Below are 288,358 nucleotides of genomic sequence, written 5' to 3'. Positions count from 1 at the left end.
TCATGGGGTTATGAAAATGGACTGTTAATAGCAGAGTTGACCAACTGGAAAGACATTTACACAAAGCCATTAGAGACTGTACCAAGTGCCCAAAATCTAAACACTGGAGAAATTTTTAGAGGAGAAGGGCCACAACAGAACTGGCAAATCAACTTCACTGGGCCTCTTCCTACAGCAGCAAGAGTCATTAAATATGCCTTAACAATGATAAATACCCACACAGACCTTCTATTGGCTTACTTGTGTAAGGCACCAGTCTTTCCTAATATTACTGAGAGGTTAACAAAACAGCTTTTACAGCCTTTGGGAGTGTTATGCACTCAGATCAAAGCTCCTACCTCACTGCAAAACATATGCAACAATGGGCATTACAAAATAAAATTGCTTGCCTGTTTCACCTACCCTATCATCCTACACCAGCAGATACCATAGAAAGACATAACGGGCTTTTAAAATAATTAGAAATGAAAAAGGAGAAGTAACAACTGACACTGCTGAAATACAAAAGATCATGAGAGATTACTACAAGCAACTCTATGCCAATAAAATGGACAACTTGGAAGAAATGAACAAATTCTTAGAAATGCACAACCTGCCAAGACTGAATCAGGAAGAAATACAAAATATGAACCGAACAATAACAAGCACTGAATTTGAAACTGTGATTAAAAATCTTCCAACAAACAAAAGCCCAGGACCAGATGGCTTCACAGGCGAATTCTATCAAACATTTAGAGAAGAGCTAACACCTATCCTTCTCAAACTCTTCCAAAATATAGCAGAGGGAGGAACACTCCCAAACTCATTCTATGAGGCCACCATCACCCTGATACCAAAAACAGACAAGGATGACACAAAGAAAGAAAATTACAGGCCAGTATCACTGATAAACATAGATGCAAAAATCCTCAACAAAATACTAGCAAACAGAATCCAACAGCACATTAAGAGGATCATACATCATGATCAGGTGGGGTTTATTCCAGGAATGCAAGGATTCTTCAATATACGCAAATCAATCAATGTGATATACCATATTAACAAACTGAAGGAGAAAAACCATATGGTCATTGCAATAGATGCATAGAAAGCTTTTGACAAAATTCAACACCCTTTTATGATAAAAAAACCTCCAGAAAGTAGGCATAGAGGGAACTTTCCTCAACATAATAAAGGGCATATATGACAAACCCACAGCCAACATCATCCTTAATGGTGAAAAACTGAGAGCATTTCCACTGAGATCAGGAACAAGACAAGGCTGCCCACTCTCACCACTCTTATTCAACATAGTTTTGGAAGTTTTAGACACAGCAATCAGAGAAGAAAAGGAAATAAAAGGAATCCAAATTGGAAAAGAATAAGTAAAGCTGTCAATGTTTGCAGATGACATGATACTATACATAGAGAATCCTAAAGATGCCACCAGAAAACTACTAGAACTAATCAATGAATTTGGTAAAATAGCAGGATACAAAATTAATGCACAGAAATCTCTGGCATTCCTATACACTAATGATGAAAAATCTGAAAATGAAATCAAGAAAACACTCCCATTTACCATTGCAACAAAAAGAATAAAATATCTAGGAATAAACCTACCTAAGGAGACAAAAGACCTGTATGCAGAAAATTATAAGACACTGATGAAAGAAATTAAAGATGATACAAATAGATGGAGAGATATACCATGTTCTTGGATAGGAAGAATCAACATTGTGACAATGATTCAACTACCCAAAGCAATCTACAGATTCAATGCAATCCCTATCAAACTACCACTGGCATTTTTCACAGAACTAGAACAAAAAATTTCACAATTTGTATGGAAACACAAAAGACCCCGAATAGACAAAGCAATCTTGAGAACGAAAAACAGAGCTGGAGGAATCAGGCTCCCTGACTTCAGACTATACTACAAAGCTACAGTAATCAAGACAGTATGGTACTGGCACAAAAACAGAAAGATAGATCAATGGAACAGGATAGAAAGCCCAGAGATAAACCCATGCACATATGGTCACCTTATCTTTGATAAAGGAGGTAGGAATGTACAGTGGAGAAAGGACAGCCCCTTCAGTAAGTGGTGCTGGGAAAACTGGACAGGTACATGTAAAGGTATGAGATTAGATCACTCCCTAACACCACACACAAAAATAAGCTCAAAATAAATTAAAGACCTAAATGTAAGGCCAGAAACTATCAAACTCTTAGAGGAAAACATAGGCAGAACACTCTATGACATAAATCACAGCAAGATCCTTTTTGACCCACCTCATAGAGAAATGGAAATAAAATCAAAAATAAAAAAATGCGACCTAATGAAACATCAAAACTTTTGCACAGCAAAGGAAACCATAAACAAGACCAAAAGACAACCCTGAGAATGGGAAAAAATATTTGAAAATGAGGCAACTGACAAAGGATTAACCTCCAAAATTTACAAGCTGCTCATGCAGCCCAGTAACAACAACAACAACAAAAAACCCAATCTAATCCAAACATGGGCAGAAGACCTAAACAGACATTTCTCCTAAGAAGATATACAGACTGCCGACAAACACATGAAAGAATGTTCAACATCATTAATCATTAGAGAAATGCAAATCAAAACTACGATGAGATATCATCTCACACCAGTCAGAATGGCCATCATCAAAAAATCTAGAAACAATAAATGCTGGGGAGGGTGTATAGAAAAGGGAACACTCTTGCACTGCTGGTGTGAATGTGAATTGGTATAGCCACTTTGGAGAACTGTATGGAGGTTCCTTAAAAAATTACAAATAGAACTACCATATGACCCAGCAAACCCACTACTGGGCATATACCCTGAGAAAACCATAATTCAAAAAGAGTCATGTACCAAAATGTTCATTGCTGCTCTATTTACAATAGCCCGGAGATGGAAACAACCTAAGTGTCCATCATCGGATGAATGGATAAAGAAGATGTGGCACATATATACAATGGAATATTACTCAGCCATAAAAAGAAACGAAATTGAGTTATTTGTAGTGAGGTGGATGGACCTAGAGTCTGTCATACAGAGTGAAGTAAGTCAGAAAGAGAAAGACAAATACCGTATGCTAACACATATATATGGAATCTAAGAAAAAAGAAATGTCATGAAGAACCTAGGGGTAAGACAGAAATAAAGACACAGACCTACTAGAGAATGGACTTGGGGCTATGGGGAGGGGGAAGGGTAAGCTGTGACAAAGTGAGAGAGTGGCATGGACATATATACGCTACCAAACATAAAATAGATAGCTAGTGGGAAGCAGCCACATAGCACAGGGAGATCAATTCGGTGGTTTGTGACCACCTAGAGGGGTGGTATAGGGAGGGTGGGAGGGAGGGAGATGCAAGAGGGAAGCGATATGGGAACATATGTATATGTATAACTGATTCACTTTGTTATAAAGCAGAAACTAATAATAAATAAATAAATATATATATATATATATATATATCTCTTAAAAAAAAAGAGTCATGTACTGAAATGTTCATCGCAGCTCTATTTACAATAGCTCGGAGATGGAAACAACCTAAGTGTCCATCATCAGATGAATGGATAAAGAAGATGTGGCATATATATACAATAGAATATTACTCAGCCATAAAAAGAAACGAAATTGAGTTATTTGTAGTGAGGTGGATGCACCTACAGTCTGTCATACAGAGTGAAGTAAGTCAGAAAGAGAAAGACAAATACTGTATGCTAACACATATATATGGAATCTAAGAAAAAAGAAATGTCATGAAGAACCTAGGGGTAAGACAGGAATAAAGACACAGACCTACTAGAGAATGGACTTGGGGATATGGGGAGGGGGAAGGGTAAGCTGTGACAAAGTGAGAGAGTGGCTTGGACATATCTACAGTATCAAACGTAAGGTAGATAGATAGTGGGAAGCACCCGCATAGCACAGGGAGATCAACTCGGTGGTTTGTGACCACCTAGAGGGGTGGGATGGGGGGTGGGAGGGAGGGAGACGCAAGAGGGAAGAGATATGGGAACTTATGTATATGTATAACTGATTCACTTTGTTATAAAACAGAAACTAACACAATTGTAAAGCAATTATAGTCCAATAAAGATGTAAAAAAACAAAAATCAGAAAACAAAAAACAAGGACTATCGAGAGAATTTGGAAGACAGTGGTCCCCCAAGTGTTTGATACTGTCGATAGTCCCAATTACATTAAATTCACACTGCCTCCCCTACCATGGCATAACTACGCCACATTTAAATCCACAGAACATAAGGAGACCACCAACAGAGATGTTGCAACCACTGCTGTTGTATATACCCACACTGGATACAACACAATTATCAGTTTTCACGAACATGGTAACGCTGACATTATTGCTCACAGCAGAGGAATAACCACCTGATACTTTAACTTTTCCTTTCTCCCTCATAGAAAATCTAGATCCTAGCTATTTCCTCCTCAATCCTGATGAGGACCTGATGTGGACTATTGGCTCTGGAACGATCCTCAGCCTGTGTCTGTTCATCTTCCAGCATAAGCAGAGCAAACCACTCACCACTATCTTGAGAGAGAGGCATCCATATGCCATCACATACTTTGCTCTACTAAAGGCACTGTGGAACAAATCTGGATCAGATTCTGGCACCCAAGAGGTGGAATTAATTGTCCCTGAGAGATATACAGTGGACAGTTAGATCCACTACTCCTGGCTGCAGATGACCTCTGAGTTTAACCCCTACTCTATTGCTGTGGCCTTTCCTTACTTGAAAAGTTCCTACATTCACCAGTGTAGACTACGTGCTCATTGGTGGATCACCTTAGAATCCCACATTCATATCACACTGGTCAGATTGAGGACAATGGGAATCACTTTGTTGGTTATTCAGATTGGTCAATCCTACTAACATGACCGCAGGCATCAACACTGAGACTAGTACTCTTCCTCCTATCTCTACTACTACTAGCAACACCCCTCCTTGCTAAGTCAGACTCCATAATACTGTTGGTGACTCCAGGTGCCTTCTAAGCCCTATGGGCCAATTTTTACCTCAAACGAAATGAAATCCACTATTATTAACTAATGCCATCAAGTAAGTAGAGCAATAGGCAACTATCTATCAAGTCTTATTTAAAGAATGCACAGAGACAGTATGTACCCAATATTACAACTAGGATGCTGATGACTGTACAATTAAGTTAAAGATGTTGTAATCAAGAACCAACACTAACACACTCTATGCGATTATAGAGATAAAATTATAGCTTCTAGTAATCTCTGGGATAATGATAAGTATAAACTCTGCTTACAATGTATACTCTTGCAGCTATTGGTCTCTTTTCCTTTTAATTATAATGATCTCTTTCCTCCTCTAATATAAGCCCCACTTATTGAGGTGGAAAGAAATTGGCGCCTTACCATGAGCCTTCTCTGTGATGGTTAATTTTATGTGTCAACTTGACTGAGCCACAGCACCCAGATATTTTCTCAAACATTTTAGGTGTTTCTGTGAAGGTGTATTTTGGGGGATGACATTGACATTTAACAGTGAACTTCAAGTAAAGTAGATTACCCTCTATAATGTGAGTCACATCCAATCGGTTGAAGACCTTAACAAAACAAAGACATCTTTCTTCCCTTGGGCAAGGAAGAATTCTGCCAGCAGACTGTCTGGAGTAGAGCTGTAACTCTTCCCTGAGTCTCCAGCCTTCCATCCTACTCCATTAGGTTTGGGATTTGCCAGGCCTCCATAATTAAGTGAGCCAATACCTTAAAATAATTTTCTCTCTCTCTCTCTCTCTCTCTCTCTCTCTCTCTCTCTCTCTTCTGTATCTCTATCTATCTCTTGTTGGTTCTGTTTCTCTGGAGAACTCTGGCTAATACATCCTCCCTGGCCACCAATATATATAAGGAAAGCAATGTATACTACATGATGCTTCCTTTGCCAAGACATGTCTAAATCTCAGAGACTGCAACCAGTTTGCAAGTTCTTCCCTAACCTAACCTCTCACAATACCAACTACAAGCTTTATATAATATTCAGTGGAAGTGGGCTCTACAACAGTTACAACACTGGTTGCTCACAATAAACAGTCATAGCTCTTGAGTGTTAAAGCAAAGACAGTTCATATAAAAAACACATTTGATCTTATGGAGAAATCTAACCTCTTTTTGCATGGGACTTTCTCCACCCAAATTGACAACTACTTGCTTATAGCTATTACACAATTTGCCAGACCCACAAAGACCACCATTAGTAAGGACTTAGGAGAGAAATTTGAGAGAAATTGCCATGCAGTGCTACTTCTCTGACCACTCCTTTAAAAAGGTAAGCACCTACTCTCGCAGCACATAGAGACAATAATGAGAAGTCTCATAGTGAAGCTAACCTGGGAAGTTATCAAGGAAAAATACTCCTAACTATAGTAGTCCTCATTTCTGTAACTGGTCACATGGTCATAGCTGGTATTTATAACTAACTTCTTCTACTACCCATTCCACAGTTCCTTTTTCCTCTGTTGATTATAATTCTTTGCCTGGTGGGATGTCCCAAACATTCACTCATGGAGGGTTTGGGCCTGAATTGGGTGGTCGTAGTTTTCCATAAACTTTATTTTTAACAATTTAAAAAAATTATGAAAAGTTTTTATTGAAGTATAGTTGCTGTATACTATTATATGTTACAGGTGTACAGTAAAACAATTCATAATTTTTAAAGGTTGTACTCCATTTATAGTTATTATATAATATTGGCTATATTCTGTGTGTTGTACAATATATCCTTATAGCTTATTTTATACCAGTAGTCTGTACCTCTTAATCTCCTACCCCTATCTTGCCCCTCCCCCTTCCCTCTCCCCACTGGTAACCACTAGTTTATTCTCTATATCTGTGAGTTTGCTTCTTTTACGTTATATTTACTAATTTGTTGTATTTTTTAGATTCCACATATAAGTGATATCATATAGTATTTGCCTTTCTCTGCTTGACTTAATTCACTTAGCATAATGCCCTCCAATTCCATCCATGTTGCTGCAAATGGCATTATTTCATTCTTTTTAATTTCATTCTTTGTAATGGCTGAGTAACATTCCATTGTATATACCACATCTTCTTTATCCATTCTTCTATTGATGTGCACTTAGTTTGCTTCCATGTCTTTGCTATTGTAAATAATGCTGCTATGAACATTGGGGTACATGTGTCCTCCTTTCAAATTAGTGTTTCCATTTTTTTCAGATATATACTCAGGAGTGGAATTTCTGGGTCATATGGTAGTTCTGTTTTTAGTTTTTTGAGAAACCTCCCTACTGTTTTCCACACTGGCTGCATCAATTTATATTCCCACCCACAGTGTACAAGGGTTCCCTTTTCTCCACATCCTTGGAACATTTAATCCCAGGACATGGTAATACTAAGAAACACTCTATGAGATATCCACAAAAAGGGCCATTCTATCCACTTGATTATTAAAATCATTCTCTGTTGAGGTCATGCTTTGATGAGAATTAGATGGGATATAGATACCTTTACATTCTTTACCCATTCAGAGACATCTATCCATATAACAGTTCTGCAGAACTCCTTGTCACCAATTTTCCAGTCATGTTTCTTCTAAGTTCCCTACCATCTAGCTAAATCATTGGTCATAGTCCACAAATATATAGATTTGTGGCATTTGGGCCACTTCCTCATGTAACTTTCTTAGGCTTTCAGAGTATGGTCAAGCCCAATCTTGTATCTACCACTTCCTTTTGATAATAGAGTGCTGCTGAACATGGCAGAATTTATGGCTTCATGGTACAGATAACACCCAGTTCACAATGGGCAGCTCAGGTTGCATGGTAACTTGGTGACCCATGGTAAAGTATTCAGTCTCTACTAAGGCCCAGTAGGAAACCAAAAGCTGTGTCTCAAAATGAAAGTAGTTATCCACAGAGGAAGGCAGGGTATTGATCCCAAACCCTAAGTGACTGCACTGCAATTCACCTCCAAGGGCCTGCCAAGGCTCCAAATAGCATCTCTACTTGCCACTGCCACTTCAAACACTATCAGATTAGATGAATCATATCGCCCAAGTAACAAAGCAGCTTGCATGGCAGCCTGTCTGTTGTAGAGCCTTCTCTTGTTCTAAGCCCCACTCAAAACTAGCAACATTTTAGGTTACTTAATAAGTGGGTCAGAGTAGTACACTCAAATGAGAAATATGTTGCCATACGTTGTTCACTCAAACTAGGACTCTCTCAGTTACACAGATCAACTAAGAATTTAGTAGATTGCCCATCTATTTCCTTTCTAGGGACATGCTGATCAACTAGGCAACTCCAAAGGTCTCTGCAAGTTAGACTATTCTGATTACTACTTTGACTTCATTGTCAGTTATGGCAACAAAACCCATCTTGTCTTTGGTGATTAAGTTTCACCATTTGGCCCCTGCAACCATAGGCTCCAATTATCCTCATTGTATTTAAAGATTCCAGTTCAGTGGCAGCAGTTTCCACTGTAGTTTCTGGGCTACGGAGAAGAGTGACCATAGAGTTCTTCAAGGATGCTGGAATTTCCCTCACAAATTTATTTCTCACAGTCATGGTGAAAGGTGTGTCCTCCAGGGTGGGTGAGTAGATCTTAAATGATAAATCCACTTTAACATTCCAGTCTCTCTAAGCCTTTGAATCCCTTCCTTTATAGTACGCCAAGGCAGTTCTGGCGTTTCAACTTCATTTAGTGTAGCTAACTTTTTGATCCATTTTCAGCCAACCAACCAAATTGTTACAGCCATTTCTAACACCTTGAGTTAAACACTGAATCCATAATTTCTGCTTACGGAGTTCATATCAATAAATTTGGCCTGATTCAACTTCATTTTCCTTCCATCATTATCCCACCCTCTTAATATCCATCCCCACACATATTCTCTAGATTTCTGTCTGTGTAAATTGGAAAAAATAATGCACTTGCTTTGGTGCGTAGCACACATTTTAGTGGGTCACCCTTCAAGGGCTTGTGGGACTTGAGTCCAGGTGTATGTCTAAAAGCAAAAGGTGGTTGTGAAGTAGGTGCTGAGGAGAGTCAGAAGTGCCTTGCAAAGAAACTACCCTAAGGGAGGCCATTAGAGATTTTTTGGACAAAGCAGAGTTAACTTTCACAGGCAGAGGTGGAGAGGCTGGTAAAGAAGACTCAGTAGAAGTTAGGGATATGACATTTCCAGCTTCACTGGAATCTTCCCATTGGTCCCCACTCCCATTTCCAGGATTTTATTCTTTCCCAATCAATGCCCTCATTTGAACAGAACTTCATCTTACTCCCCATTCCTCATCCTGCACATTTTTTACCCATGCCTTTTTCCTGGGTCCTGATTTGAAGAGGTACTACCCCATTCATGATTTTTCCATAAACATTTGCTCTACTGACAGAATGGAATCTTGGGTTGTAAAGTGGAATATGAGGATACAATGTTCATTTCCAATCTCTGTCTCTGAGTACAACTGAGGAATTTCACTACCACTTGCCAAGTGCTCAGAGGATTGGTGTCCATGGCCAAATCTTTTCCTGTCCTGTCTATGATATACTTCCTTTTTTTTTTTTTTTTTTTTTTTAAATTTTGCATATATGTAAATACCATTTGTTTTATTTATTTATTTATTTTGCAGCACATGGGCCTCTCACTGTTGTGGCCTCTCCCGTTCCGGAGCACAGGCTCCGGACGCGCAGGCCCAGCGGCCATGGCTCACGGGCCCAGTCGCTCCGCGGCATGTGGGATCTTCCCGCACCGGGGCACAAACCCGTGTCCCCTGCATCGGCAGGCGGACTCTCAACCACTGCGCCACCAGGGAAGCCCATACTTCCTTTTTAGTAGCTTGTCCAAAACACACACTCTCAGTAAGCTGGTGGGGGACAAAAGCCATTTTCTCAACCTGTAGACTATCGTTAGTACAGTGAAATTGCTTTTTATGCTGAGGCCAGATTCTAAAGGGGATTAAACTTTTAAGGGAGAATAACCTATAGTCAAAATAATCCTTGATGGGCTTCCCTGATGGTGCAGTGGTTGAGAGTCTGCCTGCCAATGCAGGGGATACAGGTTCATGCCCCGGTCTGGGAAGATCCCACATGCTGCGGAGTGGCTGGGCCCGTGAGCCATGGCCGCTGAGCCTGCGCGTCCGGAGCCTATGCTCCTCAACGGGAGAGGCCACATCAGTGAGAGGCCCGCGTAATGCAAAAACAAAACAAAACAAACAAACAAACAAAACCCCAAAAATAATCCTTGAAAATCACTTGTGAAAGATGTACACAATGTCTATCAATAGGGCCAGCATTGGAACAGATCCCTGTTTCTTCAATTGAACACCAGATTAAGTAGGTGGCTTGGGTTTGGGGTCCCTGTTGCATGAAATCTATGTATGTTTAAACACTAGAAACACACTAAAGGTGGTGACATACTTACACTATGAGAAGCACACAGGACCTGAGATCGCCTAAGTGAAGGACAGATTCAAGTCTCCCAACCCTCACTCTAAGGCATAGACTTACCAAGTGGAATGGTAGGTGGATTCATCCCCATTATTTATATTCTTATTTCTCATATGTGTGTACAATGTGACTCCCCTATCCGGAGGAATTCACGCATTCCCAAAAGGGTACATTTGGAGACAAAGTCAGAAAATTCCTCTCAAACTGAAATTATTAAGAATCAGTAGGAATGGGAGATTAACAAAATTTAGCCAACCTGGAGAGATAGTATATGCTTATAATATTGTTATTTGAGTGTTTCCCACATTTCAATAAAGTACACTACATGTTTTCTAAACATAATCAAGGATACCAGGAGCCTTCCAAGTTCAATCAGGCTGATTCTGAAGTAGAAGTGACTGCAATGGAATTCATTGAGGGGAGTTGTCTTGGGTTCAACTGTAAGAAAGATGAGGTAATTGTTGTGTTGTCATAACAAAAGAGAAGTTTGCACAGAATCTTGAAAAAGTAACACCTAAACCCAAGAATTTGTCAGTGTTGATCAGCTCTGTGCAAGGAAGAGAGAGTTGTATGTGGCAGACCTAAATCTTGGTTCTTATGGAGGTATATCCTACTAAGGAGTGGAAACATTTCCCAGGTTCCTTTGCGTTCTGCAGGAACTATCTGTAAAGATTAGCCAATTCCTTTTGCTCAGAGTCCAACTATACCCAGGCTCTTTTGATTTCCATAATAATAGCTAACTTATTTTTTGAGTGCTTATTATGTGACAGGCTTAGTTACATTTTGGTTTGACCCAACACACTAAAGAGGCTACTAGTCACTTTATTTCACTACTTTATCTTTCTTTTGTGTTTAAATCTTTGTCTTCTTCACTTTTTCACTGTTAAGGGATTGAAAGGAAGCAGAGGCCTTTAGGGCTTGTTCTCATACGTATGCACTTTGGTACTGAAAGAAAACTGCTTGGCCACAGTGATGAATCCCTTTTGGAGCATCTGTGCACTTCACATGGTTCCTTAAATTATCCCCCATTTTCCACGCTCTTCCTTATAGGGATGATATCATGGCAGTGAATATGGTTTATAACTGTTGCTCCAATCCTAGGCCTAAGTTGATTGGCCTAAGGATGAGCACTTGATTATTTAGCTGTTTCCAGAAGATTGAAATTACAGAGCGGGGAGAGAGAGAGAGAGATTTTTTTCTGTGGCTGGACCTTAGAAAGTAAACAATAATGCCATGGCCCTGAAGGGAAGCTATAGTTCCCCATGCTTTCTGAGGAGCAGAGGAGCTGCTCATCAGAGAGAGTGAAGCAAAAGGAAACATTATAAAAAGAAGGATAGGAACTTCCCAGGTGGTGTGGTGGTTAAGAATCTGCCTGCCAATGCAGGGGACATGGGTTCGAGCCCTGGTCCAGGAGGATCCCACATGCCACAGAGCAACTAAGCCTGTGTGCCACAACTACCGAGCCCGCGTGCTGCAACTACTGAAGTCCACGTGCCTAGAGCCCATGCTCCACAACAAGAGAAGCCACCACAATGAGAAGCACACGCACTGCAACAAAGAGTAGCCCCCACTCGCCGCAACTAGAGAAAGCCCACGCTTAGCAACGAAGACCCAACACAGCCAAAAATAAATACATAAAATAAATTTTAAAAAATGATATTGTCTACTGTGATTTTCTGAAGACTTTGTAGTTGCCTGTTCTAGTCCATTCCTGAGATCCAGTAACGTTCTTACCTTGGGTTTTGTGAGACACCCTTAAGTCCTTATAATAAATGTATCTATTTTTTCCTGAAGTAGTTTCATTGTTTTCTGTTACTTGTAACTGAAGAATCTTAGCATAGACACCTAAAGTATCATCATACCTAAGTCCCTGGACCAATTTCCTTTAATTTGTTTATTAGCACCTGTCGAAGCAATGTCCAAGAATGCCCTCTACCCTCTCTGCTTCAGTCCATTCTTCAGGCCCTTTCTTTCCACTGGCTAACATGCTGCAGTTCAGTTAGTTACTCTTTTTTTTTTTTTTTAATTAGCCTGCCCATCCATTCCCTGGTGAGCCTTTTAAAAAAATTTATTTATTTTTGGCTGTGTTGGGTCTTCATTGCTGCGTGTGGGCTTTCTCTAGTTGCAGTGAGTGGTGGCTACTCTTCGTTGCAGTGTGAGGACTTCTCTCATTGCAGTGGCTTCTCTTGTTGCAGAGCAGGGGCTCTAGGTGCGCAGGCTTCAGTAGTTGTGGCATATGGGCTCTAGAGCTCAGGCTTAGTAGTTGTGGCACACAGGCTTCATTGCTCCATAGCATGTGGGATCTTCCCAGACCGGGGATCGAACCCATGTCCCCTGCACTGGTAGGCGGATTCTTAATCACTGTGCCACCAGGGAAGTCTCCAGTTAGTTACTCTTGTCAGTACCCAAGTAGTTGAGCCAGAGCTAAGCCACAGATCAATGCCAGCAAAGTAGTTGCATTTATTTCCAGCCTATAGTAGTAGATGACTTATATATGAATTTAAAATGGGTTGGGAGGTTGTTGTGGAGGAAGTTGAAGAATGGAGAGTTCCAGAGTGAACATAGACACCAAATTGGTAGAGGAATAAAACAAATTTATCCGACAATCTGTAGGATCTCGACCAGGGATCTCAGAAAGGATAGAGCAGAGAACTCTTGGTCAATTCTCCAAAAATCAAGTTGTCATATAAGGAAACTGCTATATGATGCATAGGTTTGCTTCTGAGGCAGGGAGGGCAGAAATGTAACAAAGAGCTAAAGAGTAAGCAACCAGACAAGACAGGAAGCCCAAGGCAGGGAAAAGGGAGGGGCAAATTTGAAGGGATATGGTAACAGGATGGAAGAAAAATGAGGTAGAATACCCTAGAGACAAACCAGAACATTCTAAAAGCATCAAGTTAAGAACCTGTTGACTCATCTGGAGGTAAGCCAAACCAGACAGGGTAGCCCATGTTGTGTTGATATAGCTAGCAGAGCCAAGAGCTTTGAGGGCAGTGACTTGGGCTTTCCTGATTATTTTTGCAAGACCACACTTCCACCCCTATACTTATATCAACATGATTTGAATGAGCTCCTTTCTAATTGTCACTGCAACCCTTACACCTATATCAAATGATCACGCATTTTATCAGAAAACTCAATTTCTTTCCACTCTGGTTTCCAGTCAGAATATTTACAGAGACATCACAATTGTGCTTGCAACTAATATGTATCATTATTTGGTGCAAGTTTAGTGTAAAGGAAATCCATATTTATATTTGGTAATTTTATCCAGGGTAAAATGTCCCATTATAATCCATGAGAAATTAAAGAAAGAATAGATGGTTTACTCAGGCTCAGTTGGTTACAAGAAACCCACTCAAGTTAACTCATGTAAAGTTAAGTTTATTCTAAGGTTATAAGTAAAGTAATGGTGTAGAAGTAGTACAGAAATCCAAGAATAAACACTGTAACAGGAATGGACCTCACCAAGATTAGGTTGGGGTATAGCTTTGGCTTCAAGGTAACACTAAAGAATTTCAGTAAGAGCTTAGAGTCTTCATTCTAGTCACTAAGTGACTGCTTCTTTCCATCCCACTGCAACTTGACTGCCTCTAATTATTTATTATTACTCATAAATCTCCCTGTACATGGCCTATCATGGCTTCTCCAGACCCAACTATACCTCATAATCTTTTAGCTGTAATAATTTAGTTTTTTTATTATTGTTGTTTTGTTTCATATTTTATATTTAAGAGATAAAGTATCTGATTAGCTCAGCTAATTTTTTCAAGCCAGTCTATACAAGCCAACTTATGCCCTTGTAAAAGGTCTTTCTCCCTCCCTTGCCAAAAAAATTTAACTGTGGCATGGGGAAGAAGAGCAGGTGGAGTCATATGCTAGAAAATGTGGCTACTTGGCCAATACCAGCTGTGGGCAAGGCTATTTCACTGAGACTAAGGTGTGGGTAATGCTAGTACCTTAATTAACATACCTTAATTAACATATCCATGGAGGAAAATTATAATGATCCACAAGAGCATAAGAGAGTGGAATATGCCATAACGTGGGAGGAAGGAAAATGGCTGAGGCACTGATTAATTTCTCAATCTAAGTTTGACAAAGGGCCTTAGACCCAAAGAGTAGAAAAGTTGTGATGGGACACCCTTATAGGGACATTTCTTTAACAACTACTTTGGGCAAAGTGGTTTATATTCATTAACTCATTTTTCTGGTCTCATATTATCCCTGAAGAATAGGTATTATTAACCTAATTGTACAGATGAAGAAACTGAAGCCCAAAGAGTAACTACCTAAATTTATGAACAAATAAATGACAGAGAAAGGATATAAGCCTAGGAATCCCAGGATCTATTCCACATATTCTTTGATTTATTCAGTGACCCATTGGTTGTTTAATAGCATATTGTTTAGCTTCCATGTATTTGTGTTTTTTTGGAGTTTTTTTCTTATTGTTGATTTCTAGTCTCATACCACTGTAGTTGCAAAAGGCGCTTGATATGCGTTCAGTCTTCTTAAATTTATTGAGGCTTATTTTGTGCCCTATCTTGTGATCTATCCTGGAGAATGTTCCATGTGCACTTGAAAAGAATGTATTCTGCTGCTTTTGGTTGGAATGTTCTATATATATTTATTAAGCTCCTCTCATCTAGTGCATCATTTAAGGCCAGTGTTTCCTTATTGATTTTCTGTCTGGATGATCTGTCCATTGATGTAAGTATGGTGTTAAAAGTCCTCCAACTATTATTGTGTTACTGGCAATTTCTACTTTTATGTTTGTTAATATTTGCTTTATGTATTAGGTGCTCCTATGTTGGTTGCATATATATATATTTACAATTGTTATATCTTCTTGTTAGATCAATCCCTTTATCATTATGTAATGTCCTTCTTTGTGTCTTGTTACAGTCTTTGTTTTAAAGTCTATTTTGTCTGATACAAGTATTGCTATCCCAGCTTTTTTTTCATTTCCATTTGCATAGAATATCTTTCCCCATCCCCTCACTTTCAGTCTATGTGTGCCTTTAGATCTAAGGTGAGTTTCTTGTAGGCAGAATATATATGGAGCTTGTTTTATTATCCATCCTGACATTCTATGACTTTTGATTAGCACAATTAATCTATTTACATTTAAAGTAAATATTGATAGGTAGGTACTTATTGTCATTTTGTTAATTATTTTAGGGCTATTTTTGTAGTTTCTTTTGCTATCTTCCCTTGTGATTTGACGACTATCTTTAGTGTTTTGTTTGGTTTCCTTTCTCTTTTTTGTATGTGTATCTATTGCAGATTTTTTGGTTTGTGGTTACCATGAGGTTTACATATAGCAGCCTATATATATATATGCATGTGATTATTTTGAGTTGATGATCTCTTAGGTTCAAATGCATCCCAATAACCCTGCATTTTTCCTCCCTTCCCCACGTTTAATGTTTTAGACATCATATTCTATATTTTTTGTTTTGTGTATCCCTTAATACTTATTGTGGCCATAGATGATTGTACTACTTTTGTCTTTCCACCTTCCTACTAGCTTTATAAATGGTTGATCTACCTTTACTGTATATTTGCCTTTACCGATGAGATTTTTCCTTCTGTTATTTTCATATTTCTAGTTGTGTTTTTTTTTTTCCACTTAGAAAAGTCCCTTTAACATTCTTTATAGAGCCAGATTAGTGGTGCTGAACTCTTTTAGCTTTTGCTGGTCTATAAAACTATCCTCTCCTTCAAATATGAATGACAGCCTTGTTGGGTAGAGTTTTCTTGCTTTTAGGCTTTTATCCTTTCAGCATTTTAAGTATATCCTGTCACTCCCTTCTGGTCTGCAAAGTTTCTGCTGAAAAGTCAGCTGACAGTCTTATGGGAGTTCCCTTGTATGTAACTAGTTGCTTTTCCTTTGTTGTTTTTAATAGCCTCTCTTTATCCTTAATTTTTGCCATTTTAATTAAAATGTGTCTTCATGTGGACCTTTTTGCATTGATCTTATTTGGGATTCTCTGTGCTTCCTGGACCTGGATGTCTGTATTATTTAATGAAAATAGAAATATGTGAAAAGTGTGGGTGTTATCTCCCCCACCTCTGCTTTTTATGTAAAACAATAACCAAAAGCATCCCCAATATATGTGTATATATCTATATATGATTTTAAGAATATAGAGAAAATTTGGAAGGATATGCAAATATTAAAAATGTTACCTATGGTAAGGTGGGGGTCATGCTGACATAGGAGAGAGAGGGTAAGAAAAAAGTGGAAAGGAAAAAAACGTTTAAAAGGCATATATATATATGACCACATTTACGAATTTACATTAAAAGGATGTAGACTCGGGACTTCCCTGGTGGTCCAGTTCAGGGGACGTGGGTTCGATCTTTGGTCAGGAAACTAAGGTCCCACATGCCGTGGGGCAACTAAGCCTGCACACCACAACTACTGAGCTCGTGAGCCTCAACTAGAGATCCTGCATGCTGCAAAATACAGAGCCCACACACTCTGGAGCTTGTGTGCCACAGCTGCAGAGTCTACGTGCCCTGGAGTCCATGAGCCACAACTAGAGAGAGAAACCCTCATGCCACAACTAGAGAGAAGCCCGCACACCACAATGAAGAGCCCGTGCTTCAACAAAAAATCCTGCATGCTGCAACGACAATCCTGTGTGCTGCAACTAAGACCAGACACAGCCAAAAAAAGAAAAAAAAAGATGTAAACTCATTGTAGGAAATGAAAACAATATATCAATGTATAAGAATTAAGTTAAAAATTTCCCCAAATCTCAAGTCCCAGCAGTAACCTCTAATAACATTTGATGTGTGTTTTTCCAAATAGACACACTATTCTACATCCTGCACTTGCATTTTATTAAGGAAATAATTTTTGAAGTATATCATACATACAGAGGAACACACAAATCATAAATGTATAGCTCAATGATGTTTTATTAAGTCACCCCTATACCCAGTATCCAGATCACACATGACATTACTTGTACACCAGCAGTCCCCTGTGGATCCTTCTAGTCATATGCCACCCTTTAAGGGTAACCACTACTGTGATTTCTAATAACACAGGTTAGTTCTGCTTTTTATAAACTGAATCATAAGTATGTATAATTGTTTGTCTATATTCTTTTGCTTGAGGTTACATTTTTTTAAGTTCATTCGTGTCATATAGCAATAGTTCTTTTTTTTCCTCATTGCCATATAAAATTCCATTATATATTATAGTTTATTATATATATTGCAGTTTATTCATCCACTCTACTATTGATGACATTTGGGTTGTTTCTTATTTTTGGTTATTATGAATGAAGCTTCCATAAACATTCTTGTACCTAATTACACATTTTTGTTTGATGTATACCTAGGAATGGATATGCTAGGTTTTTTGTTTGTTTGTTTGGTTGGTTGGTTGGTTGGTTTTTGGGGGGTTTTTTGGCTGCACTGCACGGCTTGTGGGATTTTAGTTCCCCGACCAGGGAATTGAACATGGGCTCTCAGCAGTGAGAGTGCAGTCTTAACCAGTGGATCACCAGGGAATTCCCAAATGCTGGGTTTTATGGTATTCTTTTACTTCCAGCTTTAATAGCTATTGCCAGTTTTCCAAACTGGTTATACCAGTTTACATCACTATGAGAAATGAGTGCATTTTCCAGTTGCTCCAGGTTCTTGATAATACTTGATATTTTGAGTTTAAAAAAATCCATTCTTATGGGGGTGTACTGGTATCTCCCTTTGGTTTTAATTTATATTTCCCTGGTGATTTATGAAGTCAAACACTTTTCTGTATGTACACTGGCCATTTGGATATCATTTTTTTAACCATGCCATATGGCTTGTAGGATCTTAGTTCCCTGACCAGGGATTGAACCCAGGCTCATGGCAGTGAAAGCACAGAGTCCTAACCACTGGACCACCAGGGAAGTCCCTGGATATCATCTTTGTTTTTAAAAAAATTTTTTTTGGTGTATAGCTGATTTACAACGTTGTGTTGGTTTCTCCTGTACAGCAAAGTGAATCAGTTATACATATATATATATATATATATATATATATATATATATATATATATATATATATATATATATATAAACTCTTTTTTAAGATTCTTTCCCCATATAGGATATTACAGAGTATTGAGTAGAGTTTCCTGTGCTATACAGTAGGTCCTTATTAGTTATCTATTTTATATATAGAAGTCTGTATATGTCAATCCCAATGGATTTTTATGAAATGCATTTTCAATTCTTTTGCCCATTTTTCTATTGTGCTGTCTATCTTTTTCATAAAGATTTGTAAGGGTTCTTTTTATATTCTGGATATTAATCCGGTGTCAAGTATATTTATTGTGAATATCTTCTCTGAATCAGTGGGTTGCCTTTTTACAGTCTTAATCACTCCTTTTGAATAAACAGATGCTTGTGAGTTTAATGTAGTCCTATTGATCAATCTTTTCCTTTATGTGACCAGCTTTTATATGAGAGTGCCTGATTATTCCCTCATCAAAAGCAGAAACTATCAAAACTTTTTTCTTTGCCAATTGGAAAATGATGTTTAATTGTTGCTTTAATTTGCATTTATTTACCTACAAGTGAAGTTGAATGTTTCATATTTTTTTGAGTCTCTACAACATTTTATTGGATTATTAGTACTATCAATTGCTAGAGAATGTTTCCTATATGTTAATTGACCATTTAGACTTTTTTCTATGAATGGCCTGTCAAGCATTTTCTCCAATTTTTTGCTGGGTTCTTTGTCTTTTTCTTATTGATTTTTAAGAACTTGCTATATATTAATAGCATATGTGCCCTATTGCTGCCCACATTACTTGATGGGTATTTATTTCTAATTTTTTACTTATTTAAATAATGTAGTGGTAAATATCCTTGAACATACTCATAAGTGAATATTCTTGAATATTTACATACATTCATCTATTTCCAGGAAGAAGAACTGATGGGGGGAAAATGTATGTATTTTTGAATTGATTTATTAAATATTGAGTAGATAAAGAATAGTCATAAAATATATACAACACACAAGACATATGTCCTTGTTGAGGTTCAGCGAACATACAATTAACTGCACATATTTAAAGAGTATAATGTAAGTTTTGACATATGATATACCCACAAAACTATCACCACAATCAAGATAATAAACATATTCATCACCCTCAAAATTTTTTCCTGCTGCTTTGTAATCATTAAATTTTTTTCATTAAAAAATTTATATTGAAATTACTTTGCCATGAAGAAAACCCCAGGCTCGGATAATTCATTCATTTATTGTTTTACACATACACTTGAGAAATAAATATCATTAAGTGTAATAATTTTTTTTTTTTTTTTTTTTTTTTTTAATATTTATTTATTCATTTATTTATGGCTGTGTTGGCTCTTTGTTTCTGTGTGAGGGCTTTCTCTAGTTGCGGCAAGTGGGGGCCACTCCTCATCGCGGTGCGCGGGCCTCTCACTATCGCGGCCTCTCGTTGCGGAGCACAGGCAGGCTCCAGACGCGCAGGCTCAGTATTTGTGGCTCACGGGGCTAGGTGCTCTGCGGCATGTGGGATCTTCCCAGACCAGGGCTTGAACCCGTGTCCCCTGCATTGGCAGGCAGATTCTCAACCACTGCGCCACCAGGGAAGCCCTGTAATAATTTTTTATTGTTGAGTAGTATTCCATAGTTTTGTTATCCACTCACTTGGTGGTGGACATGTGTGTTGCTTCAAGTTTGAGCTATTAAAAACTTTGCTATGAACACTTACGTACAAATGTTTATATGGATATATACTTTCAGTTTTCTTGGGTAAATATCTGAGTAGAATGATTTGATCACATAGTAGATGTACGTTGTACTTAAAAGTAACTACCAAACTGTTTTCCAAAGTGGGTCCCCAAGATCACCCCACATTTGGAGATTCACTAGAAGGGTGCATAGGACACAGCATATAGTTTTGCTCATGACAAAGATTTATTACAGTGATGTAGTAGGGATATATAGCATGATCATAGGGCAAAAAATAGACTTTTCTAGAGGCTTCCTTATACTCTCTCCCTCTCATTAGTGGTTACACAGAGAGCACTGTTCCCTTAACAACAAAATGCACCAACATATGCACAGTGTTTCTGCCAAGGAAAGCCCATTGGAGACTCAATGCTCAAGGGTTTCATTTGGAGCTGGTCACATAGGTACCCTCTGTCTAGCACATACCAAAATCCCAGACTCCTAGAAGGGAAGCAAGTATTCAACATAAACTTTATCTTAATCATTTGTACAAACAGTCTAGGGACAGTGAACCATCTTTATTAGTTTTGGGAAGGGCAAGTAAGGAAGCTCAGTATTTCATTACCACCCTGATGGTGTCACTTGAGACCATGTAGAAAGCCTGGGCTTCCATTCCCACCTGGCAATAATGAGGTTTCCTTCCCACTCTCCTCTGGAGTGGTATCAGAAGAGGCCTAGGAAAGAGTTAGGATTTCACCATAATCCAACAGTAACAAGAACACCCCCACTATGTTGTCAGTGGAAAAGACATGAGGAGCCAGAACATTCATCACCACCTATCAGTAATGAGAATATTCCCCCACCCTCTGTCAGTGGAATCCAAGTAGGGCAGTGGGAATTCTATTTACATACACCTAGAACTAATAAGGCAGTACCTCTCCCCCTGCAAGAGTGATGTCAGAGAAAGCCAGCTACAATAGAGGGTTTTAAATAACATCCAGAGTCTCATAACATAATATGAAAATGTCCAGGTTTCAACTGAAAATCACTCATCAAACCAAGAAATAGAAGATCTCAAAGTTAATGAAAAAAGACAGGCAATAGATGGCAATATCTAGATGACAAAAATGTTAGATATATCTGACCAAAATTTTAAAGCGGCCATGATAAAAATTCTTCAATGAGAAATGACAAACACACCTGAAACATCTGAAAGAAAAGTCCCAACAAAGAAATTTAAGACATATAGAAGAACAAAATGGAAAATTTACAAGGAAAAAAACCCCCACAGTAATTGAAATAAAAAACTCAGACTCAACAACAGAACAGAGGAGACAGAGAAAAGAATCAGTGAACTAGAAGATAGAACAACAGAAATTATCCAATCTGAACAACAGAATGAAAAAATACTGAAAAAAAATGAAAAGAGCCTCAGGGACATGGGGGACTATGAAAAAAAGCTAACATTTGGGTCATCAGAGTCCCAAAAGGAGAGGAGAAAGAGGGTGAGGCTGAATACATACTCAAAAGAATTGTGGCTGAAAAGCTCAAATTTAGAGAGAGACATAAACCTACAGATTCAAGAATCAGAACAAACTCCAAACAGAAAAATCCCAAAGTTATCCACACAAAGACACATGCTAAGTAATCTTCTGAAAACTACAAAGAAAAAAAATCTTGAAAGCAGACAAATAAAAACAGCTCCTTATCTATGGTGGAAAAATAATTTGAGTGACAGTGGATTTCTCTTCTGAATCCATGGTGGTGAGAAGGAAGTAACACACTATTTGCAGGTGCTTAAAGAACTGTCAACCCAGAATCCTATACTCGCTGAAAATATCCTTTTGGAATAAAGGAGAAATCAAGACTTTCTCAGAAGGAAAATTAAGATAATTTGTCAGTGACAGGTCTGTCCTGAAGAAAGTCTAAGGGAAATTCTCTAAACAGAAAGGAAACAATAAGAGGGAAACTTGGGACATCAGGAAGGTAGAAAGAATCTGGTAAGCAAAAATATGAGTAAATACAATAGGCTATTTTTTCCCTCCTCCTGAGTTTTCTAAATTATGTTTAATTGTTGAAACAAAAAAAAATATAGCACTGCCTGCTGTTGTTCTAAATGTATGTAGAGGAAATATTTAAGCAAATATATTATAAACAGGGGTGAGTAAAGGGACATTAAAGAAGGTATGATTTGTATACTTCACTCAAGCTGGTAAAATGATGATACCAGTAGACTGTGATAAGCTATACATATGAAATGTAATACCTAGAGCAACCACAAATAAAGCTATACAGAGAAATGCACTTTAAAAGACTATAAATATAAATGCAATTCTAAAAACTTTTCAAGGTACCCACATGGAGGCAAGAAAAAGAACACAGAAAGGATAATGAAAGAGATAAACATAAAACAAAAAGTAAAATGACATACTTATGTGCTAAGATAACAATAATTATAAGAAATACAAATGGTCTAAATATGCCAATTAAAAGATAGAGATTGTTTGAGTGGATTAAAAAATATTACCCAACTATATGCTATCTAAAAGAAACTCACTTCAAATATAAACATATAGTCATGTTGAAAAAGATGGAAAAATATATAATACAAACTATAATCAAAGGAAGGCAGGAGTGGCTACATTATCAGATAAAGTAGATTTCAGAGCAAAAAAACTTACCAAGATAGGGACATTATATAATGATAAAAATGTCAGTCCATCTGGAAGACATAACAATCCTAAATGTTATGTACCCCAAAACAGAGCTGCAAAACATGTGAAGTAAAAACTAATAGATAAAAGTAGAAATATAAAAATCCACAATTATGCTTTGGGACTTCAAACTTCCTGTCTAAACAATTGATAACATAACATTTTCTAGACAGAAAATCAGTAAGAATATAAAAGAACTCAGAATACTATCAACCAACATAATCTAATTGACATTTATAGAAAAATCCACTCAAAAAGAGCAGAATACACATTCATTTCAAGTACTCATGGAAATATATACCAAGATAGAACATATCCTGGGCCTTAAGACAAACCTCAATAAATTTAAAGAACTAAAATCATACAGACTGTGTTCTCAGAGCACAGTGGAATCAAACTGAAAATTAGTAAGAGAAAAAAGAATAACATATCCAAACACTTGGAAACTAAACAACACAATTCTAAATAATCCACGGATCAAAGAGGAAGTCTCAAGGGAAGTAAAAAATACATAGAACTGAATGAAAATGAAAACACAACACATCAAAGTTTGTAGAACACAGCTAAAGGAATGCTGAGAAAGAAATTTATGTCACTAAATGCATACATTGGTAAAGAGGAAAAGTCTTAACTTAATAATCTAAGCTCTCACATCAAGAACCTAGGAAAATAAGACCAAAATAAGCCCAAAAGGAAGAAATCAATGAAATTGAAAGTAGGAAAACAATGGAAAAAAATAAATGAAACAAAAAATTGGTTTTCTGAACAGTTTAATAAAATTGACAAACCTCTAGAAAGACTGACAAAGAAAAAAGAAGACACAAAATACCAAAATCAGGAATAAATGGGATATCACTACATTTACTCCAGACATCAAAAGGATAATAAAGGGTTACTATGAACAACTCTAGAGACATAGATTTGATGATTTAGACAAAATGCATCAATTTCTCAAACAACCCAAGCTGTTACAACTCACACAATATGAAATAGATCATTTGAATAGCCCTATACTTATTAAGGAAATTGAATTCATAATTTTAAAACTCCTGAAAAAAGGAACCTCCAGCTCAGATGGTTTTATGGGAGAATTCTACCAAATATTTAAAGAAGAATTACCACAAATTCTACACAATCTTCCAGAAAAAGAGAAGAAAGAACATGTCCCAATTCATTTTATAGAACTAGTGTTACCCAGATACCAAAACTAGACAAAGACAGTACAATGAAAATGATGGAACAATATCCCACATGAATATCCTTAACAAAATATTAGCTAATAGAATTCAGTAATGTATAAAAAGAATTATACAGTACAACTGAGTGGGGTTTATTCCAGGGATGTAAGGAAGGTTCAACGTTTGAAAATCAATCAGTGCAATCCATCACATTGAAAGACAAAAGAAAAATCACAAGATCCTATCAGTGGATGAAGAAAAGGCATTTGACAAAATTCACCTCCTATACATGATAAAAACTCCCAGGAAAATAAGAATAGAGCACAACTTCCTCAACTTGACAAAGATTATTTATAAAAACCCTGAAGCTAACACTTTATTTAATGGAGAAATACTGAATGTGCACCCCCTAAAACTGGGAACAAGACAAGGATGTCTGCTCTCACACTCTTATTGAACATAGTTTGGAAAGTTCTAGCCAGTGCAATAAAGCAAGAAAAGGGAATAGAAGGCATTTAGATCAGAAAGGAAGAAATAAAACTTTGCCTATATGCAGGTGACATGATTATATATGTAGAAATCCCAAAGAATATACAAAAAACATCTAGAATTAAAAAGTGAGGGCTTCCCTGGTGGCGTAGTGGCTGAGAGTCCGCCTGCCGATGCAGGGGACACGGGTTCGTGCCCCGGTCCGGGAAGATCCCACGTGCCGCGGAGCGGCTGGGCCCGTGAGCCATGGCCGCTGAGCCTGCACGTCCGGAGCCTGTGCTCCGCAAAGGGAGAGGCCACAACAGTGAGAGGCCCACGTACCGAAAAAAAAAAAAAAAAAAAAGTGAGTTCACCTAGCAACCATTTCTCTGGGATTCTGTGTACATCATGAGGAGAAATACCAGATCTTACTCTAGCCTGATTACCAAGAATTATCATTCCAGAATTCCCCAGTACCTACCCAATAGACAGTATGCTCTCAAACATGATATCTTTGAGTTTATTTCTAATGTTTTTATTTTTACCAACCATACTTAATCTGTCACTAAATCTTGTTGACTATTCTGTTGCATAACAGTTGTTATTTTAGCTCTGTTCCTACGAGCATCACCCAAATTAAATCTTTATCACCATTACCTGACCATAGTTGTCTCTTGGCTAGCTTTCCAGTTTCTCATCTCTTTTGCCAGATTTGTCTTCTTAGAAACACATTTTTCAGCACTCCAATCCCATTTTTAATGCATTTCAGTGACTACTTACTAACAGATTATGGTGAATCTTCTCAAAATAACATTTTATTATTATTTTTTTGTTTGTTTGGCCATGCTGTGTTGCTTGTGGGATCCTAGTTCCCCTACCAGGGATTGAACCTGGGCCCTCAGCAGTGAAAGCATGGAGTCCTAACCACTGGACTGCCAGGGAATTCCCTCAAAATAAGATTTTAATAAAATCCTCAGTCAATAAGCCTTAGCTACTTTATAAGGCATCAGTTCTTACAATTTCCCATTATAGTTGCCTCCACTTAAGTCAATTTCCATTCTTCTTTAAACAGAAAACTACATACATAAATATAAAGTTAAATCAACTACAGGATGAACATCCTTGGAACCACCATGTGGATCAGGAGACAGAATTGTGTCAGCCACTGAGGAAGCCCTCCATGTACTCCATTTCAATCACAGCATGCTTCAACCCATTCCATTCCCGTACCCCAACCAAGGGAAACCACTATCCTGACTTTTACAGCAATCATTTCCTTACTTTTATTTACTGTTTTATCACTGAAGTATACATACATAAATGCTATGGTTAAATTTTACCCTTTTTTAATCTATAGGTTACCACACCACCTCTTTTTTTCTTGTAATTTGTTTGATTCATTGGGTTGTCATATAGTTTCCCACAGACTGGTTTTTGCTGATTACATTCCCATAGTGTAGTTTGACTTTTTTTTTTTTGTCTTCTGTATTTCCTGTACATCAGTAGTGGGATGTAGACAGCTTCATCAGATTCAGGTTTGATTTTTTTTTGGCAAGATTATTTCATAGATGGTGGTGTACTCATAATACATATATTATTTTCTTTCTCTTTGTGTTATCAGCTACTAATACTCAATGTCAAAATCTACTAAAAACATAAATAATTGTGAAATGGTGATACTCCAAAAATGAGTTCAGCAAGTTTTTAGGATATAAGTAAACAAAAATCTATTGAATTTATATATATTAACAATGAACATGTGGATACCAAAGTTAAAAATACAGTGCCACTCACAATCACTAAAAAAATGAAATGCTTAAGTGTAAATCTAGCAAAATATGTATATTAATGGTATGTTGAAAACTACAGAACACTCATGAAATAAGTCAAAATCTAAATAAGTGGAAATAAAGACTGATATTCTGTTCATGAATTGGAAGACAATATAGTAAAAATTTCAGTTCTCTGCAAATTGATATACAGGTTTAATGCAATTCATTATCAAAATTCCAGCAAGATTTTCTTTTTCTTTCTTTCTTTCTTTCTTTCTTTCTTTCTTTCTTTCTTTCTTTCTTTCTTTCTTTCTTTCTTTTTCTTTCTTTCTTTCTTTCTTTCTCCCTTCCTTCCTTCCTTTTTTTCTTTCTTTCTTTCTTTCTTTCTTTCTTTCTTTCTTTCTTTCTTTCTTCCTTCCTTCCTTCCTTCCTTCCTTCCTTCCTTTCTTTTTCTTTCTTTCTTTCTTTTTCTTTTCTTCCTAGCAAGATTTTCTTCAGGGATAGACAATTCTAAAATTTGTGTGGTAAGCCAAAAGATCTAGAATAGAAAAGATTTTGAAAAAGAAGAATGAAGTGGGAAGGATCAGTCTACTCAATTTCAAGACTTATTATTTAGCTACAATGATTAAGAGTGTGTGGTATCAGTGAAGAGATAGGTAGAAACATAGATGAATGGAACAGAACAGAAAACTCAAAAATAGACCCACGCTAAAAACCCAACTGAGTTTTGAGAAAGTTGCAAAAGCAATTCAGTGGCGGAATGGTAGGCTTTCCAACAAATGGGGCTGGAGGAATTACACATCAATAGGCAAAAATTGAACCTTAACTTAAGTCTCACTTATGTAAAATGTAAAACTATAAAACTTTTAGAAAAAATAAGGGAAAATCTTTTGGATCTAGGTAAAATGCTCTAAGACAACTCCAAAAGCAATAGTCAAAAAGGAAATATTGATAAATTAAACATCATCAAAATTAAATACATTTGCTCTGTGGAAAATCTTACTAAGAGTATTAAAATATGAGGTACAGAATGGTAGAAAATATTTGCAAACCATAACCCAACAAAGTACTAGAATAGAATCTAGATTACATAAAGAACTCTCAAAACTCAAAAGTAAAAAGCAAACAAAGACCAAAAAGTTCAATTAGAAAATGGGCAAGAGACCTAAAGAGACATTTCATTGAAGAGGCTATACAGATGGCAAATAAGCACATGAAAACAAGTTCAAAATAATTAGCTATCACAACTGATCATAACACTGTACTTTGTATGTTAATTAATTTATAATCTTGAAACTAAAGATGAACTAACTTTAATGTATTTGAAATATTACATCTTAAGAAGCTTTCCCAGTGCCTTTTAAGTTAAAGGTGCACAATATATGTTTTTTATATAAATGAATGAATGAAGTCAAACAACATGACCAATCTCAGTGAACTCTGTAACTCAACAGTTATGTAACTATTACAGTTATTTCTTTGTGGCCTAAAAGCTCAACTTTCTTAACATGTAACTCTGAATGGGAGTCATGAATGTTGGTTCTGCTGCTGAATTTATGCTTGACCTTGAGCAAGGTCCTATGTATCTCTGGACATATATTTCTTCAATCATAGAGTGTGGGAGTTGGTCTATATATAATTTAAGCTTCCACCATTCCATCTGGTGTCTGTGAATAACGCATTTATGCTTGCACACTCCCATAAATATTGATAGTTAGCTTGTTAATTACTGATGATGCCTGATCCATCTCTGGATAATTCTAAATGCCAGTAAAGTCTTTCTTATACTGAACTAAAAAGAAAATAATTAGGGCTTCCCTGGTGGTGCAGTGGTTGAGAATCTGCCTGCCAATGCAGGGGACATGGGTTCGAGCCCTGGTCTTGGAAGATCCCACATGCTGCGGAGCAACTAAGCCCGTGCCCCACAGCTACTGAGCCTGCGCATCTGGAGCCTGTGCTCCACAACAAGAGAAGGCCGCGACAGTGAGAGGCCTGCACACCGCGATGAAGAGTGGCCCCCGCTTGCCACAACTAGAGAAAGCCCTCGCATAGAAATGAAGACCCAACACAGCCAAAAATAAATAAATAAATTTATTTTTTAAAATAATAATAATTAGCCATCAGAGAAATGCATATTAAGACCATAATGAGATAGCACTATACACCCGTCAGAATGGCTAAAATAAAAAAGAGTGGTAGCATCAAATACTGGTAAGGATACAGAGAAACTGTATCACTCATATATTGCTGGTGGGAATGTAAGATGGGGTGGTGAACTGTTTGGCAGTTTCTAAAAACAAAACAAAACAAAAAAATAACTAAACATTCAATTACCATATGACTCAGCAGTTGCACTCCTTGGAATTTATCCCAGAAAAATAAAGACTTATATTCACACAAAAACCTGTACCTGAATGTTTATAGCAGTTCTTTAAGGTTTTTTTTGGGGGGGCTGGGGCCAAGCGGCATGTGGGATCTTGGTTCCCCAACCAGGGATTGAACCTGCTCCCCCTTCACTGGAAGTGCAGAGTCTTAACCACTGGACCGCCAGGGAAGCTCCAGTTCTATAAGTGTTAACACACTTTTTTTTGTAAAGATCACCATAATTATTTCCATGACTCCCTAAATCTCCTTCATGCTATCCTTTTAATTTTTAAAATTTATTTATTTATTTATTTATTTAAAGTGAGGGTTTTTTTAAAATTTATTTATTTATTTATTTTTGGCTGTGTTGGGTCTTTGTTTCTGTGTGAGGGCTTTCTCTAGTTGCGGTGAGCGGGGGCCACGCTTCATCACGGTGCATGGGCCTCTCACTCTCGCGGCCTCTCTTGTTGCAGAGCATAGGCTCCAGACGCGCAGGCTCAGTAGTTGTGGCTCACGGGCCCAGTTGCTCCGCGGCATGTGGGGTCCTCCCAGACCAGGTCTCGAACCCGTGTCCCCTGCATTGGCAGGCAGACTCTCAACCACTGCGCCACCAGGGAAGCCCCCATGCTATCCTTTTAGAGTCACATCCTACCTCCCACTACAATCCCTGGAAACCATTGATTGGTTCTCCACCACTATAGTTTTGTTTTTTTCAAGAATGTCATATAAATGAAATAATACACTGTGTAACTATGAAGAGTGGAAGATTTAAATTTTAATGGTGTAGTTTATCAATTTGTTTTTTTATGGGTTGTACTTTTAGTGTGATTGTTTTTTCTTTTTTTTTTTTTGTGGTACGCGGGCCTCTCACCGCCACGGCCCCTCCTGCCGCAGAGCACAGGCTCTGGACGTGCAGGACCAGCAGCCATGGCTCACGGGCCCAGCCGCTCCGCGGCATGCGGGATCCTCCCGGATCGGAGCACGAACCCGCGTCCCCCGCATCGGCAGGCGGACCCCCAACCACTGTGCCACCAGGGATGCCCTTTTGGTGTGATATTTAAGAAATCTTTGCCAAATACCAGGTCACACAGATTTTTCGCCCTATTTTTTCTTCTAGAAATTTTATAGATTTAGATTTAACATTTAGGTCTATGGTCCATTTTGTGTTGATTTTTATTTATGTGGTACAAGCTATGATTGAAATTTATTTTCTGCATATGGATATTCAATTGCTCTGGCACAATTTATTGAAAGGACTCTCCTTTCTCCACTGAATTGATTTTGCAACCTTGTCACATGTCAGTTGTCCATATATGTGTGGGTCTGTTTCTGGACTCTCTATTTGGTTCCATTGATCTATTTGTCTACCTTTATACCAATACCACACTGTCTTGATTAATGTAGTTTTTTTTTTAACGTGCCTATTTTATTTATTTTTATTTTACTTTTTGGCAGCATTGGGTCTTCATTGCTTCTGGTGCACGTTCTCTAGTTGTGGAGAGCGGGACCTACTCCCCGTTGCAGTGTGGGCTTCTCACTGCAGTGACCTCTCCTGTTGCAGAGCATGGGCTCTAGGCACATGGGCTTCAGCAGTTGCAGCACGCGGGTTCAGCAGTTGTGGCTCGTGGACTCTAGAGCACAGGCTCAGCTGCTGTGGCGCACGGGCCTTGTTGCTCCACAGCATGTGGGATCTTCCCCGACCACGCTCAAACCCATGTCCCCTGCATTGGCAGGAGGATTCTTAAACACTACGCCACCAGGGAAGGCCCCAGATTAATGTAGTTTTATAATAAATCTTGAAATCAGTTAGTGTTTTCTACTGCAACTTTTTTCTCTTTCAAATTTGTTTTGGTCATTCTAGGTTCTTTTTATTTTTACATAAATTTTGGAATCAGCCTGTCAATTTACACAAAAAATATCTTGCTGGAATTCTGATTGCTTATTTCGTTGAACCTGTAGATCATTTTGAAAAGAGTTAACATCTAGCGTTACTGATTCATCCAAACCATGAATGCAGTATATCTGTCAATTTATTTAGGTCTTCCTTAATTTCTTTCAGCAATGTTTTAGTTTTCAATGTACAGGTATTTCATGCCTTTTGTCAGATTTGTCTCTGGTTATTCAAAATTTTTGATGGTATTGAAAACGGCATTGATTTTTTTTAATTTTAAACTTCTAATTGTTTGTTATTATATAGAAAAACAATTGATTATTGCATCTTGCAAGCTTGCTAAACTTATTTGTTCTGGTAGCTTTTTTCTAGATTTCATCAGATTTTCTATATAGATAATCTTGTGAATAAATGCAGTTTTACTTTTTCCTCTCCAATCTGGGAGCCTTTTTTCCCCCTTTCCTTGCCTGATTTCACTGGTAAAATGTCCAGCACAATAATGAATAGAAGTAGTGAAAGCAGACATTCTTGCTTTATTCCTGTCTTAGGGGAAACACATTCAGTCTTTCACCATTAAGCATGTTTGCTGTAGGCTTTTTGTAGATGCCTTTTATCAGGTTGAGGAAATTCCCTTCAATTATTACTTTGTTGAGAATTTTTATCTGGAACGGATGTTGGCCTTCACAAATGATTTTTCTGTGTCTGTTGAGATGGCATATAGTTTTTCATTTTTAGTCTGCCAATATGGTGACTTTCTATGATGGATTTCCAAATGTTAAAACAACCTTGCATTCCTGGGATATACACCACTTGGTCATAATGTATTATCCTTTTTATATGTTGTTGAATTTGACTTGCTAAAGTTTTTTTTAAAGATTTTGTCATCAAGTTCCTGATATTGGTTTGTTGTGTTCTTTGACATCATTGTTTTGTTTTGTTTTGTTTTTTTGTAAATCTGTCATCATAGAATGAGTTGGGGAATATTTCCTCACTTTAATGTTTGTTTGTTTTAAAGATTTTAGTTTCCAGAGAAGTTTCAGGCTTATGGAAAAATTGAGCAGAAAGTACAGAGATCCCATATACCCCTCTTCTCCCCTCCCCTGCACAGTTTCCCTTTTCATTAACATCTTGCATTAATGTGGTGCATATATTATAATTAGATTAGCCAATATTGATACATTATTATTAATTAAAGTCCATAGTTTATATTGGGGTTAAATAAAGCTTCATTTAATGTTAATTTTGTGTCAACCTGACTGGGCCATGGGATGCCCAGATTAAATATTTCTGGGTGTGTCTGTGATGGTGTTTCTGGTTAAGACTGGTATTTGAATTGATTGGTGGACTCAGTAGCTTGCCCTCTCCAATGTGGGTGACCATCATCCAATCAGTTAAGGGCTTGAATAGAATGAAAGAAGGGAGGTTTAGCTGACTGCAGAGCTGAGACATTGGTCTTCTGCCCTTGGACTGGGATTTGCACCATTGGCTCCCCTGATTCTCAGGCTTCCAGACTCGAACTTAATTATATCATCAACTTTCCTGGGTCTCCACTTGTAGACTGCAGATCATGGGACTTTTCAGCCTCCATAATTGCATGAGCCAATTCCTCATAGTAGGTGTTGTTTTATATGCATTTATATATATATATCTTATATATATATTTCCTATTGGCTCTGTTTCTCTGGAAAGCCCTAATATGTCAAGTATGGTTAATGTACTGTTTCAGGAGTTTGAAAGGTTTGAAACATTCAGACACTAAATCTGTAATGGCAATTTAAGTTGTTTGAGGCAATTTAATTAAATAAAATTCACAATAAATGTTTAAATGCTCAAAACAATTTCCTGACAATTGTGTAGGATTGTTATCATTATTTTCTTAAATTAGTGGTAGAATTCTCCAATGAGGCCATCTAGGTCCGGAATTTTCTTTGTGGGAATGTTATTAGCTACAAGTTCAAATTTAAAAATTGGATATAAAGATATTCAGTTTATCTATTTCTTCCTGATTGTGGTAGGGAGAATTCTAAGCTAGTCCCCAAGATTCTTCTCCCTGGTACACATTCTTTGTATAGTCCCCTTCCTTCAAGTGTGGGTGAGACTTGTAAATATAATGTGACAACTACCACCATGATTAAATTGTATTATATGGCAAAAGTGATGGGACAGTCACTCTTGTGACAATATACTGTCTTAGCAGACTTGAGAGAGATGTTCTGCTGGTTTTAAAGAAATAAGGTGCCATGTTGTGAGAGGGCAATATGGCTGGGATGTGAGGTTAGCCTCTAGTTGCTGACAGTGACCTACAGACAATAGCCAGCAAGAAAATGGGAACCTCAGTCTTACAACTGTGAAGAAATAAATTCTGCCAAAAAGTAGTGAGATTGGAAGAGGCCCCCAAGCTCCAGATGAGAGCAGGGTAAAACAATTAACTTTGATGGTGTCTTTCAAGGAATTTGTCTATATCACTAAATTGTTGAATTTATTGTCATAAAGTTGTTCATAATCCCTTTTTATCCTTTTAATACTTTTAAAATATCACCACCCTCATTCCTGATGTTAGTGATTTGTGTCTTTTCTCATTTTTCTGATCAAATTTTATTAATTATATTCATGTTCTCAAAAAAACCCTCCAGGTTTGCTTTCACTTTCACGGATTTTCTCAATTGTTTCCCTGTTTTCTGTTTCACTGATTTTTCATTCAATCATTATTATTTCCTTTCTTTCACTTACTTTGGGTTTAATTTGCTCTTTCTTTCTAGTTTATTAAGGTGGAAACTGAGGTTATTGAATAAACCTTTCTTATTTTCTAATATAGACCTTTAATGCTATAAAATTTTACCCAGGAAATACTGCTTTAGTGGCATGCCACAAATTTTTATATGTTGTATTTTTATTTTCATTCAGTATAAAATACATTCTAATTTCCCTTTTAACTTCTTCTTTGATCTTTGGGTTACTTAGAAGTGTATTATTTAGTTGCCAAATATTTGGGGATTTTCCAAGTATCTTTTGTTATTGATTTCTAGTTTAATTCCATTGAGGTCAGAGGATATACTTTGTATGGTTTAAATCTTTTTAAATTTATTGAGACCTGTTTTACTCATTCTGATACACGTGTGGTGATATTTCATTGTAGTCTTAATTTGCATTCTCCTGGTGGCTAGTAACATTGAATATATTTTGTGTACTTATTTGCTATCTATATATCTTCTTTGATGAAATATCTCTTGCCCACTTACTAGTAGTGTTGTTTGCTTTATTACTGTTCAGTTTTAAGTGTTCTTCATGTAGTCTAGATATAGTTCTTTGTTGGATTTGTAGTTTGCGAATATTTTCTCCCAATCCACAGCTTGTCTTTTTATAGTCTCAACAGGACCTTGCATAGAGCAAAAGTTTTTATTTGGATGAAGTATAATTTATTTTTTCTTTTATAAATCATGTTTTTTGTGTATAAGTCTGTGAAGTTTTTTTCCAGCTTTATTGAGATATAATTGACATATAATGTTGTATAAGTTTAAGGTGTACAATGTGATGATCTGATACACTTATATATTGTGAAATGATTACCACAGTAGGGTTAGTTAACAACTCCATCACCTCACATAATTACCATTTCTTTTTTGTAGTGAGAACTTTTAAGATCTCTCCTAGCAACTTTCAAGTTGCTAAAAATATCATAACATAATATGAACATGTCTAGGTTTTAATAAAAAAATCATTCCTTATACAGTGTCTTCAATAAATGGTACTAGAAAAAGTGAATATGCAAAAAAATGAAGTTGGACCCTTACCTAATAACATACAAAAATTAACTCAAGATTCTGCTTTTATTTTTTTTTTTATTTTGGATATATACCCAGAAGTGGGATTGCTGGATCTTGTGACAACTCTATTTTTTTCCACAGCAGCTACACCATTTTACATTCTCACAAACAATGCACAGGGTTACGATTCCTCCCCTTCCAAAACTTGTTTTTCTCTTTTTCTTTCTTTCCTTTTTCTTCCTTCCTTCCTTCTTTCCTTCTTTCCTTCCTTCCTCCCTCCCTCCCTCGCTCCCTCCCTTTCTTTCTCTCTCTCTTTCTTTCTTTCTATCTTTCTATAGTAATAATCCTAATGAGAGTGAGACAGTATCTCACTGTGGTTTTGATTTGTATTTCCCTAATAATTAGTGATGTTGAGTACCTTTTCATGTACATATTGTTCATTTGTATGTTTTCTTTGGAAAAATGTCTATTTAATTCTTCTGCCCATTTTAAAATCAGGTTGTTTGTGTTTTTGCTATTGAGTTAAAGGAGTTATTTATATATTCTGGATATTAATCCCTTTTAAGATATATGATTTGCAAATATTTTCTCCCTTTCTATAGGTTGACTTTTCATTTTATTGATTGTTTCCTTTGCTGTGCAGAAGCTTTTAAGTTTGATGTAGTCCCACTTATTTATTTTTGCTTTTGTTTCTTGTGTTTTTGGTGCCATATCCAGGAAATTGCTGCCAAGACCAATGTTGAGGAGATTTTCCCCTAAGTTTTCTTCTAGGAACTTTTAAGTTTCAGCTCTTATATCTAAGTCTTTGATCCATTTTGAGTTAATTTCTGTGAGTAGTGTAAGATAAGGATGTAATTTCATTCTTCTGCATCCATTTATTGAAGAGACTATCCTCTCCCCACCTTGAGTATTCTTGGCTTCCTTGTCAAATATAAGTTGACTGGGCTTCCCTGGTGGCGCAGTGGTTGAAAGTCCGCCTGCCGATGCAGGGGACATGGGTTCGTGCCCCGGTCCGGGAAGACCCCACATGCCGCAGAGTGGCTGGGCCCGTGAGCCATGGCTGCTGAGCCTGCGCGTCTGGAGCCTGTGCTCTGCAACAGGAGAGGCCACAACAGTGAGAGGCCCAAGTACCGCAAAAAAAAAAAATATATATATATATATATATAAGTTGACTGAATATATGAGGGTTTATTTCTGGGCTCTCAATTCTGTTTCATTGGTCTACGTGTCTATGTTTATGCTTGTACCATACCATTTCGATTACTGTGGCTTTGTAGTATAGTTTGAAATCAGAAAGTGTGATGCCTCTAGCTTTGTTCTTCTTTCTCAAGATTACATTGGCTATTTGAAGTCTTCTGTGGCTCCATACAAATGTTAGGATTGTTTTTTCTATTACTATGAAAAATGCCATTGGAATTTTGATAGGGATTTCACTGAATCTATAGATGACTTTAAGTAGTATGGATATTCTAACAATATTAATTCTGATCCATGAACACTGGATGTCTTTTTAAAAATAATATTTATTTATTTATTTATTTTGGCTGTGTTGGGTCTTCGTTGCTGCGTGCAGGCTTTCTCTAGTTGTGGTGAGTGGGGGCTACTCTTCATTGTGGTGTGCAGGTTTCTCACTGCAGTGGCTTCTCTTATTGTGGAGCACGGGCTCTAGGCGTGTGGGCCTCAGTAGTTGCAGCATGTGGGTTCAATAGTTGTGGCTCATGGGCTCTAAAGCACAGCTCAGTAGTTCTGGTGCACGGGCTTAGTTGCTCTGCAGCATGTGGGATCTTCCTGGACAAATGATTGAACCCGTGTCCCCTGCATTGGCAGGCGGATTCTTAACCACTGCACCACCAGGGAAATCCCTGTTTGTGTCTTCTTCAATTTCTTTCATTAGAGTCTTCAATGTACTGATCTTTCACCTCCCTGATAAATTTATTCCTAAGTATTTTATTGTTTTGGATCCTACTGTGAATGGAATAGTTTTCTTTATTTTTCAGATGTTTCATTAGTATATGAAAACACAACTGATTACTGTATGCTGATTTTGTATCCTACAACTTTACTGAATTTGTTGATTCAGAGTTTTCTTTTATTTAGAAAGTTTAGGATTTTCTATATATAAGATAATACCATCTGTAAACAAAAAAATATTTTACTTCTACCTTTCCTGTTTGGGTGGCTTTTATTTCTTTTTCTCGGCTGATTGCTCTAGCTAGGACTTCCAGTAATATTGGGTGAGAATGGTGAGTGTGGGCACCTTTATCTTGTTCCTGATCTTAGAAGAAAAGCTTTCAACCCTTCACCATTGAATATAATGTTGGCTGTGGGTTTGTCATATATGGCCTTCATTATGTTGAAGTCTACTCCTTCAATTCCCAATTAGTTGAGGATTTTTATTATAAAGGGATGTTAAATTTTGTCATGTTTCTGTATCTATTGAGATGATCACATGATTTTTATCTATTAATGTGATGCATCACATTCATTTATTTGTATAAGTTAAAACATCCTGCATCCCAGGGGTAAACCCCACTTGATCATGGTGTATGATATTACTAATGTGCTATTGAATTCAGGTTGTTAGTATTTTGTTGAGAACTTTTGCATCCATATTCATCAGGGATACTGGTGTGTAATTTCCTTTTCTTGTAGTGTCCTTACCTGAGTTTGATGTTGTGGAATCTGTCTTCCACTTTCTGTATAGGGAAAAACCCAGTTCTTCCCTGATTTCTTGTGAGTCTGTCTTTCTTTCCCTTGAGTCTCCTTTACTACTCACACAAAACACTTCACTTCTGTTCACCAAATGTGTGAGGTTCTCCTCCACACCACTAAGCAATTCTTGGACACCAGTGGGGTGTCCAAGAATTCAACTCAGTTCTGACACTATCTACCTGGAAATAACGTCGGATTCCACAAGTTAAGGGTTCAGTCCTATAAGACTGCCCCACCTTCACCTTAAGATGCCAGTTGCAAGTCCAGATTATCACCTATATTTCTGACCCACCTGCTATAGATTGGGGATTCTGATAACCCACTCCTTGGGCTCAATGGATTTTCTTTTTTTTTTTTTTTTTTGCAAGTTACCAAGAGTAGATTTTTTTTATTTATTTTTATTTTTAATTAATTCTTATTGGAGTAGAGTTGATTTACAGTGTTGTGTTAGTTTCTGCGGTACAGCAAAGTGAATCAGTTATCCATATAAATATGTTCACTCTTTTTTAGATTCTTTTCCCATATACGAGTAGAGTTCCCTGTGCTATAGAGTAGGTTCTTATTAGTTATCTGTTATATATATATTAGTGTGTATATGTCAATCCCAATCTCCCAATTCATCCCATCACTTTCTCCCTTGGTAACCATAAGTTTGTTTTCTACATCTGTGACTCTATTTCTGTTTTGTAAATAAGTTCATTTGTACCATTTATTTTTAGATTCCACATATAAGCGATATCATATGATACTTGTCTTTGTCTGACTTACTTCACTCAGTATGACAATCTCTAAATTCCTCCATGTCACTGCAAATGGCATTATTTCATTCTTTTTTATGGCTGAGTAGTATTCCATTGTATATATGTACCACATCTTATTTACCCATTTATGCATCAATGGACATTTAAGTTGTTTCTGTGTCCTGGCTATTGTAAACCACGCTGCAATGAACATTGGGGTGCATGTACCTTTTCAAATTATGGTTTTCTCCAGATATATGCCCAGGAATGGGATTACAGGATCATATGGTAGCTCTATTTTTTGTTTCTTAAGGAAACACCATACTGTTTTTCATAGTGGCTGTACCAATTTACATTCCCACCAACAGTGTAAGAGGGTTCCCTTTTCACCACACCCTCCCCAGCACTTATTGTTTGTAGATTTTTTGATGATGGCCATTCTGACAGGTGTAAGGTGATACCTCATTGTAGTTTTGATTTGCATTTCTCTAATAATTCTTGATGTTGAGCATCTTTTTATGTACTTTTCGGCCATCTGTATGTCTTCTTTGGAGAAATGTCTATTTAGATCATCCATCCATTTTTTGATTGGATTGTTTGTTTTTTTTGATATTGAGCTGTATGTGTTGTTTGTATATTTTGGAGACTAATCCCTTGTCAGTTGCATCATTTGCAAATATTTTCTCTCATTCTATGGGTTGACTTTTCATTTTGTTTATGGTTTCCTTTGCTGTGCAGAAGTTGTTAAGTTTAATTTGGTTCCATTTCTAAATTTTTGTTTTTATTTTCATTACTCTAGGAGGTGGATCACAAAAATATCTTCTGTGATTTATGTCAGAGAGTGTTCTGCATATGCTTTCCTCTAAGAGCTTTATAGTATCCAGTCTTATATTTTGGTCTTTAATCCATTGTGAGTTTGTTTTTGTGTATGGTGTTAGGCAGTGTTCTAATTTCATTCTTTTACATGTAGCTGTCCAGTTTCCCCAGCACCATTTATTGAAGAGACTGTCTTTTTTCCATTGTATACTGTTGCCTCCTTTGTCATAGATTAGGTGGCCATAGGTGTGTGGGTTTATCTCTGTGTTTTCTATCCTGTTCCATTGATCTATATTTCTCTCTTTGTGCCAGTACCATACTGTTTTGATGACTGTAGCTGTACAGTACAGTCTGAAGTCAGGAAGCCTGATTCCTCCAGCTCTGTTTTTCTTTCTCAAGATTGCTGTGGCTATTCATGGTCTTTTGTGTTTTCATACATATTTTAATTTTTTGGTTCTAAATTCTGTGCAAAATGCTATTGGTAATTTGATAGGGGTTGCATTGAATCTGTAGATTACTTTGGATGGTATAATCATTTTCACAATATTGAGTTTTTCCAATCCAAGAACATGGTATATCTCTCCTTCTGTTTGTGTCATCTATGATTTGTTTCATCAGTATCTTATCGTTTTCTGAGTACAGGTCTTTTGCCTCCTTAGGTAGGTTTATTCCTAGGTATTTTATTCTTTTTGATGCAGTGGTAAATGGGAATGTTTCCTTAATTTCCTTTTTTGATCTTTCATTGTTAGTGTATAGGAATGCAAGAGATTTCTGTGCATTAATTTTGTATCCTGCTACTTTACCAAATTCATTGATTAGCTCTAGTAGTTTCCTGGTAACACCTTTAGTATTTTCTATGCATAGTATCATGTCATCTGCAAAACAGTGACAGTTTTACTTCTTCTTTGCCAATCTGGATTCCTTTTGTTTCTGTTTTTCTCTGGTTGACATGGCTGGGACTTCCAAAACTATGTTGAATAAAAGTGGTGAGAGTGGACATCCTTGTCTTGTTCTTGATCTTAGAGGAAATGCTTTCAGTTTTTCACTGCTGAGAATGAATGTTTGCTGTGAGTTTGCTGTATATGGCCTTTATTATGTTGAGGTATGTTCCCTCTGTGCCCACTCAATTAATTTTCTACAGTGCCTCACAGAACTCAGAGAAACATTTTACTTACTAGATCAATGGCTTTTTAAAAGTTTTAAAAAAAATTTTATTGGAGTATAGTTGCTTTACAATGTTGTGTTAGTTTCTACTGTATGGCAAAGTGAATCAGCTATACATATACATATATCCCATCTGTTTTTGGATTTCCTTCCCATTTAGGTCACCAAAGAGCAATGAGTAGAGTTCTCTGTGCTATACAGTAGGTTCTCATTAGTTATCTATTTTATACACAGTATCAATAGTGTATATATGTCAATCCCAATCTCCCAATTCATCCCACACCCCCTTTTTTTCCTTAGTATCCATATGTTTGTTCTTTATGTCTGTGTCTCCATTTCTGCTTTGTAGATTAGATTGTCTATACCAATTTTTTCAGATTCCACATATATGTGTTAATATACGATATTTGTTTTCCTCTTCCTGGCTTACTTCACTCTGTATGACAATCTCTAGGTCTACTTACATCTCTACAAATGACCCAATTTCGTTCCCTTTTATGGCTGAGTAGTATTCCATTGGATATATGTACCACATCTTCTTTATCCATTGTTCTGTTGATGGACATTTAGGTTGCTTCCATGTCCTGGCTAATGTAAATAGCACTGCAGTGAACATTAGGGTGTAAGTGTTTTTTGAATTATGGTTTTCTCTGGTTATATGCCCAGTAGTGGGATTGCTGGGTCATATGGTAGTTCTATTTTTAGTTTTTTAAGGAACATCCACACTGTTCTCCATAGTGGCTGTATCAATTTACATTCCCACCAAAAATGGAAGAGGGTTCCCTTTTCTCCAAACCCTCTGCAGCATTTAATGTTTGTAAATTTTGTGATGATGGCCATTCTGTTTGGTGTGAGGTGATATCTCATTGTAATTTTGATTTGCATTTCTCTAATAATTAGTGATGTTGAGCAATTTTTCTTGTGTTTTTTGGCAATCTGTATGTCTTCTGTGGAGAAATGTCTATTTAGGTCTTCTGTCCACTTTTTGATTGGGATTTTTTTTTTGATATTGAATTGCATGAGCTCTTTGTATATTTTGGAGATTAATCATTTGTCAGGTTCTTCATTAGTAAATATTTTCTCTCCTTCTGAGGGTTGTCTTTTTGTGTTATTTATGGTTTCCTTTGCTGTGCAAAAGCTTTTAAGTTTAATTAGAAGTAAAATTTAAAAGCTGTTTGCAGAAGACATTACACTATATGTAGAAAATACTAAAGAAGCTACCAGAAAAGTCCTAGAGCTCATCAATGAATTTAGTAAAGTTGCAGGATACAAAATTAATACACAGAAATCTCTTGCATTCCTATACACTAAGAATGAAATATCAGAAAGGGAAATTAAGGAAACAATCCCATTTACCATTGCAACAAAAACGATAAAATATCTAGGAATAAACTTACCTGAGGAGACAAAAGACCTGTACATATTTGCTTATTTTTGTTTTTATTTCCACTACTCTATGAGGTGGATCAAAAAAGATCTTGCTGTGATTTATGGCAAAGAGTGTTCTTCCTATGTTTTCCTCTAAGAGTTGTTTTACAGTGTCCAGACTTACATGCAGGTCTCTAATCCACTTTGAGTGTATTTTTGTGTATGGTGTTAGGGAGTGTTCTAATTTCATTCTTTTACATGTAGCTGTCCAGTTTTTCCAGCACCACTTATTGAAAAGATTGTCTTTTCTCCATTGTATATCCTTGCCTCCTTTGTCATAGATTATTGACCATAGGTGTGTGGATTTAGCTCTGGGCTTTCTATCCTGTTCCATTGATCTATATTTCTGTTTTTGTGCCAGTACCATATTGTCTTGATTACTGTAGCTTTGTAGTATAGTCTGAAGTCAGGGAGTCTGATTCCTTCAGCTCCAATTTTTCCCCTCAAGACTGCTTTGGCTATTTGGGTTCTTTTGTGTCTCCATAGAAGCTTTAAGATTTTTTTTATTATAGTTCTGTAAAAAATGCCACTGCTAATTTGATAGGGATTGCACTGAATCTGTAGATTGCTTTGGGTGGTATAGTCATTTTCACAATATTGATTCTTCCAATCCAAGAACATGGTATATCTCTCCATCAAATGGGACCTAATGAAACTTAAAAGCTTTTGAAAAGCAAAGGAAACTACAAACAAGATGAAAAGACAACCCTCAGAATGGGAGAAAATATTTGCAAACAAATCAACAGACAAAGGATTAATCTCCAAAATATATAAACAGCTCATGCAGCTCAATATTAAAAAAACAAACAACCCAATCTAAAAATGGGCAGAAGACCTAACTAGACATTTCTCCTAAGAAGACATACAGATGGCCAGGAAGCACATGAAAAGCTGCTCAACATCACTAATTATTAGAGAAATGCAAATCAAAACTTCAATGTGGTATCACCTCACTCTGGTCAGAATGGCCATCATCAAAAAATCTACAAACAATAAATGCTGCAGAGGGTGTGGAGAAAAGGGAACCCTCTTGCACTGTTGGTGGGAATGTAAATTGATACAGCCACTATGGAGAACAGTATGGAGATTCCTTAAAAAACTAAAAATAGAATTACCATATGACCCAGCAATCCCACTACTGGGCATATACCCTGAGAAAACCATAATTCAAAAAGAGGCATGTACCACAATGTTCATTGCAGCACTATTTACAATGGCCAGGACATGGAAACAACCTAAGTGTCCATCGACAGTTGAATGGATAAAGATGTGGCACATATATACAGTGGAATATCACTCAGCCATAAAAAGAAATGAAACTGAGTTATTTGTAATGAGGTGGATGGATCTAGAGTCTGTCATACAGAGTGAAGTAATTCAGAAAGAGAAAAACAAATATCCTATATTAACGCATATATGTGGAACCTAGAAAAATGGTACAGATGAACCAGTTTGCAGGGCAGAAATTGAGACACAGATGTAGAGAACAAACATTTGGACACCAAGGGGGGAAAGTAGTGGTGGTGGGGGGTGGTGTGATGAACTGGGAGATTGGGATTGACATATATACACTAATATGTATAAAATGGATAACTGATAAGAACCTGCTGTATAAAAAAATAAATTAAATAAATTTCAGGAAAAAAAGACCTGTAGACAGAAAACTATAAGATAATGATGAAACAAATCAAAGATGACACAAACAGATGGGGAGACATACCATGTTCTTGGATTGGAAAAATCAGTATTGTGAAAATGACTATACTACCCAAAGCAATCTATAGATTCAATGCAATCCCTATCAAATTACCAATAGCTTTTTTCACAGAATTAGAACCAAAAAATTAAAATTTGTATGGAGACACAAAAGACCACAAATAGCCACAGCAATCCTGAGAAAAAAAACAGAGCTGGAGGAATCAGGCTTCCTGACTTCAGACTGTGCTGTACAGCTACAGTCATCAGAACAGTATGGTACTGGCACAAAGAGAGAAATATAGATCAATGGAACAGGATAGAAAACACAGAGATAAACCCACGCACCTACGGCCACCTAATCTATGACAAAGGAGTCAAGAATATATAATGGAACAAAGACAGCCTCTTCAATAAGTGGTGCTGGGGAAACTGGACAGCTGCATGTAAAAGAATGAAATTAGAACACTGCCTAACACCATACACAAAAATAAACTGAAAATGGATTAAAGGCCTAAATGTATGGCCAGACACTATAAAACTGTTAGAGGAAAACATACGCAGAACACTCTTTGATATAAATCGCAACAAGTTCTTTTTTGACCCACCTCCTAGAGTAATGAGAATAAAAACAAAAATAAACAAATGGGATCACTGGCTTTTTATGAAAGACTAACTCAGGAACAGCCAGATGGAAAAGATGCTTAGGGCAAGGTGTGGGGAAAGAGTGTGGAGCTTCCATGCCTTCTCCTGGTGTGCCACTCTCCTAGCACCTCCATGTGTCCACCAACCTGGAAGCTCTCTGAACCCTTTACCTTTGGGATTTTATGGAGGCTTCTTCACATAGACATAATCAGTCATTAACTCCATTTTCATCCCTTCTCCCTTCTCAGGGTGGGGAAATTGTAAGCTGCTAGTCATGGTCTGGTCTTTATCATGACCATCCCTCATCTAAGAGCCATCCAGGAGCTTACTCAGAGTTGCCTCATTAGAACAAAAGGCATTCCTATCACCCAGAAAATTACAAAGGTTTCAGGAAGCCCTGTGTCAGAAACCAGGGTCAAAAACCAAATATTAAAACAAAAGATGTTCCTAGTGCTCTTATCACTTAGGAAATTAAAAGGGCTTCAGGAGCTCTGTGCCAGGAAACAGGGGCAGATATATATATATATATATATATATACACACACATATATATGTATATATATATATATGTATATGTATATATATATATATATACACACATATATATGTATATATATATATATATGTATATATATATATATTTTTCTGTTATCTTACAGGTGTCAAGGTAATGGTGGCCTTGTAAAATGAGTTTGGGAGTTTTCCTTCCACTTCAATTTTTGGGAAGAGTTTAAGAGATTGGCATTAATTTTTCTTTAAATATTTGGTAGAATTCACCAGTGAAACCATCTAGTCCTGGGCTTTTCTGGGAGGTTTTTTTTTTTTGCGGTACGTGGGCCTGTCACTGTTGTGGCCTCTCCTGTTGCGGAGCACAGGCTCCGGACGCGCAAGCTCAGAGGCCATGGCTCACAGGCCCAGCCACTCCGCGTCATGTGGGATCTTACCAGATGGGGGCACGAACCCATGTCCCCTGCACTGGCAGGCGGACTCTCAACCACTGCGCCACTAGGGAAGCCCACTCTGGCGGGTTTTTGTTTAGTAATTCAATCTCCTTACTTGTTGCTGGTCTATTTTGTCTGATATAAGTTTAGCTGCCCCTCATTTCTTTGTTTCCCCCTTACATGGAATATCTTTTGCCATCCTTTCACCTTGAACTTATGTATGTCCTTAAAGTTGAAGGGAATCTCTTGTAGGCAGCATATAATTTGGATCTTGTCTTTTAAAATCCATCTGGCCATTCTACGCCTTTTGATTGGAGGATTCAACCCATTTACATTTAGAGTTATTATTGATATGTAAGGAATTACTAATGCCATCTTATTGTTTTCTGGCTGTTTTGTAGTTCTTTTGTTACTTTTTTCCCCTCTTGCTGTCTTTTTTTGTGTGTGTGTGTGAATTGATTATTCAGGCACTTGGGCTGGAGATGTGTGATGTTCTTCAGCTCAGGCTGTCAGAGTCCACACCACTAACAATTATGTGGTCCTTGGCAAGTATTGTGGGGGGCCCACAGTGGCTTCAAGGCCTGTTGGAGTCTTTAGCATTGCCTCTAGACCCAGTGGCTAGGGAACAGAGCAGATGTCAGTGGGGTCAGAGCTGGTCGTGTGCACAAACTTGGCTGCAGGGACCAGTTTCAGGTACCTATGTAGTGACAGAATCCTGTTGCAGACACTCATATTGTCATGGGGATCAGCACAGGCAGCCTGAGCTGGGGCCAACTACACTCTCACTGTTAGCTGCAGGGGCCCTAGCTGTCATTGTGCTCTCATGTGGTGGCACACTCTTTGCCTGGGACAGTGCACAGCAGTGTGGTTTGATGACAGGCATTAGGCTGACAGCATCCATGTGCACAGCTGGAGGTGGTAGCTACAGGTGAATGTGGTGCTGCAGGCCAGTGACAGAAGATAGGACCTAATCTGGTCTCCCAATTAGCTGTGGAGACACTTACTGTCAATGTGCTCTCCTGTGGCTGCTCATTCTCCCCCCCAGGCATGTACACTGTGGTGGAGGTTGATGACAGGCATCAGGCTGGGGGCATGTAAGTGCACAATTGGAGTGGCTAGCCCTGAGCCCTGGGTGGCTCTAGGCTGGCATTTTGCACTCATGTAGCCACAGAGCCCTGAGCTGGCTGCCAGTGCTGTTCTCAGTCTCTGCCCAGGGTGGGTGGAGGGAGCAGGGAGGGACTTAGGTGTCTGGTGTCACAAGTGTGAATATTTTGGGGACAAGAACAGATGAAATATGAAGGGAATCCATGGCTTCTGTGCTGGCCATTGGTTTTGTCAGTGTCAAAATTTGCTGAGCTTGTCTGCATAGCTGGTCTCTCTGATCTGCCATCATTCTTGGTGTGTGGCTGTTATTAATAGCCCCACTTTTCTTCCTTGTTCCTAGCCATCTCTACATGTCTCAGTTTTGCCAGCCTAGGTGGGATGAAACCAAAGTAGGACCTTCTGTTGGTGTCCTGAAAGGCTGGACAAGCTGGTTGCTCACCCTGCTCTTCCTTTCCTAGTGTGGGGAACTCTTTCTAGCTGGGAAGTTCCCTCTTGGCACTGAACAATGCAGTTTGGGGGACAGGATGATGCAGACAAAATGAAGTTGTTTTCCTTCTCTTCTTATGCAATTATCTCAACTTTTTTCCCCACTGTGTTGCTAAAATTTCTTAAGTGGACTCTAGTACTCTCCCAGAACTGTTTTTGTTTGTGGGTAGCTGTCTAATTGTTGATCTTTTTGGGGGGACAGAGAGGCTGGTGTCTCCTCTATCACAATTTTGGTCTGTTCTATACCTTATTGAAAGTGGGGGTATTGAAGGCTCCTATTCTACACAATACTATTTTGTTGCTATCTATTTCTCCCTTCAGTTCTGTCAGAGTTTGCTTTATATATTGAGGAGTTTTCTTGTACTGTCTTTGCCTTGTTTTGGTATTAGGTTAGTGCTGGCACCACAGAATGAGTTAGGAACTATTCCTTCTGCCTTTATCTTCTGGAAGATATTATAGAGAATTGGTGTCATTTCTTTTTTAATTGTTTGGTAGAATTCACCAGTAAATCTTTTTGAGCCTGGTGCTTTCTGTTTCAGATAGCTATCAATTATTGATTCAACTTCTTTAGTAGATACATGCCTATTCACTTTGTGTATTTATTCTTGTTTGAGTCTTGGCAGATAGTGTCTTTCAAGAAACTGGTCCATTTCATCTAGGTTATTAACTTTGTGGCATAGATTCATTCATAATATTCCTTAATTATCATTTCAATTTCCATGGGATCTGTAGTGATTTCCTCTCTTTCACCTCTGACATTAGTAATTTGTGTCTTCTCTCTTGTTTTCTTAGTTAACTTGGCTAGAGGCTTATCAATTTTATGAATCCTTTCAGATAACCAGCTTTTGATTTTGTTGATTTTCTCAGTTGACTTCCTCTTTCCAATTTCATTGATATTTGCTCTAATTTTTTTTTTATTATTTCTATTTTTCTGCTTATTTTGGACTTAATTCTCTCTTCTTTTTTGAGTTTCCTAAGGTGAACATTTAGATTATTGAGTTTAGATATATTTTTCTTTTCTAGATATGTTTTCAATGTTATTAATTTCCTTCTCAGCATTGCCTTCGCTGTATCTGACAACTTTTGATAAATTGTATTATTATTTTCATTTAGTTTAAAATATTTTAAAATTCCTCTTGAGATTTCTCCTTTGACTCATGTTATTTAGACGTTCGTTTTTATTGAAGTATAACTTCATTTACAATATTGCATTAATTTCAGGTATACAGCGTAGTGATTCAGTTTTTTATTTTTTTGCAGATTATATTCCATTAGGTTATTACAAGATATTAGGTATAATATTCTATGCTATGTAGTAAATCCTTGATGCTTACCTATTTTATGTATAGTAGTTTGTATCTGTTAATCCCATACTCCTAATTTGTCCCTTCCCCCTCCCTCTCCCCTTTGGTAACCATATGCTTGTTTTCTATGTCTGTGAGTCTGTTTCTATTTTGTATACAGATTAATTTGTATTTTTTTTAGATTCCACATATAAGTGATATATGATCATATAATCTTTGTCCTTCTCTCTCTGACTTACTTCACTAAGCATAATATTCTCTAGGTCCATTCATGTTGCTGCAAATGGCAATACTTCATTCTTTTTTATGGTTAAGTAATATTCCATTGTGTGTGTGTACATATATATATATAGATAGATAGATAGAAAGATAGATAGATAGATATAGATATCACATCTTCTTAAGGCAATCATCTGCTGATGGGCACTTAGGTTGTTTCCATGTGCTACTGTGAATAGTGCTGATATGAACATTAGGGTGCATGTATCTTTTCAAATTAGAGTTTCTGTTTTTTCTGGGTACATACCCAGGAGTGGGATTTCTGAATCATATGGTAGCTCCATTTTTAGTTTTTAAAGGATCCTCCATACTGTTTTCCATAGTGGCCACACCAATTTACATTCCCACCAACAACGTAGAAGGGTTCCCTTTTCTCCACACCCTCTCCAGCATTTATTATTTCTAGACTTTTTGTTGATAGCCATTCTGACTGGTATGAGGTGATACCTCATTGTGGTTTTGATTTGCATTTCTCTAGTTAGCAATATTGAGCATCTTTTCATGTTCCTGTTGGTTATCTGTATGTCTTATTTTGAAAAATGTCTATTTAGGTAGATGTGTGTTCTTAAGTCTCTGAATGTTTTGGAATTTTTTGGCTATTTTTCTGTTACTGAATTCTAGTTTAATTCCATTGTGGTCTGGGAGCAGACATTATATAATTTCTATTCTTTTAACTTTGTTAAGGTGTGTTTTATGGTCTACAATGTGGTCTACCTTAGTGAATGTTCCACGTGAGCTTGAGAAGAATGCTTATTCTGCTACTGTTGTATGAAGTAATCTATAGATGTCAATTAGATCCATTTGACAGGTGTTATGGTTGAATTCAACTATGCCCTTACAGATTTTCTGCCTGCTGATAAAAGGTGTTAATGTTTCCAAATATAATAGTGGATTCATCTATTTAGTTTTGTGGTTCTATGTTTTTGCCTCATGCCTCATGTATTTTGAAGTTCTGTTGTTAGACACACACACATTAAGGATTCTTAATATCTTCTTGGAGAATTGATTCCTTTATCATTATGTAATGCCCCCCTTTCTCCCTAATAATGTTCCTTAATCTGAAGTTTGCATTGTCTGAAATTGAATAGCTACAGTTTTTTTTCTTTTTCTGAGTGTCAGAATGGCATGTGTTTAATTTAGATACATTAATATTTAAATTTATCCATGCCTTTATGTTTTAAATAGGTTTCGTTTAGACAACATATAGTTGGGTATATATATATATATATAATTTTTTTTGTTCCCATATCTCTTCTCTCTTGCATCTCCCTCCCTCCCACCCTCCTTATCCCACCCCTCCAGTCGGTCACAAAGCACCGAGCTGATCTCCCTGTGCTAAGAGGCTGCTTCCCACTAGGTATCTACCTTACGTTTGGTAGTGTGTATATGTCCTTGCCTCTCTCTCGCATTGTCATAGCTTACACTTCCCCCTCCCCATATCCTCAAAGACACTCTCTAATAGGTCAGTTTCTTTATTCCTGTCTTACCCCTAAGTTCTTCATGATATTTTTTATTCTTAAATTCCATATATATGTGTTAGCATACGGTATTTGTTTTTCTCTTTCTGACTTACTTCACTCTGTATGACAGACACTAGGTCTATACACCTCATTACACATAGCTCAATTTCGTTTCTTTTTACGGCTGAGTAATATTCCATAGTATATATGTGCCACATTTCTTTATCCATTCATCCGATGATGGACATTGGGTTGCTATCATCTCTGGACTACTGTAAATAGAGCTGCAATGAACATTTTGGTACATGACTCTTTTTGAATTATGGTTTTCTCAGGGTATATGCCCAGTAGTGAGATTGCTGGGTCATATCGTAGTTCTATTTGTAGTTTTTTAAGGAATCTCCATAGTGTTCTCCATAGTGGCTGTACCAATTCACATTCCCACCAGCAGTGCAAGAGTGTTCCTTTTTCTCCACACCCTCTCCAGCATTTATTGTTTCTAGATTTCTTGATGATGGCCATTCTGACTGGTGTGAGATGATATCTCATTGTACTTTTGATTTGCATTTCTCTGATGATTAATGATGTTGAGCATTCTTTCATGTGTTTGTTGGCAGACTGTATGTCTTCCTTGGAGAAATGTCTATTTTAGTCTTCTGCCCATGTTTGGATTGGGTTGTTGGTTTTTGTGTTATTGAGCTGCATGAGCTACTTATAAGAGATCTCCATAATCTTATGGAGATTAATCCTTTTTCAGTTGCTTCATTTGCAAATATTTTCTCCCATTCTGAGGGTTGTCTTTTGGTCTTTTTTATGGTTTCCTTTGCTGTGCAAAAGCTTTGAAGTTTCATTAGGTCCCATTTGTTTATTTTTGTTTTTATTTCCATTTCTCTAGGAGGTGGGTCAAAAAGGATCTTGCTGTGATTTATGTCATAGAGTGTTCTGCCTATGTTTTCCTCTAAGAGTTTGATAGTTTCTGTCCTTACATTTAGGTCTTTAATCCATTTTAAGCTTATTTTTGTGTATGGTGTTAGGGAGTGATCTAATCTCATACTTTTACATGTACCTGTCCAGTTTTCCCAGCACCACTTATTGAAGAGGCTGTCCTTTCTCCACTGTACATTCCTGCCTCTTTTATCAAAGATAAGGTGACCATATGTGCGTGGGTTTATCTCTGGGCTTTCTATCCTGATCCACTGATCTATCTTTCTGTTTTTGTGCCAGTACAATACTATCTTGATTACTGTAGCTTTACAGAATAGTATGAAGTCAGAGAGCCCGATTTCCTCCAGCTCCGTTCTTTGTTCTCAAGATTGCTTTGGCTATTCAGGGTCTTTTGTGTTTCCATACAAATTGTGAAATTTTTTGTTCTAGTTCTGTGAAGAATGCCATTGGTAGTTTGATAGGGATTGCATTGAATCTGTAGATTGCTTTGGGTGGTAGAGTCATTTTCACAGTGTTGATTCTTCCAATCCAAGAACATGGTATATCTCTCCATCTCTCTGTATCATCTTTAATTTCTTTCATCAGTGTCTTATAATTTTCTGCACACAGGTCTTTTGTCTCCTTAGGAAGGTTTATTCCTAGATATTTTATTCTTTTGGTTGCAGTGGTAAATGGGAGTGTTTTCTTGATTTCACTTTCAGATTTTTCATCATTAGTGTATAGGAATTGAAGAGATTTCTGTGCATTAATTTTGTATCCTGCTATTTTACCAAATTCATTGATTAGCTCTAGTAGTTTTCTGGTGGCATCTTTAGGATTCTCTATGTATAGTATCATGTCATCTGCAAACAGTGATAGCTTTACTTCTTCTTTTCCGATTTGGATTCCTTTTATTTCCTTTTCTTCTCTAATTGCTGTGGCTAAAACTTCCAAAACTATGTTGAATAAGAGTGGTGAGAGTGGGCAACCTTGTCTTGTTCCTGATCTTAGTGGAAATGCTTTCAGTTTTTCAACATTGAGGATGATGTTGGCAGTGGGTCTGTCATATATGGCCTTTATTATGTTGAGGAAAGTTCCCTCTATGCCTCCCCACACTGAGGAGGGTATTGAATTTGTCAAAAGCTTTCTCTGCATCTATTGAGATGATCATATGGTTTTTCTCCTTCAATTTGTTAATATGGTGTATCACGTTGATTGAGTTGCATATATTGAAGAATCCTTGCATTCCTGGAATAAACCCCACTTGATCATGGTGTATGATCCTTTTAATGTGCTCTTGGCTTCTGTTTGCTAGTATTTTGTTGAGGATTTTTGCATCTATGTTCATCAGTGATATTGGCCTGTAGTTTTCTTTGTGACATGCTTGTCTGGTTTTGGTATCAAGGTGGTGGTGGCCTCGTAGAACGAGTTTGGGAGTGTTCCTCCCTCTGCTATATTTTGGAAGAGTTTGAGAAGGATAGGTGTTAGCTCTTCTCTAAATGTTTGATAGAATTCGCCTGTGAAGCCATCTGGTCCTGGGCTTTTGTTTGTTGGAAGATTTTTAATCACAGTTTCAATTTCAGTGCTTGTGATTGGTCTGTTCATATTTTCTATTTCTTCCTGACTCAGTCTTGGCAGGTTGCGCATTTCTAAGAATTTGTCCTTTTCTTCTAGGTTGTCCATTTTATTGGCATAGAGTTTCTTGTAGTAATCTCTCATGATCTTTTGTATTTCTGCAGTGTCAGTTGTTACTTCTCCTTTTTCATCTCTAATTCTACTGATTTGAGTCTTCTCCCTTTTTTTTCTTGATGAGTCTGGCTACTGTGTTATCAATTTTGTTTATCTTCTCAAAGAACCATCTTTTAATTTTATTGATCTTTGCTATCGTTTCCTTCATTTCTTTTTCATTTTTTTCTGATCTGATTTTTATGCTTTCTTTCCTTCTGCTAACTTTGGGTGTTTTTTTTGTTGTTGTTCTTCTTTCACTAATTGCTTTAGGTGCACGTTTAGGTTGTTTATTCGAGATGTTTGCTGTTTCTTAACTTAGGGTTGTATTGCAATAAACTTCCCTCTTAGAACTGTCTTTGCTGCATCCCATAGTTTTTGGGTCGTCGTGTCTCCATTGTCATTTGTTTCTAGGTATTTTTTAATTTCCTCTTTGATTTCTTCAGTGTTCACTTAGTTATTAAGTAATGTATTGTTTAGCCTCTATGTGTTGGTATTTTTACAGATCTTTTCCTGTAATTGATATCTAGTATCATAGCGTTATGGTCAGAAAAGACACTTGATACAAATTCAATTTTCTTAAATTTACCAAGGCTTGATTTGTGACCCAAGATATGATCTATCCTGGAGAATGTTCCATGAGCACTTGAGAAAAATGTGTATTCTCTTGTTTTTGGATGGAATGTCCTATAAATATCAATTAAGTCCATCTTGTTTAATGTACCATTTAAAGCTTGTGTTTCCTTATTTATTTTCATTTTGGATGATCTGTCCATTGGTGAAAGTGGGGTGTTAAAGTCCCCTACTATGCATGTGTTACTGTTGATTTCCCCTTTTATGGCTGTTAATATTTGCCTTATGTATTGAGGTGTTCCTATGTTGGGTGCATAAATATTTACAATTTTTATATCTTCTTCTTGGATCAATACCTTGATCATTATGTAGTGTCCTTCTTTGTCTCTTCTAATAGTTTTTATCTTAAAGTCTATTTTGTCTGATATGAGAAGTGATACTCCAGCTATCTTTTGGTTTCCATTTTCATGGAATATCTTTTTCCATCACCATACTTTCAGTCTGTATGTGTCTCTAGGTTTGAAATGGATCTCTTGTAAATAGCATATATATGGATCTTGTTTTTGTATCCATTCAGCCAATCTGTGTCTTTTGGTGGGAGCATTTAGTCCATTTACATTTAAGGTAATTATCAATATGTATGTTCCTATTCACATTTTCTTAATTGTTTTGGGTTCATTATTATAGGTCTGTTCCTTCTGTTGTGTTTCTTTCTTAGAGAAGTTCCTTTAGCATTTGTTGTAAAGCTGGTTTGGTGGTGCTGAACTCTCTCAGCTTTTGCTTGTCTGTAAACATTTTAATTTCTCCATCAAATCTGAATGAGATCCTTGCTGGGTAGAGTAATCTTGGTTGCAGGTTTTTCTCCTTCATCACTTTAAATATGTCCTGCCAGTCCTTTCTGGCTTGCATAGTTTCTGATGAAAGATCAGCTCTTAACCTTATGGTGATTCCCTTGTGTGTTATTTGTTGTTTTTCCCTTGCTGCTTTTAATACGTTTTCTTTGTATTATTTTTTGACAGTTTGATTAATATATGTCTTGGCGTATTTCTCCTTGGATTTATCCTGTATGGGACTCTCTGTGCCTCCTGGACTTGATTAACTATTTCCTTTCCCATATTAGTGAAGTTTTCAACTCTAATCTCTTCAAATATTTTCTCAGTCCCTTTCTTTTTCTCTTCTTCTTCTGGAACCCCTATAATTCGAATGTTGTTGCATTTAATGTTGTCCCAGAAGTCTCTGAGACTGTCCTCAGTTCTTTTCATTCTTTTTTATTTATTCTACTCTGCAGTAGTTATTTCGACTATTTTACCTTCCCGGTCACTTATCTGTTCTTCTGCCTCAGTTATTCTGCTATTGATCCCATCTAGAGTATTTTTAATTTCATTTATTGTGTTGTTCATCATTGCTTGTTTCATGTTTAGTTCTTCTAGGTCCTTGTTAAATGTTTCTTGCATTTTGTCTATTCTATTTCCAAGATTTTGGATCCTCTTTACTATCATTATTCTGAATTCTTTTTCAGGTAGACTGACTATTTCCTCTTCACTTCTTAGGTCTGGTGGGCTTTTATCTTGCTCCTTCATCTGCTGTGTGTCCTTCTGTCTTCTCATTTTGCTTATCTTACTGTGTTTGGTGTCTCCTTTTTGCAGGCTGCAGGTTCTTAGTTCCTGTTGTTTTTGGTGTCTGTCCCCAGTGGCTAATCTTGGTTTAGTGGGTTGTGTAGTCTTCCTGGTGGAGGGGACTAGTGACTGTGTTCTGGTGGATGAGGCTGGATCTTGTCTTTCTGGTGGGTTGGTCCACGTCTGTTGGTGTGTTTTGGGGTGTCTGTGAACTTATTATCATTTTAGGCAGCCTCTCTGCTAATGGGTGGGGTTGTGTTCCTGTCTTGCTAGTTGTTTGGCATAGGGTGTCCAGCACTGTAGCTTGCTGGTCGTTGAGTGAAGCTGGGTGCTGGTGGTGAGATGGAGATCTCTGGGAGATTTTCGCCATTTGATATTATGTGGAGCTGGGAGGTCTCTTGTGGACCAGTGTCCTGAAGTTGGCTCTCCCATCTCAGAGGCATAGCACTGACTCCTGGCTGCAGCAGCAAGAGCCTTTCATCCACACGGCTCAGAATAAAAGCGAGAAAAAGTAGAAGGAAATAATTAGTAGAAGTAGAAAAAAGAAAGGAAGAAAGAAAGAAAGAAAGAAGGAAAGAAAGAAGGGAGGGAGGGGCAGAGGGAGGGAGGGAGAGAGGAAGGAAGGAAGGATGGAAAAAAAAGAAAGAAAGAAGACAAAGTAAAATAAAATAAAGTTAGATAAAATAAAATAAAGTTATTAAAATAAAAAAATTAAAAACAAACAAACAAAACAAACAAACCAATAAAAACTGACGGATGGAACCCTAGGACAAATGGTGGAAGCAAAGCTATACAGAGAAAATCTCACACAGAAGCATACACATACACACTCAGAAAAAGAGGAAAAGGGGAAAAATCATAAATCTTGCTCTCAAAGTCCTCCTCCTCAATTTGGGATGATTCGTTGTCTATTCATGTATTCCACAGATCAGGGTACATCAAGTTGATTGTGGAGCTTTAATCCGTTGCTTCTGAGGCTGTTGGGAGAGATTTCCTTTTCTCTTCTTTGTTCTCTCAGCTCCTGGGGCTCAGCTTTGGATTTGGCCCCGCCTCTGCATGTAGGTCGCCGGAGGGCGTCTGTTCTTCGCTCAGACAGGACAGGGTTAAAGGAGCAGCTGCTTCGGGGGCTCTGGCTCAGTCAGTCCGGGGGGATGGAGGAGTACGGAGTGCAGGGTGAGCCTGCGGCAGCAGAGGCCAGGATGACGTTGCACCAGCTTGAGGAGCACCATGCGTTCTCCCGGGGAAGTTGTCCCTGGATCCCAGGACCCTGGCAGTGGTAGGCTGCACAGGCTCCCAGGAGGGGAGGTGTGGATAGTGATCTGTGCTCGCACACAGGCTTCTTGGTGGTGGCAGCAGCAGCCTTAGCATCTTATGCCCGTCTCTGGGGTCCGCAATTTTAACGGCGGCTCGCGCCCGTCTCTGGAGCTCTTTTAAGCAGTGCTCCCAATACCCTCTCCTCGCACACCAAGAAACAAAGAGGGAAGAAAAAGTCTCTTGCCTCTTCGGCAGGTCCAGACTTTTCCCCGGACTTCCTCCCGGCTAGCCGTGGTGCACTAATCCCCTGCAGGCTGTGTTCACGCCACCAGCCCCATTCCTCTCCATGGGCTCCTACCAAAGCACGAGCCTCAGCTCCCAGCCCCGCCCGCCCCAGCCGGCGAGCAGACAAGCCTCTCGGGCTGCTGAGTGCTGGTCAGCACCGATCCTCTGTGCGAAAATCTCCCCGCTTTGCCCTCCGCGCCCCTGTTGCTGTGCTCTCCTCCGCGACTCTGAAGCTTTCCCCCTCTGCCACCTGCAGTCTCCGCCCGCGAAGGGGCTTCCTAGTGTGTGGAAACCTTTCCTCCTTCACGGCTCCCTCCCACTGGTGCATGTCCCGTCCCTATCCTTTTGTCTCTGTTTATTCTTTTTTCTTTTGCCCTACCCAGGTACTTGGGGAATTTCTTGCCTTTTGGGAGGTCTGAGGTCTCCTGTCAGCTTTCAGTAGGTGTTCTGTATGAGCTGTTCCACGTGTAGATGTATTTCTGGTGTATCTGTGGGGAGGAAGGTGATCTCTGCATCTTACTCTTCTGCCATCTTCCCCTCATCTCCTATATATATTTTTTTTTAACAAGTTTTTTCTTTTCTTTTTGTTTTTTAATTAAATTAATTAATTAATTAATTTTTGGCTGTGTTGGGTCTTTGTTTCTGTGCGAGGGCTTTCTCTAGTTGAGGCGAGCGGGGTCACTCTTCATCGCAGTGCGTGGGCCTCTTACTGTCGCGGCCTCTCTTGTTGCGGAGCACAAGCTCCAGATGTGCAGGCTCAGTAGTTGTGGCTCACGGGCCTAGTTGCTCCTCGGCATGTGGGACCTTCCCAGGCCAGGGCTCCAACCCGTGTCCTCTGTATTGGCAGGAAGGTTTTCAACTACTGAGCCACCAGGGAGGCCCGGGTATATTTTTTGATCCAGTCCAGCAGTTTGTCTTTTAATTGTTATATTTAGACCACTAATATGATGATTGAAGTGATTATTGATATAGTTGTATAATATTTACCATATTAGTTACAGTTTAATTGTTGCTTTTGTTATTTGTTTTTATTTTTGCTTTATACTCTTTTCACTATTTTTCTGCCTTCAATGGGATTATTTTTGTTGTTGTTTTTGTTTTGTTTTGTTTTTTGAGGTTTTCATTTTTTGTTTTATTTTTATTTTTCAATTTAAAAAAGTTTATTAAGGTATGACTGATATACAAACGTTGTACATATTTTTTGTAACCAGCTTGATGAGTTGGGAGATAAGTATACATCAGTGAAACCATAAATACAATCTATGCCATAAACATATCCATTATCTCCAGAAGTTTCCTCAAAATTTTTTTATTGAAGTATAGTTGATTTATAATGTTGTACCAATATCTTGGTGTTTTTCTCTTTTCTTTTCTTTTTTTATTTTAGTATTACCTTATTTATTTATTTTTATTTTTTTATACAGCAGATTCTTATTAGTTATCTATTTTATGCATTTTACTGTGTATATGTCAATCCCAATCTCCCAATTTATCCTACTACCCACACCCCCCGCTTTCCCCCTTGGTGTCCACACGTTTGTTCTCTACTTCTGTGTCTCTATTTCTGCCTTGCAAACTGTTTCATCTGTACCATTTTTCTAGATTCTACATATATGCCTTAATATACGATATTTGTTTTTCTCTTTCTGACTTACTTCACTCTGTATGACACTCTCTAGGTTCATCTCTACAAATGAACCACTTTTGTTCCTTTTTATGGCTGAGTAATATTCCATGGTATATATATATCTTCTTTATCCATTTGTCTGTCAATGGGCATTTAGGTTGCTTCCATGACCTGACTACTGTAAGTAGTGCTGCAATGAACATTAGGGTCATTCTGCCTTTTTGAATTATGGTTTTCTCTAGGTATATGCCCAGTAGTGGGATTGCTGTGTCATATGGTAATTCTATTTTTAGTTTTTTAAGGAACCTCCATATTGTTCTCCATAGTGGCTGTATTAATTTACATTCCCACAAACAGGGCAAGAGGGCTCCCTTTTCTCCACACCCTCTACAGCATTAAATGTTTGTAAATTTTGTGATGATGGCCATTCGGTCTGGTGTGAGGTGATATCTCATTGTAGTTTTGATTTGCATTTCTCTAATAATTAGTGATGTTGAGCAGCTTTTCATGTGCCTCTTGGCCATCTGTATGTCTCCTTTGGAGAAACGTCTATTTAGGTCTTCTACCCAATTTTTGATCAGGTTTTTGTTTTTTTAATATTGAGCTGCATGAGCTGTTTGTATAGTTTGGAGATTAATCCTTTGTCCGTTGATTCATTTGCAAATATTTTCTCACATTCTGAGGGTTGTCTTTTCGTCTTGTTTATAGTTTCCTTTGCTGTGCAAAAGCTTTTACGTTTCATTAGGTCCCATTTGGTTATTTTTGGTTTTATTTCCATTACTCTAGGAGGTGGGTCAGAAAAGATCTTGCTGTGATTTATGTCAGAGTGTTCTTCCTATGTTTTCCTCTAAGAGTGTTATACTGTCCAGTCTTACATTTAGATCTTTAATCCATTTTGAGTTTATTTTTGTGTATGGTGTTTAGGAGTGTTCTAATTTCATTCTTTTACATGTAGCTGTGCAGTTTTCCCAGCACCACTTATTGAAGAGACTGTCTTTTCTCCATTGTATATTATGGCCTCCTCTGTCATAGATTAGGTGACCATATGTGCATGGGTCTATCTCTGGGCTTTCTATCCTATTTGATTGATTGATATTTCTGTTCTTGTGCCAGTACAATATTGTCTTGATTACTGTATTTGTAGTGTAGCCTGAAGGTAGGGAGTCTGATTCCTCCAGCTCTGTTTTTTTCCCTCAGGATTGCTTTGGGTATTTGGGGTCTTTTGTGTCTCCATACAAATTTTAAGAATTTTGTTCTAGTTCTGTGAAAAATGCCATTGGTAATTTGATAGGGAATACATTTAATCTGTAGATTGCTTTGGGTAGTATGGTCATTTTCACAATATTGATTCTTCCAATCCAAGAACGTGGTATATCTCTCCATCTGTTTGTCACCTTTGATTTCTTTCATCAGTGTCTTATAGTTTTCTGAGTACAGGTATTTTACCTCCATAGGTAGGTTTATTCCTAGGTATTTTATTCTTTTTGTTGCAATGGTGAATGGGATTGTTTCCATCATTTCTCTCTATATTATTTCATTGTTAGTGTATAGGAATGCAAGAAATTTCTGTGCCTTAATCTTGTATCCTTCAACATTACCCAATTTATTGATTAGCTCTAGTAGTTTTCTGGTGGCCTCTTTACAATTTTCTATGTATAGTATCATGTCATCTGCAAACAGTGACAGTTTTATTTCTTCTTTTCCAATTTGTATTCCTTTTATTTCTTTTTCTTCTGATTGCCGTGGTAAAGACTTCTAAAACTTTTTTGAATAATAGTGGTGAGAGTGGACATCCTTGTCCTTTTCCTGATCTTAGAGGAAATGGTTTTAGTTTTTCACCATTGAGAATGATGTTTGCTGCGGGTTTGTCATATGTGGCCTTACTATGTTGAGGTAGGTTCCCTCTATGCCCACTTTCTGAGAGTTTTTATTATAAAATGGTGTTGAATTTTGTCAAAAGCTTTTTCTGCATCTATTGAGATGATCATATGGTTTTTATCCTTCAGTTTGTTAATATGGTGTATCACATTGATTGATTTGTGTATGTTGAAGAATCCTTGCATCCCTGCAATAAATCCCACTTGATCATGGTGTATGATGCTTTTAATGAGTTGTTGGATTCTGTTTGCTAGTATTTTGTTGAGGAGTTTTGCATCTATATTCCCCAGTGTTATTGGCCTGTAATTTTCTTTTTTGTAGTATCTTTGTCTGGTTTTGGTATCAGGGTGATGGTGGCCTCGTAGAATGAGTTTGCAAGTGTTCCTTCCTCTGCAATATTTTGGAAGAGTTTGAGAAGGATGTGTGTTAGCTCTTCTGTAAATGTTTCATAGAATTCAGCTGTGAAGCAATCTGTTCCTGGACTTTTGTTTGTTGGAAAATTTTTAATCACAGTTTCAATTTCATTACTTGTCATTGATCTGTTCATATTTTCTGTTTCTTCCTGGTTCAGCCTTGGAAGCTTATAACATTTTAAGAATTTGTTCATTTCTTCCAGGTTGTCCATTTTATTGGCATAGAGTTGCTTGTAGTAGTTTCTTAGGTTGCTTTGTATTTCTGCAGTGTCTGTTGTAACTTCTCCTTTTTCATTTCTAATTTTATTGATTTGAGTCCTCTCCCTCTTTTTCTTGATGAGTCTGGCTAAAGGTTTATCAATTTTGTTTATCTTCTCAAAGAACCAGCTTTTAGTTTTATTGATCTTTGCTATTGTTTTCTTTGTTTCTAATTCATTTATTTCTGTTCTGATCTTTATGACTTCTTTCCTTCTACTAACTTTGGGCCTTGTTTGTTCTTCTTTCTTTCTTTCCTTTAGGTGTAAGGTTAGATTGTTTATTTGAGGTTTTTCTTGTTTCTTGAGGTAGGATTGTATTGCTATAAACTTCCCTCTTCAGACTGCTTTTGCTGCATCCCTTAGGGTTTGGATCATCGTGTTTTCATTTTGATTTTTCTCTAGGTATTTTCTGATTTCTGCTTTGATTTTTTCAGTGATCTCCTGGTATTTAGTAATGTATTATTTAGCCTCCATGTGCATTTTTTTTACTTTTTTTTTTTTGTTTGTGTGTGTGTTACGCAGGCCTCTCACTGTTGTGGCCTCTCCTGTTGTGGAGCACAGGCTCTGGACACGCAGGCTCAACAGCCATGGCTCATGGGCCCAGCCACTCCATGGCATTTGGGATCTTCCTGGACCGAGGCACAAACCCGTGTCCCCTGCATCGGTAGGTGGACTCTCAACCACTGTGTCTCCAGGGAAGCCCCAGTTTTTAACTTTTTTTCCCCCTGTCATTTATTTCTAATCTCATAGCGTTGTGGTTGGAAAAGATGGCTGATATGATTTCAATTTTCTGAAATTTACTGAGGCTTGATTTGTGACCCAAGATGTGAGCTATCCTGGAGAATGTTCCATGTGCACTTGAGGAGAAAGTGTAATCTGCTGTTTTTGGATGGAATGTCCTTTAAATATCAATTAAATCTCTCTGGTCTATTGTGTCATTTAAAGCTTGTGTTTCCTTATTAATTTTCTGTCTGGTTGATCTGTCCATTGGTGTAAGTGAGGTGTTAAAGTCTCTCACTATTATTGTGTTATTGTCGATTTCCTCTTTTATAGCTGTTAGCATTTGCCTTATGTATTGAGGTACTCCTACGTGGGGTGCATATATATTTATAATTGCTATATCTTCTTGGCCTGATCCCTTGATCATTATGTAGTGTCCTTCCCTATCTCTTGTAACATTCTATATTTTAAAGTCTGTTTTATCTGATATGAGTATTTCTACTCCAGCTTTCTTTTGATTTTCATTTGCATGAGATCTCTTTTTTCATCCCCTCACTTTCAGTCTGTATGTGTCCCTAGGTCTGAAGCGGGTCTCTTGTAGACCACATATATATGGGTCTTGTTTTTCTATCCATTCAGCGAGCCTGTGTCTTTTGCTTGGAGCAATTAATCCATTCACATTTAAGGTAATTATCAATATGTATGTTCCTATTACCATTTTCTTGTTTTGGGTTTGTTTCTGTTGGTCTTTTTCTACTCTTGTGTTTTCCACTTAGAGAAGTTCCTTTAGCATTTGTTGTAGAGCTGGTTTGGTGGCACTGAATTCTCTTAGCTTTCGCTTGTCTGTGACACTTGTGATTTCTCTGTTGAATCTGAATGAGATCTTTGCCAGGTAGTATAATCTTGGTTGTAGGTTCTTCCCTGTCACCACTTTAAATATATTGTGCCACTCCCTTCTGGCTTGTAGAGTTTCTGCTGAGAAATCAGCTGTTACCCTTATGGGAGTTCCCTTGTATGGTATTTGTCATTTTCCCCTTGTTGCTTTTAATAATTTTTCTTTGTCTTTATTTTTTGTCAATTTGATTTTATGTGTCTTGGTGTGTTTCTTCCTGGGTTTATCCTCCCTGAGACTCCCTGTGCTTCCTGGACTTCGGTGGCTATTTCCTTTCCCATGTTAGGGAAGTTTTTGACTATAATCTCTTCAAATATTTTCTCTGGTCCTTTCTCTCTCTCTTCTCCTTCTGGGACCTCTATAATGTAAATGTTGTTGTGTTTAATGTTGTTCCAGAGGTCTCTTAGGCTGTCTTCATTTCCTTTCATTCTTTTTTCTTCTGTTTTGTGGCAGTGAATTCCACCATTCTGTCTTCCAGGTCACTTAACCATTCTTCTGCCTCAGTTATTCTGCTATTGATTCCTTCTAGTGTATTTTTCATTTCAGTTATTGTATTGTTCATCTCTGTTTGTTTGTTCTTTAATTCTTCTAGATGTCTGATTTTTAATTCTTCTAGGTCTTTGTCAACCATTTCTTGCATCTTCTTGAAATTTGCCTCCATTCTTTTTCTGAGGTCCTGGATCATCTTCACTATCATCATTCTGAATTATTTTTCTAGAAGGTTGCCTATCTCTACTTCATTTAGTTGTTTTTCTGGGATTTTATCTTGTTCCTTCATCTTGTACGTAGTCCTCTGCTTTTTCATTTTGTCTATCTGTGAATGTGGTTTTCATTCCACAGGCTGCAGGATTGTCCTTCTTCTTGCTTCTGTTGTCTGTCCTCTGGTGGATGAGGCTATCTAAGAGGCTTGTGCAAGCTTCCTGATGGGAGGGACTGGTTGTGGGTAGAGCTGGGTGTTTCTCTGGCAGAGCTCAGTAAAACTTTGATCCACTTGTCTGTTGATGGGTCGGCTGAGTTCCCTCCCTTTTGGTTATTTGGCCTGTGGCAACCCAGGACTGGCTCTTTGTTGGGGCTAATGGCAGGCTCTGGGAGGGTTCATGCCAAGGAGTACTTCCCAGAACTTCTGTTGCCAGTGTCCTTGTCCCCATAGTGAGCCACAGCTGCCCCTTGCCTCCTCAGGTTACCCTCCAACACTAGCAGGTAGGTCTGGTTCAGTCTTTTATGGGGTCACTACTCCTTCCCCCTGGGTCCTGATGCACACACTACTTTCCATGTTCCCTCCAGGAGTAGAGTCTCTGTTTCCCTCAGTCCTGTCCAAGTCTTGCAATCAAATCCCACTAACTTTCAACGTCTGATTCTCTGGGAATTCCTCCTCCTTTGCCAGACCCCCAGGTTGGGAAGCCTGGCGTGGGGCTCAGAGCCTTCACTCCAGTGGTTGGACTTCTGTGATATAATTGGTCTCCAGTTTGTGTCACCTACCCAGAAGTTATGGGATTTGATTTTTTTGTGATTCCGCCCCTCGTACTGTCTCATTGTGGCTTCTCCTTTGTCTTTGGATGTGGGGTATCATTTTGGTGAGTTCCAGTGTCTTCCTGTCAATGATTGTTCAGCAGTTAGTTAGTTGTGATTCTGGTGCTCTCACAAGACGGAGTGAGCACACGTCCTTCTCTGAGTGGTTTTAAATGAGCACTTTATGTGATTCTGTTTTCTCTATTTTCTTAGCATGTCAATTATTCTTTTAAAAAATTTTTTAGTGGTTTTTATTTTTGTCTTTTCCTTTGTTTTCTTTTTTTTTTTTTGCAGTATGTGGGCCTCTCACTGTTGTGGCCTCTCCCGTTGCGGAGCACAGGCTCCGGACGCACAGGCCCAGCGGCCATGGCTCACGGGCCCAGCTGCTCCGCGGCATGTGGGATCTTCCCAGACAGGGGCACGAACCCGTGTCCCCTGCATCGGCAGGCGGACTCTCAACCACTGCGCCACCAGGGAAGCCCCTTTTCCTTTGTTTTTTAATTGAAGTATAGTTGACATATAATATTGTATTAGTTTCAGGTACAAAACATAATGATTCAACATTTATATACATTGTGAATTGATCACCATGATAAGTCTAGTGACCATCTGTCACCTTACAAAGATATTGCAACATTATTGACAATGTTCTCTGTGTTGTACATTACATCCCAGTGAACTAACTTATTTTGTAACTGAAAGTTTGTACCTCTTAATCTACTTCACACAACCCACCGGTCCCCTCCCCTTTGGTTTCTTCTTTGTATCTATGAGTCTGTTTCTATTTGGTTTTGTTTTTTATATTCCACATACAAGTGAAATCATATGGCATTTGTCTTTCTCTCTGACTTATTCCACTTAGTATTATACTCTCTAGGTCCACCAATGTTGCTGCAAATAGTAAGATTTCATTATTTTTTATGCCTGTGTAATATTCCATTGTGTATATATACCACATCTTTTTTTTTTCTTTTTTCTATTTTTTTGTGGTACGTGGGCCTCTCACTGTTGTGGCCTCTCCCGTTGTGGAGCACAGGCTCCAGATGCTCAGGCTCAGCGGCCATGGCTCACGGGCCCAGCCGCTCTGCAGCATGTGGGATCTTCCCGGACCGGGGCACGAACCCGTGTCCCCTCTATCAGCAGGCGGACCCTCAACCACTGCGCCACCAGGGAAGCCCACCACATCTTTTTTTATCCATTAATCTACCAATGGCTTTAGATCCAAAATGAGTCTTTGTAGCAGCATGTATATGGGTCTTGTTTTTTTATTTAATCCATTTAGCCACCCTATGTTTTTTGATTAAAGCATCTAGTCTATTTACATTTAAAGTAATTATTGATAGATATGTTGACTTATTGACATTTTGTTAATTGTTTTTTTGGGTGTTTTTGTAGTTCTTCTCTGTTCTTTTCTTCTCTTGTTCTCTGCCCTTGTGATTTGATGACTTTAGTGTTATGTTTGTGGTCCTTTCTCTTTATTGTTTGTGTATCTATTATAGGTTTTTGGTTTGTGGTTACTGTGAGATACATATATGAAAATCGATGTATATAGCAGTCTATTTTAAGTTGATGGTTGCTTAAGTTCAAGTGCATTCTAAAAGCATTACATTTTTACTCCCCCTTCCCCACGTTTTATGTTTTTGATCTCATATCTTATATCTTTTTATTTTGCATATCTCAAATACTTATTGTAGTTAGAGTTGAGTGTACTACTTTTGTCTTTTAACTTTCATTCTAGCTTTTTAAGTGGCTGAGCCACTGCCTTTACTATATATTTGCCTTTACAAATGAGATTTTTTTCTTTCACATATTTTCTTATTTCTAGTTGTGACCATTTTTTTTCTGCTTAAAGATGACTCTAACATTTCTTGTAAGGCCACTCCATTAGTTTTTGCTTGTCTGGGATACTATCTGTCCTTCAATTCTGAATGATATCCTTGTAGTATAGAGTATTCTAGGTTATAAGAAGTTTTTTCCTTTCAGCATTTTAAATATATCCCACCACACTCTTATGGCTCGTAAAGTTTCTGCTGGGAAATCAGCTAATAGTCTTATGGGGTTTCCCTTATATATGATTAGTTCTTTTTCTCTTACCTTTAAGATTTTCCCTTTATCTTTAACTTTTGCCATTTTAATTATAACATGTCTTGGTGTGGATGTCTTTTGGATCATCTTTTTTGGGAGTCTGTGCTTACTGTAGCTGGACTCTGTTTTCTCTTTCAGGTAAGGGAAGTTTTCAGCCATTATTTCTTCAGATAGGTTTTCTGTCCCTTTCGCTCTTCTCCTTCTGAGATCCTTATAATGTGAATGTTAGTATGCTTGATGTTGTCCAAAAAATCCATTAAACTATTTTCATTTTGAAAATTCTTTTTCTTTTTGCTGTTTTGGTTGGGTAATTTCCACTACCTTGTCTTCCAGGTTGCTAATCCATTCTGCAACCTTTAATCTGCTGTTGATTCCCTCTAGTGGTGCAATCCCCTCTGGTCACCAGAGCCTGGTGCTCCAGGGATATCCCCTGTGTGGGCTGCATGAACCCTCTTGTTGTGGTTGGCCTGCGATTGCTGCATGTACATTGGTGGGCAGGGCTGCACCCCTAGAGTGGGAGACACTTTAGAGAAGCACCAGTACTGGCTTGGGCTGCCTGCTGGATGGGGTGAGGCAGGAGATTCTTTGTATGGGTACTGGTGCTGGCTGAGGCTACCCACCAGTTGGCGTGGGCCAGGAGACACTTTGGAGGAGCTGGCTGGGGCTAGCAGTTTGAACAAGGCTGGTCCCCAGGGGAATTCCAGGGCAAGGCACACAATGTTAGCTAGGTTGATGGAGAGTGACTAAAATGGCACCTTCCAGTGCTGGAACAGCTAGGTGGAAGGAGAGTAAAAAAAACCGTAGTGCCCAATAGCACTTCTATCGTTGGAGAAAGTTTCATAAGATCCCTGCCCACTTTGGCACAGGCCCTAAAATTAGTCAGTGACTCTCCTTTTTGCATGACCCACATACTTTTCAAGCTGCTGTCTCTGTGCTGGAAGTTGGAGCAAATGAATTTGTGTGTGAGCCCTTCTGGAGTGGAGTCTTGGTTTCCCACAGCCCCTTTGGGCTCTCCAATATGTAAGCCCCACTGTTTTCAAAACCAGATGTTATTGGGGGGTGTCTTCCTAGTGCAGGTCCTCTGAACTGGGGAGCCCAACATGTGGCTTGAGTAAGTTGCTCCTCAAGGGGGACCTCTGCACTTGTGATATTCCTCTCGCTTGTGGGTCACTGCATCAGGGGTGTGGGTTCTGACTAGATTGCATCTCTGCCCTTCCTACCTATCTCAATGTGACCTTTTCTTTATATCCTTAGTTGTAGAGAATCTGTTCTGCTAGTCTTCAGGTCATCCTCAGAGATAGTTGTTTTATATGTAGTTGTAGTTTTGGTGTGTCCATGGGAGAAGGTGAGTTCCAGATCTTCCTATTCTGCCATCTTGATCTCTCTCCTTTATTTTACAGTATACATTTACAGCTAATCTAAGTTCACATTCAAATAATGCTATACCACTTTTTGAGTAAGGCAAGTATCTTATAACAAAGTAGTCCTAGTTCCTCCTCCCTTCCCTTGTGTCATTGTTTTCATTTATTTCACTTATGCATAAGGTATAATCATTGAATGCATTGTTGCTATTATTATTTTGAACAAACTTTTATGTATTCTGTCAATTAAGAACAAGAAAAATACAAGTTTTTATAATAAAAAAAAAACTTAAAAAAACTTGTCATAAGGCTAGGGGCCTCCTATTTTATCCCCAGATTTGACTCAGGACTTTTTTTTTCTTCTTTCTCTCAGGACTCTTAATTATACTGTTATCTTGCTGGTGCATTTACTGAAGGAAGGGGTGGGGTGGGATTTGGGGAATACAATGGGTTCACCGCCAGCTTTAAAACTATATGACCTTCATTAGCTTTTTTAAAAAAATTAATTAATTTTATTTATTTATTTTTGGCTGCATTGGGTCTTTGTTGCTGGGCGCGGGCTTTCTCTAGTTGTGGCAAGCAGGGGCTACTCCTTGTTGCAGTGCGCAGGCTTCTCATTGTGGTGGCTTTTCTTATTGCAGAGCATGGGCTCTAGGCGCGTGGGCTCAGTAGTTGTGGCTCGCGGGCTCCAGAGCGCAGGCTCAGTAGTTGTGGTGCATGGGCTTAGTTTCTCCATGGCATGTGGGATCTTCTTGGACCAGAGCTTGAACCTGTGTACTGTGCATTGGCAGGTGGATTCTTAACCACTGTGCCACCAAGGAAGTCCCCCCCTTTTTTTTTTGCTGCAAAAAGCAAAAAATACCATCACTTATTCCCTCTCTAACACTCTTCCTTTGCTTTTGCAGGTCCAGGTTTTTGTCCTATATCATTTTCCTTCTTTCTGAAGAAATCCTTTTAACATTTATTCCACAAATGGCCTACTGGCAACGAATTCCTTCAAGTTTTGTTTGTCTGAGAAAGTCTTTCTTTCTCTTTCACTTTTGAGGGACAATTTCACTGGATACAGATTTCTGGGCTCATGCTTTTTCCCTTTCTCTCTGTCAATACTTCAAATATTTCACCACACTCTCTTCTTGTTTGCATAGTTTCTGAAGAGAAGTCTGATGTAATTCTTATCCTTACCCCTCTATAGGTAATTTTCTTTTCCTTTGGCTTCTTTCAAGATTTTTTCTTTATCTTTTATTTTGTGCAGTCTCAAAGTGATGTGTCTAGGTGTGGATTTTTTGGCATTTATCTTGCTTGCTGTTCCCTGAGATTTCTGGATTTTTGGTTTGATGTCTAACATTAATTTCATGAAATTTTCAGTCATCATTGCTTCAGATATTTTTTCTGTTCCTTTCTCTCTTCTCTTGATATTTCCATTATGCATATGTTACACCTTTCATAGCTGCTGCTGAACAGTTTGGGGATATCTGTTCTTTCTTTTTAATTTTGTTTTCAGTTTTAGAAATTTCTATTGACATATCCTCATACTCACTGATTATTTCCTCAGCCATGTCCAGTCTACTACTGAGCTCATCAAATATATTGTTTTTTTCTTTTAAGTAGGAAGCAGCTGCATAGCACAGGGAGATCAGCTCGGTGCTTTGTGACCATCTAGGGGGTGGGATAGGGAGGGTGGGAAGGAGGGAGACACAAGGGGGAAGAGATATGGGGATATATGTATATGTATAACTGATTCACTTTGTTATAAAGCAGAAACTAACACACCATTGTAAAGCAATTATACTCCAGTAAAGATGTTAAAAAAAGAAGAAAAAAACCCCAGTTTTATTGAGATATAACTGATATACAGAAAACTGCACATATATTATGTATTCAATTTTATGGATTTGGACATATTCACACATCCATGAAACCATCACCATAATCAAGTAATAGACATATTCATCATCTCCAAACATTTCTTATGCCTCTTTGTTTTGTTTTGTGGTAAGAACATTTAACATGAGATTTATCCCCTTAAATTTTTAAATGCACAATACAGTACTGATAACTCTAGTTGCACAGCAGATCTCTAAAACTTATTTATCTTGTGTAACTGAAACTTGATATCCATTTAACAACAGCTCTCTATTTACATCTCCTCAGCCCCTAGAAACCACTATTCTATTATCTGTTTCTATGAGTTTGACTATTTTACATACCTCATATAAGTGGAATCATGTGGTATTTGTATTTCTGACTGGCTTATTTCACTTAGCATATTGTCCTCCAAGTTCATTTATGTTATTGCAAATGGCAGGATTTCCTTCTTTTTAAAAGCTGAATAATAGTCCATTGTGGTTGTGTGCATGTGCGTGCATGTGTGTGTATAATGTTTCTTTATCCATTCACTTGTTTATGGACATTTGGATTGTTTTCTCAAATGCTTTCTTCTTTTCCATTACAGTGTTTTTTTTTTTATTTCAAGCACTTCTTTTGATTCTTTCTTAGATTTTCCATCTCTTTGCTTAAATTACCCATCTGTTCTTTCATGCTGTCTACTGTATCCATTAGTGCCTTTAGCATATTTTATTTTAAATTCCTGGTGTGATAATTCCAACATCCTTGCCATATGAGTCTGGTTCTGATGTTTTCTTTGTCTGGCTTCTTTTCAAACTGTGTTTTTTACCTTTTAGTATGCCTTGTAATTTGTTGTTGAAAACCATACATGATGTACTGGGTAAAAGGAACTGGTGTAAAGTGGCTTTTATCAATGTGGTGGTAAGGTGTGGGAGAGAAGCATTCTGCAGACCTACGATTAGGTCTCAGTCTTTTAGTGAGCTTGTGCTCTTGGGTAGTGACTTTCACAAGGGCTTCTCAGTTTTTTCTTCCCCTTATGTGTGTCAGGAAGGTCAGAGTGTGCTAGAGTTGGGTATTTCCCTTTCCCCAGGTTGGGCAGGCTCTGATAAAAGCCCAGTAGGTTACACCCTGATAAAATAGTTTGGAAGGCAGGGCTTCACTGTGAAGAACAGAATGCTCTGGGCATATTTCCAAATGGCTCCTTTTCCCATTCTTTGATTAGAAGCAGAAGGATATTTTTCTCTGATCTTCATTGTGGGAACCTGGTAGGGCTCCTGGAGGTAAAAATCACAAAAGTGTCAGGGCACCTCTATGACTAGACCCTCTGGAATTTTTAATTCTCAAACTTGTCCACACTGAACTGCCAGCAATTCATCAGTTATAGTTTAGGTTTTCCTACCCCAGTACTGGTTCCCATGGATGTCTCCACTTTGGGTTTCTGTTCTGGTAAATGTAATTCTCTGTATCTGCCTGTCTGTCTCTCCACTTTGGGGCACATCAGTTTATCCTGCATCCTCAATTCTCTGACGGGTCCATGAAGAGTTGTTAATTTTTAACTTGTTCAGTTTTTTAGTTGTTTTTAGGATGGAGTGATGATTTCCATGCTCCATACATGTTGTACTGCAAAGTGGATACCTTTCTTTCATTTTAGAAGGTTGTTTTTTCTGGATATAGAATTCTTGCTTGATTCTTTCCCCAGCACTTTAAATATGTCATCTCACTGCCTTCTGGCTTCCATGGTTTCTGGTAAGAAATTAGCTGTTAATCTTATTGGGGATTCCTTGCACATGTTCAGTCACTTCTCTCTTGATGCCTTTTTTTTTGTTTGCCTTTGATCACTTTGAATATAATGTGTTTCAGTGTGGATCTCTTTAATTCTACACTTCTTGGAGTTGATTGAGCTTGGATGTATAGAGTCATGTCTTTTCTCAAATTTTGGAAGTTCATGGTCATTATTTTTTCAAATGTGCTTTCTGTCCTTTCTCTCTCTTCTCCCCTTCTGGGAATCCCATTATGCACATAGTACTTTTGATGTTATCCCACAGGCCTCTTAGGCTCTACTCTTTTTTCTTCATTCTTTTCTCTTTCTACTCCCAAGACTAGATAATCTCAGTTGACTATAATCACATTCACTGATTCTTTCTTCTAACTGCTTAAATCTGCTGTTGAACTCCTCTCAATGATTGTACTTCTGAGCTCTGGAATTTCTATTTGGTTCCTTTTTATAATTTCTCCCTCTTCATTGGTATTCCTTATTTGGTTAGATATCACTCTCCTGGTTTCCTTTAGTTCTTTGTTCATGGTTTCCTTTATTTCTTTGAGCATATTAAATCCATACATTTAAAGTCTTTGTATAGTAAGTTGAATGCCTGAGTTTCTTTATGGACAATTTCTACTCATTTCTTTCATTCCTGTGAATGGACCATATTTTCCTGTTTCTTTGCATGTCTCTAATTTTTTGTTGAAAACTGGACATTTTGAATATTATAATGTGACAACTCTGGAAACCAGATTCTGCCTCCTCTTCAGGGTTTGTTTCTGCTGACTATAGTGGGTTGTCATTTGCTTGTATTGTGACTTTTCTAAACTATCTGTATGAAGTATATATCCTTTGTTGTGTGTGCCCACTGAAGTCTGTGTTCTGTTAGCTTAATGGTCAGCTGTTGTTTTGACAGAGTTAGCCTAAATGCCTGGAGCCAAGAAATGCAAAAAAGAAGAAGAAAAAGGATAAAAATACTCCCCCAACCTTTGCCTATTGGTTCAGTGCTGGGGCACTCCTTCAATGGTTAGCTGGGTCACTTACGACTCTGCCTTAGCTTCCACTTCCTACATGTGTCAAGCCTGAAGACCAGCCAGAGATGAAAACTTAGGGTCTTCTCAGGCCTTTTCAAGCATGTGTCCTGCCCTTGTTATGTATATGGGTTTTTGATTCCCCACTATACATAAAAGCTTTTGATAGTCATTCTCACATATCTCCTGCCCATTCTCTTCCTTCCCAGGCTTCTAGATCTGTCTATTGCTTGTCTCAAGTGTTGTCCTTTGCCTCAGGCTGCTGTGGCCAATACCTATATATTTAAATGTTCTTGGCAATAGCCTCCCTGGAAGCCACCTGACTCTGGTGGATACTTTGAGTCAAGCAAAATAAAAAGAAACCTTTGTACCAGTTCTTGAGGGAGGCTCCAGGCAGGTTGAGACCCATAACACAATTCTTTAAGAGTAAGGTCCATATTGCTCCTTTTGGCACTGGCAACTTGCACCAGTTGTGCCTGCTACTGTCCTCACAGCTGCTGCTGATCTGGAGTGTGGGGGATGGTAAGTGAATGATTTAAAACACCAAAGCACTCTCTTACCACAAAGCAACATTTTCTTTCGTTACTAAATCTTGGTGTTATAAGTACCCTTGTTGTAAGTTGTTGACTAGATTCCAGAGTTTTTCCATAGCTAATTCTGACAGTTTTTCTAGCTCATTAGCTGCTTTTCTGGAGGGTTGTATACCTGGAGTTCCCTATTCTGTAATATTCAGTGACTGATCTATCCTAATTCTTAAAACACTATGCTCTGCTAGTCATGAGTGCTACATGCAGTCCAAAGGCTGAAGTGGCTCTAGAATTACCAACAGGCAGTTTTTAAGGGTGGCAGAGGGAACTGGTTAGAGAAGCAGACTAGAGAACTAGAGAAATTTTCTTAGGCTGTGTTTGCAAAGCACATTGCATAAATTTGAGAAAACACCAGTTGTTAATATCATGGATGCATGAGAACTGATGGAAATTATGGGGCAAAGTATTAAATCCTTCCCAGGCCTCTCTTGGCGCTGTGGAAGTAGCAAGCGGTTCTTTGATAGGGAAGCTGCTTCTGAGATTACATGTCAGGATGGGAAGATGAGCCTGGTCAACCACCAATAGTCCCTTCTTGAGATGGACTTGAGAGTCAAGCAAACTGGTCTGAATGTTGGGTTAGGTCCAGGGTTTAGTGAGCCTTTTTCTATCATTCTGCTCTTGGGCTGAAGAAGGTATATAGCTAATTCAGGTGTAGTGGCCAGAGCTATAAAGACTTCTCAGGTTCATTCTTACTCCACTCCCACCCCTACTCCACCATCCTCCGCAGTCTCTGAGGCTTATTGAAAATCACTGTGCTCTGGAACTATCTGCTCTAAATGGATGCCAATCCAGGCCAAAAGGAACTCTTTATCCATACACATTGATGCTTATCCTATGGCCACCAGGGGGCAGCTGGGTTTTGGAGACTATTACCACCACCACCATGCCCCACCCCCCAAAGCTAATTTTGAATGGCAGCTTCCAACTTTCTTCCCATAACTTTGCCCTGGAGCCTGAAGTGCACTGCAGGAAAGTAGGCAGCTTTTCAAATCACGTGATTCAGACATAGTCATCAAGTTACTCCTCGGGCCAGGAGAATGTCCAAATGTGGCTGTTGTGATTTAGAGTGTTAGAATGTCAGCACTGGGGGACCCTTGGGGATTACCTAGGCCAGGGTTTGGGGGTTTGGAGATTTGTTTTTTCTTCAACTTGAAGATGCAACTCTTTTGGTTAAAGGGTAGTGGTGATGGTTGACAGTGGGAGGCCCTGGGCTCAACCATGGCCTGAAGAGATACCTCAGAATTCTAGGGCAGCGTGGTCCAACTTTCTGTCCTACTCAGAGCACCTATATAATTTTACCTTATCTACCAGCCAGTGTGATAATATTTATTTAATGTTTCTTTAAATTGACTCACTTTTTTTCTTAAATAAATTCAGCCTTGTCCTATGTAATATCATAAATTTAATGTCCTAAGCATATTTTTTTCTAATTCATATTAAAATACATCCATGACTATTGAAATTTAAGATTTATTTCTGGTAGCACTTAAAATTGTCTCATGTCCTTGTATTACACTTCAGGAAATGACCTTATGGCACCAAAGAGCACAGTTGGGAAAGTACTTATCCTAGTTTATTCTATTGTCAGGTAAAGACAGTAAAAGACCCAGAAAGGGCAAGGGACTTATCCAAGGTCACTCAGTGACAGTGACAGAGTTGGGACTTAAACCCAAGTCTACTGACTCCCAGGCCTTTGTTCCTTTCACTGTACCATATTCCAAGGGTATTAGGAAGCCCTTCCACTATCCAGACTCTCCCATAGGAAGGAAGGGAAGAAGGATGGAAAGGAAGGAGAAGAAATACTATTTGCATACTGAATTGGGACTGGTACAGAATCTGTGACTCAGGAGGGCCAAGGCAGGTGTGGGGTACAATGATTTCCCATATCTCTCTGGGTCAAGTACCTGTGAGGCCCCATCTTCCAAAGCCTGGTCTCATTTGCTCATACACACAACATGAAATTATAGAACACCTATCATGTGCCTGAGAATACAAAAAGCTTATATTCCAGTGGGTGAAACATCTCAGTAAGCAGCTGATTAGACTGCTGGATCAGGGAGCACGGGTGCTGCAAGAGCACAGAGAAAGGCTTGATGAAAGTGGGGAGGGGGAGGAGAGTGGGCACAAGCCCTGTCCTACCCAAGTTCAGCAGCCCTAGTCCAAAGGTTTGATTTTCTCTTCTCTCAACCATGGGGACTGATAGGTATTAAATACCCTTCAAAGTATGGAGTTGCAAGGCCATGGCCATACAGTCTTTTGCTTTTTTTTTTTTAAACCACTGACATTTGTCACCAATGTCCCTTCTTTTTGCCTACTCCTTCATAGCATTTGCAAACACAGAACCCACCCTCCAAACGGGAATGAACAAATTGAATGTGACCAGAAAACTCAACTCCAAAAGTACTGAGTGTTGGGCTGTGGCTCCTCCCAATCTCTTCCCCTGCCCAGACTTGTTAATGGAGCACTTCAAAAAGGAAGTGTTGGAAATAGGTCTGTAACTGATTAGTAGTATCTGATTCTGGTACCTCTATTTGGTTTCTGTAGTTGGATGAGAAGCTGGGGACCCACTCCCACCCCCTTCACACATGCGCTGCTTCCCCAGAAACCTGGACATAGGGATTTTGTTGCTGATTGGCTGGCAGGGCCTTGAGGGCCACTTTTACCATCATCTCTGCTCCCCCAAATACCTCCAAAAGCTCCAAACCCCTAAAGTGAAATCTTCTAATAGGAAGAGGGTGCAAAATACTGTTTCTTTCATAACTACCCCCTGGATTGGATTCCTCACAGCCAGGAAAGTGTTCACCTTGAGGGAACTCTACTGATATAGGTACCAGGCTTAGCCACCCTGCTAAAACTGGGGCTCCTGAGGCAATGCGTAGGGAGAGGACAGACCAGCCATAGCACCAGACTCATCTTCAACTGTCTCTCCCCGCTTCTCCCTTCAGGATCCTTGTCTCTGTTTGTAGTTTTCTCCCTGGCTCCTTCTCACTCCATACACATCCCCAGGGATCTCAAGTACCCCAGTTTTCACCAATCCAATAAATTCATTTGTGGTGGGAAAATTTCTGGATGGAGATAAGAAAACATGGGTTCAAGTCTTGGCTTTTTCACTTACTAGTTGTGTTACTTGGAACAAAATAATTTCACCTCTCTGAGCCTCAGTTTCCTCTTTGCAAAACAGGCATGATAATCCCTGACCCGCTTACTTCTCAGAAAATTACTGTACAGATCAAAGGGGATACTGAACATCAAGTTGCTTTGTGAACAGTCAATCACAATGTACAAGTGAAAGGTTGAATGAGTCATCTCTCTTTGGGGATTGGTATTTTGAAAGAGCATAACTTGAAGGAAGCTGCCACTAATACAGTATTTTAAACATCAGGGCAGGATGGGATAGAGGGTGGAGGTTCAGGCCACTTTGTTGACTTTATTATTCACGTGACAACCAATTATTAAACATCTACTATGTCTAGACGTTCTTCTAGATACTGGAGATAAAAGTCCCTGCTCCCAAGGAACTGACATTCTAGGAGCATGGCAGGGATCTAAGAAAAATAGCACTTGTCCCTCTGGCCTAGGAAACTGAATCCAAGGTTTAGTTCTGAGCCTCAGGGCTATGGAAGAGCTTTCAATCACTAGATTTAATGTTTTCCATATAAAATCTATTTTAGCATTAACTCAACAATATCAGCCATTTGTTGAGGCCCTGTGTAGATCCAAAGTAATGTGTCATATATTCAATAACATGCATTTAATTCAACAAATGTTTATTGAGTACCTACTATGTGCTTGTCACTCTGTAAGTGTGGGGACAGTGAATGGAAGAGGGTGTACAGAATTAAACAAGGTGGAGTTTCTGTCCTTGAAGAGCTCCTAGCCTAGTAAAGGAGGTAATTACAAAAAGATAGGCCCATGATACAAATCTGGAGTTGCCCCAGTTTAACCTAGTAAAGGGCGAAAATAGACACCCAATAAACATGAAATATTATAATTGAGGGCAAAATGCTATGAGAACTCTGAGGGAACATTTATAAGGCCTATAATATGGGGAAAGCTTCATCAAAAAGGTGACATTTGAGCTGGATCTTAAAGGTAGAATATATTCTTAGTAAGTATAAAGGGAAGTAAATCACCCACCAGAATGGTCACAAGTAAAAAGATGACAATTCCAAGAGGACAAATAAATGTTTGATACATGTATTAAAAGGTACTCATTTAATCAGGGAAATAAAATAAAAACCACAATGTCATTTACACCAGAATAAATAAAATGAAAAAGATTAACAATACCAAGTGTTGTCAAGGATGTGGAGCAACTACTAGTGAGAATATATATAGAAATAATCACTTCAGAAACTGTTTGGCAGCATCTACTAAAATGTAAAGATATGCATGCCTTATGAGCTAGTAGTTCCACTTCCTAAGTATACATCTAATGGAATTTCATACATATGTGCAACACCATTCATTATAGTCAAACACTGGAAACAACCCAAATGTCCCTGTCCATGTCCATGTAGTATATTCATTCAATAAAATAATATGCAGCAATGAAAATGAATGAACTATTGCTATACACAAAATGGATGACTCTCAGAAGCATAAAGTTAAGGGAAAGAAGCCAGACACAAAAGAGCACACAATTCCATTTATATAAAGTATAAAAAATAGGCAAAATTAATCTATGCTATTAGACATCAGGATAGTGGTTACCACCACAGCAGAAGGAGAGGTTTTAACTCTAAGTAGGCACAAAGGGGGCATCTGGGATGCTGGTAATGATAAGATTGCTGGGATATGGGGGTTGGTTTAATGGGAGTGTCCCATTTGTGAAAATCCAATGATATGCACACATTCACTTTTCTAGATAGAAGAGCTAACAATAAAAAGAGAAAAAAACCAAAGCTATCCAATGGAGGAAATGGAAGTCTTTTCAAATGGCATAAGAATAATAGTATATCCATATGAAAAGTACAAACCTCAACTCTTACTTTACACCACACACAAAAATTACTTTGATATGGATTATAAGTCTAAATGTAATATCTGAAATCATAAAATTTTTAGAGGAAAACATAGGAGAATATGACTTGGGGGTAGGCACAGATTTCTTAAGTCACAGAAAGCAATACCCAAACAAGAAAAAAAGAGACTAAATTAGACTTTATTGAAATTAAAATTTTAATTAATTTTGCAAATTAAAAATTTGCAAAATGTATATCTGACAAAGGACTGGTATTCAGGATATGTAAAGAGATCCTACAACTCAATAATAAAAAACGAACAACCTAATTTAAAAATGCACAGGGAATTCCCTGGCAGTCCAGGGGTTAGGACTTGGCGCTTTCACTGCAGTGGCCCAGGTTCAATCTCTGGTCGGGGAACTAAGATTCCGCAAGCCACGCGGTGCGGCCAATAAAAAAAATAATTATGATAATAAATAAATAAATAAACTTGGCATTAAAAAATGCACAAAATATTTGAAAGACACTTCACAAAAGAAGATAAGGCCTATAAGAACATGAAAAAATATATACTCAACGTCATTAGTCATCGGGGAACTGCAAGTTAAAACCACTACACATCCATTAGAATGACTAAAGTAAAAAAATTTAAATGAAAATACCAAATATTGGTGAGGATGTGGAGTAACTGGAACTCTTATATACTGCTGGCAGCAGTGTAAAATGGAACAACTTATTCTGACACAGTTCTGGCAGTATCTTATATAGTTGAACATACACGTTACCCTATTACCTGACATTTCCACTTCTAGGTATCTACCCAAAAGAAATTAAAATATGTCCATGAAAAGACTTGTATACAAATATTCATAGCAGCCTTATTCATAACAGCCCCAAGCTAGAAACAACCCAGATGCCCATCAACTGGTGAATACAATATAAATACAATACAAATACCATGGAATACTACCCAGCACAACACAGCTGAATCTCAAAAGCATTATGCTGCGAAAGATGCCATGCTCAAAAGGCTACAAATTGTATTATTCCTTTTATATGAATCTCTAGAAAAGACACAACTAATCCATGGTGGTTCTCTTGAGGATGAGGTAGGGATGGGTTTGACTGGGAAGGGGCATGAGGGAAATCTGTGGGGTGATGGTAATGTTCTATATTTTGATAGGGATTTGGGTTAGCATTTGTCAAAACTCAGCAAATATTTCCTTAAAATTTATGTATTTCACTATATGTAAGTTTTACCTCAAAAGGAAAAAAACTGCAAGAAAATTGAACTCTAATTAATAATATACATGCAGAAATATTGAGGGAAAGATGTATACTAATGTCTTCAACTTACTTCAACTTACTTTGAAATGTATTAAAAATAACATGGATTGATAGATCAACAGAGAGTTGAATAGATGGACAGATATGTGATAAAGCAAATATAGTAAATTATTAATTGTAGAATCCAGTGGTGAGTATACAGGTGTTCATGGTAAAATTATTTCCAATTTGGTGGGGGTGAGTTGAGAAAAAGGAAACTAGGGCATTTGGGGGAAAGGAAAGAGCTCTGTGCTGCTTGGACTTAAATGTCATTGTGGGAAGTGGTCCAGGAACCAATCAGAGAGTTGAACAGAGCCCAGATAAGAAGGGGCCCCATGTGGCAGCTCAGGAGTCTGGACTTTACCTTTTAGGCAGTGAGGAATCATCTCAGATTTTTAAGGAGTTGAATGACATGATAAGAGGTAGTGTGGCATGGAAAAATGTTCTGTGATTAGGAGTTAAGACAGAAGGGTTCTGGTCCCACTTACAGCATGACCTTGGGCAAGTGGATCAGTACCTCCAGGTCTCAGAAAGTTTCAACAAAATATACTCCTCCTTCTTTGACCCCTCTTCCACCCAAAAAGAGGCCCTCAGAAAACTGAGTTTAATCAGGCACAGAAGAAACTGTGTATACATGTACTGAAGGAGAAAAATAAACTGCTTCTTCTTTGTCCTTCCCTTCCAGCCAACTCCCTTGCCCCTGCCCCTTGCACTCTTGCCCCTGCTCCATCTGAATGATTTTTTTCCTCCTCTTTAACTGGCTTTCTTTATCTGCAGGGTCAGCAAGTTAGACTTGAAACTTGGCCCCTGGACCAGAGCATACCAGTCACTCTCCTCTAACTCAGCTGCTGATACCTGTTTCTGGCCTTAAGACTCACCACTGTTTCATCCTTCTGTCTCTTGCTCTCTAGAAATGTCCTGTGTAAGGGACTTGGGGTTCCTAAAGGCCTTAGGTCTGTGGCTATCTTGGAGTCTGAGAAGTCACATCAAAGAGGTGGACCAGGAAATGTCTGAGGATGCAGACACACTATGTCTACTCCCAGCCTTCCTACTGCTAACCTGAACCGCACCCCATCCCACCCCCAGGTCTCCCTCACTTGGCTCACCTATACTCTCTTCAGCAGTTAGTGTCTCTACCACTGACCTGGTGCTAGGGGAGTTATCTTTCTGCATGTATCAACATATGAAAGAAGCCTCTGATTATTCTCCTTTAACAGTCTGACCCAAGCCTGGCCCAGAACTTTATGCCCCACAGAACAGATGAGACTAAGCTGAAATGTTCAACAAGACACTAGGAAAAGGAAAGAAATAAAAACCAACAGCCCTACAGAGCTAGATAATCTGGTTTCAAAGATATGGCCTGCTCTTAAGGCTAGCAATTCCTTATTGTATAATAGTTGCTCAATAAATATTTGTGAATGAATACCTATCCACAGTGGAAGTCAGACAATGTTCTTATCCCCAAGGAGCTTAGCTTCTAGTGAGGAGACATGTTAAATGGGTAATTTTAATATAATTTCATAAGTGCTGTGATAGAGAAGTGTTAGTGGTTAAAAATCACAGACCCTGGAGCCAGACTGCCACAGTGTGAATCATTGGTCCTTGAGTAAATGATTTATCCTTTCCCTGTGTTGATTGTAAAATGATACCCCTATCTTATATGTATGTATGTCATATTGCTGTTCACAAGTATTTGAGGTAATTAGAAGGAAAAGCTTAGATAATTTAGATATCACCTTAAGTAAGTCCTATTCCCTCTTTAGACTTCAGTGTTCCCATCTGTTTAATGAGATTGGATTTTGTGGAAGGTCCCTTCCACCTATGCTCTAGATTTTGGAATTGAACCAATGCCAAAGAACATACTAGGTTGTTTTCTTTTTCCAGTGAAAGCAATCTGCAAACCATCTTGTTAACATTTATTGAGAATTTACTACATGCTAACATTTATTGAGTACCTACTACATGCCAGGTGCTATGCCAGGTGCTTTCCATATTTTGTTTCCCATCCTCACAACAAATCTGAATGATGAGCCTTTTCTCTATTGTTTATGGGCTTTGTTGCACTAAGTGGTTAAATTTATTTATTTATTTATAGTACCTTCGTTGTATCAGGCATTGTGTTAAATGCTAAGGATATAAAAATAAATAATGCTGACCCTATGCTCAAGGAGGTCACAGTCTAGGAGAAGAAACCAAGCTATAAAGGGCAAAGCTCATCCTTACACTGCATTGTAACATACACCTGAGACACCTCTGTTCCAGTCCTACAAGGGTGTCACTTCTCAGGACAGGAAACTTTTTTTGTGTGTGTGTGGTATGCGGGCCTCTCACTGCTGTGGCCTCTCCCGCTGCGGAGCACAGGCTCCGGACGCGCAGGCTCAGCGGCCATGGCTCACCGGCCCAGCCGCTCCGTGGCATGCGGGATCCTCCTGGACCGGGGCACGAACCCGCGTCCCCTGCATCGGCAGGCAGACTCTCAACCACTGCGCCACCAGGGAAGCCCCGGGATAGGAAACTTTTAGCCAAGGTTTAGCACATGGTAGGCTCTCAATAAATATCTCTTGAATAAATTAAAAAATTAATTAATTAATAAAAGGCTTTAAAAAATCCATTCTATTTCTCCATTGGATATGATCAGGAAACCAATCCATTTCACCCTTTCTCTCACTTCAAGCTTTGCTGTTCTGTACTAGCCCTCAGAGGGTTAAGTCCTATCTCATTTTTTCTATAAAGCTCCTGTTGCTTCTGTCATATTTTCTCCTCTATGCCTGCTCTAATAATAGACCAATGATTGAGCAGAATTGCTTCTTTGGCATTCAGGAAGCAGGCTCCATGCATATGGCCAATTGATTTGTTTTTAATGCACCTGGTTCAAACTGAAATCAGGTTACATCCAATATCTTTTCCCTTCTATGACTCCACTTTGGCTACCTGGAGGTGTCAACATTCAAATTCCTTTCCCCAAATCAGTACTCTTTCCTGATTATGGACAATAAAACCTAAGTCTTCTTTGCCTTTGGACTTCTTTTGCCATCACTATTTCTTTTGCCACTACAAGCATCCTGGCTCCTTTTCACAATCAATCCCACTTGGCTCTCACAATCAATCTAAGGTGTTGCTGTGTCATCATAACTCCTTAGTTACCCTCATAGACATTAATAAAGAAAAGTGAGCAAATGAGGGAAAGATTATGTACTCACCTTCTTGAGAAAGTTCTCAATATGTCATCCATTCTCAAGTAGTTAGGATGATTTAGGCACAGGACAGGGGGATGATGAGAATGACCTATTAAGTTCCACTCTAGCCTGAGACTTCTATTGAAAAATAGGAGAGGCCCAAAGCAAGGAAGTACATTTGGCCTAAATAGAGAACATCAGGGATAAAAGGCTTTCAGAGGTCATCTGGACCAGTGAATCCCAAGCACTAACCTGCAGACCCGTGGCAGTCTGTGACATTTTCATCAGAGAAATGTTGAGAAAAATTGTTGCCAACTGACCTTTCTTGAGAAAGACTTTCCTCAGTAAAAGACTATGTCCTTTCTACATTTCCTATATTTCAGTGTTAAAACATCATTTCATTAATGATATAATAGTGATGATGCATGCCCTTATATGGCAACATTAAAAGTTGACATCCTTATGTTGGTTCCCAAAGTTTGGGGAGAAATTTTAGAGAAGTTGTATGAGTCTTTGAGATCCAAATTTTCAGTTATTATTATTTTGGTCTGGTGGTTTCAGAACCTGGCAGTGCATCAATATTACTGGGAGCCTTGTTAAAACTATGTATTTCTGGCTCCCACCCCCAGATATTTTGATTCAGCAAGTGTGGAGTGGGACCCAGGAGGCAGAACTTGTACAAAAGTCTCTAGGTGATTCTAATGTGTAACCAGGTTAAGGAACCACTGCTCTGCTTCACCACTTGTATGATTAATCAAGAACATAAGCAATTAGAATGATTCCATTGTGGGCTTATTCTGTTTGGGACAGAAATAAAGCACATTCTTTCACTTGCAGTGTAAACCAGAGACCTCCACTGGGGTTTTCTAAGATCCACAGTCAGACAAGTCAAATAATTTAAAGAGTTTACAGGGGCCACACATCACTCACTTGCTGTGAGCATGAGCCAAACTGAATGAGTCTACACATACTAGATGCTCTCTAATGATTTGTTACTACTGTGATGTTTGTCAACTAAGTCTGATTTAGAAATTTGTAGAGAAAACTTCATTCATCTCAAGACCCTAGCCCTACTTCTATCACCTCACTCTCAATCTTGTTTCATCCTTTACATCCTTCTCTTCCTTTTTCCTCAATCTCAAAATGTCTTCACCCAGTCTAGTGGAGTCAAACTCAACAAATGGTAGTTATAATTATTAATATTTTCCACTAGAATGTAAACTCCATGAGGACAAGGACCATTGTATGTTCCCAGCGCTTGACATGGTGACTGGCACACAGTAGTTGCTCAATAACTATTTGTGAAATGAATGACTGAATGGTATGACAAAGGCAAGAGGCATATCTCCCCAGTTCAAGACTAACCCTCCTATATGCTTTGTTGAACCCACTCTGGAGATTCAGGAAACACATTAGAATCTCAACTGGAAGACAGTGAGGAAAATGGGTGGTGAGGGATGAGAGAACAGCAGGTGTCCTTACGTCATGGAATGGTGGATAATCCAGTATGTTTGGAGCCTGGCATGAATGGGAGAAAGGGGAAAGGAGAAAATGTCAAAGAGTGGAGCTAGACAGGTTGAATATGAGTGCCTCAGAGACAGGTACCAGGTCTTTTTGTGTCCTTGGTATTTAGTACAGAGTCTGGCACATAAAGGTTCGTAGTAAATGAGGCTGGTCCCAAACCATAAAGGACCTTTTATGCCTGGTTGTGGAATTTAAACCTAACAGTCAAATGGAGAATCACTGAAAGTTTTTAAAGCAGAGAAGTGTCATGATTAAAACTGTATTTTAAAGTTGTAATGGGCTTCCCTGGTGGCGCAGTGGTTGAGAGTCCACCTGCTGATGCAGGGGACACGGGTTCGTGCCCCAGTCCAGGAAGATCCCACATGCCACGGAGCGGATGGCCCGTGAGCCATGGCCGCTGAGCCTGCACGTCCGGAGCCTGTGCTCCACAACGGGAGAGGCCACAGCAGTGAGAGGCCCGCATACCAGAAAAAAAAAGTTGTAATTGACAGGATTGTTTGGAAGGAGAAGAGACAGAAAGCCACCGGCACCTTCAGACCTGATTTGGCTCCTAATTCCCGATCCTCACTAACACTACGACCATCCTTTCCTTCACTTGAGCAAGAGATGTCAGCATCATCTTTGCTTCTTCTTTTTCTCTCACTACCCAGATCTGTTCTGTCAGCTCTACCATAACAATGGTTCATAGAGCTGACCCTTTTTCTTCATCCCCAGTCAGTGCCCTATTCCAGATCATGAAATTTTTTTTTACCCGGTTCATTGTTTGGTTTCTTTACCTCTTATCTTTCCAAGCCACAGTATACTGTCGCCACAGTTTTTTTTTTTTTTTCTAAAGTGCAGATCTGATATTAGTTAGCTACTCGAAAATATTCAGTGGCTCTCTTGTATTTCCAAAATAAAGCCTATACTTCTCAGTATGCTATTTAATAACTGTGAAGTGGGTATTAACTCCATCTTGCAGATAAAGAAACTGAACCTCAGAAAGGGTAAACAACTTTCTTAGGATCACCCAGGTATGCAATGGTAGAACCATGATTAGAATCCAGGTCTCTTGATGCCAGTGCTCTAGCCATTATAAAATGCCTTTTAAAAAGGGAATAAATGGTAGGTACTGCATGTGTTTCTAGAATGGCGGGATGGTAATTATGTAATCTTGCTTCCTGGATGGAGCATATAATTTGAAGCTCACACAAATGAGCAAAGATTCCTGTTCTGCCTCTTGATGGCTTTGTAGACTTAAACAACTGAGTTAACCTTTCAGAGCCTCTGTTTCCTCACTTATAAGACAGGGACAAATCATCCCAATCTTATAGGATTGTTATGAAGATTATATGAGATCATGTTTGTAAAAGGCTAGCATAGTGCTAGGCTCACAAGAGTTTCTCAGTGAGTGTCACCACCCCCCACTCCAGCGCTCTAAAAAAGACATTCAAACTAGAACAGAATTTAGACAGTAGGAGTCCGAGATGGCCTGCAAGACTTCAGGGTCTATTCCTGGTTCTGGGGTTGGAAATAACCCTTTTCAGGGTCTTAATCAGGTTCCCTGAAAATGGAAGCCAAGGCTAGTGCTCCCCTAGGGCAACAGTTGGTCCTGTGAAACCGCTGACTAAAAAGCAAATCTTAAGCCCCAGTGCCCATACTGTCCATGATTTGTCACTCCTCATGACTGAAGCATTGTGGATTTTTATTAAAATGCAAACGTTTCCTGGGAGAGGCAGCATACATATTAACTTTTTGGCCTGATTAGCTTTCACTTACCTCTTTCTATGAGTAGAGTCCTTCCATGCCTCTTTGTTTTGTCCTTCTTAGGTAGGGACACCCAACCTCCACCCCCAGCCTGTTAAAATCCTTCTCAAGATTCAAGGCCCATCTAGGCCACTATGTGCTCCGGAAGCCTACTGTGATAACTCAGCCACATCCTGCCTTTCCTTCCTCTGTCCCTCTTCCGGGGAGCACCAAGCCCCAGCCGCCTGTGGTGAAGTTCAGGGAGCTCGAGGCTTTGCCTTGAATTCCACCTTGTACTTGACTTTTCCCAGGACCTTCGGCTAATAAACGCCTTGATTTCGTTGAGCCTCTGCCTTCCTGCTTGGAAAAAGCAGGTGATAAAAATACTCACCTCCGGGCAATAAGGGAATGCTCTATTCCTCTAGCAATGCCTGCTTTGCTGACTGGCATGGCCCCCGTGATTTGTGAATTATGGCCGATTCCTTTCACGGCATGGCAAGCTACTTGGGACACCTCTACCCTCCCGCTCAGCTCAGCCCGCGTTCAGGTTCTTAATGACTGTGTTCCTGGGCATCTGTCACAGCCCTGAGCTGCATTTTCACCTGCCATGCAGTCTTTTCACCCAGCAAGAAGGTTAATGAGATGCTGGGTAGAAAGGGCTTGGCGCTTGCCCTCCCGCTGGTGGGGAGCGAAGTAGCTTGGTAACCACACCACGAACTCATGATTAGTGCATTAGACGCGCGGGCCCTTAGGGGAGGCAGAGCTTCCCGGGATCGCTGGGGCCGGCCCCGAGGGCTGAGGCTGGAAACAGCCGTGCACTGCGGCAGGGAGCCCAGCCGCCCGCAGGGCACATCACCCCTCCCGCCTCCCGGGAGCCGCGCACTCCGTAGGGAGCAAACTCTCCCATACCCTCGCGGGGCTAGGGCCTTAGTCTGGGACATTCACCGGGATTCTGGTGTCTCTATGCCCGAGGTGGGCGGAAGGGCGCGGTGGGTGCTGGGAAGACATCCCTCGGCTAGCGCCTCGGCCGAGTTCCCGAGCGCCCGAAAAGCCGCGGCGGAGGCCCGGGGGACCAGCCCAGCTGGGATGTTGGGGGCTGAGCGGCCCTTGCCCGAACTGGCGGCTGGACATGGCCCTGACTCCCAGTTCCCCAATGCGGGACAGAGAGCCGGGAGGAGCCTGAGCTGAGCTCTGGCTCCCGCCCCGCCCGGGCCCGGCTCCCTCCGGTGCCACTGCACCTCCCTCCCTACCTGGCCCGGCCCCCGGCCCAGACCCGGCCCTCTACGGCTCCTCTGGGCTCCAGGTTGGCGCAAACAAAGCCCTGATTGACTGCCCGGAGAGGCGGGCCTCGCTGCCGGGCCGCCTCCTCCCATCCGTGACCCGCCAGGGATTTGCCGGGAAGGGCGGGGGTGGAGGGGGAGAGACGGGGATGGGGGGGGGCGTTGCGCAGGACTGTGGGGGGCTGAGCCCCCGGGCTCGAGAAGACTGTGCCCACCCTCTGTCCAAGCTTGGGTGTCCCTTCCAAGTCCCCCTCAAACCCAAGGCGGGGCATAGGCACTACTGAGGGCGGGGTGGGGTCTCTCAAGGGCCACCTCTCGTCCTGGGGTCCCTGGGGCCACCCCAGTTCCAGGCTATTTGTGAGAAAGGAGAGAGTGGGAGCAAAGAACAGGCGGGGTCTTCCCTGGGGGTTCTGGGTTGATCAGTGCTCGTTTGGAGCCTGCAGGGAGGAGGGGGCAGAGGAACAGGATAGTTTATGCTCTCGTTTTTCCATTTTAACTATCCCTCTACTGGGCTTCTGGACAAGGAGAACAGAATTCAGTAGTTTGGAAAGGGAGTTGAGGGAGACAGCTGCGGATTGAGTAGGTAGGCAAGTATGAGGAGGAGGAGGAAGGGCTGGGGAGAAGAGAGAGGCTGTAGCGGCTGTCTGTTGAGGGAGGAAGAGGTTGGGGGGAAGGGAGAGGAGGAGGAGGGGGAGGAGAGAGATGACATGGGGAGAGGAGGAGGGGGGATGGGGGAGGAGGAGGAGAGGGCTCGAGGGACCGTCTGTCTCGGGACAGGCTGGCCAGCTGGGGCGCGGAGCCGGGAGGAGGAGGCAGCAGTAGCAGCGCTTGGAGCAGCAGCAGCAGAAACAAGTACCAGCCACACAGCGGCTCCTCCGGCCCGAGCAGCCACAGTCCCCCGGCCGCGATGGCGCTGCAAAGCCCGGCGAGCGAGGAAGCTAAGGGGCCCTGGCGGGAGGCAGACCAGGAACAGCAGGAGCGGGTGGGTAGCCCCGAGCCAGAGCCGGAGCCGGAGCCCGAGCCCGAGCCCGTGCCAGTACCCCCACCCGAGCCCCAGCCAGAGCCCCAGCCGGAGCCCCAGCCCTTACCGGACCCTGCACCACTGCCGGAGCTGGAGTTTGAGCCTGAGCCGGTGCACGAACCCGAGCCCACGCCCTCCGTGGAGACCCGCGGCACCGCGCGCGGCTTCCAGCCCCCCGAAGGTGGCTTCGGCTGGATGGTGGTCTTCGCTGCCACCTGGTGCAACGGCTCCATCTTTGGCATCCAGAACTCCTTCGGGATTCTCTACTCCATGTTGCTGCAGGAGGAAAGAGAGAAAAATCGCCAAGTGGAGTTCCAAGCAGGTGAGCAGCTCCGCGCGCCCCACCTGGCATTCTAGGCAAGGGTGTCCGCTCCGGCTGCCGCCGATCCTATACCTCCTGGTCCGAGGCACCCCTCTAGCGCGCCGCTTGGACTCCTCCCCCTTGCCCCTTGCCCGTGGCGCTGCTAGAGCGCCGGTTGCCGGGCTCTGGGCAGCCTCGGCTGTGGAGACTAGGCGCAAGGAGTCCCGGGGGTGGGACCGGGGACCTTCATTGATCATATGCAAGGAATGAACTTTTTTGCTCTGAGACATATCCAGACGCACCTTTCGGGTTTGTTTAAAGTACTCTGAGCGTGTGTACTGGGGGAAAATATTTTCAGAATGTTGTGGATTTTTTGTTTTTTGTTTTTTTGGGGGGCGGGTGTGGAGTGCGTAGACATGGAGAGAGGAGAGAGTTTGGAGGTTGGGAGGACTTTGAGAGAAACACTGTACCGCAGATCTCCACAGCGGCCCCTGTTCCTGTACGGGGCGCGGAGGTGTTTTCTGTCAAAAACACTTTAGGAATCCTGGTGGCTGAGCGAAGACTCTAACACATGGCAGGCGTGTGTATCTGCAGGAGAGAGAGGAAGGGAGGGAAGGAGTGCGAGTGGGGGGTGTGCGCGCGTCTATTTGCCCGAGGTGGTTACGGCCCAACCGGGCCCGGCCGTCCTCTGCCACTCTGAGGGAGCGAGCGGATCTCTGTGCCCTCTGAGCTGAACCCCAAAGCAGGCAGGGAGGCAGTCTCCGCGGTCCTGCCAGAGAGGCGTGAGGCGGCTGGCAGACTGGGCCCTGAGGCTCACTTCGCACCGCCCCCAATCTCAGCCTTGCCCTGCCTGGCGCCCCGCGCCTCTCCGCTATCCGCTGGGTGACTCGTTAGTCTTTAGCCGGAATGCCGGCCTCCACCCCTCCTGCCTTCGTGTGGTGCTGACTTGGTCTTCTTCCCTAAGACAAGCAGGGCTGGGGGCATAGCTCTCGCTCTTCAGGCCCGCGGCCACAGGACCACAGGCTTGTGTGCTCCTCCCGTTGAGCCTGACTGTGGACTCGGAGAAGTCAAAGTAGCCATCCCGCTTTCTCAGCAAGCCGCCGGCGAAGCCCCTCAGCCGTTCTCATGAGGAGTCTCGGGAGCGAGCCGAGGGGCTTGGGATGCCGTCTTCCTCAAGGCTCACTCCCTCTTGTGGTTCCTCAGGACAGCTCCACTGGAGACCCGCCGCAAGTTTGCAGCTTAGAATACGTGGCTTTTTAAAACGCAGCTCAGAATAAGTGTTGCCCTGGAACTGAAGGGTTCCCTCCTCTCGCCACCCCCAAACACGTACTTCTGCTGCTCTTTGAGGGAGCCTGGGGATCATTTAGTGAATAGAAACCTTGAATTCTGGGGGCATCCACCTGTGGATTCCCTGGGCCCTTGGAGAGCCTCTCCTACGGCTCTCAACCAAGGACTCTTTCTTTTCTTTTTTTTTTTCTTTTTTTCTTTTTTTTAGTTTGCTAGGCTGCCCTTTAAGAGGTTTTGGGACTCTTGGTGCCTCTGACCTTGTGATCCATTGGCGTTCTAGTGTGCGGGCCCCACTTGAAAGTTCAATTGTGCGGCAATGGCTGTCCAAGGCAATCTCGGGACTGCCCAGGCTGCGTTGACGCCTGAGTGGAGGGGGTCCCTGACTGTATGGAACAACATTTGGGCGGAAGGTCACTGTCACACTCACCCCTGGGACTACATTTTCCCTGCTTTGATGCAGTTCAGGGGCTCTTGGGAAGGAAGCCAGTGTAGGGCCTCTGGCTGTTGCCTAGGTTACCTTGGAGGGCACCTGCTGAGCATTGCCCTGTGGTTAAAGGCAGGCTGTTGGCCTTCGGGGTTAGTGGCAAAGCCTGGGTAAAACTTCATGCGAGGTAATGGGGGATGGGCTGAAGCTAGGCCCTGGCATTCATGTGATGTGAGCAGGCCTAGAGCTGGGGCCTTAGGAGTGTGTAATAAAACTTGGAAAAACCACTATTTTACCAGGAAGAGGTTCACTGCTGGGGAACAAACTTCAAAGTAGGTGATCATAGGGGACTCAGGGGGAGGGCTGGCTGAGGCTTTCCGGTCAAGACATCACAGTGCAGCTGGGAAGGGGGGGTAGCAGTGAGCTGTGCAGAGGTGTGGCTGGTGTGTGTTCTGACACAGACTAGGTCCATTGAGGGGCTGGGGTTACCAGTTTAAATTATGGTGAGTATAGGTCAGGGAAGAACAGAGAGGAATTTGGTATGTCCCCAGGGTCACAGACTACTTTGGCTTGGGTCCTTGCTGTATGTGTCTCGAATTCATGAAAGTTATCTGATACTAGAGGCTCTGGGAAACACCTCAATTTTTATTTTAAAAAAGTCAGGAACACCCCACTACACTCCTGAGTTCCTAGAAAATCTCATCCTCACCACTACCTTTCTTGAGCCCCTCAGCTTTCCCAAGCAACCATTCAGGTCCTGAGATTCCAAGTGTGCCTCTGTCTCCACACACTTTCTTCAGTTTACTCAAAATTTCTCAGCTACCTATGCCACAACACTGGTGTCTCAAAGCGATAGAATAAGCCAGTAGAAGCTTGCTAAGATGTTTGTCAGCCAGTGTATGCCCAATAGCCATTCTGAGGAACACAGAATATACACTCCCACAGTCAAGGATGTTGGTGCATTGTCCATTTCTATTAATGTCTGACATGACTTACATCTCTAGAAATCTATGAATTTAATATTTCAAGGCACCCCACAACCCAAATTCTCTTTGGCTAGGCCTAATATCTTCACAGTCCTAAAGCTGTGCTGATTGGCTTAATGGGTCTAAGGCTCTGCAGATGACTGGGACTATTGTGAGGGTGCCCCAGAGAAAGGTTGTTTTGATGTCTGGAGGCTAACTCCACATCAGAGGGGTCTCTGGTCATGTGAAAAAGCCATGAAGAGTAGAAGGGAAGTGGAATGCAGGCCATTCTAGAGCATGCAATGTCCAGTCTTTGTGAACTCTGTGGTGCATACAATTCTATGGTGGCAGTGTATCTTGTCCTTTCTCTTCACCCATTTTGAAAAGGAAACCAACTTTCCCTGGGCCTTAGGCCTGGGGTGACTGGCAGACAAAAGGTTCTTGAGATGGAGGCAAGTGACCAAGGTCCGATTTAGGGGAAAAATGGAAAAAAGTCAAGAGAGAAATGAGCCTATATTTTTGTAGAGCTTGTGGGAAATTTGGGAGTTCCCCCAACCCAGACCAAGCAGCAGACAGGACATGGGCAACCCAACAATTTGGTGAAAAGTATATCATGGCTTCCTGGCATGAGAGGGGAACATTTTGGAGGAAAGAAAGAGCAAGGTAGCATTGATTGCAGGCCTCAGATCATTACTGGAACCCTAAATGAGTTGGAGCTGGGGCAAGGTTAGGGTTGGGGGTCCAGAAGACAAAGCAGAACAAGTCAGAGTTTTTAACATTGTCTCCAAGCTTAGGTCTTTTTGAACATGCTCCAGAGTAAACCCAGTACCCTGCACTTTCCACCTTGACTGCCAGTCTAGCACTGAGCCATAAAATATGATGGGAGACATCTTTTCCTGGGCAGTTTATAAGCATGACCCTTGTAGGCTCCCAGGTGAGGAGGGTGGGGCTATGTCTCTCACCACCTGGGGAAAGGGGTAATAATGGTCAGGAAGGTTAATTATTGGGCACAAGATAGTTCAGGCTCATGGGCCACTCTGATGGAGACAGAATTTTCTAGGCATGGGATAAATGATACAATCTACCTTTGGGCAAATAGTCCCAAAGATAGATGGGGCCAGGGACAGTTTAAGCTATCTTTCTCTTCCCCATTTTAAGGGCTTTCATTGCTTAGTTCAGTGTCTCACTGGTCTGACCACTAAATTGCTGACTTTGAGAGCCAGGTATCTTTTGAGCAAATCTGCCAATGTCTTGACTTTGGCTAAAGGCTTTTGTCCAGAGAAGGTTGGCTCAGAGCCTGCTATGGTGCTTTGGGTCACAGGGCCATTGGCCAGGCATCTTTGAAGTCACTCCTCTGACTCCTCTCCAACCAAGCTGGGTCCCAAACTGAGACCTTGACTCATACCAGAGGGGGTGAGGAGGAGAGGTTAGGGTACTTGGAAGCCAACCAGGGGGATGCTTGTTTGAGCTGGAGTAGCCAATTGAAGTTGGATCCCTGGCTCACTGTCCAGTAGCCTCGAGTGCTCATTCTAAGTCTAAATCTGGATCCCAGTGGGCTGGTGATCTCAGTAATACCAACTAGGCAGTGACTAGGAGCTAGACAACTTGTGCCCCTGACTTACTCTGTGACTATGAGCAGGCACTTTACCTCTCTGTACCTCAGTTTATCTATCTGTAAAGTGAAAGGGTTTGACTAGATAAACTTAGCTCTGCTGTTCTATCCTTCTAAAATTATGTGACATTTTATTCTTTACTATTCACTTGGCATACATTTTGACTCATTCAGACAAATGGAAACATGTTAATCTGCCTGAATAAGGGTGTGGATGGGTTGGGAGGAGATTGGGAAAGCAATGAAAAACCATGTAGACATCATTTCTCCATGTGTATTAAAAGACTATGGAGCTAACTCATATGTACTGATGTGGTTGAAAAGACCCACTTTTTTTAAACCCAGTATGTAAAGGCAACTTCAGATCCACAGTGCTTCTTCCAGAATGTCCTGCTTAGCATAGAATTGGGCCTCCAAGAGAATTCCCTCAACTTGGCCTGCTGCTGGCTAGCAGAGTAGTTCTGTATGCTGCTGTTTCCCAGCATTTGAGCCTGTTTCTAAAAAGCATTAAACTGCAAGCATTCCCTTAAGCCTCAGTTTGGACCCCTCTCCTGAAACTTAATTTTCCACAGCTCATTCTCATTTCTCAGAAAAGCTGTGACAAAGTGAGAGAGTGGCATGGACATATATACACTACCAAACGTAAAATAGATAGCTAGTGGGAAGCAGCCGCATAGCACAGGGAGATCAGCTCGGTGCATTGTGACCACCTAGAGGGGTGGGATAGGGAGGATGGGAGGGGGGGAGACACAAGAGGGAAGAGATATGGGAACATATGTATATGTATAACTGATTCACTTTGTTATAAAGCAGAAACTAACACACCACTGTAAAGCAATTATACTCCAATAAAGATGTAAAAAAAGAAAAAGAAATGCATTGTTAGTATGATCTTGGTTTGCTGTTACTTCAGGATAGAAGAGTAAACCAATATTCCTAAGTGCAATACGGTGTTTTCCTTCAGGGGGCTTCAGACAGGGCATCTTTATAGCTGGCTAAGGCCTGCTGCCTTGTAGTGGGTATGAGAGGGCTGCTGCTTGCCATCCTAGAGAAGGCCATATTGAGTATTCACAATTTCTGGGCAACTTCAGCTTCACTCAGGGCTTAGCTGAGAGTGTGGCTACTGAAGTAGCAGGCACAGAGCTCTCTCTCCTTTCCCCTGAATTTATACTTGCTTTGGAAATATTTCCTGCAGTGCCATGAAGAGTAAACAAACAGATGGAGTATCAACATTTACAGAAATATATAAAGGATGTCATCTGGACCTTTTGAGCAGACCAGTTTCCCAGGAGGGTATGCTGCTTTTCCCATCAACATCTTTTTGTTTTATTGCATTTTGAAAAGAAAGAATCATTTATTCTTTTCAGATTGTGTGAAAGATGGAGTGGGATATCCTGTTTTGAAAGGAATTATTTCACCTGGGATTGAATGAGTAAACCTTAGAGAAAAAGCTTTATTCATAAAACACACACACACACACACACACACACATACACACTCTACACCTCAAGCCATGGATTATGAGTATTCTATCTGAAAAAAGTCTTTTCTCATCTGTTTACAGAATTAGGTTTAATGTAACAGAAGCTTCTGTAGGGGTTGTGGGGGACTAGTGCAAAGGGCCCAGATTGGGAAACTTGCTAGGTAAGAGTGATGGAGAGAATATGGCCAGCCTGGATTGTACCTCTTGGCATGGACTCTTTGCAACTCCCCAACAGTGGGGCTTGGAAACATTTATTGTAAGTTTCTTTCTGCTTCCATCCTCTCCTTATCCTGCATCCCTCTTGGTATTGAAAGGTTATTGGGAAGAGGGTTTAGAATACTCCAGCCCTCTCCCGTTTTAAGGGTGACAGAGGACTAAGCCTAGGGATGTCTAATAATTTGCCTTGAAGTCAAGGTACTATGATTACTAGTGTGAAATCACTTGGCGCTTATTTTGTGGGTAGGGAATGTGGCCTGCTTAAGTGGCTTGAGGAAGTACATGTTCTTCACCCTGGGAGTCTTGTCTTTCTCTGTTCTCTTGTTTGCTTGTTTCTGGGGTTGGTAGAAGAAGGGCTAAAACTGGCTGTCCCAACCACACATTTTCTTGGCTCCTCCTATTTTCACAGTGCATTTGTAATACCTCTGCTCATACGCCATCCCTTTGCTCCCAGTATTGTTCTCTCTTCTTTCCCTCACTCAATTAGAGGAACAACTGGGGTTTGGATGTTGTACAGGCCTCACTCCAGACTGGATCTCAGGCCCATTCCCACACATCCTGTGGAAGTATCTTTTCCCTTTTCCCCTTTCTCCTCTCTTATTCTCCACTTTCTTGGGGAAGGGTGACTTCCTGTGAAGCACTCAAGAGTGTAGAAGCTATCACCTCTGGATTTTTGCAGTAAGATAGCTGCTATGAAACACTTTTCATCATTTCCACACCTCCTTTTTTCACAGCCCCAGGACCCCAGTCAAAGAGATAGCATTGTAGCAGGTCTTACTCAATAGTATTCAACAAATGTCCTGGTCAGTTGCACCATTCCTCTTCAAATCCTCACTATTGTTGTCCTTCAATTCCTAGACAACTGAACTTCCAGAGACTTCAGATTGGTTTTCAGTAGCTTCAGGGGTTCTCGATAGAATAGAACTCTTCATTCTAGTTTGAGCCCCTATCATCTCTTTTCTTGCCAAAAGATACTGCAGAATCGATTGTAGAGGAGTCGAAGGGGGGAGGAGACAGACACCCATGTCCTATCTAGAGTCAAAAGTGAGGATGGAGAGGGAGGAAGTGAAACTCCCAAGTTAGTTGCTTCCCTGCTTCCATGCAGCTGAAGGGAAAAAAGGAAAGGAAAGGTCACTAAACTAGCAGTCCCCACACAGTCTCCTTGTCTAAGTTATCCTGTGGATCTGTCCACCCACCTTCTAACCCAGGCTGGAAGGGTATGTGCATGCACCCATGTGTCCAGACCTGTGTGTACGTGTGTATAGCTGGGTGTGTGATGTCTGTCTGGGCCAATTAGCACAGTTGCTTAGAACATAGTGCTGGTGAGACTCAGGTCACAAGTTCAGTCACTTGTTTGGGTAACTGAGCTTCTCACAAAGAAAAGAACTCTTCTTCTGTTCATCACCCATGCCCCTCATGTGGGGTTGCCACTGATCCCAAGAGGACTGGGTAGAAGTATGGAGATGGCTCCCTATAAGCTTTCCCTATTATGGGGGAAAAGACACGGAGCATACAACCTAGTGATAGCTGCTCTTCCACAGTGTTGTTTCTTTGACATTTAGCTTCTTACTTCCATCAAGCACCCTAATAGTAGTAATAATAATAGTAATAATAACAATAGAAATTGCTAACATTTATTTAGCATTTAGCAATTAATTCTGTGCTAGGCATTATGTTAAGCACTTTACATGTACCAACCCATTTAAATTCTGAACAACTCTATGAGGTAGGTACTATTATTTCCTCCATTTCACAGATAAAGAGAAAGATGCACAGGAGTTAAGTAGCTTGCTTAGCTCATATAGCAAATAATAGCAGAGCCAAGATTTGAACCCAGAGTATGAGACCAGAACTCCTGCCTTTAGATATCACCTAATACATACTAAAGATGGGAGGAGCACAGCTACCAAGGAAGACTGCTGCAGAGTATTCAATTCCTGTAGCCTCAGGGCATCCTTATGACTAAGGGATAAAAAGAGATGACCAAGAAAGGGTTTAGTAAACAAAAGTCTCACAGTCTTGTGATACATGACATACTCTTCTAACCACCCATCTTACTCTACCCAGAGTCATGGTCTTTGGGTCCAAAACAGGGCCAGAGAAACTGTCTCTTTTTAGTTGGTTAGCCTGAATAAGTCACATAACCTTTCAAGGCTTCAGTGTTCTCATCTTTATAGTGAGATTGACAGCATTTACTTTTATAGGACTATGAAGGGTCACATGAGATTCTGTATGTGAAAGACATTTGTAAATTGTGAAGGGGTTGGTATTATTATTATCGCCATCATCATCCAGTAACCTTTTCCAACTCCTAGAAAGTGAGTTGCTATACCTTTCTCTAAATATTTCTGGAAGAGGAATCAACCCCTCCTCTCCACCTTCCACCTCCCCACGCCATCTCTTCCCCATCTCTCCTCTGTATTCTTCTGCAGTTTTACCCGGGTATCCTGTAGCTAAGGACTGGCAATGTTTTCTTTGTTCCTCAATTCTCTAGGAGCCCAGGGAGAGGAGGGGTCAGATCCCAGGTCATATACATTCAAGGAAACAAGGCATGTTGAAATATTTACAGCTCTTGGCAGGAGCTCACAAACCTCCTTTGAGTCAAGGACTGAGTTTTTAAATAGGAATTGCTGCGCATTGGGGGCAGATGGTGGGTGGAGTTAGGGTGTCACTTCCTCCCGAGGGTCTCTCACAGAGCCTCTGTTCTCCTGCAGGTAGTGAGAAGAAGGAAAGGGATATTTAGGGTCAGAAGGTCTGGGCCAGGGGACATTAAGCAAAGAAGGGGCCTTGCTCCTTTGTATTCAGTTTCGGAGTGGGCCAATTTCCTTATGTTCTAAACAGGATAGCCCCAGAGAACAGAGGCCACAGAAAGCCAGAGATCTGGAGGAGGACTGCAACAGCAGGTTTTTAAAAAATTTTTATTGGAGTATAGTTGCTTTAAAACTGTTAGTTTCTGCTGTACAGCAAAGTGAATCAGCTATAAGTATACATACATCCCCTCTTTTTTGGATTTCCTTCCCATTTAGATCAGCAGAGAGCACTAGATAGAGTTCCCTGTGCTATACACTAGGTTATCATTTGTTATCTATTTTATACATAGTATCAATAGTATATAAGTGTCAATCGCAATCTCCCAATTCACCCCCCCCACTTTGTATCTATTTCTGCTTTGTAAATAAGATTGTCTATACCAATTTTTTCAGATTCCACATATATGCATTAATATATGGTATTTGTTTTCCTCTTTCTGACTTACTTCACTCTATATGACAGTCTCTAGGTCCATCCATGTCTCTACAGGTGACCTAATTTCATTCCTTTTTATGGCTGAGTAATATTCCATTGTATATATGTATACCACATCTTCTTTCTCCATTTCTCTGTTGATGGACATTTAGGTTTCTCCCATGTCCCGGTTATTGTAAATAGTGCTGCAATGAACACTGGGTGCATGTATCTTCTTGAATTATAGTTTTCTAAGGGTATATGCCCAGTAGTGGGATTGCTGGGTCACATGGTAGTTCTATTTTTAGCTTTTTAAGGAACCTCCATACTGCTTTCCATAGTAGCTGTATCAATTTACATTCCCACCAACAGTGCAAGAGGGTTCCCTTTTCTGCACACCCTCTCCAGCATTTGTTGTTTGTAGATTTTGTGTTGATGGCCATTCTGACTGGGGTGGGGTGATATCTCATTGTAGTTTTGATTTGCATTTCTCTAATAATTAGTGATGTTGAGCATTTCTTCATCTGTTTGTTGGCCATCTGTATGTCTTCCATAGAGAAATGTCTATTTAGGTCTTCCACCCATTCTTGGATTGGGTTGTTTGTATTTTTGATATTGAGCTGCATGAGCTGTTTGTATATTTGGGAGATTGATCCTTTGTCAGTTGCTTCATTTGCAAATATTTTCTCCCATCCTAAGGGTTGTCATTTCGTCTTGTTTATGGTTTCCTTTGCTGTGCAAAAGCTTTAAGTTTAATTAGGTCCCATTTCTTTATTTTTGTTTTTATTCTCATTACTCTAGGATGTGGGTCAAAAAAATCTTGCTGCGATTAATATCAGAGTGTTCTGCCTATGTTTTCCTCTAAGAGTTTTATAGTGTCTGGCCTTACATTTATGGCTTTAATCCATTTTGAGTTTATTTTTGTGTATGGTATTAGGGAGTGTTCTAATTTAATTCTTTTCCATGTAGCTGTCCAGTTTTCCCAGCACCACTTATTGAAGGGGCTGTCTTTGCTCCATTATATATTCTTGCCTCCCGTGTCATAGATTAGGTGACCATAGGTGCGTGGGTTTATCTCTGGACTTTCTATCCTCTTGCATTGATCTGTATTTCTGTTTTTGTGTCAGTACCATAGTGTTTTGATTACTATAGTTCTGTAGTATAGTCTGAAGTCAGGGAACCTGATTCCTCCAGCTCTTTTTCTTTTTATTCTCAAGATTGCTTTTGCTATACGAGGTCTTTTGTGTTTCCATACAAATTGTAAAATTTTTGTTCTAGTTCTGTGAAAAATGCCATTGGTAATTTCATAGGGATTGCATTGAATCTGTAGATTGCTTTGGGTAGTGTAGTCATTTTCACAATATTGATTTTTCCAATCCAAGAACATGGTCTAACTTTCCATCTGTTTGTGTCGTCTTTGATTTCTTTCATCAGTATCTTATAGTTTTCTGCATATAGGCCTTTTGCCTCCTTAGGTAAGTTTATTCCTAGGCATTTTATTCTTTTCATTGCAATGGTAAATGGGATTGTTTCCTTAATTTGTTTCTGATCTTTTGTTGTTAGTGTATAGGATTGCAAGAGATTTCTGTGTATTAATTTTGTATCCTGCAACTTTACCAGATTCATTAATGAGCTTTAGTAATTTTCTGGTGTCATCTTTAGGATTTTTTATGTATAGTATCATGTCATCTCCAAACAGTGACAGTTGTACTTGTTCTTTGCCAATTTGGATTCTTTTTATTTCTTTTTCTTCTCTAATTACCATGTCTAGGACTTCCAAAACTATGTTGAAGAATAGTGGAAAAGTAGGGACCCTTGTCTTGTTCCTGATTTTAGAGGAAATGCTTCCAGTTTTTCACCATTGAGAATAATGTTTGCTGTGGGTTTGTCATATATAGCCTTTATTATGTTGAGGTAGGTTCCCTGTATGCCCACTTTCTGGAGAGTTTTTATCATAAACGGGTGTTGAATTTTGTCAAAAGCTTTTTCTGAATCTATTGAGATGATCATATGGTTTTTGTTCTTCAGTTTGTTAATATGGTGTATCACACTGAATTATTTGCAAATATTAAAAATTCCTTGCATCCCTGGGATAAATGCCACTTGATAATGGTGTATGATCCTTTTTTTTTTTTTTTTTTTTTTTTCTTTTTGCGGTATGCGGGCCTCTCACTGTTGTGGCCTCTCCCGTTGCGGAGCACAGGCTCCGGACGCGCAGGCCCAGAGGCCATGGCTCACGGGCCCAGCTGCTCCGCGGCATATGGGATCCTCCCAGACCGGGGCACGAACCCGTATCCCCTGCATCGGCAGGCGGACTCTCAACCACTGCGCCACCAGGGAGGCCCTATATGATCCTTTTAATGTGTTGTTGGATTCTCCTTGCTAGTGTTATGTTGAGGATTTTTGCATCTATGTTCATCAGTGAAATTGGCCTGCAATTTTCTTTTTTGGGGATATCTTTGTCTGGTTCTAGTAGCAGGGTGATGGTGGCCTTGTAGAATGAGTTTGGGTATGTTCCTCCCTCTGCAATTTTTTGGAAGAGCTTGAGAAGGATAGGTGTTAGCTCTTCTCTAAACGTTTGATAAAATTCGCTGGTGAAGCCATCTGGTCCTGGACTTTTGTTTGTTGGAAGGTTTCTAATCAAAGTTTCAATTTCATTACTTGTGATTGGTCTGTTCATATTTTCTATTTCTTCCTGGTTCAGTATTGGAAGTTTGTACATTTCTAAGAATTTGTCCATTTCTCCCAGGTTGTCCATTTTATTGGCATATAGTCACCCGTAAGAGTCTCTTATGATCCTTTGTATTTCTGTGGTGTCAGTTGTAACTTCTTTTTTGTTTCTAATTTCGTTTAGTTTCGTTTCTAATTTTATTGAGATTAAAATCTCCCTTTTTATCTTGATGAGTCTAGCTAAAGGTTTATCAATTTTGTGTATCTTCTCAAAGACCCAGCTTTTAGTTTTATTGATCTTTGCTTCTATTTCATTTATTTCTGCTATGATCTTTATGATTTCTTTCCTTCTAATAACTTTGGGTTTTGTTTGGTGTTCTTTCTCTAGTTGCTTTAGGTTTAAGATTAGGTTACTTATTTCAGATTTTTCTTGTTTCTTGAGGTAGGATTGTATTGGTTTAAACTTCCTTCTTAGGACTGCTTTTGCTGCATCCTATGGGTTTCGGGTTGTTGTGTTTTCATTGTCATTTGTTTCTAGGTACTTTTTGATTTCCTTTTTGATAGCTTCAGTGAGCTCTTCGTTATTTAGTAATGTATTGTTTAGCCTCCATGTGTTTGTGTTTTCTATAGTTTTTTTTTCCTGTAATTGATTTCTAGTCTCATAACATTGTGGTTGGAAAAGATGCTTGATATGATTTCAATTTTCTTAAATTACTGATGCTTGCTTTGAGACCCAAGATGTGATCTACCCTGTAGAATGTTCCATGCACACTTGAGAAGAAACTATTCTGCTGCTTTGGGATGGAATGTCCCAGAAATATCAATTAAGTCTATCTGGTCTAATGTGTCATTTAAGGCTTGTGTTTCCTTATTAATTTTCTGTCTGCATGATCTATCCATTGGTGTAACTGGAGAGTCAAAGTCCCCCACTATTATTGTGGTACTATCAATTTCCCCTTTTATGGCTATTAGCATTTGCCTTATGTATTGAGGTGCTCCTCTGTTGGGTGCATAAATATTTACAATTTTTATATCTTCTTCCTGGATTGATCCCTTGTTCATTATGTAGTGTCCTTCCTTGTCTCTTGTGACAGTCTTTATTTTGAAGTCTATTTTGTCTGATATGAGTATTGTTACTCCAACTCTCTTTTGATTTCCACTTGCATGGAATATCTTTTTCCATCCCCTCACTTTCAGTGTGTATACGTTCCCAGGTCTGAAGTGGGTCTCTTATAGACAACATATATACAGGTCTTGTTTCTGTATCCACTAAGCCAGTCTGTGCCTTTTGGTTGGAGCCTTTAATCCATTTACATTTAAGGTAATTATTGATATGTTTGTTCCTAATACCATTTTCTTAATTGTTTTGGTTTTCTTTTTGTAGGTCTTTTTCTTTGCTTGTGTTTCCTTACTAGAGAAGTTCTTTTAGCATTTGTTGCAAAGCTGGTCTCGTGGTGCTGTATTCTCTTAGCTTTTGCTTGTCTGTAAAACTTTTGATTTCTCCCTTGAATATGAATGAGAGCCTTGCTGGGTAGAGTAATCTTGGTTGTAGATTCTTCCTTTTCATCACTTTAAATATATCCTGCCACTCCTCTGGCCTGTAGAGTTTCTGCTGAAATATCAGCTGATAACCTTCTGGGTGTTCCTTTGTATGTTATATGTTGGTTTCCCTTGCTTCTTTTAATATTTTTTCTTTGTATTTAATTTTTGATAGTTTGATTAATATGTGTCTCAGCATGTTTCTTCTTGGGTTTATCCTGTATGGGACTCTCTGCACTTCCTGGACTTGACTTACTATTTCCTTTCCCATGTTAGGGAAGTTTTCAAGTATAATCTCTTCAAGTATTTTCTCAGACCCTTTCTATTTCTCTATTTTTTCTGGAACCCCTATAATTTGAATGTTGGTGTGTTTAATATTCTCCCAGAGGTCTCTGGGACTGGTCTCAATCCTTTTCATTCAGTTTTTTTTATTCTGGTCTGTGGCAGTGATTTCCACCATTCTATCTTCCAACTCACTTATCTGTTCTTCTGCCTCAGTTATTCTGCTATTGATTCCTTCTAGTGTAGTTTTTAAAGAAATTTATTGGAGTTTAATTGCTTTCCAATGTTTCATTAGTTTCTGCTGTATAACAAAGTGTAGCACCTACATGTATACATATATCCTCATATACCCTCCCTCTTGCATTTCCCTCCCATCCTCCCTATCCCATCCCTCTAGGTTGTCATAAGGCACCGAGCTGATCTCCCTTGTGCTATGCAGCTGCTTCCCACTAGTTACCTATTTTACATTTGGTAGTGTATATATGTCAATGTTACTCTCTCACTTTGTCCCAGCTTACCCTTCCCCCTCCCTGTGTCCTCAAGTCCATGCTCTAGTAGGTCTGAGTCTTTATTCCTGTCCTGCCGCTAGGTTCTTCAGAACCATTTTTTTTTTTAGATTCCAAATATATGTGTTAGCATATGATATTTGTTTTTCCCTTTCTGACTTACTTCACTCTGTATGACAGTCTCTATGTCCATCCAACTCACTACAAATATCTCAATTTTGTTTCTTTTTATGGCTGAGTAATATTCCGTTGTATATATGTTCCACATCTTCTTTATCCATTCATCTGTCAGTGGACACTTAGGTTGCTTCCATGTCCTGAGTATTGTAAATAGAGCTGCAATGAACATTTTGGTGGTACATGACTCTTTCTGAATTATGGTTTTCTCAGGGTATTTGCCCAGGACTGGGATTGCAGGTCATATGGTGGTTCTTTTTTTATTTTTTAAATTTTTATTTATTTATTTATTTTTATTAGTTTCTGCTTTATAACAAAGTGAATCAGTTCTACATATACATATGTTCCCATATCTCTTCCCTCTTGCATCTCCCTCCCTCCCACCCTCCCTATCCCACCCCTCTAGGTGGTCACAAAGCACCGAGCTGATCTCCCTGTGCTATGCGGCTGCTTCCCACTAGCTATCTACCTTACGTCTGGTAGTGTATATATGTCCATGCCTCTCTCTCGCTTTGTCACAGCTTCCCCTTCCCCCTCCCCATATCCTCAAGTCCATTCTCAAGTAGGTCTGTGTCTTTATTCCTGTTTTACCCCTAGGTTCTTCATGACATATTTTTTTTTCTTAAATTCCATATATATGTGTTAGCATACAGTATTTGTCTTCCTCTTTCTGACTTACTTCACTCTGTATGACAGACACTAGGTCTATCCACCTCATTACAAATAGCTCAATTTCGTTTCTTTTTATGGCTGAGTAATATTCCATTGTATATATGTGCCACATCTTCTTTATCCATTCATCCGATGATGGACACTTAGGTTGTTTCCACCTCTGGGCTATTGTAAATAGAGTGGCAATGAACATTTTGGTACATGTCTCTTTTTGAATTATGGTTTTCTCAGGGTATATGCCCAGTAGTGGGATTGCTGGGTCATATGGTAGTTCTATTTGTAGTTTTTTAAGGAAGCTCCATACTGTTCTCCATAGTGGCTGTATCAATTTACATTCCCACCACCAGTGCAAGAGAGTTGCCAATTCTGCACACCCTCTCCAGCATTTATTGTTTCTAGATTTTTTGATGATGGCCATTCTGACCAGTGTGAGGTGATACCTCATTATAGTTTTGACTTGCATTTCTGTAATGATTAGTGATGTTGAGCATCCTTTCATGTGTTTGTTGGCAATCTGTATATCTTCTTTGGAGAAATGTCTGTTTAGGTCTTCTGCCCATTTTTGGATTGGGTTGCTTGTTTTTTTGATATTGAGCTGCATGAGCTGCTTGTATATTTTGGAGATTAATCCTTTGCCAGTTGCTTCATTTGCAAATATCTTGGGTCACAAATGAAGCCGTGGTAAATTTAAGGAAATTGAAATCATATCAAGTACCTTTTCCGACCTCAACACTATGAGAATAGATATCAATTGCAAGAAAAAACTAAAAAATACAAACACATGGAGGCTAAACATTATGCTACTAAATAACCAAGAGATCACTGAAGAAATCAAAACGGAAATAAAAAAATACCTAGAAACAAATGACAAGGAAAACACCACGACCCAAAACCTATGGATGCAACAAAAGCAGTCCTAAGAGGGAAGTCTATAACAATACAATCCTACCTCAAGAAACAAGCAAAATCTCAAATAAACAACCTAACCTTACACCTAAAGCAATTAGAGATAGAAAAAGAAGCAACCAAACAAAAAACCAAAGTTAGCAGAAGGAAAGAAATCATAAAGATCAGATCAGAAATAAATGAAAAACAATTGAAACAATAACAAAGATCAATAAAACTAAAAGCTGGTTCTTTGAGAGGATAAAGAAAATTGATAAACCATTATCCAGACTCATCAAGAAAAAAAGAGAGAAGACTCAGGTCAACAGAATTAGAAATGAAAAAGGAGAAGTAACAGCTGACACTGCAGAAGTACAAAGGATCGTGAGAGATTACTGCAAGCAACTATATGCCAATATAATGGACAACATGGAAGAAACAGACAAATTCTTAGAAAAGCACAACCTTCCAAGACTGAACCAGAAAGAAATAGAAAATATGAACAGACCAATCACAAGTACTGATATTGAATCTGTGATTAAACATCTTCCAACAAACAAAAGCCCAGGACCAGATGGCTTCACAGGTAAATTCTATCAAACGTTTAGAGATGAGCTAACACCTATCCTTCTCAAACTCTTCCAAAATATAGCAGAGGGAGGAACACTCCCAAACTCATTCTACGAGACCACCATCACCCTGATACCAAAACCAGACAAAGATGTCACAAAAAAGAAAACTACAGGCCAATATCACTGATGAACATAGATGCGAATAACCTCAACAAAATATTACCAAACAGAATCCAACAGCACATTAAAAGGATCATACGCCATGATCAAGTAGGGTTTATCCCAGGAATGTAAGGATTCTTCAATATACACAAATCAATCAATGTGATACGCCATATTAACAGATTGAAGGAGAAAAACCGTATGATCATCTCAATAAACGCAGAAAAAGCTTTTGACAAAATTCAACACCCATTTATGATAAAAACTCTCCAGAAAGTGGGCATAGAGGGAACCTACCTCAACATAATAAAGGCCATATATGACAGACCCACAGCCAACATCGTTCTCAATGGTGAAAAACTGAAACCATTTCCTCTAAGATCAGGAACAAGACAAGGTTGCCCACTCTCACCACTCTTACTCAGTTTTGGAAGTTTTAGCCACAGCAATCAGAGAAGAAAAGGAAATAAGAGAAATCTATAGCAGAAAAGAAGAAATAAAACTGTCACTGTTTGCAGATGACATGATTCTATACATAGAGAATCCTAAACATGCTACCAGAAAACTACTAGAGCTAATCAATGACTTTGGTAGAGTAGCAGGATACAAAATTAGTGCACAGAAATCTCTTGCAGTCCTGTACACTAAGGATGAAAAGTCTGAAAGAGAAATTAAGGAAACACTCCCATTTACATTTGCAACAAAAAGAATAAAATACCAAGGAATAAACCTACCTAAGGAGACAAAAGACCTGTATGCAGAAAACTGTAAGAAACTGATGAAAGAAATTAAAGATGATACAAACAGATGGAGATTAAAGATGATACAAACAGATGGAGAGACATACCATGTTCTTGGATTGGAAGAATCAACATTGTGGAAATGACTATACTACTCAAAGAAATCTACAGACTCAGTGCAATCACAGTCAAACTACCAATGTCATTTTTCACAGAACTAGAACAAAAAATTTCACAATTTGTATGGAAACACAAAAGACCCCAAAGAGCCAAAGGAATCTTGAGAAAGAAAAACGGAGCTGGAGCAATCAGGCTCCCTGAGTTCAGACTATACTACAAAGCTACAGTAATCAAGACAGTATGGTACTGGCACAAGAAAGAAATATAGATCAGTGGAATAGGATAGAAACCCAGAGATAAATCCATGCACATATGGTCACCTTATCTTTTATAAAGGAGGCAACAATATACAATGGAGAAAAGATAGTTTGTTCAACAAGTGGTGCTGGGAAAACTGGACAGCTACATGTAAAAGAATGAAATTAGAGCACTCCCTAACACCATACACAAAAATAAACTCAAAATGGATTAAAGACCTAAATGTAATGCCAGAGACTATAAAACTCTTAGAGTAAAACATAGGTAGAAAACTCTATGACATAAATCACAGCAAGATCCTTTTTGACCCACCTCCTAGAGAAATGGAAATAAAAACAAAAATAAACAAATGGGACCTAATGAAACTTAAAAGGTTTTGCACAGCAAAGGAAACCTTAAACAAGACCAAAAGACAGCCCTTTAGGTGTTGTTTTTTTTTTAATTTTATTTATTTATTTTTGGCTGTGTTGGGTCTTCGTTGCTGCACGTGTGCTTTCTCTAGTTGTGGCGAGTGGGGGCTACTCTTCTTTGCATTGCGTGGGCTTCTCATTTCAGTGGCTTCCCTCATTGTGGAGAACGGGCTCTAGGTGCGTGGGCTTCAGTAGTTGTGAGACACGGGCTCGGAAGTTGTGGCTCACGGGCTGTAGAGCACAGGCTCAGTACTTGTGGCACACGAGCTTAGTTGCTCCATGGCATGTGGGATCTTCCCGGCCCAGGGATCGAACCCGTGTTCCCTGCATTGGCAGGCAGATTCTCAAACACTGCGCCGCCGGGGAAGCCCTTTGTTGTATTTTTAATTTCATTTATTGTGTTGTTCATCACAGTTTGTTCTATAGTTCTTCTAGGTCCTTATTAAACGTTTCTTCTGTTTTCTCCATTCTATTTCCAAGATTTTGGATCATCTGTTCTGTCATTACTCTGAATTCTTTTTTAGGTAGACTGCATATTTCCTCTTTATTTATTTCTTCTTATGGGCTTTTACCTTGCTCCTTCGTTTGCAACATATTTCTCTGTCTTCTCATTTTGTTTAACTTTCTGTGTTTGAGGTCTCCTCTCTGCCGGCTGTAGGGTCATAATTCCTCTTGCTTCTGGTGTCTTTCCCCATTGGATGAGGTTGTTCCAGTGGCTTGTGTAGGCTTCCTGGTGGGAGGGACTGGTGCCTGCAGTTTGGTGTGTGGCACTTGACCTTTGGCCTCTTATGGGCAGAGCTGCATCAGGTTTTGTGTCTTAGGGTGTCTGTGGGCTTAATATGACTTTAGGCAGCCTGTCTGCTGATTGTTGGGTTTGTGTTCTTGTCTTGCTTGTTATTTGGCGTGTGTCATTCAGCACTGAAGCCTGCAGGCAGTTGAGTGGAACTGGTTCTTGGAGTTGAGATGGAGACCTCTGGGAGAGTTCTCACTGACTAACATTCCCTGGGGTCAGGAATTCTCTGGTGTTCCAGCATCCTGGACTTGGCACTCCTACCCCAGAGGCTCAAGCCCAACCCTGGCCTGGGAACCAAAACCCCACAAGCCACACAGCTTGGCAGAAACAGCAAAAAATGAAATGGAAAAAAAGGGCATGATGTAAAACAGACATACAAAACCCAAGACAATAACAAAGACAAAATCTAGCAAACAATGACAACAACAATTAAAAATAGACAATCAAATGAACAGACAAACAGAACCCTAGACAAAGGTAAAAGCAAAACCGAAAAAACAGAAACAGACAAACAAAAAAACAAACACACACAAGATAAGAAACAAAAACAGAGAAAACAATAAACAAGAGAATAACTAGACAAACAAAAGAATCCCAAAATGAAATCAAATTATTAAAAACAAAACTAACAAAAACAAAAATATAAAACAAAACAAAAGCACAATGGCAACTGAAGGAAACGGCAAAGAAAACAGTACAAACACACAAAAAATATTTTTAAAAAGATTAAAAAAAGGTAAGAACAAATAGAACAAAGGGGAAAAAAGGTAAAAACAAAATAGAACAAAGGAACTTAAAAAAAACAGGAAAAAACACAGAACAACAAAAGAAGCAACATAGGCATAGAAATATAAAAAAATTAAAAGTATATAAAAAATTTAAAAAACTAAATGAAACTTTAAAAAGTAATAAAAAACAACAACAGAACAAGACAACACATAAAAAGAAATAGTAATAATTATATTTTCCTGGGGTTTCAGCTGTCAGTGTCCTTGCCCCCACCGTGAGTCACAGTCAACCTCCACCTCCCCAGGAAGCCCTCCAAAGCCTCTAGGTAGGTCTCTGGTCCCTTTGTGGGCACTGTGGGGGCAGCTCAGACTCTGACCTGGCATAACTCCTGCATGTACTAGTCCCCAAAGTCCATAGCTGCTAGAGCTAGAGTGGTTTCAGTTTTGCGACCACCTGTTGTCCATTCAGATATTCCATAGATGCAAGATATTACCAAGCCCACTGTGGGGATTTAATCTGCAGCTTGTGCTACTGCATGGAAAAATTTTTGTTCCTCTTCCTAGTCGCCCCGCCCTGGGGCTCAGCTATGACCCCACCTCTGCGTGTGGGCCACCCACAGGACTCTGCTCCTGAGGCTGTCCTGGAGCACTCGGATCTGCCCTGGTGAGGACAGGGCACGGAGGTGGCATGAAATGCCTGGGTCCAGGGGCCCTGGCAGCAACAGGTGTGTGGGGAAGCCGGTGACCATGGGCATGAGAGATCTGGCCTTAATGGGAGCCTTTCCTAGTGCCTGACATCAGGTGTGAGAAGGTCAGCCCTGGTGGGGGCTTTTCCCAGTGCCTGGTGGCAGGCACGAGAAAGTTAGCCCTGGTGGGGGCTTTTCCTAGGGCCTGGCAGGGCTGGGGGCTGGCGTGTGGGGAGAGAGAGATTGCAATGGCAGCTCCACCCCCTGCGTATCACTCAACAGTGGCGTCTTGCTTCTGTGGCAGTCTGGGTTTCCTACACAAGCATTCCTAGTTATGGATTTCCTCCCTCTGGTCCCCTCAGGCTGTCTCCTCACAGCCAACTGCAGTCCTCCCCCCGGGTTTGCTCTCCAATTCCCACGTTCCAGCTCTCAGCCTCTGTGTGCACTGGTGGACACACGTTCCGGTCTGGGGTGCACAGGGCTGTGGCACAGACTGTCTGTGCAGGTCTCACTCTGTCCTTTCTGCCACAGACTGGCCATTTCATCCTCCTCTTACAGCCTCAGATGCTCTCCTTCTGTCCCGACCGATTTCCCCATTGGTGAGGGGGCTTCCCCAGATGTGGGACCCTCTCCTCTGTTTCAGCTGCCCCCTAGGGGTGCAGATCCCTTACTGCTTCCTCTCTTCTTCTTTCTTCCTTCTTTCTTTTGTCCTACCTGGTTATGCGAGGATCTTTATTGTCCTTTCCATTGTCCAATGTCTTCTGCTAATGTTCAGCCGGTGTTCTGTGAGAATTGTTCCATCTGTAGATGTATTCTTGATGCATTTGTGTTAAGATGACCTCCATGTCCTCCTCCTCCATCTCCATCTTGGTTTCTCTGCAATAGCAGTTTTGAGCAGCATTTCAGTGAACACTTATGGAGCTTCCATTAATACCATTTAGTAGACAAATGTTTATACCATTTCACAATGAAAATGTTTTTCTTTCTTGTTGTAAACAACAAAACAAAATCCCCAAGTCCTTCTTTGAGACTAATATTTCAAGTATACTAGGACATACCATCTTGACTTTCAGTTATTTAAATGTGTGAACTGGAAGGCATTTTAGACTACCTATTCCTAACCATTTGGTTTCCATTTTACAGGGAGAGAACTGAGATCTGGAAAGATGTAACCTCAATCAGTATTATAGGTAGATGATTGTAGTGAAGGTTGGTTTATAAGAGGAGTTGGGGAATGGGTGTAAGGGGTGGGCTGTCTGCCACCTTGGGGGTTCCCCAGCTCAATAACTGGCATCCTGCCCCCTTCACCTTTCCCTGAACTTTTCTAAAGTTAATCCCCAGGCACTACTTTGTGGAAAGAGATTGTATTGTGTTGTAATAAATGTAATTTTATTTATTTAATCTGAGACAGAATTCAAGAGGTATGATGCTAAAAAGTGTCTCTCCTACACTGTCTTGTGCCTACCTTCTTCCCCTCCCTAGAGGCCACCAGTGTTTTCTGGGGTGTCCTTCCAGAGATATTCTGTATATTTACAAGCAGTTGTGTATGTGTGTATACATCCTATTTTAAAAACACAATGGTAGCCTTTAATTCACATATCCTCCACCTTGCCTTCTATACTTCAAAATATATCTTGGGGCTTCCCTGGTGGCGCAGTGGTTGAGAGTCCGCCTGCCGATTCAGGGGACACGGGTTCGTGCCCCGGTCCAGGAAGATCCCGCATCCCGTGGGGTGGCTGGGCTCGTGAGCCATGGCTGCTGAGCCTGTGCATCCGGAGCCTGTGCTCCGCAGTGGGAGAGGCCACAGCAGTGAGAGGCCCACGTACCACACACACACACACACACAAAATATATATATATATATATATCTTGGATATTATTACACATTAAGTGCATAAAATCCTCACTTTTTAAATAACTGCACAGTATTCCATTATATGGGTATGTCATAATTTATTTATTCAGCACTTTGCTAATAAGCATTCAAGCTGTAATCAATCTTTGAATATAGGCTTTGGAATCAAACAGCACTAGATTCAAATACTCACCATATGGCTGGCGTTGACAAAGGTTTTAACTTCTTGAAGTCTGAGTTTTCTCATTTGTAAAATAGGGATAATAATCACATCTGTCATTATTGGTGTGGAGAGTAAATGAGAGGAGGCATATAAAGCATCTAGCATACAGCCTAACACATAATAAGTGTTCAGTAAATAGTTCACTCCTTGCTCACAAGCCTTCCCCATACTCTCCATCTTCAATTCAATTGATGTTGGTTCAATTCAAGTCAATAGGTGTTTATTATGTGTTAGGAGGCTGGACCTTGGATGAACAAGAGAAGGACAGGTGTTCCTCAAGAAGTTTATAATTTCTTTGAGAAGACATACCATACCAAACAACCACAGATCACTGCTAAGTAGCAAAATATATGTATATATAAAATTGAATGCAATTTTGCTGTGGTGATGTGGAAAAGGAGAGATGAATGTGAGGGCCAGAGGAATCAATGAAGTTTTGCTGGTAGAGTTGTAACTTGAAAAGGGACTTAGCTAAGTGGAGAGGAGCCTATGAATTGGGCAGTGGTTGGCTGAAGGTTGTGAATTGGACAGTTTGGTTGTTACTCAATGTCTGGGTCTTTGCCCTCTGGAAGTCCCTGACCCAGCAGGTGGAGTGGAGTGGAAGGGAAGGAGGAGAGGAAAATACTGAGGACATTTAGAGAAAAGGGTATGGGACAGGGGGATGTCTGGACATTGGGCGACAGAATGAGGTGCCTACAAAGTGGCTTGTGGCATAGCCCACCCAGCCTACACCACCTGCTCTTCCATGTCAGCAGCCAGGTACTTTTCCTAAGAGGTCCAAGAAGAGGGATAAAGGGCCTGAGAGCAGAAGTGGCAGCAGCTCTCAGCCTCTCACCCTGAGTCCCAAACAGCTCTGATGCTATGAGCCCCAGAAGAGGGAGAGACAACTGAGTGATAATAATCCCTTCTGTGTGTGGTACATTTGTAGTTTACATCTTAATTGATGTTTATCCTTGCAACAGAGACAGTTATGAAATAAAATACTCAGTTGAATCTCATTATGTGCCAACTTCTTTGATCACAACAAGTGGTGCGTTAAGGGGTTCTGGCAAATGAAAATTCAATGTGGTTTGTGTTAGTTAAGGAAAAGTTCATGGCAGGGAAGGGCTGTGTAGAGAACCATAGTCCCATTTTACAGTTGCAGAAAATGGAGAGCAGACTGAGGGCAAGTGAGTGGCCCAACGTCTCATATACTTAATATTTAGCAGAGCTGAGACTAGAAACCAGGTCTCCCAATTCCATGTTCCATGGGGGCAGAGATGTAGGAGCTCCCTGAAACTTGGAACAGTTTTCCCTAAACTTGATAGCAGCCTGAAACAAATTGGGAGTCAAAAAGCTAAGGGGGACAGAAATAAGTGTCATGGAAGGAGGGATCTGGGCCATAGCTAAGGCCTGCTGGCTGGGATCAAGAAAGAGCACTGGACTGGGAGTCAGGAGAGCCAATTTCTGCTTCTGGCTCTGCTACTGTCTTTGTGACCTTGACAAGTCCCTTTCCCTTTCTGGGCCTTGATTTCTCCACTTAAACAATGAAAAAGCTGGACGTCCTAGAAACGTAGTGGTGCTTAGAACCAACGGTTTCTATAAACCAAAGAGGTCTTGGGTGCTTCCTGGCAAGGGGTCAGAGGTTATAAGGAATGGTGAGACAGTGAGTGTAAGAGAACAACTTCTCTGATGAAAATTGAAAACTGATCCTCCCTGATTTGAGAAAAGGTGAGTTTTGGAAATGATAGCTATCCCATGGTCTCTATCTTATCTCCTTGAAGAATTCCACCCAAGAGAGGCAAAGAGAGAGCATGTGTGCACAAGTGAGCAAGTACCTCAATGTGAAACTGAGATTTGGTGGGACAGATTATGATATGCTGAATCAACATGCCTGGACATCTTTCCTGAACATTCTCTGCTTTAATATCACTTTTATACGATCTTAGCTTTATTTTTTTTTAAAGGGAGTTCGTGTCTTATGGGAAAAGTACCACTGAGAGTCCTCCTTTCTTGGAGCCCTCTTGAGTGAGCACTGACTGACCCTGGAGCCAAACTGCCTGGGTAAGTCCTGGCTCCACCATTTACCAGCTGTGTGTCCTTAGGCAAGGCACTTAACCTCTCTGTGCCACTAGTTCGTCATGCGTAAGGGAGGATAACAAGAGTACTTACCAGTAGGGTTGTTAAGTGAGTTATATATACCTCAGAACAGTGTCTGGCACATAGTAAGTGCTTTTACTGGCACATATAAGCATTTGCTGTTCTTGTTATCTGTCTAGTAAGCTAATGTAACCCCAAGTGAGCCCAAGGGAGTTTAGCATTACTCATTCAGGAATTTTGGAGGTAAAGGTGCCTTCTCAAGATACCAGGCTTCTCTGATGTTGGTCATTCCCAGGGCCAGATTAATACTTTTAGAGGCTTGCAGCACTGTTTTTCCAACTGCTGAATTCTGAAACAATTCATTAAATTTATAACTTTTTCATTTTGGGGTGCTCTTGCTTCATTGATGCCCTAAACTCATACTTAGTCCACCTGTTGGGTAATCCTGCACTGGCCACATCAGCCTATAAGCTCCTCCTTAAATTCTGGAGGGAACCAATGACTGTGAGTGGTCTACACATACACATACAACAATTTTGAATCCAAACAGCTCTATCTACAACATCGTGCTCTGTGTCCTGCCTCCTAAGAGCTTATCCTGCCAAGCCCCTTGACCTCCTTGCCCATTGGGACCTCCCATCCTGTTACTTGGAAGGAGGGTTCATCTTTTGGGGTGGGGGAGGGGAGGACAAATACCAGCAAGTCCCAGTAAGGGCCCCCTATGGGAGGCTCTAAATATTAGCAAGTTAAAATTCTGGTGACCAGTTGGGATGACTGAGTACAGTCATAGTAGAGATGGGGAATGGTGAGGATCTCCTGCCTGCAGATGACTAGGAGACCATCCCCCCTTCCCTGAGCCCTGACTTCTCCAAGGATTTCAAATTAGTGATCCTGAAGATTTGGAATTACTATCATTATCTCTGTTACTCTTGACCAGGTTCTAATCATCCAAATGGTGAACAACAGGAAAGTTGTGTGTATTCCAAGAGCCACAGTGGTTTTTTTGCTTTGACCTAGATTTTGCCTATGGAAAGACTAGCCAAAAGCAAGTTTTCCTTAAATCTTTGGGTCAACCAGCTGGAGGGACCTGGTGGCCAGGGTAAAGGAAGTTAGCAGGACCCCAAACAGGTTCATTTGCTGCTTTGCCCTGGGATGGCACCACTCACATTCAGGCTTAGCCAAGCCTGTGCACCCTGCCCTCCTCACAGTATATCTCAAACATGGAAGGCTCAGTGGAACCGGTCAGACCAGATGCTGAGAGCCTGCGGCTCTTAGGAAGAGAAAGACAGACAGCCAGAGGAGAGAATGGGGAAGGAACAAACCTATTGTCCTGACTCCTAACCCCTGGAAGCCTCCTCTTGGGCTCCAGGGTGTCACCAGTGAACACCTGCTCAAGGGGACCATGGCTTATCTGTGTCCCATGAAAGGATTTGGCCACATCTCCAGGCAGGACCAGCAACTTGCAGGCCATTCTCCAGACCATGGCTCAACAGAGAATAGCACAGGTCCTGGAACCCTCCTCCTTTTCATGGAATTTGTTTCAGCACTAACAGAAAAGATTTCTTTGGAATGGGAGGTCATAAAGAAGACCCTGAAGTTCAAGTCCCTTTTGCGTCATTTCTCCTTGTGCTGTGTGGTATAGGGTAAGGAACAGGATCTGACATCAGATAGACCAACATTAGAGTCCTGACTTTGCCATTTACCTAATCTGTAACCCATGGCCAAGTCATTTGGCCTCTCTGAGCCTCACTTTACCTATCTGTAAAATGGCGGGTGGGGGGGAGAGTAATAATCTCTCAGTCTTGCGATGAGGTTCAAATGAGAGGATGGATGTGACAGTCCTCTGAATACTGATTTGAGCCTTACATATGAATTATCATCATGGCTGCCAGGTACATAAGTTTATCTGTAGATTTGCACATGTACTCATGCATGTAGAGCTGGATTGAGGCATCACCAAAGACGCACATATGTATAAGCAACCACTTGTGTGTACAAAACTATACACATAATCATGACATAGGCAACTAAAAGCACATACCCATAGGCACACAGATACACATTTATCTATATTGATAGGCTCTTTCTCTTTCTCTCACATATATATACACACACACAGGCAGATGTATATGTATCTATGTATGTTTTTACATGCATATGTACATATATGTACAGCCCCATAGCTCTACAGGTGAGCATACCATACCCTTCAGCTTCCCCCCAGACCATTCAGTTATCTAAGGGTCTGAGAAAGGTCCTGTTTGTTAATCCCCCCATTTCATACTGATAATGTCCCTTTTGCCCTTGCTGGGGCCCCTTCCTTGCTTCCATTTTGTTTGCAGATGAGCACAGCTACTGCCACAATTCAAGCTGTAGTATGTGGTATCCAGAGTATGCTCTGTGAATAGCACTCTATTCTGCGCAATATATTGATATCCATGTTTGACAGTTTTTTCATATTTATTTCAAAACACAGCTAATCTAGCCATGAAAATAGTCACTGGCTCACATGCCCTGAAGCTAAAAGAAATTAGCAACAAGCCTAATGAAACTTAGTCACAGAGCCTAAATGAGGTTGAATCAATCAGTCTCCCCTCTCCTGTCCTCTCCTTTCCCCTCCTCCTCTTCTTCCCCTTCCCCTCCTCCTCCTTCGCTCTCTCTCTCCCTTCCCCGGGTCCTTCTCTCTCTCTCTCTCTCTCTCTCTCTCTGTCTCCGTAGTGGGGTAGAGGATGGTGTTTGCATGGAGTGTATTGGATTCAGAGAGATCCTGGGTTCATCAGGCTCTCCTCTTTGGGAGGAAGGAAGAGAAAGGAAAGGAGAAAAAAAGTTAGGGTTTTGGGGATTATAAGCAGGAAGAACATAGCTGCGGAATTAAATGGGGTGACACCAAAAGGAGATGGATTCATGCCCACTTTGAGGCCAACTAGAAAGGCAAAGCACCTCAGCCTCCCCTTAATCACCTAGATGTGATCTAGTAAACTGTTTTGTTTGTGTGCAGGGTGGGAACACCAAGAAGTATCCCTAGTGAGAGAACTGAAAACTTAAGCTTGGTTAAAGAGCAAGATGGGTTCCCGGGAAGAGAGCAGGCCCAGGCCAGATGTGATGGGCCTCATTCCAGGTGGCCTAGCCATGGCCCAGGGTGAGGAGAGCTTTACGCAGGGCTATCAGATCATTTATTTTCCAAACTGGGATACTTTTAAGAATGAAAGCGGACACCATTAATAATATTAATTATTATGAATAATAATAGTTCCCACTTCAATAGCCTGGTGGGACAACAGGCATAAACTAGGATTGTCCCAGGCAGACCAAAATGTATTTTCATTCTTAGTTTAGGCCATATTGCTCTAGTTTTCCAGGAAAGGGCAAACTGTAAGGGCTCCTCACAAGTATGACTTGAATAATGTGTGTGAGGGGGGCGGTTGGGTAGTGGGGAGCAAGGCAGGGAGATTCATCCTTGAGACTAAGGATTGTTTATTCTGAACATGAATTCCTTTTCTTGCTGTCGTCCATAAATATATAATGGAACTCTTTCCCAAGTATGTTATTTCCTGGTCAGCTTCAGAAGAGGAGAAATTGTATGTTTGTGTGTGTGTGTGCAATTCTGTGTACTGTGTGTATGTATTTGTATCAAAGTTTTTAAAGTATGTACGAGTGGGAGTGGGAATATGAGTATATGTAATTGTGTGTAACTATGGGCACGTACATGTGTATGGAGGTGTGAGTGTATGAACATGGATGTGGTGAGGATAAATGAGGGTGTGTGTGCATGTGTGTGTGTGTGTGTGTGCACATGAGCACCAGACCTGACCCCCTGATTCATTAAGTTGTGAACTTTTTAACTTCCAGAGAGCAATCACATAGACCACCACCTCATTTTACACATGAGGAAACTGAGGCATGTGTAATGAGACTTACTATTTTCTTGTCAGTGGTTGGGGGTAGATTAGCGACAGTCACAAAATCCTGATTGGGAGCCAACTGCCAATCCATGCATTGGAGTAAAAGCCTAGCTATTTCTTTAAGGTTTCTGAAAACAACAGGCGTTTGGCAAGTGTGGGAAGAAGCAGCTTGAGAGTAAGCGTGAGGTGCCTGTAAGGCTAGATTTGAATGCAAGGGGAAGATTTGACAGATGGCCAGTTCTCTAAGCCTGCCTCCCTGAAGGAACTTTTCAAGTAATAGAAACTTTCCAGTGTTTTGAGCATCACACAAAGCCTCCCAGTTCCAAACATACAACCTACAGATGAGGTTTGCCTTGGAGACAAACCTGGATAGTAAAGACCCACTAGAGGCCTTCACAGGATGTGGGCCAGACATAGGCTGAAAGTATCCCCAGACCGAGCAATAAGACAGGAAAGCCTTTCCCCTTCTAATCTCTGACCTTTCAGCTCCTGCCCTCATCACTTTGGGCTCTGGGCAAAGGAAATGGCTGGAGAGGCCCCAGGAGTGTTAGGGTCGGCTGTTGAAATGGGGATTTGTGCCCCCAGGAGAAGGATGGGTGACTCTCTCATGAGCTCTAGCATGTTCTGTCTGTGGCTGAGGAGTTACCTGTGCAAGTTAGCAAGTGCAAGCTGTGCGTTAGCCCAGTGCTGATGAAGCCAAACCCCAAACCGTGATTCAGTCCTCACCTGGACAAAGCCAGCTTTCTTGAACCTCTGTTCAGGCTGCATACATTTGCCTGACCAGTCAAACAAAGGATGAAGCAAAAGAGTATGGGGCGCTGCAGCACAACTGAGAAAACAACCCAGGTCTCATGTTGTGATATGCCAGTTCAGACTCAGTCAATATTTATTGAGCATTTACTATACGCCTAGTACGATGCTGAACTTTTACATGTATCAATTATCTCCTTGAACCTTCACAAGAGCCCTGTGAAGTAGGATTCATCTCAGTAAGAAACTCCAAGAGGTAAAGTAGCTTGCTTAAAGTAAAACAGCTAGTAATAGGGGAATCAGAATTCAAACACAACTCTGCTTGACTAATGGTATGAAATCCATTTACATTTAAAATAAATTATTGAGAACCCACTGCACACCAGGCACTATGCTAATATTTTTTCCATGCGTTATCTCACTTAATTCTCAAAATAGCCCTATGGGGAGGATACTCCTCCCTTTTTTTACAGATAAGGGTATTGAGGAATAGAAATGCTAGGTCATCCAAGGTCTAGTGCTAGTACAGCACTAGTATAGCCTCTTGACTCCCAAGCCTAGGGTGTTTTCCCTGATCCACTGTGGATATCAGATTCCCCATCTACACGATTCCTAAAGCTCCGTCCAACTTTGACATTCTAGTGGTCAGCAACTCTATGGTAACCCTTCCCCACAAACTCAAGCAGCCTTGAGTCACTTTGCTGTGTTCCCCTGTCATGATCCCCTTCCCTCTAGGGAAGAGTGAGCAAGTGGCCCCCAATCAGCTTAGTCTGTTGGCCTGGAGTTCTAACTTAGCTACTGCACTGCTGACCCCAAGTACCAAGTGAGGTGCTTTCTGTATCAACCTCTAGAAGCTGCTCTGGGCTCTAAGCCTGGGCCCTGTAATTCTTTCCCTCTGTGAGAAACAGGAAATATCTTCTTAAATTGGCAAATGAGAAAATCCTGCAAAATGGGCCCAGAGAAGCTCCCTCCATGCCTTACGTGACTATGTCCGTGTCTGTGTGCCCATTTCTCTGGGTTTATGGTACAGTTAAGAGTTGCAGACAGAGGTCAACCTTTTAAAAAAACTTTTTTTAGTGACACATAGTTGATGTATAATATTATATAAGTTTCAGGTGTACAACATAGTGACTCAATTTTTAAAGGCTATACTACGTTTACAGTTATTATAAAATATTGGCTATATTCCCTGTGTTGTACAATACATCCCTGTAGCTTATTTTTACTTATTTATTTACTTATTTTTATACATAGTCGTTTTTACCTCTTAATTCCTTACCCCTCTCTTGCCCCTCCCGCTTCCTTCCATCCACTGGTGACCACTAGTTCGTTCTCTACATCTGTGAGTTTCTTTTTTGTTATATTCACTAGTTCGTTGTATGTTTTAGATTCCACATATAAGTGATATCATACAGTACTTGTCTTTCTCTATCTGACTTAATTTCACTAAACATAATACCCTCTAAGTCCATCCACGTTGTTGCAAATGGCAAAATTTCATACTTTTTTATGGCTGAGTAGTATTCCATTGTGTGTGCATGCGTGTGTGTGTGTGTGTATGTATACCACATCTTTTTCCATTCATTTGTTGATGGACACTTAGCTTGCTTCTATATCTTGGCTATTGTAAATAATGCTGCAGTGAACATTGAGGTGCATGTATCTTTTCAATTTAGTGTTTTCATTTTCTTCAGATATATATCCAGGAGTGGAATGCTGGATCACATAGTAGTTCTATTTTAGTTTTTTGAGAAACCTCCATACTGTTTTCCACAGTGGCTGTACCAATTTACATTCCCACCAACAGTGTACAAGGGTTCCTTTTTCTCCACGTCCTCACCAACATTTGTTATTTGGGTTCTTTTTGATGATAGCCATTCTGACAGGTGTGAGGTTATGTCTCATTGTGGTGTTTTTGTTTGTTTGTTTGTTTGTTTGCGGTATGCAGGCCTCTCACCGCTGTGGCCTCTCCCATTGCGGAGCACAGGCTCCGGACGCGCAGGCTCAGCGGCCATGGCTCACGGGCCCAGCCGCTCCGCGGCATGTGGGGTCTTCCCAGACTGGGGCACAAACCCGTGTCCCCTGCATCGGCAGGCAGACTTTCAACCACTGTGCCACCAGGGAAGCCCTCATTGTGGTTTTAATTTGAATTTCTCTCATGATTAATGATGTTGAGCATCTTTTCGTGTGCCTGTTGGCCATCTGTATATCTTCTTGGAAAAATGTCCATTCAGGTCTTCTGCCCATCTTTTAATCAGATTGTTTTTTTGATGTTTAGTTATATGAACTGTTTTTATATTTTGGATATTAACCCACACAGATCAACCTTGATTCTGCATTGTCCACAGCCCTTGGTAGGCTGAGATGAATATTTCCTTCCCCACTACTCCATCAGACCTTTTCCTCTCGGAAGCTGATGATGAATTTTCCATCCTTTTCTCAACCCTTGAGCAGAAGAAGGCAGTTTGGCTCACAGAGTGATATTAGTCAAGGTCTGGTGGAGGTGGTACTGATCTACACAATCAGAGACTACCTGGATGTGCCTGGTGGCCAGGGTCTGGCATGAGCCAAGTTGACTGTGGAGGCAACATCTGGGGAGGGGAGTTTCCCTAGGAGGGCCCTGAGCAGCACTTGGGAAATTACTATGGGTGGAGGGGCTGTGGTTCAGATACCTTCCCATTCCCCTTCTTTCATCTTGATGCTCTCTCTCTTCCTTCTCTATACTACCTCCTTCTTGAAACCTTGCTTTCCTGACACCATATCCTGCCCCTCACTCCTTCACCCTTGTTATTTGTTACAGGGAAAGGAGCACTCTGAAAGGAATCAGAAAACATGGGTTCTACTACTATCTGCAAATTTCACCACTATCTCCCTGTTGACTTTGAACAATGTACTTTATTGCCCTGAACCTCCGTTCTGTCATTTGTAGAACAGGAAAAAAACAAACTGTTTTTCAAGGTTTGACTCAGGATTTAAATGAAAAATATGTATGCAAAAACATCTAGGACATTTCTGTTGCTTATTTTGAGGATAGAATGAGAGAATAAACTGGAAATATTTGGAGAGCTCTAAAGTGCTATTTGCACAGGAGGAGTTGTTATTGTTAATACCCTCTATTCCCTGACTGCCTTGCCATACACATACATTCAAAGTTACCCAGCTTGGCTAATGTCCTGTCCCCCTCCGATGTTTGCTCTGAAGACTAGGTAGTCATCTGTTCCTGTAATCTCTATGTCTTTGGCAGAGAATCACAATGTTCGCACAGGGTCCTCTTTCTTCTCCCAGGGACAAACTTAGCTGGACTTTTCTGCACCGAAATGCTTTCTCATCTCACCCGTAAGAGTAGTGGCAATCTCAAGTCAATGCAAACCAGTAGGAGAAATCTACCTGGGAAGATGCAGCTTGTCTCAGGATGTTATTGTTAGCCAGTTATTGCAGATGAGGAAACTGAAGCTCAGAGGAGTGAAGTAAAGGGCACGTAGATGATAATTGTCAAGTTTTAAGTTGTGTGTGTGTGTGTGTGTGTGTGTGTGTGTGTGTGTGTTGAGGTGGGTAGGAAGTTCATCTGGAAGCATATGAGAGGTGAGAAGTCTGGATTAGCTATTAAGATAACCATCAGTCTCCAGGAATCAAATAAAACCAGGCAGCAATCCTAAAAAAGGTTAAGCAGTGCACCAAAAAGATACTGACTGTGCACTGCCTTTTCGTCTCTTTCTCTATTTGGCTTGGGTTCTTACAACAAGACTTACTTTATTTCACTATATATATCACATTTGCTAGGTGCTATGATCAGAGGGTCAAGGGGAGCTAGAGAACGAAGTCTCATGTTTCATGTCTGTATGAACAGACATACAATTGAGTACAGTGATTTATAAAGAATGATGTAGTGATCCCGGCACCTAACACAATGCACTATATATAGTAAGTGTGTGATAAATGTGTATTGAAAGAAATGAGGGCCAAAGGTAGGAGACCATGGGCATGTTTGGGGGAAAGGTTAATGCATTGTGGGCATGTTTCATGCCTGTCACTTCAGTATCCACCGCTGACGTCTCAGGCCTTATTTGCAAGGCTACTTTAAAGGTGTGATGTATTTGGATTTGTTTTCCAAATCATTGTTCTTAACAGCCACGGTCGTTGGAGTTTTCGGCTCTTCCTTTGACTGCTGACCATGCCCCCCTGCCTAAGAAATCCCACAGGAAACCCCTGAGCTTCACTTTGCTCTTGGACAGCTGGCAAATGTCTCTCCCATTTCCTTGCCCTATCTATGGCCTCTGATTTTAGTTGTGGAGGCCAAGATTCTACACACACCCTGCCTTCTTCCCCTGGGACCAATCAGGTTTCTCAATTCCAGAGTAGAGGTACACTCTCACCCATCCTCTGGCCGGCCTAGTCTGGAATTCCCAAAGATGGTTTACCTTGTCTGCACTCCAGGGGCAGCTGGACGGGGTAAATTTCCTAGGCATCTTCCCTGTCCTTCCTTGGGCAGCCTGGCCTCCCCACCCCCAGTTTCCAGACTCAACCTAAGTCAGTTCTCTGCTTTCTTTCCCCTTTGTGAGAAAAGTTGACAGGGGGGACAGGATTCTCTCTTGTCAGCTCAGTGACACCTTTGGATGGAGCAAGCAGATTGCATCCCAGGTTCAAGTGGATTCTGACATATAATTATCTAGGGATTGGTATTTTAAGCTTGCCTACCTCTCATACAAAGACCAGATTACTGGTGAGGTAAACCTGCAGCAGAAAAAATTAATCTAGAAGAAAGAACCTCTCAACTTTGAGAATTCTAAGACATTGTTACAGGTACAGTTCTCCCTAATGCCTTGGATTCAGCCTCCTGCCTCCAGTCATGACAGAGAAATGAAGGTCTCTGTCTATTTTCTTAGTGTCTGAAGTTCAGATTTTGGCCTGGGGCCCGGATGAAGATGAGGATGACAGAATGACAGAGTTACCTAACTGCAATAGAGAATGCATTCCTCCCCACCCGGTCCTGCCCCAACATGTAATTGAATACCTCTCCCTTTGCCACCCCTCAATAAGCTTTTGCCCTTCTCATCCTAAATAAGGTTATTAAGTTATTGACTTAGTTATTCAAATAAAAGTTTCAATGTTCAAGAGACCATAGGTATGTCCCTTAGGTCTGAACACGTGGTCAATTTCAGTCTTTGTGAGTTTTCAGAGAGGCCCACAAACTCCCCATGTGAAATGCCCAGACCTGAGTCATGTGAAGGTAGTTGCATGATAAAGGCTTTTTGGATGGTGACACTGATAATCATGATAAAGTACTTGGTCCAAACTTGACTTATATTCATAGAAGGTCGGGGCTAGAAGATCCACAGCAGTCATCTAGTCCAGTGGTTCCTAACTCCGGCTGACCATCAAAATTATCTAGGGAATGTGTTAAAAATACAGCTTCTCTGGGGCCCATGATAAATCTACTGAATCAGAGTTTCTGAGGTGGGGCCCCAAAGCCTGTATTGTATTTTAAATAATCTCAGCAGGTGATTCTGATAATAGGCCAGGTTTGGGAATTGCTTGGTTGAATCCTTTGATTTTTGTTTTTAGATGCTGAATTGAGGCTCAGAGGGTCAGTGGCTTACAGCAAAGTGGCCAGACAGGAAAATAAGGACAGAGCCCCTCTGCCTTGGTTCTTACCATCCCCTCTTTGCATAGAACACACATATTACTCTTCTGCATCCTGCCATTACTTATCTTTCTGTGTCTCTGGAATTATGCATACTTTGACTCTGGGGCCAAGTGAGATCCATCTCTGAAGCTCCAAGTCCTTGAGTTTTATGCTTGAAGCCAGACTCTCAAATTGCTGCACATTCTTAGTCTCTGCACCTTCATTTTTCCAGGGATAAAAGGTTGGTGCAGGAGCCACAGTGACCCCTTCCTTCAGAAAGCAGGGACGGCTGCAAAGTTTCAAGTGTGTGTGCTGCCAGAAATCTGTCCAGAGCTGTGTGGGAGCTGGGAGCCCAGTTCTTGTGCTGAGGGAGCCGGAATGTCTAGTGGCAGCAGGTTACCTAAAGCTCGGGCTGGAGCTAAGTGTCTGTTTATCTCGGGGAATTTTGGCCTTATTCCCAACACACTATCGCCGGCAGCAGCCTTAAGTGCAAGGGTAATGACATGCTTTGAAAAATGCCTCAAATGTCAATTACCCAGCATTGAGGCAAACCCTGGGAGGTGTTCCTTCATGTCCACATCTTAAGCTGTGCTTATCACTCTCACAGCACTGTTTCACCCTTTCTAAGTCTGCAGGGCTGCCCACATCTTTGGCCTGCTGTTCTTCAGGGCCAGGGTAAGAAGTTGAATGGAAAGATGGCTGGTGGAGGGCAAGGCAGGGCTGACTTGTAGTTCTCATTTTTGTTCACTGAGATGAGCTCAGTGTCAGGCTAGGTAGGGGAGTATGGTAGAAGGAGCACTGACTGTCATTAGACCTGGGTTCTAGCCTCACCACTGCTATGTTCACTTGATATGACTGGGGAGTAGGCCCTCACCCCTCTAAGCCTCAGTTTCCCCAACCACACAATAAGGAGTTTGGACTCAGAGCCTTTCACTTTTGATTGAATGCTGCTAACTTAAGAGCCAAGCTGTAGGGTCAAGGGAGAGGGCACCTAATGGGTGATGCTCATTCCCTGACCCCATGGTACCCTATTCATCTCACATCTTGAGTTCATTCTTGGAGAAGATGTGTTATTACCCCAGGTTCAAGATCTAACCTCCAGAGCAATTTGCATAACATGTTCATGCCCTACTGTGCTGGCTTCATTGGGCCTCAGCTGGGTGATATCTCAGTGCAGCCTGGCTCCACTGCACTCTGAATGTTTCAGCTTCTTGAAGGCAGCCAGGTGCAACAGAAAACTGCTTTTCCCACTGGATGTGAGAGCCTGAGGACATAGCTAACTTCGCTTTTCAGGATCCCCTCCCTGGCTCTCTTTTGCATAATCTACATTTATGGGACTTTTTTAGCACATTGACTCCCTTAGCCGTACACCCCTCTCACTAGGTCACCTGCTGGCACCAGCTCAGTGCCAGCAGCTTGTGGTTTCTCTGACTGGAAAGGACTTGATCATCTTGTTGTGGGGAACTCTTCTTTTTGGCAGTTTTACTCTGGGGATTTCTCCTCTGCCTAACCTTTCTCCTCCCAATAACCCTCCCTCCCTCCTCCTCCTCCCCACCCTCCACCTTAATCCTCAAGGGATAATAGGATGGTCTTTGTCTTGGAACAGGGCACTATGGTCTACCAGGAAGGCCCACACTTCCTTTACCACCAGTTACAGTAACAAGGGCTACCTTGGGAAACTTTAGCATCTCCCAAAGCCATAATTAATAAATCGATAATCTAAGTAAAACTCATGCACTTGCTATGCAAGCAAGCATCAAAACAAGTCCTTTAGTCACCTCCTTCCAGCCAAATTACTTTCCTTATGCCCTTCCTATTGAGAAATTATGGACGCCCCATTGCACGCCTCAGGGTCTAACACAAGGCCTGCCTGGCATATAATAGATACTAAAGAAATATTTGTTGAATGAATAATGACTGAACAAATGAAGACTAAACAGACCGAAAAACCAAAGGAAATAGTGCTAGCTGAGTCAGGAGACCTGGATCAGCCGCTAACTCATCTTTTAACCTTGGGCACATTCCTTCCTCTCTCTGGGTCTTAAGTCTCTCCCTCTATAGAATTGGATGCTGAACTCAGTGGTTCCTTAGGGAATCTTCCATTTCTGGCAGTTTAAGGCTCTGTGATCTGAACTCTAATACCAAATGCCCACCCCCTCCACTCCAAGAAATGAAAGAAACTTCCATCTAGTTATCAGAGAGTATTTGGCTCATGCTAATGGGAAAAAAAGAACTAAACTCTGGATTTTGGACCAACCAATTTCAGAGAAGGCACTGCCTCCCTCCCTGACAATAGGGATTACTGATTAGATCTCACTTCTATGAGTGAAAGTCACAACATTCAAGGTCCCCCACTTTTTGCCCCTTCTACACTGTCTTTGATGGCCCACGAGAGGTAAGTTGCACAAATGGTATCCCCTCGGCTCTAGTGGTGGTTGGGGTGGACAGGTTCCTGAAGACCTGGGAGTCTTGGTCATGACAGAATAAATCCTTGTCTTGGTTTTGAAAGTCTCATTCAGCCATAAAATATATATAGCCATAAAATATATCCCTGCCTGGGATTAAAGGAAACCAGGCAGAAAACTGGAAAAGGTAGAATCTCTCTTAGTTAGTCTTTCCTTTCTTGTCCCTCTGGATTGGGTTTCCATAGAGCTCTGTGGATGAAGCACATGCTCTTGAAAGATGCTGTTTATTAAGGATAACCTTTAAGAAACCTTCCAATCCCTGACATCTATGATTCTGATTCCAAATATGTAACCAGTAGAAAGGCAGTTTGTTTTGCACATATGCTTTGAGTGTGATGAGTCAGGTTGGAGTTGGGGTTAGGCAGTGGGTATGTGGGTATGTGGTGAGTTTCAGAGGGGAGGTAGAGGCAGTTTTCTGAAGAAAGGCAAAGCATGTTCATTGGACAAAGAATGTATGCAGCCTAAAAAGTGTAATCAATAAATTGAAAAGCTGAGCACCCATACCTCCCACCTTCCCTCGTATATACAGTTAGGCTCCATGATCAAAGATCAGATTTAGGCTGCATAATATCTAAGGTAACTTCCCGTTCTGCTGTTCATTCTATGACTCTATGAGATTATTCAGACTTGCAATGCACTTTGCCAATGACACCTATTATTTTCAATGTTTTATTCCAGGCAAGGAACAAATGACCATGTCACATGGCTAGACTTTGGTAGGCTTGACTATAAATTGACATGGAAAGTAAATGGTTAGTGATGGGGGGATAAGCTATGAGGCAAGGAGAACTCTGGATCCTCAGGGCCCAGTAGCTCAAGAAGGGATTATAAAGGAAGTGTGTGAATGTGTATGAGGGGGAATTTCTCATAGTGATATGCCTATTTGCATTGAAATGTCATCCCCCTGGGGGTTCTGCACCTGTCATGGGACAAATGGAGGATGTGACACTTAAATGTGCCACACTGATCAAATGCTTTTGGTGTACTTGAGCCTCCCTGGGGTTATAAGTAGGAGAGAATGAGCCTGGATTCAAGTATGTCATGCTCTGTCAGAAAGAGGAGGGATGCATTACCATTAGTAAGGGGCTTGGAGGAGCCCATAGTTGGGAAAAGGGCTAAAGGAGGCCCTCTATTTGAAGAAGGGAAAAGTCAATGTCTTTGTCCACTGTTAGAGCACAATTTGAGCTAAATGACTAGCAGCAGGTTGGTCCTTGACCCCCTTGGATCATGGTAAAATAACCAGAATGGAGTTGGCAAGCCCCCTAGGCATCCCCCACGCTGGACATGCATTGAAGCTGGGCCAGCCAGTTCCTACCACCTTTCCAATTACCGGTCCGCTCTCTTCCCTGAAGCATTACCACCACTACTCTCAGCAGAGTGGATTTGAGAACTAGCCTGGAGGGGGCAGGCCTTCTCTTTTGTCCCACTGGGGGCAGCCTTATAGCTCCTGCTCTAGGAAAGAAGAACAGGGACATGCCCATAATTCAGGTACCATTTTGGACCAGGGAGCAAGCAATGAGCAATACAGAAGGGTAGAGGCCTAGAACATGTGGAGACCTCTAGATTTATCTAGTACAGTGTTTTTCAAAGTGTGCATTATACCCCATTAGTGGGTCATGAAATTAATTTAGTAAGTTCACATTCTGCATTTTAAAAAAATACAGTGCATTAGAAAATGTCAGTTTGTCACACAGAGTAGGAGTAATTACTGTTTAAGAAATTTGTTTAAGGTATATGTAAATATCATATGTATATTTTAAAATATAGATTAGTTATATATATATATACGTTTTACATCCTGACACAAATGTGACATATACATATATAGGTATGTGTAATACATATATATTTTGCACATATAAATATATACAGTTCTTCTTTCATTGACGCTCATATGGTATAGTTTCAATTGTCCTCACTCTACTCTCCTCTAGACATATTCCAGTTGGTCTTTGAGTGTGGGGCCCTGGAATCACAGCATTCCTCCAGGCATAGTCTGCTTAGAGCAGAAGAAATCACAACTATCTCTTCCTTCGTTCTGATCAGTACATTTTGGACAACTCAGTTCAAGATTTCCAATAAGGCAGCACATCACAACTTTGATACCTATTAAACTTATTGTTGTCTAAAACTCCTAGGTATCTCTCACATATGTTTCTACTAAGCCATAGCTCCTTCATTCTATAATTGTGCAGGTTTCTTCTTACTCCAAGTATATTAACTGTCATTTATCTCTATTACAGTATACCTTTCACCTTGACTCACGTTTTTTGAATCCACTTACTTACATATCTCATCCCTGACCATCTTCATGTATATAAATTTTGTTTCGTTGGCCTGGAGAGAATTACATTTAAACCCCACATAGCTCTTGCTCAGCAGGTCATGTTTATTTTTTTCCAGACCATTCCTTTTACTGTTCATCTATCCTTTCTCTGTCTGGCTGCCATGATGCCCCAACTCCAGCCAACTCGGTGTCCTCACTGTTTTCCTCCCTGTACCTCAAACATACTTCTGACTCTGGGTTTTTGACTACACTAAACCCTCATCTTCTGATACCCTCCTTGCTCCAATTCATCTTTCATGACCTAGCTTAAGTCACTATATCTTCCATGACACTTTATTCAATAGCTTTAAATCACATCGGTCTATCCTATGAATTTCTAAATTTCTATTGCATTTCCTGTCTATTGCATCACACTTATTATATAAGAATATATATGTATGTATGCATTTGTGTGTGTATATGTAAATTAATATCTTGTTGCCCGCACTGGAGTTGTATTACTAAGTCATACAAGTGAGGACTCAAAAACTAGACTGCCTAGGTTCAAATCCAGTTTTACAATTTACTAGTTGTATATCCTTGTGCAAATTACTTAATCTCTCTCTGTATCTCAGTTTCCTCAAAATCAGGATAATAAACGTATGCTTTGGATAGGGTTGCTTGGTGGTTTAAGTGAATTAATCTATATGAAGTACTTAGAACAGTGTCTGGCACATATAATGATAGTTAATAAATATTAGTTAGTAAATATTAGTTAATAAATATTTATTAACTATCATTATGATTATGTCTGATATGTTTTCACATATGTTATCTTGTGATCTGGGAGGAGGTTAGAGTGAGAATTGTCATCTCCATTTTACAGATGAATAACTAAAGCTTGAGAGGTTAAGTGACTTGTTGAAGGTCATACAGCAAATGAACTGTCTTAGGGTTATTGCGGGATTAATTATAAAAGTAGAATAGAAAATGCTAAGGGCCATGAGAGAGGGGAACAAAAGGCCTCAGGGAATTTAAAAGTTCTTCTGGCTGGGGGAGTAGGGAAGGCTTGCTGGTGGTGATGAGGAAGCAATGAGGAATGGATGGGGTAGTATTGGCCTTGATAAGAGTCTGTCAGCCCATTCCAGGCAGAGGGAGCCCAAGTGGGGTGGGGGGTAGTGGAAGAGGTGAAGTGTTGTTCCTCCTACGTTATACTGCTGGTAGAGAAGACCTGGATCAGGAGGAGAATGAACCTGAAGAGGAGACATCAGGTCATGGCAGCCATGTGGGGAGCAGACAGGAGTAGTTCTATGGCACAGGTTGGAGTGTACTGTGTGGGAGAGGAACAAGGAGAGCCTGCAGTGGCAAGCCAAGGCTCTGGATCTGTATTCCAAAATATCAACTCACAAAATCCCTGAATATCTGGCTACGGCACTGGGCTCTTACAATCCTTGATTGATTAACCCTGGCAACTTTATCAGATGAGCCAACTGGCCTCTTGTGAAAGATATGCACTGAACTGATCAGTTCCGTGTTAAGCTGTAGGGGACTGAGGAGAAAGAGGAAGCAAGATCTCTTTCCCAAGAAGCTTTCAGTCTATGTAATTGACTTACTTGTGAGTTGTGGTTGTTGCATGGTGAAATTGTTATTGAATGGATTGTGTTCTGTAGTTGTCGTTCATGAGTAGGGCTATGGGGGAGAGGCAGGAAATGGATGAAGAAACTGCCAGGAGGTATGAGAACACTGGCTGGGAAAGGAGGTACAGATTGCAGGTGGAAGAAGACACTTTGCTCCCTTCCCAACTGGGCAGCAAGCCATTCTTAGAGTCCAATGTGTGGGCTGAGAATCTTGGCCAGGCTCAAGCTTGGAAAACGGTGACTTGAAACATGAATTACCATGTACACTTCTACCTCCGTTCCCTGGGCCTTTGTCTTCTCAGTGGGGAGATAATAAGAATGAAGAAGAGAATGCAGTTGAAGTGGTTTAAGCTCCTTAGGATGTTACTGAAGACACATTTGAGCTGTCATTATTATGAGATGGGAAATCTAGGTGTCAAATTAAGATCATTATCACTACTACTACTACTGCAAATAATATTAATAAACTTGTATGTGATGCTATCAACGGGAGCCTGCACTTAGGCACTGCCTCTACCTAGTGGGTTCACAATTGAGGAGGACCTGAGGACAGTTTGCAGGCCTTCCAATTTGAGCTCAGGATAGGTAGGTACCTGAGACCAGCCCTTCCCAGGGGGCTGGGTTAGCAGTGCTTTTTTGCATACCCTGCGGGCCAAGGCTTGACCACACACAGCAGTAGCAAATCATCCCCCACTCCCTTCTCCTGCCTGGTAAATTCCTAGAATGTTGAAGAAGTTGGAAGGACACTTAGAAATCCAACTCTTTTTTTATACTGGTGGAGATATGGGAGCACAGAGAAAGACATGGACTTGACCAGGGACACACAGTAAAGCAGTGGCAGAAACATGGCCTTGACTTAGATCTCCTGGCTCACATAGGCCAGTGTGTGCTTTCCACAGCATCCATCTCTTGCTACTTCCTCTCTCTCTACCTCCACCAACTCCCAGTCACTTGACCTGTTACCTAAGCTGGCATCAGACTGAGACTATGGGCTTCTTCCAGAGCAGTGGTTCTCTTCAAAATCCCTTGGGGAGCTTTAAAAAATGCTGATGGGCTGGCCCTACCCCAGACCAATTGAATCAGCATCTCTGGGGGCTGGGGCAGCATTTTAAAAAGCTCTCTAGATGATTCTAATTTACAGTCAAGATTTTTTTAAAGAACTTGCTTTACAGAAAACGAACCTTACATCTGTGAGACTTGAAGGACAGACTCCCAACAAATCAGGCTTCCCAGCCTCTGCTCAATTGACTCTCAGTCACCCTGCACCTCACCAAGACCCTGAACCCTGGTATGTGGAGGGCCTAGAAGTCTGAGTTTCAGGATCAGTGATACTGTCCTGAGCCCCACTGACCCTTTTGTCATTACCTTTCCCCTTGTGCTAGGTCAGAACTATTTTACTTCCAGCCTTCTTACTCTTTCTTTACCTATCACAAAGGCTTATGAAGAGACTGTCTGCCACCAGTGAGAAGCCCACAAACAATCTGACCCAGTTTCTGACTTTTCTTGGAAGCCTCCCACACAAGGCATGTTTCTTCTCTGGCTCCCTCCCAGGGACTCATGCTATCTAGAATATCCTTCAGCTTCCGCCCCATCTATCAATACTTACAGTTCTCACACATAGAGCGTGCTTCCTATGCACCAGAGACTCAGGAAGAGTTAGCACAGAGGAGGGAGAAGAGAGACACTGGTCACTGGGACTCCTGATGCCTGTTCATCTCTGCCTGCTGTCTTGCTGGCTGTGGGCCCATAGTTGTGTGTAAGCTTGACTTGCCCAGGGATGAGGGGGTAGATATGTGTATCTTTTCCCACACCACCAAATGGACTTTCTTTTTTTTTTTTAGAAAAGTAAGAGTTATTGAAATATTCTAGTAAAAAATACATTAGTAATACTGAATAAACAGAACATCCTTTTCAACATACTATATACACCTATCTTTAAATAATCAGTCTGGAAGGGATTATCAATAATTTTTTGGCAACATAGGCACTTTGCTATGTTGTTGTCTTTTGATGTCCTCCTTTGGTCAGATTTCTGCTCCTTCTTCTACCTCCTACCACCTATGGCTTAGTGCCCAAGAATGTGATTGTTAAATCTCCTGGACTGGTGTTCTGTGGACTTTTTAAATGTAAAATCAAAGCTACAGCAATAAAGAAATCCCTCTGGGCCAGTGTTGTGGGAGAATAGTTTATCCTGTTCACTTCATTAAGTGGTGCATGGACTGGAGTGCCTAGAAAGCCCAGCTAAGCTCCAATCTCTGTCTAACCAGAACCTTGCCTGTATCGCCTCAAGCCAGTTCCAGACATCTGCTCTGGCCTCTATCTGTAACTGATCCCTGACCCTGATCTTAATCCAGGGCTTTTCCTGCCTCCTATCAAGGCCAGAAGCTGAGAGGTATGCTGGGAAACAGACACTGAGACAGTGGCCACCCCAGTGCCTGGAGCTGAGTTGAAGACATGGCAGTTACCAGAAAGAAATGTAGATTAGTGATGGCCTCCAGTGGAGGCAGCTTGCAGCGACGGCTGTACCCCTGCCAATCCCTGGGGTTCTGAAAGAGGAAAAACTCACTGAATGGCAAAGTTTGGGTCCCCTTCCCCCAAGGTTTTGGTTCATTGTAAGTTTAGTGCCTCTGCCACTTAGAGTTGTGTGACTGTAGGCAAGTGGCTTACCTGTATCCTCGGTTTTCTCATCCACTAAACAAGTATTCTAATACCTATCAGTGCAGATGTATAGAGTAATGCAGGTTAGGTATATTGGAGGGGGTCAACAAAATGTTGGCCTGGTCCTAATAGTCACACCCACTGTTGGAAGAAAACAGTTGTATGTGACACTCTCTCCAACTCTCAGCCCACCTCCTTGGCCATTCTTTGCTTTGTGTTCTCCAGACCCAGGTGATTAGGAGGCTAGAGAAAGGAAGGATAAGAATGTGCCTGGAGCAAGAAAGAGTCTGTACATTCAGGGTACTTGGAAAGGCTGATGGAACTGAATGCCTTCGATCGACAACTAGCATGGGTGGTATGAACATGTTATCCCATGACAGAAGGCAGAGCTATGGAAGAAAAGAACCACGGCTCAAGGTGGGTCTGACTTCAGTGCTTCAGGTAGAGGCTCTCTGGTCCCTGTTCTCGTCTGTTCCTTCTCTCTAGAGACTCAAGGTTCCAGCTGGGCCTGTGGGTGTGGGGAAAGCAGATGCATCTGGGCAAAGAAGGGGTACAGTAGAAGATAAAGGTGGAGTTCTATGGTACTCAAGAGAATGTGCCTTGATGACCTCTAACTACAAGGAGCTTAAGCGACCAAGGGCCTTGGCTGCTGTGATCTGAAATCCATCCCAGCATTTGCACTGAGGCACCTGCTACATAGCAGAGATACTAAGGTAGTAGGCCTATTCCTGGGAGGCACAGAACTCCTCTGACTGCCGACTGAAATTGGTCACATGAATCTCTGATGGCTTTGCCAAACCTTCCTTAGAGTGTAGGGCAGACTGGGACACCTCTACCCAACCTTCTCTTCCTCTCTCTTTTGTTCAGGGCCAGACTTACACTGCAGTCTCATGGCTCTCTTAGCCTTCCCAGGCCCCCCTCCCCATGCTCTCATTTCCCTTAGTAAATCCTCGAACATTTATTTCCATTTTATTGTCTGATTCTTGGAAGCCCCAGACTAACACAAGTTCTGAGCAATGTGAAATCAAATGGATTGGCCTGGAGTCTGGATCTATATCCAGGGTCATATGTGATGAGAAACCGTGAACCACCCTTAGAAAACAGTCATCAAGGTTCTAAACATTGGGGGAAAGTCCCTAGGGTTTAGAGAGACTTTGTGAGTGATCCAAATTTATTGTCTTGCTTTACTCCAAATCAGAATCTTGTATGAATAAGTTTCTTTTCTTTTTTTTTCAGTGTTCTAACTCAGTGTCTTATATGACTTCTTATGGAGGAAGATGTTTCTTTTTTATTGAGGTATAATTGACATAACATTAAATTAGTTTCAGGTGTACAGTGTAATGATTCGATATTTGTATATATGCAAAATGATCACCACAATAAGTCCAGTTAACATCCATCACCAACGTTATAATTTTTTTTATGATAAGAAATTTCAAGATTCACTCTCCTAGCTGCTTTCAAGTATGCAATACAGTATTATTAACTATTGTTACTGTGCTGTACATTACATCCCCATTACTTATTCATTTTATAATTGGAAAGTTGTACCTTTTGACCCCCTTCACCCACCTCAACCCTCAGCCAACCACCAATCTGTTCTCTATATCCATGAGCTCTGGGGTTTTTTGTTTGGTTGGGTTTTTGTTTTTGTTTTGTTTTTATATTCCACATATAAATGAGATCATACAGTATTTATGTTTTTCCCTCTGACTTATTTCACTTAGTGGAATGCCCTCAAGGTCTATCCATGTTGTCACAAATGGCAAGATTTCATAGGAAGCTCTTTCTTTAGTCTAGCTATAGTATTGCCTAAGAAGCATTCATTTCATCTTGATCTCCATTTTGGACTGTGAGTCAGGGAAATCTATCTCCGGGTTTGCCACTAACAAACCATGTCACCTTGAACAAGTCCTTACACTCTCTATGACCTTCCCTTTCTGGGCCTCAGCTCTTATTTTTTGTGACTACCACCTTTTCTCTGTTTTCTCAGTCTTTTCTTAACCAAATCGTGGTGTTCAAGTTCTTCTAAAGGACAGCAATGTGTTGGAAAAGGAGTGTGTGCAGTGTGTGTGTGTATGTGTGTGTGAGAGAGAGAGAGACAGAAAGAGAGAGACAGAGACAAAGACAGAGACATCCCCTCCATGCAGCTTGTTTCCAGCTTCGCTTGGCGGTTCCCTCACACGCAGTGCTAGGCAACACACATGGTGACCTACTTTTGTAAGAATGAATGCTCTTTTTGGAGTTACAATCTTCTTTACCTTGCTCCTCGGCCTGGGTTGGATCTGCCACTAAAAGACAGATACAGATATATGGAACAGAGTGTCTGCAGCTCTGGTATCATTACCAAATTAAAGAAATTACAAAGTTGAAAGACATTCTAGCTCTTAGCTTTATGTTGCCGGAAACCACCCCAGAGATTTGAAACTTAATTACTTCCAACTCCTCCTAGGAGAGATTCAGCCTTAATCCCATCTCCAGCCCCATATGGAGAGGCCAGCAGCAAAGGCTCCAAGCTCCTGATTTCTCTGAATCTAACCCTGTGCCCTGCAGTGGCCTTCACTCTCCTACCCTCAGTGGAGTGTGTCTTTCTGAGCCCTTCAGCCCAGGCTCCAAGCTCCTGATTTCTCTAAATCTAACCCTGTGCTCTGCAGTGGCCTTCACTCTCCTACCCTCAGTGGAGTGTGTCTTTCTGAGCCCTTCAGCGCAGGCCAGGCCAGCTCGTTTCATAGCTGCCCCTCTCTCTGGACTCCCTCTTCCTGTCTCTTCTTCGCCCTAGTGGCGGAAACCCCACCTCTGTTGACCCAGTGTCTTTGAAGAGGGTCCGGAGCTGCCCCTCTGAGTTTGGGTGGAGCCCCTCTCAGGCATCCAGAGAATGATTGGGAATCAAGGTTGTTTGTGTTTTCTGGTTCCCAGGCTCCTTTGGGGCTTGAGGTTCTCTTCATTTAAAGTGGTACTTGTACTGAGGTACTTGTTTCCTGGGGAGACTTCTGACTGCTAGTGTTTCACCCAGAGCTTTTGGTCGCTGTTTAGTGTTCTTGTCCCAGCATGTCACAACTTTGCTGTGAAGCCTGCTGCAGATCCAGGGAGAATGGGCTTCTCTAGAAAGGAGGGGGAGGGTTCACAGGTCTGGAAGACCATGACCAAAGAGAAAAAGGACTGAGCAGGGGGGAGAGAAATAGTTGTGCTTATGACTAGTGTAGCAGGAATTCATTAGGGGTTCAAGACACCTATGAAGAAACTAAAGAGAAAATCCCATCAACATAAAAGCCCATAGGCTCAACACAGGGATCTGGCCTGGGACTCCCAAAATATTTGGGCCAGCAACTTCTGCTTCTGTCTTGCGAGACCATGTACAGGTCCCTTCACTTCTTTGTGGCTCAATTTCTCCACCTATCAAAAGAGGAGACTGGGGCTTCCCTGGTGGCGCAGTGGTTGAGAGTCCGCCTGCCGACGCAGGGGACGCGGGTTTGTGCCCCGGTCCGGGAGGATCCCACGTGTCGCGGAGCGGCTGGGCCCGTGAGCCATGGTTGCTGGGCCTGCGCGTCCGGAGCCTGTGCTCTGTGACGGGAGAGGCCACAGCGGTGGGAGGCCCGCGTACCGCAAAAAAAAAAAAAAAAAAAAAAAAAAGAGGAGACTGGACTCCATCTCTTTTAGGACAGATAGTGAGATAGTAGCTAGTCTGGGAAAGACAAGATCTGTACAACTCCAGAGATTATTCAGAACCCCTCAGGGACTACAGCAGAGGGAGAGGATTGATGAGGAGAAAGCAAATGAGAAAAAATTGAGTGGAGTTTCCACTATCCCGACAAGAACTCTCATCACACTAGTGCAGCCCTGCTTTTATATGATTTACACAATGTGCTTCAGTGTAAGATTGCAATTGGAAAGGAAAAGAGATTCCATGGATTTAGAAAGATTTTAAACTTAAAGGAAAAGAGATTCCGTGGACTTAGAAAGATTTTAAACTTTCTAACTTTTAGCTGGGAGTCTGGAAAGGTAAGCTTTTAGCTTTTGTAGCTTCTGTAATGGTGACAGAAATAGAGAATTGAAATAGATATTGAGTGAGCCCAACAGCATCTGCTACAATTAACTTTTTTACTCTATATCTAATTACTTTTTTTTACAGGTTATGAAAGTATAATTGATATACAACAAACTGCATACATTTAAATTTTATAATTTGGTAAATTTTGGCAAATGTATGCACCCATGAAATCTTTGCAGTAATCTAGATAATGAACATATAACCCACAAAAGTTTCTTCATGCCATTGCACAGTATATCTTTCCTTCCACCACCATCCCCAGGCAACCACTGGTCTGTTTTCTGTCACTATATATTAGTTGGCATTTTTTAGAATTTTGTGTAAATGGACTCATACAGTATGTGCTCTGTCTTAGAAATTCTTTCACTCAGCATAATTATTTTGAGATTCAAAATAATGTGCGTATCACCATTTTGTTCCTTTTTATTGCTAAGTAGTATTCCACTGTATGGATATAACACAGTTATCCATTCACTTGTTGATAGATATTTTGGTTGTTTCCAGTTTTGGACTATTAAAAATAAAGCTGTTATGAACATTTCTGTGTAAGTCATTTACAAGTGCTTTTTAATTCAACTGATGACTTCCATTTTCAAAATGTGTTTAGCAGAAACTGACTTGGCAAATGTTGCATTTGTGTTTCTCTTTTGTTCTCAAGGCTATTTTTGGCAGTTTTTGTTGTTGTTGATATTTTACATCCTTTGATGTTATTACATATTGTTGACCCTGCAGTAGCACTTCCCCAAGTGTGAGGAATGGGTTTCTGAAAACCCATGTAGGAAGAATTTCAGTTGAAAAACTTATGACGTTTTGTATAAAAAGTTGTCTTGGTGGGGAAATAAGAGCCAAAGCCTTTGCAAATATTATATATTTACTAAAACAAACCAATAAATATAATACCAAAAAAGGACAGAATTAATTTCTTTTTAAAGCCACTGGCCTAGATAAAGGCTAGGGTCTTCAGATAGGAGAAACTACAAGTCCATGAGTGGGACAGGGAACACAATCCTAAGATAGTCAGTTTCAGACCTATTGCTCTGCCATTGAGCCAGAGACTATGGCAACATGGAGGGATCTGGCCTTCAGGTTTGGGCTGGCCCATGGCCAGCAAACAGCTGTTGTTTCAGGAAAGGGGCTCAGAGAGAGATTGCATGGTGTGCATCAATGCATCTGTGCATGGGATATGGTATCTATCTCATGTCTTCCCTCCAGGACTCCCCAAGGAAATGGCCATACTTTTATTTCATTCTTATTTTATTTTAGTTGATATTTCCTTAACAAAATTTAAAATGGCCTCATGGAACTATTTGGAAACCAAGGATGACTGTCAGTCCAAGAGAGAGTGTGGCTTGAGAAGATTTTGTCACAGTGTGAGAAGGGGCAGCCTAGAATGGGGAATCCAAGCACAAAAACTTTGCCCTGGACTCTGGAGTCCCTGCATGTGTCCCTGAGAATAAATTACTACAGAGAAAGGCTGGAGCAGAACCCTTTAGAAAGCACTGGCTCATCAGTTACTGCAGCCCTCCAGGTTCTAGCTGCCCTTGCTCACTCTTCAGATACTTCCCCTGGACCTTGAGGCCACTCGGACCAGCTTAAATAGTATTTTTTTGCTATGCTAGGCTGCCAAGGAGGCTGCAGGTAGTGCTCAGCCCATCCTGTAGATTGGAGACAGTGTTTGTTCACCAGAACAGTCCCCACTGGCAGGCAGGAAAGGGCTGGAGAGAGTTGGAGAGAGGCCTAGTGAGGAGCACACTGCAGTTTTCTTCCTCAGCCAACCCCCATACTGAAGAGACAATTCCAGGGAGGTGGGATGCATTGTTCTTGGCTAGCTGCAAGTTTCTGGGCAGTGAACAAAGCAGTCCAGAAGCTGTGCGAGGGGAAAAAAGATGAGGAGGGGACTAAAAGGGAGGTAGGGGAGGATATCTAGACCAGGAGCCCCTGGGGCTGCCCAGGAGACTGACGGATCTGCTTACAAACATTAGAACTTCCCTCTCCGGCCCTCCCAGACCCCAGGGAATGTGGACTGCTTTGCTCTCCCAGATCAGGAAGAACACGATGTCCTTATCTGGTGGGAGAGGGCTGGTCAATACCACCTCCAAGGAGAAATGAGAAGGGAACCCGGAGAACTGCAAACCCAGCAGGCAACGCCATTGGGGGAAGCCTAGGAAGAAGGATACAGGCTCCATCCAAGGCCCCAGGGTTCCAGGAGTCCGGATGGGCGGTGGATTCAGACTCCATACTCTCTCACCAATGCTTCAAAGCCATGGTGCTTGGGGCTGGTGTGAATTTTTTACTTTCATTGTCTTTATGAGCTTCTTCTAGACCTGGCTCCTAAAAAGCTACAAATGCCAAACAGCTGCTCAGGCGACAGCATTTTCCATCCACTTCTCTGACTCCATACTCACCATTCCTCTCACCTGAATATATTTTATCTGGGATCTGCTGCAGACCCATGCTTCTTCTAGGACTCTCATTCTCTGTGCCTCTCCTCCACACAAAGAAATTGACCCATTGTGCCTGGTGAAAACAAAGTTGCCTTTCCCTGAGTTACTTTACCAAGCTCCGACCCAGTGACAGCCACTCTGAGCACCAGTTCAGTGGCACTGGGGACACAGTAAAACACTCACCTGGTAGGAGGGGTCTGGGAGTTCTGGAACTTGTGGTTTGGATTGAGACCATGATGTCCTGATCTAAACTAGGGTTGCCATAGATCTAGCATGGTTCAGAAGTCCATGGCTCTGCAACAGTACCCAGTACTTAGTGATGTGGCCTTAGAGAGGTGTTATACATTTTAGCCTGGGTTCTAGTTTCTTGGCCCAATTCTGCCAACCCAGATCACTTTATGACCATGGAACCAATCTAGCCAGACATTTTTCCTGGCAAAACGGATGGGTTTTGTTCAATTCAACAAACCTTTCCTGAGCACCTACTTTATTGTGGAGGAACAGGCAGTCCTGGAGTGGAGTAGAGGAAACAGGGTTCTGGCTGGTTGTTAAGAGGTTTGGGCTCCATAACTGACAGGTCCACTCACTATGTGACTTCAGACAAGTTACTTCTCTTCCTTGGGTCCCAGTTTCCTCATGAGTAAAATTAAATATTTGGATTCCATTAGCAGTTCCCAAATATTTCACCCTTAAAAATATTTCCCCTCAAAAAAAAAATATTTCCCCTCCTGGGCCATGTATTTTGTGAGATTTCTTTTTTTTTTTACTAATAAATATATTGATTATGTTATAATTTATTTCCTCATCTTATTAGCCTAAGTCATAACTGCCAATCAGAACTTCTGACCAGTAAAGGTAATGACTATTATAGCCAAAAAGAAAGAAACTTCACACTTTAGTGAGCATGTGCTGTATGTCACCTTATCCTGGGTCAACCTAGAATTTCTTTGAGGGTTTCAGATTCATTCAAAGACTTCTCTCCTTCCCTCCATTCCCTCTTTACTACCTTCTACCATTTTCAGTTAAAAGCTGCTGGAATAGACGGTCACTAAGCTCCCATCAGCCCTTTAGGTGCCCCAGAGAATGAGTCCCTGCTCTCAACTTGCTGCCTTCAAACCTGGCTCCCCAGTTTCTGTGACACTGCCATACTAGCCTTTCAAACTGTGGCTGCTTTGTAGAGTGGTAGGCCTTCTTCTCTAGGTTGTTTCTCCTCAGTTATAAGGCCTCTGTGAAGTATGGGCAGGAACCCAGACAGGCTAGAGGGACGAGGGCAAGGATCCTCACCACAGTTAAGCCAAGCCTGATCTCCAAGTTTCTTTTGGTCTGCTTGCCATTGTTCAGTGGACTGTTCAGATTGTTAACGAAGGGTATGCTTCTTATAGGTTCCTATCTTACCCAAAACAATATGTTCTCCTGAGATTTGGAGAACCAGAGGACATTGGAAAATATGAAGTACATTTTGAATTTGAAAGTGGAACACTCCCAAAGGGCAGATGCCAGGTTGAGGGGAGCATGTTTGGCTTAGGCACAGTCCCCACCTTTCCCAGGCTGAACCAGATCACCATATACCCAGGTAGCTCTCAGCCAGAGAGAGAGGTCTAAGGGCTTACCCCTCTTCTCTATTTTCCTGTCTCTGTCTCTGTTCCTCCTCTGCCCACTCAGCCTTAGCTCTATTTAAAGAAAGCTCAGCTGGAAAGTGGTAAGGACCCTTAGAGCAAATATTTTCAGAATCCTTCATGATACAGGCAGAGAAACAAAGATCTAGAAGAGTAAGGGACTTAGGCCTCACAGCAGATTAGTGGTAGAGCTGAGAACTGGAGTCTAGGGCTATGGGTTGAAGGGAAGCTTCTAAAACAGAGAATATTCTAAGTTAAGTGTGTGGGCGGCATGCAGAAAGCAGATCAAGACCCATACTCTGGACTTTGTGGCCACCTCTAGGGTTGGTTTGCTTTTGACCTGGTAGGCTCCTGGCACTGGCACCAAAGTATCTCTCAGAAACAGAGATGCCATCTCTGAATAATTCTTTTGGAGCTTGAAAATTGTGCATGTTTAATTTTCCAAAAATAAAATCTTAGTATAGGCGAGACCCTGTGGGAACGAGGATCAGGGCAGGCCCTGAGGGAGGCAGCTCAGAGAAGACAATTGAGAAAGCCCCCAGTGACAGCCTTTGCAGACTACACAGTTTACAAAAGCCTAACTGGTATTCTTGCCTCCTCCCATATATTCTGCAGACTGACCGTTGTCAGGACATACTCCATAAAAATGAAAATCTGACTTTGTCAGTTCCCAGCCCAGAAACAACTCATGAGTCTCCGTTGACTTGGTGAGATTCGATCCAGACTCCTGAGCATGCCATTCAAGTTCCCAGGCTGCTTTCCCAGGCTCATATTTTTCTGCCCAGCACCTACCTAAACCACCCACACATACCTTCTCCATTCACACTGTATCATTCGTATTTCAAGCCTCCAAACCATTTGTAATTATTTGATTATCCTTCAGGACTCAATTCAAAGATCACTTTCTCTTCTAGTAAGCTTTATTTTTTTTAAATAACAGCTTTATCGAGACAAAATTCATATGCCATACAATCATCTCAGCAAACACTAATTTACTTTCTGTCCACATGTCTTTGCATGTTCTGGACATTTCATATAAATGGAATTATACAATATGCGGTCTTTTTGACTGGCTTCTTTCACGTAGCATAATGTTTTCCGGGTTCTCCTATGTATCATTAATTTATTCATTTTTATGGCTGAATAATATTCTATTGTACGGATATATCACATTTTGTTTATCCATTCATCAATTCATGCACATTTGGGTTGTTTTCATTTTTTGGCTATTATAAATAATGCTGCTATGAACATTTGTGTTCAAGGTTTTTTTTGTAGACATATATTTTCATTTGTCTTGGATATATACCTAAGAGTAGAATTATTGGATTATATGATAACTCTATGTTTAACATTTTAAGGAACTGCCAAAATATTTTCTAAAGCAACTGAATCATTTTCCATCCCCACCAGCAGTGAATGATGATTTCAATTTCTCCACATCCTTACCAACCTTTATTTTACTTTTTAATTATTGTAGCCATCCTAGTGAGTATCAAGTGGTGTCTCTTTTTTTCTTTTGATTTACAGTTCTCTAATGATGTTGGGCATGTTATCATATGCTTATTGGCCATTCATATTTCTTCTTTGGAGAAATGTCTATCTAAATATTATTTTTGCCTGATTTTTTAAAAGACTATATTTTTTAGAGCAATTTTAGGCTCACGGCAAAATTGAGTGGAAGGTACAGAGATTTCTCATATACCCCCTGCCCCAACACACACAGAGCCTCCCCTACTATTAACATCCCAAACCAGAGTGATACATTTATTACAGTGAGTGAACCTACATTGGTACATCATCAGTGCCCAAAGTCCATAGTTTACATTGCGTTCACTCTTTGTATCAGTACATTCTATGAACTCTGACAAATGTCGAACTCCACCATTAAGTATCATACAGAATAGTTTCACAACCATAAAAATCCTCTATGCTCTACCTATTCCTCTCTCCTTCCCCCTGAACCCCGGCAACCACTGATTCTTTTACTGTCTCCATAGTTTTGCCTTTTTCAGGCTGTCATATAGTTGAAATTATATGGTATGTAGCCTTTTCAGATTGGCTTCTTTCACTTAGTAACATGCATTTAAATTTCCTCCATGTCTTTTCATGTCTTGATACTTCATTTCTTTTTAGCACTGAATAATATTCCATTTTCTGGATGAACCATAGTTTATTTATCCATTCACCTGCTGAAGGACATCTTGATTGTTTCCAAGTTTAGGTAGTTATGAATATAGCTGATATAAATAATCATGTGCTAATTTTTGTATGGACATAGGTTTTTTGATTCATTTCCTTAAATACCAAGGAGCACAATTGCTGGATCATATGGTAAGAGTATGTTTAGTTTTGTAGGAAACTGCCAAACTGTCTTCCAAAGTGGCTGTACCTTTTTGCATTCTCACCAGCAACGAATAACAGTTTCTGTTGCTGCACATTTTGGCCAGCATTTTGTGTTGTCAGTGTTTTGGATTTTGTCCATTCTTATAGGTATGTAGTGGATCTCGTTGTTTTCATTTGCAATTCCCTAATGACACATGATGTGTAACGTCTTTTCATATGCTTATTTGCCCTCTATATATCTTCTTTAGTGAGGTGTCTGTTCAGATGTTTAGCGCATTTTTTAATCGGGTTGTTCATTTTCTTATTGTTGAATTTTGAGTTCTTTATATATTTTGGATAACAAACAGTCCTTTATCAGATATATCCTCTGAAGATATTTTCTCCCAGTCTGTGGCTTATTTTCTCATTTCTTGACAGTGTCTTTTGCAGAGCAAAATTTTACATTTTAATGAAGTACAGTTTATCAACTCTTCCTTTTATGGATCATATCTAAAAAGTCATCACCAACTAATCCAAGTCCACTTTTATATAACACTATACTGCCTCATGAGTAGTGCAAGTATCTTATAAAAACAAAATAATCCTAATTCTTCCTTGCTGTCCCTTCTATCATTGCTGTCATTTATTTCACTTATATGTAAGTATACATAATTGAATGCTGTTGCTATTATTATTTTGAGCAAAAAATTGATCTGTTAGATCAACTAAAAATAAGAAAAATAAAGTTTTTATTTTACTTTCACTCATCTGTTCTCCAATGCTCTTCCTTTCTTTATGTAGATCAAAAGTTCTGACCTATATTGTTGGGTGGGCCAAAAAGTGCCTTCAGTTTTTTAAGTAAAAATAGAAGACACATTTTTCATTTTCACCAAGAACTTTATTGAACAGTGTATTCACCCTTTTGTTCCACTACCTTCTGCCATTTTTCAGGCAACTTCATAATTCCATCTTCCCAAAACTTTTTATCTTTTTGAGCAAAGAACTGTTCCAGGTGCCTTTTACAGTCTTCCAGGGAATTGAAATTTTTTACATTAAGAGAATTTTGTAAAGACTGAAATAAATGGAAACCCGAAGGTGCAATGTCTGGTGAATGCGGTGGATGAATCAGAACTTCCCAGCCAAGCTGTAACAGTTTTTGCCTGGTCATCAAAGAAACATGCGGTCTTGTGTTATCCTGATAGAAGATTATGCATTTTCTGTTGACTAATTCTGGACGCTTTTTGTCGAGTGCCGCTTTCAGTTGGTCTAATTGGGAGCAGTACTTGTTGGAATTAATCGTTTGGTTTTCCAGAAGGAGTTCATAATAGAGGACTCCCTTCCAATCCCACCATATACACAACATCACCTTCTTTGGATGAAGACTGGCCTTTGGTGTGGTTGGTGGTGGTTCATTTCACTTGCCCAACGATCTCTTCCATTCCACGTTGTTGTACAGTATCTACTTTTCATCGCCCATCACAATTGGTTTTAAAAATGGAACATTAAGTTTCAGTAGAGAATTGCATGCAGAAATAATGGTCAAGAAGATTTTTTTCACTTAACTTATGTGGAACCCAAACATCAAAGTAATGAACATACCCAAGCTGGTGCAAATGATTTTCAGTGCTTGATTTGGATATTTTGAGTATGTCGGCTAGCTCCTGCATGGTATAACGTTGATTGTTCTCAATTATTGTTTCGGTTTGATTGCTATCAACTTCAGCTGGTCTACCCGACCATGGAGCATCATCCAGCAAGAAATCTCCAGCACGAAACTTCGCAAACCGCTTTTGACATCTTTGATCAGTCACAGCACCTTCTCCATACACTGCACAAATCTTTTTGTGTGTTTCAATTGCATATTTACCTTTCTTGAAATAATAAAGCATAATATGCTGAAAATGTTGCTTTTTTCTTCCGTCTTCAATATTAAAATGGCTACACAAAAATTCACCAACTTTATTTTTTTAATATATTTTAAAAATTTATTTATGTTTTTAACATCTTTATTGGTGTATAATTGCTTTGCAATGGTGTGTTAGTTTCTGCTTTATAACAAAGTGAATCAGTTATACATATACATATATCCCCATATCTCTTCCCTCTTGCATCTCCCTCCCACCCTTCTAGCTGGTCACAAAGCACAGAGCCGAAAGACAGCTAGGTGCTACTAGAGCCATCTTAAAGAAAAAACTGAATGAACTTCTTGGCCCACCCACTATTTTCCTTCTCACTGAAGAACTTCTTCTAACATTTTTTTGCATGGCAGGTTCACTGGCAACAAATTCTCTCAATTGTTATTTTTCTGAGAAAGTATTTCTCCTTTACTTTTGGAGGTTAATTTCCCATGGTACAGAATTCCAGGTTGGTGCTATTTTTCTCTCAACATTTTAAATATTTCACCCCACTCTCTTCTTGCTTACATGACTTCTGAGGAGAAGTCAGATGTAATTCTTATCTTTTCTTTAGGTAAGATAATTTCTTTCAAGATTTTTTTTCTTTATCTTTCCTTCTCTGCAGTTTGAATATAATATGCCTAGGTGTTGTTTTGGGACATTTATTCTGCTTGGTGTTCTCTGAGTTTCCTGGATCTGTGATTTTGTGTGTGACATTAATTGGGGAAATTCTCAGTCCTTATTGCTTCAAATATTTTTTCTGTTCCTTTCTCTCTTTTGTCTCCTTCTGGTGCTCCCATTGTGCATATGTTACATCTTTTGTAGTTGTCCCTCAGTTCTTGGATATTCTGTTCCATTTTCTCCAGTCTCTTTTTCTTTGCTTTTCCATTTTGGAAGTTTCTATTGACATATCCTCAGTCTCACTGACTTTCCTCAACCGTGTCCAGTCTACTAATGAGCCTATTAAAGACATTCTTCATTTCGGTTACACTGTTTTTTTCTCTCTAGCATTTCTTTCTTTTTTAAAATTATTTATTTATTTGGCTGTGTTGGGTCTTCGTTGCTGCACGCGGGCTTTCTCTAGTTGCAGTGAGCAGGGCGTACTCTTTGTTGTGGTGTGCAGGTTTCTCATTGCCATGGCTTCTCTTGTTGTGGAACACAGGCTCTGGGTGCACGGGCTTCAGTAGTTGTGGCACTCAGGCTCAGTAGTTGTGGCATGTGGGCTCTAGAGTGCAGGCTCAGTAGTTGTGGCGCACGGGCTTAGTTGCTCCGTGGCATGTGGGATCTTCCCGGACCAGGGCTCGAACCTGTGTCCCCTGCATTGGCAGGCAGATTCTTAACCACAGCGCTACCAGGGAAGTCCCTTTAGCATTTCTTTTTGATTCTTTCTTAGAATTTCCTTCTCTCTGCTTACATTGTCCATCTGTTCTTGTATGTTGTCTACTTCGTCCATTAGAGCCCTTACCATATTATTAACCATAGTTTTTTAAAATTCTTGGTCTGATAATTCCAACAACCCAGCCATATCTTGTCTGGTTCTGATGCTTACTCTGTCTCTTTAAACTCTGTTTTTAGCTTTTTAGTATGCTTGTAATTTTTTGTTGAAAGTCACACATGATGTACTAGGTAAAATGAACTCTGGTAAATAGGCCTTTAGTGATGTGGTCATATGGTGTGATGGGGAGGGAGAGAAAGTATTTTATAGTCCTATCATTACGTCTCAGTCTCTTAGTGAGCCTGTGCTTCTGGGCTGTGAACTTCAAAAGTATGTCTCAGTTCTTTTTCCCCTTTAGGTGGGACAGGATGGCTAAAAGGGGTTGATTGGGTATTTCTCTTCCCCCAGGTCAGTTAGACTCTGATAAAACCTCAACAGTTTAGGCTCTGGTAAAATAGTTTCTCTTGTGGACAGACCTTGTTAAGAACAGAATGCTCTGATATATTTCAAAATAGCTACTTTTCCCCCTCTCCTTGCTAGAAACATGAAAGAATTTTTCTCCAGTCTTCACTGTGAGAACCTGGTAGAGCTCCTGAGGTAAAATTCACAAAAGGGTTGCCCCCCAACCCCCACCATGATAGGCTCCCCGGGAGTTTTTAAGTCTCACACTTGTCCACACTGAGCCTCCAGCAATTTGTCAGTTACAATTTAGGTTTTCTTACCCTGATGCTTGTTTCACGGAAGTTTCTGCTCATGGGTTTCTGCTCTAGTAAGTTGTGATTCTCTGTATTCAGGTGTCTGTCTCTATAATTTTTAGTATAGTAATTTGCCCTGTGACCTCACTTCTCTAATGAATCTAAGAAGAGTTGTTGATTTTTTAGTTTGTTCAGCTTTTTATTTGTTGTTAGGATGGAGTGATGACTTCCAAGCTCCTTACATGCCAGACCATAAAATCTTTGCCTATTTGAAATGGAGTTGTTGGGACTTCCCTGGTGGTCCAGTGGTTAAGACTCCATGCTTCCAATGCAGGGAACGTGGGTTCGATTCCTGGTTGGGGAACTAAGATCCCACATGCCATGCATGGTGTGGCCAAAAAAAAAAAAATGGAGTTGTCTTTTTATTGTTGAATTGTAAGTGTTCTTTATATATTCTGGGTACTCAGCACTTTTCAGATAAATGATATGCAAATATTTTATCCTATTGTGTTGGTGTCTTTTCACTTTCTTGCTGGTGTCCTTTGAAGTACAAAAGTTTTTAATATTTTATTGTGCTAAAATATACATAACAAAATTTACCATTTTTAAGCATATGTTTCAGTGGTATTAAGTACATTCACATTGTTGTACAAGCACCACCACCACCCATATCCAGAACATTTTTTATCTTCCCAAACTGAAACTCTATACCCTTTAAATAATAATTCCCCATTTTCTCCTCCTCTGACCCCTTGGCAACCAACATTCTACTTTCTGTGTCTATGCATTTGATTACTCTATGTACTCTATGTACTTCATTCAGTGAAATCATACAATATTTGTCCTTTTGTAACTGGTTTGTTTCACTTAGCATAATGTCTTCAAGGTTCATCCATGTTGTAGCATGTGTCCGAATTTCTTTTCTTTTTAACGATGAATAATATTCCATTGTTTGTATATACAACATTTTGTTTATCCATTCATCCATTGATGGACATTTGGGTGTTTCCACATTTTGGCTGTTGTGAACAATGCTGCTATGAACATGAGTATACAAATATCTGTTTAAGTCCCTGTTTTCAATTATTTTGGGTATATAACCCCAATAATGTTCTTAATTTTCATGAAGTCCAGTTTATCTACAGTTTTCTTTTGTTGCTTGTGCTTCTGTTGTTATATCTAAGAAACCATTGCCTAATCTAAAGTCGTGAAGATTTACTTCTATGCTTTCTTTTAAGAGTTTTATAGTTTTAGTTCTTACATTTAGGACTATGCTTCATTTTGAGGTAATTTTTGTATATGGTGTTATGTAGGGGTCTTACTTCATTCTTTTGCATGTGAATAATTGACTCATCACCTTTCATTGAACAGACTACTTTTTCTACACTGAATTATTTTGGCACTCTTGCAAGCAGTAAATTCACAATAAATGTAATTTTTGTGGACTTTCCATTTTATTCCATTAATAGATGTATCTATCCTTATGCCAGTACTACACTGCCTTGATTATTGTAGATTTGTAGCAACTTTTAAATCAGAAAGTGTGGGTCCTCACCTTTTTCTTTTTCAAGTTTTTTTTGGCTATCTGGGTCTCTTGTATTTCCATGCAAATTTTAGGGTCAATTTGTCAATCTTTGCAAAAAACAGTGCAGCTGGGATTTTGATATGGAACCCGTAGATCAACTTGGAGAGATTGCCCTCTTAACAATATTACATCTTTTTACCTATGAAGATGGGATGTGTTTTCATTTATTTAGGTTTTCTTTAACTTCTTTCAACAATATTTTATAGTTTTCAGAGTATAAGCTTTATACTTCTTTTGTTAAATTTATTTCTAAGTAATTTATGTTTTGCTGCTGTTGTTAATGGAATTTTTTCTTAGTTTCATTTTCAAATTGTTTGTTATTGTACAGAAGTACTACTGATCTTTGTATATTGATCTTGTATCCTGCAACCTTGCTGAGCTAGGTTATTTGAATAATTTTTTTTCTTTTTTTCGGTAGATTCCTCAGGATTTTCTATATATAAGATCATGTTATCTGCAAACAGAGATAATTTTATTTTTTCCTTTTCAATCTGGATGCCTTTTATTTACTTTTCTAGCCTAATTGGCCTAGCTGAAACCTTGAGTTCAATGTTGAACAGACATGATGACAGCAGACATCCTTGTCTTGTTTCTGATCTTAAAGGTAAAGTAATCAGTCTTTCACCAACATGTATGATATTGCCCTTGGGTTTTTCATAAATCACCTTTATCAGGTCAAGGAAGTTCCCTTCTATTCCTCATTTGTTGAATGTTTTATCTTGAAGGAATGTTGTGATTTTTCAAATGCCTTTTCTGCCCCTCTTGAGATAATCATGTGGTTTTTTTCTTTCATTCTATTGATATAGTGTATTACATTGGTTGATTTTCAGATTTTAAGTCAATCTTGCATTCCTAAGATAAACCTCACTTGATCATGATGTATAATCTTTTTTTATATATTACTGTAATCAATTTGCTAGTGTTTTGTTGAGGGTTTTTACATCAATATTCATAAAAGATATTGGTCTGTAGTTTTCTTCTCTTGTGATGTCTTTGGCTAGCTTTGGTATCAGGGTAATACTGGCCTCATGAGTTGAGAAATGCTCCCCCATATTTGTGGAGAGTTTGTGAAGTTTGGTATTAATTCTCTAATATTTGGTACCATTCACTAGTAAAAGTATTTGCCTTAGGTTTTTTATTTTTGAGGATGGGAGAAGTATTTCAATTACTTATTCGATCTTTTGTTATATCTCTATTCAGGTTTTCTGTTTCTTCTTGCATCAGTTTTGGTAGTTTGTGGTTTTGTATAAATTTGTCTATATCATCTGTTATCTAATGTATGAATTTGTCTATATCATCTGTTATCTGCTTTTTTTGACTTGTCTTTCCTAACATGTAACCTCTACCCTATGAGTAGAGGTTTTGTATGAATTTGTCTATATCATACAACTGTTCACAGTATTCACTTATGCTCCTTTATTTCTGTAAGGTTACATTGATATCCCCTGTTTGTACTTAATTTTACTAATTTGAGTCTTCTCTCTTTTATTGTCTTGGTCCATCTGGTTAAAGGTTTGCCAATTTTGTAGATATTTGCAAAGAACCAACTTGTGGTTTTATTGATTTTCTCCACTTTTTATTCTCTATTTTATTTATTTCTGTTCTAGTCTTAATTTTTGCCTTCCTTCTGCATGCTATGGGTTTAGTTGGCTCTCTTTTTTCTAGTTTCTTTAGCTGGAAAGTTAGGTTCATGATTTGAGATCTTTACTTTTTAAAATTTTTTGTTGAGATAAAATTCACATACCATAACATTTGCCCTTTTAAAGTGTACAATTTGGTGTTTTTAGTATATTTACAATTTTTTCCAACCAATACCAGTCTCTAATTTCTGAACATTTTCATCACCCCAAGAAGATTCTTCCTAGTAGCTATCTCTTCTCAACCTCCCCATTCCCCAGCCCCTGGTGACCAATAGTCTACTTTCTGTCTCTATGGATTTGCCTATTTTGGACATTCCATAGCAAATATTTTTGATTGACAGTTTTTTCCTTTCATCACTTTGAATATGTCATCCCACTGCCTTCTGACCTCTATTCTATTTGGTAGAAGTCAGCCATTAATCTTATGGAGTTTCTCTTGTCCATGATGAGTCATTTTTCTCTTGTTACTTTCAAGATTTCCCTTTGTTTTTGGCTTTCAACGTTTTGATTATGGGGTCTCTGGGATGTCTCTCCTTGTGTTTATCCTCTTGTTATTTGTAGAGCTTCTTATATGTGTAGATTAATGTTTTCTTCAAATTTGAGTTTTCATTATTTTTGAGTATTCTTTCTTTCTGGAATCTCACTGCATGTATATTGGTGGGCTTATTGGTGCCCCACATTTCTCTGAGGCTCTGTTCATTTTTTTTAATTCTATGTTCTCAATGTTTTTCAATTTACATAATATGTATTGATCTACCTTCAAGTCTGCTGATTTTTTTTCTTCTGCCACCTTAAATCTACTGTTGAGCTCCTTGTTGAATTTTTCATTTCAATTACAGTACTTTTCAACTCCAGAATTTCCATTTGGTTCTTTTAAAAATTTTCTATCTCTTTATTGATATTCTCTTTGTGATTAGAAATTGTCATCATGTATTCTTTTAATTCTTTAAACATGATTTCATTCAGTTCTTTGCAAATATTTATAATAGCTGCCTTGTCTTCTAAGTCCACCATTTAGCCCCTTCAAGACAGCTTCTAGTGCCTGATTTTTTTCCTGTTTATGGGTTACATTTTCCTGTTTCTTGCATGTTTCATAACTTTTTTGTTGAAAAATATACCGTAACAACTCGAGCTACTGTTACTGGCTTTTCTGGACTAGGTTTGTGAAGTCTATTTCCTGCAGTATATGACCTCCTCAAAAGTCGCAGCCATGGATATGTACACAGCATCACTACTACCAGTGATTACTGTGCTTTCAAATGGAATCTCTGTTTCTTTCATTGAGATTCCCATTTAGCTTCTAACTGATCTATCTCTAGTGGTATCACACCCAGCTATTAGCCTCTACTAATTTCTTCTTAATTCCACTATTTTTTTAAAAATCATGCCTGTGGGCATAAATTATTCCACAATCTGATCCAATTAAAGTTTCTGCTCCATTGCAGGGCAAGGGTATTGTCAGTCCTTGAGGCTTGCTCAGACCCTAGAATAGTTCTTCTTAGTTCTTTCCCTGGTTCTCTCTGTTAAACTTCTAACTGGTCTAACATTTTACAGTTGCTATTAAAATTCTGAAGCTCCAAGTCCCCTCTTAATTGCTCAACATCAAGAACTTCATTGTTTCTGACAATACCCTTTGGCAAGAACTTCTCCGCTCTCTTTTCCACATAAAGTTAGTCCCATTAGGGAGAGCTAAAGGGGCTCTCACATCTTAAAAGTCTGTCTTTCCACTGGATGGAAACTTCTGCTTCACTGTACTTGAGCTGGAGGTGGGGAGAGCATCCCACATCTCCCAGAGTGACACCCCAACTCTGTGAGCAGGATGCTAGACAAGATGGTAGCTACTGCTTTTCCTGACTTCTCTTTCCTAACACGTAACCTCTACCCTATGAGTGAATTAGGGCAGAGATTATCAGAGACAATATTCTAGGTACCATATCTGGAGTAGAGCTCTCACCATACCAGTAGGAGCTGGGTGGTAGAAAGGCTTATCAGTCCACTTGGACCTGCCTGTCTGGAGCAAAGCTTTTGCAACACAGAGCTGAAGGAAGGATGAGAGATGCCTGTATCCTATCCTTCCAGGAATCAAACTGTAGCCCAGTACTGGGACCTGGAGGATGAGAGAGCCCCCTATTGTTGGCCACACTCACCTACAATAGAGCTTATATTACACTGAGCAAGAGAGGGCAGAGATGGGAGCAAGTCATGGCTCAAATGCCATGGACTCTTGTTTTTCCTACCAAGATTTATTAGAGTATTTTGAATAAATGCTGCTCCATTTGCTATATGACATTAGAACAACTTCTTAATAAGTTTAAGAGATTATACCAATTATGTTTTTTTCACTAGAAAATGGGTCCACAAGGCTTATCACATCCCCATTCTAGAACTGGAACCCTCTCTGTTAAGTTTATAAACACCCCACCACATTCCCCAACAGAGACATAGACTCTTCTTTCTGACCCAAGATCTCATCTGAGCAGGGTAGTGGGAGAAGCCTGGACTCTTGGGCAGGAATTGGATCCAGGTCCTCTTTGTAAATTTGTCCATCCTAGGGGCTTCTTCCTTAAGGAGGCTAAAGACCAGGCTGGGGGTGGGGGATCAGAGGGCACCAAGTCATGGTGAGGCCCCACCCATTCTGTCCTTGAGTAGTGGCAAGAGGTAGAAGGTGGGCCTCACAGAAGAAAGAGGCTACATGTCCCTACAGCAGGGCAGATTGGGATGACTCTCTTGGCTCCTGCAGGAAAGAGCCACAGGAAGACAGACTTGGGCCATGTGGGGGAAAGCACTCTCTACGGGAAAGATACAGAAAGGGCTGTTGCAGGAGGAAGTGAGCTCCCTGTCATCTGGGGGTTATTATCTAAGCGGAGGGCAGCGTGTCAAGGGGCCTCTGTCATTCAACAAGAGGTAGGACCCCAGGACTGTTGGGGGCCCGTGGACCCTAAAATGCTCTGATCCTCCCATCTTTGGAGGACAAACCTTGCCCAATCCTGTCTGGCCTGGTCAGATGGCTCAGAAACACCCCAGGGATGGCAGGCCTTTTCTGGGGTTTCAAAAAGGAGCAGCATTAGCATTCATTAGTGCTCTAATTGGCATCTTAATTGCCAGTTTCGCTCTGGTCTTTTGGTCTTTATAATGGATATCTGGTGCATAGCCCTCCCCCAGCCACCCCACCCCCAACCTTCTCCCTAGAGATCAGCACCCAGCTGCACCTCACCTTCCCTTCACCTCCACCCGCATGCACCAGCAAAGGTTGGAGGCAGGGATGAGCTTCCCCAGGGCATCTGCATTGTGCCTTCTCTCCCTCCCCCTTTCAGTGAGCTCAGGAAATTGGTTTTAATCCACCAGGCTCCAGTTGCTTAGCAACGGAAGAGCCTGCTCCTAACAAGCAGGAGCCACAAAGATGCTGCAGAGGAAGGGGGCTGTCTGGGCCCTGCTCCTGCTCAGCTCCTGACTACTGCCTCCCTGATGTTGTTTTCTCATTGAGTACAGCCAGCCTTCCTCTCTCAGATGCTGGGTCTTGAAAGGCTGATCTCTGGGGCAGCTGCCTGACCTCACCCCCTATCCTGCCTGCCTAGAGCTTCTCTGAATCCCACCTCCCAGGCCAGCAGGAGGTAGTTCATGATCCTAGCAGGGTGGCTCTAGGAAGGGTCCTCACTCTGTCTCTCAGAGGTCGCTGGCTATGTTGGTTCTTCCAGTCTGGCCTGGTGGGTGGGAGTAGAGTTGATCTCGGGTGGCCTCGGCCTGCAGAGGCTTGAAGCAGGGTTTCGGTTCCCAGCCAGGGACTGAAGTCAGGCCGCAGCAGTGAGAGTGCTGAATCCTTGCCACTAGACCACCAGGGACCAGTGGCCAGTAACAAGGCCCTGGCCCATCAGCTGTGTAGAAATGAATTTCCACAGAGAGACAGAAAGTAGTGAAACAAGTGTTTATTAGGAGGAAAAAGAGTACGTGTGAATAGGCACACACGGGTAGGCTCAGAGAGAGTCACGCCCTCGTGGTAGTTTGAATCACTTCTATGGGGCATTTCTTCCGGGTTTCCTTTGGCCAATCATCTTGCTTTGCCTGGTTCTGAGTCCGTATTTGGTTTATCTCAGGGTCCTCCCATGTGTGCACACGCATCTCTTAGCCAAGATGGACTCTAGTGAAGAGGCCTATGGGTAGGTTGACATCACTCCCTTTTTGAACTCCAAGGAGCCTTTCTGCACATGTATAGTCGGGAAGGTCTCCTTGACCTCGAGAATGAGAAATATGTGGTCTCTGTCTTTTACCTGGGCAGGGCTCAGCTCCTCCTCCTCTTCATCTTGGAGTATCTGTCCACAGGGGACCAACTCCAGCTGCTCAGCCTGGGGCCCATCTACCTCCTGCCTCAGAGTGGGCCAGGCTCCTTTTACCCTGGATGAGAGCAATTCCTGCCCAGGGTCGGGGGGTGGGGTGTGCACTGTAACCCCAGCCCATCTGAGCCTGAAGGGAGGCAAGGTACCATACTCCCTGGGCTTCTAGAGATCCGGAAACTGAGAGTCAGACATGGGCTCAGGCCCACACAGCCTTCCAGTGAGAGCTGGGTCTGAACCAATGCCAGAACACAGGGCTCCCCAACACAGTCAGCGTCCGTGAGACTGCCAGGCCACTGCACAGCACCAGAGGCTTCCTCCTTCCCTCCCCAAAAGACAGCGAGGACAGAATTCTCCTCCCCAAGGGGGAAGCCTCCTGCCCTCCTGCCTTCTGGAATGGCCCCTGCAAAGGGTGATCACCAGTGGAGAATTTCCATTAGACGAGCTGCTTTCCCAGAATTGTTTTTAACTCAATAAGAGCTCAGGAGCGTCCCCCAGGGGAGGCCTGTCCGAAATTCTGACTCTGAGTGGGTACTAGTTGGTATCTGACTTAACCGCAGACCTCACTGGTCTTTGCGGGAGGTGCACAGGTGTGCACCCCCACCCCGCTCCTTCTGTGGGGCCTCAAGCTCTGACAATGAGGCTGCCCCCAGGAATAAACCATGGAAAGTGGGGGTTGTAGGAAACCAGCGTCCGACAAGGGACCCCACCACCCCATCTATCCCCCCTGGGCCAGCCCGCTAGGCAGGGACAAGCCTTCCTCTGGGCAGCTTCTTTCTGCCTTCCCCACTCCTTGCTTCTCTCCCTCCCTTTCCCCCTTTCTCCCTCCCAAGTAAAGGGCTTCGGGCTTCTGGCTTCCATTGCCTGGCAACCAAACTGAGCTGCCACAGGCTGAGAGGAGCAGCACAGATGCTGCCTAATGAGGGGGCTGAAATGAGGGGGCGAAATCACTGTCTCTAGTCATATGTCGCTGTGGCTCACAAAACAGATACCAGGCTTTTCTTAAATTTGCGATTGTTGTTCTCTATAATGAAAAGTCTTCCAAAGGCAGACAGCTAAGCCACATTTGGGTAAACATCTCCTTGATCCACCCTTTTCTATTTCATATTAAAAACTTTTTGTTGTGGAAAATTTCAAGCCTATATACAAGGAGAATAGCATAATGAGGCTCCTGTGGACATCACCCAGCATCAACAATTATCAACCCCTGGCCAGATATCACACCATTGTAACTGCATTTCAGTATCTCGCTTTGAAACATGAGAACTCTCTTTCTAACAGAACTACAGTGTTATTAGAGCACCTAAAGTAATTATCAATAATTCCATAATCTCATCAAATATCCAGGCAGTGTTCAAACTTCAAATGCCTCATCAGTATCATGAAGTGCTGATTGTTTTTCATTTTTTGTTCTGATTTCACGGTTTATTTGAGTCAAGGTCTAAATAAAGGCCACACGGTAATCTAGAGGTTCCCGTTTCTGAATACTTTGGGGGAGAAAAAATTGTTCTCCTACTCTCTTAGGTTCAGTACCTAGGGCCTGCTAATGAAACTGATAAAAGACAGACTAACGGGAGAAAGAAACAGAGTGTGTTTACATGTCCAACTTCCATATACACAGAAGAACTCAGTGATGATAACTCAAAGGAGTGGTTGGAATTTGGGGCTTATATACCATCTTGATAGATGAAGTGGGGGAGAAAGGCACTTGCCAGGAGTATAAATGACTTTTTGGAAAGATACATGGATTTTCAGGAGAGCCAACACTTGATAAGAGAGGCTGTCACGTTTGTCTATACAGGTGTGAGTGGCCTTTCTATGTTTTCAGGGCCACAAACTCAGTTGGGGAAAAGATTTGGCGTAGACTTTTTATTCACAGTCTACCTTCCGGGAGTAGATCCGCCCTGAGAAGGAATTTTTGGCAGGCTCATTTCCTAGAAGTTGCTGTTTTTAGTCAGATAAGGGAAGCTACAAAAAAGGCTTTTTGCCCTGTTGTCTATCAAAGCTCAAATGTCTTCAGCTAAAATAATCTTTATACCAACTCAGGGTCCCGAGTATGTCCCTACAATATACTGAAATCCCAAGAAACCGAAATTACCCTGCAAACCACTAACCCCCGGGCTCTTCCTGAGGCCTCCTGTGAGCCCTGCCTTGAGTTACGTGAGGCATTATTAATTCCCAAATCTTGGGATGAGGAGACTGAGATTCAGAGCAATGAAATGAAGAGCTCCAGGTCACCCAGCTACTGAGGCACGGGGCCAGGCCGGGAACTCATGTCAGGAGCCTAAACTCCTAATAAACACACTCTGCCACCTCCACCTGTCCTGCCTCCAGAAAGGCGGGGGAAGGCTTTAGGAAGGAGGCAGGGAAGGCCTCCACCCTGTCCCCGCCTCCTAGTCCAGGTCCTGCCTAGCATCTGTCAAAGACCCACGCGTTCCCACCTCCTCTGACCACCCTGGCCCATTTCAATCTATTCCCAAGTGTCTGCCCTTGGGTGCATGTACCTCAGTCTCTCCCTCACCCAGAAGCACCCCAAGGGCGGGGAACTTGTTTCTGGATATCTGTGACCTGCCCCAGCTGAGCCTCACCCAGAGTCACTTGGAAGGCACTCCCCAAAGGGCAGCTGACTAACTGACTGACTGCCCGAGTGAGGGGCCTCCTGGAGGGTGAGTGGGCTCAAGGTACGGGCAAGGCTTTGAGGAGAGATCCTGGACCCCAGGCAGGAACAGCCATCAGACACTCCAGAGTGATGGGGGTCTCTCTTGCCCCCAGAGAAGGCAAGAGATTGTCCAGGGAGCAGCCTGGGCTTGGGCATCCTGAGGACAGGGGCCTCTGGCCTCTGACCTCAGCCCTCCCTCCCATAGGTCATTTACCCTCTGAGAACCTCAGGGAGTCTTCATCTGTGCAGCGAAGACACTCCAGAGAATTGCCTGGGCTGCCCTGTGGTTGAAGGAGGCCTCTCAGCTTGGAGTAATGGAATCAGCTCTGGCCCGAGAGCCCTGGTGGCAGGTCTGGGTCTCTGCTCTTCCATTACTCTGCTCTGTGACCCTGGGCGGGCTACTTTGTACCTGTGGGTCTCGGTTTCCTCATCTATACAATGAGGGGGCTGCACCAGTCGATCTCCAGGGGCCAGTTAGCTTCCACGTTTCTGTGATCTCCAGGAAAGGGAGACCCACAACATTCCTTGGTCAATGATTGCTGGTTTTATTTACCTTTACAGTCAGGAGGGTCTTCCTGCCTGTGTCCCACTGCCTCTGAGCCTCATTTCCTCTGGCCGTGGCCTGGGTCTGTCTAAGCTTCTTGGCTGACCCAGAAGTACCTGGGTGGGTGACAGCCATTTTCATCACTACAACTCAAGTCACAATGGTGGCAGAGTGGGCTCTAGAGCCCTCAAGTCCCTGCTCCCAATCCCCGAGGTGTTCAGGAGGCGGCAGTGTTCAGACATCATGCAGATGAGCAACTGTGGCACCGATTGGCTCCTTGCCCTCCATGTAGCCCCAAATCCTCACTTTCCAGACAAGGAAACAGGGACTTGTCCAAGGTTACACAGAGCTGGGACAGGGAGGAGCTTGGGGTAGGAAAGAGCTGGAGACCTCCTCAGGAGGGATCTTGCCTGGGCAGGGTGGGTGATGGTGAAGTGGAGAGCCAGCCCCCCGAGGAGCAGAGTTGTGGCATGAACTAAAACCAGTTTATGAAACCCACCCTCAGGGAGCTCCTGGGTTCTCCTGGGCAAATACAGGACACACGCACACAGATGCACACACACACACAGGCACACATGCACACATGCATGCGCGCCACAGGGAGAAAGGTCACAAGCACGTCTGACTACCAAGTGCCTGAGCTGGGACTCTTAACTTGACCACCCCCCACGAGCCACTGAGTATCCTAGCTACTTCTTTTATTCAACAACTAGTGACCGAGTGACTGGGAACCGAACAGTGAACAAGTGGGATGTGGTCCCTGCCCTCTCAGAGCTTGCAGCCTAGCTAGGCAGGCAAGTGCTCGAGAGGTGAGTCCAACCCAGGGATCTACCCCCAGGCTAAAGGGAGCCAGGGGCTGTGGGAAGCCAGCGGAGTCCATCTCAGGGGCTCAAGAACCATCCTGTGCTGCAGGCACTTTCCTGGCTGTCCGTGCCCATTTCTGGAGGAGTCGGTTCTAGCTGGTTGGGAAGGTATCCTTGGGAAGCCATCGGTCTCCCTTCTTCAGGCCAGGCAGACATGGTCAAGGGTGCGGATGACCCTCCGGAACTTTTTTGTCACGTCACTGATAACTGGGCAACTTCTGGGGCTTGGAGAAGAGGTGAGGCTCCCCTTCATCACACCAGGGGTTCTCAAAGTAGTGGTTTGGGACCCCAAAGCTCACTGTTGAGTCTTCAGTGGCTCTTCTGAGCAGAAGTTGAATATGAACTGGGTGCCCTTTCTCTTGCTGGCTCTTGCGATGCAAAGTGTGGGTTGCGAGGCCTCCAAAAATGGCAACAGTTCAATTGTTCTGAGAAACAGCTTCCTTTTTTCCCCACTCATGCAGAGGGCCAAGATATTGCCTTCTTCAAACCTGTGTTTGTGAGTTAGCTTCACATTGACCTTGACAATGAACATAAAGGGCAGGGAGCAAGGCTGCCCCTTTTCTCCATCCCTGCTACTCTTCTCCTAGGTATGTGGGGGTGGGGGTGGAGGAGTGACACAGGAAAGAAGGGGGGAAAAGCTGGGGAAAATGTCCTGTGGATTCTTTACTTACTGAGCTCAGTGACACACAGGGATGTTGAAGTGAAACTTTCAGGGAAAAAATAAGGCAATGCCTTATTTTACCTGCCTGGTCACTCCTGTTGTTTGGCTTCTGAGACTTCTGGTTTCCAGGCTGTTTCATAAGTACTGAAGCACTGAGAAGCTGTATGTGTTCTTGGAACAGAAAGGGAAAGGCCCTCTGGTCCCTGGGGCCCCCACCCACAGACTCTGTCCATATCGTCTCTCTTTGCCACTGGCCCTGGGGGGTGGGGTCTGTGCCCATGAAAAACAATGATCCCAGTGGGCCTCCAGTCCTTTGGGGGCCACACTTCCCCTCTCGCCCCCATGCCATACCCACGCCTGTCAGACTTTGGATGAGAGAAGAAGCACAGGTGTGGTGGCGTCCAGCCCCTTCTTTCTCAGAGCTGGGAACTGAGACCCAGAGAACACAGGGCTCTTGCACTTATTACAGTGATCAGAAATATGAAAATCTCTATTTCACTCAGTTATTAGTGATTTAAAGCAGTGTTTTAAATTTTAAAGTTTCTGGAGTAAAATGCACAATCCTGATTGATCTCAAAGAAACAATTATAAGCGTCAGTGTTATTCTGAGACTACCACTGTACCCTGTTTACTCTATTTCACGTATAGACAGTCTGAGTTCCAGATAAAGAAGGTCGTTTGCTCAATGTTCCACAGCGATCATTTGCAGAAATGAAAATCAGCTTTCTTAATAATAGGCAACCTTTATAAATAGAATAACTGGATGTCCCAGTTTATGTATGTTGTCACATTCTAATTATTGAAATTAAAATTTCCTCTCAAAATTGACATGATTTGCATGATAAATTAAGTGCTCCCCTTCTTGACATACCATTCATTTTAATTCATATGCATTATTTTATTTTTTTGTTTAAATTTAAATTTGAATTTTTTTTCTTTCTTTCTTTCTTTTTTTTTTTTTTTTTTTTTTTTTTTTTTTAGCCATGTGTACATGTCAATCCCAAATTCCCAATCTATCCCTCCACCCCAACCTTCCCCCCTGGTAACCATAAGTGCATTCTCTATGTCTGTGAGTCTGTTTTTTGTTTTGTAAGTAAGATCATTTGTACCATTTTTTAAGATTCTGCATATATGTGATATCATATGATATTTGTCTTTCTCTGGCTGACTTACTTCACTTAGTATGACAATCTCCAGGTCCATCCATGTTGCTGCAACTGACATTATTTCCTTCTTTTTTTTGGCTGAGTATATATGTAAATACCACATCTTCTTTATCCATTCCTCTGTTGATGGACATTTAGATTGCTTCCATGTCTTTGCTATTGTAAATAGTGCTGCAGTGAACATTGTGGTACATGTATCTTTCAAAGTATGGTTTTCTCCAGGTATATGTCCAGGAGTGGGATTGCTGGATCATATGGTAGCTCTATTTTTAGTTTTTTTAAGTAACCTCCATAACGTCCTCCATAGTGGCTGCACAAATTTACATTCCCACCAACAGTGTAGAAGGGTCCCCTTTACTCCACACCCTCTCCAGCATCTATTGTTTGTAGACTTTTTCATGATGGCCATTCTGACTGGTGTGAGGTGAGATCTCATTGTAGTCTCAATTTGCAGTTCTCTAATAATTAGTGATGTTGATCATCTTTTCATGGGCCTCTTGGCCATCTGTATGTCCTCTTTGGAGAAATGTGTATTTAGGTCTTCTGCCCATTTTTTGATTGGGTTGTTTGTTTTTTTCAATATTTAGCCCCATGAGCTGTTTGTAAATTTTGGAGTCTAATCCCTTTTCAGTCACATTGTTTGCAAATATTTTCTCCCATTCTGTGGGTTGTCTTTTTGTTTTGCTTATGTTTTCCTTTGCTATGCTAAAGCTTTTAAGTTTAATTAGGTCCCATTTGTTTATTTTTGTTTTTATTTCCATTACTCTAGGAGATGGATTGAAGAAGATATTGCTGTGGTTTATGTCAAAGAGTGTTCTGCCTATGTGTTATAGTATTCAGTCTTACATTTAGGTTTTTAATCCATTTTGAGCTTATTTTTGTGTAAGATGTTAAAGAATGTTCTAATTTCATTTTTTTACATGTAGTTGTCCAGCTTTCACAACACCATTTATTGAAGAGATGTCTCTTCTCCATTGTATAGTCTTGCCTCCTTTGTCATATATTAACTGACCATAGGTGCATGGGTTTATTTCTGGGCTTTCTATCCTGTTCCATTGTGCTATATTTCTGTTCTTGTGCCAGTACCATACTGTTTTGATGACTGTAGCTTTGTAGGATAGTCTGCTGTCAGGGAGCCTGATTCTCCCAACTCCCCTTTTCTTTTTCAAGATTGCTTTGGCTGTTTGGGACCTTTTGTGTCTCCAAACAAATTTTAAGATTTTTTTGTTGTAGTTCTGTGAAGAATGCCATTGGTAATTTGATAGGGATTGCATTGAGTATGTAGACTGCCATGGGTAGTATAGTCATTTTGACAGTATTGATTCTTCCAACCCAAGAACATGGTATATCTTTCCATCTGTTTGTGTCACCTTCGATTTCTTTCATCAGCATCTTATATTTTTCAGAGTACAGGTCTTTTGCCTCCTTAGGTAGGTTTATTCCTAGGTATTTTATTCTTTTTGATGTGATGGTAAATGAGATTGTTTTCTTTCTTTTAAAAAATTATTTGTTTATTTATTTTCGGCTGCATTGGGTCTTCATTGCTGCATGCATGCTTTCTCTAGTTGCAGTGATGGGGGCTACTCTTTGTTGTGGTGCATGGGTTTCTCATTACAGTGGCTTCTCTTGTTATGGAGCACAGACTCTAGGTGCACAGGCTTCAGTAGTTGCAGCATGTGGGCTCAATATTTGTGGCTCATGGACTCTAGAGTGCAGGCTCAGTAGTTATGGCTCAGTTGCTCCACAGTATGTGGGATCTTCCGGCACCAGTCTTGAACCCATGTCCCCTGCACTGGCAGGCAGATTCTTAACCACTGTACCACCAGGGAAGTCTGAGATTGTTTTCTTAATTTCTCTTTCTGATCTTTCATTGGTTAGTGTATAGGAATGCAAGAGATTTCTGTGCATTAATTTTGTATCCTGCAACTTTACTAAATTCATTGAAGAGCTCTAGTAGTTTTCTGCAAGCATCTTTAGGATTTTCTATGTATAGTATCATGTCATCTGCAAACAGTGACAGTTTTACTTTTTCTTTTCCAGTTTTGATTCCTTTTATTTCTTTTTCTTCTCTGATTGCCGTGGCTGGGACTTCCAAAATTGTGTTGAATAAAAGTGGCAAGTGTGAACATCCTTGTCTTATATCTCATCTTAGAGGAAATGCTTTCAGTTTTTCACCATTGAAAATGATATTTGCTGTGAGTTTGTCGTATGTGGCCTTTATTATGTTGAGGTAGGTTCCCTCTAAGACCACTTTCTGGAGAGTTATTTTTATCATAAATGGGTGTCAAATTTTGTCAAAAGGTTTTTCTGCATCTGTTGATATGATCATATGGTCTTGTTCTTCAGTTTGTTAATATGGTGTATCACATTGATTGATTTGCTATTATTGAAGAATTCTTGCATCCCTGGGATAAATCCCTCTTGATCATGCGCTATGATCCTTTTAATGTGTTGTTGGATTCTGTTTACTAGCATTATGTTGAGGATTTTTGCATCTATGTTCATCAGTGAAATTGGTCTGTAGTTTGCTTTTTTTGTGATGTCTTTGTCTGGTTTTGGTATCAGGGTGATGGTGGCCTCGTAGAATGAGTTTGGGAGTGTTCCTCCCTCTGCAATTTTTTGGACGATTTTGAGAAGGATAGCTGTTAGCACTTCTCTAAATGTTTGACAGAATTTGCCTGTGAAGCCATCTGCTCCTGGATTTTTGTCTATTGGAAGGTTTTTAATCACAGTTTCGATTTCATTACTTGTGATTGGTCTATTCATGTTTTCTATTTCTTCCTTGTTCAGTCTTGGAAGCTTGTACCTTTCTAAGAATTTGTCCATTTCTTCCAGGTTGTCCATTTTTTGGCACATAGTTGCTTGGAGTAGTCTCTTATGATCCTTTGTATTTCCGTGGTGTCAGTTGTAACTTTTCCTTTTTCATTTCTGATTTTATTGATCTGAATCCTCTCCCTTTTTTTTCTGGATGAGTCTGCCTAATGGTTTATCAATTTTGTTTATCTTCTCAAGGAACCAGCTTTTAGTTTCATTGATCTTTTGAATTGTTTTCTTCATTTCTATTTCATTTATTTCTGCTCTGATCTTTATGATTTCTTTCCTTCTAGTAACTTGGGGTTTTGTTTGTTCTTCTTTCTCTAGTTGCTTTAGGTGTAAGGTTACATTGTTTATTTGAGGTTTTTCTTTTTTTTATTTTTTAATTTAATTTATTTTTTTATACAACAGGCTCTTATTAGTTATCAATTTTATACACATCAGTGTATACATGTCAATCCCAATCACCGAATTCATCAAACCACCATCCCCACACCCCGCGGCTTTCCCGCTTTGTGTCCATACGTTTGTTCTCTACATCTGTGTCTCAACTTCCACCCTGCAAACTGATTCATCTGTACCACTTTTCTAGGTTCCACATACATGTGTTAATATACGATATTTTTTTTCTCTTTCTGACATACTTCACTCCATATGACAGCCTCTAGATCCATCCACGTCTCAACAAATGACTCAATTTCATTTCTTTTTATGGCTGAGTAATATTCCATTGTATATATGTACCACAACTTCTTTATCCATTCATCTGTTGATGGGCATTGAGGTTGCTTCCATGACCGGGCTGTTGTAGATAGTGGTGCAGTGAACATTGGGGTGCATGTGTCTTTTTGAATTATGGTTTTCTATGGGTATATACCCAGTAGTGGGATTGCTGGATCATATGGTAATTCTATTTTTAGTTTTTTAAGGAACCTCCATACTGTTCTCCATAGTGGCTGTATCAATTTACATTCCCACCAACAGTGCAAGAGGGTTCCCTTTTCTCCACACCCTCTCCAGCATTTGTTGTTTGTAGATTTTATGATGATGCCCAGTCTAAATGGTGTGAGATGATACCTCATTGTAGATTTGATTTGCATTTCTCTAATAATTAGTGATGTTGAGCAGCTTTTCATGTGCTTCTTGGCCATCTGTTGGTCTTCTTTAGAGAAATGTCTATTTAGGTTTTCTGCCCATTTTTGGATTGGGTTGTTTGTTTCTTTAATATTGAGCTGCATGAGCTGTTTATATATTTTGGAGATTAATCCTTTGTCCATTGATTCATTTGCAAATATTTTCTCCCATTTTAAGGGTTGTCTTTTCGTCTTGCTTATGGTTTCCTTTGCTTTGCAAAAGCTTTTAAGTTTCATTAGGTCCCATTTGTTTATTTTTGTTTTTATTTCCATTACTCTAGGAGGTGAATCAAAAAAGATCTTGCTGTGATTTATGTCAAAGGGTGTTCTTCGTATGTTTTCCTCTAAGAGTTTTATAGTGTTCGGTCTTACATTTAGGCCTCTAATCCATTTTGAGTTTATTTTTGTGTATGGTGTTAGGGATTGTTCTAATTTCCTTCTTTTACATGCAGCTGTCCAGTGTTCCCAGCACCGCTTATTGAAGAGACTGTCTTTTCTCCATTGTATACCCTTGCCTCCTTTGTCATAGATTAGTTGAGCATAGGTGTCTGGGTTTATCTCTGGGCTTTCTATCTTGATCCATGGATCTATGTCTCTGTTTTTGTGCCAGTACCATATTGTTTGGATTACTGTACCTTTGTAGTATAGTCTGAAGTCAGGGAGTCTGATTCCTCCAGCTCCGTTTTTTTCCCTCAAGACTGCTTTGGCTATTTGGGGTCTTTGGTGTCTCCATACAAATTTTAAGATATTTTGTTCTAGTTCTGTAAAAAAAATGCCATTGGAAACTTGATAGGGACTGCATTGAATCTGTAGATTGCTTTGGGTAGTATAGTCATTTTCACAATATTGATTCTTCCAATCCAAGAACATGGTATGTCTCTCCATCTGTTGCTATCATCTTTAATTTCTTTCATCAGTGTCTTATAGTTTTCTGCATACTCGTCCTTTGTCTCCCTAGGTAGGTTTCTTCCTAGGTATTTTATTATTATTTTTGGAATGGTAAATGGAAGTGTTTCCCTAATTTCTCTTTCACATTTTTCATCATTATTGTAGAGGAATGCAAGAGATTTCTGTGCATTAATTTTGTATCCTGCAACTTTACCAAATTCATTGATTACCTCTAGCAGTTTTCTGGTGGCATTTTTAGGATTTTCTATGTATAGTATCATGACATCTCCAAACAGTGACTGTTTTACTTCTTCTTTTCCAATTTGGATTCCTTTTATTTCTTTTTCTTCTCTGATTGCCATGGGTAGGATTTCCAAAACTATGTTGAATAATAGTGGTGAGAGTGGACATCCTTGTCTTGTTCCTAATCTTAGAGGAAATGCTTTCCGTTTTTCACCATTGAGAATGATGTTTGCTGTGGGTTTGTCATATATGGCCTTTATTATGTTGAGGTAGGTTCCCTCTATGCCTGCTTTCTGAAGTTTTTATCATAAATTGGTGTTGAATTTTGTAAAAAGCTTCTTCTGCATCTATTGAGATGATCATATGGTTTTTATTCTTCAATTTGTTAATATGGTGTACCACATTGATTGATTTGCGTATATTGAAGAATCCTTGCATCCCTGCGATAAATCCCACTAGATCATGGTTTATGATCTTTTTAATGTGTTGTTGGATTCTGTTTGCTGGTATTTTGTTCAGGAGTTTTGCATCTATATTCATCAGTGATATTGGTCTGTAATTTTCTTTTTTTGTAGCATCTGTGTCTGGTTTTGGTCTCAGGCTGATGGTGGCCTCATAGAATGCGTTTGGGAGTGTTCCTTCCTCTGCAGTTTTTTGGAAGAGTTTGAGAAGGATAGGTGTTAGCTCTTTTCTATACGTTTGATAGAATTCACCTGTGAAGCCATCTGGTCCTGGACTTCTGTTTGTTGGAAGATTTTTAATCACAGTTTCAATTTCATTACTTGTGATTGGTCTCTTCATATTTTCCATTGCTTCCTGGTTCAGTCTTGGAAGGTTATACCTTTCTAAGAACTTGTACATTCCTCCCAGGTTCTCCATTTTATTGGCATAGAGTTTCATGTAGTAGTCTCTTAGGATGCTTTGTATTTCTGTGGTGTCTGCTGTAACTTCTCCTTTTTCATTTCTAATTTTATTGATTTGAGTCCTCTCCCTCTTTTTCCTGATGAGTGTTGCTAATGTTTTATCAATTTTGTTTATCTTCTCAAAGAACCAGCTTTTAGTTTTATTGATCTTTGCTGTTGTTTTCTTTGTTTCTATTTATTTTATTTCTGCTGTGATCTTTATGATTTCTTTCCTTTTGCTAACTTTTGGTTTTGTTTGTTCTTCTTTCTCTAGGTCCTTTAGGTGTAAGGTTAGATTGTTTATTTGAGATTTTTCTTGTTTCTTGAGGTAGGCTTGTATAGCTATAAACTTCCCTGTTAGAATTGCTTTTGCTCCATCCAATAGGTTTTGGATCATCGTGTTTTCTTTGTCATTTTTCTCTAGGTATTTTTTGATTTCCTGTTTGATTTCTTCAGTGATCCCTTGGTTACTTTGTAACGTATTGTTTAGCCTCCATGTGTTTGTGTTTTTTACGTTTTTTCCCCTGTAATTCATTTCTAATCTCATAGCGTTGTGGTCAGGAAAGATGCTTGATATGATTTCAATTTTCTTATATTTACTGAGGCTTGATTTGTGACCCAAGATGTGATCTGTCCTGGAGAATGTTCCATGCACACTTGAGAAGAAAATGTAATCTGCTGTTTTTGGATGGAATTTTCTACAAATATCAATTAAATCTATCTGGTCTGTTATTTCATTTAAAGCTTCTGTTTCCTTATTAATTTTCTGTTTGGATAATCTGTCCATTGGTGTAAGTGAGGTGTTAGAGTCCCTCACTATTATTGTGTTACTGTCTATTTCCTCTTTTATAGCTGTTAGCAGTTGCCTTATGTATTGAGGTGCTCCTATGTTGGGTGCATATATATTTATAATTGTTATATCTTTTTCTTGGATTGATCCCTTGATCATTATGTAGTTTCCTTCCGTGTCTCTTGTAACATTCTGTATTTTAAAGTCTATTTTATCTGATATGAGTATTGCTACTCCAGGTTTCTTTTGATTTCCAGTTTCATGGAATATCTTTTTCCATCCCCTCACTTTCAGTCTGTGTGTGTCCCTAGGTCTGAAGTGGGTCTCTTGTAGACAGCATATAGATGGGTCTTGTTTTTGTATCCATTCAGCAAGCCTGTGTCTTTTGGTTGGAGCATTTAATCCATTCACGTTTAAAGTAATTATCAATATGTATGTTCCTATGAATATTTTGTTAATTGTTTTGGGTATGTTTTTGTAGGTCCTTTTCTTCTCTTGTGTTTCCCACTTAGAGAAGTTCCTTTAGCATTTGTTGCAGAGCTGTTTTGTTGGTTCTGAATTCTCTTAGGTTTTACTTGTCTGTAAAGCTTTTGATTTCTCCATCGAATCTGAATGAGATCCTTGCTGCATAGAGTAATCTTGGTTGTAAGTTCTTCCCTTTCATCACTTTAAGTGTATCATGTCACTCCCTTCTGGCTTGTAGAGTTTCTGCTGAGAAATCAGCTGTTAACCTTATGGGAGTTCCCTTGTATGTTATTTGTCATTTTTCCCTTGCTGCTTTCAATAATTTTTCTTTGTCTTTAATTTTTGCCAATTGATTACTCTGTGTCTCAGCATGTTTCTCCTTGGGTTTATCCTGTATGGGACTCACTGCACTTCCTGGACTTGAGTGGCTATTTCCTTTCCCATGTTAGGGAAGTTTTCGCCTATAATCTCTTCAAATATTTTCTCGGGTCCTTTCTCTCTCTCTTCTCCTTCTGGTACCCCTATAATGCGAATGTTGTTGCATTTAATGTTGTCCCAGAGGTGTCTTAGGCTGTCTTCATTTCTTTTCATTCTTTTTTCTTTATTCTGTTCCGGAGCAGTGAATTCCACCATTCTGTCTTCCAGGTCACTTATCCGTTCTTCTGCCTCAGTTATTCTGCTATTGATTCCTTCTACTATAGTTTTCGTTTCAGTTATTGTATTGTCCATCTCTGTTTGTTTGTTCTTTAACTCTTCTACGTCTTTGTTAAACATTTCTTGTATCTTCTCAATCTTTGCCTCCATTGTTTTTCCAGGGTCCTGGATCATCTTCACTATCATTATTCTGAATTATTTTTCTGGAAGGTTGCCTATCTCCACTTCATTTAGTTGTTTTTCTGAGGTTTTATCTTGTTCCTTCATCTGGTACATAACCCTCTGCCTTTTCATCTTGTTTATCTTTCTGTGAAGGTGATTTTTGTTCCACAGGCTGCAGGATTGTAGTTCTTCTTGCATCTACTGTCTGCCCTCTGGTGGATGAGGCTATCTAAGAGGCTTGTGTAAATTTCCTGATGGGAGGGACTGGTGGTGGGTAGAGTTGACTTTTGCTCTGGTTGGCAGAGCTCAGTAAAACTTTAATCTGCTTGACTGCTGATGGGTGGGGCTGGTTTCCCTCCCTGTTGGTTGTTTGGCCTGAAGCAACCCAACAGTGGAGCCTACCTGGGCTCTTTGGTGGGGCTAATAGCAGACTCTGGGAGGGCTCATGCCAAGGAGTACTTCCCAGAACTTCTGCTGCCAGTGTCCTTATCCCCACGGTGAGCCACAGCCCCCACCCCACCTCTGCAGGAGACCCTCCAACCCTAGCAGGTAGGTCTGGTTCAGTCTCCCCTTGGGTCACTGCTCCTTCTCCTGGGTCCCGATGCACATACTAATTTGTGTGTGCCCTCCAGGAGTGGATTCTCTGTTTCCCCCAGGCCTGTCGAAGTCCTGAAATCAAATCCCACTGGGCTTCAAAGTCTGATTCTCTAGGAATTCCTCCTCCAGTTGCCAGGCCCCCAGGATGGGAAGCCTGACTTGGGGCTCAGAACCTTCACTCCAGTGGGTGAACTTCTGTGGTATAAGTGTTCTCCAGTCTGTGAGTCACCCACCCAGCAGTTATGGGATTTTATTTTCCTGTGATTGCGCCCCTCCTACTGTTACATTGTGGCTTCTCCTTTGCCTTTGGATGTGGGGTATTTTTTTGTTTTTTTGGTGAATTCCAGTGTCTTGCTGTTGATGATTGTCCAGCAGCTAGTTGTGATTCTGGTGTTTTCACAAGAGGGAGTGAGAGCACGTCCTTCTACTCCGCCATCTTGGTTTCTACAGGTTTTCTTTTTTCTTGAGGTGAGAATATATTGCTATAAACTTCCCTCTTAGAACTGCTTTCGCTGCATCCCATAGGATCCATAAGATTCATTACTCTGAATTGTTTTTCAGGTAGATTGCCTATCTCCTATTCATTTAGTTGTTCTGTGGGTTTTTGTCTTGTTCCTTTACCTGCAACATATTTCTTTGTTGTCTCATTTTGTCTAACTTTCCATGTTTGTGGTCCTCTTTCTACAGGCTGCAGGATTGTAGTTCCTCTTGCTTCTGATTCCTGCACCCTGGTGGGTGAGGTTGCACCAGGGGCTTGTGTAGGGTTCCTGGTGGGAAGGAATGGTGCCTGCCCTCTGGTGGGTGGAGCTGTGTCTTGTCCCTCTGGTGGGCAGAGCTGTGTTAGGGAGTGTGTTTATTTGGCAGATGTGTGCTCAGGAAGACTTTAAGCAGCCCGTCTGCTGATGCGTGGAGCTGTGTTCCTGCTCTGTTGTTGTTGTTGTTTTTTAACCTGGGGCATCCCAGCACTGGAACCTATAGGCTGTTGTGTGGGGCCATATCTTGGTCAGAAAATGGTGACCTCCAAGGGGCCTTATACCAATGAGTACTCCCCAGAACTACAGTCACCAGTGTCCTTGTCCCCACAGTGAGCCACAGCTGCCCCTTGCCTCCACAGGTTACCCTCCAATACTAGCATGTAAGTCTGGCCCAGTCTCTTATGAGGTCACTGCTTTTTGTCCCTGTGTCCTGCTGTGCATGGGACCCTGTGTGTGACCTCCGAGAGTGGAGTTTCTGTTTCCTCCAGTCTTTTGGAATTCCCACAATCAAACCCCCTGGACTTCAAAGCTAGATTCCTGTGGTCTCCTCCCATTGCCAGACCCTCAGACTGGGGAGCCTGACGTGGGTTCAGAACTTTCACTTCTGTGGTATAATTATTTTCCTTTTTGTGACTCACCCACTCAATGTGTATGGGATTTGATTTTATCACGATTGTGCCCCTCCTACCATCTGTTTGTGGCTTCTTCTTTGTCTTTCGCTATAGGGCATCTTATTTGGTAGGTTCCAACATTTTTTGTTGGTGGTTGTTCAGTGTTAGTTGTGATTTTGGTGTTTCCATAAGAAAAGATGAGCTCATGTCCTTCTACTCTGCCATCTTGTGTCCAGGAACCCTTTTAAGAAGATTTCAATGGATGATTTAGGATTTTACCTCTTTATTTCAGCTCAATCCAATTCAGGTAAGAGTTATAGGGTCCTGTTGGGTCCAGAGGCCTGGCAACAGCTTTTCAAGGTGCTTTACTTCCAAAGAGAAAGGATGCAATTCTGCTCTCCCTTAAACAAATTTTCTTCTGTCTTCATTACAGGAGACAGGTTGAGAGTCATATGCATTATTTTATATAGTCCTTATACTAACCTTATGATATGACTACTATTACCCTCATGTTACAGAGTAGGAAAATTAATTTGAAGGTGTTAATTGTCTGAAGTTATATAGAAGGTAAAGGATGAAGCTAGAGCTGGGCATTTGATTATCAAAGTATTCTTTAATGTCTCTCACCAGCGTGGCCTGGGCTGTGTACAGAACAGCTGCCTGGCTTCCACTTGTGCCATGTTGGACACAGTATTTACCTGGCTGGGCAGACAAGACAGAAAGCAAGCAACTCGGGGTGGGAGGGGTTAGAGGGCTATTATCCCCAAGCCTGGTGGTGAAAAGCCTTTTTCGTGGCAACTGATGGTAACAGCATAAGCCAGTTGAGGAGGAAGATTGGAGAGGGTATAGTTGAAGCCCCTTGGGCAAGTAGCACAAGAGGGAAGAATCCAATGCAGCTGTTGCCATTTATGATGAGCTCGATCTCTGCTCTGGCTCCCTTTTGTTTCAGTTCCTAGTAAAACCAACTTTGTAAAACTGTCTCCCCCTAGCTAAGCATCACTTCCTAGCCAGAGGAGCCTGCTGAGGGGTACTGGACACACCCCTTCCCACCCTGCCCTTTCATGTTTCCCTGCTTCAGACTGGCACTGCAGACTGCAAAACTTTATCCTGAAGAGAGCCAGTTCTCTCCTACTAAATCCCAAAGACCAAACCCATAATTAGTCTTTTATGTGCCATATTTATTTCTGAAGGAGTTTGTCTTGGCATGGAGGCCACCCCCTCCAAAGAGCACATGTCTTACTTAACAAATAGCTCCTGCTCCTCTTCACCTTGGTGTTTGCTAGCTTGTTCACCCTGCCCCCACACTGGCCCTTGGGGAATGCCACCCACATAGAAGAGTAGAACAGGCTGCAATGGGAGCTGAGTAGCCTGGCTTTTACTGATACCTGATACTCCACCAAAACCCGTCAGGTGGGGAGCCTTACCCAGAGACCGGACAAACCCCTGGCCCACTGCATGGAAAGAGCCCGTGGAGGTAGGCCCTCAGTCACTTTCTTTGAAGTGTTCCCTGAAATCCTGTTCATCTTCCACAGGGTGGGAGGATCCTGGGTTCTGGCACTATCTGGGATGCAGATACATACTTGAAACCTTGGAGTCCTCCTCAGCTCTCTCCTCCCTCCTCTCCAGAAAGAGTCCTGTCCCTTTTTAATATCTTAAGTATTTGTGTACTAGAAATACGTAACATGTTACCTTAGGCTGTAACAAATTAGTGACTTTGGGTGATACGTTTAATCTCTCTGGGCCACAGTTTGTCCATGCATAAAGTGAGGAGGTGGGTTTAGATGAACACAAAAGTTGTTCTTCCAAACTCTTGTTTATGTGGTTCAGTCTTAAGCCTGTTCTCATTGGCAGGTCTCCAGTCCAGGCTCCTTCATACCATCCCTAAAAAATTCTAACACTGGCCTCCTCAGTGGTGGTTTCCAATCCTGCCTCCACACCCTTACGGACACAATGACCACAGTTATCTTTTTAACATTCCACTTGAACCGTGTGTGGGGTCTCCAGTAGGTAAAGATCCAGGTCCTTTTCCTGACCCTGTCATTCATAGCTCTCCACATGCAGAGCAGGGGAAAGGCTCAAGACACATCCATTTTGTGAGGCTCTCTGGGTACTCTTAAATAAGGAATTGCCAAAATATGCTTCTAACACACATCACATAAATACAAGGTAATCAATATATGCCATTCACAAGAGGGTGGGAGGGAGATGCAAAAGGGAGGATATATGGGGATATATGTATATGTATAGCTGATTCACTTTGTTATACAGCAGAAACTAACACCATTGTAAAGCAATTATACTCCAATAAATATGTTAAAATATATATATGTATGTATATGTCTTTCACAAGATAATTACAAGATTAATAAGGTCTACATTGGAGACCTTTTCTGAATGAGAGCTCCAACCAAATGGTCCTTCTGACCACTCCCCACAATGGTCACTGACACTGAAAAATACTAGTTGAGCCAATACAGAGCTTCCCAAACTTGACAATGCCCTTGAATTACCTAGGTAGTGCAGATGCAGCCAGATAAGTATGGTCCTAAGGCTGGCATTTGAGATCACTGGACAAGTTCCCTTTACATGTATGTTAGCTTCCTGCTTGGACTGGCTAGACCTTTGGCTTGCAATGCACAATAGTCACCTCAGTCTCTGGTACCTGGCCAAAATCCTGACAGGTTCTTAGTCAGTGTCGTTTTCATGGCTGAAGACCAGGTTAGAAATGTGTTTACAGCTCTGCCTGTGTTCCTGCCTTCTCCATACCCTCTTAAGGGATACCACAGAACCTCTACAAAAAGGTATTCCAAGGCTTCAAGACCCTAACATTACCCTCTACCTCTACCCAAATTATATGATTTTTCAAACCTCTCTTGTCCTATCCCTGCAGACCCCTGACATTCTCTTCAGCCACCTCATTTCTGTGTCAGCTCTCTTGGTCCCAGCCCTGAGGGCTCCACAGATCCAACTAAAAGGAGACAAGGAGTATACTGGGTTTCTTTTGTCTGATTGTCTTTTGATACACACTGCTTTCTTTGCTGCCTTGTGGGCACACACATAGGTATTCGAGTGAAACAAGCCCAGACTTGAAAGTTAAGAACTTCGAGGAATTTCTCTACTCCTGGTACAGTGGAAAATCTGGGGGAAGCTCTTTGCCTCCTTTGCACCTTGGTTACTTCATCTATAGAGCAGGTATCATAAAATAATGAAACATTAAACTCTGACCTTGTTGGTAGATGGCATGCTTACCTGATCTCTGGCATTCCAGTGCATGTTGACCACAGGGTGCCTGGAGTGTAGTACCAATGGCTGGGAAGTGAAAAAGGGAGTGAACACTAGGCTGAGGGTCAGAAGGCCCAAAGTTAGGCCTCCTTCTGGTACTAGCTTACTTTGTGTCCTTGGGCAAGCCACTCAAGGCTCTCTGGCTCCATTTTCTTCCTTTGCAAAATAGGGTTATATACCTTAGCATAGTAGCTAAGAGCAAGGGTTTTAAAATCAGACAGACCTGGGCTGGTGTTTCAGCTCTACTGCTTACTAGCCATGTGCCCTAGTCTAGTCACCAAATCCCTCTTGGTCTGTTTACTTACTTGACGGAAAGTAAGTGGGGTCACTAACAGTATTTACTTTATGAGGTTGTTATGAGGATTAAATGAGATGACATAGTTAATATGCATAAGGAATTTAACATAGTGCCTGCCACATAGTAAGTTCTCTACAAGTCTCAGCTATTACTACTACTACTATGAAGAAAAGGAAGACTTGCAGGAGGACATTTGCTGGCCTATCTATGTTAGGTTATTATACAGTTGCCATGAGGATGTAATGAGATAAGTGCTGGAAAAGCATTTGGAAGATAAAAGGACTTTTCAAAGGTGAGGTGGTATTGAAGTTAAAACATAAAGGTGTTGGGACCTTCCCCCTTGCTGCCAAGAGGTTTATCTGGAGTCTATGATCTCTGACTTGCTCAGTGCTGGCATGAGTGGCTATTTCCTTCCCTGTCTACCTACCTATCCTTGCCATCATGATGATTTACTCCTCCTGGCAGATTGAATTGGAAGAAGAGATTTGAAATCTTGACCTCCATCCCTCTGCCAACTTCCACTCCCACCCTTACTGCAGAGTCACCTCTCAGATAAGTAGCCTGTGCCCAGCCCGCCCAGACTGCACTTTGCATTTGCTCTGCTGAGGGTCTGGCTCTTAGTTGTTGCTGTTGCTGCTTTTCAAGTTTGGGGGTGTGCTAGAACCCATGGGGTGCCATGAAGACTTACTGCTCTGAACAGTCATTGACTTCTGCACACAAAGACACAGTTACATAATGACCATCCAACAAACCTGGGCTAGTTAAAGGAGGGGTGTATGTGTCTGGGTGTGGGATTCCCTTCAGTAGCAGCTTGAGAGAAGTGACTGTCTTCATCTGCTCTCTCCAGGACATTATTTAATTTCTACAGGCCAGGTCTCTTATATTACCTCACTTAATCTTCACAAAACAAACATTTAGTGGCACTTTTATAATATCCATTTTTCAGATGAGGAAACTGAGGCTTAGAGATATGAAGTAATTTGCTCAAAGTCAAACAGCAGGTAAATAGATCTTTTCTTAAACCCATGTCTCTCTGACTTCAGAGACTGTGCTCTTAACCTATACATTACAGAAAGACTAATCCATCCCAGAACCTTCCTTGTAGTGGTACAGGTCCCAATGGCCTGGTTCCAAGATAGCCAAGCTGAGGCTCAAGGAATTTTCTCTGTTTGGGAGCAGGTTGCCAACCACTGTAATATTCTGTGGTCTGCAGGGATTTGATTTTCTTCCTCTGTTCTTTTCCTCATTTTACCCATCTCTCTCATAAAACACTCAACAGAAAGGGTCAGTATCCCTGGAAAAAGCATTTTACATTGAAAAAATGGGTTCTGCCCATGTTTTCCCAGTCCTTCCCTCTGCCATCTTTTCCCTACCTCCATCCCTCTGCTCTAATAAGGAATCCAGTGGTGCTAGGGATTGTCAGCAGATTCCTGCTCAGAGGCAGGAACATGGCCTAATCTCAGAAGTGAGATTTCCTCTGGCTTTGATACATCCTGAAGCCATAGCAGGAGGTCCCTAACTGTGTAGCTAACATTAGTGTTTATCTCAGCTCTGAGGATCAAAGCCCTATTGATCCTGGCAGCCAGTCTTCCCTGGATTGGTTACCTTGTCATCTGTCTCAGGCTGACCATCCAAGGTTTCCTTCCTGATTGCTGGACTGCAAGTGTGGAGAGAGGTATTTCTGGAGACAGAGCTGTCACCTGCCTACTTGAAGGAACTACCCAAGCTGGCAACCTCCTTAGCTCAGGAGTGTTCTCAAAGCTGAGGGCAGAACCCTATCTAGTTTCAGTCTCAGGGCAGGAAGGGGCTCATAATTTCAGCGTTTGTTTTTTGTTCTTGTTCTGCTGAAAGCAGAGCTTAGAAAATCAGCCATCTGACCCTGCTGCTCTTCCCTGGTGGTTTGGCAGATCATTGGAGGCCTGTCAGGCATTGTGGTACAGTGGAAGGAGCACTAGATTAGGAGCCCAAAGATGGGGTTTTAGTTCTGACTCAGCAATGGACCTGCTGTGTCTCCTTGAGTAGTTTGTGTCCTCTCTGAGCCTCGATTTCCCCATCTATGGTTTTTTAAAGCTTTATTGAGGAAGAATTAACATACAATAAACTGCATATATTTCAAGTATACAATTTGACAAGTTTTGACATATGTGCACACTCATGAAACCATCACTATGATCAAAGTAATGGACATGTCCATCACCTCCAAAAGGTTTCTCATGTCTCTTTATAATTCTTCTCTCCCAGCCCACTCTGGCCCCTCCTCACTCCCAGGCAACCAGTAATATGCTTTCTCTCACTATATATTAGTCTGTATTTTTCTTGAGTTTTACATAGCTGGAGTCATAGGGTATGTATTTTTTGGTAGGCTCTGGCTTCTTTCACTCAACATAATTATTTTGAGATTCATCCATGTTGTTACATGTATCAATTGTTCGTTCTTCTCCCTTCCTACCTTCTTTCCGTTCTTCCAGTATTTCTTTTGGGGAGATGGTGTTGAATTTTATTAACATGGAAAGGTCTCTAAAACATGAGAAAATTTTAAAAGCAGCTTATAAGTGATGTATACTATATATACTGTCTTTGAAAAAACTATATAGATATAAATGTATAGAAAAATCTGGAGGGATACATATCAAGGTAAAAATACTAGTCTCCAAGTGATTGGAATTGTGGGGATTTTTTTTTTGCCTCGCTTCTTTGTTTTTCTAATTTTTCAATTGTGAAAATATACAGCTCTTTTTAAAAGTAGGAAAATGTTACTTTATTTTTAAACAGCTTTATTGAGATATAATTGACATACAATAAACACACACATATTTAAATTGCACAGTACGAGAAGTTTTGATATATGTATGTATACATCATGAAGCCATTACCATATTCAGGATAATGAGCATATCTATCAATCATCCTCCAAAGTCCTCTTCCTATCCACAGGCAACCATTGCTCTTCTTTCTGTCACTACAGATTAGTTTGTATTTTCTAGACTTTTTATATAAATGGAATAAAAAGTAGGTATTTTAAAAATTTGACTTCTTTTACTTACTGCAATTGTTTTGAGATTCATCCAAGTTGTTGCATATATCAATAGTTCATTCCTTTTTGTTGCTGAGTACCATTTCTTGGTATGGATATACCACAATGTGTTTATCCATTTACATATTGATGGACATGGGTTGTTTCTAGTTTTTTACTACTACAAATATAGTTGCTATAAATATTCATGTACAGGTCTTGATGTGGACATATGCTTTCATTTTGGGGGGTTGCTGGGTCATTGTAACTTTATATGTAACCAGTTGAGGAACTTCCAAACTGTTTTCCAAATTGATTACACCATTTTACAGTCCCAGCAACTATGCAACTGCAACTCAGAGTTTCAGTTGTTCCAAATCCTCACTAACACTTGGTATGGTCAGTTTAAAAAATACTAGATGTTTTAATGGGTGTGTATTGGCATCTCATTAGGTTTTAACTTGCATTTCCCTAATGGCTAATGATGTTGAGTATTCTTTCATGTATTTGGTTACCCCTCATATATCTTTGGTAAGGTGTCACTTCAAATCTTTTGCTTGTTTTCAGTTGGGTTCTTTATTTTCTTGTTTTTGTAAATAAGAAATTATTCTTAACCACTCTGGATATGAGTCCTCCTTTATCAGATATATAATTGGCAAATACTTTCTCCCAGTCTGTAGCTTGTCTTTTAATTCTCTTAAAAGTATATTTGAAGAATAAATTTTAAAATTTTGATGAAGTTAATTTTATGTATTTTTATACTTTCTGCTCTTTGTGCTCTATTTAAGAAATCTTTGCCTAACCCAAGTTCACTATGATTTTATCCTATGTTTTCTAGAAGTTTTATAGTTTTAGCTCTTACATTTAGGTCAACCATCCATTTTGAGTTAATTTTTGAGTATGGTGTGAGATATAAGTTCAACTTCATTCTTTTTTATGTGTATATGCAGTTGACCTGGCACCATTTGTTGAAAAATATTATCCTTCCCTATTGAATTTTTTAAACATTTTTTAATTGAAAATCAACTAGCCATATATGTGTGGGCCCATTTCTAGACTATGTTATGTTCCATTGATCTATATGTCTATCTTTATGCCAATGCCATAATATCTTTTTTTGTTGTTGTTTATTTTATTTATTTTATTTTTGGCTGCGTCGGGTCTTCTTTGCTGAGTACAGGCTTTCTCTAGTTGTGGCAAGTGGGGGCTACTCTTCATTGTGGTGTGTGGACTTCTCATTGTGGTGTCTTCTCTTGTTGCTGAGCATGGGCTCTAGGTGCACGGGCTTCAGTAGTTGTGGCGTGTGGGCTCAGTAGTTGTGGCTCGCAGGCTCAGTAGTTGTGGCACACAGGCTTAGTTGCTCCATGTCACGAGGGATCTTCCCGGATCAGGGATCGAACCTGTGTCCCCTGCATTGGCAGGCGGATTCTTAACCTCTGTACCACCAGAGAAGCCCCAATACCATCATGTCTTGATTTCTGTAATTTTATAGTAAGTCTTAAAATCAAGTCATTATAAGTCTTCCAACTTTGTTCTTCAATGTAAAAATTATTTTTGCCATTCTATATCCTTTACATTTATACATAAATTTGAGAATCAGTTTGCCAAATTTTATCAAAAAAAAAACCTTGCTGGAGTTTTGATTGGGATTGCATTTTATGTATAAAACAACTTGGGGGGAGAATTGATATGTTAACAATATTGAGTCTTCTGACCTGTGAACAAGATATATCCTTCATTTACGTAGGTCTTCTTCTTTTTTTTTTTTTTTTTTGTGGTACGCGGGCCTCTCACTGTTGTGGCCTCTCCAGTTGTGGAGCACAGGCTCCGGACCCGCAGGCCCAGTGGCCATGGTTCACGGGCCTAGCCGCTCCGCGGCATGTCGGATCTTCCCAGACCAGGGCACGAACCCATGTCCCCTGCATCGGCAGGTGGACTCTCAACCACTGTGCCACAGGGAAGCCCTATTTAGGTCTTCTTTAATTTATCTCATCAACATTTTGTAATTTTCAATGTAGAGATCTTGTACATATTTTCATCAAATTTATCCATAAGTATTTCAAATTTCGGATGGTATTGTAAATGGTATTTTTATCTCAGTTTTTAGTTATTCATTGCTAATATATAGAAATACAATTGGTTTTTGTATGTTGATTTGTACCTTGTGAGCTTATTTAACTCACTTATTACTTCTAGTTGCTTTTCTGTAGTCTTTAATGTTTTCTAGATAGACAATCATGTTGTCTGTAAACAGAGATAGTTGTAAAACTATAAGTAACTCTTATTTATAATCTGTATGTCTTCTATTTCTTCTTGTTGTCTTATTGCACTGGTGAGAACCTCCAATGCAATATTAAATAGAAATAGCAAGTACAGACATCCTTGCCTTGTTCTTAATCTTAGGATGAAAGATTTTAGTCTTTCATTATTAAGTATGATGTTAGCTATAGGTTTTCACTAGTTGCCCTTTATCAGGTTGAGAAAGTCCCCACCTATTACTGGTTTTCTGAGAGTTTTTATCTTGAATGGGTATTGAATTTTGTCAAGTGTTTTTCTGTATCTACTGAGGTAATTATATGGGATTTTAAAATTTTGTAGTCATTAATAATCACATACTGCATTGGTTGATTTTTGGATGTTGAACTAACCTTGTATTTCTGGGATAAATATTACTTGGTCATGATGTTTTATCCTTTTTACATATTGTTTGATTCAATTTGCTAAAATGTTGTTAAGCGTTTTGCAACTGTTTATGAGGGACATTCATTTGTAATTTCCTATTCTTGTGCTGTCTTTATGGTGGTTATGGTATTAAGGTAACACTGGACTCATAGAATGAGTTGGAAAGTATTGCCTCCTATTTTATTTTTTGCAACAGTTTGTGTAAACTTGTTATCATTTCTTCCTTAAATATTTTTAATTCACCAGTGAAGACATCTTGGTTACCCCCTCTATGATTCTTGAGGACCCTTTCATTTGTAACACTTTGCAGTTCTAATAAGATGCTCATCATCAATCTTTCTATTTTAGATATATGCATCTCTCTTTCTGTCTCCTTATTTCTTTTCTGTCTCTGCCTCCTGCCTCTTTTCCATACTCTCTATCAGGTGAGTGTCTGACTATCAGAGTCTCTAGGTGCTAACCAGGCCCCTCAGAGAAAACTGAGGAAACTGTTTTAATTCATAATTCTTCCAAAGCACTGATGGTTTGGGTTCAAGAACCACCTCTAATATACCTTAGCCATTAGAATAGATAACTGACCATTGTCCTAAACCAGTGGTTGCCAAATCAGTGGCCATAAGACATTAAGTAAAGCCCATCATCCCTGAAGGACTGAGGCAGGAGTTAGAAGGACTGCATTTTCAGACTCGGCATGGGTACTTTAAGTGAGTCTCTCTGGGCCTCGGTCTGACTATCTGTAAAATTAGGAACTGGATGTCTAGATCTTCTGACTCCAAAAAATGGAAGTAAATAAACAATAGCAGCACAGAGAATGAGGTCAAATAAAGTAATAAGGGGGGTAATAAGACAACTTACGTTTTCAGTGATTATTTGACTTTACAAGGTTTGACACTCAAAAGTAGGTAGCCCATTAAAGTTGGCATGTTTTGAGACAAAGTGTAGAAGGTTAAAAATGGGGTTTGTTTAGATGTTGAATGCTTGGAAAAGAATGTTTTCCAGTATTTCTGTGCCAACCCAGAAAAACACCACCACATTCTAATGAAGAGAAAAAATAAAACACTGCCAGGACAAATATGAAAACACTTTTGGAATTTTAAAATAAAGGCTTGCTACAGATCTGGAGTAGCGTTCTAGACACGGTGGATGTGAGTAGCTACAAAAGTAAATGGACTTCGATAGGCTGAGAGCTGGAAGAAAGAGCTTCTCATCATAATGTTTATCAAACCATAGAAAAAGTTTTGGAATCAGCTTCCCTGAACAACATTGTTACATTTATTCACCAGAAGAATAACTACCTAGCACTTAACTCCTAGCACAAGGCTAGAGAAATAGTTAATAAATGAAGCTCAGCTGGAGGTCACTCTCCAGTCAGCCACAGAGAGAATGAAAGGCAGGGCTCCTGCCATCTCAGTCCCCAAGGAAGACCAGAGTGTTGCATTTTTCTCCTCTAGAGTGCCCCAGCTGACCCCTGAAGTGCTTTTACTTGCCTCCTTTTAAATGTATTCCACCAATGCTTTCAGTCATCTTACTAATGTGTGCTGATAAACTGGCTAGATGTGCCAGCATACCATCGGCACAGTCCTGAGCTACCTGCCACCAACCCCACATGGTCCCCGTGCCCTACCTATGCCCTTCTGACCATGCTCACTTAACCCATCTAGGTTTAGTCTCTTTACTGTGTTCTGGGGACTCTGAAGAAGGGTGGAGATGGGGCAGAAACGAGAATATTTCTGGCAACAGGGACTCCAGTTAATAGTGACATTTCCTCCACTTAGCGTTGCATAGCAAGCTCCAGAACATGGCTCCTAATCCTATTAGCTAGTCTTTCATCATACTGTTCACCTTGTCATGAAGCAGGGACTCCTGAATAGGGATATCTCTGCCCTCGTGTCACCCCCTTTCACCTCTCTCTCTCCTTTACCCTTCCCCAGCTTTGCCCTTTCTTTGGCTTTGCTCCATCGTTCCCTCATTTGAGCTTTTGTTAGTTCCCCACAACAACAGGAATTTGTGAAAGCCTATAATTTATTTAGAGAGTTTGGCTCTTAGAGTACTCTCTCCCCACTTTCCAACTCAGAGGGAGAGCTCAGAGAAGTTGGCTTTTGGAAACCAAGGAATGGGGAATCTGGTCTTGCATTTGAGTTCTTTTTTGAGCAGACTCCCTGTACTTCAAAGACATTAGACTGTGAGCCTGGGTAAGGAGCCAGGGCACTAATTGGGCACTTGAGTGAAAAGACTTTGAATATAAGGAAATTTGAGGGCCAATAGGTCCAGGATGGAGTTGAAAGGGCTGGGGTTCTGCTTTCACACTGCTCAGGCTCAACAGAAGCCTAGCTGGCTATGGGTGCTTAGAGGAGGAAAGGAGGTGGTGTCTAGTGAATATAGACATTGTGTTCACTTCAGGCACAGGTCTTTGGGGGCCAACTCTTTGGGAGTACTTAACTCACCTGAGGGTAGTGGTTGAGGCTGAAGAGAATTCTGGGAATCATTGGATGAAAGTTGTGGATGGTGGGTTTTTACATAGCTAATCCTTAAAGTCCTAGGGCTCTGCTGGACAGAAAGTTTATTAGTCAAAAATTAGACGCTTGGCACTTAGCACAGTTGTGCATTGAAAATAATGCTCTCTGCCTGATGGAAAGTTGTGGTGTGCCATCTCTGATTTTGCCAAGTCTGTTTATAAAGATGGCCCTCTATACCTCCTGTTAAAGTCTACTTTGAACTCTCCCACATTCAGCTGTTTCATCAAAATCACTTTGTCATCAGCAGTAGGGAATAAAAAAAAATCACTTTGTCTTCCTCATATGAGAGCAAGGGTAATGTGGGGAACAACAAAAACTCCCCAGCTTTTTTTTTTTTTTTTTTTTTTTTTTTGCTGTACGCGGGCCTCTCACTATTGTGGCCTCTCCCGTTGCGGAGCACAGGCTCCGGATGCACAGGTTCAGCGGCCATGGCTCACGGGCCCAGCCGCTCCGCGGCATGTGGGATCTTCCCGGACCGGGGCATGAACCCGTGTCCCCTGCATCGGCAGGCGGACTCTCAACCACTGCGCCACCGGGGAAGCCCACCTCCCCAGCTTTGAGTCCAAGGACTGTCAAGAGTTCTAGAAAACCTCTACCCATGCCTTGTATTTTCCAAAAAAGGGAATTGAGTGAAAGAAAGATAAAGGATAACCAACAACACTCATTTTACCATCAACATGTTTATAATTATCATTATAATTATCACTATTGGTTTTTCTTTTTTTTTTTTTTTTTTTCTTTTTTTTGGCGGTATGCGGGCCTCTCACTGTTGTGGCCTCTCCCGCTGCGGAGCACAGGCTCCGGACGCGCAGGCCCAGCGGCCATGGCTCACGGGCCCAGCCGCTCCGCGGCATATGGGATCCTCCCAGACCGGGGCACGAACCCGTATGCCCTGCATCGGCAGGCGGACTCTCAACCACTGCGCCACCAGGGAGGCCCGGTTTTTCTTTTTTTAAATATAGTTATAGCTGATTATTTTTCTCTTGCAAAGTTTCCTCTGATAACCTTTCCTGCTAACAATCGTTCTATTCTTCTTCAGCCATTGATCTAGCTATTAAATTACCTTTCTTTTCCTTAACATAGCAAATTTTCTTTCCCTTGGAATGTCTGACCTCTCTGAAAATTTTTAAATAGAAAATTTTACTGTGGTCTTGAACCATGGGATTTATACATTTTACTGCCCTGTTCAAAAAAGTGTTCCTTATTCTACTGTGAGATCCTTGAAGGCAAAGACCATATGTCACACATTTAGCAATCTCAGTACCTGTGGGATAGCTGTGTATTGGGGCCAGAAAGGATGTTAAATAACTGTTAAATAAATGAATACCATATATGGATGGCTTAATTTTTTTTAAATGTACATTTAGCATCAAAAACTATATCAAGGTACTTTTCCCTATTCCTCCCATGAAGTATGGCCAAAAACACTGGCCATTATATAAAGCAAATATAAGAAGACTAAAAGGTAGATAGATAGAAGACAGTTGATGGACTAGGTATCTCAGGGCTCAAGGAACAACACAGTGGTGAATTACCTGGGTTTTCTTTTTGCCTCATATATCTTACACCTGGAGCTGAAGAAGCTTGCAACCCAGAAATGCCAATAGAAACAAATAAAATTAGCATTGAGAAAAGCCTGATTTCTCTACCCAAAAGACCAAGAAAGGAGGAGCCTAGCAAGACAGAAAACTTTTAGACAATAACCACTCTACTCCAGCCAAACACCATGGGGAAAAATGCATACCTTCTGACCTTTACCAACAAAGGCCTAATAAGGAACCTTGACTTATATACTCACCCAGTTATAACAAGGTGCCCCAATCTGTCCGCCTACCATTCCAAGGTAGTATTAGAGAAAACTGAGGAGGGAGCCAGGAATGTCATCCTCTCAGTTGTAACAAGGCCTATTCTTCATCCGTTGTTTCAGTGGAGACCATGCAGGGAACCTGGACGTTCACCCTTGCCAGTCTGTAACTTTCGGCTCTCCTCCCATTCCTGAAGAGGTGCCAAGGTGGTGTCAGTGAAGGCCAAGTAGGAAACTAGGACTTTCAGCATCATTCAGTACAGTATCAGTTGGAGCAACGTGGAGAATAGTAACGAGAGACTCTTACCTCTCCCAACCAGTTAAGTATCAGAGGAAGACCTCTCCCAACCAGTTAAGTATCAGAGGAAGGCCAGTGGGGATTTGAACACCAACCCCTGCTCAGCATAACAAGGCACCCATCCTCCCCAGGGTGTCCATGGAGGCTAAGCAGGGAACCTGGACTTCCATCCCCATCTCTTCCACCCCATCTAGAAATAACGTGGTGGTACCTTGCTGGCACAGTGTCATAGTAGGCCTACTAAAACACAAGATTTAAATACAGTACAGAATCTCATAACATAATATCCAACATTTCCCAGGTAAAATAGAAAAACCACTTGTCGGGGCTTCCCTGGTGGCGCAGTGGTTGAGAGTCCGCCTGCCGATGCAGGGGACGTGGGTTCGTGCCCTGGTCCGGGAAGATCCCACATGCCGCAGAGCGGCTGGGCCCGTGAGCCATGGCCGCTGGGCCTGTGCGTCCGGAGCCTGTGCTCCACAATGGGAGAGGCCACAACAGTGAGAGGCCTGTGTACCGCGAAAAAAAAAAAAAAGAAAAGAAAAACCACTTGTCACACCAAAGACTAGGAAAATCTCAACTTCAACGAGAAAAGACTACGTGTTGTTTTCAATGAGAAAACACCAAGATGACACAGATATTGAAATTATTTGACAAGGATTTTAAAGTAGCCACTATAAAAATACTTCAATGAACAATTACAATCATACTTGAGACAAATGAAAAAATAGAGTCTCAGCAAATAAATAGAAAATACAAAGAAGAAACAATGGAAATTTTAGAACTAAAAAAAACGACAACTGAAATAATAATAATTTAAGAAACCTCACTGGATGGGTTCCATTAAATAATGGAGAGGGCAGAGGAAAGAAGTAGTAAGCTTGAAGACAGAACAATAGAAATTATACAATCTGAACAACAGGGGGAAAATAAATTTTTTAAAAATGAACAGAGCCTCAGAGAACTGTGGTGCTATAAAAAAAGATGTAATATTCCTGTCATCAGAGGAGTCCTGAATGGAGAGGAGAAAGAAGGTGGGGCTGAAAACTTACTCAGAGAAATAACAGTTGAAAAATTCCCAAATTTGGCAGAAGAAAAATCTACAGTATTAAGAAGCTGAGTGAACCCCAAAGAGGGTGAACTCAAAGAAATCTATGCCAAAACACATCACAAACTTCTGAAATATAAACACACACACACACACACACACACACACACACACATCTTGAAAAATTGAGAGAGAAATGACGCCTTAATTAAGGGGAAAAACATTCAAATGATAGTGGATTTCTCATCAAAAACCACAGAGGGTAGAAGGAAGAAGTGGCAAAACATTCTTCAAGTGCTGAAAGAATAAACTGTCAATCCAGAATTGCATATCTGGTGAAAATATCCTTCAAGAATGAAGGGGGAAATCAAGCCATTTTCAAATGAAGGAAAAATAGGAGAATTTGTCAACAGCAGACCTACCCTAAAAGAATGGCCAAAGGAATTCTCTAAACAAAAAGGAAACAATAAAAGAAGGAATATTGGATCATTAAGAAGGAAGAACAATGAAAAGAGTAAAATTATGGGTAAATACAATAGAGTTTCCTTCTCCTCTTGGATTTTCTAAATTATGTTTAACATTTGAAACAAAAATTATAATGATTCCTGATGTGGTTTCAATGTATATAGAGGAAATATTTAAGAAAATTATATTATAAGTGGAGGATAGTGGAAGGACATGAGGGAGTTCAGGTTTTTACACTCCACTCAAACTAGTGAAATGTCAACATCAGTAAACTATGATGTGATAGCTAGAGCAACCACTAAAAAAGTTATACAAAGGGATACACTCAAAGCGCTATAAATAAATCAAAGTGGAATTCTAAAAATTTTTAAGGGAGCCTAGAGGCAAGCAGAGAAAAAGAAAGTAGAGAAAGGAAAAACAGAGGGAACAAACAGAAAACAAAACTAAAATGACCCTAACATGTCAATGATTACTTCCTTGCAAATGATCTAAATACATCAATTAAAAGACAGAGATTAGCAGGAAAAAAAAAATACCCCAACTATAAGCTGTCTACAAGAAACTTACTTCAAATATATATTTCCAGGGAATTATGCTGGGTGAAAAAAAAGCCAATTTCAAAAAGCCATGCACTATACGACTCAATTTCTATAACTTTCTTAAAATAAGATTGTAGAGATGGAAAACAAATTAGTGGTTGCCATGAGTTAGGGATGGTGGGGGAGTGGACTGGGTGTGATTATGAAAGAGTAGCACAAAGGAGATCGTTATGGTGATGGAATAGTCCTGTATCTTGATTGCAGTGGTGGTTACACAAATCTACACATGTGATAAAATGATATAGAACTATACACACATATTGTACCAACATCAATTTCCTGGTTTTGATATTATAGTATAGTTATATACGATGTAACCATTGGGGGAAACTGGTTGAAGTGTTCATGGGACTTCTCTGGATTATCTTAGCTATTTCCTGTGAATCTATAATTGTTTCAAAAGTTGAAAAAAAACTCAGATTAATTTTTTATTTTTTATTTTATTTTTTATTTTTTTTAATTTTTTTAATTAGTTTCTGCTTTATAACAAAGTGAATCAGTCATACATATACATCTGTTCCCACATCCCTTCCCTCATGCATCTCCCTCCCTCCCACCCTCCCCATCCCACCCCTCCAGGCGGTCACAAAGCACCGAGCTGATCTCCCTGTGCTCTGCGGCTGCTTCCCACTATCTATCTACCTTACATTTGGTAGTGTATATATGTCCATGCCTCTCTTTCGCTTTGTCACAGCTTACCCTTCCCCCTCCCCATATCCTCAAGTCCATTCTCAAGTAGGTCTGTGTCTTTATTCCCGTTTGGCCCCTAGGTCCATCATGACTTTTTTTTTTTTTTTAAATTCCGTATATATGTGTTAGCATACGGTATTTGTCTTTCTCTTTCTGACTTACTTCACTCTGTATGACAGACTCTAGGTCTATCCACCTCATTACAAATAGCTCAGTTTCGTTTCTTTTTATGGCTGAGTAATATTCCATTGTATATATGTGCCACATCTTCTTTATCCATTCATCCGATGATGGACACTTAGGTTGTTTCCAGCTCCGGGCTATTGTGAATAGAGCTGCAATGAACATTTTGGTACATGTCTCTTTTGGAATTATGGTTTTCTCAGGGTATATGCCTAGTAGTGGGATTGCTGGGTCATATGGTAGTTCTATTTGTAGTTTTTTAAGGAACCTCCATACTGTTCTCCATAGTGGCTGTACCAATTCACATTCCCACCAGCAGTGCAAGAGTGTTCCCTTTTCTCCACACCCTCTCCAGCATTTATTGTTTCTAGATTTCTTTTTTTTTTTTTTTTTTTTTTTTTTTTTTTTTTTTCCATTTTTTTTTAAGTTTATTTATTCATTTTTTTAATTAGTTTCTGCTTTATAACAAAGTGAATCAGTCATACATATACATCTGTTCCCACATCCCTTCCCTCATGCATCTCCCTCCCTCCCACCCTCCCCATCCCACCCCTCCAGGCGGTCACAAAGCACCGAGCTGATCTCCCTGTGCTCTGCGGCTGCTTCCCACTATCTATCTACCTGACGTTTGGTAGTGTATATATGTCCATGCCTCTCTTTCGCCTTGTCACAGCCCACCCTTCCCCCTCCCCATATCCTCAAGTCCATTCTCAAGTAGGTCTGCGTCTTCATTCCCGTTTTGCCCCTAGGTTCTTCATGACATTTTTTTTTTAAATTCCGTATATATGTGTTAGCATACGGTATTTGTCTTTCTCTTTCTGACTAACTTCACTCTGTATGACAGACTCTAGGTCTATCCACCTCATTACAAATAGCTCAGTTTCGTTTCTTTTTATGGCTGAGTAATATTCCATTGTATATATGTGCCACATCTTCTTTATCCATTCATCCGATGATGGACACTTAGGTTGTTTCCAGCTCCGGGCTATTGTGAATAGAGCTGCAATGAACATTTTGGTACATGTCTCTTTTTGAATTATGGTTTTCTCAGGGTATATGCCCAGTAGTGGGATTGCTGGGTCATATGGTAGTTCTATTTGTAGTTTTTTAAGGAACCTCCATACCGTTCTCCATAGTGGCTGTACCAATTCACATTCCCACCAGCAGTGCAAGAGTGTTCCCTTTTCTCCACACCCTCTCCAGCATTTATTGTTTCTAGATTTCTTTTTTTTTTTTTTAATTAGTTTCTGCTTTATAACAAAGTGAATCAGTCATACATATACATCTGTTCCCACATCCCTTCCCTCATGCATCTCCCTCCCTCCCACCCTCCCCATCCCACCCCTCCAGGCGGTCACAAAGCACCGAGCTGATCTCCCTGTGCTCTGCGGCTGCTTCCCACTATCTATCTACCTTACGTTTGGTAGTGTATATATGTCCATGCCTCTCTTTCGCTTTGTCACAGCTTACCCTTCCCCCTCCCCATATCCTCAAGTCCATTCTCAAGTAGGTCTGTGTCTTTATTCTCGTTTTGCCCCTAGGTTCTTCATGACATTTTTTTTTAAATTCCGTATATATGTGTTAGCATACGGTATTTGTCTTTCTCTTTCTGACTAACTTCACTCTGTATGACAGACTCTAGGTCTATCCACCTCATTACAAATAGCTCAGTTTCGTTTCTTTTTATGGCTGAGTAATATTCCATTGTATATATGTGCCACATCTTCTTTATCCATTCATCCGATGATGGACACTTAGGTTGTTTCCAGCTCCGGGCTATTGTGAATAGAGCTGCAATGAACATTTTGGTACATGTCTCTTTTTGAATTATGGTTTTCTCAGGGTATATGCCCAGTAGTGGGATTGCTGGGTCATATGGTAGTTCTATTTGTAGTTTTTTAAGGAACCTCCATACCGTTCTCCATAGTGGCTGTACCAATTCACATTCCCACCAGCAGTGCAAGAGTGTTCCCTTTTCTCCACACCCTCTCCAGCATTTATTGTTTCTAGATTCCTTGATGATGGCCATTCTGACTGGTGTGAGATGATATCTCATTGTAGTTTTGATTTGCATTTCTCTAATGATTAATGATGTTGAGCATTCTTTCATGTGTTTGTTGGCAGTCTGTATATCTTCTTTGGAGAAATGCCTATTTAAGTCTTCTGCCCATTTTTGGATTGGGTTGTCTGTTTTTTTGCTATTGAGCTGCATGAGCTGTTTATAAATTTTGGAGATTAATCCTTTGTCAGTTGCTTCATTTGCAAATATTTTCTCCCATTCTGAGGGGTGTCTTTTGGTCTTGTTTATGGTTTCCTTTGCTGTGCAAAAGCTTTTAAGTTTCATTAGGTCCCATTTGTTTATCTTTGTTTTTATTTCCATTTCTCTAGGAGGTGGGTCCAAAACGATCTTGCTGTGAATTATGTCATAGAGTGTTCTACCTATGTTTTCCTCGAAGAGTTTGATAGTTTCTGGCCTTACATTGAAGTCTTTAATCCATTTTGAGCTTATTTTTGTGTATGGTGTTAGGGAATGATCTAATCTCAAACTTTTACATGTCCCTGTCCAGTTTTCCCAGCACCACTTATTGAACAGGCTGTCCTTTCTCCACTGTACATTCCTGCCTCCTTTATCAAAGATAAGTTGGCCATATGTGCGTGGGTTTATCTCTGGGCTTTCTATCCTGATCCACTGATCTATCTTTCTGTTTTTATGCCAGTACCATACTGTCTTGATTACTGTAGCTTTGTAGTATAGTCTGAAGTCAGGGAGCCTGATTCCTCCAGCTCCGTTCTTTGTTCTCAAGATTGCTTTGGCTATTCGGGGTCTTTTGTTTTTCCAAACAAATTTTGAAATTTTTTGTTCTAGTTCTGTGAAAAATGCCAGTGGTAGTTTGATAGGGATTGCATTGAATCTGTAGATTGCTTTGGGTAGTAGAGTCATTTTCACAATATTGATTCTTCCAATCCAGGAGCATGGTATATCTCTCCATCTATTTGTATCATCCTTAATTTCTTTCATCAGTGTCTTATAATTTTCTGCATACAGGTCTTTTGTCTCCTTAGGTAGGTTTATTCCTAGATATTTTATTCTTTTTGTTGCAATGGTAAATGGGAGTGTTTTCTTGATTTCATTTTCAGATTTTTCATCATTAGTGTACAGGAATGCCAGAGATTTCTGTACATTAATTTTGTATCCTGCTACTTTACCAAATTCATTGATTAGCTCTAGTAGTTTTTCGGTAGCATCTTTAGGATTCTCTATGTATAGTATCATGTCATCTGCAAACAGTGACAGCTTTACTTCTTCTTTTCCCATTTGGATTCCTTTTATTTCCTTTTCTTCTCTGATTGCTGTGGCTAAAACTTCCAAAACTATGTTGAATAAGAGTGGTGAGAGTGGGCAGCCTTGTCTTGTTCCTGATCTTAGTGGAAATGGTTTCAGTTTTTCACCATTGAGGACAATGTTGGCTGTGGGTTTGTCATATATGGCCCTTATGATGTTGAGGAAAGTTCCCTCTGTGCCTACTTTCTGCAGGGTTTTTATCATAAATGGGTGTTGAATTTTGTCAAAAGCTTTCTCTGCATCTATTGAGATGATCATATGGTTTTTCTCCTTCAACTTGTTAATATGGTGTATCACATTGATTGATTTGCGTATATTGAAGAATCCTTGCATTCCTGGAATAAACCCCACTTGATCATGGTGTATGATCCTTTTAATGTGCTGTTGGATTCTGTTTGCTAGTATTTTGTTGAGGATTTTTGCATCTATGTTCATCAGTGATATTGGCCTGTAGTTTTCTTTGTGACATCCTTGCCTGGTTTTGGTATCAAGGTGATGGTGGCCTCGTAGAATGCGTTTGGGAGTGTTCCTTCCTCTGATATTGTTTGGAAGAGTTTGAGAAGGATGGGTGTTAGCTCTTCTCTAAATGTTTGATAGAATTCGCCTGTGAAGCCATCTGGTCCTGGGCTTTTGTTTGTTGGAAGATTTTTAATCACAGTTTCAATTTCAGTGCTTGTGATTGGTCTATTCATATCTTCTATTTCTTCCTGAGTCAGTCTTGGCAGGTTGTGCATTTCTAAGAATTTGTCCATCTCTTCCAGGTTGTCCATTTTATGGGCATAGAGTTGCTTGTAGTAATCTCTCATGATCTTTTGTATTTCTGCACTGTCAGTTGTTACTTCTCCTTTTTCATTTCTAATTCTATTGATTTGAGTCTTCTCCCTTCTTTTCTTGATGACTCTGGCTAATGGTTTATCAATTTTGTTTATCTTCTCAAAGAACCAGCTTTTAGTTTTATTGATCTTTGCTATCGTTTCCTTCATTTCTTTTTCATTTATTTCTGATCTGATTTTTATGATTTCTTTCCTTCTGCTAACTTTGGGATGTTTTTGTTCTTCTTTCACTAATTGCTTTAGGTGCAAGGTTAGGTTGTTTATTCGAGATGTTTCCTGTTTCTTAAGGTGGGATTGTATTGCTATAAACTTCCCTCTTAGAACTGCTTTTGCTGCATCCCATAGGTTTTGGGTCGTCGTGTCTCCATTGTCATTTGTTTCTAGGTATTTTTTAATTTCCTCTTTGATTTCTTCAGTTATCACTTCGTTATTAAGTAGTGTATTGTTTAGCCTCCATGTGTTTGTATTTTTTACAGCTCTTTTCCTGTAATTGATATCTAGTCTCATAGCATTGTGGTCAGAAAAGACACTTGATACAATTTCAATTTTCTTAAATTTACCAAGGCTTGATTTGTGACCCAAGATATGATCTATCCTGGAGAATGTTCCATGAGCACTTGAGAAAAATGTGTATTCTGTTGTTTTTGGATGGAATGTCCTATAAATATCAATTAAGTCCATCTTGTTTAATGTATCATTTAAAGCTTGTGTTTCCTTATTTATTTTCATTTTGGAAGATCTGTCCATTGGTGAAAGTGGGGTGTTAAAGTCCCCTACTATGATTGTGTTACTGTCGATTTCTCCTTTTATGGCTGTTAGTATTTGCCTTATGTATTGAGGTGCTCCTATGTTTGGTGCATAAATATTTACAATTGTTATATCTTCTTCTTGGATCGATCCCTTGATCATTATGTAGTGTCCTTCTTTGTCTCTTCTAATAGTCTTTATTTTAAAGTCTATTTTGTCTGATATGAGAATTGCTACTCCAGCTTTCTTTTGGTTTCCATTTGCATGGAATATCTTTTTCCATCCCCTTACTTTCAGTCTGTATGTGTCTCTAGGTCTGAAGTGGGTCTCTTGTAGACAGCATATATATGGGTCTTGCTTTTATATCCATTCAGCCAATCTGTGTCTTTTGGTGGGAGCATTTAGTCCATTTACATTTAAGGTAATTATCGATATGTATGTTCCTATTCCCATTTTCTTAATTGTTTTGGGTTCGTTATTGTAGGTCTTTTCCTTCTGTTGTGTTTCTTGCCTAGAGAAGTTCCTTTAGCATTTGTTGTAAAGCTGGTTTGGTGGTGCTGAACTCTCTCAGCTTTTGCTTGTCTGTAAACGTTTCAATTTCTCCATCAAATCTGAATGAGATCCTTGCTGGGTAGAGTAATCTTGGTTGCAGGTTTTTCTACTTCATCACTTTAATTATGTCCTGTCACTCCCTTCTGGCTTGTAGAGTTTCTGCTGATAGATCAGCTGTTATCCTGATGGGGATTCCCTTGTGTGTTATTTGTTGTTTTTGCCTTGCTGCTTTTAATATGATTTCTTTGTGTTTAATTTTTGACAGTTTGATTAATATGTGTCTTGGCGTATTTCTCCTTGGATTTATTCTGTATGGGACTCTCTGTGCTTCCTGGACTTGATTAACTATTTCCTTTCCCATATTAGGGAAGTTTTCAACTCTAATCTCTTCAAATATTTTCTCAGTCCCTTTCTTTTTCTCTTCTTCTTCTGGAACCCCTATAATTCGAATGTTGGTGCGTTTAATGTTGTCCCAGAGGTCTCTGAGACTGTCCTCTGTTCTTTTCATTCTTTTTTCTTTATCTTGCTCTGCAGCAGTTATTTCCACTATTTTATCTTCCACCTCACTTATCCGTTCTTCTGCCTCAGTTATTCTGCTATTGATCCCATCTAGAGTATTTTTTATTTCATGTATTGTGTTTTTAATCGATGCTTGATTCATCTTTAGTTCTTCTAGGTCCTTGTTAACTGTTTCTTGCATTTTGTCTATTCTATTTCCAAGATTTTGGATCTTGGAAATAGAATCTTGGATCATCTTTACCATCATTATTCTGAATTCTTTTTCAGGTAGACTGCCTATTACCTCTTCATCTGTTAGGTCTGGTGGGTTTTCATCTTGTTCCTTCTCCTGCTGTGTGTTTTTCTGTCTTCTCATTTTGCTTATGTTACTGTGTTTGGGGTCTCCTTTTTGCAGGCTGCAGGTTCGTAGTTCCCGTTGTTTTTGGTGTCTGTCCCCAGTGGCTAAGGTTGGTTTAGTGGGTTGTGTAGGCTTCCTGGTGGAAGGTACTAGTGCCTGTGTTCTGGTGAATGAGGCTGGATCTTGTCTTTCTGGTGGGCAGGTCCACGTCTGGTGGTGTGTTTTGGGGTGTCTGCGGACTTTTTATGATTTTAGGCCACCTCTCTGCTAATGGGTGGCGTTGTGTTCTTGTCTTGCTAGTTGTTTGGCATAGGGTGTCCAGCACTGTAGCTTGCTGGTCGTTGAGTGAAGCTGGGTGCTGCTGTTGAGATGGAGATCTCTGGAAGATTTTCGCCGTTTGATATTATGTGGAGCTGGGAGGTCTCTTGTGGACCACTGTCCTGAAGTTGGCTCTCCCACCTCAGAGGCACAGCACTGACTCCTGGCTCCTCAATTTGGGATGATTTCTTGTCCATTCATGTATTCCACAGATGCAGGGTACATCAAGTTGATTGTGGAGCTTTAATCCGCTGCTTCTGAGGCTGCTGGGAGAGGTATCCCTTTCTCTTCTTTGTTCTCACAGCTCCTGGGTCTCAGCTTTGGATTTGGCTCCGCCTCTGCGTGTAGGTCGCCGGAGGGCGTCTGTTCTTCGCTCAGACAGGACAGGGTTAAAGGAGCAGCCTCTTCGGGGACTCTGGCTCACTCAGGCCGGGGGGAGGGAGGGGCACGGAGTGCGGGGCGAGCCTGCAGCGGCAGAGGTCGGCGTGACGTTGCACCAGCGTGAGGCGTGCCGTGCGTTCTCCCAGGGAAGCCGCCCCTGGATCCCGGGACCCCGGCAGTGGCGGGCTGCACAGGCTCCCGGAAGGGCGGTGTGGACAGTGACCTGCGCTCGCACACAGGCTTCTTGGCAGCGGCAGCAGCAGCCCCAGCGTCCCACGCCCGTCACTGGGCTCCGCGCTTTCAGTCGTGACTCGCGCCCGTCTGTGGAGCCCCTTTAAGCAGCGCTCTTAATCCCCTCTCCTCGCGCACCAGGAAACCAAGAGGGAAGAAAAAGTCTCTTGCCTCTTCGGCAGCTCCAGAGTTTTCCCGGACTCCCTGCCGGCTAGCTGTGGCACATTAGCCCCCTTCAGGCTGAATTCTCGCCGCCAGCCCCAGTCCTTTCCCTGCGCTCTGACCGAAGCCCGAGCCTCAGCTTCCAGCGCCGCCCGCCCTGGTGGGCGAGCAGACAAGCCTCTCGGGCTGGTGAGTGCCGCTCGGCACCGATCCTCTGTGCGGGAATCTCTCCGCTTTGCCCTACCCAGGTATGTGGGGAGTTTCTTGCCTTTTGGGAGGTCTGGGGTCTTCTGCCAGCATTCAGTAGGTGTTCTGTAGGAGTTGTTCCACGTGTAGCTGTATTTCTGGTGTATCCGTGGGGAGGAAGGTGATCTCCGCGTCTTACTCTTCCGCCATCTTACCCGGAAGTCGTCCAGATTAATTTTTTAAATCTATATTTTAAAAACTACTAATCATATCATACTAAATGGTGAGAAAATTGCAGCTTTCCCACTAAGATCAGGTTCAAGACAAGGCTGTCCCTTCTCACCACTCCTTTTCAACACTGTAGTGGAAGTTCTAGCTAATATAATAATACAAGAAAAAGAAATAACAAGTATACAGGCTGGGAAGGAAGACATAAAACTGTCTGTGTTCACAGATGACATGATCATCTATGTAGACAATCTGAAAAAAATGACAAAAAACTCTGGAACTTAAAAGCAATTACAGCAAAGTTGCAGGATACAAGGTTAATATACAAAAGTGAATCGCTTTCCTATAAACCAGCAATGAACAAGAGGAATTTGAAATTTTAAAAATGAATGCCATTTACATTAGCACACCCAAAAATGAAATACTTATGTATAAACCTAACAAAATATATACAAATTTATATGAGGAAAACTACAAAATTTTAATGAACTAAAATTCAAAGAACTAAATAAATGGAGATATTCTATGTTCATACACAGGAAGACTCAATATTGTCAGGATGTCAGTTCTTCCCAACTTGATGTATAGATTCAGTGCAATCCCAATCAAAATCTCAGCAATTTATTTTGTGGATATCGATAAACTGATTCTAAAGTTTACATGGAGAAGCAAAAGACCCCAAATAGCCACCACAGTATTGGAAGAGATGAACAAAGTTGGAGAACTGTCACTACTTGACTTCAAGACTTACTATGAAGCTACAATATTCAAGACAGTGTGGTATTGGTGAAAGAATAGACAAATAGATCAATGGAACAGAATAGAAAGCCCAGAAATAGATCCACATAAATATAGCCAACTGATCTTTGATGAGAAGCAAAGACCATACAATGGAGCAAAGATAATCTTTTCAACAAATGGTGCTGGAACAACTGGACATCCACACGCAAAAAAATTAATCTAGACACAGACCTTACATCCTTATCAAAAATTAACTCAGGATGGATCACAGACCTAAATATAAAACACGAAACTCTAAAACTCCTAGAAAATAACTTAGGAAAATTTGGATATGATTATGACTTTTTAGATACAAGACCAAAGTCACGATCCAAGAAAGAAATAATTGATAAGTTGGATTTCATTAAAATTAAAAACTTCTGCTCTGCAGAAGACAATATGTCAAGAGAATGAGAAGATAAGCCACAGACTGGGAGAAAATATTCACAAAAGACATATCTGATAAAGGACTGTTATCCAAAATGTACAAAGAATTCCTTAAACTCAACAATGAGAAAATGAACAACCCAGTTGAAAAATGGGCCAAAGACCTTAATAGACACCTCATCAAAGAAAATATACAGATGACAAATAAGCATACGAAAAGATACACAACACCATATGCCATCAGGGAAATACAAATGAAAACAACAGTGAGATACCACTACATACTTATTAGAATGACCAAAATCTGGAACACCGACACCACCAAATGCTGGCAAGGATGTAGAGCAACAAGAACTCTCACTCATTACTGTTGGGAATGCAAAATGGTACAGCCACTTTGGAAGAAAGTTTGGCAATTTCTTACAAAACTAAACATACAATTTAGCAATCATGCTCCTTAGTATTTAACCAAATGAATCAAGAACTTACATCCACACAAAAATTTGCACACAGATATTTATAGCAGCTTTATTCATAATTGCCAAAATGTGGAAGCAAACAAGATGTCCTTCAGTAGGTGAGTTAGTAAATAAACTGTGGTACATCCAGACAATAGAATATTATTCAGTGCTGAAAAATAAGAGTTTTCAAGTCATGAAAATACATGGGAGAAGCTTAAATGCATATTACTAAGTGAAAGAAGCCAATCTGAAAAGACTACATACTGTATGATTCCAACTATATAACGTTGTGGAAAAGGCAAAACTATGGAGACAGTAAAAAGATCAGTGAAAATATTCTGTATGATACCATAATGATGAATACATGTCATTAACATAAAAAGCTATATCCAATATAATTTAAATTTTCTTTGACTGTGCAAAAGATACTTTCAAGCCCAATCATCAGCTTTCATTGTATTTTAGAAATTCAGAAGGGCCAGATAATGATGAGTTGTAGTTGATAAAATGACAGTAAGATAATTTACTGAATTTAAGTATTTTTTTCATTTTCGATAATACGCTTGAACTAATTCTTTTGAAAATCCAGCCAGAATAAAAATACATACATCATAAATGAGATCTCCCACTGGCACTTCCTGCTTCCCTGCCCCCTCTTCTTTTTTTATAACAGATTTATTGAGGTATAACTTACATATGGTAATATTCACCCTTTATATATGCTCAGTTCTATGAATTTTGACAAAAGAATATCACCACTTACAGTCAAAATACATAACATTTCATTACTCCAAGAAGATCCCTCATGCTCATCTACAATGAGTCATTTCCCCTCACCCTTCCTCCTGGCATGCACTGATCTGTTTGACCCCACAGTTTTGCCTTTTCAGAATTACATATAAATGTAATCATTTGTGTCTGGCTTCTTTTCACTTAGCATAATGCCTTTGAGAATTGTCCAAGTTGTTGCCTGTATCAATAGTTCATTCCTATTTATTGCAGAGTTGTATCCCATTGTCTTAATGTATATCCATGTATATTCACCAGTTGAAGTACAATTTGAGTTATTGCCACGTTTTGGCAGTTATGAAAAATTTGAAAAAACATCTAGGTACAGTTTTTTGTATGAATATAATTTTTCATTTATCTTGGGTAAATACCCAGGAGAATGATTTTAGGGCCATATGGTAATTGTATGTTTAACTTTTTTTAATTTATTTTTGGCTGCATTGGGTCTTAGTTGTGGCACGTGGGATCTTCGTTGAGGCAGGCGGGTTCTTCATTGTGGCGTGCGGGTTTTCTCTTCTCTAGTTGTGGTGCACAGACTCCAGGGTGCATGGGCTCTGTAGTTGTGGCGCACGGGTTCCAGAGCATGTGGGCTCTGTAGTTTGCGGCACACGGGCTCTAGTTGAGGCGTGTGAGCTCAGTAGTTGTGGCGTGCAGGCTTAGTTGCTCCTCGGCATGTGGAATCTTAGTTCCCTAACTAGGGATAGAACCTGCGTCTCCTGCATTGTAAGGTGGATTCTTTACCACTGGACCACCAGGGAAGTCCCACTGTATGTTTAACTTTTAAGAAGCTGCCAAACTGTTTTCCAAAGCAGGTATACCATTTTTCATTCCCATCAACAGTGTATGAGATTTCCAGTTCCTCTATATCCTCACCAGTACTAGGTATTATCATTAAAAAAAAAAAAGCCTTTTTAGTGGTTGTATAGGGGTATCTCATTGTGGTTTTAATAAGGATTTCTTGAATGATTAATGATATTGAGCATATTTTCATGTGCTCAATTGCCATTCACGTCCTGTGTTTGTGTGTAAAATGTCTGTTCAAACTTTTTGCCCGTATTTTAAATTGGATTGTTTGCTGTCTTATTGAGTTGTGAGATTCAACTCACACTTGTACTCTGGATACCAGTCTTTTATCAATGTGTGTATTGTAAATACTTTTCCCAATCTGTGGTTTTCCCTTTCATTTTCATAACAGTATTTTTCAAAGAACAGAAGTTTTACACTTTGATGAAGTCTAATGTATCAATTTTTTAATGGATCACACTTTTGGTAATTATCTATGAAATCTTTGCCTAACTAAAGGTCAAGAAGATTTTCTCCTATACTTTCTTCTAGAAGTTTTAAGTTTTACATTTGAGTCTATGATCCATTTGTATTAATTTTTATGTATGGTGTGACTACTGGTATTTATAAAGCTCTCATACATATGATCACATCTGATAATCTTTAGATTAAAAAAAAAACTTCGGGGAAGGCACATGGAGAATTTTAATCCCCATTTTACAGATGAGAAGTCGGAGGATTAGAGAAGTGCTGTGTGATTTGCTCAAGGTCCCATAGCTGATAAGAGGTGAAATTGAAAGGTATAAGGTAAAATTGTGATGAGAATTAGGGTCTCCTGCAGTCTCAGGCCAGTACTGTTGGAGCCAGCTAGCTAAGACTCAAGATGGCACCCACAGCAAAGCAAAGATTGCCAGTGGAGATCTGAGCAGCCTATTAGGCACTGAGGAAAGAGACTCAGACAGTGGACTTGTCTAACCTCAGACTGCACTCCTTTGGCCCATTTGAGGCTCCACAATTGAAGAGAGCCAGAAGCTGGCCTGGCATCCTGTTCAGGTGACACTCAATGAATACTTTTTGTTGATGATGATGAAGACTAGGAACGTGTTAAGAGGAGAGCTCTCAAAGTAATACAGATTTAGAAATTAAAGCTAAGAAGAAATATTAATGAAACTAAGAATTGTTTAGCCTAGAAAACAGAGGCCCATGATGAAACTTGATACAGCCTTCAAACAAAAAAAGCTTGGGCTTTCTTTCTGAGGGCTGAGCAAGGGGAAATGGGCTGGAAGAATCCAAGTAAAAGGGCAAATTTCTTCCTCCCTGTTAAGGATTGTTACAGACACTTAAGAGCCTTTATAAACAGAATAAACTCTTCTTACTTGAGTTTGGAGTCAGGGATTTGCCAAACATGGGCTCTGATGAAGGATTTCAGCACGAGAGTTACATGACCCTCTTGCACAGTGTCCTTATAAATCTTTGGGTGTCTCCTGAACCTGCCCTGTGTCCCTGTACAATTCCAGGAGCCCTTTGTCTGTGGCCCTCCCTACTCCTTAGCCTTAGCATCTTCACAGGACTGTTCCAATGACCAAGACAAGTCTTACCTAAGCTCCTGAAGGCTTAATTAATTCTCATGTTCCTTGGCACTGAAGCCAAGTAGCCCAATGCCTAAGGCTATAAATCTGGCTTAGCATCCCTGGAAGCAAGCTTGAATTGTTGGCTAGTCCAAATCTGACCACAGTGCTTGAATCCCCTGTTTTATATCTACCTCTGCTTGCACACCTCCAATGATGGGAAGCTTCATTCATCCCAGTAAGAGATATAATACAATGAATACTGGACTAGAAATAAGGAGAGTTAGGTTTGATTGAGTCCCAGCTCTGCCACTTAACTTGCTGTGTGATCTTTGGCAAGTCCCTTCACATTTCTGGAGCTGTTTCTTTATCAGTAAAATGGTTGTAGAGGAATCTCTTTGTTTTAGTTTGTGTTTGTTTAACTGCTATAACAAATAGCCCTAGAAAATTCAGTAGCTTAAAGGACAAGATGTTTCTTTACTTCTTATGTAACATTCAGGACAGGGGTTCCAGATTGGAGAGAGAGGGGGAACTTCACTCCATTCAGAGACCCAGACAGAACTGATGGCAGTTCTGCCAGTCTTAATACATGGCTTCCAAGGTCACTCTGCCGTTATAGCTCCCAAGTAAGCAGAAACATCATGGTAGTCTTTTTATGGTCCAGGCCTGGAAGTGGTATTTGTCTTTTTTACCCACATGCTATTGGTCAGAATTCAGTCACATGGTCAAGCCAAAGAGCTGAACAGGCTAAGAAATGTAGTGTAGCTGTGTGGTAGCTAGCTAGAAGTCTCCATCACAGACTTGATCTCTAAAGGCTCCCTGCCTCAGCTTTGAAGTTCTGGGTATGCTTATGAACTAGACTCCTGGTTCTCACGTTGCTTTGTTACAGGCACTTTGAAAATTGCCTAACCTCACTGACCATCAGGGACTAGCAGGCTGGCAGTGCCCCCAGTGAAAGGCCAGAGAAGATCTGAGATACCAGCCGCACCACCAGGTAACACATTAAACTAAGGTGTCTTTGTGCTTCTTTTCTCTGCAGCATGGGTAGGAGCCCTCTCAATGGGCATGATCTTCTTCTGTTCTCCCATTGTGAGTATATTCACTGATCGATTGGGCTGCCGAATCACAGCAACTGCAGGGGCTGCCGTCGCTTTCATTGGCCTCCATACCAGCTCCTTCACCAGGTAAGGCTAAGAGTTGCCGACCATTTGCCCAAGGCTGAGGGTTGACTTCTTTCTGGGCCTCAACTAGACACTCTTCTCATTGTAGAATCCCCTGTGGCCCTTTCCATGTAGGGTCCTCAAGACCCTGCTCCCAGGAATTATTGTCCAATGGGACTCATCTTGGTAGGGTCCCCAGCACACATTGGTAGGGAATATACCCAAAGAGGACCCAAGAGTTCCAAAGTGGTGGGAGGAGCCAAAGCTTGGGCGTTCATACTGCTGGGCCCAAGTCAAGTTTTGGCCACTGAATGGCAATGGAAAAATTCATGAGTACCATTCCCCTCTTTGGGCCTCAATTTTTATACTGTAACATGAGGAGATTAGATCAGGTCTTTTCAGGTGTCTTCCAGCTCTGCCATTCTATTTCCCTTCAATATGCCACACATCTCATGACCTCAACTGCCCTCCTGGAAATGAACTTCTGGAGTAAGCCCATGTGAACACCTACCATTACAGGATTCCTAAGGTAATCTTATGCTGAAAAAGAGGTCAGCTGAGCCCAAGGCTGTTTAGCATTTCTGGTCCTTTTCCATTTCTGGATAGCAATGCATGGATGATTTGGAACAGATAAAGATTCATGTCTTGGGTGTAAGAAGGGATGTTTAGCAGCCTCCCTCACTGAGATACAGACCCAGCACCCAGCTACCCAACTAAGCCTAAGCTAGGTAAACTCAAACTCTGGTCCCATAGGTCCCACTGGCAGAAACTGGTAGTGTCGGGCAAGGAGCAGGCTACAAGTTCATTTTCTGCTTTCTTTCTGCCAGCTCTCCAGAAGCATGTCTGTAGGGGAGGAGAGAAGTAAAAACCCTCCACCACAGCCTGAGGAATATGGGATTCCTAAAGAACTCCAATGACTTTCTGCCAAAGACACTTTGGGAGTTATGGTACCTCCTACTTCCAATCTGCCTGGGCTGGTGTAGGAGAATGCCAGCCTGGAGACATGGCTAGCTTATCAGAGACTTGCTTTCTGAGCTTGGCTCCCCAGAGAAGGACCATGGTTATGCTCTCCAGGCCTAAGGTTCCACTCACAGCAGAGAATGATAGTTGTGTTCTGCTACAACTTGGCCTTGTGAGGTTGAGCCAGCTTTCTTTATGACTTGAGCATTTCCGGCTGCCCAGCCCACCCTCCAGCAGAGCTTGGATCTGGCCTGCAATGGTTTCTTGGCTTGGTCCCAACCAACTGGGACAGAGGCAGGGAAAACCATATCCTGTCTGTAATCTGCTCAGTCCTCCCAGGGCAGCAGCTCCAAACCCTTTCAGGACCCCTCTGGTGGTCGGCCTCATTTGCCCTCAGCAAGCTCGTGTCTGGCTCCTTGTGGGAAGGAGCTAGGCCTCAGAAGCGGCTCCAGTCTCAGAGCTACACAGCAGAGGCCTGTTTTTTAAGGCCAAGTAGAGCAAAGTGTAAACAAATTAGCAACATACGGATCCCATTTTCCTTCCAATCCACATGAGCTCAGTTACAGGAGGGGAAGGAGCTCAGATGTGCTTTCTCCTGGCATTCTTCTTTAGGCACATTGGAGTAGGCGTTCTGTTCTCCAGCCCCTAAGCTCCTCCCCCACCCCCTTTGCCCTTTCTGCAAGAACATCTTCAAAGCCAAGAAACTTTCTGGATGGCTTCACATCCAGTGGAGAAATGGTTCTGCTTGTGGCTAGAACTCCAAGTCATCTTTCCTGTTGCTTGAATCAGGGCTCTGAGTTCCTTTGGATGGTGTGAGGTGGGGCAAAGTTCAGGCAGGGGTGGGGAGGCCTTGATAAGCCTGCTCAGGGGCCTCCTGCCTTTGGGCCCAGCTAGAAATAGATCCACCACACAGCTCCCTGAACTGAATCCCATGCTTTTCTCCCACTGGCCCCCTCCCTGAAGGTCTCCCTCAGACCTTCATAACTCCTCTCCCTTAGACAAGGCCCCCAGCCCAGGTCAATCCCAAATAGTACTTAGATTCTAATGGGAGGAATCCCCAAGGAATCTAACAGAAGAGGAGCACTTGGCTTAGCTATGTGTCCTAAGTAGAGGCAACCCTTTTGAAACCAAAGCCCTTGCTCATATCCAATGAATGCAAGCAGATAGAAAGAAATGATGATGATAGCTGTCTTGGAATCATGAGTACTAGCACCACTTCATCTCTGCAGCATAGGCCCAGTCCTTTAGTATGAGGACTGGATCTATCTATAGAGAGGAACTTCCCGACCGTGGAAAGTATTAGGTTATTACGTGGTCAGATAAGAAGTATTGCAAAGTATGTGGAGGCATCAAAAAGAAAACAAACTTTTTCACTAGTTTGTGCCAGTATCATCTGAGGGCAAATGGCCAGCCAAGCTGACCTTCCCATGGCCTTTTCCCTTCTGATACTTTGCCTTCTGTTATAGAAGTTTATAGTCAAAGCAGGGCCTAAGGGTTTTAAGCCAGAGCCTCTCTTACTTGGCCAGGCCCACAACTTCTTTGAGTTTCCAGTTCCCATCAAGCAGCCAAGCTACTCTGGGAAGCTAGTCCATATCATGTCCAGCAACAGAAGCCAGGCTTTGGAAGTTATAGAAACTCCTTACCTTAGGATCCCCATGGAAATTATCTAGGGCCTGGAGTAAAGGGTCTTTGGACATCCAGACTGTGGGCATGGTTGGGGAGGGGGTGTCTCTCAGAATACCATCAACCATTCTGTGAAATATTAAGGGCCCTGAGCATGAAGAAAGACACTGAAGAGTCCTATGGAGGGTCTCAACCTTCTAGAATCTTGGCTCCTTGCAGAACTTTCTTGTTACTTGGGATAAAGCTTTGGTTACCAGCCCAACCATGGTGTCTAGGTGAGCAGTAGGTGTAACTGTTCTCTCTAAGGCACTGACTTACTTACTCTTTGTAGCTCCTCAACCAGACTTTGCATAGGCTAGTTTTGGCTTTCTTTTGAACAGTGCTCTCTGATGGGGTACTATGATTCAAACTAGAGTCACACAGATTTAGATTCAAGTCCAAGCTTTGTTGATCCCCAGTTATGCTACCTTGGGTAAATTACTTTACTTCTCTGAGCCTCTGTCTCCCCATCTACAAAATGGGGATCAGAAGGTCCTATTCCTTGTCTATTCTGAGGGTCAGTAGTAACTGGGGCCGTGGGTTAAGGGTGGGGGTATGCAGATCTCAGGAGGGTGGGGGGGAAGGGCAGGTGGATTGCTGGTCAGGCTTCTGAGGATAGCTCTTGGTGTCTCTCCCACAGCTCACTAAGCCTGCGTTACTTCACCTACGGGATTCTCTTTGGTTGTGGCTGTTCCTTCGCCTTTCAGCCATCTCTCGTCATCCTGGGCCATTACTTCCAACGCCGTCTGGGTCTGGCCAATGGTGTGGTGTCTGCTGGGAGTAGCATCTTCTCCATATCCTTCCCCCTCCTCATCAAAACGCTGGGGGCTAAGATCAAGCTCGCCCAAACCTTCCAGGTGCTGAGTACCTTTATGTTTATTCTTACGCTGCTTTCACTCACCTACCGACCCCTCCTGCCCAGCTCGCAGGACACCCCAAGCAAGAGAGGTGTCCACACCCTGTGCCAACGCTTTCTGGCTCAGCTCAGGAAGTACTTCAACATGCGAGTGTTCCGCCAACGTACCTACCGCATCTGGGCCTTCGGGATCGCTGCTGCTGCCCTTGGCTACTTCGTTCCCTATGTACACTTGGTGAGGAATACCAGGGTGGGTCCACCCTACCTGACCCCAAGAAGTTGCCCTTAATCTGCCTGAAGTCCAGAGGGTAGGAGCAGAAGACATTGAAAGGGCAGACCTGGAACCTTTGGAGAAAGACAAAACAGTGGTTGGAGAGACCCAGAGTAGGAAAGAGCACAGGCTGAGGGAAGACCTCAGTGGGAAATGGGGGAAGTTCCTCAGGGGGAGGCCCATGCGTATGGTTTCCCCCACTGATAAATCTAGATGGATTTTCAGGAGAAGATAAGCATCGCCGGGATACAGGAGGCTGCCCCAGATGACCCAATGATAGGGTTTTCTTTTCTTTCTTTTTTTTTTTTTTATATTTATTTGGCAGTGCTGGGTCTTCATTGCAGTGCCTGGTCTCTTCGTTGCAGCATGTGGGCTTCTCTAGTTGCAGCACATGGGCTCAGTAGTCGCAGCATGTTGGCTCAGTGGTTGCAGTGCTTGGGCTCTCTAGTTGCAGCATGCAGGCTCTAGAGCATGTGGGCTCAGTAGTTGCAGCATGCCAGCTTAGTTGTGCTATGTAGGATCTTAGTTCCCCGGCCAGGGATCACCAGGCCCCCTGCATTGGGAGCATGAAGCCTTAACCACTGACCACCAGGGAAGTACCTCAATGATAGAGTTTTCTAAGAGTGTGTCTTATGGAATGCTAGTTTTTGGGGTCAAGTAATTTTGTTTAAGAAATAACATATACTAGATTTCTCTAGCTTCATAATGTGTAGCAATCTTTTAAAGGTACCAAAATCCTGCTGTAAAGAAATCAATTAAGCTTTGTTTAACCACCATACACCCAACTTACATAGCCAAAGATTTGTTGGTTGTAGTCCAGCTGTTATCTTCCACAGACCTTTTGTTTCTTAAAGCACACTTTTGGAATATTACCTGGAAGTTAGTGGATCCTTCTCCCTTGGTGACCTGCTGTTACCCCAGGCTGTCAGTTCTGGGTCAGGGAATGAGGAGATAATAGGGGAACCCTTGGACTTTTTTCAGTTGTTAAGGCTGTATTCTGTCTTGCCAGGGCTTGGAAGGGGATTAGAGACACCCACTGCCCTCAGCTGTTGCTCTGAAACCCAGAATCCAGAGAGCCAGGGGATATGCAGCCTTTTAAGCTATTAGAAACAGCCAGAGAGCTTGTTCTGGAGCTAAGGCTATAAGGGAGGGAGCTGCAGGAGAAGGAACTTTTGCCATGGTCCAGGGAAGTAAGCAGTAGAGGGTTCTGGGTATACCAACAATTAACCAGCCAACTCTTCTTCTTCCTCTTATCCTGGGGGGCTGGTGCTATGCTTTTCAGATGAAGTATGTGGAAGAGGAATTCTTGGAAATCAAGCAGACCTGGGTGCTCTTGGTGTGTATTGGAGCTACCTCAGGCCTTGGGCGCCTTGTGTCAGGCCGTGTTAGTGACTCCATTCCTGGACTTAAGAAGATCTACTTGCAGGTGAGTGTGACCACCCTGTCTACTGTGGGAAAAACAGCCTGCCACAGATGCTAGGTTATCTCCAACCTTTGGGATACAATGGTAGGATGTATAATTGCTGTGGCCTGGGCCCCAGCTCTGATACCAGCTTGCTGTGTGACATGGGAAAGTCAATCAAATTCTCTAAGCCTCTGTTTCCCTTGCTTTCAAGTGAAGATCATCATCCTTGTTCTGCCTCTTTCATCAAAATGGAGTGAGGATGTAGTGAAAGCTGTCAGTATAAATGGAACCTCTAAGAACACTTTCAAAGAAAATGTTTATTAATAAAGGCTCTCCCATCTGAAAGGGAAACTGAAGCCAGGAGTTAGTTAGATGCTGCCCCCACTGAAGACTGAACTCATTGCTACCTTATACTCTCTTGGAGGGTCTTGAGCATCTGTAGTACTCTGTGGCCCAGTGTCTCTCTCCTCTAGGCCCAGACCCATCACTTCTTATACCTCCAGAGCTACTTGGCACCAAACACTGGCTCTCAAATGCCATCCTCTTGATGGACACAAAAAAATTGCCAGAAAAGGCCAGACCTCACTTGCCCTCTCTATACCTCACTTTCCTCTTTTGTGCAATGAGAATAATCCTTGCCTTTCCTATCTCACCTTGCAGGTGAGGATCAAAAGGAATACAGGTGTGAACAGGCTTTGAGAAGTAAAAAGTGTTATAGCCATGCAAAGTTTTAATTCTTCTCACAGTGACACAGGTAGCCTCATATTGTGGGCAGTAGCCATGTGGATGCTCGAGAGGCCACTTTTTGTGTGACCTGGGCTCTGGTCTGGCTTGAATACAGACTACTGCTCAAGCTGTCTTTGTCTACTGGGCAACAATATTGTCTTTCTCACCTGGCTCACGCTTTTTGCTACAGCAGCTGGGTTTACCAGAAGGTGCCCAAGTGTGGAACCCTGTGAAGGGATAACAGCAGTCCCAGAAAACATGTGGGTCACAGTCCATCAGGAAGGTGGCTGAGTTCTGACTATCCTGGAGAAGTCCTAAAAGAACTTCCAAGGGGCCCTGACTATACACACAGCAGGGATTTCTCTGTCTTCTGATAGCCCCAAGTGTTTTCCTAAATACCCTCATATGTCTTGGATGAGGATATGATTAAGGTTTCCTGTTGTGTTTAACTTTGTGTTAGATTTGCAAGAGCTAGTGAATCTGCTTTGTCAGAGCTCAGGGTGCCATTATGGTCCATCCAGTCCAACCTCTCATTACACTGATGGAGAAACTGAGGGAAAGACTCAGACAGTCATGGCAGAGCTGAACTCCTATGTAGCACTCTTCTCATATTCCACTTTATACTAAGTGATGGATGGCAGAACCAAGTCCCAGACATAAGTGACTAGACCAAGGTCAAACCAAAAGGCTGTGATTGAGATAAACCAATTATAAAATTTTAAATTCCTGTGCCAATATCAGCAAGACCTTACCTGGGTGGCTTTTTGCATAGGACTGTGTGTGGCTTTCCCAGCCTCTTCCACATGGCACCCCTGTGGGTCTTCCCTGTCAATATCAGCAACTCCAAGATGCCAAAGAGTGCTGGAGATGAGGGTAAGCTAGTATTGGGCCAGGGCTTTATCTTGAGGAAAGGCAGCAGACCTTGCCTAACCATATAGCTCATTTCTCACTGTAGTCCCTAGGAGAGAGGTAGGGCCCAAGCAGTTTTTGCTTTGTATTGTGCAGAGGGAGTTCCAAGAGAGGAAGAGGCATTAGCTAGTCAGAAGAAGAACTAGGCTTGTGGCCCAGTGCTTCTGTTGACCATTTCCCCTACCCACCCAACAATCTCTCCCCTTTTCCACTCTTACTTGACCCAGTTTTACCACTTAGAATAATATAAAATAATCTTGGAACTTTTTAGCTGAAACATATCTTCATCAACTTGTAGTCCAAATTCTCCATTTAACAAACTGAGGAACTGAGGCCCAGAGAGGGAAAGTGATTTGTTCAAACTCATTGTGCTGGTAAGTGTCTCAGGCTGAGAGCACAAAACAATGAATGAACCTCTCTCTTGAGCTACTCAAGATACTCCGTCACGAGAATTTGCCTCCCTTTCTCCCTGGGTCAGATGCAGGAGTACTGGTCTGGGAGAGAAAAGGAGTGCACACAGCTCCAGGTTCTGAAGAGCCATCCACTAGACTTTGTGGTTCCTACTACTGACAAAGACAGGCACATGTGTCTGGTGTCAAGCCCCTGGACAGTCTGTTGGTAAGGAAATGGTGACAACCTGCAGGACAACCTCACTTTGGGCCAATTCTTGAGGCCTGATTCTCAGTTCCAAGAGGGATTTTTAATTTCTGAACCTTGGCAAGGCCTCGTGGAGGATGTTAAGAGGCAGCTAGATACAGTAGGTAGTAATTACAGCCAATTGAAATCAGTTAATGGGGTCCTTTGTATTATATAATGGTATTAACTCCTTAATTGCCATACCATTATGACTTGGTTGATAGGTGGGTCTGGTTTTATCTTACATGAATAAATGAATCTCCTAGAGGAGAAACTGGGATATCTGGGTTCTTATTCCTAGATTCTGCATAGCTATCCCAAAACATCTTGGGCAAAGTTCAAAAGTCCCTCAACAAAGAGATTTCCTTAGATGGCATGACCAGGACATTTCTTATCCTCTCCAAAATCCAACCAATTAGCCTAACAAACCCATTGGCAGCAACGACACAGAAAATCTTTAGTGCTTGAAACAGCCTTGACCCTCCTACCTGCCTTCCATGTGGTGATGTGGTGACGTACCCTTACCATGTGGTGACTTACACTTCCTGGGTAAGTCCGCCCGCCTGTGTGAACTATTAGAAAATCCTGGATCCTGTCAAGGCCTTGGTTAACAGATCAGGCCTTAGCCCTGACCCTGGGACAACCTGGCTCTGCTGGCTACAGTGGGTGGAGCCCAGGTCTTCAGTCTGGCTCACGGACACAGGTTGCAGATGACCTTCATCAAAAGGCCAGCTGTGTGTCCAGTGTCCCTTATCTCTATTGAGAGGGAAAAACCAGCCTCTGGAAAGGCAGCTTCTTTACTTCAGAGTCATTTTGCTCAGCCCAAAGAAAGCCCAGTGGCTCGTCAGTGCCCCCTGGGCTGGCTTCAGGCTCCCTAGACCTCTTTCTAGTGTCTTGGTTCTCCTTAGAGCCCCCTTTGTTGCCTTCGCAGAGTGCCCAGACAAGCCCAGAAGCCCCCAGAGCCATAACATCTGAGTGTCTGAGATGGGTGGTGTGTCCCATGTCCTAAAGCCTAAGGAACCTGGGTGAACCTCCCAAAGGCCTCCTTCATACCAAGGTGTTTTCTAAAAGCAGTCTCCCACAAAAATAGGGACTGGCTCCTTCCTCATTTCAGGAAGCTGTGCCTTCCATTCATGCCCCCATCTAATCATTATTCAATTATTCAAGTCACCCTCACTTCCTCTCCTTCCTCTTCCCATATCTAACATGGATCTGAAAATACCAGCATGGTCTGATCCCAGACCCTGTTGCCTGGGGCAGACAAACACAGAATCAGAAAGCAGCAACAGCAATTCCCTTTATCTCAGAATCCAGTTAAAAGACAACTTCTTGAGGACAGGAGCAATGCCTCCTCTTTTAAAAGTCTTGACGGAATCAAAGTTAAATAGGGGCTCTCTTAAAATCTTTAAATCCTAAGTCCTTCTAAGCAGAACTTAGGAGGGGCCTAAGTTACTAGTCCACTGGGCTCTCTGTTGATATCCCCTTGCCCCATTTTACAGACGGTAGAAACGAGGCCCTGAGAAAGGAGATGTGATTTACTATGTGGTCTTGGCAGGCAAGCACAACATGACCTCAGGCTGTTGCTCCTTTAGGTCATCTCCTTCCTGCTCCTGGGCCTGATGTCCATGATGATTCCCCTCTGCCGGGGCTTCGGGGGCCTCATCGTTGTCTGCCTCTTCCTGGGCCTGTGTGATGGCTTCTTCATCACCATCATGGCCCCCATCGCATTTGAGCTGGTGGGCCCAATGCAGGCCTCACAGGCCATTGGCTACCTCCTGGGCATGATGGCCCTGCCGATGATTGCCGGACCCCCCATTGCAGGTGAGGTTAATATTGCAGGGAGGGCATGAGTGGAGGAGTCCTGTCTTCCTTGGGACCTAGATCTCCTAAGTACCTCTGCTTAAAGTCCCTTTTCTCCTTCTTTTCTATTTAAGCAGCCTCGTCAGAGTGCATGAAACCCCTTACCACTATTGGTGAAAGAGACTAAGGACAGTATATGTGCATGGATTCATTTGCGGGGATGGGCTTTTCATGGCTGTATATCTGTTGCTGTGGGGTTTTATTGTAGACAGCATGGCTGATTCTGGGACGTTAGAGAGAGAAATGGGTTTGGCCTTCCTGACCATTCTATTGATCCAGAATCTTCTCTCTCTCTCTCTTTACAGGCAGGTAATTATTTGGAAGGTAGTTGAGCAGGAAGAGAAGAGAAAGTGGGCCCTGGTTTTATTAAGACTTAGAGATACCCCCTCCTCCTCTACCAGCTTCTGAACTGAGCCTGTAGAAAAGATTTGATTAAGAACACAACCCAGGACTGGACCAATGAGGCTCACTTCCAGCAGGCAACAGGCAAAGTGTTGGCTTGCCATCTTTCAGCACTCCCAATTTCTCTCTCCACTTCCAAGAAGGACATTGTTGGTACCCCAGAGAACTTAGGAAACAAGGAAAACTAATAAGAAGAGAACATCATTTCCTTTCTTTAGGATTTATTGCAAATATTGATTCATGGGCTAGAGTCTCCTAGGCTGGCCAACTGGGCTAGCTCAACAAGTATTCCTTGAATACTAATTCTGTACAAGGTGTTGTGAGGGCACTGGTCATGCTGTGTTACAGTGACAAAACCTTCTACTCAGGCCCTTGTTCAATAGCCACACTGTCCACTGGGGGAGGGGAGCCTCTACCCAACTCCTGATCCCAAAGGTGGATCCCAGAATCCATATCTCTTTCCATTTTGCTTACCTCCTAAGCAGCCTCAGGGCCTACTTGCCTTTCTTCGGTAGTGTTCCTGGGCTCATCCTCCCTATGAGGTGTCCCACATTAGCTTCTGGAGGTGAGCAGGGAAGGCCCTGTATCCCATGCCAAACACATTCACCATATTGGCAACCTAGGGAAACCCAGAGGGGCCAACCATATCTGTAACTGGAAGGAAGGATACACATACAGCCTCCTCTTAGGGCAAATGGGCACTTCAAAGAAAGGGAAAATAGGAACTTGGCTGAATTGTTCCACAAGAACACTCTAGCCCAAGCTGGGGGTGGAAGGGTATATCACTGTGAACCAAAACAAGTCTTGGTCATCTTCTGTGGAGTTCTTTTAGAGTAGCTTGTCTCCTAACTCCATACCTTGGAGTGACTAGAAGTTAGCTGTAGCTTCATGAAAGTCAGAAATGGAGAAATTGAGAAGCTTCATTTGCTTCTTTCATAACCTCAAGAGCCTGCAACCCCAGTGCCTCAGGGAGGAGCAGCCTGTCTTTGTAATAGAGGTTTTGTTTCTTCCATCTAGGAGTGTTTAAACTGAGGGGGCTCTCAGGTAAAGGCAGTACAGGCCAAGAGTCTCTGGATAGGCATTGTGATGGCCCCTAGAAGAGGCAGAGAGCACCTTTGTACAGGAGGACAAAGCTGGGCTTGACTTGTCTCTGTTGACTTTTCAGGCCTCCTCCGCAACTGTTTTGGGGACTATCATGTGGCCTTCTACTTTGCCGGTGTGCCCCCCATCGTCGGGGCTGTAATCCTCTTGTTCGTCCCTCTGATGCATCAAAGGATGTTCAAGAAAGAACAAAGGGATTCCAGCAAGGATAAGATGTTGACCCCTGACCCAGACCCCAATGGAGAGCTGCTGCCAGGCTCCCCCACCCCTGAGGAACCAATCTAATGCCTCTTATTTGCCATCGTGTGCTCCTCCCCAAACCTTTCCCTTCACCCTGCCCTGCTCAGCATTTACATTTTTGCCACCAGCACACTTGTTCCCAAACCTGCACATGCAGCATTTCAGCCACCTGACCATCCCCCTGGAGCCAAAGCTCCAGGTGTTCCAAACTCATTAACCAAATTCTCCCTGTGAATGCCTTTAAACTTGCCAGGGTCCTCTCCTCCCAGGATCTAGGAAAGCTTGGGATCACCCCCTCGCCTTTGGACCCTCTCCATATATTTTCTAACTCTTGGGGGAAGAGGAAGATGGGAACTCCTGGCCCAGCTTGTTAGTCACCCACTAAAAGCAACTGCCAAAGGTGCTACTGTGTCCCCAGGAGCCTGGTGGGAAGATCCAAGCCTGTGTGCTGAGGAGTTCCTTGCCATCTGTCCTTAGGAACCATCGGGGGGTGCGAGGGAAAGGGCATAGAGGTAAAATGAGACGAGGAGCCTTGTTTAGCCTCAGAGTCTCTGAGGGCTATGGCTTCCCAAGAGGTGTGGGTTACATCATTTTACAAGTGTACAGAGAGTCTCCCCATCATATGGTTGGCTAACAGTCTGCTTTCTTCTTTCCTTCCTCCTTTTTTTCCTCTACTGCCTCTTCTCCCTTCTCATCCCCCTCTATTTCTTTTTATGACTGTCATAGACTCGTGGGTGCTTGAAGAAAGGAGGGACCCAGAGCTTGGGCCAATAAGCCTCACCTTGGCCCAGCCCGCCCTTAACACTAGCATCAATTCCACTCATCTCAGGCTGAGCCACATCTCATTTTTTGGCTCAAGCTGCTATAGTCCTATAGTGGAATAATAGAATATCACATAGGAAAGGGACCTTAAAAACCATAAAATTCCACTCACTGATTTTTTACAGATTTTCCAGGACAATGCATTAACCTGCGGGCTGTCCCAGCTCCCCATCCTTATATCTACCTGTCAAAATGTGAAGAAATTCCTTTCATCTCAGCAGGCAGAGGAAGACTGATGACAGGGTGAATGGCATGGTGGGGGGAGGAGCAATAGTTATGGACCTGGGGAAGGACCAACTCCATCTCTCATTATTCATGACAGGTCAACATTTCCACCTGGGCCAGGCCAGAAAAGGAACTGTTTGAGGGAAAATCCCATTCCCAACCTGGATCCCCCAAAGGTAGAGGCAGCAGCTGCACATAGGGTTGGAAAACTTCTAGGAAGAGAAAACCATCCTAGCCTTTACTACTCAATGTGTCCCCCATGCTGGGCATCCTGGACCACTCTACTTAGTGGGCATTAAAGGTGCCAGGAAAGGTAGACTCTGGACCATCTTCATCCCTCTGAAGTAGGTACCAGATGTTTCCCTATGCCTAAGCTCTGGGAAGCACTCTTGCTGAAGAGCATTTCCAGCCACGCCATGTCTGGCCATCACAACTCACCTTATTAGGAGCTCAGCCTCTCTCCTCACTCAGCCTCTTTGTATTTCTCCCTATTCTGGGTCTTTTTCTGCTGTGTTCCTATTACCCTAACCTTTCATCATCTTCTTACCAGGCATCCCTGGCTGTCACCTAGAGCTAACAGTGACTTGCCACCCCGAGCCAGGGCCATCCCAGGGCCAGGAGGATGAGATTGCCCCTGTGGAGCTCCAGAGAAGACAGTGGTCCCCACTCATGAGTTTTTCCGTTACAAACAGGCAGCTGGGGCATGGTTGGCCTCTGATGGCTTCATTCAAGGCCAAAGTCTGGAGCCCCCTCCCTTGGTCCCAGTCCAGCTCTTATCAATTCCCCAAAGGAAAACCCATTGGTTCTTGACTCTGTGAATAGGAAGGGGCCTGCCTAATTATAACCCTGTTATCCCAAACAGCAGTGGAACAGGAGGAGCTGGGCCCCAGGAGCTCTTTAAGTCCCAGAAGAGGCCATTGAAAATGTTGGAGCAACAAAGCCCCTGCTTCCATTGCTCCCTGCCCACTCCCACCAAGTCACCTGAGGGCAGTTCTGCAGGGCCTCCTTTGTTGCTCATGGTATGGATAGCTCTTAGGAATCAGGGTGCTACCCACTTCTCTCCAGATGAAGGAAAGACATTCACAGGTCCCAAATCTGCCCTATCAGGTGTCACATAACGTGGCAGGGTGTCAGTTTACTTCTTCCACACATGTACGCGTGCATGTGCGTGCTTGTGCACTTTTGGAGAGAATGTTGGTTGGCGAAAGCAGCACAGTATTAATACTTAGGGTAAGATGCAGCCTCTTATGCACCACAGTTAAATCAAGGAGAACGAACAAAATTTGGGAGCTTGAGATCTGGGACATTTAAATCCTCAGAAGGTTTGGAACAAAATAAACAGATCTAAAAATCCAGCTTTGGTGTGTTATGTTGCCTACACGGGTGAAATAGACTTAAAAATCCAGCTTTGGTGTGTATGTTGCCTACATGGGTGAAATAGTCTTAACCTTGTTAACAGCAGGAAGTTTAGTTTCAGAACTGAAATCTCATGTCAAATCAAATTTATGCCAGGGTCTGTACTCCTTTTCTTCTCGCTTGTAATTGATGGGGTAACTTGAATGGGCTAGTATAGCTGGGTTATACAGTCAGGCAGCAGCCTGGAATTGAGGGTGATACAGCAGAGAGACCTATAACAATGACAAAGCTGGGAGTAACCTTAGAGTCTCCCTTGTCCATACTCTGCATTGAATTTAAGTGAGGACACTGAGGCCTGTATATAAGGCACTGCAGCAGGCTCACACAGTTTGTCAGTGACAGAGCAGGCTGAAACCTTGAACTCAGGTCGACTTCCAGTCCAGTCCAAACTCCTCATTTTGCAGATGAAGAAACCAACACAAGCAGGGGAACATGACTTGCACACTTCATTCAACAACCATATAGTGAACCCATTTCCAAAAGGGTGTTGGCAGAACCAGCTCCAAGCAAAAAGAAATCTGAGCCATGTCTGACTTTTAGCATAGCCCATCTTTTCACAATTACTCTCACTCCCAACCAACACATACTTCCGGGGTTCTCTCTTCCCAAGCGCTCCAGACCTTCATGTGGCCTTGGCCATGGACAGCTGGTCCCACCTACTGCCTTTCCACCCTCAGCAGCCCAAAAGGTACAAATAAAGTTCATCTCCCTATGGCCATACACTGAAGAGGAGAGGGGTGGAGGAGACTGGTTTCCTTTGCAAGAGGGTGGTTTTCCACCCAGCTCTTGGCTATTGTTGTTTCTCCCCTGACTCAGTGCAGACATCCTGAAGCTGCCAGCCTCCTCATCTCTCTCCACTGAGACTAATTACTCTGTCCTGCTGCCTGGCTCCAGGCTCTCCCACCGAAGGTCTGCTGCCCCCTCAGTCACTCCCCCAGTAGCCCCAAGGCCCTAGTCTGTGTTTGATCACTCAGGATCATTAGATTTCAAAGCTGTGGAATCCCATAATTTTTATGAGCATATGCTCTCCCCCAGGGCCTTTTCATGTCTGAAGAGGCAGCCAGCAGTTCCCTGCCACTTCACAGCAGCAGAGCAGGACAGCTGACAGGAATTACAGGTGCCCCCAGTAAATCCCTGGTATCTGACAGCTGGTGCTTAGATAGGGTGGGTGCTGGTTTGAACCAGAGCCTTTGAAGCAAGTTCTGAATTCTAATAAGCTGAAATGTAGAGGAGACTCCAGAGGCACAAGGAAAGGGATTAGATATGCAACTCCTGCAGGGGTTGAGGAGGCTTTACTTTAGAAGGCCTTTCAAATCCTGCCTTTCAGCTCTCTCTAGTGGTCACCAGAAACAAAGTTCCATGTCTGGTTTTCAAGTCATTTCAGCAATATTTTCTAGGGACCTGCTTTGTGTCAGGCACTTTGCTAGAACCCAGGGATTTCAGAAATGAAAGGAACAGAGGTGGAGAAAACAAAGAGAAGAAACACAAGAAGGAATCTGAACTATCTTCTTTCCAAGATACCTTTTCTTCTGGACCCCAGCGGCCCGGAGCTTACGGACCTTAGAGCCTTTGGGGCAGGACAGGGGCCACCACGCCCCTTCCGGGATGGAGGCCTCAGCATTTCCCCCCTTCCCCATCGCCCTGCGACTGGCCTCCCCCGGCCACAGCCTCCCGGAAGAACTACGCGCTCTTTAGCGTTGGTTTCCTGCTGAGCTGGAGCGAGATAAAATTAGCCCATTGCTCACGACTAACAAGTGTCAACCCGTGTCCAGTGAGGGGGAGGGAAGGTAACCCATGGGCCCTCCTGCTGGGCCAGTCAACATGGGGACTAACAGCACCGGTACAGCGCCCCCGGCCCAGGGCCTCCTCGTTCACCCTGCTCTACCCGCTCCAGGGATGGGGAACTAGAAAGGGGCGGGGCTACAGCTACCCTCCTTTCCCACCACACACCCCCCCACTACACAGCCCTCGCAACTACTGGGCCCTGGGATCCGGGAATGTGGTTGCTAACCGGTACCGTTTCCCACTATATCCCCATGCCCACCCCACACTTGGGGAATGCCTGGGGATGGAGATGGGTCTGGGGGTGCCCAGTGGCCCTGGCTGCTCTCCTGGTCCTGCCGCTGGCTTCCGGTCACTTTAAGCAGAGTGGTGGGCGGTTCCTGCCCCTCCCTGGCTCTCCATCCATTTCCCCGCCTGGGAGGGGTAAGAACCCTGGAGAGGCGCCAACTGAGACTCATCTGCCCCTGCTACTCGAACGGGAATCAGGCCTACCCAGGACAAGCAAACCTTCCCTCCCAGGGGAAGTGGGTGGGAAGGAAGGCGGGAGGGCCCAGCTTCGGGCCCTGCCAGCTGTCTGGGGTGCCAGATGGATAGACAGCAGCTGCGCGTGTCCTGAGCTCAGCTCCTCCTCAAGCCCCCACCCCCACTACCCTTCCCCGGGCCACCGCCACCAGGGATTGCAGCATCGCCGCCCCCATCGAGCGTTGGGTCCAGAGCCCTGGAGGTGATTCGGGCTGCGCAGTCCAACAACCCCCTCCCACCGGCGGCCCCCTACCAGATCTGTCCCCGAGGTCCCGAGGGCGGGGTCGACCTGCAACTACCAAAGACCTAAGTGATTCCAGGCAGGAGGCCTGCCAGGATGAGGGGTTTAGGAGCGAGAACCGCCTCCAGGAAACGCTCCGCTCTGGTCCTGAGCAGCCATCCTCCTCACCCTCCTCTCCATCCTCCAACCCCGGGCCGGCTGTCCCTATAAAATCTGTCCCAGAACTCCCGGGGGCAACCATGCTTGCTGGTGGGAGCTCTCAGCTCAGGCCTGCTCTCCCACTACAAGGTCCCCAGATCCTACCCAAGGTGAAGGTGAGCCCCCCCACCAGCTGCCCTAGGTTCACAGAGGTGAACTAGTGGGATTTCCTAGGCTTGAGAACCCTCCTCCAAACCTGGGCAAAGCCCCAGGAATGGACCAGATTAACTCTAAGACCTGCCCTCCTCAATTTGCTCCCCACCGAACACTCTTCCACCCTCTCTCCATCAACCTGCTTCCTTCAGCCACTTCCTAAGTGGTGGTGTAGGAGGGGGCCAGGGTAACCACCTCCTCTGCCCTCCTACACTCATCCACATACATCCTTCCTCCCACAAGGTGTAGTCTTCTGAGGATCCCAGCCTTGCAGATCCTTCTGCCTTAAAGCCTGCAAAGGCCAGAGTTTCCTCCTGTCAGTCCAAGACCTTCCAGCTACCTTGCCTCCTCATTTGCCTCCCCTCCCCCATACACGTGCACAGACACACTCCCGTCATCCTTCAGCTCCAAGAACACAAGGGCCTTCCCCCAGCATATTTGGACACAGAGGCCCCCTTCAATGATAACAGGGCGCCTTCATCTGTGGGGGAGGGGGGCGCTCAATTTACAGTTCATAGGTGCTCACATATCTCTCATCATGCTTGATCCTCTCCCCAACCCTGGAAGGCAGCTGCTCCTGTGCCTGTTTTACAGATAGGGAAAGTAAACCCCAGAGGTGAACTGCATGCCAGTTTTCAAACTCCTTCTCCAAGGCTGTTTCCACCCCACCTCACAGATAGTAGGGAAGTAAGCGAATCTCTCTTTTCTCTTGACTTCTCAGAAAGCTTGCTTCTCCTCCTGGAGATATACCTGCGGTTCCCCAGGCCCAGCCAAGGAAGGCTCTAGGTAGTGAGTGGCACCACAGCCCCAAGATGGAGGCATGGAAAGGAGAAAAAGCTGAGCCAGAGTCATTGTGCACCCCCTACCCACCTACCCCAGCCTCTCTCTTGGAGGGAATGGGACAGGGAGGGGAATGTGGAAGAGGAATTAGGAGTCTGATCTGCCTTTCCCTGGGGGTATACAACACTGTCTTCTGAGTTTCTCTCTGCCTCAAAATGGGTATAAAACTCCAAACTGAGCTCTCCTATGCCTTACTCCCTCAGTCCTTCTCTTATTATTCAATAAAACTATCATCACTGAGGGCTAATTTCCAGGGCCTTGCTAACTGTCCATAGACCCCCCCAAAGGACCCTTTGTCTGGTCTAGTTATCAGGGGAGAGTACGTGAGGAACACTTCCTGGGAGGCCTTGCTTTCTTGGGAAAGGTTTCGTGTGTCTAAGTGGTCAACACAGCTAGCTCAGAGGCTCCCTGTCATCTAGACTTCTAGCACTTTGCCAAGCTACAGAGAGGGGATTCGGTGGGGAGGGGGGAGTAGCAAATATCATGCAATTAAGGGTAGGGGAGCTCCCAAGATAGCACCCGGGGAAAGGAAAAGTGGAGAACATGCCTAAACCCCTGACCACACACCTCACTGAGGTGGACTTGTCCTGTATACCCCTCTCAGCAACTGTGGCCATTACCTTCCTCCTCATCTCCCCTGCCCCCAGCTGAGAGATTCCCTATATCTGCAGGGGAGCTTGTTGTCATCTAGCAGCCCCCACCCTTCAGTACCACATTTTTTGGTGGGCTCTAAATTCCCAGATCCCAATAAATGCTAGCCTAAGCCTTTCCTTCAGGGTAAATAGCTTCAAGCGTCCAAGCCAGGTCCCTCCAAGGTTAGGACTCACCTGTCAACCACAATGGCTGGGCCCGGAAAGCAGGAAGAGGCAAGTTTCAAGAAAAGTCAAGTTCTAGGCAAAGCTAGTTCCAGTTCAGTAGCTGTGTACATAGTTGTAACTAGTGAACTTCAGGAGCACTTTAAACATTATAATGATAGAGCACAGGGGCTACAAAGAAACTTACCTTAATTCCATTTTTCTGGTTAACTAAGTACTTTCTTCACAATCCTTGGTCAACACAGTTAAGGGCTGTTCTCTACCAGGAGGAAATCAAAGACCCAAAGGAGGTCAGAGGTGAAATGGTGGAGAGCTTCAGATCCAGTAATTTTCATACTGTACTCTGTGACTCTTTGGGGGATTCACAGAGGTACCTCAAAGACCGCTAAAATTTCTGGGACTAGTTTTCCTTATTCCTCCAATGAAGAACAGTTTAATGCTGGATATTATATATAAAACAAACCTAAGATGACTCTGAAAGTTGGAGAGAAGAAGGCAGACCAGGTAGGAGTGAAGACCTGAGGCAGAACCTGAGGAGTGATTCACATGAGGTGAGTGCTGTAGGTTTCCTTTTTGCCTAACATATCCCAGACTTGGTGATGGAGAAGCCAGAAACCCAGAAATGGCAATGGGCACTGACATAAAAAGCCCAAGGAAATTTTTTTTTCTCTCTAGTCAAAGAATCAGGAAAGGGACAGTCTAGAAAGACAGAAAACTTTTACACAATTACAGTTCTACTCCAGTCAAACACCATGGACAAATTGTGGCCCCATCCCCACCCCAACCAGCAAAGGCAAAGTGGAGAGCCTAGATTCCACCTTCATCATGCTATAACAAAGCACCTTTCCTCGCCATCACCATGGTGGTGTCACAGAAAGCCAAATATGTAGCCCAGAGTTTCATCCCAGACATGCAGAAAAATGTAGGGAATAGTAATGAGGCATCCCAGTCCCTTGCATCCCTGTGTGTATCAGAGGAAGCCTAGTGGGTACCTGAACTCCAACCCCTGCAAAGCAGTAATGAGGAGCCCCTCAACACCTGGGTGTCAGTGAAGGCCCAGTGGGAATCCTGGACTTCTACTTCGACTTGACAGTAATGAGGTAGTGCACACTTTCTCTCAGTGGCACACTGTTAGAGGAGGCCTGCTGAAACTACAACAAAGATCTAATATTCATGTCATCAGAGTCCCAGAAAGAGAGGAGAAAGTAAGTTGGGCTGAAAAAGTATTCAAAGTCATTATTTAATGGCAGAAAACTCCTCAAACTGGGTAAAAGACATATTCTTGTATGTTCAAAAAACTGAGCAAAATCCAAACAGGAGGAACTCAAAGAAATCTATGCAAAAACACATCATGTCAAATGTGAAAACTAAACACAAACAAACAAAGATTTTGAAAGCAGTGAGAGAAAAATGACACCTTAATTATAGGAGAAAAAACAATTAGAACGACAGTAGATTTCTCATCAGAAACCATGGACGGAGCTAGAAGAAGTCATAAGTTTTTCAAGTACTAAAAGAAAAGAACTATCAACCCAGAATTGTCTATCCAGCAAAAAATCCTTGAGGAATTAAGAGGAAATCAAGACATTCTCAGATGACAGAGAACTAAGAAAATTTGTTGCCAGCAGAATTACCCTAAAAGAATGGCTAAAGGAAGCTCTTCCAACAGAAAAGAAGTGACAAAAGAAGAAATCTTGAAATGTCAGGAAGGAAGAAAGTACAATGAAAAGGGCAAAAATACAACAGGTTTTTCTTATCATCTTGAGCTTTCTAAATTATGTTTAACAATTGAAGCAAAAACTATAACAATATCTGATGTAGCTCTCAATGTATGTAGAGGAACTAAGACAATACTATAAATGGGGGATGGTGAAAAGACAAAAAAGGAGGTAAGCTTTCTACACTTCACTAAAACTGGTAAAATACCGACTCTGATAGACTGTGATAAGTTATGTACATATAATGTAATATGTAGATCAACCACTAAAGAAGCTGTGCAAATAGATACCCTCGAAAATCAAATAGAATTCTAACCCACAGGAAGGCAGGAATAAAATTCATAAATGAAAGACAGAGGGAACAAACAGAAAACAAACAATAAACGTCAGAACTAGACCATAATATATAAATAATTACATTAAGTATAAATGGTGTAAATACATCAACTATAGAGAGTTGCAGAGTGGACTTTTTTGAAAGAAATATGGATATTTAATAAACCTAATAATTAACCCTAAATACTTAAACTTTTCTGGTCATCTACTTAATCCTACATTCCTTTTAAAATTTGTTTTTATTGGAGTATAGTTGCTTTGCAATGTTGTGTTAGTTTCTACTGTACAGCAACGTGCATCAGCTATACGTATACATATACCCCCACTTTTTTGGACTTCCTTCCCATTTAGGACACCGTAGAGCACTGAGTAGAGTTCCCTGTGTTATACAGCAAGTTCTCATTAGTTATCTATTTTATACATAGTATCAATAGTGTATATATGTCAATCCCCATCTCCCAATTCATCACACCCCTGCTTCTCCTTTGGAATCCATACGTTGGTTTTCTACATATGTGTCTCTACTTCTGTTTTGCAGATAAGATCAACTATATCATTTTTTAGAGTCCATATATATGCGTTAATATAAGATATTTGTTTTTCTCTTTCTGACTTACTTCATTCTGTATGACACTTTATAGGTCGATACACGTCTCTACAAATGACTCACTTTTTTTTCCATTTTATGGTTGAGTAATATTCCATTGTATATATATACCATATCTTCTTTATCCATTGCTCTGTTGTTGGACATTTAGGTTGCTTCCATATCCTGGCTATTGTAAATAGCACTGCAATGAACATTGGGGTGCATGTATCTTTTTGAATTACGGTTTTTGTTGGGTATATGCCCAGTAGTGGGATTGCCAGGTCATATGGCAGTTCTAATTTTAGTTTTTTAAGGAACCTCCATACTGTTCTCTATAGTAGTTGTATCAACTTACATTCCTACCAACAGTGCAAGAAGGCTCCCTTTTCTCTATACCCTCTCTAGCATTTATTGTTTGGAGATTTTTTGATGATGACCATTCTGATTGGTGTGAGGTGAGACCTCATTGTAGTTTAGATTTGCATTTCTCTAATAATTAGTGATGTTGAACATCTTTTCATGAGACTATTGGCCATCTGTATGTCTCTTTGGAAAAATGTCTATTTAGGTCTTTGGCCCATTTTTGGATTGGGTTGTTTGTTTGTTTGTTTGTTTGTTTGCAATTGAGCTGCATGAGCTGCTTGTATATTTTGGAGATTAATCCATTGTCAGTTGCTTTGTCTACAAATACTTTCTCCCATTCTGAGGGTTGTCTTTTTGTCTTGTTTATGGTTTCATTTTCTGTGCAAAAGCTTTTAAGTTTAATTAAGTGCCATTTGTTTACTTTTGTTTTTATTCTCATTACTCTAGGAGGTAGGTCAAAAAAGATCTTGCTGCAATTTATGTCAAAGAGTGTTCTGCCTATGTTTTCCTCTAAGAGTTTTATTGTGCCTGGCCTTACATTTAGGTCTTTAATCCATTTTGAGTTTATTTTTGTGTATGGTGTTAGGGAGTGTTCTAATTTCATGCTTTTACATGTACTTGTCCACTTTTCCTAGGACCACTTATTAAATAGGCTGTCTTTTCTCCATTGCATATTCTTGCCCCCTGTGTCATAGATTAGGTGACCAGAAGTGAGTGGGTTTATCACTGGGCTTTCTATCATGTTCCATTGATCTGTATTTCTGTTTTTGTACCAGTACCATACTGGTTTGATGACTGTAGCTTTGTAGTATAGTCTGAAGTCAGGGAGCCCGATTCCTCCAGCTCCATTTTTCTTTCTCAAGATCACTTTGACTATTCGTGGTCTTTTGAGTTTCTATACAAATTGTAAAATTTTTTGTTCTAGTTCTGTGAAAAGTGCTATTGGTAATTTGATAGGGATTGCATTGAATCTGTAGCTTGCTTTGGGTAGTATAGTCGTTTTCAAAATATTGATTTTTCCAATCGAGGAAAATGGTATATCTCTCCAACTGTTTGTGTCATCTTTGATTTTCTTCATCAGCATCTTATAGTTTTCTGCATACAAGACTTTTTCTCCTTAGGCAGATTTATTCCTAGGTATTTTATTCTTCTTGTTGCAATGGTGAATGGGATTGTTTCCTTAATTTCTCTTTCTGGTCTTTCATTGTTAGTGTATAGGAATGCAACAGATTTCTGTGCATTAATTTTGTATCCTACAACTCTACTAAATTCATTGATAAGCTCTAGCAGTTTTCTGGTGGCATCTTTAGCATTTTCTATGTAGAGTGTCATGTCATCTGCAAACAGTGACAGTTTTACTTCTTTTCCAGTTTGGATTCCTTTTATTTCTTTTCTTTATCTGATTGCCATGGCTAGGCCTTCCAAAACTATGTTGAATAAGAGTGGTGAGAGTGGGCACCCTTGTCTTGTTCCAGATCTTAGAGGAAATGCTTTCAGTTTTTCACCATTGAGAATGATGTTTGCTGTGGGTTTGTCATATATGGTCTTTATTATGTTGAGGTAGGTTCCCTCTATGCCCACTTTCTGGAGAAGTGTTTTGTTTTGTTTTTTATCATGAATGGGTGTTGAATTTTGTTGAAAGCTTTTTCTGCATCTATTGAGATGATCATATGGTTTTTGTTCTTCAATTTGTTTATGTGGTGTATCACACTGATTAATTTGAAAATATTGAAAATTTCTTGCATCCCTGGGATAACTCCCACTTGATCATGGTGTATGATCCTTTTAATGTGTTGTTAGATTCTGTTCGGTAGTGTTATGTTGAGGATTTTTGCGTCTACGTTCATCAGTGAAATTGGCCTGTAATTTTCTTTTTTTGCAATATCTTTGTCTGGTTTTGGTATCAGGGTGATGATGGCCTTGTAGAATGCGTTTGGGAGTGTTTCTCTCTCTGCAATTTTTTGGAAGAGCTTGAGAAGGATAGGTGTTAGCTCTTCTCTAAACGTTTGATAAAATCTGGTGAAGCCATCTGGTCCTGGACTTTTGTTTGCTGGAAGAGTTTTAATCACAGTTTCAACTTCAGTACTTGTGATTGGTCTGTTCATATTTTCTATTTCTTCCTGGTTCATTATTGGAAGGTTGTACTTTTCTAAGAATTTCTCCATTTCTCCCAGGTTGTCCATTTTATTGGCGTATAGTTGCCTGTAAGAGTCTCTTATGATCCTTTGTATTTCTGTGATGTCAGTTGAAACGTCTTCTTTTTCATTTCTAATTTTATTGATTTGAGTCCTCTCCCTTTTTTTCTTGATGAGTCTGGCTAAAGGTTTATCAGTTTTATTTATCTTCTCAGAGAACCAACTTTTAGTGTCATTGATCTTTTGAATTGTTTTCTTCATCTCTATTTCATTTATTTCTGCTCTGATCTTTATGATTTCTTTCCTTCTAATAACTTTGGGTTTTGTTTGTTCTTTCCTTAGTTGCTTTAGGTGTAAGGTTAAGCTGTTTATTTGAGATTTTTCTTGTTTCTTGACGTAAGATTGTATTGCTATAAACGTCCCTTTTAGAACTGTTTTTGCTGCATCCCATAGGTTTCGGGTTGTCATGTTTTCATTGTCATTTGTTTCTAGGTATTTTTCAATTTCCTCTTTGATTTTTTCAGTGATCTCTTGGTTATTTAGTAGCATATTGTTTAGCCTCCATGTGTTTTTGTTTTTACAGGATTTTTTCCCCTGTAATTGATTTCTAATCGCATAGCATTGTAGTTGGAAAAGATGCTCAATACAATTTCAACTTTCTTAAATTTACTGAGGCTTCGGAGATGGAAACAACCTAAGTGTCCATCATCAGATGAATGGGTAAAGAAGATGTGGCACATATATACAATGGAATATTACTCAGCCATAAAAAGAAATGAAATTGAGCTATTTGTAATGAGGTGGATAGACCTAGAGTCTGTCATACAGAGTGAAGTAAGTCAGAAAGAGAAAGACAAATACTGTATGCTGACACATATATATGGAATTTAAGAAAAAAAAATGTCATGAAGAACATAGGCCTAAGACAGGAATAAAGACACAGACCTACTAGAGAATGGACTTGAGGATATGGGGAGGGGGAAGGGTAAGCTGTGACAAAGTGAAAGAGCGGCATGGACATATATACACTACCAGACGTAAGGTAGATAGCTAGTGGGAAGCAGCTGCATAGCACAGGGAGATCAGCTCGGTGCTTTGTGACTGCCTGGAGGGGTGGGATAGGGAGGGTGGGAGGGAGACGCAAAAGGGAGGGGATATGGGAACATATGTATATGTATAACTGATTTAATTTGTTATAAAGCAAAAAATAAAAAAATAAAATTTAAAAAAAAATTTACTGAGGCTTGATTTGTGACCCAAGATGTGATCTATCCTGGAGAATGTTCCATGTGCACCTGAGAAGAAAGTGTATTCTTCTGCTTTGGGATGGAATGTCCTATAAATATCAATTAAGTCTATCTCGTCTAATGTGTCATTTAAGACTTTTGTTTCCTTATTAATTTTCTGTCTGGATGCTCTATCCATTGGTGTAAGTGGAGTATTTAAGTCCCCCACTGTTATTGTGTTACTGTCAATTTCCCATTTTATGTCTGTTGGCATTTGCCTTAAGTACTGAAGTGCTCCTATACTGGGTGCATAAATATTTACTATTGTTATTTCTTCTTCTTGTATTGATTCCTTGATCATTAAGTAGTGGCCTTCCTTGTCTCTTGTAACTGTCTTTATTTTAAAGTCTATTTTTTCTGATATGAGTATTGCTACTCCAGCTTTCTTTTGATTTCCGTTTGCATGGAAACTCTTTTTCCATCCCCCCACTTTCAGTCTGTATGTGTCCCTAGGTCTGAAGTGGGTCTCTTGTCGACAGCATATATATGGGTCTTGTTTTTGTATCCGCTCAGCCAGTCTGAATCTTTTTGTTGGAGCATTTAATCTATTTACATTTAAGGTTATAATTGAAATGAAGGTTCCTATTACCATTTTCTTAATTGTTTTGGGTTTGTTCTTGTAGGTCTTTTTCTTTTCTTGTGTTTCCTGCCTAGAGAAGTTCCTTTAGCATTTGCGGCAAAGCTGGTTTGGTGGTGCTGAATTCTCTTAGCTTTTGCTTGTCTCTAAAGCTTTTCATTTCTCTGTTGAATCTGAATGAGATCCTTGCTTGGTAGAGTAATCTTGGTTGTAGGTTTTTCCCTTTCATCATTTAAAATATATTTTGCCACTTCCTTCTGGCCTGCAGAATTTCTGCTGAAAAATTAGCTGATAATGTTATGGGGATTCCCTTGTATGTTATTTGTTGCTTTGCCCTTGCTGCTTTTAATATTTTTTCTTTGTATTTAATTGTTGTTTGTTTGATTAATATGTGTCTCTCTGTGTTTCTCCTTGGGTTTATCCTGTATGGGACTCTCTGTGCTTCCTGGACTTGTTTGACTATTTCCTTTCCCATGTTAGGGAAATTTTTGACTATAATTTCTTCAAATATATTCTCAGACCCTTTCTCTTTCTTTTCTTCTTCTGGAACCCCTATAATTCGTATGTTGATGCGTTTAATGTTCTCTCAGAGGTCTCTGAGACTATTTTCATTTCTTTTCATTCTTTTTTCTTTATTCTGCTCCACAACAGTGAATTCCACCATTCTATCTTCCAGGTCACTTATCCATTCTTCTGGCTCAGTTATTCAGCTATTGATTCCTTCTAGTGTATTTTTAATTTCAGTTATTGTGCTGTTCATCACTGTTTGTTTGTTCTTTAGTTCTTCCAAGTCCTTGTTAAACATTTCTTGTATTTTCTCGATCAGTGCCTCCATTCTATTTCCGAGATCTTGGATTATCTTTCCTATAATTACTCTGAATTATTTTTTAGGTAGACTGCCTATTTCCTCTCCATTTATTTGATCTTGTGAGTTTTTACCTTGCTCCTTCATTTGCAACATATTTCTCTGTCTTCTCGTGTTGTCTAACTTACTGTGTTTGAGGTCTCTTTTCCACAGGTTGCAGGGTCATAGTTCCTCTTGGTTGTGTCTGCCCCTGGTGAGTGAGGTTGGTCCAGTGGCTTGTGTAGGCTTCCTGGTGGGAGGGACTGGTGCCTGCGTTCTGGTGGGTGGAGCTGGATCTTGTCCCTCTGATGGGCAGGGCCATTTCAGGTGGTGTGTTTTGGGATGTCTGTGAGCTTTGTACAACTTTAGGCAGCCTGTCTGTTGATGGGTGGGTTTGTGTTCCTGTCTTGCTTGTTGTCTGGCATGAGGCATCCAGCACTGGAGCCTGCAGGCAGTTGTGTGTAGCTGGTCTTGGATTTGAGATGGAGAGCTCTGGGAGAGCTCTCACTGATTAATATTCTCCGAGGCCGGGAATTCTCTGGTGGTCCAGCATCCTGTACTTAGCACGCCCACCCTGGAGGCTCAGGCCCGACCCCTGCAAGCCACATGTCATGACAATAAAGGGAAAAGAAGTGGGGGAAGAAAACAAACAAAAATAAAAAGAGAAACAAAATCCAAGACAAATAGCAAAGACCAAACAAACAAACAGCAACAACAGCAATAAAAAAAAAGTCTAATGGTAAAAGCAAAATCAAACAAAAACAAACACACACACACACAAAAAAACAAAAACAAAGAAAACAGGAGAACAACCAAACAAAAGAACCCAAAAACGAAATCAAACAATTAAAAACAAAACTAACAAAAACACAAACCAAAACAAAGAAGAATGCAAACTGAAGAATAAAGCAAAGAAAAGTAAACAAACAGACAAAAACGATTTAAAAAAAGGAAAAAACACAGAACAGTGAAGAAGCAAAGTAAAAATAGAAATATAAAAAATAAAAAATATATTAAAAAGAATTTAAAAAGAAAAAACAACCCCCCCAAAATATATAAAAATATATAATAATAATAATTTAAAAAACCAAACAACAGAACTAATCAAAACATAAGAAAAATAATAGTAATAGTAACATTTTCATGGGGTCTCAGCTGTCAGTGTCCTTGCCCCTGCTGTGAGCCACAGCCCACCTCCACCTCCCCAGGAGACCCTCCAATGTCTCTAGGTTGGTCTCTGGACCTGCTGTGGGCTCTTTGGGGACAGCTCAGATTCTGATCTGGCCCAACTCCCATGTGTTCTTGCCCCCAGAGTCCAGAGCTGTCAGAGTTAGACTGGTTTCATTTGTGGGAACACTCGTCCATTCAGATACTCCACAGACGCAGGGTCTACCAAGACAATTATGGGGATTTAATCCGCAGCTTGTGTGGGTGACAGAAAGATTTTTGTTCCTCTTCCTTTGTTGTCCCTCCCCTGGGGCTCAGCTGTGGTTTTAGCCCTACCTCTGGATGTGGGTCACCCACAGGAGTCTGCTCCCAAGGCTGCCCTAGAGCACTCGGGTCTGCCTCGGTGAGAACAGGCCATGGATGTGGCACAGCTGCCTGGGTCACAGGAGCCCCAGTGGCGACAGGTGCACAGGGAAGCCAGCAGCCATGGGCGAGAGAGATTCGGCCCCAGTGGGAGCCTTTTCTAGTGCCTGGAGGCAGGTTCATGAGGGCCAGCCCTGGCAGGGCCCTTTCCTAGTGCTGGGGGCTAGTGTGGCAGGGGCCAGCACATGGGGAGAGAGAGGCTACAATGGTGGCTCCACCTTCTGTGTATCACTCAACAGTGGCACCTTGCTTCCATGGCAGTCCGGGTTTCCTCCACAGGCATTCCCAGTTGTGGATTTCCTCCCTCCTGTCCCCTCAAGCTGTCTCCTCACAGCCAACAGCAGTCCTCCCCCTGGGTTTTGCTCTCCAATCCCCACATTCCAGCTCCCAGCCCCCATGTGGACCGGTGGACACATGTCCCAGTCCGGGCCATGCAGGGCTGCAGCATGGACCATCTGTGTAGTTCTCACTCTGTCCTGTCTGCAACAGACCAGCTGTTTCACCCTCCTCTGACAGCCTCAGATGCTTCCTTTCTGTCCCAACCGATTTCCCCATCAGTGAGGGGTTTCCCCAGATGCAGGACCCTCTCTTCTGCTTCAGTTCCCCCCCAGGGGTGCATGTCCCATCCCACTTCCTCTCCTCTTCTTTCTCCCTTCTTTCTTTTTTCCTACCTGGTTATGCAAGGTCCTTTATTGTCCTTTCCAGTGTCCAAGGTCTTCTGCTAGTGTTCAGCTGGTGTAGTGTGAGAGTTGTTCCATCTGTAGATGCATTTGTGGAGAGAGATGAACTCCATGTCCTCCTACTCCTCCACCATCCTGAAAACCCCAGAGTGGATTTTTTAAATGACACAACTATATGTTGTATGCAGGAAATTCACCTCAATTATATAATGATAGGTAGGTTGAAAGTAAAAGAATGGGAAAAGGTATGCCAGTAGATGTCAGAGCAAATAAAATTACCAAAAGAGAAAGAGACAAACATAGTGATAAAAGGGTTAGACTACCAAGAAGATATGGCAATCCTAAGCAGTGTTACAAAACAGTTGAAGCAAAAACTGAGAAAATAAAAGGGAAATAGATAATATAGTAGGTAACTCCTACACTGTGTCTCAAAAACTGATAGAAAAACTAGACAGAAAAATCAGTAAGGACATAGAAGAACTAAAAACACTATCAACCAGGGAGATCTAATCAAATTTAAGAAGCATTCTGCCTGAAATAGAGACACAGGTGTAGAGAACAAACATATGGACACCAAGGGGGGAAGCAGGGGAGGGGGCGGTGGGATGAATTGAGAGACTGGGGTTGACATATATACATTAATATGTAAAAAATAGATAACTAAATAAACATGTATTTAATTAAGAAAAAGAAGCACTCTGCCTCACAACAGCAGAATACACGTTCTTTTCAAGCACCCATGCAACGTACATCAAAACAGACCATATCCTGAGCCTAAAACCAACTTCAACAAATTTAAAATAATTGAAATCATACATAATCTGTTTCCTCAGTATAATGGAATCAAAGTAGAAATCAAAATCAGAAAGACAACAGGAAAATCTCTAAAGAAGTAGAAATTAAGCAATATACTTCTTAACAATGCATAGATCAAAGAGGAACTATAAAAATAAATTTTTAAGAATATAGACAACTGAATGAAAATTAAAATACAACATATCACAATACATGGGACAGAGCTAAAGCAGTACTGAGAGGGAAGTTTATAGCACTGATTGCTTATCTTATAAATTAGGAATGGTTTCAAATCAATAATCTAAGTTCCTACCTCAAGAAACTAGAAAAAGAAGTGCAAAATAAACTCAAAGCAAGAAAAAGGAAGGAAATAAAAGGCAGAAATCAATAAAATTGAAAATAGGAAAGCAATAGAGAAAATCAATAAAACAAAATTTAGCTCTTTGAAAAAATCAATAATATTTATAAACCTCTAGTAAGAATGAATACAGAGGGAAGATCCAAATCACCAATATCTGAAGTGAAACAGGATTATATTACAGATCCTGCAGCTATTAAAAAGATAATAAGAGAATACCATGAACAACTTTCCACTTATAACTTCAATAACTAGAAAAATTGGACAAACTCCTCAAACCCCACAAGAACTCAACCAAAAGGAAATAGATTACCTGAATAATCCTATAACCATTAAAGAAATAGAATTTGTAATTTAAAATCTCCTTTAAAAGAAAAGCCTATATGGATTCATTGGAAAATTTTACCAAACACCCGAAGAAGAATTAACAGCAATTTTACACATTCTATTCTAGAAAACTTAAGACAAAAAAACACTTCCCGGGCTCCCCTGGTGGCACAGTGGTTAAGAATCTGCCTGCCAATGCAGGGGACAAGGGTTTGAGCCCTGGGCTGGGAAGGACCCACATGCCATGGAGCAACTAAGCCCATGCACCACAACTACTGAGCCTGCACTCTAGAGCCCACGAGCCACAACTACTGAAGCCCATGCACCTAGGGCCCGTGCTCCACAACAAGAGAAGCCACCTAATGAGAAGCCTGTGCACCACAATGAAGAGTAGTCCCTCCTCGTCGCAACTAGAAAGCCCACGTGCAGCAACGAAGACCCAATGCAGCCAAAAATAAATAAATAAATAAATATTAAAAAAACTTCCCAACTGATTTTATGAGGACAGCATTACCCTGATATTAAAACCAGACAATACAGAAAATGAAAACTATACACCAATATCCCTTATGAATATAGATGCAAATTTCCTCCACAAAATATTATCAAGCCAAATCCAATAATATAAAGAATTGTGCACCATGCCTAAATGGGATTTATTCCATGTATATAATGCTGTTTCCATATTTGAAATTCAATCAATATAATGTACCATATCAATAAGTTAAAATGAAAAATCATATGATACTATCAATTGGTGCAGAAAAAGCATTTGACAAAATAAAACACTAATTTATGATTACGAGCTCTCAGAAAGTTGAGAATGGAAGGGAACTACTTCAATTTGATGAAGAGCATCTACAGCCAACATCATACTTATTAGGAAATATTCTATGCTTTCCTGCTAATACCAGGAACAAGACAAAGATGCCCGTTCTCACCACTGTTATTTAACATAGTACTGGAAATTCTAGCCACTGCAACAAGACAAGGAAAAATACCTAAAATGTATACAGATTGGAAAAGAAGAAATAAAACTGTATTTGCAGATAAAAAGATTGTCTATATAGAAAATCCCAAGGAATCTACAAAAACCTTACAGAACTAATAAGTTTAGCAACATCACAGTAGACAAGATCAACATACAAAAATCAGTCACATTTCTATATACTATCAATGAACATGCAGACACTGAAGTTGAAAGCACAGTAATATTTACAATCATTACAGAGAAAATGAAATACTTAGGTATATACTTAACAAAACATGTACAGAATCTGTATGCTGAAAATTTCAAAATGCTAATGAAAGAAGTCAAAGAAGAGCTAAATAAATCAAAAGGCATACTCTGTTCATGGATTGGAAGACTCAACATAGTAAAGATGTCAATTTTCCCCAAACTGATAGTTTTAACTCAATTCCTTTCAAAATCCTAGCAAGAATTTTTTTTTGTAAAAATGGACAAGATTATTCTAAAATTTATATGGAAAGATAAAGGAATAGAATAACTTATTTGAAAAGCAATAATAAAGTGAGAAGGATCACTCCATCTGATTTCAAGACTTATTATATAGTTATAGTAATCACGACTGTGTGGTATTAGTAGAGGGCTAGATATATATTGGTTTGGCCAAAAAGTTCATTAGGATAATCTCTTATGGGAATAAAAGAACAAAATTTTTGGCCAACCTAATAAAACAAGGCAACAAATTACAAAACCTTGACATAGCCCCACACAAGTATGATCAACTGATTTTTGACAAAGGTACAAAAGGAATTTATAATCTTTTTAACAAATGATGCCAGAGCAATTGGATATCCATAGGCAAAAAGAATCTCAACCTACTAAATATCATGCCTTATACAAACATAAACTCAAAATGGATCATAGATTTAAATGTAAAATGCAAAACTATAACACTTTTAGAAGAAAACATAGGAGAAAATCTTCAGGATCTAGGGCTTGGAGAGGAGTGTTTTAGACATGACATCAAAAGTACAATCCATTCTGAGGGTTGTCTTTTCATCTTGTTTATGGTTTCCTTTGCTGTGCAAAAGCATTACCATACAACCCAGCAATCCCACTACTGGGCATATACCCTGAGAAAACCATAATTCAAAAAGAGTCATGTACCAAAATGTTCATTGCAGCTCTATTTACAATAGCCAGGAAGGACATGGAAGCAACCTAAGTTTCTATCAACAGATGAATGGATAAAGAAGATGTGGCACATATATACAATGGAATATTACTCTGCCATAAAAATGAATGTAACTGAGTTATTTGTAGTGAGGTGGATAGACCTAGAGACTGTCATACAGTGTGAAGTAAGTCAGAAAGAGAAGAACAAATACTGTAGGCTAACACATATATATGGAATCTAAAAAAAAAAAAAAGAAAAAGAAAAAGATCAGAAGAACCTAGGGGCAAGACGGGAATAAAGATGCAGACCTACTAAAGAATGGAACTGAGGATATGGGGAGGGGGAAGGGTAAGCTGGGACAAAGTGAGAGAGTGGCATGGACATAGATACACTACCAAACATAAAATAGATAGCTAGTGGGAAGCAGCCGCATAGCACAGGGAGATCAGCTCAGTGCTTTGTGACCACCTAGAGCAGTGGGATAAGGAGGGTGGGAGGGAGGGAGATGCAAGAGGGAAGAGATATGGGGGCATATGTATATGTATAACTGATTCACTTTGTTATAAAGCAGAAATTAACACACCATTGTAAAGCTATTATACTCCAATAAATATGTTAAAAAATGGTCATGAAGGACCTAGGGGCAAGACGGGAATAAAGACACAGACCTACTAGAGAATGGACTTGAGGACACGGGGAGGGGGAAGGGTAAGCTGGGACAAAGTGAGAGTGGTAGTGTATATATGGACATATATACACTACCAAATGCAAAATAGATAGCTAGTGGGAAGCAGCTGCATAACACAGGGAGATCAGCTCGGTGCTTTGTGACCAGCTAAAAGGGTGGGATAGGGAGGGTGGAAGGGAAGGAGACGCAAGAGGGAAGAGATATGGGGATATATGTATGTGTATAACTGATTCACTTTGCTATAAAGCAGAAACTAACACACCATTGTACAGCAATTATACTCCAATAAAAATGTTTTTTAAAAAAACCCCAAAAAACAAAAAAACAAATATCAGGTATAAAGAAAGAAGAAGAGTACAATCCATAGGAAAAAAATTGATAAATTGGACTTTATGAAAAGTAAAATCTTGCTCTGCAGAAGATTCTGTTAACAGGATGAAAAGACAAGCTACACACTGGGAGAAAATATTTACAAACTGTGTAGCTAACAAAGACTCTTATCCAGAATATATAAATAAAACTCAACAGAAAAAAAACCCACAAACAATTCTGTTAGAAAATAGGCAAAAGATATGAAGAGACATTTTACCAAAGTGGATATATGTTTGCTAAATAGTCACATGAAAAGATGTTTAACATTTCTTGCATTAGGGAAATACAAACTAAGATTATGATGAGATACCATTATATATTTACTAGGACAGCTAAAATAATAAATGGTGACAATACCAAATGCTGGCTAGGATGTGGAGAAACTGAATCTCTCATATTGCTGTGGGAATGTAAAATGTTACAGCCACTCTAGAAAATAAGTTGGCACTTTCTTAAAAAGCTAATTATACATTTACCATGAGACTCAGCAATTGCACTCCTGAGAAATGAAAACTTGTAAAGTTTCTACATAAAACTTATAAAGGTCCACATAAAACCTCTACACAATTGTTCATAGTATTATTTGTAATAGCCAAAATCTGGACACAACCAAAATGTCCTAAAATAGATGAGTAGTTAAAGGGTAGTACATCTACACAGTGAAATACTACTCAGTAATAAAAAGGAACAAATTACTGATACAGGCAACAACTTGGATGGATCTCAAGGGTATTATGGTGAAGGACAAAAAGCCAATTAAAAGGTCACATGCTGTATGATTCCATTTATATAACATTCTTGGAATGACAAAATTATAGAGATGGAGAAGAGATTAGTGATTGCCAGGGGTTTAAAGGTGGTGGGGGGAAGCAGGTGTGATTCTGAATATAAATTGGTAGTACAAGGGAGATCTTTGGGGTGATAGAATAGTTCTATATCTTGATAGTTGTGTTGGCTATACAAATCTACATATGTGATAAAATGGCTTAAAATTACACATGCACATTGTACCAGTATCAATTTCCTGGTTTTGATACCTGGTTTTGTGCTACAGTTACCTAAGATGTAGTTAATGAGGGAAACTGGGTGAAGGGCATATATTACCTCTCTCTACTAGCTTTCCAATCTCTTGTGAATTTATAATTATTTCAAAAATAAAAAATTTGGGCCTCCCTGGTGGCGCAGTGGTTGAGAGTCCGCCTGCCGATGCAGGGGATACGGGTTCGTGCCCCGGTCTGGGAGGATCCCATATGCCGCGGAGCGGCTGGGCCCGTGAGCCATGGCCGCTGGGCCTGCGCATCCGGAGCCTGTGCTCTGCAACGGGAGAGGCCACAACAGTGAGAGGCCCGCATACCGCAAAAAGAAAAAAAAAAAATAAATAAAATAAAAAAAAAAAAATAAAAAATTTAAAACTTGAGTTAGCTGGAAAAAACTTATCCAAATCCCTTATTTTACAAATAGGGAAACTGAGATGCCAAAAGGGCAGGTGACTGCCCAATGTTTCACAATTAGTTGGTGCAGCACTGAGACCTTGCAACCTTTAATACTGTCCTGAGATCTATCTTTCTTTGGGACTCTCAAAACTCAACTTTCACCAGTGTACTTTCCAATGTTGACTTGCCCACAGTTCCATTGCATTCTCTTATATCAAAGTTCCAGTTTTTCTTGTGGGTCAGATTTCCCTTAAGAGTCTTCCTCCTTACTGGTTTTCCCCCCTCTAGATGGCTTAACCTTTTTTAGCAGCCATACACTTAAATATTTATTGCTAAGGTGGATTTTTTAACCCTTACTCCTAACTCTTCACACTAAACCTTAAGACCCGGCTCAGTCATGTTCAAGATATCTTAGAAGCTTCTTGCCTATTTTATGATCTCCTCTGTTGAGAAATGGCCCACTCATTAACTGGGCCTAGTAGTTCAAATCCACTGTCGATCACTATATGGTACCACCTAAAGAAATAAAGGAGGATATTCCACGTAAAACAAGTGTCTATAAAATATTCAGATTGAGATGCCCCACAAACAACTGGGGTGGGGGGAGGGGGGAAAGAGTGTCTAAAATTCTAAGGAGAGATCAGACCTTAGAGATATAGGTTGATGAGTCATCAGGGTATGGAGAATAGTTAAAACCATGGGGAAATTCTTCTGTAATAAGATAAACAATTCTTACATAAAGGAAAAATACCACGGGGGTGAGTAAAGTCAAACAGTGTTAAGTAGAGAAGAACAAAGGGTCTAACAGTGCTTTTTTCTTTGAGCTATGATCTCTGATGGTTGAAGCCTTGAACTGTTCCCAAGCATGTTGAGGAAAAGTAGCAGGCCTTTGTGTGATGGGGCGGTAATGCGAGGAGGGGTTCCCTCTGGATGAACTGTTTCAGCATTTTTTTGTTTTTGTTTTGTTTTGTTTGTTTGTTTTTTTGTTTTTGTTTTTTTGCTGGCTGTCTCTGACCTAGAAGTACCTTCACTCCTTTTAGAAGAACAAAGGAAAATCGCAGTTCATCTCAGACCTGGGGATTCTGATTACAAACATAAAGCATAAAACATATAGTGTCTAAAATGTTGCTAAAAGATACCTGAGGGCTGCTGCTCCTAGTGAAGAGGACCCCTAAATTATAGGAGAGGGGAAACAGAAGAAATTCTAGATAAGATTTTGGGAGTCACTGGTTTCTGACAAAAGCTTTTGCTGGGCCCTTAGCAATCCACACTTTCCACATTTCTTTTCTTTTTCAACCTTTTTCAACTGTAGCAAAAATTTCTTTTTTAAGCGTCACTCAGCATGTGTGGAATCTTTGTTGAGCCACATGCAAGTTTTAAAAGAAGCATGCAAGTTTTGCCATTTATCCTATTTTACCAGCAGATTTGGGGGTTTTTCTGGTTCTGTTTTTGTTTTGGCTGCTCTGCACGGCTTGCAGAATCTTGGTTCCCTGACCAGGGATTGAACCCACGCCCTTGGCAGTGAAAGTGCAGAGTCTTAACCACTGGACCACCAGGGAATCCCCTGGAGGGTTGTTTTTTAGATTGTGGTTTTTTTTTCATTTGTTTTGCACCTGGTATATCTAATTACTTGCCTATCCAGGCCCTGCTGTAGCTTCTAAATAGCGGCTAGATGCTGAATAAGCACACACACAAAAAAGTTGCCATAGCAACAAATCTTTAGCCATTGATTTGTTGCTTCACAGGCAATTAGGTGTAATCCTAGTTTACCTGGTAAAGCAGATGCCTATTACATGGGCTTTTTGGTTTTTTTTTTTTTGTTTTTTTCCTGCTGTCTCACAATGGACAGGTCCCATCTTATTCTAGAAAAACTGTGTCTGTCCCCTGCCTGTCTCCTTCATACACCTAGTAGACTTCTTTGAGCATCCAAAGAACATTGGGATGATGCATTCCTCTTTACTGAAGCTGGTTTCCCAGACCACAAGCTCAATGCTTTTTAAACGTCTCAAAATTAGACGTACAGGGACTTCCCTGGTGGTGCAGTGGTTAAGAATCTGCCTGCCAATGCAGGGGACACGGGTTCAAGCCCTGGTCTGGGAAGATCTCACATGCCGCAGAGCAACTAAGCCTATGCGTCACAACTACTGAGCCTGCGCTCTAGAGCCTGCAAGCCACAACTACCGAGCCCACGTGCCACAACTACTGAAGCCTGCGCACCTAGAGCCCGTGCTCTGCAACAAGAGAAGCCACCGCAATGAGAAGCCCGCACAGAGCAACGAAGAGTAGCCCCAGCTTGCCGCAACTAGAGAAAGCCTGCGTGCAGCAACAAAGACCCAACACAGCTAAAAATTAATTAATTTTAAAAATTAGATGTACAGATTTCACAGCCATTGGAGGTTGACTCAGCCACCTCTCCCACTCTAGGAAATGCTGCTTTCCTATCTTATTAATATCTCAATAGAATGTCCCTCCCATTAAAGTGCTAGGGAATTTCCCTACGTGATCACTAAGCTTTCCAACAAAGTAGGCACCATTAGTCCTGCTTTGCAGAAAGGAAAATTGAGACTCAGAGAAGATGTGTCATCTAAAACCACACAGCTTGTAAGAGGCATATGAATCTAACTGGCTCGTAAACCTGTATTCTTTTCACTGCAACTTTAGGTCCCCAAATCACCTCTCCCATGGGCCATTTGCTCAATAGGATCATTGCTGCTCATTACTGGTAAGATCCTGAACACTTATATTGCCTGTTTTTATGCATGAATATATTTATCCTTATACTGCCTCTTAAAGTTCCTAGGGCTGTGTGTCCTTATCCGGACACAATTCTAATTTTTCAGGTGGATCTCCAGGTGAATAGATTCTTCTGAAGGAACAAAGACAGAGGGAAGTTTCAGTGGGGGAAAAGCTGTCAGGAGGTAATCTTCCTAGGCAAGTGTCTTTCTTGCACAGGACTAGGGTCCACGTCAAATATGCTGTTTGCAGGACCCTTTGTCTCATCAACTTAGGGCAAGGTTAGAATCAGCAACTGCACTAGGGCCTTTTCCCAAAACTGGTTGCTTAGCCTGAGGAGATACTTCTGCAAATGAGCCAGGCTCCATGTGCACTCACCTACCGCCCTGAACATCTCTGGACTTGGCTGGGTCCAGGGGGATTGTGGCTACGAAGTCACCATTAGACCCATCCCAACAGTTAGTGGTGGCATGGCAGAGAGATGAGGTAGTAGGACCTACTAGACTAAGGAAGCAATGTATGCCACCATAACAAGAGGAAAAGGAGCCAGTTTCCATGTAGCTTGGTCTGATTCCCATGCGGTAGCCCAGACTGCCTTTCCTTTGACCCTATTTATTTCCTTTGGCCCTTTGCTTCTATATCTGAAACCCAGAAGATGAACTAGTAACTTGGACACTGAGGTTGGGACCCCTTTTCCCATGGTTAGGTTAAGGCCCTGTATCCAATCAATAAGTGGAATCTTTCAATCCAGAGTCTCCAGTTTTTCAGCTCTTGGGATGGTTTGAATGTAGACCTGCCTAGATGCAGGCAGTTGAACTGGGTGACTGTCAATCATAAAATGCCAGGGAATAATAGCTAATCCATAAATGTATGTTAACTTTCCTAGATTCATCTGAGTTTGCTGAATTTAGCCTACACATCAGTAAAATCACTGACAAGTAAAGAGTCACAAAGAGGCATCCAATGAAAAGTATCTGAACAGTCAGCTCTTTAAAAAATTAACCCAGTTGTCTCTTTGGTTCATTTTATGGACAACACTGCCCTCTACAGGTATTAGCAACGAAAAACAGAGCAATGCTGGCACAGTTTTCAGTGAGAAGAGCTTGTTCCACTTCATTTGTGGCATTGGGTTCCATTACCTGAGGATTTCTCAGTGATGGCAGAAAAGGGTCATTCGAATCAGATTAGAATAAAATAACACAAAGAGCCAAATTGTTGGGAAAACAAGGAAAGATAAGTGAAAAGATTAGAGCACTGCAGAGCCATCTCCAGGGTACTGTGGACTCAGCTTCCCAGCACTTACATTTGGAAGGAGAGGGGCAGGGAAGAGAGAGTCTTCTGTGCTATCATGGAACTTGCAGCAGCCACCCTAGAGTCAGGTCTGTCTTCGATTTTGCCACTTAGGAGTTAAAGTCAGAGCACTTCACTCCCATGATCAAGACCCCAACAGCTTCTCATCTCGGAATAAAATCATATCTCCCTTCCCTGGGCTATAAAACCCTCATGAACTGGCCCTTACTTATCTCTTACAGCTTCCCCCCTCCAACATTGATCCTTTTCCTCCCTCTAAATAATGAGCAGAGCTCATTTTCTGGGACTGCAATGTTCTGCTTCCTCTTCATTCAGTTCTCAGCTTGTGTCACCTCCTCAGAAAGGTCTTCTACAACCACCCTATTCCATCTCAGTCACAATCACATCACACCATTTTATTTTTTTCCCCAGCATTTAGTCACTGTCTTCATTTATATTTACAAATGTATCTGCCTCTCCCTACTAGAATGTAAGCTCCATGAAGGCAAGGGCCTTTGTCTTGTTCACCATTGTATCCTCTACACCTGGAATGGTATTTGGGACATAGATTCCAATAAAAAATTTTTCTGATGACCAGTACTAGCAGTGGGACCTGGAGCATATCATTTAACCTCTGATTTTATTTCAGGGATAAAATGCAAATATCCAATTGCCCCCCAATTGTTATGAGTATCAAATAAGATGAAAAATGTGGGGAAAAAAGAGCCTAGTCCAGTGACCCATAAACAGATAGATATTCAAGACACCTATTGGTCGATTCATCAATCCATAGGCATCTCTCCTTCCCTCCTCCTTTCAGGGCCATGCTGACAGTTCACATTAACCTTTCAGTGCAATCAAAGTGTGTATACAGTACTGGTGATTGGAGGGTGGATGCTGTAAATCATAGCGTGCTTTCAAGTGGGTCCCACAGTACCTCTCTGAAACAGTTGTAAGTAGATATTTCAGTCATCCACAAAGATGTCAGGGTTAGGAATCTTGCCCACTCGAGTTTCTAGGCTGATTTATAAACTGGTATTTTAAACAGAAAATAAGGCCTAAGCCAGGCATAGTTAATATATGCTGGACAGTTAACTTATAAGGAATTCAAAATCAAATGCACCAATAGTGTGAACTGAAGGGAACACTTTGGGGTGGGGTGGGGGAAAGAAAAAGAATGGCTTCTGCAAATGACAGCCTCTTCAGTAAGTGGTGCTGGGAAAACTGGACAGCTACATGTAAAAGAATGAAATTAGAACACTCCCTAACACCATACACAAAAATAAACTCAAAATGGATTAAAGACCTAAATGTAAGGCCAGACACTATGAAACTCTTAGAGGAAAACATAGGCACTCTATGACATAAATCACAGCAAGATCCTTTTTGGCCCACCTCCTAGAGAAATGGAAATAAAAACAAAAATAAACAAATGGGACCTAATGAAACTTAAAAGCTTTTGCACAACAAAGGAAACCATAAACAAGATGGAAAGACAACCCTCAGAAAGGGAGAAAATATTTGCAAATGAAGCAACTGACAAAGGATTAATCGCCAAAATACACAAGCAGCTCATGCAGCTCAATATAAAAAAACCCAAACAACTCAGTCCAAAAATGGGCAGAACATCTAAACAGACATTTTTCCAAAGACGATATACAGATTGCCAACAAACACATGAAAGGATGCTCAACATCATTAATCATTAGAGAAATGCAAATTAAAACAATGTGATATACAATGTCGTATCACCTCACACCGGTCAGAATGGCCATCATCAAAAAATCTACAAACAATAAATGCTGGAGAGGGTGTGGAGAAAAGGGAACACTCTTGCACTGTTGGTGGGGATGTAAATTGATACAGTCACTGTGGAGAACAGTATGGAGGTTCCTTAAAAAACTAAAAATAGAACTACCATACGACCCAGCAATCCCACTACTGGGCATATACCCTAAGAAAACCATACTTCAAAAAGAGGTGTGTACCACAATGTTCATTGCAGCTCTATTTACAATAGCCAGGACATGGAAGCAACCTAAGTGTCCATTGACAGATGAATGGATAAAGAAGATGTGGCACATATATACAATGGAATATTACTCAGCCATAAAAAGAAAGGAAATTGAGTTATTTGTAGTGAGGTGGATGGACCTAGAGTCTGTCATACAGAGTGAGGTAAGTCAGAAAAAGAAAAACAAATACCGTATGCTAACACATATATATGGAATCTTAAAAAAAATGGTTGTGAAGAACCTAGAGGCAGGACAGGAATAAAGACACAGACGTAGAGAATGGACTTGAGGACACGGGGAGGGGGAAGGGTAAGCTGGGACGAAGTGAGAGAGTGGCATGGACATATATACACTACCAAATATAAAATAGCTAGTGGGAAGCAGCTGCATAGCACAGAGAGATCAGCTCGGTGCTTTGTGTCCACCTAGAGGGGTGGGATAGGGAGGGTGGGAGGGAGGGAGATGCAAGAGGGAAGAGATATGGGAACATATGTATATGTATAACTGATTCACTTTGTTATACAGCAGAAACTAACACACCATTGTAAAGTAATTATACTCCAATAAAGATGTTAAAAAAAAAAAGAATGGCTTCTCCAGCTTTTTTTTTTTCCCAAGTGATTTTGACTTCAGACTTAAAAAAATAAATAATGGAGAAAGGGCCCAGTCAGTGCACATATCTGTACAAGGGCTGTTAGATAACATCACTAAAATGAAGTTTGGAATATATTTCTATTTAGTAGATTAGGCTGAATGATCTTCCTATTTAAAAATGTAGATGTTACTGGTCCCCACATGTGGAGAAAAGGGATTACCTTGGATGCCAGAGAAGATAGTATTATTAGGGAAGTGTTCTTTTTAATTTGAGCAATAGGGCAGAATTTGGGCTTAGTTGCTAAGTTGGTCTCTCCTTAGGAACAATCCTGTACCTTCGTGTTAACAGAGCCTCAGACACTGTTCCATTCTTTTCCTTCTCCCAGAAAGGGCAGGGCCAAGACAAAACAGAATGACTCTTCTGTAATTTTCAACTTTCATCTAGAGGGGCTACACCCAAGATTCTGAAAGAAGCTGGGTGATGTGCTCCTCTGGCTTCTTCCAAGTAAGCAGTCTGATTCACGTGCTAGAGATAGGTTTGTCACCCATGCTAGAAACCAACATTCATCCTGTACTACTAAGTGGGTTTTCAGATTCTTAAATAAAAAGGCCACAGAAAATATTACATTATATTCACACAGAAAATGTAAGTAAAGCCAAGCCAAATGAATCAGCTTTTTCTAAAACCTCAACTCCAAAAGCTCTTTCTTCACAGGAGTTAATATTTCACTTCATGTTGCCAAACAAAACAAAACAAACTTTCAGCAATGGCATCAGAGAGACTTGGTGTAGGGAAATACTTTCACTGAGGCTGAAGTTTGATCTGGTAGCCTCTATTCTCATGTTAACTTCCCCCTTCCATTCCAAGAAACTCATTTAAACATATATATTATCACTACAAAGTAGAAACAGATTGTAAATCCAGGTTAGCAGTTTCTAACCTATGCCAGGAGTATTCAAACGCAGCAATTTCAGATTATAGAGCGACTGCTTGGAAATTATTTGTATTATTTTAACATAACTAAGAGAATCCACATTAAACTTTGGGTGCTTGTTCCTGCAATAAGTAAATGTAACAACTATTTATTAGCTGCTACGTAATGCTGGAGTTGTGATGGGCTTCCCTAACTTTTAATCATAAGAGCCCTCAACCAGCTAAGTAAGGTCTTTTGCTATTGTTAATGGTTAGACTTCAAGTTTTGGTAGGGAGTGTATTCTTTTAACCTCAAAAGGGGAGGAGAAAGATGGTAGTTTTGTAAGCTTGGATAGACACTCTAAGCCACAGCTTTGACACGAAAGTAAAAGTGTGATGCCTATTTAGTTCTAGGGTAGTGTGAGCAGATAGGGTGTGCATATCTACAGGTGAACTTTTAAAACATATCACCATTTGCATCCCACCCACTTTAATCACTCTCTCCCATATTGTTCTAGAACTGTACTGTTCAATATGGTAGCCACTAGCCACTTGTTGCTACTGAGCATTTGGTGTCCAAAATGAGACATAGTAATATGTGTAAAATAGCAGATTTTGAAGACTCAATATGAAAAAAGAACAATGTAAATATCTCTAATAATTTTTATATTGATCACGTTAAAAGATTTTTACTTTATTGGGTTAAACATATTAAAATTAATTGCAACTCTTATCTTTATTCCTTTTGTAATGTAGCTGCTAGAGATTTTTAAATTACACGTGACTTGCATTATATTCCCACTGGACAGCACTATTCTAGAACATCTGGTACAGATGGGGAAATTGTGAATTTTTTTAAAAGTAGGTACATCACAGTCAGCAACACTGTCCACTGAGAAATTCAGCAGTATTTTCAGAGGCTTCGGGTCCCCATCCTGCCAAAAACAAGGGGAAGAGAAACCTCGGACCACCACAATGCCTAGTACATAGTGCAAGCACAATACATATTTACCTACTATTAGCTGAGGAAACAAACTCTAAATTCAGATGAGCCCTTGTTCACTCCGTTACTCCTCACTGCTCCCCTCAAATATCATTTGCATGGGGATGGATAATTATGCTATGTGTATCTTTTAAGGTTTTTGTAATACTTTGTCTCCCCACTGAAACGCCTGCTCCTTGTGAGTAGGGATTCTATTTCTCCCTGTGTTTAAATGTTGAATGAGGAGTGATAATCAAAGCACTCACCTAGGCAGCCATTTACTTATCCTAAATCTATTACTTGAACTGCCTTGTTTGTGATTGCTTTCAGAACACACAGTATTTTTCTGAATATGCTTAAGGGTGGCAATCTCCATCCACTGAGAAAAAGATAATTCTTTGAAACAGTCAAGACTCATCTCAAGGATGACAACATGAACTGAAGAGGGCTGCTTCTCTCAGTTGCTCACAAGTTCCAAGTATCTTCTGAGCAAGCATGACATTCTTGGAATGCCTATGGTTGCCCAAGGCAACTTTCAAGGGCATTAACTTGGATGCCAATAAAACTGGCTGGCATAGTAAGAAAAAAAGCTACAATTTTTTTCTAGTCATTTCATATTTCAAATCAAGTCATAACTGGGGCCAAGAGCACATTTAATGAGGCTGAGATGACCATTAACATTAAAGATTTCTACAACACATTCCAGCCTCCTTCCAAATTTTTGGAAGTGATACATCTTGATACACATAGTGCTAAGGTGTATTTAGTAATGCCCAAAGTGATTTACAGAATTTACAATATACGATCTTTCATCCTTCTCAGACTTGCCCTTTGAGCTTTCCTTGGCAAACTACCCAGAACCAATGTTTATCCTAAGAAATCATACCTCATAAGTAATTACCCTAGGACTTGAGATAAATATTTAAAAAAACAAATTAGGGCCCATATCATGGCAGCAGGATTAAGAGCACAATGAAAATAAGCTCTGGAATCAGAGATCAGACTTGGAAATACTCTGCTACTCATTATGTGACCTTGGGCAAATTACCAAATGCCAGTATCTCAGTCACATCATTTATAAAACAGGGTGGTAATAATAAACCTCAGAATAACTGAGGATTAACTTATAGTACTTAATAAAACACCTGACAACAACCAGAAAAAAATTAGCTGTTTTTAATATAGCCATTAGTAAACCATTTGCAAGGTCTTAAATTTAAATATTGCCTGAATTCAAAGAAACTGGACCCTAGCTTTCATTTCCTGTTTTTTAAATGACCATTAAGAGTATAGCTATAATCCACTGATTTACCAAATCCTCTGTTCTAGGTAATGGTCCTTTTCACTAAATTTCCCTCAACATGATGCCTGTGTATTGGCTTACTTTGTTGTCTAGAATGTGAACTATTCAGTGGTGTTGGTGTTCTTGAGTTTCAAAGAATAGAATCATGAACGACACTAAAAGTAAAACCCTGGGAAGGTCATGGGGAAAAGAAGAGCTGACCACACCAAAAATCCCAAGGAACTGTGTTCCTATGCCAATGATAGGGCTCTGTAGGCACTAGAGGAAATGAAATGGTAATAAAATTCACCATCAGCTAAATGAATACCAGTACCAAGGGGAAGTCACATCCAGGTATCAGAATGTGATGACCTACTTAGAAACAAAGACTTAGTGGTTTAGGCGACATGTTTAATAAGAGATTGGAAGTAGGGATGGGAGACAAAAGCTGTGTGAGCACACATGCACACCTAGACAAGTTTTTGTATTTACAGAGATCAAGCAAGGGAGTGGTCAGGGCAATGGTGAGAATACAAGAAACAGCAAAGATGCACCTACTTAAAAATGTCATTTACATAAATCTTTCCCGGATTCTTATACAGAAATAGAGTTTAATCTTTTATTTTACCACTGAAAGATTAAGCCATTAAATTACATGATACGGAAGTTATATTCCATAAACCAGTACCTGCCCACACTCAGTGAGGGGAATCAAAATCAAGGTTGCACTGTAATTCTACTTGATTCTAAAAAACACATCTGACATTGGTGTGAAACAACAGAACCTTTATCAGATTCCCCTTTTAAAAGAAAGACCCAAGGAGAGATGATCAAGCACAAATGATCACTTCATGCATTTTATTGATAGTCTATATTTTAAATCTGCAGTATGACATCTTACATAGGGAAAAAGCTTCTTCCTAAAAGATAACTATTAATAATCAAACCAGCTTTAGTATGACTGACCTTTCAAGGTCTTGTTTTGCATTAAACAAGTTAACTTTTAGCAGGTGTAAAGCACTGTACAAAAAAAAAAAAAAAAGGAAACTGGGTACATTCTCAAAATTTAACACAGGGCTTCCCAACCAGGAGTCTGCTGGATAGATATTGGAGAAGGGTGTTATATTCAGGTTTAAATTGAAAGAAAATGAGAAACCAGATAAAGCAAACCAACCAAATTCACTTCACTTTGTGCTCCTTTCTGCTTTTTTGAAAGTCTCTCCCAGAGGTCAGGAAGCCCTGGTATAACAATCACTTTAGTCTTTACAGAACATACATTTATGTGCTTCATGTTCAAAGACATAAAGGCAGCCTTTGTTACTGTTCCCCCTCCAAATCCCCTCAGGTTCTTACAGGCTTCAGAAAACTTTCCAAAATTGCTGCCCAGTTCTTTATCTGAATCTAAGTAAACATCTATACCAAAGCAGCTCTTCCTGGGAGAAGATAAAACAGGCACATATACATAACCAGGCCAATTGCGTACCTACTCAACTTGATACCTGATCACATGGCCCTACATCTTTAAAAGCAGCACCAGGGACAAATGGAGCCATCAAGAGGTAAAATCCAAACATTGGACAGTTAAAACACAAATCACTCAGTTAAAAGAACGTTAGTAAAGGGGCATTCAAGAGTTAAGGCTGGACAGCTGGTTCAGCCATACCTTGGTATTAGGATAAATCTGCAAGATGAGGAACTGATAGAGGAACCCTGAAATAACTAGGCACAGTGGTATGACGGGGTTCACCTTCACTGCATGTCTTTAAGATATCACTCAATCTAAGTAACTATAAAGCAGCTTGGGGGTCTTTAGTAAACAAATCCTAATCAAAAATAAGTATCTCTGAGTGTTGAAGGGTGTGCCTATTTTCTTCAAATTTGAATTAAAATACCTATGTAGACATGAAAATAATCGTAAAACTGATACACACTTGTTATTCCTTGAGAGTCCAACAGCTCAGTAACAGCTCAATTCTACTGTATTTTAGATACAAAATGGAGTTACTTAAATCAAGTGAGATTGCTTACTTGTTGGGAATATTAGTATTTTAGAAATGTTCCAGTTAAGAACTCATTTCAGAATGCTAAAAATTGTAAAGGGCAGGTATGTAACTCACAGCTATTTCTTAGTTGCTTATTAAAAATCTGATTTAAAAATAACTGAAATACTAGTTACTTGGATCTTGCACTTTAATTTTCCAAATGAAGCATAAATTGACTTACATTTTCAACTGTTTTTTCAAAAGCGCACAATTTACTCGTTAACTCAATGAATTACAACACTGTTACTGAATATTACACATACTGAAGAATTATACTAAGGGGGAAAAAACGCCTGACACTTTAACATGTGCCTTATCAGTCTCTTGCATTACTAAGGTACAGAATACTTTAGAAAGTAGCAATCAGCATAGTCTTATAAGACAATAAAAGTGCCCTGCAAACGTGGCTTCTATGTATTTAATATTGGTAATACATTTGACAGGGAAGCCAGTAAGGTAAAACTTAAAAACTCAAATAAGGCAGATTACAAGTATTTTTCGTTCACAAAAGAACAAAGAAATGGGGTGGAGTAAAGGGAGGAATAAAAATATCCTCCATCTTTAAAAGTATCAACAACAACCACAAGGTGCCACTGTATTCTAGCAAGCTGTAAAAATGGCCATTCACCTCCCTATCACATGGGTATTTTGCGAACTGCCAAAAGTTATGGCTGATGCTTGACCCGTTTTATGTCGTGGACATCTGGGAAGCAGGTGGTTAAATACAAAGTATACTAAGTGATAACCCTTCATAAATATAATTTGAGACACGGACACTAGGAGAGAATACTTGGCACGGAATGAACATGTTTTCCCAGGGGAAAAAATTTACTTGAGGTAACACTTATAGCTAATAGTTTCCTAATCATAAAGTTTGGATGAACTCCAACAATGTTTTTAGAGATTTTATATATATATATATATATATATATATATATATATATATATATATATATACACACACACACATATATATATATAAAATCCTGGTGCTAAACGTTTTTTGTCGTTGTTAACTGTACAACTGATTACCTATACTCCAACACTAATGTGAACACTTTTCTCAATCCCCACCTCCATCAACACCACTGAGGTATAAGTAATGTGTTCTTTTTAGAGCAAATATTCCAAATTAAGAATATGGCTCATCCTCTAGTGTTGCTACAGATAAAGTCTGCAAACTTTAAAGCTAACTTGTTCAATTTTGTTTTTAGTATTAACAAATCTCAATCATGTCAACTGCTTGGAGTTAAACATAACACCTCAAACGTTTCAGACTAGTAAGTGAATTTTAAAAAATAATCTGAAATATTCAAGGAAATTCCGTTTTTAGTACTTTTCCCTATGCCTTGAACAATGTTTCCAACATTGTTTTTCTTGTTCCTATTACTGCATGAAGTTCAAACTAGGTCCTCAAGACAGAACCTTTCTGTAATAAAGAAAAAGTGCAAAGATACAAAATGAAATGTAAAGTCTTTTGCAAGAAAATGCTTCCTCAAGAGAACAGGTATTTGGATGCTGGTGGGAAAAAAGATTTTTTGTTCTCCAATGTACATCTGACACCTACAAATGACCTTGTCTTCAATGTCCATACTAGTAAGTACATATTGGTCATGGACCTTGCAAAAAAAAAATCAAGTAGCAAATTCCACTAAAGTATTTGCATCCATTCTACACAATCCAATGGAAACTAATGAGTGCTACTGAAAAAGGTTTCCACATGCACATGTCCAATATGTGCATCCTACTGAAGGCTAAAAACTTAAAATTCTATTTCCAGTGTTTATGAATAGCTTCAATATCTACATTCATAACCAGCATTCTGCATGAGTTACCTCTTTAATACTTCACAAATGAGTAAAATACATCTTGGGAGGTTAGGAAGGTACCTGTTAATAACTTTCTTTTATGCTTAGAATGTGATGCAGTTGTTCTTAAACTATTTGAAATGAACACCCCTATATAAGAATGGGACATTTTATACCAAGAGGAAACTGGGTTTGTTTTTAGCCAATCAGGACTACCCTGCAGATCTGAAAACCAAAGAATACACCCTTAGGAAAGGAGACATGGCTCACAAATATAAAGGAATCCTGACTTTTACATGGACATTTTTTAAAAAAGATAAAATGTATTACATAAGCGCCATAAACAGTGAAATCTGCTTATATCAAAAAAAAAATAAGTGAAGCTTTGTTTGGACATTATTTCCTTGCAAGAGCAGTACATATCCTTAGTAAACAACTACCATATTTACAAGTTAATTTCCTTGATACTTAGGTAGGATTGAAAGCCAGAGGAAAATATGAAAGAATGAGCTTTGAAATAATCTTTACAGCTGAGCTGGTAACAGTTAAGGTGGCCAGATAATTTCTAAAGCAGACTTGTTTATTTTGTAGAGTATCTGACTAGGCCTGGGTAATTAGCTCACTTTGTTAAAGGCCAAGGATGTGTTCAATCCCTCTTTGGGCCCATTAGCTTTTCCCAGAAAAACAAAGACAGTCCTCCACAGTCAGACTAATCCTAACCCCAACGAGCCTCAAGAGAAAGTTGGCAACAGTACTGGGGTTCTTCACAAAGCTTACTAAGGAAACAACATAAAGTGCATATCCCATAGATATGTGAGTCAGCATTCTCATCTTCAAATATGGGCAGCACATTTAAAATTTCAATTTCAAATAACCCAACACGACTCACTTTCCACAAAAAATAAAAATCCCTTAATTCTTCACCTTGTCTTTAAATGTGAGATGTTAAGTCTGTGTTAGAGAGATAGTAACAAAACATTAAACAAGTGGGCACTGGTACCTTGAATGACAAATCTTGAAAACAATGCAAATTTGAGACTTTCCTATTAGTACACACATCTGCACCAACTTCAATTCCTATGCTAAAAGTGGTTTATAGTCTCTTTCCTCCATCTTTTGCTTTTTGGGTTTTTTTTTTTTTTGAGGAGCAGACTTGTAAAAAACATCAGTGTAACTTGTGCTTAGGGGTAGTGGTTTGCTTTCCTTAAACCAAAGCTCTGCCAAATTTGCATCATCTGCTCAAGTAGAATATTGTGTCCAGGACCTCACCATATGAAACCAGTTCACTCACATCTGTATGACTACTTGTCTTCATGAAAAGTTTAAGTTCTTCCAAGCAGTTTTCTTTACTCCTCGTGTCTTTCATTTCCTGCCTAAATCCAAGTTAAAATAAACAGTTTCCACTGATCTTCAATGCAGTTCAATTCTGCACTCTTGTCCTTTCCTTTGCATGTCACAGTAGCTGTTCACATACATTAAATATCATAGATATGTTCTGCTCTTACATCTACACACTTACAAAAGCAGCTTTGTACTTTGTTTGGTGTGTTTTTTACTATGTTGGCTCACAAAAAGCAGTTTTTTTTCATTTCTAAGCATGGTACTTTACAATTTTTAATGCATTAATACAACAGTGCATTGGAAAAGTACTGAGCCTCTACAAAATAGCTTTACATTTTTAAACAAATGAATGTGATTTTTTTTCACTTACACAAGCATAGGCTTTTTGTTTTAATATTTCCACAAGATAAATATCTCAATTAAACTATAAGCTCACTCTACAGTGTGCCACAGTGATGGGCTTAGGAGACAGTTATACACTTAGAAGATCCTAACCTTAGTGTTATTTACACTGACATGTCCAATATCACCTTGTCTGAAAGGTGAACAAATGATATTCAGAATGTAGGTGAATTTGTGCCAACTAATAACTGGGAACAGTATAGCTTTAAGCAATCACTTAGGAAACATGTACTTAACCTAGTCTAAACTGGGAATTTCCTTCGTCCCTCTTTCCTATGGCATAGGAAACTTTAAAGATCAACATGAAACAGATAAGAGCCATTGCTAAGGCAGATCTTTTAAGATAACAAAGGAGAAACTGACAACTATATATGATAAATCATCAGTAATAACAATTACTGATACTGAAATCAGTATATCAGATTTTTATGTCCTAAAACGTTGCTTTTTAAATATTTCCTTTTATTCTGGAACAGAAATTAGAGAAAGGACAATGATTCATTCAGAAAGCAATGACTCAATTCAGGTTGCTACTTTACATTTAAGCACCACTCAAAAAGTGGACATAAAGCAAGTGATTCCTGTTTGCCCATCACTATACCAGCTACATAGCTGAGAGTTCAGACCTTAATCACACAACGCTTTCTCTGTTACCAGAAGCTAAGACTGCTCTGCGACATATAGGACAAGTAGAATTCTCAGATAACCAGCGATCGATGCAGTGGACATGGTACTCATGGGAACAAGGTAGTTTACGAAGTTTGTTGCCTTCTGTGTATTCTGTAATGCAAACACTACAGGTTTTTAATGCATCGTTTTCACCAAAACTTCTCATTGCCAAGTTGTCAATCTGTTCTTTGGTGAGTCCTCTAGGTTGGTCATCATCATCCTCATTTAAGAGGAAAAACTGAGCCAGACTAAGGAAGGGCAAAGAGCCACTTTCATCAAATGTTACTGGGGCCCTGTGTCGACCCTCTCGCCTGGCACCTGATGAGCCTGATGATGAGCTTCCTTCATTACTGCCTTCAAATACCTCTGAGCTAGTCTCTGAACTTTCACCACTGGAACTGGAACTAGGACTGGAACTGGAACTAGAACTGGAACTCGAACTAGAACTTGAACTGGAACTCGAACCAGAACTGCTACTACCACCAGAACCCCCTCTTCCATTCCGTGACTCTGACCTTTCCATATTTCGACTCGAGACTGAGCCACTAGGCTCTGAATCACTATCACTGTACATAAAGTAGCTTAACTCACCAAAACCTGTCATTATCTGCCTTAACATGGTCTGAATTGCAACAGATGTAGTCTCACTTAAACCAGTATTTAAGATTCTACGAATCGGAATTCTGATGGTACTGACATAGGTTCTCACACCTGCTCGCTCAGAACGTGAAAACGTACGCCTAAAACCTCCTCGTTCACTTTCATAAGTGACAGTGTTGTTTGGCGTCTGAGACCTCGACCGAGTTCTGCTAGCTATGCTATCTCTCTGCCGATATTCTCCAGGACGAACTCTTCTTACTTGAAGATCAAGGACTATGGTTGGAGGTCTCTGGCCTGATCCTGTAGATTCACCATTGCCAGTTGTATCTGAAGACCCTGCTCCTTGTGAGGCATTTCTGGTTCCAGAAGCTGCAAAGAGACCTCTACTTAGCAAGTCAGGTCCACTTATTTGCTGTCTCAATGTCACGTGGTGCCGGGTTCTAGAACTTCCCTCAGTCTCATTTACCAAAGGATGCTCAAAAGTCTGAGATGAGATACTATGATGAGATCTTCGTGGAATTTCACTCATTGGATGCAGAGGTGATCTACTTCTTTCAGCTCTTGCTCGGGTTCTCCGATGGTCTGGGCTCCTACTTCTTGCCCTTCTCTGACCTCTGGTAGGTGGGGCTTCTCCTGTTAATGATTCAGTTGAATTTCGTTCTGATCTGGGTGGCCTTGCAGATGTTGATTCAGATCGTGGATTTTCCACTTGCCTTTGGCTGTTGTCCATACTTTCTCCACTAGAACGTCTTGCAGATAGCTCAGTTTCATTTTCTGGATTTTGGCTCCCATTATTACGGTTAACATTGATCTCTAAACTGAATCTGAAATCACCGCTGTTTGGATTAGTCCGGCTCACTGCTCTCCAAGATTGGTTTCCTCTTTGCCCACTTCTTGTTGTATTTCCAGTTTGTCTGACGGAGTTAAGCCAGTCTATTATAGAGTCACCATTAGACACATCATCTGAAGAGTCTCCACCTGTTTTTAAAAAAGGGAGGGGAGAGAGGGAGAAAAAGGAACTATTAAAATTAGGAAATTATATAAGAGTACTCAGAAACTTCATATTAGAAAAAAAGAACAAAGATTCTGAACAGATTTCAAATTTACAGATTTTTGTAAACCATACTGCATTGATTTGCAGTAAAAGCAGGAAAGTTTCAATTCCATTTTAAAAGAGCAAGCTAATCATAGAGAAATTTAGGGAATTTTTTTTTTAAAAAGGGAATTAGGAAGAAGTCTATTTTTAGCACTTCATCATATACAGAGCCTAACATACCACTGTGGGCTGTCAGATGACAACATTTTTTTCAGTCCACTGCCAACACTAATGTAATCAAACAAGGTAAACGCCAGTTAAGGTACAGAGCTAATATTTTAGCTCAAATTACATTTTTTTGGTCAAATTTTCATTTGTCTACATTTCTTTAGGCTCTTGACTTAACTGCCTTTGATAATATGGGACATTTAAAAATACAAGACTGCTTTAGTCACTGCAAAAATATAAACAAGATTTACAGGTTTAAAAGTATTTGAATACTTCTTCACGTTACCAAGATTTTAAATTAACATGAAATTGGAGATCAGACCAAGTAAATAGTCTGAACCTAGCACAGTACATATAATGGCACATTCAAGAACCTAACTGTTATCATGGCTCCTTATGTTAGTCAAATTCCCTAGTTCACATTGAGGGAGAAACACCAGACCCGAGGTAAGAGCAAGATTTCTCAACAGTGGGACTATTTATATTTTGAGTCAGATAATTCTTTGTTGTGGGGGCTGTGCTGTGCATTTTAGGATGTTTAGCAGCATCCCTGACCTCCACCCACTAGATAGCAATAGCAAACCCCCAGTCATGACAACCAAAAATGTCTCCAGGCATTGCCAATGTCCCCTAGGGGGCAAAATTATACCCCATTGAGAACCATCAGATTAGAGAATGCAACCTGTCTTTCTGCTGGTGAGGAACTCATGTTTATAAGGAAGGAATAAAACAGTAGGTAGGGGGAAATTTCAATGGAGGTGGAAAATCAAGAAAAAAAAATCAGATTTAAAATAGGCCACTCCTCACTATGTTCTAATTAACACAAAAACCCCAAAGGTGAAGCAGAAAAAAAAAAAGTTAACATTCTCACCAAACACCAAGAAAATGCCAGTTGTTTTTATGAGCAGTTACTTAGCACCAAATTAATTTGTGCCATTGCTAGGTTATCTTTGGCTGACATTTATCGTTAGGAAGCTCCTTATCCATTCCATCCTCCACCCTTCTCCCCACCCCCAAGCAAAATTTACCTCTATTTTCATCTGAATTTTGTGGTGGTGGGCCCTCTTTAATTTGTTGTAGTCTTCTCAGCAACTCTTCCTCAGTACTTTCACCTAAAGTAGTTTAAAATGTTTGCCAAATTATGAATAAAAAACAATAACTTATCCATCTGAGATGACAACCAGAGTGAGCAGGAAACCTGGGTAAAATTCACCTATTTGAGAGCATGACATTACAACTTATATTTATTCACATTTCTTTCCAGTTTACAAAATGCTTTTGCGTACAGTATCTCACTGTTTAAAACTGCAACTCTGGGAGGCAGATATTATCTGCATTTTAAAACAATGAAACTTAGACTGAGTGAGAGACTGACGTGTTAATATATGGCAGGGCGAGAATGCCAATTTTCGCATTCTGACTCAAGTCTGGTACTGTTGCCTCAAAATGCACTCCCTCTTATAAGAGCCACACTAACTAACACCTTACCTTTTAAAATTTAAGGAATCACTCAAAGGTTAATAGAATTAACAAGAAACAAGGAGGAAGGGAGATAATGAATTTTAACTAGAATCAAATGGGACCTCATCAGGCAAAGGAGAATAACCAAGCACAAAGTTCTGAATAATTGACTATTTTACCCAAGGCTAGCTCTGGTTGATTATGACAGAGGAAGTCTGTCCTAAGAACTGAAGTTCCCATTAGCTCCTCAAGACTACTAATGTCTAGTAAGTTATATAAAGGTAAATAACAAAAAGATTGCTCAGGTCCACTCTCTTGAATTTAGCTCATTATAAATTCATAATATAATTCCTAACTAAAAAACCTGACATAGGATAATTCCAAATATGCGTGAACAAAATCATGTAATAAGTACAGCAGTTAATGTCACTCTACATCCCTTATATTAAAATCATACTTCATAATGGCTAAAGAAACATTTTTTTAAAATACAGGTTTCCTTTTTTTTTTTAAGACAAGCAATTTACATATATAAATCCTTAAACTACACATTGCATACCTGGGGTGCCTAGCAAATTGTTATCCCTCATAAGCCTATAATCTTCTTCACTGAGGTTATTTACAAATTGATAGAAAGCTTCTTCCCGATCCAATCGGTCCATCTGACTTCTGCGCTGTGCTGTAGACTGATCACCGCTTCCTTTATCGTTAGAATCTGAGCTTTCCATCTTGATGAACAAGTGGAAAGTTATCTAAAAGGAGAAAGGAGATCAATCTTGAAAACAGAAGTCAGTATGTATTCTATAGAACAGTTTTAGTTATGTGAAAATCCAGAATGCAGGTCCAGACGTGGATTTTAAGACCTCATATGAATGAAATTTCATAACAGAAAAACTCCTGAAAAGCACTGTTATACTACGAAAAGACTAGGCCAGGGGTTGGCAAACTATGGCCCGTGGGCCAAATTTAGCCCTGGTGCCTATTTTGTCTCCTTGAGATCTAAGAATGATTTTTACACCTTTGTTTTTTTAAGAGAATATTCTGTGATGTGTGAAAATTATATGAAATCCAAATTTCAGTGTTCAAGTTTTATTGGAATACAGCCATACACATTCACTTACATATTTTCTATGGCTGCTTCATGCTATAATGGCAGAGCTGAGTAGTTGTGACGAAGACTGTATGTGGCACTCTCACTGCTTTGCACTGGCGATCTGTGCACTGTAAGTTGCAGTGATGCAATTATAACTTGACAGCATTTCAAGTGCCATGCTTATCACCACACTGTGACTTGTTTTTTGCTTTTTTTTTTTTTTTTTTTTTTTTGCGGTACGCGGGCCTCTCACTGTTGTGGCCTCTCCCGTTGCGGAGCACAGGCTCCGGATGCGCAGGCTCAGTGGCCATGGCTCACGGGCCTAGCCGCTCTGCGGCATGTGGGATCTTCCTGGACCGGGGCATGAACCCGTGTCCCCTGCATCGGCAGGCAGACTCTCAACCACTGCGCCACCAGGGAAGCCCAATGTGACATTTTTTAAATTACCAATGCACGCTCATCATATTAAATGAAGAGAAAATAAACTTCAAATGCCTAAAGGTGCAGTGGAGTATGGATTATTAGATGGCAAAGGTTATATTTATAATGCAACAGCAATAAAACTGTGCTAAAATAATAAAATATGCATTAATATTATCAGACTAAGCATTCATCACAATATTCCCAATTCACAGGAAAGCTATAGTCTGAAAAATTAAATAAATTAAAATAAAGTATCTCATCACAAAATATTTCCTCACAAAAATAAAAAATGAGGCTTCAACCAGAGTAAGTTTCCAAGTGACTCATTTGTTGGCTAAGCAAGCAAAGCCATTTGTTGATGATGTGTTAGTTAAACTGTGTTTGACTGCAGAAGCTAAAGAAATGTGTCCACAGAAAATAAACTTAAGATTATTAGCCTTCTGATGAGAACAGTTGCTCAGAAAGTTGAGGATATCGGGATATGTCAACAATCAAGTGAAAAACAAGGGAGCAAATGATTTTGAGTGGTTTTCCTTGGTTCTTGATGAGCTGACAAATATAACTGATACTATTCAGCTGTTTATTCAAGGAGTCAAGCATTGATTATTTGAGGAGTTTGAAGTAACTACAGAAGTGGCCTCTATGAAGAGTTTGCATGGAACAAATAACTACAGGTGATAATATTTTCAAAGAAGCTGAGAAACACTAATTCAGCACAACATGAAGTGGAATCTGCTAAGATGTATTACAACTGAAACAGTGGTTAAAAAAAAAGTGTAGACCTACTTGGACAAATTTACAATGCCTATGAAAATGTAAGGTGTTTAAAGTCTATGCTTATTCATTATATAGTATAGGCAGTTTGTAGAAAATATTTGTATCTATCATTATTGAACCAGTAATGTCAACGGTGAACTTCACTACAGTGGACTTAAACATAGTGAGTTCCATGAATTTTCGTCAGAAATAGAAGCTGAATATCCTGACTTGCTCTACCAGGTGCTCATTTTGATGGCTTAGCACTGGTAAAGTTTTACTGTGATTTGTTGAACCCAGGTCCAAGATTAGATTTGTTTCTGAATGAAAGGAACTACTCTCAATTACTATTACCAAACAAGGAATGGATTGGGAAATTAGCTTTTTCTGAAGACTTCATAATGTTTCTGAATGAACTCAACCTAAAATTACAGTGCTTATAATATGTAAATCTTATACTACAGTAAAGTCATTTCAACAATAACTAACAGTGGAATCACAATGTCAAACTGCTTTATGCACTTCTTGTGCTATCAAAGAAATGAGAGCTCCATTCCTATAGAAATTGTAGCAGATATATTTTCTAAGCACAAACCACAATGCCAGAAGTGTTTTTTGGACCCCAATGAAAGTACAACCGAAATTTCCTTATTTCAAAATCCACTTAATTGTGTAACTGAGGAGCATCCACCTACCTTTCAATTGAAAGTGATGACTCTGCAGTCTAATGACATGCTTGCTAAAAACGTAAATATCAAGAGAAGAATCTAACGAAAAATTCTATAAATACCTCCTAAGGGGTGAATATACTTCATTAAAATTATATGCTTGTGTACAGATTAGAGAGCAAGACCTACCTATATGTGTGAATAGACATTTTCAAAAATGAAATATGTAAAACCTCACTTCAAGTCAGAAAACACTAAATGAACATCTGCAAATGATTTTGATAAGGAGTATGTTTAGCCCCAATTAAGGAAAATGCTACCCCTCTGCCAGCAAAAGAACACCATTCTTCTCATTAGTAGACCTATATTAAAAAGCGTTGTACTCAATTATTATTACATTGTGAGTTTTATCAAGAAAAACTTTGTGGAAATTTGGTTTCTCTGTTTTTAAATAAATAACTGTAATATGCTCAGTTTTGATTAGAAAAGTGAAAAAATTTACTATCTGGACTTCTACAGAAAGTCTGCCAACCCCTGCTCTGGGATAGTACATGAAACTAGCCAAAACTTCCATTTTTTTTTTAACAACTTTATTGGAGTATAATTGCTTTACAATGGTGTGTTAGTTTCTGCTGTATAACAACGTGAATCATCTATATATATACATATATCCCCATATCCCCTCCCTCTTGCATCTCCCTCCCACCCTCCCTATCCCACACCTCTAGGCAGACACAAAGCACAGAGCTGATCTGCCTGTGCTATGTGGCTGCTTCCCACTAGCTATCTATTTTACATTTGGTAGTGTATATATATCCATGCCACTCTCTCACTTAGTCCCAGCTTACCCTTCCCCCCACCGTGTCCTCAAGTCCATTCTCTACATCTGCGCCTCTATTCCTGTCCTGCCCCTAAGCTCTTCAGAACAATTTTGGGGTTTTATAGATTCCATATATATACGTGTTAGCATACGGTATTTGTTTTTCTCTTTCTGACCTACTTCACTCTGTATGACAGACTCTAGGTCCATCCACCTCACTACATATAACTCTATTTCATTTCTTTTTCTGGCTGAGTAATATTCCATTGTATATATGTGCCACATCTTCCTTATCCATTCATCTCTTGATGGACACTTAGGTTGCTTCCATGTCCTGGCTACTGTAAATAGAGCTGCAGAGAACATTATGGTACATGACTCTTTTTGAATTATGGTTTTCTCAGGGTATATGCACAGTAGTGGGATTGCTGGGTCTTATGGTAGCTCTATTTTTAGTTTTCTAAGGAACCTCCATACTGTTCTCCATAGTGGCTGTATCAATTTACATTCCCACCAACAGTGCAAGAGGGTTCCCTTTTCTCCACACCCTCTCCAGCATTTATTGTTTCTAGATTTTTTGATGATGGCCATTCTGGCTGGTGTGAGGTGATACCTCATTGTAGTTTTGATTTGCATTTCTCTAATGATTAGTGATATTGAGCATCCTTTCATGTGTCTGTTTAGCCAAAACCTCTTAATTGTCATTCACTACTTGTACAGCCTTAGATAATTACTATATTGGCAGACCTCCACACACTCATTAACCACTCTAATGAAAAAACAATGGTAGTAAACAATCTAAACTAAGAGAAGAATCCAAACAAAAATTTTCATTCTGATTCTTTTCCTTCCAACCTCAGATTGACCTTATTGAAGTTCACACTGACAAAATAAAAGTTAATTCCATAAACATATGAAAATCTGATTTGTAGAAAAGAGGTAATCTATACTGGTACTAGGATTTAATCCCACACACAACACATGAAGTACCTGGATGCTTACAAGTCAGTACTAGAGAAAAATAAAAACAAATCGCCTTTCAGATATAAAAATAAAGAAGCCTCTCTACCTGTCTGATGAGTCTAAACAAATTTTAGGCTGTAGATGGGCACACCTAGCTCTCCCCATTGTCTCTCTTAGATCATTATTTTTAGAACTACTCTATCACTGTTTAAACAAATAAGATAAATATGTCAAGGAAGGGGAGGGAGACGCAATATTTTTGGAGTTTCCTAACCTCATAACTAAGATTCCTTACTTTTGGTAAGAGTAAGCTATATAAATTTCTGAAAGATACTGTTTTCATAATAACCAGAAACTTTAAGAAGACTAGAAGTCAAGAGCTTAAATACAACACTCATAAAAGTTATATGGGCCAGGCAATCAAAGAAACAAACAAAAGGAAGCCAAAATTTCCCATATGTACCTAAGTAACACTTAGTATTGGTAATAGCGCACAGCTAATTTTTAAAACTACAGAAAAGCACAAAGGAAAACGTTCATCCATAATTTCTCAAACCAAAGAAAACCACATTTGGCTAATATTAAGCAGTTAATATTCTGAACACTAACAACATGACGAAGTCCACTTGTGAAGGATCAATAAATAATCCTGAAAATAATTTATAAAAAATACAACTCAGGAGAAGGAGAACTACAATCCTGCAGCCTGTGGAATGAAAACCACATTCACAGAAAGATAGGATGAAAAGGCAGAGGGCTATGTACCAGATGAAGGAACAAGATAAAACCCCAGAAAAACAATTAAAAGAAGTGGACATAGATAACCTTCCAGAAAAAGAATTCAGAATAATGATAGTGAAAAAGATCCAGGACCTCGGAAAAAGAATGGAGGCAAAGAACGAGAAGATGCAAGAAATGCTTAAAAAAGACCTAGAAGAATTAAAGAACAAACACCTAGAAGAATTAAAGAACAAACAAACAGAGATGAACAATACAATAACTGAAATGAAAAATACACTAGAAGAAATCAATAGCAGAATAACTGAGGCAAAAGAATGGATAAGTGACCTGGAAGACAGAATGGTGGAATTCACTGGTGTGGAACAGAATAAAGAAAAAAGAATGAACAGAAATGAAGACAGCCTAACAGACCTCTGGGACAACATTAAATGCAACAACATTCACATTATAGGGGTCCGAGAAGGAGAAGAGAGAGAGAAAGGACCCGAGAAAATACTTAAAGAGATTACAATCGAAAACTTCCTTAACATGGGACAGGAAATAGCCACCCAAGTCCAGGAACCGCGGAGAGTCCCAGGCAGGATAAACACAAGGAGAAACATGCCGAGACACACAGTAATCAAACTGACAAAAATTAAAGACAAAGAAAAATTACTAAAAGCAACAAAGGAAAAATGACCAAAAATATACAAGGGAACTTCCATAAGGTTAACAGCTACTTTCTCAGCAGAAACTCTACAAGCCACAAGGGAATGGCATGATATATTTAATGTGATGAAAGGGAAGAACCTACAACCAAGATTACTCTACCCAGCAAGAATCTCATTCAGATTCAATGGAGAAATCAAAAGCTTTACAGACAATGGAGCCAGATCCCAGGAGCACTGTGATTAAGGATGCCTGAGTCAATGAAGCTGTTTTCAGCACACATGCACAAAAGACACTAAAGAGGATCGCATCCCTAGGTAGGAAGGGTCATTAGAGGTCTAGTCCAACCTCCTAAACAGAGGAAGAAGCTATAAGCTTAGCCTGGGAGGTCAAGGAAAGACTCAAGTCAGTGAAAAAAGAGGAGGGAGGGAAGGGAGGGATAACATATCGATAATTACCTTAAATGTGAATGGACTAAATGCTCCAACCAAAAGACACAGGCTTGCTGAATGGATACAAAAACAAGACCCATATATATGCTGTCTACAAGAGACCCACTTCAGACCTGGGACATATGCAGACTGAAAGTGAGGGGAGGGAAAAAGATATCCCATGCAACTGGAAATTGAAAGAAAGCTGGAGTAGCAATACTCACATCAGATAAAATAGACTTTAAAATGAAGAATGTTACAAGAGACAAGGAAGGACACTACATAATGATCAAGGAATCATTCCAAGAAGAAGATATAACAATTATAAATATATATGCACCCAACATAGGAGCATCTCAATACATAAGGCAACTGCTAACAGTTATAAAAGAGGAAATTGACAGTAACACAATATTAGTATGGGATTTTAACACCTCACACCAATACAGAGATCATCCAAACAGAAAATTAATAAGGAAACACAAGGTCTAAATGACACAACAGACAAGAGAGATTAAATTGATATTTATAGGACATTCCACCCAAAAACAGAAGATTACAACACTTTCTTCTCAAGTGCGCATGGAACATTCCCCAGGATAGACCATATCTAAGGTCACAAATCAAGCCTCAGTAAATTTAAGAAAATTGAAATCATATCAAGCATCTTTTCTGACCACAATGCTATAAGATTAGAAATCAATTACAGGGAAAAAAATGTAAAAATCACAAACACATGGAGGCTAAACAATACGTTAAATAACCAAGAGCTCACTGAAGCTACCAAAGAGGAACTCAAAAAATACCTAGAGACAAATGACAATGAAAACATGACGATCCAAAACCTATAGGATGCAGCAAAAGCAATTCTAAGAGGGAAGTTTATAGCAATACAAGCCTACCTCAAGAAACAAGAAAAATCTCAAATAAACACTCTAACCTTACACCTAAAGAAACCAGAGGAAGAAGAACAAACAAAACCCAAAGTTAGCAGAACAAAAGAAATCATAAAGATCACAGCAGAAATAAATGAAACAGAAACAAAGAAAACAACAGCAAAGGTCAATAAAACTGAAAGCTGGTTCTTTGAGAAGATAAACAAAACTGATAAACCATTAGCCAGACTCATCAAGACGCAGAGGACTCAAATCAATAAAATTAGAAATGAAAAAGGAGAAGTTACAACAGACACTGCAGAAATACAAAGCAACCTAAGAGACTGCCACAAGCAACTCTATGCCAATAAAATGGACAACCTAGAAGAAATGAACAAATGCTTAGAAAGATATAACCTTCCAATACTGAACCAGGAAGAAATAGAAAATATGAACAGACCAATCACAAGCACTGAAATTGAAACTGTGATTAAAACCTTCCAACAAACAAAAGTCCAGGACCAGATGGCTTCACAGGTGAATTCTATCAAACATTTAGAGGAGAGATAACACCCATCCGACTCAAACTCTTCCAAAAAATTGCAGAGGAAGGAACACTCGCAAACTCATTCTATGAGGCCACCATCAGCCTGATACCAAAACCAGACACAGATACTACAAAAAAAGAAAATTACAGACCAATATCACTGACGAATAAAGATGCAAAAATCCTCAACAAAATACTAGCAAACAGAATCCAGCGACACATTAAAAGGATCATACACCATGATCAAGTGGGATTTATCCCACGGAAGCAAGGATTCTTCAATATACGCAAATCAATCAATGTGATACACCATATTAACAAATTGAAGAATAAAAACCACATGATTATCTCAATAGATGCAGAAAAAGCTCTTCACAAAACTCAACACCCATTTATGATAAAAACTCTCCAGAAAGTGGGCATAGAGGGAACCTACCTCAACATAATAAAGGCCATATACAACAAACCAAGAGCAAACATCATTCTCAATGGTGAAAAACTGAAAGCATTTCCTCTAAGATCAGGAACAAGACAAGGATGTCCGCTCTCACCACTATTATCCAACATCGTTTTGGAAGTCCTAGCAATGGCAATCAGCGAAGAAAAAGAAATAAAAGGAATCCAAATTGGAAAGGAAGAAGTAAAGCTGTCGCTCTTTGCAGATGACGTGATACTATACATAGAGAATCCTAAAGATGCCACCAGAAAACTGCTAGAGCTAATCAATGAATTTGGTAAAGTAGCAGGATACAAAATTAATGCACAGAAACCTCTTTCATTCCTATACACTAATGATGAAAAATCTGAAAGAGAAATTAAGGAAACACTCCCATTTACCACTGCAACAAAAAGAATAAAATATCTAGGAATAAACCTACCTAAGGAGACAAAAGACCTGTATGCAGAAAACTATAAGACAATGATGAAAGAAATTAAGGATGATACAAACAGATGGACAAATACACCATGTTCTTGGATTGGAAGAATCAATATTGTGAAAATGAATATACTACCCAAAGCAATCTACAGATTCAATGCAAACCCTATCAAACTACCAATGGCATTTCCCACAGAACTAGAACAAAAAATCTTAAAATTTGTATGGAGACACAAAAGACGCCAAAGAGCCAAAGCAGTCTTGAGGGAAAAAAACAGAGCTGGGGGAAATCAGACTCCCTGACTTCAGACTATACTACAAAGCTACAGTAATCAAGACAATATGGTACTGGCACAAAAACAGAAATACAGATCAATGGAAACAGGATAGAAAGCCCAGAGATAAACCCACGCACCTAATCTATGGCCAGCTAATCTATGACAAAGGAGGCAAGGATATACAATGGAGAAAAGACAGTCTCTTCAATAAGTGGTGCTGGGAAAACTGGACAGCTACATGTAAAAGAATGAAATTAGAACACTCCCTAACACCATACACAAAAATAAACTCAAAATGGATTCGAGACCTAAATGTAAGACTGGACACTATAAAACTCTTAGAGGAAAACACAGGATAGAACACTCTGACATAAATCATAGCAAGATCTTTTTTGATCCACCTCCTAGAGTAATGGAAATAAAAACAAAAATAAACAAATGGGACCTAATGAAACTTAAAAGTTTTTGCACATCAAAGAAAACTACAAACAAGATGAAAAGACAACCCTGGTAATGGGAGAAAATATTTGCAAATGAATCAGTGGACAAAGGATTAATCTCTGAAATATATAAACAGCTCGTGCAGCTCAATATTAAAAAAACAAACAACCCAATCAAAAAATGGGCAGAAGACCTAAATAGACATTTCTCCAAAGAAGACATACAGATGGCCAAGAAGCACATGAAAAGCTGCTCAACATCACTAATTAGAGAAATGCAAGTCAAAACTACAATGAGGTATCACCTCACACCTGTTAGAATGGGCATCATGAGAAAATCTACAAACAACAAATGTTGGAGAGGGTGTGGAGGAAATGGAACCCTCTTGCACTGTTGGTGGGAATGTAAGTTGATACAGCCACTATGGAGAACAGTATGGAGGTGCCTTAAGAAACTAAAAATAGCATTACCATATGATCCAACAATCCCACTATTGAGCATATACCCAGAGAAAACCATAATTCTAAAAGATACATGCACCCCAACGTTCACTGCAGCACTATTTACAATAGCCAGGTCATGGAAGCAACCTAAATGCCCATCAACAGACGAATGGACAAAGATGTGGTACATATATACAATGCAACATTGCTCAGCCTTAAAAAGGAATAAAATTGGGTCATTTGTAGAGACGTTGATGGATCTAGAGACTGTCACACAGAGCGAAATCAGAAAGAGAAAAACAAATATCGTATATTAATGCATATATGTGGAACCTAGAAAAATGGTACAGATGAATCGGTTTGCAGGGCAGAAATAGAGACACAGATGCAGAGAACAAACGTATGGACACCAAGGGGGGAAAGTGGTGGGTGGTGGTGGTGGTGTGATGAACCGGGAGATTGGGATTGATATATATACAGTAATATGTATAGAATGGATAACTAATAAGAACTTGCTGTATAAAAAATGAATAAAATTCAAAAAAAATACAACTCAGTAGGGCTGAAAGGCTTTAAAAATGTAAAGCTTTCAAAGAAGGGAAAAACGTCTGATAAGTTCTGATGTTTGCAGGACATGAACCAAAGATAACAAAAACCTCACATACCAAGGACTGTTACCAGAATGGCACAAAGTCTTAAGAATAGTGCCAGGGAGGTTAAAGCCCACAAGGAACAGAAACTTTCAGAAGTATGGGAAAGATTTTTTAAAATGGCTTTGAAAAACAAAATCTGAAAGAAGAATGGAGTCTTGTACTAAACGTGGGGGGGTTGGTATATTAACAGAAGATGGTAGGTAGAGGCACTCAACTTCTATTTTATTCAACACGGAGAATCATCTTCCAACTGGAAGTAGTGGAAAAAACCAAATTTCTCAGATAGAATCAAGAGCCAAAACTGCAATATTTCCAATGATAATCTTCGAGAAATCACAGAACAGGAGAGATGCTAGATGATGTAATCTTCAAAGAAAGTGACATCTATAAGCTATAGCACAGCAAAATCTGACGAGAAACCTAGGGGGAAATTCTGCAATAGACTATCAGATATATTGCAAACACGTAGAAGAAATATGTTCACCAGAAGTGGAATTCACTGCCAAATTAACCTCATTTGCTTTACAAAGTTTTCTTTCACATACAACTTGCTTTACAAGATTCTCACATTAAAATCACCTGGGGGAGCTTTCTCTGGGGCAAACCAGACAGTGATATCTTAAAAATTCCACAGGTAATTCCATTGTGCAGTCAGGGTTGAGAAACTCTTTGACAGGGGCATCAATACTGCCGACTAGTCTAGCTTGGTTTCTGTATAGTCTGAAAAGGTTTTGCATCCTATCGTTATGGAGAAATGTGGACTAGATCAGTGCTTCTCAAACTTCAGCATACAAACGAATCATATGGAAATCCTGTAAAAATACAGATTCTGATTCAGTAGGTTGGGGGTGAAGCCTGAGAGCATGCATTTTAAATAAGCCTCCAAGTGATGCTAATGCTGCTGATCAGTCTGAGTAGCAAGGAGCTTGAAGACAATACAATTTAACAGATTCACAGTTGTTAAATAACACTCTCAAAGATTATGGAACAATGTTAACCTGCAAACAGCCCTGTCTTTAGCATTTTTAAAAGAACCATGTCAAAGACATGCTAAACAAATCTACAGACAACTCAAAGCTGGGAGTTAGTAATGAAGATGTATATGATAAAAAATATTCTGAATTCTTTGGGCTGTGAAGATGAGCTGAAATCAACAAAATGATGATAAATGTGCTACCTTGAACACTTTAAGGGTTAGCAAGCTGAAGTAATCCATAGTAAGAGTACAGAATAGGGGGGGCTTCCCTGGTGGCACAGTGGTTAAGAATCCGCCTGCCAATGCAGGGGACACAGGTTCAATCCCTGGTCTGGGAAGATCCCACATGCCGCAGAGCAACTAAGCCCGTGTGCCACAACTACTGAGCCCGCGTGACGCAACTACTGAAGCCCTTGCACCTAGAGCCCGTGCTCCACAACAAGAGAAGCCACTGCAATGAGAAGCCCGTGCACCACAATGAAGAGTAGCCCCCTGCCCTGTTCGCCACAACTAGAGAAAGACTGCATGCAGCAATGAAGACCCAACACAGCCCAAAATAAATAAATTAAAAAAACCCAAAAGATTACAGAATAGGGGAAAAAAAACCTGTCTTGGTGAGTTCACATGAAGACGTTTTTAGTTAACAAAAGCTCAATAAAAAGACCGTTTGACTTGGCTGCTAAGAAACCTAAGAGTCACATGTTGTTCTCCCAGGCCATAGTGTTGAGATAAAAGTAGGTAACAGTGCCAAAGCAACTTGCACTTCAGACTATATGTGGAGTATTTGAAACATTTAAAATACCTCCAAAAGGACATTGACAAACACAAGAAAGTATCTAGAGTGACCAAGATGGTGAGAAGCCAGGGAATACCATAAAAGAAATGGTTGAGGGACTTCCCTGGTGGTCCAGTGGTAAAGAATCCGCCTTCCAATGCAGGGAAAGCGGGCTCGATGCCTGGCCAGGGAACTAAGATCCCACATGCCGCAGGGCAACTAAGCCCGCATGCCACGACTACTGAGCTCACGTGCCTCAGCGAGAGAGCCCACGTGCTCTGGAACCCGCGTGCCACAACAAAGAGCCTGCACCACAAGGAAGTTCCTGCACCCTGTGACGAAGACAGATGTAATGTGACTACTGTTTGGTAAGTGAAAACTAACATTTTAAAGGTTAAAGTATGCCAAAGATGTCAGGAGACTGTAGTCCAAATGATGAAATACAGATCTCTCTCCATTCTGGTGTGAAAAGATCAGTGAAGAATTATGTTAATAAATGGGTCTCTACTCTGTGGTGAAAAACACTGTGGTACATTTCCAGTTTAACTTACGTAAGAGAAAAAAAGAATCCCCACCGTCCCCCTCCCCCGGGCTCCTTCTATCATCATAAAAGAGAAGATTTTAAATCTTTTTATTTAGTTACCTTATATTCAGTTATAATATTCATGTGCACAAGTCAGAAATTTTGGATTGAGTACATGGTTAGCATCAGCCATTTTTAAACTTAAATATTTCTGGAAAGCTTACCAATAAAACAATTAAGAGAACAAATGTGTAATTGTTCTTAAATCACTTAGGTCTCGTCCTAGTTATAAGCAATACCTACCACCCTATTCATACAGCCCTTTCACCTATATTTCACTGAAGCCTTATAACAATCCTATGAAGTAGGAATCACCAAATCTATTTTACAGATAAAAAACAGAAGCACAGACAGAGGAAGTGATTTACCAAAGGCCATGTGCTTACTAAGTGGAAAGAGCCAGTAATTAAATCCAGGCCTCCTGATTCCAAATCCAGTCAACTTTTCACTAAATGGACAACTGCCTCCCAATATATGCCAAGACTATAAACTTTAAATAAATACATTCCTTCAGTCCCAATAGGCATGTCCAATGTATTCAACCTCACTATGAGCTTTTTAGACCATGTTCATTTCCGGTATGAAAACTTCCAAAATGACAGAACACCTTTTATAAGCAGTCTGACCCAGCAGGGCTTATTTTTAAATAAGTCAACTTTTAGTATTTTTGTTTTAAATAGAGTTGCCCCTCGGATAAATAACATATTTTATTAACCTTATTTCTTTCAGAATACTGTGTGCCAATATATCCAAATCCATTCCTGGAACACAAGCAGCCAAATTAGAAAATTTGCCGTCATTTAAAAAACTACTCATTTGGTCAATAAATGTATGACTGTGTCAGGTAAATTTAATTCCGGGGAGGAAAAGCCAGCAAGAAAACCAAACCTGAGATTTACTCTGTAACTAGGGAGTTTAAAGCAGATTTTATTCACCTTGAGAATTTTAAAGTATTTTTAGTGATCTCCAATTTTCCTATAGTCATTATCATATATTAATACAAATTATGCAGCTTACTATGTTTCTAACCACTGCTAAAAGTATTTCATTTAATTCTCCTAATCCACCTATGCCAATCTTTAAAAAATGTAATTTTGTTATAATGTTAGGGCAAAAAGTCACTTAAACCATACTGTTCAGTACTAATGGGTCAGAAGACCTGGTGCTAAGTATAAGCACACTCATACTATATTCAATGGACATACTGCATCAATTAAGAAGATTTAGGGCCTCCCTGGTGGCGCAGTGGTTGAGAGTCCGCCTGCCGATGCAGGGGATACGGGTTCGTGCCCCGGTCTGGGAGGATCCCATATGCCGCGGAGCGGCTGGGCCCGTGAGCCGTGGCCGCTGGGCCTGCGCGTCCGGAGCCTGTGCTCCGCAACGGGAGAGGCCACAACAGTGAGAGGCCCGCATACCACAAAAAGAAAAAAAAAAAAAAAAAAAAAAAAGAAGATTTAATGCACTAAAATATATGGTTAACAAAACAACAGACTTAAAAAACTGAATTCTGAAATTCAAATGCTTGTGTGAATATCAGTTTTAAAATAAGCCACATCTATTAAGTCTGGAAGAAATAACCTCATTTTAAAAACAAAAAGGTAGGGCTTCCCTGGTGGCACAGTGGTTGAGAGTCCACCTGCCGATGCAGGGGACACGGGTTCGTGCCCTGTTCCGGGAAGATCCCACATGCCGCGGAGCGGCTAGGCCCGTGAGCCATGGCTGCTGAGCCTGCGCTCCACATCGGGAGAGGCCACAACAGTGAGAGGCACGCGTACCGCAAAAAAAAAAAACAAACAAAAAAAACAAGAAAAACAAAAACAACAACAGCAACAACAAAAAAACCCCAAAAAGGTATGGTGGGAGGGAGGAATCAAGGTAACCTAATACCAACCAACTACTAAAGTATTATACCTTGAGCATCGTCACCTTTTGGATGTGTTCATACAAGCTCCAAAACTCGATCGTGTTCTAAAGCACAACATGCCAATTAAAAAAAATCATAGGTACCAACATAAAAATGTGTCATACTGAAAAGAGAAGGGCAAACATTTTTCTGTTTGCAACAGAGCTTCTTCATTAAGAACCTCATAGAGTAGATGAGAATTAATGATATGCAAGCCTTGTGAATAACGAAAATGTCAGCTCAATAATACCGTCACCAAAATGAAAAATACTCAATATAGTTAAAAGCAAAAATAAGGTCAAATCACAAAGAACTGCTGAATTTGAGGTCATGAAAATAAAATATCATCATATATGTAGTTATATACAAAAGTGTTGGGAATTCTTCCTATACAGAATGTTTCATTAAAAATTTACAGCAGGGCTTCCCTGGTGGCGCAGTGGTTGGGAGTCCGCCTGATGATGCGGGGGACGCGGGTTCGTGCCCCGATCGGGGAGGATCCCACATGCCGCGGAGCGGCTGGGCCCGTGAGCCATGGCCGCTGAGCCTGCACGTCCAGAGCCTGTGCTCCACAACGGGAGAGGCCACAATAGTGTGAGGCCCGCGTACCGCAAAAAAAAAAAAAAAAATTTTTTTTTACAGCATTTGTAGCAGACAAATCAAAGGTTGATTACCAGATAGCTTTTTTATTCTATGAGTAGCAGGGTGGAATTCACCTCTGTGAAAACGGAAAAAGAGCATACTAGGTTCTAGTCTTGGCTGTAACAGTAACTATGTAAATTTGGCCAATTTATTTAACCTTTTGTGTCTCAGGATCTCCATCAATATTAGAGTACTGGATTAAGCTATCTACAAGATACCTTTCCAATTCTATGAATCTGTGACTATAAATAAGATATAACCTGCATCACATTACAATACTAAGTCAGAAAAATAAAGCTTAAGAAACAACATGAATAACTAGGATGTAAGCTTAGAAGCTGTGCGTTTCTTACTGCTATTTCACTCATACACTTCTATCTCTTTTATGACTATCTTTTTAAAAAAGAAATATAAAGCATTCCTCTTTAAAAAACAGGGCAAGGTTTATGTTTCACTGCCTTTACTTATTGCACAGTACTTCTCACCACCCACACAATTTGTTGATCATTTCCATTACTGGCCTAACAGAGGATGCTACTAAGGCCTCCACCACTGCTGATACTACTAGAGCAAAATGGGATTATAAAATAACAGCATGGCAATGTTAGCTTAGCCTGGTTTATATTCTTCTACCTTTACCACTTGAAAAGGACAGCAGGAAAAAAAGGATTCAGCATGTGTCTAATCTCTTGGCAGGAAGTCTGCAGCTCACAAACAATTCTGACTTACAACAACCCTCTAAAACAGTTAAACCGAAGAATATTAAGAATGTCAACAAATCAAAGGATGGAGACCAAGCCAAATGCTGCCAATTCACAGGATCAAGTTAGTTAAAAAAAGAAACCATTATAATGACATTTCAATTCACTCAAGTACTTTAGACAGTGAATTTAATCTTCAATTACCCAGTTCAACCCAGTTCATGCTCTTTTATTATCAAGCTACGCCACTAAATTAGAATTTGGTCTTATTCACACTAACTCAATTCTGACTTCTCATTATTCTCAAGTCAAAAAAATGACTCAAAAACCCAAAAGATTCATGTGTTTAAGTTATTAACGTAAAAGTCACTGATTACTGGCAATTTTGGTGTTAATTGGTAAAGTACTACGTTTTAAGAAATAAGTTTTCCACCAAAAATGAACTATTTAAAAGAGTGAAGTCAATTTTTAAAATTAAAATCATTTGACCAAAAAAGAAAATATTATCTACACATATACAAATGACTGCTATATTGTTTGAGGAAAACAATATTGTGTTACAGAACCAAACACGTTGACAACTGTGATCCCTGAACCAGTGCTCCTACACAGAAATGGTGACAAAGGTGACCATATATCCCCGGTCTGTCCAGAAGAGTAGCAGTCTACAACTGTTGTCCTGTAGTAATTATTAATATGGCCCTCTTTCACACCTAAGTGTCCCAGTTTGGATAAATTATATGGTCACCTTAGATGTAATTGACACTAACAGGAACTTTGGTCAATAAAAAATGAAAATTGTAATTAGAGTTAAATCCTTTCTTCATACACTCAAGTGAAGAACAAGAGGAAAGAGACCATTTTTCATTCCAGAAAAAATTGAACAAACACTGAACACAAATATCTCCTCTCCCCCACAGAAAGTATCATGTTCATCACCATGCAAACGCTGTAATAGCAGCCCAACCTGTAGTAGTGAAATTATTGCAAGAGGTCCACAAATCTACATACATACCGTGCACTGTCTACAGATATTTGTCTCCCACATATGTCGGTGATATTATGACTAATGAAATTAAAACCTTGGGTTGATGCACTAAAATACAAGAATATCTACAGCAAAAATACCAAGTACATATTTCAAGAGCAAAACCACAAGTTCACGAATATATTCCCAAATTGTTCAAGAGTGTCAAGATTTTTACATATAAAATGAACTGCTTGATTATCTGGGAAACTTCCATATTCCAGGTTGGAAAAAAAAATAACGAAGGAAAAATAGGCACAGAAGTGTTACTGCTTTCTTACGCTGGGTATCAAAATGTCAAAGGATCATGTAAGCTGGATACTTTTTAAAATCAATGGGCCATAAGGTTTTGGAAATGTCTGTGTTATACAGAAATGTTAAGGAATTAGACTTACAAAAGAAAAACATGTCCCAGCCCTAGTCAGTGGCCCAAAATTCTAGCACCTGATTGATCTGGGTTTGACAGAGGACTTTTTACTTTCTAATTTGTTATCTACTTTACGGTAAATCAAGGGAACAGGAGGTTGGTGAGTGGTTTGCTCTATTTCCCAATCCGCTAGAGCTTTGGGAAAAGTAATATACACATTATAATTCCATAAATGCAGATGTCTCATTTGATCTACTGTATTATTTAAGGCCTCACTACATGTTCACTAACCTGAAAGAATATATCCAACCAGCTTAACATTCCTAGATATGACTTCATTATTAAGCTATTTCTTAAAGCCATTTCTGATTTTAAATTAAGTTTATCAAACTTTATCACAAGCAGTAACAGCTGAAACAGGAACCTTGACAGACCAAAAGAGGGTATAATTGCTAAATAAGTCTCACCTGCTTCATAAAGCAAATTTCCTTTAACAAAAGTTTTTGATGCAAATAACCTACAGATTTTAAAAATTACAACCTTTCATTTTCTTTGCATTTCCAATCTAATTAGATAGCTATTAAGTCTAAAGACATAAAACTTTAGTGACTTTGGCATCAGACAGACCTGAGTTAAAATGGGGGCTCTACCACTTATTAGCTATGTAATTGAGGACAAATTACCTAATCTCTCCTTTGAGTCTCAGTTACCTCTGTAAAATAGGTAACATCCTCATGAAGCTTTGCCATAAGGAGTACAAAATGATGCATGTGAAGCACAGGACCTAACACATAAGTATTCAATACAAATTAGTTATGAATTTAGGCTAACTACCCATCGCAGTTTGCCTGGGACAATGCAGGTTTGCAACTGGATGCATTATTAATAATGTCCCCTTTGCTCTTAAAGGCATCCTGGCTAGGGCAATAAATTATGTGGCTACCTTAACAATGATGATGAAAGGAGTTAATACCAATTAGAGTATTATATATCATTTATGACTTTTTGGACCTTGAAGGAAAAAAATCGAATGTCACACAGAATAATGAGATTATATTCCTGTAATACAGTCTACTGATAATTCATTTTGTTATTCAATAAACATTTAAACACTATTTATTTATACCCATCTCATTCCAACAGTAATTTAAGGCAGCAAATTTCTGTATTGTTTTTTCTGTTCCATACAGGTACTGGTAAATTTCAAATGTTATTTTAAAGGAAAAAAATTGACAGATACAGCACTAATGAGGTTCCAGCTACTCAGGAACACTACCTTTTGAATTCCCAGCGAAAAACACCCATTCTGATCATGAAGAATGCCCAAGACCAACTAACATACATCAAATAAGCCCATCCAATTACAGGGCCTGCAAAACAGAATAAGTATTTTTAAACATGCATTCTACACATAAATCATCAGGAGACGCAACAAAAAATAAATTACCTGACTGTTATGACATAGTATTGTAATACAATAAACTGGATTTTAGTTTTCTTCACTCTCTGCTCTAGAAAAAAAAAGAATCCATTATTCTTCCTCTTTTATAAGATAGACATTTTCTTTGAAACAGACACATCCTAAAAAAATACATATCCTATATATTTGAGATACAGATACACACACATACATACACACACACACACACACTCACCACAACCCAACGTAACTCAACATTAGTATTAGGATATTTGGGGAGACTGAGAAGGTCAGAGGGAACCAGGAATCTTATATGTTATATATAAGATAACCTTTAAAGGCCGAGAGCCAATCTACCTTTTAATATAAAGTTACTTAAAATAGGCCTTTTCTCATCAGACCAGTAATTATTTTCAGATTCTCAGTTACTTCCAAAAACTTATTTGGCACATTACACTAGCCTAAGGCAGTAACTAAAGTATGAAAGATCATCAGGACATCTTAGGCTAAAGAAAAACATTTTTTCAGTAAGAGTATCCTAAAATCCCACTAAAAATATTTAGATTGGTCTTCCTGGGTACTTTATTTTTACAACTTAGAAAACCAATTTTGGGGGAGCGATAATTGTGCCTGCCTGCTCTCAAGTCATCCAGGACGGACATAATGTACCTGATGGGGTGATGTAAGTATTCTGTCTTTAATAAGGAGAAGAATCAAAAAATGATTAGTAATAGTATGTCTATTTCTTCCTCCCTTCAATCATCCAAAGCTACTGCGGGTAATTCTGATTCAGGAAATGCGGGCTCCTTATTTCCAGCAAAAAATTATTCTGGGGCCTTGCAAACAGTGGATGACAACCTGATATAAATGCTTCCTCTTGCCCCCAAACTAAGGAATGACCTAAATAACAAGGCTGCTAGTCCTCAGAATCCCGGACTAACCTGTGGAATAAGTATGGTGAAACTGTCTAGGGAAGGAACGTGGCTGTCTCCTCCATCTTGAAATTAATCAGCATAAGGGAAAAAGGGACTGAGTATTCAGGAAGCAGAAGCCCAACCGGTTAATACTAGTTACTAAAGCTATGGCGTACGTGGCAGGTACCGCCCGCAGAAGCCGAGACCCTTAGGCATTTTTTTTGAGGGGGGAGGGGTTGGGTTGCTCACGGATTGAACGGAAATTAACTTCAAAATCATTTGGCCCAATTCCCACCCTCACCCAGGGAAAAACAACAAACACGCAACGGCTTTTCCCTCCCTTTTGGGGGGATCCTTACAGTGATATCTGCCAAAGGATATGCCAGGGTTATTCGAGCAAGGGAGTAAACCACATTTGCCTCAGATCCTCAGGGAAGATGTCATCGTGGCCCCAGGGGGCGCCTAATTGATAGTGCCCTGCAGAAGGGCGCAAAATGGGGTTTTGCAAATCCTGGGAAATATAAAGCCCCACGAGTTCTCAGCATCTAACTTAGAGCAGCCTGATTTTTCCCCCATTTCCTAAACCCAAGCCCGCCATGTAAAAGGGAGGGGGGGAGGAGGACGCGAGGGAAGTCTCCAGAGAACCGAGGAGAGAAAAACCTGAGACGGTCAAAGATTCTCACGCCTGAAGCCAACAATCGAAAATCGCCTCCCCCAAATTTTAAGGTTCTGGAGGGCCCCGGCCGCGGCTCGAGCGGCCACGAAGAGGAAGTACTTCCCACATCCTTCCCCTTCTTCAAAGAGCCTGTCGGCCATACACCCAACTAAAATGGCAGCGGCGACTACGCCACGGAGCCCCCCGCAGCAACCTGCGCCTGGGGTCCGGAGGCGGCGATGAGCCTCCGCCACGATGCGCCACTCAGGCCATTTTGAGAGAACGCAGTAACCGCGGCTCCGCTGTCTTCCTCTCGCTCTCCATCCATTTCTCAGAGGACTCCCAAGGCTTCACTTACTCGGTTTTAGTGTCGGGATCCGGTCGGTCCGGCCGCCGCCGCCGCCGCCGCCGCCGCCGCCGGGGCTCCTGCGCGCCTCCCCTACCGCCGCTCTCAAGCCCGCCTCCGATGAGTCGCTGGTTGAGACCCGCCTCTAGCCCAGCGCCTGCTCGGAGACGTTGCTCAGGCAGCCATTATCTTCCCCATTGTTACCAAGCAGCGACAGGAAACGCTTGCCCACAACAGGAAGTGATGATGCCGCGTCCGGGCCCCGCAGCCCGACTCCCAGCCGAGTAGCCAATCCCAGGCGACTCCTCGAAAAGGCTCGGTGGGAGGGGAAGGCTGCCGACTGACGACGCGGCAAGGCGGGCCGCGGCCTGGAAAAGGAAAACCGCTGTGACGCCCACCATGTGACAGGCCCCACCCTCCACCGCCATTTTGAATTGTGGCGAGAAATTTCGCGTTCTGAGAATTGTGGGAACGTCGCCTTTCCCGTTTTGAAAGCTGGAGGACGTCACCGTCTGACTGCTGGAAACCCTTTTCAGAGTGAGAAATGCGATACTAGTCTAACCTGACGTCGATTCACACAGTTAGTCCGGACCGGTTAATACAGCATCCTACCTATATTCGACATTTATCGAGCGCCAGCTGTAGTGTCAAGCACTATTATAGATGTTGGGGATACAGCGGAAATTAAAGCAGACCAAAATCCCAGTTCTCATGGGTCTTTATATTCTACTTGGGGGAGGGACAATAATTACTATATATATATTTGTATATATATGTATAACATATATATAGTTGATGATAAATGCTAGGGAGAAAAATAAAGCGGGGGGAGGTGGGCGGGAGAACGCCCGGTGGGGGCAAACGGGAATTGCAGTTTTAAAAACAGTGGTCAGAGGTGGCCTCTCTGAGATGGTAATTCTGAAATCCTTGGAAGAGGGCGGTGACTGTAAAACAGTGGGAAAATCTGATAAGGTTGGAATTTAAGGGCGGTTAAGGAAGGCCTTTCTTAGGTGGTAATGCGTGAAGGAAGGTAGAGAATGAGCTACCCAGCATCCAACTCCCGTTTTCACAGTTAAAGAAAAACAACCACGGTTTTAGGGTGTGTCCCTGTTTTTTTTCCCCCATTTTTCTGTTTTCTGTGTTTTCAGGTAACACTCCAGCTACACTGGCTTTCTTAGTATTATTCCAGCGAACTAAACTTGTTCCCACCTCTGCAACTTTACCTTTTCTCAATTGTCACCTCCCCAGAGAACACTTCCCTAACCACCCTATCTGAAAGAACAACTTACCCGTCCCCTTACCTGCTTAATTTTCTTTAGAGCACTTCATCTGAAAATATATTATTTATTTGTTTACCCCACCCCCTTAAGAACAGTAAACCTTTTTGTTCTGTTCACTGTTATATCCGCAGCGAGCTCATAGTAGGCCCTCAAATATTTTTTGTTAGAGTGCCGGCCTCGGCATGATTTCATCAGCTAGAAATATATTTCACTCCAAGCAGTTACAACAGTATCTCTCATACTTCCCTGTTCAACTTTCCAACAGGCTTGATATTGTCATTTTTGACAGTGTGGGAATATGAGTTTGGTATTGTGTCTCTACTCAACTTTTGTCTTATATTACATGTCATATACTAGAACTTTTACCTAGAATGTATAAAATGAGTTCTTCAGTGGCCTGCAATTGCTATTAAGCCTGATATTGAGATTATGGAAATAACACTAGCCACTCCTTGACATATTCTTGAGGCAAACGTGGCTTAATGTAAAATATAAAATCATAAAAGAAGTGGAAAATGTAAGTGAATATGTCTATAGCCTTGGGGAGGTGGAAGGACTTTCTAAACATGACACAAAGTCCATAAAAGGAATTACTGTTAAATACAACTTCATAAATGAAAGTAAAGCTTCTGAATGTCAAAACACAAGGTTAATAAAGTTAAAAGACAAATGACAAACTGGGAAAAATAATTTCCATATGACAGCTAAGGGGTAGTACTGGTTTATAATAAAATTAAAAGAGAAATGAGAAATTGGCAAAAATGCTACATATGATAAACATACGATAAGCATGTATGACTTACGATTTTTTGACTTTACTATGGTGCAAAAGCGATACTCATTCAGTAGAAGCTGTACTTCAGATTTGAATTTTGATCTTTCTCTGGGCTAGCGATATGCAGTACAATACTTTCTGGTGATGCTGGGCAGCAGCAGCAAGCTGCAGTTCCCAGTCAGCCCCATCATGAGGGTAAACAACCCAGACACTGATAGCAATTCTGTACCCACACAAACATTCTGTATTTCAGTACAGTATTCAATAAATTACATGAGATATTCATCACTTTATTATAAAATAGGCTTTGTGTTAGATGATTTTGCTCAACTGTAGGCTAATTTAAGTCTTCTGAGCATGTTTAAGGTAGGCTAGGCTAAACTATGATGTTTCGTATGTTACGTGTATTAAATGAATTTTCCAATTAGGATATTTTCAACTTAGGATGGATTTCTCGGGACGTAACCCCATCGTAAATTGAGGAAGATGTGTAGTCTATAAAGTGCTATTATAAATGTTTTTAAAGATAAATACCCCAATTAAACGTGCAAAGGGCATGAATAGACAATTCAAAGAAGGAGAAAATATTTGGCTGATAAGCATATGATAATATTAATCAGAGTAATCAACCTCACTCATAATCAGAAATAAAAATAAAAACAGTGATATCTCCTTTTTGCCTATCAGAATGTCAAAGATTAAAAGTTTTATAATATTAAGTGTTAATAAAGATACTATGAAATGGGCACACTTATATGCTACTGGTACAAACTGATATAACCTTTTTTAGGTAATTTGGCAAAACGTATCAAAAGCCTAAATATCCATATTGTTTGACCAACAAGTCCACAAGCAGAAATTTATTTTAAGGAAAATAAATGGGCAAGTTTTCAAAAATATATGTAATAAATGTACAAAGATGTTAATCATAGTGAGTTGTATAATATTGAAATACTGAAAAATCAGAAAAAAGAACTATTCAACAATTAGTTAAATACAGTGCATCCACATAATGGACTCCTACATAGCCATTAGAAATGAGTAGCTACATCTGGAAATAAGTTTTTAAATAAAAAGACAATTTATAAAATAGCATGTATTATTCTATTTTATATTAAGATATGTGTAAATATACATAGAAAAAAGTCTAGATGAATATACATGAAAATAAAATGTGAAAGGATTATTACTCATTTTTAATTCTTTACCTCTTTGTGTATTGTCTTGAATATTTAGAATATGCATGTATTTCTTGGTATTGGGAGGAGGGGCCATTTTTTTTATTAGTTTCTGCTTTATAACAAAGTGAATCAGTTATACATCTGTTCCCATATCCCTTCCCTCTTGCGTCTCCCTCCCTCCCACCCCTCCAGGCGGTCACAAAGCACTGAGCTGATCTCCCTGTGCTATGCGGCTGCTTCCCACTATCTATCTACCTTACGTTTGGTAGTGTATATATGTCCATGCCTCTCTCTCACCTTTTCACAGCTTACCCTTCCCCCTCCCCATATCCTCAAGTCCATTCTCAAGTAGGTTTGTGTCTTTATTCCTGTTTTACCCCTAGGTTCTTCATGACATTTTCTTTTCTTCTTCAATTCCATATATATGTGTTAGCATACGGTATTTGTCTTCCTCTTTCTGACTTACTTCACTCTGTGTGACAGACACTAGGTCTATCCACCTCATTACAAATAGCTCAATTTCATTTCTTTTTCTGGCTGAGTAATATTCCATTGTATATATGTGCCACATCTTTATCCATTCATCTCTCGATAGACACTTAGGTTGCTTCCATGTCCTGGCTATTGTAAATAGAGCTGCAATGAACATTTTGGTACATGTCTCTTTTTTTTTTTTTTTTTTTTTTTTTTTTTTTTTTTTCCATTTTTTTTTAAGTTTATTTATTTATTTTTTTAATTAGTTTCTGCTTTATAACAAAGTGAATCAGTCATACATATACATCTGTTCCCACATCCCTTCCCTCATGCATCTCCCTCCCTCCCACCCTCCCCATCCCACCCCTCCAGGCGGTCACAAAGCACCGAGCTGATCTCCCTGTGCTCTGCGGCTGCTTCCCACTATCTATCTACCTGACGTTTGGTAGTGTATACACGTCCATGCCTCTCTTTCGCCTTGTCACAGCCCACCCTTCCCCCTCCCCATATCCTCAAGTCCATTCTCAAGTAGGTCTGCGTCTTCATTCCCGTTTTGCCCCTAGGTTCTTCATGACATTTTTTTTTTAAATTCCGTATATATGTGTTAGCATACGGTATTTGTCTTTCTCTTTCTGACTAACTTCACTCTGTATGACAGACTCTAGGTCTATCCACCTCATTACAAATAGCTCAGTTTCGTTTCTTTTTATGGCTGAGTAATATTCCATTGTATATATGTGCCACATCTTCTTTATCCATTCATCCGATGATGGACACTTAGGTTGTTTCCAGCTCCGGGCTATTGTGAATAGAGCTGCAATGAACATTTTGGTACATGTCTCTTTTTGAATTATGGTTTTCTCAGGGTATATGCCCAGTAGTGGGATTGCTGGGTCATATGGTAGTTCTATTTGTAGTTTTTTAAGGAACCTCCATACCGTTCTCCATAGTGGCTGTACCAATTCACATTCCCACCAGCAGTGCAAGAGTGTTCCCTTTTCTCCACACCCTCTCCAGCATTTATTGTTTCTAGATTTCTTGATGATGGCCATTCTGACTGGTGTGAGATGATATCTCATTGTAGTTTTGATTTGCATTTCTCTAATGATTAATGATGTTGAGCATTCTTTCATGTGTTTGTTGGCAGTCTGTATATCTTCTTTGGAGAAATGTCTATTTAGGTCATCTGCCCATTTTTGGATTGGGTTTTTTGTTTTTTTGTTATTGAGCTGCATGAGCTGCTTGGAAATTTTGGAGATTAATCCTTTGTCAGTTGCTTCATTTGCAAATATTTTCTCCCATTCTGAGGGTTGTCTTTTGGCCTTGTTTATGGTTTCCTTTGCTGTGCCAAAGCTTTGAAGTTTCATTAGGTCCCATTTGTTTATTTTTGTTTTTATTTCCATTTCTCTAGGAGGTGGGTCAAAAAGGATCTTGCTGTGATTTATGTCATGGAGTGTTCTGCCTATGTTTTCCTCTAAGATTTTGATAGTTTCTGGCCTTACATTTAGGTCTTTAATCCATTTTGAGCTTCTTTTTGTGCATGGTGTTAGGGAGTGATCTAATCTCATACTTTTACATGTACCTGTCCAGTTTTCCCAGCACCACTTATTGAAGAGGCCGTCCTTTCTCCACTGTACATTCCTGCCTCCTTTATCAAAGATAAGTTGACCATATGTGCGTGGGTTTATTTCTGGGTTTTCTATCCTGTGCCATTGATCTATATTTCTGTTTTTGTGCCAGTACCATACTGTCTTGATTACTGTAGCTTTGTAGTATAGTCTGAAGTCATGGAGCCTGATTCCTCCAGCTCCGTTTTTCATTCTCAAGGTTGCTTTGGCTATTCGGGGTCTTTTGTGTTTCCATACAAATTGTGAAATTTTTTCTAGTTCTGTGAAAAATGCCAGTGGTAGTTTGATAGGGATTGCATTCAATCTGTATATTGCTTTGGGTAGTAGAGTCATTTTCACAATGTTGATTCTTCCAATCCAAGAACATGATATATCTCTCCATCTATTTGTATCATCATTAATTTCTTTCATCAGTGTCTTATAATTTTCTGCATACAGGTCTTTTGTCTCCTTAGGTAGGTTTATTCCTAGATATTTTATTCTTTTTGTTGCAGTGGTAAATGGGAGTGTTTTCTTGATTTCACTTTCAGATTTTTCATCATTAGTATATAGGAATGCCAGAGATTTCTGTGCATTAATTTTGTATCCTGCTACTTTACCAAATTCATTGATTAGTTCTAGTAGTTTTCTGGTAGCACCTTTAGGATTCTCTATGTATAGTATCATGTCATCTGCAAACAGTGACAGCTTTACTTCTTCTTTTCCAATTTGGATTCCTTTTATTTCTTTTTCTTCTCTGTTTGCTGTGGCTAAATCTTCCAAAACTATGTTGAATAAGAGTGGTGAGAGTGGGCAACCTTGTCTTGTTCCTGATCTTAGTGGAAATGCTTTCAGTTTTTCACCAGTGAGGGCGATGTTGACTGTGGGTTTGTCATATGTAGCCCTTATTATGTTGAGGAATGTTCCCTCTATGCCTACTTTCTGGAGGGTTTTTATCATAAATGGGTGTTGAATTTTGTCGAAAGCTTTCTCTGCATCTATTGAGATGACCATATGGTTTTTCTCCTTCAATTTGTTAATATGGTGTATAACGTTGATTGATTTGTGTATATTGAAGAATCCTTGCATTCCTGGAATAAACCCCACTTGACCATGGTGTATGATCCTTTTAATGTGCTGTTGGATTCTGTTTGCTAGTATTTTGTTGAGGATTTTTGCATCTATGTTCATCAGTGATATTAGCCTGTAGTTTTCTTTCCTTGTGACATCCTTGTCTTGTTTTAGTATCAGGGTTTTGGTGGCCTCGTAGAATGAGTTTGGGAGTGTTCCTCCCTCTGCTATGTTTTGGAAGAGTTTGAGAAGTATAGGTGTTAGCTCTTCTCTAAATGCTTGATAGAATTCACCTGTGAAGCCATCTGGTCCTGGGCTTTTGTTTGTTGGAAGATTTTAAATCACAGTTTCAATTTCAGTGCTTGTGATTGGTCTGTTCATATTTTCTATTTCTTCCTGGTTCAGTCTCGCCAGGTTGTGCATTTCTAAGAATTTGTCCATTTCTTCCAGGTTGTCCATTTTATTGGCATAGAGTTGCTTGTAGTAATCTCTCATGATCCTTTGTATTTCTGCAGTGTCAGTTGTTACTTCTCCTTTTTCATTTCTAATTCTGTTGATTTGAGTCTTCTCCCTTTTTTTCTTGATGAGTCTGCCTAATGGTTTATCAATTTTGTTTATCTTCTCAAAGAACCAGCTTTTAGTTTTATTGATCTTTGCAATATCATTTCCTTCACTTCTTTTTCATTTATTTCTGATCTTTTCTTTATGATTTCTTTCCTTCTGCTAACTTTGGGGTTTTCTTTGTTGTTCTTCTTTCTCTAATTGCTTTAGGTGCAAGGTTAGGTTGTTAATTCGAGATGTTTCCTGTTTCTTAAGGTAGGATTGTATTGCTATAAACTTCCCTCTTAGAACTGCTTTTGCTGCATCCCATAGGTTTTGGGTTGTCGTGTCTCCATTATTATTTGTTTCTAGGTGTTTTTTTGTGATTTCCTCTTTGATTTCTTCAGGGATCACTTCATTATTAAGTAGTGTATTGTTTAGCCTCCATGTGTTTGTATTTTTTTACAGATCTTTTCCTGTAATTGATATCTAGTCTCATAGCATTGTGGTCGGAAAAGATACTTGATACAAATTCAGTTTTCTTAAATTCACCAAGGTTTGATTTGTGACCCAAGATATGATCTATCCTGGAGAATATTCCATGAGCACTTGAGAAAAATGTGTATTCTGCTGTTTTTGGATGGAATGTCCTATAAATATCAGTTAAGTCCATCTTGTTTAATGTATCATTTAAAGCTTGTATTTCCTTATTTATTTTTATTTTGGATGATCTGTCCATTGGTGAAAGTGGGGTGTTAAAGTCCCCTACTATGAATGTGTTACTGTCGATTTCCCCTTTTATGACTGTTAGTATTTGCCTTATGTATTGAGGTGCTTCTCTGTTGGGTGCATAAGTATTTACAGTTGATATATCTTCTTCTTGGATTGATCCCTTGGTCATTACGTAGTGTCCTTCTTTGTCTCTTCTAATAGTCTTTATTTTAAAGTCTATCTTTTCTGATATAAGAATTGCTACTCCAGCTTTCTTTTGGTTTCATTTGCATGGAATATCTTTTTCCATCCCCTCACTTTCAGTCTGTGTGTGTCTCTAGGTCTGTAGTGGGTCTCTTGCAGACAGCATATATATGGGTCTTGTTTTTGGATCCATTCAGCCAGTCTGTGTCTTTTGGTGGGAGCGTTTAACCCACTCACATTTAAGGTAATTATCGATATGTATGTTCCTATTCCCATTTTCTTAATTATTTTGGGTTTGTTATTGTAGGTGTTTTCCTTCTTTTGTGTTTCTTGCCTAGAGAAGATCCTTTAGCATTAGTTGTAAAGCTGGTTTGGTGGTGCTGAACTCTCTTAGCTTTTGCCTGTCTGTAAGGTTTTAATTTCTCCATCAAATCTGAATGAGATCCTTGCTGGGTAGAGTAATCTTGGTTGCAGTTTTTTCTCTTTCATCATTTTAAATATGTCCTGCCAGTCCCTTCTGGCTTGCATAGTTTCTGCTGAAAGATCGGCTGTTAACCTTATGGGGTTTCCCTTGTGTGTTATTTGTTGTTTTTGTCTTGCTGCTTTTAATATGTTTTCTTTGTATTTAATTTTTGACAGTTTTAATAATATGTGTCTTGGCGTGTTTCTCCTTGGATTTATCCTGTATGGGACTCTGTGTGCTTCCTGGACTTGAATATCTATTTCCTTTCCTTTCCTTCCTTTAGGGAAGTTTTCAACTCTAATCTCTTCAAATATTTTCTCAGTCCCTTTCTTTTTCTCTTCTTCTCCTGGAACCCCTATAATTCTAATGTTGGTGCGTTCGATGTTGTCCCAGAGGTCTCTGAGACTATCCTCAGTTCTTTTCATTCTTTTTTCTTTATTCTGCTCTGCAGTACTTATTTCCACTATTTTATCTTTCAGGTCTCTTATCCGTTCTTCTGCCTCAGTTATTCTGCTATTGATCCCTTCTAGAGTATTTTTAATTTCATTTATTGTGTTGTTCATCGTTGCTTGTGTCATCTTTAGTTCTTCTAGGTCCTTGTTAAATGTTTCTTGCATTTTGTCTATTCTGTTTCCAGGATTTTATATCATCATTACTATCATTATTCTGAATTCTTTTTCAGGTAGACTGCCTATTTCCTCTTCATTTGTTAGGTCTGATGGGTTTTTATCTTGCTCCTTCATGTGCTGTGTGTTTTTCTGTCTTCTCGTTTTGCTTATCTTAATGTTTGGGGTCTGTTTTTTTCAGGCTGCAGGTTTGTAGTTCCCGTTGTTTTTGGTGTGTGTCCCCAGTGGCTAAAGTTGGTTCAGTCAGTTGTGTAGGCTTCCTGGTGTAGGGCACTAGTGCCTGTGTTCTGGTGGATGAGGCTGGATCTTGTCTTTCTGATGGGCAGGTCCACGTCTGGTGGTGTGTTTTGGGCTGTCTGTGGACTTCTTATGATTTTAGGCAGCCTCTCTGCTAATGGGTGGGGTTGTGTTCCTGTCTTGCTAGTTGTTTGGCTTAGGGTGTCCAGCACTGTAGCTTGCTGGTCGTTGAGTGAAGCTGGGTGTTGGTGTTGAGATGGAGATCTCTGGGAGATTTTTGCCATTTGATATTACGTGGAGCTGGGAGGTCTCTTGTGGACCAGTGTCCTGAAGTTGGCTCTCCCACCTCAGAGGCACAGCACTGACTCCTGGCTGCAGCACCAAGAGCCTTTCATCCACACAGCTCAGAATAAAAGGGAGAAAAAGTAGAAAGAAAGAAAGAGGATAAAAGAAAATTAAGGTAAGGTAAAATAAAATAAAGTTATTAAAATAAAAAAATAATTATTAAGAAAAAAATTTGTTAAAGTAAAACAAAAAGCAAAAAAAAGCAGATGGATAGAACCTTAGGACAAATGGTGAAAGCAAAGCTATAGAGACAAAATCTCACACGGAAGAATACACATACACACTCACAAAAAGAGGAAAAGGGGAAAAAATAATAAATCTTGCTCTCAAAGTCCACCTCCTCAATTTGGGATGATTCGTTGTTTATTCAGGTATTCCACAGATGCAGAGTACATCAAATTGATTGTGGAGATTTAGTCCGCTGCTCCTGAGGCTGCTGGGAGAGATTTCCCTTTCTCTTCTTTGTTCGCACAGCTTCCGGGATTCAGCTTTGGATTTGGCCCCTCCTCTGCATATCGGTCGCCAGAGGGTGTCTCTTCTTCGCTCAGACAGTATGGGGTTAAAGGAGCCGCTGATTCGGGAGCTCTGGCTCACTCAGGCCGGGGCGAGGGCAGGGTTCGGAGTGCGGGGCCAGTCTGCGGCGGCAGAGGCCGGCGTGACGTTGCACCAGCCTGAGGCGCGCTGTGTGTTCTCCCGGGGAAGTTGTTCCTGGATCCTGGGACCCTGGCAGTGGCGGGCTGCACAGGCTCTCTGGTAGGGAGGTGTGGAGAGTGACCTGTGCTCACACACAGGCTTCTTGGTGGCGGCAGCAGCAGCCTTAGTGTCTCATGCCCGTCTCTGGGGTCCGCGCTGTTAGCTGCGGCTCGCGCCTGTCTCTGGAACTCCTTTAAGCAGTGATCTTAATGCAGACAAGCCTCTTGGGCTGGTGAGTGCTGGTCGGCAACGATCCTCTGTGTGGAAATCTCTCCGCTTTGCCCTCTGCACCCCTGTTGCTGCGTTCTCCTCCCCGGCACCGAAGCTTCCCCTCTCCGCCACCCACAGTCTGTGCCCACGAAGGGGCTTCTAGTGTGTGGAAACCTTTCCTCCTTCACGGCTCCCTCCCACTGGTGCAGGTCCCGTCCCTATCCTTTTGTCTCTGTTTATTTTTTTTTCTTTTGCCCTACCCAGGTACGTGGGGAGTTACTTGCCTTTTGGGAGGTCTGAGGTCTTCTGCCAGCATTCAATAGGTGTTCTCTAGGAGTTGTTCCACGCGTAGATGTATTTCTGGTGTATCTGTGGGAAGGAAGGTGATCTCCGTGTCTTACTGTTCCACCATCTTCCCCCGGCCCCCTCCATGCTCTTTTATAACCAAGGGGCTGCTTACTTCCAACACCTAGGATATGACTTCTTCTCAAAACAATTTATCCCATGATGGCATTCAGTGCCACCCTAGAACCCAGGGAAGCAACCCACTGAATAATTCTCATTGAGTTTCTCTTCAGCCTAATTGCATTTCTCTCCCATGTGCTTTTTACATATGTGTGATGTTCACATATTTTTATCCATTCCTTAACAGGAAAATAATTTTCCTATTTTCCTTCTGTTCATTTACTCAACAAAATGTATTGATCACCTATTATATGATGATCATCTACTGTAGATTGATCATCTACTTTATTTCCCAGCTGGTGACTGGGAATAGATCAGTAGACCACAGACAAGAAGACCCTGCCCTTGTGGCAAGACAGACATTGACCAAATACTCGTAAATGTAATGAACATTACAAAGGAGACAACATATTGGTACATTGGGATGGGTTATAAAAGGAATATTTAACCCATAGAGTTGCCAATTTTTGCTGAGACTTGAGCTGAAGGAAGAATGATGGTTAGAGAAAGAAGGAAGATAAGGGAGTAGCCCTGAGGGAATAACCTGCACAGATTTCCTGGGATGAGAAAATGGAGCCTGGGAAACTGAAAGAGTAGCTCATTTTCTCTATAAAATCATTCTGTTTTATTTTCTTCATAGCACTCATCACATTGGAATTTATCTTGTCTATTTGTTTATGATGTTTATTGATTGTATTTCTATGTTTATAGTCTGTCAGTCTTCCCACTGGCCCACTCCCAGTGTAAAGTTTTGTGGGAACTGAGGCTTTGCCCCAGTGCTTCACCACTGTATTTTCCAAGCCTAATGTACTAATAGACACTCATCAATATTTCTGGAATGAATCAATGAGTTAGCTTATAGTTCAAATTAGAGATTTTGGATCTTATCCTGAAAGCGATGGGAAGTTGTTAAAGAGGTTTAAAAAGGGATCATTTAAAAATGATCTGATGAAGGTTTTTTTTTTGTTTGTTTTTTTAAAGATCTTTATGGCTGCTATGTGTTTGTGACTGCATTTTCTTTATGGTGGATTTATTTTCTATTTTAAACTCCTTTATCTTTAAGAAATTAAACTGGTTTTGTTTTTAGAAAGTGACACCATCCAAATATATATTTATTTAGTCTAGATGCTGCCTCTCATGTCTTTATTAAAATTTTTTGCATAAGAATTACTGATCAAAATCAATTAACTAGAAAACCAGTATCTGCCTCTTAGCACTTCTCTTTTGCTTAAGGTCATTCCTTTAGGAGTTCATAATAATATTCAAAATATGAATGGATTTTAAATGTTTTCTTCAGTTTGCCCTGAGGAAGGGGATAGCAGGATGAGAAGAGACACCTGAAAGGTAATCAGTAATCCATTCATTCCTTTATTCATTCAGTTGTCATTCATTCAACAATATTTATTGTGTACCATGGCACTGTGCAGTTGTCATTCATTCAACAATATTTATTGTGTAACATGGCACTGTGCTAGGTCTTGGGGTTACCGATATAAAAGATATAGTCTCTGTACTGAGGGAAGTTCACAGTCTAGAAGGGAGGCATCCTGAGGATGTAATTTCATCTACAGTCATTTTGTGAAGATATGTGGAAGCTAAAGCTGATGTGTTTGTTCCATTGTAGGAACCCAGGCAACACTTTTTAGGAAGTCAGCCACAAGTTTATATTTATAAAATATTTGAGGTCAGCCATAAAAAGAAATGAAATTGAGTTATTCGTAGTGAGGTGGATGGACCTAGAGTCTGTCATACAAAGTGAAGTAAGTCAGAAAGAGAAAAACAAATACCGTATGCTAACACATATGTATGGAATCTAAAAAACAAATAGTTCTGATGAGCCTAGGGGCAGGACAGGAATAAAGACACAGACATAGAGAATGGACTTGAGGACACGGAGAGGGGGAAGGGTAAGCTGGGACGAAGTGAGAGAGTAGCACTGACATATATACACTACCAAATGTAAAATAGATAGCTAGTGGGAAGCAGCTGCATGGCACAGGGAGATCAGCTCGGTGCATTGTGACCACCTAGAGGGGTGAGATAAGGAGGATATACATATGCATATAACTGTTATACAGCAGAAACTAACACAACATTGTAAAGCAATTATACTCCAATAAAGATGTTAAAAAAATAAATGAAAGATGAGGGAGTGAAGCACACAAAGCATAAGAGTAAATCCCTTTTATTCCTTACCATCTGTGGAAGACATTTTTAACCTAAAAGCCTTAAGAACATCTTGTATATTCACCTTAGATTAGTAGAAAAGATTACAATTGCTTTCATTCCTAGCAGCACAATGCCATGTTTATACTAGCATTGTTATTGAAGACTTAGTTGCTCTAGAACTCAGTTCATCTTTTTTGAAAATGTATATAGTGATGTATATCATTCCTCCCACAAATGCCCTGTAAGTTAATTAACTGGGGTTGTTCTCCTCCAGTAAAATATACTCTGGAAATAAGAAGTATTATATTGCAAATATTCAAACATAGTAGAAATAAAATATGTACTGATGCCTGGTTAATTACATTAGTAGTAGGGGAACTCAGTAGATTCACTGTCATGTCTTTTTTTCCAGCTATTACAGCAGCAATGAAATATTTCTCTTTCCATTCTATGCTTTTGGGAGATATAAAAATGACTGCTTAAGGAAGCAGTATCAAGCACCTTGTGTATCCAAACATGAAGGTTTCAGATGCTCTGGTTTAGAAAGCACAGGGCAGTTTTTCAACTCATGCCAAAAACAACCAGAAAGTGATCTTCCTGTAACAAATTAAGTGCAGTATACCAAGGAGAAGACAGAAGACTTGGATTTAGAGAAGAAACACCCATCTTATCTCCAATTATTAATCTATTTTAATAAATACTTTGTCATTTTTATAAACTGTGAATAATAAAATGTTTAAAATAGATTCAGTTGACTATGCACTTTCTCTGGCATCAAACAACTTTATACCAAGTTTCTGTTTAGAGAGAGGATGACTCTGTCCCTGCTTCTTACCTCCATCCTCTTCAGTCGTCATGAAAGCTTCAAGCTCATCTGGTCCTGCACCCATCTAAACTCTCATTTCCATAGAGGTCAGCTGTAAATCCACTTCCATCATGATCTGCACTGTTTTGCACTCTCTCAACACTTCCCATCGAGCCCTCTGGGACTGCGCACTCAATACTAACACACACCTCTGCTTTCTTAGTCTCTTCATAGAAAGGTCTGTCCTTCTCAGCACTTTGAAAAGTGCCAACTTCCAAAAGACCTCTTCTCCCCACAGACTCACTGAGAAATAAAAAAACAATTGCAGACTTTTTTCCTCAAAAAGCCTTTATATCTCAAACCCAGAAGGAGAGATGGGAGGGGCATTTAGTTAAAATACAGATTCCTAGGCCTCATCCTAAGAATCTCATTCAGACATCTTAGGGTAGAACTCAGGAATATTCGTTTTAAATAAACTCTCTACAAGATTCAGATGTAGGTTATCTGCAAAGAAATGTTTGGAAGATGGACTTCAGTTAAAACAATACTAATAGTTACCCTCCATTGTGTCCCTAATATGTGCCAAGAACATAATGCACATTATCTCATTTAACTTTTACCAAAAAAACCTTGAAAGATGTTATGAACATTTTATAGTTGAGGAAAAT

General features: G+C 40.7%; 2 protein-coding genes across 4 annotated transcripts; one reads left to right on the top strand and one right to left on the bottom strand.

Annotated features, from left to right (window-relative positions):
- The first annotated feature begins 86,202 nt into the window (after window positions 1-86,202).
- SLC16A2 (solute carrier family 16 member 2) lies at window positions 86,203-212,895 on the top strand. Of its 2 annotated transcripts, none has more exons than XM_081223309.1 (6): window positions 86,203-86,788; window positions 199,075-199,219; window positions 202,458-202,908; window positions 204,227-204,370; window positions 208,213-208,441; window positions 210,048-212,895. In XM_081223309.1, the coding sequence occupies exons 1-6, from the start codon at window positions 86,353-86,355 to the stop codon at window positions 210,266-210,268; spliced, it is 1,626 nt and encodes a 541-aa protein (XP_081079435.1). In that variant the 5' UTR covers window positions 86,203-86,352; the 3' UTR covers window positions 210,269-212,895. The 2 variants fall into 2 exon arrangements, with proteins under 2 accessions (XP_081079435.1, XP_081079436.1); XM_081223310.1 differs by having other exon boundaries at window positions 86,257-86,788; window positions 202,740-202,908.
- Window positions 212,896-243,682: 30,787 nt separating this feature from the next.
- Window positions 243,683-274,098, bottom strand: RLIM (ring finger protein, LIM domain interacting). 2 transcript variants are annotated; one of them, XM_081221323.1, is made up of 5 exons: window positions 273,847-274,098; window positions 271,947-272,010; window positions 253,428-253,620; window positions 252,436-252,519; window positions 243,683-251,121 (listed from the first exon to the last, which is right to left on the bottom strand). In XM_081221323.1, the coding sequence occupies exons 3-5, from the start codon at window positions 253,594-253,596 to the stop codon at window positions 249,506-249,508; spliced, it is 1,869 nt and encodes a 622-aa protein (XP_081077449.1). In that variant the 5' UTR covers window positions 253,597-253,620; window positions 271,947-272,010; window positions 273,847-274,098; the 3' UTR covers window positions 243,683-249,505. The 2 variants fall into 2 exon arrangements, with proteins under 2 accessions (XP_081077449.1, XP_081077448.1); XM_081221322.1 differs by lacking the exon at window positions 271,947-272,010.
- Between the last annotated feature and the right edge of the window lie 14,260 nt (window positions 274,099-288,358).

Source organism: Mesoplodon bidens (assembly GCF_964165515.1).
Source record: "Mesoplodon bidens genome assembly, chromosome: X".
Lineage (NCBI taxonomy): Eukaryota > Metazoa > Chordata > Mammalia > Artiodactyla > Ziphiidae > Mesoplodon > Mesoplodon bidens.
This window is presented reverse-complemented; position numbering and strand designations above follow the sequence as displayed.

Bases quoted from the DNA above. Each gene is read 5' to 3' on its own strand.
- RLIM (XM_081221323.1), bottom strand. From the start codon at position 253,596: ATGGAAAGCTCAGATTCTAACGATAAAGGAAGCGGTGATCAGTCTACA. The intron at 252,520-253,427 runs GTATGCAATGTG...AAACTACTTTAG, and splicing joins CAATTTGCTAGGCACCCCAG to GTGAAAGTACTGAGGAAGAG. The intron at 251,122-252,435 runs GTAAATTTTGCT...TTTTAAAAACAG, and splicing joins AAATTCAGATGAAAATAGAG to GTGGAGACTCTTCAGATGAT.
- SLC16A2 (XM_081223309.1), top strand. From the start codon at position 86,353: ATGGCGCTGCAAAGCCCGGCGAGCGAGGAAGCTAAGGGGCCCTGGCGG. The intron at 86,789-199,074 runs GTGAGCAGCTCC...TTTTCTCTGCAG, and splicing joins CCAAGTGGAGTTCCAAGCAG to CATGGGTAGGAGCCCTCTCA. The intron at 204,371-208,212 runs GTGAGTGTGACC...TTGCTCCTTTAG, and splicing joins TTAAGAAGATCTACTTGCAG to GTCATCTCCTTCCTGCTCCT.